A 281,267-nucleotide genomic window follows, 5' to 3' on the forward strand; every position below is an offset into this window, starting at 1 on the left:
TTTGGTTATATCTGAATAGACTATAGTCCTGTACACTTCAGAATTCATCCCACACTTGTAGCAGCAGCCACACCATTAATAAACACTGGTGACCTGATTCCATCAGCTGCTGTACAAAAGCAAAAATGCAACAAAAAAAAAATGTGTGGTTGTGCACCAACTGGATCTAACTGTATATTGCAATGCAGAGCATAATTCTACTTAATCTGCTGTGTCATTTTTTATCCATTAGAGTATCAATATAGTACATACTAATGGATACAAAGATAAAGGACCGAATTTTGTATTAATGTTATCAGTTGTTTTGGCCTCCGTACACTGATTAGATTGTGCAGCAAGTACCTTCTGATACTATGTACCCAGTCTGTTTGTCTGGCCAGGTGTCTTTCAGTTAGCCTATCTGCCATGATTTGTGGCAAATAGTGTAACCTTCCTGACAAGTTGTACGATTTTAAAATTTCTCATTATCTTTGGAAATGATTTTATACATGATACATGTTTTTAAGGCCTGGTTCACTGTAGGTTTGTGCATTGACTATGCATGAATCTGATCCATAGACTAAAGGGTGCAGCGCCATAATGAATCACTCATGGCCGTCTGGAAAATGTATTAGCTGAGACAGCACCCTACTGTCTGTCTGAGATTGTTGGCCCTGTTCCCACTGAACTAGAAGCATCAAGAAAATGCATCAGGAAACAACAAAAGATCAATATTTGATGACTCCGTATCCATACGTAATCTTCAAAACCTTTATTTTTTTAAGTTTACATTTTAATTTCCACAAAAAGAAAAAACATATCTCCAGCTTCCATATCTCCTGTTTTTTACAAACCAATCCTCAATGTGACTGGTCAGGGATCTAATCTCACATACTTACTTTCAAGATGAAACCGAGTTTAATTATAGCGTCTGCGTAACAGTATCACTATTCAGACTAGTCTATGGGAAAATTAACAGGTTTTTTGACATGAAGTTTGATGTGTGACAGGAAGAATTTGTGGCAGGAAACTGTCAGTGGACTAATAAGGTGAATTTTATTTTTCCCTCAAACATGGGTCCAAACCAGACATGTTGCCACAGAGGAAGCCACAGTATATCCTCAGCACACCAATGTTATAGCCAATGTTATAGTTCTGCATACAAAGCTGACTGAGTTATGAGAGTCATGGTGTATCACCTATCAATCAGCTGAAAATGTCAAATATTTAAATTACCAGCATTTTTGTTTCTTTTTTGTGAGGTGTTTCAGTGACATGAACTTGCTGGGCTTAGAGTTTTTAATCTTGAGACCCATCTCCTTGTTTTTTCTATTTCCTAAAGAATACATACTCATATAATAAGCTTAGAGTCCACACTTGGATAAACTTTGCGGGACTTGTGGAGGAATGCTTCATTGCACTGTCATTTAAAAGGGGAAATGTAAAACACACGAAGACGAAAAGGCTGTAATTATTGTCTTTAAGCTGTGGTGGGGTCAAAGAAGGTATACTTTGTGTTGGGAGTACTCTACAATTTACAGTTTACACTGAACTGAATATTTCACAGATTTAGTGTTTTACTATATATCTTATAGGTAATAACATAAGTAAGTAGCTTGAAAAATGTTAGTTTTTAATCTAAAAGATAATTTATAATTTGTATAATTCCCTTTTTTTTCTGGAACTTAGTTAACAGTTCCATAAACATTTACATTTACAATCACAACTTTTCCATTTAATGAGTATATATTTATATACATCACATTGTAAATTATTTTCATACAGTTAATGCCCTAAGAGAGTAGATTTATTGCTTAGCCCTTGTGTTGACATGTTAATTATACTGAAAGGAAAACAAAACTTGTGTTGGCACCAAATGTGGAGAGAGCCTGAGTGACGCTCAGCAGGAAAGTCGATTCACAGACTTCCAAGTCAACATTTATTTCTACTAAGAGACATGAGGCATGTCAGCAGTAAAATGAATAAATCTGCACATTTTCTTTAACTTATTGAATGGTAAAAGGTCTGATTTTTAGGTAATTTGATAATGTGCCTTGAGCTTGACAACAGATCTCCATGTTATTGAAGATCTATGAATGACAGGGCTTTTAAAAAGTTTATATAACAAAAAGAAGTATCACAGAGATTAAATGTGATTTCATACAAATGCCCAGGTCTGCAAAAGAATAGCGCACCAAAGTAAAAAGTGTTTAGAAGACTAATGTAGAGTGGCAAAAAGAAAAATATGTAGGTGATCAGCTGACAGCACTGTTTCTAGGAAATGTGCAGTTTGACCTGAAATAGATTAAAATCTATCTTGTGTTTTTATTAAATAGTACATAACACACAAGAAAGCATATATCACTGCATAGCTCATTGAAAACAAATCCTGATCAAATAAAACAGATTAGAAATTCCCAGACTTGTACATGACTTTATGACTGAAGAATCTAAATAGCTTTCCGTCCTGTTTTTTGTGGGGTTTTTTATGTGACACGCCAAATCCAGGAATGCAAGATCCATTTCATCTGTGACAGCTGGGACTGAACAGTGTTTGAAGTTCATGCAAAGACGTGGTTTATCAGAATCAGTGCACCAAAGGATGTCTGATGCAACCTAACATTTTCCCACACGTAGTAATATGTATGACATGAATGACAAAACAACGTATACAATTGGTAGTCGTCTGCTTTCATGACAATTTTTTACCAGCAGTTTCCTTGATGCATGGTATAACATTGGCTTAACTTCCAGGTGCATCAAGATGCAAATATTTATATGCAAATAACTCAAATATGATTCAGCAATAACTGCATTCTATCTGAGTTAGGAGTCCATGTTTTTCTGATCTGATATAGATAAAAGCATAACAGCAGCTTGACGACACTGACAGTGCAACCCTCTTTCTTCTTGCTAAGAGGGATAATCACTCTTTCATCACATGTTGTAACTGAAATGCATGATAGCACGATCTTACATGAGGTTTCTGTAAAGTGGAACTAATGGAGCTGAGTCGGCTATTTTTTAATGATGGGTATCAGTGGCAGATCTAATAAATTTTACATGGGGTGGCAAAGTAGGGGTAAGAGGTCTATGTGGGGTGGCATGTGAAAATCCCCTATATGTAAAAGGAATCAACAAAATATCCACAAAAACACTTTCAAACTATTTGTTGTATCATCATCTCTTCTGAGAAAAAAAAGAAGACAAGGTGATTTTTTTCAAGGTTTAAGGCAGAAGAACTTTGCTCACACCCTGCAGTAGTCTATAGCTAAACTAAAACAATCTTGCACAGGCAAAAACGTTTTTTAAGAACATAAAACTTGGGGGGAGCGGCAAGGGTCTACAGCAGGGGGGCAGTTGCCCCTTCTGGCCCCCCTGTAGATTCACCACTGATGGGCACCTTCAGTGCAGAGTTCACAGCAGGGTTGTTGCACACGTCTTCTTTTTGACGTCAACAGACTGAAAGAAAGAAATAAGGCTCATAAAAAGCATCAAAGATTGCTTTGTTTTGCCACATAATTTCCTGATTTTGCCACAAGATGCAGCACTTTGCTGCCGCGATTGTTCAGTAAAATGCTGTTAGGCTTTTTTATACTAGAAATTCTATTATAAGGTTATTTTTAGAGATGAAATATGTGCTGGATTTTAAATGATATTCTATTAAAAATTATGACCTTCAGCAGAAATTAGTTTTGTACTTATTTCAGCTATTCAAAGCTAATGAATTTGTCAGTCAAACTCAAGATACATCACAAATTTAGTTCTTCACCGATTCAGTGAAGAACTAAAAAAGGACAAAGACCAAATGTTGTTTGTGTTCAGTTTGGAAAGCTGTTTGCAAAGGATTTAGGCTAAATATCATTCAGAGTTAGTACAGGATTATGAATTTGGGTTTGTTTGGGGATCCATGCAGATTATATTATTTGATCATCCTGACAGGCAGGTTAGACCTATATATCAATAAGATCTGAGAGGCCCCTTGGATGAGAGAAGAGCGGATCAGCCCAACCCAACAGATCAAACCAAAATCTAGGGATCAAAGAGACACATTCCTCGTTTAACAGACTTGTCTACAGACACGCTCTCTGACCACTCACCTGCCTCTGGAGTTCATCCACCTGCTTGTCCCACATATTCCCAGCTTTTATGTTAAAAAATACACAAAATAAAGACCTCAACTGGAATGGGACACAAAACTCAACATAATATCCAGAAGACGGGCAAAAAAAGGGGGGTGCTCCCCGTGACCCTGGAAAGGATAAGCGGAAGCAAATGGATGGATGGATGGCAAAAAAAGGAAGAAATTTCCACTTATATGTCACATAAGAAAATGTTACATACAAGAAAGAAAAAAAAACAGATAATCCACTCAATATTTGATAAAAGTGTCTTTAATGTATAAATATAAAGCTCACAGATTGAGTTATTTTCTATAGGGAAAACAAAAAGTTCATACCTATACCTTATACCAGGGTTTCTCCACCATGCTGTCTACACTGAATCATCCTATATCTTCATGATACAGCCACTATACACACGATACAGGTTTGTGTGTGTATTTCAAAAACCTTTCTGTCTGATCTTTAGAGATATCTACCATCTTTAGTTGAATTTAGAACAACTTTTAACAAAGTCACACTTTAAAAGTCCCTTATACAAAGTCTGGGCCATAACAAAGGTTTTATGACACCACTGAAATTAGCTGCAGCATAGTTTCAAGTAAAAGACGCAGAGAGACTTGTGATCTGCTTTAATTACTGTGGTTGTTCATGTGCGTACGTGTTGAGGTTGTTTTCGAGTGAATAGTTTTTGTTGTTGCGAACTTGTGCTCATGAATTTCCTTCTCAGACCTTGATTGTAATGTGATGCTTTTTAAAAAATAAGTGGAGCCTATTAAACCACTGTTTGCATCCTTCTTGTGCTTAACTGGAAATAATTTTATGCTCACGTGTTTTGGCGACTTGGAGTATTTGCTGGATTTAATTTGTGTCTTTCAATATTTTTAGAGTTACAGAAATAAAAGGGGTAAAAATTTAACAATGAAACAAACAAATATGTATATATATATATATATATATATATATATATATTCCCACCGGGAGGAGGCCCCGGGGCAGACCCAGGATACGCTGGAGAGATTATATCTCTCGGCTGGCCTGGGAACGCCTTGGTATATATATATATATATATATATATATATAAGTGTGCTCCATATCTTGACTTCCTGTGCTAATCACACAAAAGAAAATGTTCAGTATATTTAAACAGCACAGTAATCAAACCACATGTGCACAGACTTGCCTATTGACCGTCCACGGTGTCTGTCAGTGTCTGTTTTGTTAAACTATAAGCTCTAAATCAACATATTCATCTCCTGAACTGAAAGTCAGAGTTAACCACTGTAATATATTTGCTTAGCTATAAATTAAATAGGGATGTTATCTGTGTTTACACTGGCTCTTTTCACATCATGTGTTTCCTTGTCTCAAACACTGAAAAGCAATCTCTGAAAAAAAAAGTCATTTGTGACATTTGTAAATGAATATTCATATAAAGTAAGTCATACAAAAATGAGTTTTGCTCATTTCAAATTTAAAGAAGAAAGAAAACAATTAATTCTTTGATAAACACCAATGAATGATTAGACGTAAAGGTTTAAAGATTAACAGTCTCCACGATTTTCCTTGTTGATGGAAAAAGAGGAGAAAACGTACATGGCGCGCCAAGCAGACCTTTATTTACATAAATAAACATGGGTGATAAGCAAGTTATGCACCTGTTTTCACCATATAGTCTCGCTGACACACTGAAGAGATCAGGGAAAACAAGTTTTGACACTTGCATTTGTTCACACTTTAACGTATTATCTGCACGGACCTGGCTGCTGCATTAGCTCTCAAAGCTGATTTTCCCTCACAGAGTTCATCAGTCATTTTTCTTGTACATGATAAGTAGGCCCAAGAGAGCAGGAAACAGGCTCTGAGGGAGAAGTCAACATTAAAAACAGTTCCAGGAAAAGAAACCTGATACCTATCTGGCACTGAAGGGGAGTACACCTCCTCATTCATCCTTAAAACCATGCAACCTTCACCTGGGACAATGAAAGCCTCAAGGTTTTGTAACCTCTGTTCTCTGACATCATTGTGGATTTTTTAAATATGCATTTTTTTCTAACATTGTCTTGTTTTTTTTCGTTTGTTTTTTTTTTAACCTTCATCACTGCATGATTGATTGGACTTGATTTCTCTTTGCTTTCTATGGTGCTTAAGCACTTGTCGTTGGCAGATGGCCTTTGTTTTGGTCTCAACCCCAATAGACTTTAACAGGCACAAAGTCTCAGAGACTGAGTCATTCAATTCAAATAAAACGTCTGAAGTTAAATTATTTAAATAAGGAAAATGCTTTTAATGTAAAATAATAATCAAAATGTCATAAAAGGTTTGTTCCATATAACTCAGGTTATATGGAGTTAAAATCATTTTTTAAGATCGATACCGCTCGAATGTAGCCACATTTTCTTTTTCATAATTATATTTATCAATTATATTAATTGTCTGACAATAATTATTTGTTTATTTATTTGTATGCTGCTTTTGTGTTGCAGATTTCCTCAAAAATGATCTCTTTTTCTCATAAAAAAGAAATAAATATTTAAAAAAAAAACATATATCAATGATTTAAATAACCAAATGTTTGATATGATTTAGACATGTCAAGTTAAGTCAGCAGAAGGACACTGTAGTTAAAATAAAATTAAAGATTAAAATAATGAGATAGAAGGATTTAAACCTCATGCTGGAATTCATCTTTTGACCTTAATGACACGAAGATGTAGGTTTGCACCACCTCCCACCTGAGCCCAGGTAAGCTTCAGGGAATCAGGAATGCCGTCGCTTCATCCGGCATTTCACATGTTTCATCTTTTACACAAAGGGCTATTTTTCAGCACATGCAAAATTATTAACATGGTGTGTTCACAGCTGTTATGCCATGATGATATTTGCAATATAACCGCTTTATTCTTATTCATATACTTTTAGCATGTACTCATCTCACTTGTTCCCAGTGTCAACAGATCATGCAGATAGCGGTTAACTTGTTGTTTTGATCTCATTGGAGTGATTTTGTATTAATGTTGATCTATATGTCACTCTGTGGTTAATTAAGTAAATGTTGCTTTGACAGATGAGGGGAAGCTCACTCTGGATCAACAACAAGACCTTAAACAGAAAAAAGACTTCATACAATTTGCAGGTATCTGTACTTTACTTGACGACTTTACTTACATATTCAAAACAGGCTTGTTACTTTAGTTTTAACGCCTTCAAGCAACAAACAGATTTGAGGCTACATGGTGAAAACAAGGCAACAAAAAAACGCAGTCCTAATAGTCTATTAGTCACCAGTTTTTATCACATACAAGGAGATGAACGTGCCAAAGCCAAATAATTTATGCATCATTTATGAGGCGCTAAAGTGAGCCAGAATGGTGTTTTTGGTCCAAAGTGTTACAGACAAGGTGAAAGGGTGCATAAAGGGAACGGCTTTTTAAATGACAGGTAATTTCAAATGCAAAGTTTCTAACAGCTCAGTAAATATTAGCAACCACAAATTATTTCTGTTGGGTTTGTCACACAGTGTGTCTGCTATCTAAAGCTAAATCTACCGTATTTTGCAGGGAGAGAAAAATGTAAGAAGGACAGGAGAGGAGAGGAAGAAAAGAGGTGATAACTGAAGCTAAAGGACTGCTCAGTGACATTTGATAAACTGGAAATTTAAAGCTTACATGTAATACTATTATTTTTTTAAATCAGATATGGGATCTGTATACGATGTAAAGTTTGTTTGGGTTTTTTTTTCATATTGTGAACATCGTAAAAAACAAACCAAAGTGTATTAAGTTTTGTATTATTTACAGCCTGCATGAAAATAATCTGCAGTTTAGTGCAGGATAAACAGATTAACAGAATTTACAGTAAATGTCAGTGTTATGTTACATCAAGGATAACAGAATCTGAATTTAACCTGAATTCCACCTTTTTACCGAGCATATACTGTCTGGTATAAAGACAGTATAAACTGTGTAGCCAGTGAAGGGTACAGGAATCAGCCACGACAGCTTATGAAACATCTGCTTCTAATTTGTTGAATTCAGTTATGTAAATCCATAAAGAGCAGTAAACCTCAAAGCATCAGCAGCAGGTCAGCTGATTACAACCACAAAGAAAATCTACTGCAGTTCACAATAGAAATTATTGTGAGTAGCTACTGCAAACAATCTTAGGATTCTCCCACCTGCCAAATCTCACTTTAAGCCCCGACTACATTCATTTTTCTGTTTAGGTGTGGAGCCAAAGTCACCCACCTACAATGTAGCCAACGGAAAATAGAGCTAATTTTTAAATTCTCTTTCTTTTCCTTAGCTTGATTCTACATACAGTCTGTGTTCAAACTGAGCGCATTCATTAAAATTGGAATTTGTGTTGAAATACAATTTTCCGTCTATGTACCAACATTATTTTATTATTACGTGAATATAACACGACGACCTTTGCACAAAAAAGGTGTTAGGCATGTCCTTCAAAGGCATACTTTTTAAATGTTTACTTTGAGTACATTTCAGAGCCTGTGCTTTTCACTTTTGCTTGAGTAATAAGTTGAATCAGTACTTCAACTCCTAATTGAGTATTTTTTAACACAGTACAAGTATCTGTACTTCTTCTTAACTAACAATGTTTTTAGTTCTATTGTAAATGTCTAACGCTATCCTCAGTCGAGTGTTTATAATGTGGCATTGGCTCTTAATTTCCGTCATCAGCCTACTTTTCCTGTTCATCAAATTTCGAAATTGGGCTTTTTTGTTTAAAACTGATGAGAAAACACACACAGCCTGGCAAATCCCTCTGAGCCATGGAGGCAAAAAGAGGCTCAGCTCATGTGATAGGCCTTTTTGAGCCACGACCTTGTTGTATTGGAGACTGCTACTTTCTCGTTTCTTCTCCAGTCTCGAGAAGGGCTGATGAATCTTTTTACTGTATGCTCCGTGTATGACTTTTCTGCCAAGGGCACTGCATCAGCCACAAGAGTAAAACCAACCCAATCACTGACAATGCAGAATAAATTAGTAGAGTCATCTGGAGGTCACGATGACAGCTGTTGGCCCACTGAATGTCAGCTGACAAGATTACTTAAGCAGAGTTCTGTTTTTTTAGATTCGTTATCCTCGCCCCTCAAATTAAGAACAGGGAGGAAATTACAGGGGATTTTTGTCAGTAGTATCCACTACTGACAGTAAAAACATGCAGAAATGTTTGTTATTAAATAATTTATTTTCAACATCTCCTGTGTAGAATGGTATCGTCCTCTCCAGAGGCTGTCTTCACCCACTACATTTTACAGTTACTTCTGTCTTGATTTTATTCGACTTTACGTTGCTGTGCATATAAAATGTGCACTGTTGCTGCGCAGGTTATTTGAAAAAACTGAAATATCTAAGTTATTAAAGTCATTAACCTTAACCAAGCAAAGGGAGAATACAGTTAGTGGCCTCCTGAAACCTTCTCAAACTACCAGACTTTCCCCCTAATTTGAAATATTTTCTTCTTTTAAAGTAGATGGTCATGCAAGGACATCTTCAGTTGGTTGTTTCAAACAGTGGAAACTCGTATCTGCCAGCATTGCCTGAAGTTACAGATCTCTCAAGGTTATAGCATCTGCTTCAATGAACAGCTACAAACACTTGATGAGGTGACTAAAAAAAGAGTAGTATACTTTATGTTTTGCTTGTCAAAAGATTTGTTTTCATAGTTTGACAGAAGCTGCCAAACACCTTTTTTTTTTTACTGTAATCTCACTGCAAGTTCAAACTGAACTGAAACGTTTGTTTCAATTTGTATAAAAGTTCATGAAAAATCAGGCTGTAACTGCTGGGTGTCCAAATGTAAAAGGTGTAGTGGCCCCGTCTGTCAACTGGCATCTATCATCGAGTGGTCAGCAACTCTACAACGTGGCCAAAATATACATACAAACTCCAACCCGCAGAGACTCACAAAGTACACATTGTTGTGCAGTACAAACAAACCTCTTCCTACAGCTCACCTCGCCCGGTGCTGTTTAGGATGTTATGTAACTGAATCTGGACACATGCAAGTCTTTGTTTATCTGTTTGGTTTTATTTGTCTGTGTTCATTTGTCCATTCAATTTCTATGATTTATTATGATTTTTGATTTTCTGGTTGATAAACTTTATTTTAAAACGACGTCATACGCTTGGTTTCCCTGCTTTCACTAAAATACTTGAAGTAATTGGTCAGAAACCTGAAAAATTACTAATCTGTCCTTTGAAGTATTCCTTTGTTGCTCACTAAGCAGCTCTCTTAGAATTTTGAAGTGTGTGTGGTCCGGTCGGCTTGTGTTTACAGTCTCTGATTTGAGTGGAGGATGCCAGTGGTGAAGAGTGCGCAGCGTGGTACTGGTTGGATGCCAGTGTCACCGGCCAGAATCTGTGACCAGAGACAATGTTGCACCCTAGGTAGTGAAATCTTATTCACACCATCTAATCATGTAGAAAGCAGCATAGAAAGCTGTCAAGTTGTTTCGCTGTGCTTCTTGTCATCATGTGCAAGGATATGGGAGGAAAAAAAGAACGGGATTTCTCTTAAACATGTACTTACTTAAAAGTGACGCACATCCAACTTTACAGCGGTACATCACATTAAGAGAAGGGAGTTGGGAGTTTCTGGCCAAGGTTCTTTGTTTGTGTCCAGAGCCAGGGCTGTGCTGTCTACATGTCTACTGCTGCATGAGGGCGGGGCACCACGTTACCTGGCAACGACAATAGCGGCCCCTTTCAAGCTGTAAACCTGCTGAAATCTTCAGCTGCTTGTTTGCGTGTAGAGACTGCAAACTGTACACACACCCCACCCCAAAACTAACTGCAATGGTGTTGGGTGCAGGATGATGTGGTGCTCAAATAATCCCTATTAACTCCTGGAGTTCCTGTAAGTCTGACTTGTGTACTTAGAACTCTTTAAATTTAAAACAGCACATGCAGACTGGTTTGCAGGGCCAGTATGTTTCTTACCAGACACAACACCTGTGTTTTAACAGTGAGGAGAACATGCTCTCTGAATCAAAAGAACATTTGTGTTCAAATGAGGTTGTACGCGTCCCCGTGTTGTCGCCGCTCGCTCAAAAGCAGATGAGTATAATAAGACATAAAAAAGCCCAGGGTAGATCATATATGTAAAAGAGGCTCAGCTTGCAAAACAGGGAACTGCAAACTCTCTTTAGCAGTTATTCAAATGATTTACAGTCGCAAACTGATGTGACAGGTATCATAAACAGAAGCATTTAGTTTTGAAAGGTTGCAATATGCGTCTTACCAGCGTAAGCATATTAAAGATAAATTCACTATTTTAGGATGGGATTATTTTGAATTCGGATCATATATAATGTGACAGAAGCATTAAACTTCTTTAATTGTTAGCAGATCCTTTTTGCAGCTCTGAACCTGTGGTGCGTTTTGTTGTAAAACCAATCCGAGCTACAATGTGCCAGTTCGAGTTTGGTCTGTTTCATAACTCTCCGCCTCTGGTGTGTTTAATAAGTCGAGTCACCTAGGGAAAGACACAGGTTTTGCCACCTCCATAAAATTGGTGGGGGATTTTGGCCTGTTTTTCCAAGACTTTGGCCCGTTCAATACATTGGGGAAACCTAAGCCACTATTACCACCACTTTTACACATTTTGCCTCACAAGTGTTGTGGGTTGAATTAAATTGCAACATTATATCTTCAACTCAAGGCTTAGCTTTTATAATGGGAGCCCATTGCTGGCATTTTCAGTCCTCGATCAGAGTAATAAATTGGGTCTGATGGTTAATTTTAGATGAAATCCAATCCCTGACAATAACTTACAAGCCTTGTGGGACCTTTTAGTCAAACTGTGTCTGGCACTGCCACAGTTGAAAAGAGCCTTTTAAATAAATGTGTTTCCCAAAAGTTGCATATTTTCAAAGCGCCTCTCATTCCAGATACAGGGGTCGCACAAATAAAGTGAAGTTTACCGTGTCCAACACCTATGTTGATTTGTGCCTTTGGGGTCACGTCATCCGCAAGTCCGAAAATCGCTACGCCTCGCCACACCGCTCTTAATGAAATTTATCATAGCGCGGCTCGTGAAGGTCACTCTGTCTGTGCTGACCACCTCCTCCTCAGGAGCGTCTAGCACAGTGTGATTTCACTGTGTGGCTCTCAGTCAGTGCATTAGCAGTGACGTGATCGTGATTAATGCTAATCATGCTGGATTTACTGTGTGTTTATTTTATGGCGCAGTTGGCAGAGTCAAGCTTGGCCCATCTATGAGCACTCCTGCTGAAAGCACGGGGAGGTGGACGGGGGGATTTGGACCATGTTTGCCTTGATATTCAGCTCGTAATGCTGGCGTGTCTGAAGGCCTCATGGCTGAACAGAGGTTGTGTTGTCAGTCATGAGTGATTGCAATTATTTCCTTCTTGCCTAAAAGTCTGATTTCTATAACTAAGCTGTCTCTTCTGATAAGGAAAAAAGCGCTTAGATCTCACATGCTTTAACATTTTCACTACTGCTGATTTTGAGCTAACATGTACACTATACATGGCAACATGCTGAAATCAACTTGTTGAGGCACATCGCTGCTGCATAATCCACAGTGTTGTCTCTAACATCTATGCAGTTTGTAGCACAGAGGGCTTCAGTTGTCCCGAAGACAGTGCAACACTGCCACCATGTTGACCACATGTATTTACAGTGTCACAACATGCATCATAATACATTTGTTTCACCACAGCATTACACGCAAAGAAAAAAACACACACAATTGGCTGTTTAAATATAAAATCATGTAATTTTAATGCTACGATTTAAGGAAAGAGCTGTAACTATAAATCCAGTATTTCCAGAGATCTGATACCTGAAGCTGATTTGGAGAAAAACAGGTCTCTATGAGTTGAAGTCTTCGTGTCACATCCCCTGTGCTTCATTTCACCAATTTCACTTTAACATACTCTCCAATATTTGCTCCGGCCCTGCCCTCAAGAAACACAGAAAAACAGAAAAGGCTCAGATAAAATCCCTGTGTGTATTGTATCTCCCTTGTTTACACTGACGGATTCACTTACCACTTGTGTTAAATGTAGCCCCCGTGTTATTCTACCAAGCAAGAAAGAAAACAATTACTGAAAATGAGGCTGAGTTGAGAGGAGGCCTGTGTGTAAAATAACAAAGACGTGCGACTGTTTGGATCTGATAAGCCCCGTCGAGTGTTTCCTCTAATGCCTCTGAAAATAAACAGCGAGGCCGATGAGTTGAATGGAGGCTTGGTTTGGGTCCTAACCGCTGCTGTGGCACAGAAGCTTGTTTTAGGGGCCGGACCAACCGGGATCAGTACAGGGCCCCCATCAGTGGCATAGGCGCCAAGTGAGTTAAACGGGTTAGTGTGTGGCCATCTGAACCTGCCGTGACACACGCGCTTTCACAGAAATCGAAGGCAGGTGGGACGCAGACGCACACATACATGCACGCAGCTATACGGGACGATTCAGCCCGACAAACAGTCGAGCAGCATCTTTTTATTTGTTCTACATCTCACGCCTGTATTGCTTACCTATATATTTTAGAACTGCTAATATTTGTACTTGTTTTTACTGTCCAAAATATTTTGTATTTGAGTTTCCTCCTGTATTTGAAATATGCTTTAATGCTGCTTTTTACTGCTAATCTATCATTGTACTGTAAAAAGAAATAAATCTGTAATCAAACCAATTTTTCTACTAATTTAACACAATTTTCCTGTTATTTTTAAATATGTGAAATGTCAATAAAATCACAAAAATAGAGATGTAATATTTTATTCCAGAAAATGTAAATGGTAAAAATGGTTAATGGCCTGTATTTGTATAGCGCTTTTTATGCATTTTTAAGTTTGTGTTATTCTATGAATTTTTAATTTTGTTTTTTTTTTCTTTTTTTTTCTTTTATGCTTATGACTATTGTTATTATTATCACATTTTCTTCTCTGTTAAACAGTCTAGACAAACCTGTGCGGGCCCACACATCATGAAAATTCTGGGTCTCACAAGTCTATGCCACTGAATAAACCTGATGTGGGTGTTGTTAAGCCCACCAATTTCTAATCCATCCTTTAAATGGACCAAAAAATAGAGCATGCTTCAACACACATCCAAGAAGATGTTGTCAAATGTTGTCAAATAGTATAAAAACATAACTCATACAGCTTGAGGCACATTTAAGTTGTTTAAATAACGTGAACACATAAAATGAATGAATATGGTATGCACATTGTAATTAATTATTTTTTATCACATAATATGTCACAGCAATGTAATGAAAACTACAAAAAAAAACAAAACACTGGCATATCATTGAGATTATCTGCCCACCAGGCGAGTAATGTGATCAAGACAGGGAGAATGTGGGAATTTCACCATCAGACAGGTGGAGACAGGACAGGCCTGCCTGCACACCGTCTGCAACACAAACTCATTCATAAAAAAAATAACCCACAGAAAACAAAACATGCTTTATCTTGCAGACATGTGGAGTCGTCTCACCTGTTCTAATTACTTTTTGAACTTGACAGTTGTTTCATTTCTAAGCATCAAGTTAAAAAAAAAAGGCTTGCAAAGAATTTATAGCATGGTGGAATCATTTTAAGCTGTATGCATGCATAAAATATTATATATACACAGACTTACAGCTACGATAGCTCAGAAGAACAAAGAAATGAGGGCACGGAAGATGTCTGGGTCAAGGCCTAGAGACATAACGTCCTAGATCTGTCAGTTTAAAGGACAATATACTAGAATAAGATCATGCCATGTTTATGAATAATCCCTTTGTCAGCATTAACAATAACATAATATCACGTAGTCCTGTATGAAGGTGCATATATTTTATGTTTTAGTATTACGTAATTTCCAGAAAAAAAATATTATGGCCAATATCTTGTTTAGTAGCAGAGTTTTTGTAAATCTAGCAGCCAAACTATAACGTTCAGGACCAGCTGACATGAAGGGAAGTATGATATCCAGTCAGTGCTTCCAGCAACACAATTTTTAGGAACTTTGGAGCCTTGGTTTGGCTCTGATTGCTCATTTGAGTTCATGGGCTTAAACAGAGACACTTAATCACAAGTGCTCAGTGGAGTTTTTCCCGGACTGTACAGGACCTTGCCAAGACCTCAGGCAGCCACATCTCTGTATTGGAGGAAAAATATCCCCCTCAGATTACTGCATGACTCACAAGAACAACTACCTTGAGAGAAATACGATACACATATCATTTAGATTTTAACATAACACTACCCGTATGCCAATTTTTAGTCAAACATAAGTCGCCTTATGACAAGTGTTAAAAACAACACAATCAGGGATATTACTTCCATGTAAAATACCTGTACACAATTAAGAGTCAAAACTGTGGGGAAAAAAATTACATTGAAGTGAACAAGCCTCTAATGTATAAATATTGTTGTTTGAGTTCTTTCCTGAAAGTGAGAAGCGGCTCCAATAAAGCATGTGTTTGGTATTTTGGTAGATTTGGATTACGCTTCTTTGTTGCTGTAGATTTCTGTTAGTCTTTCATCCATCACAACAGATTCTCTGTATGCTTAAATCCACACACACATGGTCAGAAAAATGAGTAGGTGTTGGGAAGATTTGGATAAGGAGTGCTCCAGCTGATTGACCCTGAACTGTTGAACTGAGCAGAAGAAGAGGGTAAAGGAAGATAGAATGCTTAAAAGAACACAATGTGAAAGTAAGGAAATGGTATTTATATTTAATGTGGGGTTTTTTTTTTTCGTTTTTTCAATTATTTCACATGGATAAAAGAGTTTTTCCCTGCCAAAGTTTTAATCTGGCATCTTTACCTCTTCAGCCAACATAGGAATTGAGCAATATTTCAAGTGTGTGGCTTTTCCTTCACTCGCTTTTTCTGTCGTATGATAATGCAAGAAAAATATTTATTTGAAGTAGTTGTCTGAAGGCTCTCGTCCTTGACAAACAGGCAAAACAAGCCTCAGCTTGTTATGTTTTAGGCCATATATACATATAAGATGATGCTGTTTCAGCTAAAAAAGCTAATTTACTTCATAGAAGCACAAAAACTGCAACATTTTATGCTGTGTTCAGATTACATTTTTACAACAAAAACACAAGGACAGGCTACATTAAGTGGCTGATCAGCACTCACCAAGCTGATTTTCTAATGAGCCAATTAAAGCAACAAACAAATTTTGGGTGGTCTTTCTTTTATTGTTCTGACATGTTCTCCATTGCTGTTTACAGGGTGGGCAAGGCTGTGTGCCCACACCATATAAAAATAGCTTAACACACCTGGAAAATTAAATGCTCTTGGCAAGGATTTGTCTTCCAAGGCAAGGGGGAAAAATCTGTCACCTCTACTCACAGCTAATTGGCTGTTAACACTGTTTTAATAAACTTAAGCTCAAGTGTTCATTGAAGTGCAAATGAACAGGCACAATGGAAAGAGACGTTAACAGTGCTTGAATATGGAGCAGTGCTGAACTGATATTATGTATAACTTCACTATGATCAGCATTGCTCTGTCCTAAAAACAATAAATATCTGTTTATGGATGGTTCACTTTACAGCACGTTCACATACAGTTAAACACTTTACAGTCACACTGCATGTTATAAATGATTTCTAGTGAGATCAAAAATAAACAGAGAAAGTGCTTAAATTTGGACTAGTTTTTTTTAGCTATAACACAAATTTGCTGGAAATTTTTAAAAAAATAAATAATTTTTTGTGTCAACAAAGACACGACTCCCAGTGTAAACTGGGAACAGCAAGAGCTGTATTAGATGGAGCTGTGTATAATATCACATGTACTGTGTAAATAGCAGCACGTACTGCTAAACATGCATGAAAACAGGTCTCCCGAGTGCTGCCAAGCACAGCGCTGAGTTGTTTTCTCCCAGTGTACGTGCATCTAGTCTACCTGTGGGCTTTCCTCCAAATAATTGAATGCTGTGAGCTTAAGAAAAGAAACGAAGCGAAACAGAGCTAAATATAATTTATTTTCCGTGATTTATTTTTGGACAATGAGGCACACAAGGTAGTAGTGAAGGTATTTTGCTCTCAGAATGTCTGTCTTCTTATAAATTGTGGCAGAACAAGTTCTAGGAGGAAATGTTATGTCACATTTACTGAAACCCTTGTAGGAAGCTGTCCAACAGACTTCTTTGTTTTCACCAAGGCGTCAAACAAAGTTGTCCGACCACTCGGTGTCTGCAGTTTATTGTTTCACAATCTCAAATATTACAAAATTATCACTCGACGACACATTTTTTCAGCACTATAAACAGGATCTAACTCTCACAAACACCATGCATCATTTTCAGATGATTGAAAAGTTGTATTTTTCATTAAATCTTAGTATAAGAATAATATGTAGGTATACATGTCTGAATGCATAGCTTCTTAATAAATAAATAAATAAATAAAATCGTAGATCTGACCGAGCTGTCTACTATGTGCAGAGAATAAAAATGTAAAAGGAATACTGTTGTGCACGTTGCAGGCAGGTTGATTACGGGTGAGTGGGAGTGTAAATGTCACTTTGAACTGATGAACAGCTTTCTGAGTTGACTTGTCAAATAAAGACTCTCACTTAGAGCAAAGGGACTAAATGACCTAAGTAATATGAGCTGATGTCTTGAAACGTCTTTTGTTTTGTGTCACAGGTAATTCAAAGTTATTTTTAGTCACTAAGAATCTAAATTTACCCACAAGTTATAAGTAGTAATATTAAAGAAGCTTGTGTGTCGTGTAAATCATTTCTAACAAAGGGGGCCAATGTTCTTTTATAGTGCGAACCGGCGAAGCAGTTCGAATGAAGCTCACTGACACAAAACCTCTGTTAAGCAACACAAAATGCAGGTGACCAGCTCATATCCAAGTCATGTGGCTGGCTGTCAGGCTACAACTTGAGGCCCGGCTGATTGTTAACACCCCACAGTGAGACCTGTTGCCCCAGGCAATTAGTCATCCTGACAAGCATGGCATATGTGCCACCCTCTCTGGTCATGACACACTTGTTTCCAGCTTCTCCCAAGCTTTACACACTACTCTAGCTCTGATATATTCATAACGTATAGTGGCAAGAGTGACCACAAGGCCAATGAACCAAAACAAGCACCTATCAATTACTGATGAAAGAAGCCTTTTACCTTCTTTTTTTTTTTTCTAACAACACCTTCAGAGTTAGGACATCTGTTTGGGAAATGTGCTTGAAAACAGAGCAAGCTCCTAAGAAGTCATAAGACAGCAAACCATGACTGGCCTCACTCGTCTGCTGAAGCTGTTGAAAACAAGTTAGTAAAATAACAATTAAACTATGCTTGAAGGAATAAAGGCCACCACAAAAGGATTTTACATAGGGAACTTATGAGTTGATGTAGCGAAATTACTGGCTTAAAAATTGTTGGGATTAAATGATTTTTTTACCAAATTTATTTATTTACAAAAAATAGAAGCAGAAAATCCCACAATGACAAAAAAATTGTTACATTTTATAACAAATTTTTAGATTTTTAAACATACGCGACTGATTGCAAAAATCACTCAACTAAACTATTGAAATAATAGAAACTCAGTCACTGCAATTCAAACTAGTATATTCACAGCATTTTAATTGTGCAGATATAAAAAAATAGATATTTATAGATAGACCACATGAGCACAACTCTGACTGCTAAATAACTTATAAAACAAATATTAATCAGCCGAGCGCTCATAATTCTTATAGTATTTTCGTCAGTCTCAGGAATGTTTAGCAGCTACTTACAGAAGGACAACTTGAGGGGGAAGATGCATTTTTTAAAATTCAGTCAGTATGATTTATGCTGCCATCCATACTTTTCATCTCCTAATACCATTTTGTTCTTTTCATGCTCGATTAAAAGTTTACCCCAGATATATGGTTACGTTTTGGGGATTCCTGTCAATTGTGCCAAGTTTGTGTAAAAATATGACTTTTTATTAATGGGTCAGAACTTTATCCTCTCAGTATTTTATACAATCTGTGAATATGTTAAGCACAGGTTTGCAAATGCTTTCAAAGTTGCCATTCAAGGCAAGCTTTAAGAAATATGAGCGGTGATTTAATATTAGACAAAGCAGGGATTCAGAGCGATGGTAAAGCCATTAGAGCTTTCTCTTCTCTTTCATCATTTCCAGGATGGGAGGCCTCAGGTCGCCTGCTGCAAAGAGGAGACGGTGATCAGCGGATCAAATTTGGGGCCATAGATAATGTATGTGCTTAATTTACAGCTTGGAGGTTTCTTAACCTTGTCCTGTGCTGGTCCTGAGGTGACTAGCAAAGCTGCATTCAAAAACTCTGAGGTGTAATCAGCAATCAGAAAAAGGAAGCTGGATGTCAGGCTTTTAAAAATGGTTTCCTCAGAGGAGTTTGATTTACTGTCTCGAGCACAGTTTAACCTACAGTGTGTGTGTGTGTGTGTGTGTGTGTGTGTGTGTGTGTGTGTGTAGGCAATAGAGGGGAGGTATAGGGAATGTCTGAAGAGTGGTTGAGCCCAAAACTACAAATTATATTTAAAAGAACAATAGCACAAATAAATTCAAATATTATTATTATCGGTCGAGTCAAGTTGAATTAAAAAATGGAGGTCGCGCCCTTTGACCGTGTTACCCCATAGGAGGCAGAATGTGACCACAACGCAGCTGACCGACTTATTGTAACATATAAAGCTGCATAGTTTATATATATTTTTTAAACTCAACTACAGAATTACCATTTAGTTTAAATTAAATTACCTTTATATTATCAATAAATACTCCTCCTTCTTATATTGGTTGTTATCATATGTTCAACACTGATGAAACTTTGTATAAACCATAAAAGTTGTATAAACAGGACTTATGTGGTGTATAGAAGTAATTCATACAAACCTCACAATTGTATATATTTATATATTTGACAGTTCAGTTGAGCACAAAATGGGATATCATAATACATCATAACACAGAACTGAGAGATATAGATAGGAATGAAGTGTCATATATATAATGACAATGACAATATAATGTAATATAGCATCATACTATTACCCTCATGTGTGTTTGCATGCTTTCTATCTACCACACCTAATACGGGCTGTTGCCAGTTCACTACCACTGTCATTTGAAGTTCCTTTGTATTGTATATAAAAGCCTACAATATAAAGAAAGAGAACCCCTGTGATCCAACGAACTTATAAGCAAGTATTTGGCAAAAGTGTGGAGGGTAAAAACTCTCTTTTTAACAGAACGATACCATGCTCAGTGAGGTGCAGCCATGATATGACCCACTGGGGGATGAAGAGAAATAGAAGGCAGAAAATAAGAGCTCAGAGGGACCAAAAACCTTGTTTTTCAAACAAACCAGTCAAGAACCTGGAGTACTTGGAGTCTAAAACTTGAGGAGAAACTGCTATTTGGGTTTCAGTTATATAAAAGAGAGAAGAAGGAGGTATTTTCTTCCACACAACGCTCACCTTATTGTATAAGTTACGGCTCTATAACAAACACATGTTGCATGTAAAACAGTAAGCCAAAAACATAATTTAATCACAGAGAGAATAAGTCTGTTTTCACTATTTTGTTCTCTTTTCCTGCCTGTCTGTCCATAAAATGATAAAAAAGTTCATCATTCTTCTCCTTCACTTGCTTACAACAACATTGGGTTTTATGGGTTCTTATAAAACTCACAGGTAACAGTAGAAATAAATGGCAGATCATGTGAATTTTAAGCCTAAGAAGAAAATATGTTTAAAAGACATTAGAATGCATCATTTAATGCTGCACGCTTCATGCGTTTCATGGTTTGTTTGATTTTTGAGACCCTTTGAAAATGAACGTCATGCAAAAAGTCCCCAGATACTCACCAGCAAAACTCCAAACGCCTTCTCCTGCCTTATAATCGCCAACATTATCAAGCATGTCTTTTTTTTTTCAACAAGAAAGTCAAGTTACGCCTTCGCAAAATATTAGTCTTTTCTGCTAAACAGCAATAAACAAATCGGTGTAAACCCAGAAACACATTTGCAGATAACTTATTAGTCTGTGGATGTTATAGCTTACACATTCATCCCCACGTCCTCCCCCTGAGACATTCGCTAAAGTGGAAAAGGTGCACATTATTCATATTTATGGAAATTATCTAAAAGAGCTTAGCCCATGGAGTGCAGGCCTCTCAGCGGGTGCCATGCAAACATAGATGATGATCCCTCCAGCAGATGCCTAACGAGGACAGACCTGGGATTCCCATCAAAAGGCCACTGTTGGGTTTCCAAAAAAAAAAAAAAAAAGAGCAAACAGAGTTCAGTCACTGCTTCTGGAAACTGTGTTAATGTGACTTAATTGAGGATAAACTGATGAGTTTTTCTGCTTAAAGGGGCCTAGCTCTGCATATTAGACACCTTGGATTTAATGCTGAGTGTGATGCTTTTGGACAAAATATCAAGTTAAAAATGCAGAATCCAAGCTACAGTTAATTTGCACTAATAATATAGCAGGAAGTTCTCACAATACAATTCAGCACGTGTTGATAACTTAACTCTCACCTGGGTAAATTTGATTTTAAGATAATAATTTGCTATATCAAAACTGGTGACATATTCAAATGCTGTCATTTGATTTAAAAAAAAATCTTACATGATGCTCTTCCCTCTTTCTCTTTTTTCTTTGTTTGTTTGTTCTTTTGATTTTCTTTGAAGAGGAAAAAGAAGTCAAGACACTCAAAAATCTTCATAGCAATCAGGATACAACCCACAGCAAAAGTCTGTATACTGTTATTAAAGTGTGCCGAATCTCTGTTGTAGTGTCTTTACCTCATCACGCAACTTGTGTTTCAGTCTCCTAATCGTGTTTAATGCCTAAATGTTTATGCTGGCCTTCACTTCAAAGTAAATGAACATCCTGAACAGAGACTGAGTCTGCTGTAAGAATTTAATATTTTGGGTAAAGGTATTTCAAGAGAGTGACATATAATTTACACAGCTTTTAGACAAGCTCACACAATCACATAATATCTGTTGACTTTAGTCAGCCTCACGTGTGTGCCAAGAACGTAACCTTTCACTGAGAAGTTTTAACATGAAAGGTGTGTAAGTAAGAGTAATTTTACCACTCTACGATTTTCCGATGAAATTAATGAATTCAGTGAGGAAAGCAGGCCGTATGATTACTGTGAATCACTCCTACTCAATCCCACTGAAGCGAAACAAACAAGAGCTATTGACCAAAACATACTTCCAGTCTAGGCTCCTGTTGAAGCTAGTATGGATCTATGGTTCCCGCTCATAAGAATAAATGGAGAGTTTGATTTTCAAAAGTATAGCAACCCAGACTGAAGTGGCCTTTCACTTATTTTTGATGGCCTTGTGTGAGAGAGTTTATATATCAGCCATTTCACCTTTTTCAGCCTTGGCTCGGACAGCAGGCGCCGATGGAAATGCAGGGTGGGTGCCACTGACCGTCATGCCATAGCGCTCTGGCCTCCCTCCTTTACCAGCAGGCAGACAGGAAGGGTAAAACCTGGGCTTTCACTAACACGGATAAACGCTGTTTCAGTCCATGTAACCTGAGCGCCAGAGGGGAAAGCACTATGAATTACAAACATTTAATTGTGTTATTTTCATTACTCCAGCTATTAATAACAAACTTTGAAAGTTATCACTTTTTTAATACATGTTTTCTTTTTTCATCTATCGAAATGTACAAACGTTTATTGGAAGAAATTATCATTTCAGGGGATTTAAAGGCAGCTGAGTAGCAGATTCAAATTCCCTTCTTAGCATTTTAGAGGGGTCCAGAAATTGCATGATGGTCTTGGCAAGTTGTTCAGGTTGCTGTTTTCTTCTTTACTTCAATTACATGGGTCTTTCCTGTGATCAGAATCTGGCAACCACTGAACATCCTCGGGCTATATTCCATCTGTTCAGGGAAAAACACCTCACAGACCAATAAAATCTACAAAATGATCCAATTGTAATTTTAGCAAGAATGTATGTATGTATTTATTTTTTAGCAAGAAAAATAAATACATACACAGACTAAATTTCTGTACGGATTTAAAAATTTGTTCTGTGCTTTTCACACGCATTATCCTTACGATGCTGAGTGACGAGCTCTCAGGATTAAAAAGGAAAACAAAATAAGACGGATTAAATAACATCATTCTTCGCATTCTTAGAGTGGGAGTGAATCTTTACTGCAGTATCTGACAAAATCAAGTGATTCTTTCCTGTGTCATCCCTATCAAGTTGCTCCCTCTAGTGGAGCAAGGAACATTGTTTCAGTAACTAAAGATGTTTGTTTTTTTCTTATATCATAAAGTATCATTAAAACACACTTTTGGGTTAAGAATAGCACAGAAAAGAACTGAGCTGTCTTCATTATAAAACAGAAGAGCACTTTAAACTGAGAAGGGCTCCAGAATCAGAGGCTTAATCCTCTCAGAGCCTTCAAATTATTCTTCCGATTTCCCACATGCAAGCCGAATGTTTATATGTTTTATCATATAAACATGAGTAATGAAAACATTACTGTAGCTAATGCCGTCTGAGGCCTGTTGAGCTAATTTCAATTTAACCGTTCCATCTGGGGAATCATTAATTACTCAATCAATCGCCTGTTGCAATGACAGGGCGCCTGGGCTTTAGGGCGCAATGGAAACCACAGCTGGCCATATGTAAATGGGAATTAATTAACAAGCTTACGTTTCAGCACCCGTATTTGGACTGAAAACAGTCTCAGGAGTCTAAGCCAGGGGCAGGGGAGTCTCCGCAAGCCCGCTGTGGTCACATCCCATCTCTGTCGGACAGAATAATTTCACCTCATTACCTCTACCATGTATAAATAGAACTCTTTCCACCCACCAGCTCTTTAACAACATGTGCTCTTTAAACACCTACAATTAACCCCTTGTGACTAAGGCCTTGTGTCTGCCCCCATGTTGCTAGGTACGTTCCAACCTCCAAGTCCCCGTGGATTACACCCCGCTCGCACTGAATCCATGCACCCCATTCAGGTTCAGTCCAGACTACTACACCTTTGGCTCATGTTCATTAACACAGTCATATATCTTGTGTTGTGTTTTCCCTCCAGCAGGATTTATTGGATGACTGATAGAATTTACAATGTGTCTAGAGCAGCATGAAGCACGTCACGACAAACCATGCATGCATCATGATTACTGTTTTCTCCCCGCGTATCTAGGCATTCTGCACGTATCATGGTCCACCCTCTCACCCGCCACATATGCACAGAAAAGTGTGAGCCAGCTTCTAGACAGTTCTGCCTAAAAAGAGACTCCCTGGGGTCCACTTGGTAGAAGTTATTTGTGGCAGGCATCCAACTGATGGACTGTAACATGCCTGACATCACAGCTCGTCAAATAGAAAGATCTAGTTTTTCCAAACCCAAAGGAGCTCCCCACATCTCAATCCCTCAGTCATGAAGATTTGCATGAAAGGCCTCTTCTGGTATACATGAGGTAAGGGCTGCCACTCACAATGGCTCCAATGGATGTTTTTCCCCTTTCAAGACCACAAAATGGAAAGTGTCATTCACTTCAAATCGTCCCATTCTCTCCTTTATGTAAGTCTTTATGGAAAATGATCAGTTTAAACAAACCTAGTGTGTTTGTTCCACAGTTATTCCAATTTTCTCTATTCAAACAAATTAAGACACTTCGGAAAATGAATAACACATATGTGACTATATAACAGCCAGGTCCATCCACGCTGCAGTGTAGCTGAGATATTGCTCCTAGTAACAGACTGGGGACTCACTCGCTTCCTCCCGATAGCAAATAATTCAGTCAAGTGCTACCTCAGAAGAGGTGAAGCTCACAATGGATTTCTCAGATATTCAGCTCGAAACCACAGCTTTCCTCACCCATGAGCACCACCTATAATCACTGTGTCAGACTCCGGCTCTGCAGCGACCTCAGACAAGTTGTTCTTGGACAGGTACCACACCAGTGGCTAGAGTCACCCGTGCTAAACCTGGCAGACTAAAGTACTTTTCTCCAGAATGATGTGGGGAAAAAAAGACCACTTTGCTATCAATTTGCTTGAGTTCATTTATCAAGTTTCCAGATTTATACGTAACTACAAATCGTAGCTTTTGACACATATTGTTTGATGAAGATCTGGAATAACTGGAGTGAATCACTGCTGTATTCTGTGATTTGCTTTACAACTATATTGAGGAAGTTGCAGTCCTATCCGCAGACGACCTGTGGATAAGACTGACAAAGGTTTGGATCAGGTCACTTAATAAATGAGCACTGCATCGAAGAACATTACCCTGTTTCTATTTTGTTTCCTTGTAGTTTATAGAGCTGTTTTTCTCCTCCTCCCTTCCCAGTACGTGTGTGCTGATAATGAGATTCCCATCCTGATTGTGGTATGCTCCATGACTTTGTTTGCTTGAACTTGTTCTCTAGGGTGGATGTAGAGAAGAGCAATATGCATGAAATATTTTGTATTGTCAGACATACTATAAATAGGTTGGAAGAGGGGGGTTCTCACTGCAATGATATTTCTTCATGTCCACTGTGTGCTTTCTTCACAGTAGATACACCAAAGTACACTGCTGTGGTAATGCCTTCCTACTCAGGTGAGCACTAAAGGTCTCATTCCTTCATCACACTCACATTCATGCACGAGGAGTGTAAGAGTCAGGAATCAATCCGCCAGCCTTCCACTTGGTAGACAACCCACTCTACCACAATGCAGGCCTGCTGTAACAGCTGAACATCTCCACCCTGTTCCCTCCGTGCCTCCATGCTCCTCTGTGACCAGATTCTTGTTAAAGAGCCCTTGTGCTCAGCCCCCTTTTTCTTGCCACCTTTGAGTTTCTGTTTAGTTCTTCAACCAGCGCTATGCTGAATTAATACTCCATTTGTCTCCACTTGGAGTAATTTAATAAAATTGAATTTGATTGAATTGAATGTGCTCCTTGGTCTTGACCCAGGGCCCCTCCACAAGACAGGGCCAAATAATTAGCTAATAATGCAGGACCCACCTTAGTTGATATTGTGTTTTGGTTGTGCAAGTAACCCATTTATAAGTAATCAAAGTGCCAAAATCAGTGAAGATAAATGAATGGTCCCTGGAACCACTCAGCATTTGTAGCCTTTCAGTTGTTTCGCTCTTTGAATGGTTGCTTATGCAACCTCAGTCTCTTCTCCAGATGTGCTAGAGGCTGAAGATAAATCTCAATTTGTAAAGAATATTATGTTCCAATTACTTTTTTGGTCTTCTACTTTTGGGGTATTAAGCTTCACATTAATCTCTCAGTTTGTAAATTTCGATATAAGCATTATTTTTGACAAAATCTGTGTTAAGTTACAAGAAGTATTTGTGAGCACTGAAGATTCATTTTAAAGGCTTTCCAGCATCAGTAAATTGTAGTGCCTTTTTTAAAAGAGACGTTAGTGTTTGTTACTTTGCTAATATCAAAAAGTTGATTCATTTTGTCCAGATTAGAAGAATCAACTTTTCTTTACCTGGATGATCGAGCATACAACAGAGACTTTGCTAATGGTTCCGATGGACTATTTTTCTGTGTGGTGCAGTTAAAGAACACTCAAAAGGAGCCACTGTAGCTTGGCTGGTTTGGGTGCGCTAACCTGACCACAGTCACCAGATTTAGAAAAAAATATTTCAAGTTAAGAGAAACATACCTTTAAAGGTATCTAACTTGTTTATTATCTCTTAGATGAGGATATATTTGAGTTAGAATTTAGTATAATAGATCTGTTGTTAAAACGCCTACCTTTTAAGCTAATGCATCTTCGTTTCTCAGTGTTCGCTACATTAATATATGAATGAATGAAAGTTCATTGTGGATATTGCATGAGGTCATATTTTGGCAACGGTTTCTCAGACACAAGTCTAAAAACCATGTTTTTCTTTTCTGTTTCCACAGTCTTATATCCTGCCAGACTTACACTGCCTCTTGGTTTTCATGTCAGACATTGGTGGGATGATATTAGAATAATGTCTCCACTCAAAAAAGATGTGGTTGATTTAAAACATTTAGAGGAAGCTCATGACCACTGCAACATTTGGCCTTGCCTTAGTTAAATAAAAGGATACGGTTTCTGCAGAAGTGACAGTCTCACATTATGTATACTTTAAATGTGTCATCATGATAGTTTACCTGAACTGATGGAAATTAATGGTGATGTGTTACTGTATCCAAGGGGCTTTTAGTTTATATATTTTGACTTCTGATTATGGCCTACACAATCAAAATGTTTTTAAATTCCCTCCCAACCGTAGCACGCGCTCATGTTGACTTTGTGGTTTTCTTAAATTGGACTCTGGCTCCAGGTGGCTGAGTTTCCATAGCAACCTTTAGCCTTATCTGCTACTGCTGAAGCAGTAACAATGAAGTCTTTCACTTTTTCAACTTTTCAGAAAGAGCAACTTTAAATGGAAAGCCTATTCACGAGACCATTTGACACATTCAGATGGTTACATATAGCTGAAAAGATGAAAATGCTGTTTGAGTATAAAAATCAGACAATTTTTAATATGTGTGGATACATTTATTCTTGTGGTTCGTGAATGATTTACTGTTTTATAGTGATTTTATATTAAGATACTGACAAACATCCACATTGGCATCTGTTAAGATTTATGCATATTCCGTTTGTAAGACTTTATCCAAACATAAACATATATTATATGTAGTCTATGATAACTGATAACGCTTGTGTCCATTATGTAGGTTTACTGCTGGTTTAATCCATTAAGAATCTGATCGGGCACATAAAAAAAGTTTCAAAATGCTTATTTTTGAGTTCTTCTCTTGTGCATCTAAAAAAAATTGTTACACATGAAATCCAACAGAATTAGAGTTCAGCATCTTTGAGAAATCATCTTCAATTTCTTTGCATAAAAACTCCAGCGGGAATAAGCTTTACTTAGTTTTTCTAAGGCAACAAGTTCGCATGTTTTTTTTAAGTTTTGGGAACTAATTAGATCTTAAAGCGTATAGTCCAGCTATTATATTTATTTACTTTTTAAAACAAAACAATAAAAAGGTCTTGACAGTCTTAAGTGAGATGAGTTCAGGGATTGACTTTTTGTTACATGATGTAAGGTAAACATTTTATTATGGATGCAGACTGTAAATATGTGAAAATTAAATGGAACATTATATCGTTTTAGTTATTTTCTCTTACACTGTTACCATAGTTACTCATATTAGATATTGCTAAAATTTCAAACAATTTGGTCAGGATATGTTCAAGTTATCCCTTTGAGCCAAAAGCTCAGGTTTTGACTGCATTTCCTTTCTATTTTTCTATTACCTATGCATCTGGAAATGTCAGCGAGAGTGGCTGTCCTTAATATGGTCCTTGATATGGTTCTCTTGGGCCAGGCAATCAAAGAAAAACTGGCTTAACATGTGGGTGTGCTTAAAGGGAGACACAATAAAACAGACAGCTTAAGAAGGTGGGTGAACTGAGGCACCGTACCGAGATCCATTAGGAAAATGACTCATGCAAAGCTAGCTAGGAGAGCCCAAATGTGAAAATACTGAGCTGGAGCAGAGAGTAGAGAGCATATTAGTTCCACTTTAAAAATGCACCAAAAACGTTCAGCTAAATTGAATTTTAAATATTATCATAAGTGAGCTAAAGCAACTCCTTTATGTCTAACAGTGGGGCAGTCTCAGTGGATCCTTTAGTATGTGCAGCAATGAAAGTCGCAGCCACTGAGATTCCCTCCTTTTTTCCACTGTCATAATATTCAGTCTATTTTATGTCAGCACAACAGTGTGAAAACAAATTAGAACAATGATTAATGAACACCTTTAACAGTTGCCAGACTGACCATTGTGATGGGACTCCCAGTGAAGACAGCCTCCTGCTCTCAGAGCTGACGTTAACCCCTTTACCAACAACACTGCAGGTCCCTAGTCTCTCATCACTCCAGTGCTGACAACTGTACAGTCATTTTCACTATCAGCCATTTATTGGCCTATGTGCATGGTGCCTGTTTGCTGAATGTTATTTGTATGACCTGACCCCAGACCATTTCCCCTTTATTATAAACTAACAGGGAATCCTTATCTCAATATGGGAACATGTTAACATATAAATACTTGGTATCCACACAAAAAAACATCCTAAAGCAGGATGCACATGTGCCAGTGTTTATTTGATTTGCACCCCTGATGATGACGATCCTTCACCACTTTCCTTAAATGCAGTCACGCTGCACGTGTGTCAGCATCAGCAAAAATAAATCTTTGTCTACCATAAAATAGACAAAGCTAAAATGTCTAAATGCCTAAAATAAATCTTTTCCCTTGGTCCCTGTCTCTTGGTCCCCTCTTCTGATACTGTACAATATGAACAAGTGGTAGGAATGAACTGATTAGCAAAAATGCTCTGTGCTGGAGTTGATAGACACCGCATGTCAGCACCCAGGGTGCCCTCAGAGAGCAATGCCGGTGGCCTTTACAAGAATGTCTTTCTGCAGATCGCTCACCGGGCAAATATACAAAAACTGCCTTACTGCCAGGCAAGCAGGTTGTCCATCATTGCTTTAGATCCCTAGGTGCCAGTCGAAGTAATTACTGAGACTAAAAGCTGCATTTCACTCCAAAAGGATGCCCTTCTTTTTTTATGTTCGTCTCCCATCAGAAAGCAGCATTAATCAAAAGCAAGGGAGAGGCATGTTAATCCCTAATGTATAAAAATGGCTTACACACACAGCTCTTATACATCAAATTTCAAATCAATATACCTATAAACAAAAAAAAGAATCAATCGAGAAAACAGTAAAACCTCAAACGTCATTAAAAAACACACATTTTTATAATTGCGACTGAGACATCCAAAAGAACGGGAATGTGAAGCTTTAGGGGGTGAAGTATCTACAACACAAGGTAATTACTCACATTCATCACTCTGGTTATTAATGGAAATCTTTCCCCTCCTCAAGGCGAGCTGTAAAATAATATAAACATTTACTCTGAATTCAGCTACTTTATAAGTACAAAACACACCACATTTGCTCAACCTGCGGCGTTTTTCCAAGCATGTATTATGCTGTAATCTCTCCTTTTTACAGTAATAGGTTTTAAGTGTAATAAAGAAACACCAATGGCATGTTTCACTGCATGGGAAAACCCATAAATCACGGTGTGTCTGCAGAGTGACAAATTACTGATGTCATCAACACAGCAGGCCAAAAGCAGAATCTTAGTGTTGGCGGGTGCACACTGACTTATAGGCTAACACACGTGCCTACAGCACAACCAGTAAAACTAAACCTTCATCTACCAGTGTGGTAAAGAAAAAAAGAGCAAACGTGGCAGCACATTTGAGAAACAACTCTCAAAGTCTAAAGTAGATGCTTGCAAGGTTAACCAATTTAACGCTTAAAACCAAAGGTATGCTTACTAACTATTAAATCTATTCGTGTACAACAGTGCACAGTACTGGGACATATTCGGTAACTTGAATACGTTACCTTTTCAAATAAATCAGATTCAAGCAATTTGGCCTTGCTTGCTGCCAGCAACCCTGTGGACAGGGTTTTAAAGCTTGTTATGGGAATAATAGTTTTATGAAAAAGTATAAATCACAACAGAGAATATAGCTGTTTTCATATAGGAATTACAAAAAGGTTACTCAGTTCAGTTGATAGAGAAGCAGATCACATGCCACTAGCCTGTTGTGACTCCACCTGAGAGAGAGCTAACAGGGTAAAGACCATTTATTGTCCACTCGGAACAAATGAGACATTTGCATCCTTATATGCACCTCAGTTGAGTAATGTCTATAAAATTTAAGGACTGTAACCCATATATGAAAACCGCTTTCAAGACTTGGACAGCAGGTGGATGTCTTGGCTTTTGTGCTACTTTGGTTACTTTGGTTTACAACAGGCAAATACTTGACTAATACTTTTTTTTTTGGCTTATTTTTAATGTATCCTCAAAGACAACTCTTCAGCAAAATAATAACACCCAAAACTGCTGGTCTGTTTCATTAACTGCACAAATTAATGCAGAGAGGCCCTCCGGCATCCTGTTTTTAATAGTCAGTAAAAGCATGCAAACGCACCAGTAGGAGCAGAAATGGCCCTAAGTTTGGGTAAGGAAATATTAAAATAAGCCATCCCACCCTGGTAGATGGTTACAAACGTCAGAGAACCACAGGAAAGTTTTCCACTCTCTACTCTACCTGTATAAGTGACTACTGTACAGACCAGAAATTACACAAGGACAAAAGTAAACATAGTTAAGCAATGTTTATTCTAAGGCACACCTCATTTACCATTAATACGTTTGACAAAATTAAGAAAAGATAGCAAACTGGAGGTTGAGGGGAAAAAAACAAAGGAAATTGAGGTGACCGTAAAAACACAAACAGAGAGACAGAGGTGTCCCAAATAGATAAGATATTTATTTATTTTTTTAGATTTACTGGGGAAAGTATGTGGTCTTAGCAACAGTACATGTCGCTCATGCAGGTGTGAGATGTGACCTTTTCAAATTCACACTCGCTTGCAATGCTTCTCAACAACATTCAAACATGTTTATCTGGACGTGTGCCATAAATCCAGAGGTTTTTGGGAGGCAGGGGTAGTCCTGGTTATGGTGCAGGAGGCCTGTCCTGCTCCAATGATAATTTGTGGTTTGGTATATGTTCGACTGCCTACAAAGAGGGTTCAGACTACTACTGGCTGGCTCCACCTATGGCCAGATCCACTACAAATAAGCCAAGGACCCTTATTCTGTAGAAGGAAATATTTACATAATTTTTTTCCCTCTTAGTTTATGCTTGGATTTAAGCCTCTAAACCAGACAAATGACTTTGTTAAAATAATAATTTCACAGAAGAAAAATCACTGCTATGAATCACAAGTTCACTATATTATATATAAGACGTGGAACTTGCACCAGATATCTGTCAGGAGTTGTTAATTTGATGGTGACTGTTTAGAGACTAGCATAATGTATACTAACTTGTGGAGAATCAATCTTGCCTCTTAACCTCTGCTCTCTTCCTGGTCAACAAATTTTGGACAAAGTCATTTTCCTACTTACACTCCCTCATCCACTCACAGAGTTTATAAACCTCCCTGTGTCGAAAAGGGCAGCTAATTTAGAGCTGTGCTTATGTCATCTGGTGAACTTCATGCCCCGGGACTCTGATCGGAACTGCTTTGGGTCAGAGGTTACTCTCTGGCCCCTAGCTTATCAAAGCTGTGTTTATTTAAGTCTATGCACGGCAACGGGCGACAACAAACAGAAAGACCACAGGCAATGAAGCAATTTGGTGGCAAATCCTGTTTAGGAATATAGATTAGGGATTGTATAACTGTTGAAATGTCAGTATTGTCACTCTCAATCCTAGTGATGATGGCTTGTTTTGCTCTGGATTACTGTAAGGCAAATGCTCTGGGGCACTTTTTGACATATACGGAGAACCTGCAGATGCAATGAACCTGGCTGCGGGTTTGCAGGCCATTCTTGGACATAAACAATCTGTCTTGATTGGCACGTACATGAGTGTTTCCTAAGCATGTGACTTAGAGGTGATGGAGAAGAGCGTTTAAAGCTGCACAGTCAGCAAATTAGCTAGAATTAACTGTAAAATGGTTAATTCTAGCTAGTCCAAAGCTTTCTAAATATACTACATTAAATCCTTTTCCTAATTTCCAACATAAATCTAGCAATACTTCACACTTGTTGTGTCTTCTGTCCTAATACAGACTTTAATTTTGATATTTGAAATAGTTGTGATATAGAAAACATTAACCAAGTCGTAAATGTATCAGAAAAAGAGTGAGCTTGAGCTCCGAGCAGCTAACTTTAGTAGATATACACTTAAGTGGTTCCAGCTTAAACAAGAGAAAAAAGTAGTCTCCACATTACCAGTTGTGGTATTCAGTATGTATGTGAATTTGAGAGACCGTCAATAATGCATTTCCACAACCAATGCCAAAGTCAATTTGAAGTTTGAAGAATACGATCCAGAGCAGCACGTGCCCTAAGTTTCAGGACTTAAAAGTTGTTGCACCTAAACAAACAGATAACAGTCCAGACATCACTGAAAATGTACTGTAGATTCATCTCAGCAATGGAAATCTACTTATTAAACTGTAAAAACTGTCCCAACAGAAAGAATGTTTTAAATAGGGGTCTTAACCCTATGAGAACCTCCAAACATATAGTAAGACATCATCTACTGTAAACAGCTGTGTAATGTTTTTCACTTCCTGTTTGATGGCGCTTCAACTCAGCAGTGACAAAGGGTCTGAAAAGGGAAAGCTAATGTAAAGTGCCTCATTGATTATTTCTAATTGCAGGCGTTGTTAAAATGACTATTTAAGAAAAAACATCTTTTTGCTAACCGGTGGGTCAGTGGTTGCTGGAAGGTGCTTTCTGTCGGTAGATGAAATTGGTTGCAAAGAAGCATATGGACCAGTCTCTGGGCTAGTTTGACTGAGACCTGATTGATGTGTCAGTCAGATCTACCTCCTTGTCCCTTAAATATGGTGACTTCTTGCTCCAAATACCCAGTCAGGGCTCGAGATAGCCAAAAATGTCAAAATCAAGGGCTAATTTCCATGTACCTGAATATTTAGAATATAACAGAAAATTCTCAATAATGTATATTCTTAAGTTTGGTTCAGTCACACAGAAGTAATCTGATCTTGGACCCTCCACACACAACCTAAGAAAAGGTGAGATGGTAATCATGCTTGACCCAACTTTGTTTTCCTAACAGTCTACACTGTACATATCCACACATGGTGTAAGGGATGGCTCAAGCATGGTTTATTTACTCTCATCGTTGGATCTCATAAGCTGTGTGTGGCCTCCGAGCTTCTATGTTGTAAAAGCCGTGCCAGAGGAAACGTAACATTTTACAGTACTCTCTTCTGGTGACAGATCATGCAAACGTTAGACACAGACACAATGAGAAAGATGGATTTCAGACTTCATGCGGCTGCATGTTTGGGACTACAGAGGCAACCAGATGTCTTGGACGTAGAGGAACCTATTGATGAACTCTCTGTTAACTGCAATATGTAACATGTTTACATGGCAAAACATGCCTGTTAACAACTAAATTCTGCTAAAAAATTGTGCGTAACTGATATTTGATTATTATTTTAAAATGTCACATTGTATTATTCATATATGGAATACAAACGTGCAGTGGATAATGCAAAACTTCTGCCTGACCAGAAGTTTAACATTCCTTTTAATAATGAGCAGATCCATGTGCAGCTCAGGCTTCTCCAACACTATATGAGAGGTCTAGAAAGTCTCCTTCTTTGTACTAAACTTTGCTTTCTTTCAGCCAACAATATCAAATCTCGCATCCTCCATTGGATTGATTTTAGGTGATTTCTCCTTCCCGCCCTGCTGTGGTTGTTTGGCAATGGGAGCAGGTTTTTATTATGCAGTGGCAGGACCTGACTCCTTCTCATTATGAAGGGCTATGGAGGGAGGAGGGAATAGAGGGTTGAAATAGAGAGGGTAGGGCACTCAGATAAGTTCCCCTTTGTGCACACACAAGGAGGTAAGAAGCAGAGAGCATATGTGGTAGTAAGGAGATCACTTGTGTGGCTCCACAGGTCCTGACGCTGAGCAGTGCCTATTTACAACTTCAGATCTATCCTATGTTCTCTAATCCCCCATTTCTAATCTACTTCTTGATTTATTTGTAACAGCTATAAACAGTAATTTGAAAGAAGATGTAAAACCAGGTGATGTAAAAGTAATGAGTTGTACTCCATTTATTAGAGATGTGTTTTATATGCAAAGCAGTAACACACAAACACACATTTATTTACTTTTGTTCTACTAAGGGTCATGTTTATGTTCCTTATTAACTGTCGCAAACATTTATGTCATATTATTGAGGGCATGTGGGCACACCTAGTATGAATTATGCTATACGATGCAAAAACATTGTGGCACAGAGAATCACCGAGGTATGAAGCTCTGTCATATCATCATTCAATCCAGCACTGCTACTTCCTTCTTCAGCACACACTTCCTCCTGCTTTTGACTGCAGATGTATTGTGAAATAGTTCATATGTGATGATGATGCACATAATCGCTGCTAATTATTGTTTCCCTTTTTGTGAGTACTTGAAAAGTACTTCACCTCCTCATCTTTGAACAACATACTCAATAGTTATTAACCGATGTGACCCCACAGGAGAGGTCTAAAGCAATGGTTTGCCTCACCTTTGTCTATAAGATTTGGTATATGACGCCCAGCATGATAGTGCTGCTCAATATACAGGCCTGCCACCCTCACCCTGCCTTTCAGCACCTTCTGGTCCACAGAAAGGAGCTCTTTGTTCAACCATGTGCTTGTGACGTCCACTCAACTCCATGCTTCCATTAGCTACAGCCTGCCAAATAACCAGGGATTGTGATGGAGCCTAATTCCCACTGCATATGTAGTATTTACTTAAGGTGGAATTAAAAAAAAAATCCCTCTCACAGGACACAGAGACAAGACTCCTCTTATAACTTACCTTAGTCACACTTGTAGGCTTTACCTGACTGATTCAGCTGTTGTAGAGCTGTATTATTTTAATATGTGTCAACTATAATTGCCACGATTCTCCATTCATCTCTATTAATGTGATATGGCAATGCTTCTTTTCTTAAAAAGACAAACTTGTTGGAGATATTTAAAGACATTTTATTATATGACAGCATCACTTTGTCCCACAAATGATGAGCATTAGCAGGTTTTTTGTCCAATTTTACCATCTTTACATTTTCACATATGTTTTATTGCACATGAAAAGTTTAAAAATAATAAAAAGTACTTAACTGAAATTTTCCAAAGCCTGGAAAAGTACTGAATTAGTGTTTCTTTTTACCTGTGGTATTTTTCCACTTTGCAGGCCTCATATTCTATGCTCATGTTCACAAATAAAGTATGCCAGCCTTTCGCTTATTTTACTTGGATACTGTGACACAGATTCTCTTATCGTGGTTCTCTTTTTAATCACATTTCCCTGGTACAGATTCCTACAGTACACGAATTGAATCCAGGCTCCTGGATTTAAACATGTCTATGAGACAGGCTGACCTGCTGAGCTAAGTCTACAAGTATATGGAAATAAAGCAATATTCAAACATCACTTTTAAAATAAACATTTGCGCTTAGCCAAATGCTCTCTTACACTGTCTCTTTTTAAGAAAATCCATATGTCGCTTCATATTTTCATGGCTTATAGAGCTGGCTATGTGACATCCCATTATCATATGATAAGAAATGATGAACCATGAACTTACTGGTTTCTACTGAGAGTCAAAAACAATTTACCAAACTGGGGTTTTTTTGTTTTTTTAACCAATATCTTCTTCTTTCTGGAGTCGTGTAGGTGCACATCTATTCAGCAAGCCGAGCATGCTTCTAATAAAGGTTGCAGACAACGTTTGGCTATTGAAGTTTTTTCTGGAAGCAATTGTGATTATTTTGAAAACAATTCTTGAAGGATAAAAAAGAGGGTTTAGCACAGACAAGAGGTTAAAAGTTAACATTCTGCCTCATGCTGAAAAGGAAAAGGCCAAGTATGAGCAGCATTTTCTATACATTTTAGCTGAAACCAGCTGAAAACATTTCATAGTTTGGAAAAAGTGTAAAACTGACAAAAGACTGCTCATCACCATGAATCAGGAGTGTGCTCACGTTTTGTATCTTTCTATTTATGAAATTTTTCCTACCAGCAAAGCTGAGAAAATGTTTGCAAATATAATCTGATACTTACTTATTTTATCTACAGCGATACTAAACTGGTAACAGAGGAATCCACTTACTTGGACTTATCATATGAATATATTCCTTCTAATGAAAGAAGCACACATCTGGAGATATCACTGCCTCATTTATAACAGAGAGTATTTTTGTGCATTTTGAAGAACTTCACATAGTTAAAGTAAAGGAGCGTGTTTGTTCATTGGTGGTAACTGGTGGTTAACTAACCAACTGCCAGAAATTTAGACTTGCTTTACATGACTTTCAAAACTGTAACCACTGCGGTGTCTCCAACATACTTGGTTATAAATCTTGAAGGTAGAGCAATGCCATGCATGCATTAATTCTTCAGGCAAACCGCACACCTTTCCACAGGCCCTCACCAAAAAAAAAACATGCAGTGTGGTCAGTTTTTCCAGGTTGTCCCAATTAAAGGGGATGAATATGAAACCTTTCTCCTGCGCTGACGAAGGCCTAAACCAAATGCATCATCAAAATCAGCATGGATTTCAACAAGCAAAAACGATATAAAGAAAGGTTAATTTTGTGCACACAACAGACCTTTAGATGTTATTAACCAGAAATATTATTGAAAAATTACTTCTCATTAACGGAAATATTTAATCAGCAGTCAGCAGCTCAATTTAAATGTGCAGATATAGACAAGTTGATGGTCATGGTCTAAGTATTTCAGAAACTGCTGATCTCCTGAGATTTTCCCACATAAGCATGTGTAGAGTTTACAGACAATGGTCTAAAAATACAAGGCATTTAGTGAGTGTCAGTTCTCTGAGAAAATGCTTTTGTTTTATCACAACTGGATTACTGCAATGTACCATATACACGTCTCAGCGAAGAAGAAAAAAACCCTAAAACGGTTGCAAGTTCAAAATGCAGCTGCCAGGCTTCTGACAAAATGATTTTCACATGTGACTCCAATCTTGATGCAGCTACACTGGCTTATTTCAGTGCAATTTAAGAATATTTTACTGACTTAGAGAGCTCTTCATAGACAGGCACCAGGTTATATCAGAGGGCTTCTGCACCTACATGTCCCTGGTAGGTCCCTGAGGTTCTGTGACCAGGTCTTGCTGATGGTGGAACCTTTTGTCCAGTGGCCCCCAGGCTCTGGAACTCTCTTCTTTTGGACTTTAGATCAATGGACTCTGCGATCCCTTTTAAAAGCCGGTTCTAAACATATCTCTTTAAATCTGCTTTTTTTTTACTTCCTCTCGTTTTGTTATATTTTAAATCATTGTTAGCTCTTGTGAAGCACTTTGTGATTTTATATATTGAAAGGTTATATATAAATAAAGTTTAATAAAAAATAAGTTTAATCTCAAACTTGTTTCTTAGACATGAATTCACTGTACTCGAATGACCTCCACCTTCACCAGATCGCCGTCTAATAGAGGATGCGGTGTTACATCATGGATGTGCAACCAACAAATCTGCAGCAACTGTTTGATGCTATCACGTCAACGTGAACCTGAATTAAGGCAATTTTGAAGGCAGCAGGGGTTCAACACAGCACTATTATAAAAGCCCTTTAACAATATCTTTAATATGTTTTTGCACTTTGTCATTGATTTGTTTTTGAAATATTTTAACAGTTGTGAATGAGCTGTATGTGTATGGATACATACTAAACTGATAATATATAGTAACCATGTTATTTGAGGTATGGTGAAAACTGTTCTTTGTGGAAATGCCTTCCCTGGTCAGAATTTACCACACTAATCAGATGGAAGGAGAAAGGTTTTGCCTCGACACGAGCTGTTAGGAACAGAGGTGTTCAGTAGGAGTTTTGGTCCAGTCTGCCAGCAAACCCATCAGTACCTGGAAACTGGATGTCTTTCTCCCTCTAAAAAAGCTTCGGGGAATAAAATGTGGGATGGCAAGTTGGACCTTGGCAGCACTTTGCTCACCTCAGCTTAACTTTGTTAGCCTGTGTTACACTCCCTGCAGACAAGTCTCCACTTGTCTGTGTGTACATTTTTTAATGAGATTATATGTATTATATATGTATTATATATTTCATTCTTTTTTTTTAAGAAGTAGATGTTCCTGAATCCTTGTTATGCAAAAGAAAAAACAGAAAACATGAATGCTCCTCCGATGAATGCATCATGTTGTGCTATTTTTGTGTTTCCTTTATAGAGCTTTGGAAAGAGGTCGATTTATACTTGAGCCATGCGGTGAAGTGAGCAGTATCCTATTTTCATGATGAATGAGGCTCCTAGCAGGATGGTGGCAGGGAGGACAGCTTCAATGTTATCTCACAGCACCCTGACACACTGCACTTCTGAAGGCCTCCTCAGCTGGGAGGGCCCACCACACTGGGGTCTTCATCAATCACATCTAGGCCAGTTTCCACAAGCTATATAGTTTGGGCAGGCCTGCCACAGCCTTAGACAGAGAATTGCTCTCAAAGTATAACAACCTTAAATCAAACATATTCAGGCATGGATAATCCAAATGTAAAAGTAGTAAATTGCTATTGCATATAAAGTACACTACTAAAGAGAAAAGCAAGCATTTAACTGTATAATATTTGGCACTTTCTTTGTTAAGTGAAAATTACAAATAAGTAAAGTTCTTCATTTGCTGCAAAATCAATGGAACTTTACTTATTTCTTTGTACAATGAAGGAAAGTTACTGTTAACACAAAATAAAGACCTTCTCATTATCATGATATGGAGGTTAACAGCAATCGTTACTCAAACAGGATTTCTCATAACTCAAATTGGAGAAATGTGCTTTCTATACAAAGCACATTAAACCTTTACAAACCTACTTGTCTGTGCCATAATTAGTCTTTGGGGACTTGCAATGCTTTTTAATAGAGTCATATTATCCCTAGCATTGCTGCACGCTTTCAAAGCCTAAGCAATCAATGCAGAGTTAATGAACCCAGTCTTGGGGCTCCTGTAGCCCATTGGAGTGACACATTGAGAGGCCCCAATACCTGAGAGCTCTATTTAAGGGTGAGATATTCCAAGTGGAAAAGGCTATTGGTAGCCAGGCCACACTTTACTGGGGTCAGAACAATTGGGAGAAAGGCACACCTAATGTTTCAGGAGTTCTCGTGCGCAGTAACACTGTCAGCACACAAGGGAACGCGGGACCCTTGAGGGTCAATCATGGGCCAGAGCTGCTGCCAGAGCCTCTCACCTTCGCTCATAAATCCTTACAATCTGAACTCTCACTGAATGCTGTGAGAAGGTCAGGTGTATGGTGACCTCATCGTATAGGTCAGCAGTGGCCTGTGCACCTCCATTAATTGGGAAATACCAGTTCCCACTTTGACTGCATGCTACTGGTTACACGTGACACTTGATGTAGTTTCCTGAACATGCCCAGATAATGTGGCAATGGAAGATAAAATGCAATGAATGCATCATTTCTTTTCTCCAGTTTTTCTGCAGGTATAGGCTTTTGGATGTGAGGTACTGTTGGAGAACAGCACTACATGCTCTGTAGCATATTTTCACCCTTCTGTTACGACACCACTGAAATTTGAAGAACAAAGAGAAAAATGTGGCTTTGGTATATAAAATAATCAGTATTACAAGGACACACTCATACAGAGAGAGGTTCAGTTTTCATCTGGACTGCCCCTGGTGAAAAAAATGTACTGCAAAAAAAATAACATCTGTTATTCTTGCTTTTTGAATAAAACCTTCCACCAAATGGCTAAAGCCCTCTGATAAAGCGTCCAGAACACTGTGGTAAACTGTGGCACAAAGGCATACACTGTGAGCAAGGTGTACTGTGGTGCCTTGCCTCTGTTTTTGCAGCGTGCCTGTCTGCTGTCTACTGCTACCATGGTAAGAGGCAAGAGGCTATTTGGCTCAGCTTAGACGAGACTTGCACTGTACTACAGCTTGCTGAATATGTGGGTTTAGGTATTGGAAGCTGGCATGCTACATACATATTCATTATGGTGAGCACGCACACATCCACGGAGGCAAAACCACACACAGGCAGACACACACATACACACACACCACCTCTGGTGGATCCATTCCCAAAATGTTTTGGAGCAACCCCAGCTGCATGTACTGAGTGGACTCTTTGCAGGTTGGCCGTTTGGTTTGGCATTGCCATCAGACTGGAAACATGTCATGTGACTTCTGGGAAAAATGGTTCCCACCAGCTTTGTGTCGACATGCCAAACATGAGCGATAGCATGTGGTGCAGTCTGTGTCTATTACAAGCTCTTCCTACAAAACATCGGTAATTTTAGACCTTTGCAGAGAATAGACAGTAGACGGGTATGCTGTAATGTAGAAGAGTCAAAAATCTGACACTAAAACTTCTCTGCACTGACGTTAAACACAAACTCTTTAATCCAAAAAAAGTCAGCTTAAAAAGTAGTGAAAAGTTACCTTTGGCTTCACTGACAGCATGTCAGCATCAAGCTGCTATGAACTCCATAAATTTATGCAAAACCTAATAATTCATTCTCGTTACTTTCAGTTAAGCATTGTGTAACTATATAAATAGTTATCCTGCTGCACAGAACCATGAACTTCCTTCTTAACAACTATAGTCCAGCCATGATTTGACACCTCTGCTGATCCAGTTTAAGGTTGTGGAGGGGCTGGAGCATATCCACCATATTTGGTAATTGTTAGAAACAGTAGATTGTGAGACTACAAAGAAATACAGCACAAGCATAATTCTTTTATGACCCCGCAATGTGGAAGTTAGCCTGATCTGATACTGTAAGCTGACAGTTTTATTCAACCACGACATGAGCAGAACTGAAACCATAAAAATGCAAAAACTACACACAAAAAAGGAAATTAATGATCAGAACAAGTATGGCTAGTTTGTTTGTATGTGTTAGGATATATATATGTCACTGTGTTAGAGTTTGCACGGAGATGCACAAGTCCATATAAATGTAGCTGCTTAGATTAGAGAAAGCAGATTCTTTGCTTCTACGACTTGAAGTACATGCGGACATCTCTAATAATATGCATCCACACCTTTCTGATGGGAGCTGACTTTGAGCCAATGTGACTCCCATGCTACACTGTGCACAGAGGTAGAACCAGCTGCTACAAGAAGGCCAAGAATAAGCTACACAACCTAAAAAGCATGGAAATAAACACATTGTCAGGAAAAAAAACTCTCTTATATCAGAGTTACCAGTACACTTGGACCAACACCTCCTGGGTGACATAGTGCTGTTTGTAGGCCAGGACTGCACCGTTAGCAAGCTACGGTACCACAGTCACAGAGGACAAAGACAGCCTTCATGTGGTGTTCACTCAGCCCTGGAGAGTACTTCTGGTTTTGTGTGTCTGGAAATGAGAATGGGAGGTGGCAGTGAGACGCCGTAGGTCAAAAGCTGAGCGCACGAGTTCTTTACACACTTGACATTTACTGGAGTCTTTCTTTCCCACCCCAGTATACAATACATGTGTACATTTCCTGTCTTTTTAGTTGGAGAGTGGATAATTGTAAAGAAACAAAAGCAGTGTGTGAGTTCTCCAATAAGCAAATAATGCCCCCCCCCACCCGGGTGGGAAACGGTTTTAGTTTTCACTAAATCCTATCGTGCCAAAGACAAGGCCATCACCGAGGTAACTCTGAAATTCAAGAAGCAAGACTTTTAATTTGTGAGATACAAAACCTTTTTTCGTCTTGAACACCACTAAAGAGGAAATATTAGCTCCTTAATAAAACATAATTTTGTCTGCAGCCTGAACCTGGAGGCCCTGCGAAAACAGATGTTGTCTTGTCATGTAAGCAATACCAAGCACAAGGTTAGGATCCATTTCATTTTGTTTACTTAATGAGGGTGTTTCTCCCTCTCCGTCCATGGTGTCTCACTTAAGTTTACGTTGAAACTGAGCCGTATTTCACATACACTGTCTTCTTAATTTGCCAGTTTGATTTGAGGCCTGGTCTTGAAATGACAATATTCATTAAGGCCCAATTAAAGTTATGCAAACAAAAGCTCATATTCATATTTGCTCTGCAAAACTAACCAGATTAAACCAGATGAATGTGAAGGCAGGCATGAGCTGTAAGCTGTAAGTAATTAAATAATGTCACACCTCCAGTTTGTTAGGAAACCCTGGACAATATGAGACACATTCCACCACAGACGTTTGTGTGTCTTGAAATCAGCCCTCACTCTTTGTTAGAGCATGACGAAGCATCCGCAGTAGGAAAGGTATAATGCAAACATCAGAATACAAGTGACAAGATCGAATCTCTCAAAAGCTATACTTTTTGTCACGAATACAACACTGAGAGGACTCAAGAGCAAGATTCTGGGAGGTCACGTTAAGTGTGTTTATTTACAGTGAAAACACAAATGTGATATATACAGTAGCGGCAGGGGGGGAAACGGGACTCCAGGGATGCAGGGAAAAGGGGGTCCAAATATCCCAAAACACTCCACACTCGCTCGGCTTAGGCAGGCTCATCAAACACTCCAAGGTCTGGAATCCAGGGAAGGTATGTACAAAGGAAGAAACAGAATGAGACTTGCTGCAGGGAAAAGAAACAAGGTTAGCACTTGAGCCTTTACTAACTTCATAGTTCAACGTTGTAGTCAAGAGTGCCAGCCGCTACCTCAAGTAATGGCCACAGATGAGATCAATGCAGGCAGGTGTATTGATCACTACAGGTGTATAGCTTCAGAGGCAGACACCTTGAATGGTTCCCACCCATGGACACCAACAGCAACAAACAGGAAACAAACCCTGGTGAGGTCAACCAGGGAGACCTGGGGGGGCGTGGCAATTTTGACAGAGGACATTGGCAAGATCTTTTTCTCAGTTTTTATTGTTTAGCAGATTTCTAGTTCATTGATATGGATGAAATTATATCAATAATAACTGTGCCATTCATTGATTTACAAACATTGGTTGGATTATATAAGAAATATTCATTGAGGAAGAGAAAGAGGTAAAGAAATAGTGGGATAGTCAGGGAGATGAGTACTGGGAGGCTAGTCGTAATACAAAGATTGAGGTGGCAAAGGTCAATGAAAAGGTTTTCAGAGAGTTGCACATAGGCTGGACATTGAGGAAGGGGAAAACAATGGAATTAATTAAAAGACAGTAAATGTACACGTGTGTTGTATCGATTGCCATCATTATGATAATAGAAGATCAAGCTGGAAAGTATGTGCAGCAGCTCAGGGCGATTAAGGATAGAGAACTGAACTAACAAGTTAATAGTGGAGCACTTTGAGGAGCTGATACGTAAGAAAATGAAAGCCAGGGAAGGACAAGTGGAGGAAAGTTAGTGAATAAGAAACTGTAGAGGTTTAGTAAGGAGGGCGTGAGGGCCTGCATGAAGAGAGAGAAGACATACCTGTGGAGGTATAAAGATTTCTAGAAGAGAGGGCTGTGGGCTCACATTGTTTAGCACAAACTTGGAGAGTGAGCTGACGCCAGAGGAACGGAGAAGAAATGTAGTGATAGACCAAGTGTGACTCGCAGAGCTATAGTAACTACAGAGGTAAGCATTTGTCAATAAAAAGGTGAAATGTCTGAAGATACTCTGTCATAAAAACACTTTCAAGAACACTCTGAAGTAGAAAACTGCCGATGCCTTTTGCAGTTATCTTTGTTGGTGCTCCTTTGAAGTGACTCCACTGGAGTAATTCAGTGACTACTTCTGACGAAGCTCTTCCGCTTCTTTTTTCCCCTTATTTTGATCTCTATCCAGCTGAGACATCTCTCTTTCTTTTTCTGGAAGTCACTGAGGAAGAAGTGGGTGGAGGTTGCCGGCCTGGAGCAGAGACAGAGTCACTGGCGTTGAAATGCAGTCTGAGCTAGTGCAGGGCTCAATTCTGGATAACACCAAATGTACTAAATAAAGATAAGTTGCAGGTTTCTGGTTGTCCACCCACACATGGTGGTACAGGCTGCACCAATGACAGTAATAAGCGATAAGACGCCTCTTGTCCCCCTGCCTTCCTCAGTAAGACTGTTAACGTATCTGAATAAACAGTTCCCGGGAGCACTTCAGATTGCTGCAGTCATTCATTTACAGTGACTTGAGGTCAGATGTTATTCAAATGTGCAGAATTCAGTGTATAAAGTAAAAAACATGAAAAGTAGAAGTACAGCAGCAAATCTCTGAACTCGCTAGTATTTATGGAGAATGTATAAAAGTGTGTTTCCTGCATATATAAAAAAAACAATAAAAAGAAAAATCCCCCAAAAATGCATGGACGCACCCCTTGCCCTCATCTGAGCATCATCCTCAGCATTTCAGGGCCAACACTTCCTGTTATGCTTAATTAGTACATGACTACAAAATCATAACACACACTATGTCAGGTTGTGGCTGCCCAAAATGTGTGTTTTGAAAACAAACCGTTGGTGGGAAAGTGAGGTTTCTGAACAGTAGTGAATGTCATGTGTGTGATAGTGGTGGTGGGTATGGTAGGTGGTGTTTGGCAGTGGTGCGGCCCTGTGGGCTTGGAGGTCCCCGATGTTTATGCTTTAGACAGACACTGTGTTGGCCTCCGGGGTAGGCCCCTGGAGGACACCCCCTGGCTGCTGCTGCTCTCACTTCTGTCTGCTTGCTGTGGCTGCTCCATAATAAATAAGCAACTGTAGGCCTGGACCTGTGCTCTGCATATTCTCACACAACCTACTGTAATCGAGAGGGGAAGCTGCTCCAACCTCAGCACGTCGCATACAAACAGCCGGACACACTTACTGTGTTACACAAAGCCAGGTAAAGTCTCTCTGTATATGTAAATCATATGCTACTAAGGGCTTTCTTCAAGGGGTTTCACATCCTTGTATGCATTTCTTCAGTTATTAAATATTACAAATTAATAGTCAGAAAGGCAAAAAGCAAAAGCTAAATGCTTAATACAGTCAGTTTTTCCTTTATTATTATTAGGTTGGTATTGCATTAGTATCAAAGCGCTGCAGTTTTGCAGAATTTTAAGCATAATTTCACCAAAATGTGTCAAAAACACTGCTCATATGAAAAAAAAATGAGTGTTAGACAACTTTAACTAAACTGTAAATAAAAACATATTAAAATAAACCAAAAATCAATTACATCATTTCTTATGTAGTTTACCTAAAGCCATAGTTCCAACAAACCAGGAACCAAAGCGTTATTGTAATGTAGTGATTATTAAGCTATATAAACCTTGAGATCAATAGACCCCTGATATTTAACAGGGGAAGCTGCTGGCAAGTTTCAGGGAAGTATCTAAATTTTAACATCAGCAAGGGAGCCTCGGTTACACTGCTGAGACTAACCATTTTTTGACAGACATAAACACACAGATATAACTCAGCTCCTTGCAGTCAGGAGTTCATTTTCAGGCAAGGCCCGTAGTTGGCCGAAACCACAAATCGGTCATATAATGCACAAAGAGCATAAAAGTCAGACAAATCAGTCCTAGAAGGCACCCTGGGTATGATTCCCTTTCAGCTGAAGCTTAAAAAACTCTTTCACTCTCTGGTAATCAGACTGGCTGCGGGTTTTATAAGAGGTCCTGATGACAGACCTTTAGCTACTCACGGTGAGTTTGTGTGACCGCACTCTTAAAAGCTGTGTAATCAACACTTCAACTCGATTGCTCTGTGATAAATGCCCGCAGTGCAACTGAAATTTCAGTTATATGTCCAAAGGCACAGACTGAGCAAATGGCCACAAAGTTCACTAGGACTTACCCCAACACAGCAAGCCAAAATCACAGTAATGTCTTATACCTGAGAGGTATGTTACTAATTAAAAAATACTGCAACTGTTTCTCTTACACACAGAGAACAACTGTACCAGACTACTGCAGTGCTCTCCCATCTGGTATACTTTAAAAACAACTCAAGAATAAGATATATGAAATTTAGTTCAACATTCTAACAGTGATTGCCCATCAGTCTCATTATCACATCATTTTACTTAACGTCTTTTATCAGTCCAAATGTCAAGCATGTTTCCAGTATTTAAAACCTATGTCTGAGGATTGGTTTAATGTGGTTTTTGAAATATTTAAAATGGAAAAATTGACATTCTTCATAAAAATTTGAAAAGATAAATTCTACAAAATATGGAACAAATGGATTAGCTTTGTGTCCCCCCCTCCGCCCTGAATTTAGGTAACATCAGCCCTGAATTGGTGTATTTTCCATGTATTGTATAATGTCAGGTCGACCCTCTACTTCATATGTATTGAATGTACTTTATGTAAATAAGTTAAACACGCTGCATTATGTATACACTGCCAAGCCACCGAGTTCACTTTTTGTTATCTGAATGTAAAACAAAAGGACTTTTTTGACTAAATAATATCAATGCACTTTATTGTAACAAGTCCTTTTTCAATAAAAATATAATAAAAATAAATAAAACATGTGTAATTTTTATGCCTTTTTTAATGTATCTATTTTAACTAAATATCTGCCAGCAGCTAAAAGTTTTGATTTCAAATTCAAAACTAAACTTTATAGTCTGGGATGACTGGGATGTTGTTCTTCACTGTTTGACAATTTTATAATGATTAAATCTTAATGTGCTGGAATTAAACTCTGAATTCTTTTCTCGCTTCTACAGACAAAGACCTCCACAGACATTCAAATATTAGCTGTTATGTTGTGTAATTATGAAAACCCAAGCACTACTTATCACTAATCCATACAGTACATAATCTGTAGATTCTATCTGCTTGTTGGATTTGTTTTTAAATGGAATCTCATACTTTAAATGAACAGTGAATTTTATTGGAAACGTTTGTTTTTCACTGAGCTTATATATGTGTATTTGTCTCATTTACAAGCTAACCTGGCAGTCAAGATATTCTCTATCATGCCAGATGTCTTGGAGTTAGCCCACGCAGCCTCCACTGGGGCTCTGGGGAGAACCCAGACATGCCTGTGTAACAGCTGCTCCTCTTCCTTTCATCTATAGAATAGGAGGAAAAAGACAATATATATACTTCATATCAGCTGGTATATTTCAGAGCAACTAACTAATTGTTAGTAAATAACTAGTTGCACTAGTTGTTCTACTTGTTCTATTGTAAATCCGAGATTGTGTGTCCTACCATTTAAAACAATGCTTTTTTTTTCTTTTTTGGTTTGAAGGTTTTACCAATGTGTGTGTATTGGCGTGCACCTATTTGATATTTGCAGTCTGTGAATATTTACATGCATACACAGGAGGAAGCGAGGCCTCCAGGAAAGCGATACACATCCCACTCAGGAAGAGAGTCGAGTCACACACCAGATAACACCCCAGTAGAGTCAGGCCGTGGATGTTTGGTTAAGGCTGCATGCATTATGCATGCCCTCTCACTGTAAAAGTACACATGTGTCAAGAGGCTCCCATCATCATCACTCAACTCGACAGATCCGCTACCATGGTACCGAGATCTCTCAAGGAGACCCAAGCTCAGTATTGGAGGGGAAATCAGTCATGACACTAATGAGGCCGAAGAAAAATGCTGTGAGATCCAGTCAAGTTCTCCTAATTCATAATACTCAAAGGGGCTTTTATTTCAGATTGATTTCATCTGTCAAGTAATCTATTGAGAGAACAAGTTCTATTCAAAGCACAGTACTGTATATTATTAATTCAAAATAATCTGCCATATCTTTCCTGTCACATGCTGCGAAATCTCATAATGCTCAATGAATCAGTTCTCACGATCTCATCATTTGCCATCTTTCATCTGCACACTTCCTTATGGAGTCACCTGACAACCATTATTTTTTTGCCCAACTTATTTTAACAAGCTCACAAGATTGTATCCGTGTGGTTTTCTGATGCACAAAGTCTCTTCTTCCCTAACGCAGGTTTCAGTGAGAATCCAGAATAGCAGCAGTGGGAAACACCTCGGTAACAGGCTGTCACCTTTGACCTGCAAAAATGCAGGAAGAAGCTAAAGTTTGACCCTTAGGGGGCCATTCCCAGGCAGTGAATCTAGAGAGCTGGAGGAACATGTGTGGTTTTGATATCCGCTGTGCAGCTAAACAGGAAGCAGAGGTGAGTGGCACAGGGAGTCATCTGCTGATCATCTGGGATATCGTGCCAGAAAGGGCAACACCTGCACCCCACAGAAAATCGTTTTTTAGAAGTGTGGGGAAAAAAAACAACATTTTTGTGTGCGTTTTTTTGTTGTTGTTGTTGTTGTTGTTGTTTTTTACCACAGAAGATTTAAATATTCTCATCATCAGTGAAAATCATTGCAGTAATTTTTCAACTGTGAAAGCAGGTAAGCAGCTAAATGGTTCATTCTTGCAGCTGCAGAGAAGTCTCACCATCAAGGTCACAGACCTTTTAAATATAAATTATGTATAACATTAATGAGTTTGACTACCCAGGAAAGTCGATTCATCACACAACTCAAGAAGTCAGTTCAGGTATATTTCATTATGAAAAAAGATGGATTTGTTTTGAGTGCTTTGAACATTTAGATTTTTCTAAGCTAACTGTGAAGCCATGTCTTGGTGTGAGGTTGCCTCTATTTTAGTAACAGGCGGGGAGGCTCAGGGGCTGCAGCAGACACTGTGGCGCTGCAAGTCCAGAGCAATGTTAGCCTTGGTGTGCTGGCTGAGGGGTTTTACACCTGAATGTGAGAGGACCTGGGGATATAAGCCTTGCAAACCAGAAGACCCCCTACAGTGACTGTCCCAGTGCCTGCTTCTGCATCGCCTGTCAAAACAGGGATTTCTTTTGGTGAAGGGGCTTCAAGTCAGTTGCGACTCTGACAGTGATAAATGGCCTCGTCTATCGAATATGAATTTACACCCACAAAAATTACAATCCAAGACAGCTTTATTTGTACAACATAACTGATGACGAATAAAAATTCAAATGTGATAACTTATGAACTGACACTTAGGTGATCTGTGTAAAAAAAGGTATTCCTTTAGGGAAATAAAGAGCAACAGTGTACTTTCAGGTACTGCTTTTAGTTACTTTGCATGTGATTCGCCTTCACCGTGACAACAAAAGACTGCCTGTCACTCTCAGCAGAATCGTGCTACAGCTATGTCACACGATCTGTTGCACTCAGCGGCTGTGAACAGCAGCTTTATTGATTTTTGAAAAGTTGTTGATATTGTCACATTTAGAATACCGCACCATATCTGTTTTCAAGTCCAGCCATGCACGCCAGAGTAAACAAAATGACTCAGGGGAGCATGCTGGGTTTTTGCAGGGGGTGGGATCACGTTGGAGACTGTGACACATGCAGATCTTGTCAGAATCAGGAGAAACATTTGGGTTGATGACAAGGCAGAGGTGGTCAGGAAAACGGATCATATCCCTCTGGGTGGACCAGTGCACTCTGGCTTCCAGGTTGGGGACAAAGCCGGAGTGTACCTTAAGATGCTGTATCACCTCTTGCCATCCCACGAAGCCACATCACCTCCTACTCTACCCTGTCCATCCCCACCTCCACTCATGCTTTGATTCCTTGCCAAAGCCAACAGCAAACTACTGGCAGCCACGGTCCTCGTTCCCATGGCGACAGGCGCATGGCTCTGGCCTTGATGATTTGGATCCGCGGGGGAAGACAAAGAAGCCAATTCAAAGTCGGCCACAAGGTTTGGATGCAGGCAGAGCTTTCTGCAGGACACTAGGCTGGAATACCTCAGGGAAAAAAATCAGCAGCGCGCAAGATTTATCGCATCCAATCAACCAAGTGATATTAACACATCCTGTCACTCGAAGGAGACCTACTGAACAAAGAGGCTACTTGTCAGAGGTCCAAAGGTGTAATAGGGGTGTAATGTAGAAGGATACAACTTCAGCAAGTGTAATTAACTCCATGTACTGTTGAGAGAGTCATGCTGTGTTGGGCGTCATAGTTAAAAGGGTAAAAAATCAGTTTTGAGCCTATCAAATATTTTTTCACTTTAGCTTTTGTGTTGTTTTGTTTGTTTTTTATGACAGTGTTTTACAGTACTTTAGTGTATAGCAGTCATAAAAGCTGAGGAAAATGTTGTGATTGTGCATTCTGAGCTTGTCAAAATTCTTGAAATAATTTATTGGTGATTTTAGAAAAAGAGAGCAGTCAGCGAGGAAGTTTATAACAGCTAAACTGTCCACGTGACGTCAGACTTCTTTTGCAATTAAGCACAACTCAGAGCGCTTTCTATTAATGCCGGAGGGGAAAGGGCTGAGCTATGCGATCTGTACCTTGGACAATTTGTGCCAAATAAAACCTGAATAAATCAAAGCCATATTTCAGCATTGCCTCACAGAGATGTAAATCTGCTGCCTCGCCCTGGGACTGGATGTAGAGTGTTATTGTTGATTAAAATGGATTATGGCCGAGATTACAGTCTGTCTCCTCCCAAAGTCCGCTCTAAACTAGCCCAGCGCCAGCAGTTCAGGTCACTCTGAAGAGAAATAGAGTCACTGAGAGAGGCTCTTTCAAACGAGCTCCCCAGCCTGTCTGAGTGTGGTTTGAGCAACACAGTGGCTTTTTTCTTTTTTATTGTACCGCAGTACGGAGTTTGGTTGATTGAGAGAGGAGAAGAGGGAAAGGGAGGAGACACAGGGTAAATGCATATGAGGCAGAAAAGTAGAAAAAGGAAATGTGACATAAAAAAACAGCTATCAGAATGTGTACAAGCAAAACCAGCACCAGATCTCAATGAATATTTGACAGATCTGTCACTGGCAGATTTGAGTTAAATGCTGTTACCATATACCATATATCTATGCAGTCTGTTAGCACCACCATTAGCATTTTAATTACCATGCTGCTAACAGCCTGGCATTACATCGCCCCAACCATGGCCTCTCTCTCCTGCCAGTTTGAATTGATTTTAAGATTTTATAGATCACTTATAAAGCACGATTGGGTCTGACCAGTAATCAGTAACCTCATTTAAACACCTTACGATACATTTTTATTCCTTTTATTGCTAATAATTGCTTTTATTTCATGACATTAAATGTGATGTTGCCTTTTATGGTTTGGTTATTGTCTTTCATTTGTCTTGTTATCTTTCTTTTAATCTTTCATTCTGCTTGCATATTTTAGAAATGTTATTAGTTTAGTAGGAATTTGGAAACACCGGTTTCACAAAAGAATGCAAAGTTTTGACCCGATGGTGCTGTTGCACACCAGTAAAGGCAAAGGATGGCTACATCATACAGAGGTAGGAATGTAACCTACAGTACAATGGTGAGCTGTGAGGTGGTGCATGGCCCTGCCCTGGTTAACACGCCTGACTTTACTTGCCTTTAGCACAGCCCTTGCAACGCGATCGACTGGTACATCTTTGGGGTGTCTTTCATTTATCACGGCTCATTGGCTTTTGTCAAGTGTGGATTTGCTCAGCTATGCAGGTGAAAGGTAGTTTCCACTACTAATCCCACTCAAAGCTTGATGCAGCTTTTAGACACGGTCAGATCATTGTTTTGATGTGCAGGAATGTGCACAGAAAGCTCCACCCAAAGAGTCGGATTAAAGATCCTTTCTTTTTTTTCTTTTTGTTTTTACTTTTGCAACTCTGCACTCTGATTTCATAGTTTAAATATGAATTAACTGCAACCTTTTCGTTTACGTATTTTTGCTACAACTATAACTTTACAATAAATATGTCATTTAATATTGCTGTCAGATGTTAAACTGTATTTGTTTTCACTGTTACTGTGCACAGTGACAACTTAATTTAATACAAAGTCATGGATTTTATAGTTTCTGTTAACATAGCTATGCTAAGAGACTACATTAACAAATGGGACTGTACATATCATTTTAGACAAGACTTGAAAATATTACTGTAAATAATTTATTGACATCTGTTATCGCACATTGACACTTTTTATTAATCAAATATAGACTACAGTACACATTTATACCAAAATGCACAGTTACGATGTTTTCATTTATCTGCTTTTTCAGTTTTGAGGTGGAATTCAGATAACCCAATTTCTATATGTATATATAGAAAACAGACACTTTGCAATTGACTTGATTGCTTCTGGCTAAGCCAGAAAATTCTTGACTATATGGCTAAAGTGTGTGTAAAAACCCGAGTGGTTTTGTTGTGATAGGGCAGTATTTATTTCTGCTTTTAATTAAGGAAAATGATTCCCATCTGTTAAAAGGTTATTGTTTTGCTTCTTATAAAAGGTTTCAGCAGAACAGTTGATTAATTGAGCATGTCTTAGCGCCCCACTCGGGCCGAAGCTAACCAACCAATTATCATAATCCAGAACTGTTTATTTTTTCTCCACTGCCAGTCATGACATTATCGCCTGAGCCGGTGGTTTAACACCCGCAACACCCGGTGACAGTAGATGCTCAGTAGCCAGCGAGATGGACAAGGTCCGCTCAGTCTGTCAGTCATCTAAAATGCTGTAATGACTGGAAGTTAATCTGTCTGGGTTGGCTGAGCTTGCTGTAGAGGGATGAAGAAAACACTGACACATTCAGATCACATTAGTTCTGATTTACTGTATCAGCTATTATTAGTGTTTCTAAATTACAGCTTCATTTTGTGGCCCTTCACTATTTTGAGACCACACAGTTGGATAAATCGTCGCGGGTGCCACAAAGTATCGCCATTAAATACTTTTTGATTCACTGCATGAGTAGTGAAATGTTTTTATTGTGTTTCCAAATGAAAAGGAAAGCAGAGGTGCCGTTCTTGAAGAAATTGACTTTCAATCAGCCAAAAATGGATGAAATCTAACAGCAATACAACTTATTTTTCAAATGGGAATTTCCAGCTTGTCGACATATGCCTAAATCACAAGACCGGCCTTACACAATACTTTTTTTACCCAATTTTTTTTCCATTTTTAACGTGTGTCTTCTGTTTAAATGTTTGTTTGGTAAGAGTAAATGTCGCTGTTAATAACAGGTTATCTGAAAGGAAAAAGTAATTAAACTCCCTCCCCTGAAAGTGAGTCCTTTTACCGAATACGCTGGCAGATATTTCTCCCTTTTCCTCTGTCTAGACATGTAGGGCTGGACCACAGCTCACATAGTGGACAAAAGAGTCATACAAGTCTCTGGAGAACTGCAAGGACAAATCCAACATTTTCAACTTCTCTGCTGTTCTCTGGTTTCGCCGCTGATGACCGAGTAAAGTGGTCGAAGGGTGTTTAAGTAAAGCAGCAGTTTACTTCAAAAAAAAAAAAACTTCAAAAAATATCACAATATGTGTTAGTGGAGGTCTGTCACACTAATATACTGTGGTAGCCTGGTAATAGTGTTCAGCTACCGTGTAAGTAGCTATCTGAGTTTAACAGCGGCTGAGGGGGAAATTAAACTTCCTTTCCAGCTTTACATTTTTTGATAATAGCCTTTTCCAGAAACCTGCTCCCTCCTGACCTTTGCTTCCACCTGTTATAGTCATGGTCTGCCTCGTGTCACTCACCTTATAACATTGACAACACCATTCCAGTGGGTGTTAATTGCTACATTTACTACACAGTGGCCTGGCTAATAATCCTCCAGGAACGTGAGTGACCCTGGTTTAAACTAGGAGTATAACACTTTGTGGAAGTTAACAACAAGAGATGTGTTTTTGTTTTTCCAGTGCAGCAACACCTATACTCTTAAAAAAGGAAAATGCAGCTATTTTAGCTAAACAGAATCAATTAGTAATGCTGTTTGTTTGTTTTTTTACCTCCCGAGGGAAAATACAATGGCTTGTTTGTTTTTAATGCATGAGAGCAAAAAAGCTAAACGCTAAATGCCGTAATTTGGAAATTATACCAGTACATGCCCATGCTACAGAATTGTTTGGTGACACTGGGAAAAGTAAAAAAATATAGAGATTGTAAATAAGATTCTCTTTTGTTTTTTGATTTACTTTTCCTATTTTGCTTATCCAATATGAATGCTGTTGCATAAACTTCCCTTTTTCTAACCATTGTAGTATGACCCTCCTAGCATATGTAAGGCAAAATTTAAAGTTTTGCCTATTTTTTATGGTTCCTGCATTGCTCAGATCCTGTCCTACCACATAAATGTAATTTTAGTCAGATGTAAGATGGTTGGGAGGCAACATGATCGCATCATAATGTATTATATGCAGTGCTGAACAAATCTATTGTACTATTGTTATAGTAGCTAAATTTGCTACTATAGCTACTATAACAAAATAAGCAATTATGTTGTTGTTGTTGTTTCAAACTAAAACTTACACTGTGGACTATATATAAAGAAGGTAAATAACAGAGTTCAAGTTTTTCTACCAAAGATCACCGGACTTCCCTGAGGAGTCAGAAATTATTCAAGCATAATATTTAACCACTGAAAATATATAGTTTCTGTTCAGGAAGTAATTTAGCATCAAAAAATCAAAAGAAATGTTTTTTTTTTTGTTTGCTTTATTGTAAAACAATGCATTTGAAAATTCAGGATTAACAATAATAATTGAATTTTAGGAATAAAAATATTTTTTTAAACTGCACATACTGGTAGATTAATCATTACAGCTGTGGCATAAAGCTGTTATTAGGTGATGGTCTAATAAATTTGTTACATGGTCTATATGATAATATTGAAGTTTTGTTTGTATGAAATTAATTATATATGTACTATACTTTATAGGTGCATAAATACTGAAAATAGGTGGTTGCTAAGCAGCATGACAATGTCATAATGTCTGATATAGATAAGAACCGTCAGAGGGTTAAGATGTATCTGAGTATCAACTTTTGGTTGCTCAAGTCCTGATTGTGTAGGAACAGTTTGCAGACAAACATAGATTTTGTGTATCATAGTTTGATTTCATGATTTCACAAACAAATAATGACAAATAAAGTTTCATTAAGAGTTTTAAATACAGAAAGACCCAAAATATCAGCGACTTGCAAAGCCATCCTCTGAAAATGTCAGCAAGAATGAGACGCATTTGCAGTTTTGTTAAACTGACCGTGCGAGTTAAAAACAAAGTTCATAAGTGTTTTCTTAGTACTTTGGGGGAGAATCACAGAAAAAAATACTACACTGGGAGTTTAATTTTTACAGTACATGATAAAAATCAGCAATTTCTGGGATATGATGTTACAAACTTAAATATCTGTTAAAGTGTCACTTTCAGCAGCTTATAAATTTCATAAACCAACCCCTCTCTGCCAAGAGACTCTCACTGTCATGGTCCTGGGTCGTTGACCCAGCGTTTTGTGTTTTGTGATTATTTCCCTCTGTTCTAGTTATTCTGTGTCCTCCCCCCTTGTGTCCGGTTCGGGTTCTAGATTTCCTGTTTTGTTCTGAAAGTCTGTGTCTGTTGTCATTGTGTTCAGCTTGTGTCCTCCAGTCATCATGTGTATTCAGATCAGCTGTTCTTTCCTCCTGTGTGCGATTACCCGATTACCTTGTGTGTGTGTGTGTATATATAGTGGGTGTCGGTCTGTGTTCGTTGTCGGCTCGTCTGTGTTTCTTGGTATCCTGGTCCTTGGTCTGCGTCTCTCTGCGCCGCTCTCCGTTTTGTAAGATTTCAGGTTTGCTCTTTAGTTTCTCCCAGTTTAGGTTTGTCATTACTCATGCTTCATTGCCTGTTTTTGCCACTGCCACCGTGTAAATAAACTTCACTCGTATCATCAGTTTGCTGCATTTTGGGTCCTCCTTTTCCTCCACTCCACACGGCTCACTCCGCCAGCCGTGACAGTACGAGCCGACCAAACATGGACCCAGCGGCATCCGCACCTCCCGAGGAGCTTCGGGAGGAACTAATTGACTCTGTTTCCAGGTTGGTTAACCTATGGCTCGAGCATGAGGGGGAAGAGTGTCTCCGCGCTGTAGAAGCCAGGCTACAGCAGCTCATCTCTGCTCACTCCTGGCTGCTGGACTCTCTTCACCCGCTCGCACAGGACTTCATACTCAACGAACTGCACCTTCACCCACCAGCCGCTACCGCTTCCCAACTCAGCCCGGCGGCGAAGATTTTGCCCGGCGGCGAAGATTTTGCCCGGCCCGCCGGAGGTTTTGCCCGGCCCGCCGGAGGTTTTGCCCGGCCCGCCGGAGGTTTTGCCCGGCCCGCCGGAGGTTTTGCCCGGGAGGAAGCGACGATCGCGCCGTCGGCGCATCACCCCACAGCCGAAGACTAGGACTTTGGAACTGCCAGCTGTGGTGAGTGAAAAGGACCCTTTTTCTGTTTTGGACTGTGTGTCTGTTTATTCCGGGGCTGTGTTTTTTGAGTCGGCTGCCCTGCCGGTAGCTCAGTTAGCTGCCCAGCAGCCACTAGCTCAGTTAGCCACTCAACCGTCACCCCCATTACAGTCACAGCCAGACCTATTAGACACTTGGTTACAATCCATAGCTCAGTCAATAGCTCAGTTGACAAGAGACTCATCCGCCTTATTATCACCTATTCAGCCATCGTTGTCACCAACTCCTCCTGCACAACAAGTTAAGTCCATCCAACCCGGAAAGAACTATTTTTCACCTGTTCATGTCAAGCAGAGAGACACACCACATAATATTGTAATCAGTCCTCAAAAGCTGGCCAGCCCAGAGACTGTGACACACTCCAGGGCCTCCCCAGAGGCTGGGTCCCAGCCCCCGGCCGACTCTGGACCCCTGGAGATTAAGAAGCCAGCTGAGGACTGTATCCGGCTGTCGCTGCCCGAGCTGGGTCAATGCTCTGTGCAGCTGCAGTCTGCCTTGTGTTTGCCAGAGGCCCGTGTGCCTGCTGGTTCTGACCCGTACCTGCCAGAGGCCCGTGTGCCTGCTGGTTCTGACCCGTGCCTGCCAGAGGCCCGTGCGCCTGCTGGTTCTGAACTGTGCCTGCCAGAGGCCCGTGCGCCTACTGGTTCTGACCTGTGTGTTCCAGGGGCCCCGGTGCCCACTGGTCCAGAGACTGTTTTCGCTGGGGGGCCCGAGGAGCCCGTCCAGCCTCCTGCTTCGCCTGCTGGGGGGCCCGAGGAGCCCGTCCAGCCTCCTGCTTCGCCTGCTGGGGGGCCCGAGGAGCCCGCCCAGCTTCCTGTCTCGCCAGCTGGATGGCCCGAGGAGCCCGTCCAGCCTCAAGACTCATCGGCTGGAGGTTCAGGAGAACCTAGCCAGCCTCCTGTCTCGTCAGCTGGGGGGCCCGAGGAGCCCGTCCAGCCTCAAGACTCGTCAGCTGGGGGGCCCGAGGAGCTCGTCCAGCCTCAAGACTCGTCAGCTGGGGGGCCCGAGGAACCCGTCCAGCCTCCTGCCTCGTCAGCTGGAGGGCCCGAGGAGCCCGTCCAGCTGCCAACTGCAGCCTCATCATCCTCGCCAGCTGCAGCTTCATCCACGCCACGGGCAGCAGCAGCTTCTTCCACGCCTGCAGCGCTACAGTCTCCGGCTTCCACGCCTGCTGCAGCCTCATCATCCTCGCCAGCTGCAGCCTCCGAGCCTTCATCCTCGCCCGGCTGCAGCATCGTCATCTGCCTCGCCTGGCCCGGCTGCAGCATCGTCATCTGCCTCGCCTGGTCCGGCCTCTGCTTCAGCCTCGTCATCTGCCTCGCCTGGTCCGGCCTCTGCTTCAGCCTCGTCTGGTCCGGCCTCTGCTTCAGCCTCGTCTGGTCCGGCCTCCGCTTCAGCTTCAGCCGCGCCTGGTCCGGCCTCCGCTTCAGCCGCGCCTGGTCCGGCCTCCGCTTCAGCCGCGCCTGGTCCGGCCTCCGCTTCAGCTTCAGCCTCGTCTGGTCCGGCCTCCGCTTCAGCTTCAGCCGCGTCTGGTCCGGCCTCCGCTTCAGCTTCAGCCGCGTCTGGTCCGGCCTCCGCTTCAGCTTCAGCCGCGCCTGGTCCGGCCTCCGCTTCAGCTTCAGCCGCGCCTGGACCAGCCGCTGCTTCGGTCTCGTCTGGTGCTGCGACGGCCACGCCACCTTCGGGTCCCGAACTGCCGCCTCGACATCGGCGGTCATCTACCAGGCCGCTGGTGGAGCGTCATCGTCAATATGGACGACCTCCTAGACGCCGCCGCTGCCTTCCGCGTGGTCGGCCTCCAGACTTGTGTCATCGTCGCCATTGCTGTCCGCACGGTCGGCCGCCTGAACGGTTTCCCCGTCGCCGCCGCTGCCGTGTGCACGGTCGGCCCCCTGAACTGCCTCCACTCCGCCACCGCTGCCTTCCGCTCGGTCGGCTTATGGATCTACGTCGCCGACGTGGCCAGCCTCAGAAGATGAACTGTCCTGGACTTCTGAGTTGTCAGCCTCCGGCCGGCCTCCTGAACTGTGTTTTGTTCTCGTGCTCCAGCATGTGTGTTTTTGTTTTGGACAATTCTCTCGGTTCGCTGGAGCTTGTGTTGGTCCCTCCATCCTGGGCCCCCGCCGCCCGCCCTGGGTTGGTCGTCTGTTTTTGTTTTGGGCTGTCTGGAGCCAGCCCTTGGAGGGGGGGTACTGTCATGGTCCTGGGTCGTTGACCCAGCGTTTTGTGTTTTGTGATTATTTCCCTCTGTTCTAGTTATTCTGTGTCCTCCCCCCTTGTGTCCGGTTCGGGTTCTAGATTTCCTGTTTTGTTCTGAAAGTCTGTGTCTGTTGTCATTGTGTTCAGCTTGTGTCCTCCAGTCATCATGTGTATTCAGATCAGCTGTTCTTTCCTCCTGTGTGCGATTACCCGATTACCTTGTGTGTGTGTGTGTGTGTGTGTATATATAGTGGGTGTCGGTCTGTGTTCGTTGTCGGCTCGTCTGTGTTTCTTGGTATCCTGGTCCTTGGTCTGCGTCTCTCTGCTCCGCTCTCCGTTTTGTAAGATTTCAGGTTTGCTCTTTAGTTTCTCCCAGTTTAGGTTTGTCATTACTCATGCTTCATTGCCTGTTTTTGCCACTGCCACCGTGTAAATAAACTTCACTCGTATCATCAGTTTGCTGCATTTTGGGTCCTCCTTTTCCTCCACTCCACACGGCTCACTCCGCCAGCCGTGACACTCACTATTTTCCTTATCTTGAGTATAACTTGCTCTACTGGCCACATGCTGTCTATGGAGGAAATTAAAATGAAATATACCTCCCTCTCTGGCTCTTTCTCTTCACATGCTCATAAAACAATTTTAAGTGATTGTCATCTTTACGACCCACATGTATTGCTGTAAACAAAATGTGTGACTGAATAAATCAGTGCTTAAATATTTAAAGTCCAAGCCTGAAAAGTTTTTTCCTTAAGTTTCTGAAAGTCTGTGCTGTTAGTCAGATATGACTTTTTTTTTATTAAAGCTTTAGTTTCTTAAGTGCGTGTGTGTGATGTTCATGTTGGTCAGGACTACCGTACACTAAATGGGCCTATTCATCCACAACCTCTTCATCCAGATGCTTAATTTGGAGAAAGCTACTGACAGCAAATTTGTTAGAAAAATATTTGGATGTTTATACATCCCTTCAAACACATGTTTTAAAAATTCAGCCAGTTCTGCACACGCATGTCAGAAAAAGGAGTAAGGCTTCTTTGCCCAGCCCTCAAATTTCACCCCATCATCCTTATAAGCTCTGTAAATATTCTATGATCCTCATGTTACAGAGATGCAACTCAGAGTCTGTAAACTATAGCCCTACTTTCACCCTAGTATAACTAATACAACAGATGCCTCCTCAGTCATTCAGACAAGCAAACCACTAAACACAAACCTTTAAAACAGAACAATCGCTTCTGAGGTATATTCCCACATTTTTTCCCCATGTGCTGAAAGGAGGACAATAAAAAGACTGAAGCCAGAGATACAAACATTTACATTTGCACAAGTCTTTTTTTACTGATGCAGTGGGACTCTATGCAGTAAGGCTGCCATGGTCCATAAATGTAAATCAACATGGTTTTTCTGAGAAAGAAATATATGGTCCGGTTGTAGCACGGGCCTCTGAGGATTAGCTTTACTGTAGAAGCACCCTGCAAGATGATGCAAGAGCGAAGTAGTCATGTGTTGCAGGCAGTCCACTAATCCACGAGAGACGAGGCCCTGATATAATTCGAGCGAAATCTGGTTTTAAATCATTTCAACTGGAACTTTTCAGCTTTTTCAGTCCCTACGGTAAACGACTTTTAAAGTGCTTTCTTACAGAAGCTCATTGGTTCCTAACTCTCATGTGAGACACCCATGAAGCACTGTACCGCAATCATCTTTAATGCTCAAAATACTCAGAGGAGAAACAAAACTGTTCACAGTGGACCTGTGACCGAATGAAATGAACCAGAAATCTTACACGTACTTGCATGTGTGTGTGCACATACGCTTCTGTGGACGTGTCTGTGCACTCAGGTATCCATTCATACACCGAGTAAATTAATATTCTTTCTTTATTGCCTCTTTTTAGTCTATAGAAATGCTATTATTCATGCAGAACAATATTGTACATATGTTTGCATACATTGACTTGATTCCATTGTGGATTTAAAGTCCTAATGGCCTGAGTTGAAATCACTGAAGTATTTGGAATCTAAGATTTGATAGAAACAGTTCATGACACAATTGCTGGCGAGCTTTGAGCTCCAGTTACACAGAACAAAGTTTAACAGCTCCGAATCTCCAACCACTGTAACTCTGTGCAAATGGACTGCAAACATTCAAGATACACATCACAGAGGTACTGAACAAATTTGCAGATCAGTGGATGAAATAGCCAGTTCAGCTATTAACAAAACAGGCTACGTTTATGTGCTATTAAGGCCATTTATGTTCAGAGAGATGGAAACAACATGCTGATTAGGTTGACATCACACCGCCCCATTTCAATCTACAGTAAGAGGCAGTGTGTTGAGCCAAGCTGAGAGGAAAATATTCTTACTTTAGATTGGATAATAACATTGCAAATCTGATAAATTCAATCTCACTCACTGCTTATTAGATCTGGTGAATTTAACACTGAATAATGGTCATTTATTTTGACCAGCTGTTTAGGGTGCATTCAAAGGCTGTACATAGTGTTTTAAAAGGAAAAAATCAAAGCATTTTTGCATTGCATACTCTGAGTATTTCACAGATTTTCCATTGTTTTAAAAAATATGCTGTCTGAATATATATGCCACAACAAATTCCTATGCACCTATATGCTATTTTAGAACCACTGATAGTACAGTCCCCATCAAAAGTTTAAGACCAATTGAAAAATGGCTAAAAAATCATATTTTACATGCTTGGATCTTAACAAGGTTCCAAGTAGAGCTTCAACATGCAACAAGGAGGAAGGAATGGAGGTGAGACAAAAACATTTTTTGAGCATTCAGTTTATTGAAAACAATGCTTAAACTGAAACAGGCTGTTTTATAGCTGATCAAAAGTTTAAGATCACACCTCCCAAAAAACCTGTAACCCCTCCCAGAAATTAAAGTTCCAAACATGAACTCAGTACTGAGTAGCTTCACCATTACTGTTGATCACTTCAACAATTCGCTGCGGCGTGCTTGATGCAAGCTTTTCCGTGAGGTGAGGAGGAACATTTCTCCAAGCGGTGAAGACGTCTGCACGAAGGGCATCTCCTGTTTGGAACTGTTGTCCGTTTTTGTGAACTTCACTTGCCATCCACTCCCAAAGGTCCAAAAGAGGGATGTTACTCTCCTGGAAGAAGTCCCTTGTCCTGCAGGTATTGTGTCCTGTTGAAAGACCCAGTCGTTACCACACAGACGAGGGCCCTCGGTCATGAAGGATGCTCTCTGCAACATCTGGACATCTGGACGGCCAGCGGCCATTTGAGGCCTCTGCGCCTTCATTGTTCCACTGAAGGAGAAAGCACCCCAGACCATTATGGTGCCCCCTCCACTGTGGTGCATAGAAAACACCTCAGGTGGGATCTGCTTGTCATGCCAGGAACATTGGAAACCATCAGGGTTACATTTGTTCTCATCAGAGAATAAAACTTTCTTCCATCTTTCAGTGTCCCATGTTTGGTGCTCTCTTGCAAAGTCCGTCAGATGCCGTCTGATGGTTATTGGGGTGCAATCGGCATCACTACCGGCCTTAATTTGGGTCGAGGATCGTCCAGTGTCTTTACAGGAAGCCAATTTGATCCTCCGGCTCAGTGCTGGTGAAATTTTGGGGGGTTTCCACTTGACCTCTTTATTCTAAAACCCTCAGGATCATTTAAAAAGTTCCAAATGACTGTCTTACTGCATCCCGTCTCAGCAGCGATGGCGTGCTGCAAGACACCCCGCTTATGCAGTTCAACAACCCGACCACATTCAAAAAGGGAACGTTTTTTTGGCCTTTGCCATCAGAACATCATGACAGTGTGACGACCTGACAGAAAATGACAATGAATCCACATTTTTGCACAGATTTGGCCTTTTAAAAGCATGTGGCCCTAAACTTTTGATCAGCTGTAAAACAGCCTGTTTCTGTTTAAGCGTCGTTTTCAGTAAACTGCAGGCTCAAAAAAATGTGTTTGTCTCACCTCTATTCCTTCTTGTTGCATGTTGACGCTCTACTTGGAACCTTGTTAAGATCCAACCATGCAAAATATGATATTCTGCCATTTTTCAAGTGGTCTTAAACTTTAGTATATTACTGTTGCTTTATTGAAATCCTGTACAGGACTGACAAAACTGTGTATCCATACTGCATTTGCCTGTTCTTTGGTGACTGCGTGTGTATTCCCACGTGTTTGAGCATTCAAAGGAATTCCTGAGGGATGATCCCATAATTAGAGCAGATAGCACAGGAAGTTTATTCAGGTGGCCTTTTTAAACATGACTGTCTACCGTCTCTACTGTATGACAGACAGCCAAGCACAAAAGCTGCAAAGTGAGAGATGGTTTAGGTGTTTTCCACTGATACAAGACTACAAGATTATGCACAAGAATCCTTTTAGGAAATATTGGCTCTCCCAGAACTCTGAATAAACTCTACTAGCAAAAAAAAAAGATTGTTTTGCAAGCTTTCATTAATTTTATGTGAGTATTACACATAAACATAGCACTCAAATAAAAAAAATTAAAAAGAAGAACAACAAACATCTGGTTTGAACTTAAACTGCAACAAAATCAAGGCAGCGCACTGGACACCCAAAACAAACTCTCTGGGTCAGAGACGGGAAGCAGATGGCCTTCCTTCACCCTCCATGTGGGATCATATATTCTCTATAAGCCCATTAACACCTACGGTACAGTAGCCATGGTTGCACAGTGTGCGTCAAACCACCGGTGAACATCTTTGATGCAGTCACCATTGTTGCCTTTCTTATTAAATACAAACAAAGTCACACTGAGGCTGGGCGAAGCCATTAGTTGTAAACTCAAGAACAGTGTTAAAACCCAGTTGAAACCATGCGGTTTTAAACTGCCTCCCCTCACCATGTTTTTGGAATCACTTCCAGCTGCTCCACAGCCACTAATGGCACCTTGGGCCCACATTGCTGTTTTAACACTGGCCAAGTCGCAGCCCCCTCCTGCCTGCTAGAAACTAAGGAGGTTTTCAACTACTTGAACAAATGATTTTAGTCCATATTATGAGCAATAAAAAGACGCCCTGCTGAGTGTCCTGAACATTGTGTTCACGCACGTGAATAGATCTTATAATATGTTTACAGTAGCTGTTTTTGTTCCCTCTCTAGATTTAAGTAAGTCCACAAAGATGTTGAGTAATCCAAAGGAAGTCATTAATAAAAATTTGCGAATTGGTGTTAATGTGTTCCTTTGACAGGACAAATAACTTGTATTGAATTATATTAAATGATATCAGGCTACTTTGTTACTCATAAAATACCTGCCAGTCACACAGTCAATTCAACACATGACTGCAATGGCTGTAGGATTTTCTGGTGGTGTTTCACATTCAAAACTGTTAGGCAGTAATGCATTTGAAGTCTAGTTTTATTTACTACAGACAGCTGTATACAGCTGCACAAACAGTCTGTGTTGACTTAATAATGTGGAGAAATCCACTGACGGTCTGTGTGTTTCCAATTTTCTGGCACATTTATGACAGAATTACATGTCCTGAAATAGAGAGTTTAGGGATTGCACCCAAACTGAGATGGTATAGGTTATCTGAGAACAGACATTCAGTGGGCATCGTGCACAGTGAACATAACCCGAGAAGCTGCGGAGAACCAGCATGAGAAAAAATGAAATGTGTGAAATAGCAGAGATATTTGCATTCCGCTTGTGTTTATTTTTGAAGGGATTTCACTCTATTTCTTAGTCTATCAGTGACATCATCTTCGAGAGAGGGCACCTGCAGATAACCTTTACTCTCACACTGCTGTCAGCCACAAACTATGTCAGGGCTTAAAGTTGAAGTTGAAGTTGTGTGTGGTTGGGGGTGGCTGTGGGGCCAGAGGTGAGGAGACAGATGATAGTGATCTGAGAAAAACAAAATTATGAACATTTATTTCAGTATCTAGCAATGGAAATAAGAAACTTAGTTACTGTATTTTTTTTAAGGCTACAGTATACAGTTTCTTTATGTTGAATTGCATGTTACTGACATTTATTTTGGTTACATTTTATTAAAAATGTTTAATTTTTGTTTGTATTGTAATTATAATGGTATTCCCTGAGCAGGAATGAGGTATTGTGTGTTTATCTATGTTTAGCTATGTTTGCTCATTATTAAATGTTCCCAGCATTCCCTAGGAAAACCATTAAACTTAAAGTAAACTAGACTTGTTACTCATCACAATGTGCAAGAATTCAGTACCAAAAATTATCATAAATCATATATTTGCAATTGTCTCCATGTCATTTCGGTGGCTCAGTTAAGTATGCACGAGTAAAACCAGCAAGCTTGACATAAAAATATATGCTCACACGTGCGTATTAATGCATTCACACGTTTATTATTATTTGCCCTGTCTGTAGAATAGAGGCAGAGCTCATCAGTGCATCTCAGTAACTTTTTGTAACAATCATTTTCATGGTCTGAACATACTGGGGCAGAAGCTCATTTAAAAAAAACGTGTCAAGTAACTCGAGTCCATCTATCTGAATGGAGCCAGATTGCCACCACTAGATCAGCAACGGTACTGCAACTTTTTTTCCCCTTTACCTCTTGTACCATCAGTAAAGCACTTTTTGTGTTACAAAGAAACTTTGAAATTAAGAAAGAGACGAGTGTTTGACTTCTTCTGTTTTCCTTTCTCCGTTTCATATATTCCTCTAACAAGAACAATACAAAATAATATCAACTACCAGATGGGGAAAAAAAGTTGTGCTAGAGTGGTACTTTCACAATACATATTTTTTCTAGCTGTGCGCTGTTTGCTTGTCAAGATCATTATGTCAACCTCAGTAAAGTGGAATAACAATGGCTAAATTTGCAGCCAATACTTTTACAAGGTAAATCTTAACAGATGTGTGAGCAAAGGAATGGAAGACTTTCTGAAAGTCTGGAATTTCAAGGACCATAGCAAATTAAGATCAAAACATGAGATAGGGCTTTCCTGTGTGACTACCTGCGTCTTGTTCAATAGACAGAAAACAACGGGTAATGCTGTGGGGAAAGGATTGGATCTTGTCTTTAGGGAGCTTAGAGCGTAAATCTATCCACCATGCAATTTAGTGATCAAGCTTTTGGCAAGTCAATATGTTATGAAACAAGACAAATGTCTTCTTCTGTCAAACATACTTATTTTGAGCAAATAAAAGTATATAGCTTTTGTTGCTTAAACTTGGCTGTGAATGTGTGTAATGCTTCAATTTGAACAAACCTGGCAAAAAACAAATGAGCAATCTCCATAAAGAGAAAACCGAAATTTGTCGACAAAGCGGTAGAGCTTGGCTTACACTAGTGGTTACAGAACTTTTTTTAAAAAGGCACAAGGTCATTCTGTGACACTGCCTACAACTAGTTCTTGCCAAACCATAAAGGACAGAGCGCAGGGAGGCTCCCAAAGTACAGATTAGCTCATGTTGTCACATACAGGGTCAGTAGGCATGCCATCATCTCATAGTCGGTTTTTTTTTAAATATAAAGGTTATATAAAGGTTGACGTCTCCAGGATCAGACAGGCATCCAAAATCACACCGGAGACCAATGGGTGAATTTAAAAAAAGTGGAAACTTCCATCCCAAAAAGGGCCGAACTGCTATAACAGGAAAGTAAGTTTTACTGTGTTGTCCACACTAGATCCAGTGATACAATAATGTGCAATGTGGAAAATCCTGTATGGCTGCTCAAACTAGGCTTAATTTTGAGGTAACACCTTTATTTCTTGTGTATATTAGTCTTTGTTAATTCTGAACTACAGTAAGACATCGTATAAATAACGTTTACTTATTGGTTGACCTTTAAATTCAGAGTTTTAGTCACTGAACATGGTCATGCATACCGCTTTCCTTTGATACAACAGTGGACACAATGTGCTACCTAGTAAGGCTCAAGTTAATGTCTATGAGTTTTGCCAGGACATATTAAAGCTGCCCACTCCAAAACCACAAGCTTCAGCCATAATACAACAGTCTGCTGTAAACCAAGATGTTATGGCAGGCGTGTAGGAAGTGGAGTTGGCTTGCCTAACAGCAGCAACACAAATCGACTTTTAGAGTAGATTTTTCACATACAGAGTTGTATTTTTAAATTTTTTTTTATATCTTTGTTTTGTTTTTGGCTTGGTTTTTGTTTTTTGCATATTTTTCACACTTACATGTTTAAATCATCAAAAAAAATTGGATGTTAGAATTTGAGTATTAGACAAAGATAATCCCAGTAAATACTAAATTTAGTTTTTAAAAAATTATTTAATGTATTAACTGAAAAAAAAAAAACCCTACCTGACCCTGGGAAAAAAACCAGCTGCTTTTCATAAAGGAGGATCTATCAGTCTGAAGCTCAAGCAAACCACTTTGTGCCTGCATAAATAAGCATTTCACAAACAGAACTGCTTTGCTGCTCAAGAATATCAAGTGCACTTGGGTTTTGTAGCAGGACAGTGTGACAGTTACTTTATTAACTTAATTAAATCATGGTTTAAAATGGCATTTTGTGTTTTCTTGTTTTATCTTACACAAATAATAAAATTTAAGTATAAAAAAATATGCAAAACGTAGGGTACAAATACTTTCTCAACATATTGTGATGTGCAAACACAAACCATTTCCTCTCCTAAATCTCTGATTGCATATTTTCACCTTCAGGGGTAAAATTTATCAGACCTGGTTCAATCTATGGGTGCACTGAAACCCTCAAGGGTCACAGCTTTGAAAGCGAGGGAGTATTGAATACAAGGCTTCCTCCCTTTGCGATTAATCCCCTATCCAAGCATCGGTATAAACACAAACACACATCGTCTCCATGCAGCTGTTTAAGTTGTGCATTTCCACGATGCAGTAAAAGACGTGGAATCACACCTGTTGGCACCGGCAGCAACGGCCAACTCTGACTGACAACTTCCTTTTGGCCATCATCGCCTCTCAATCGCAGGAGCGCTGTTCAAGCAAACAGTCTATCAGCAGCGGCTTGGAGGGCCCTGCCGTACACCATTAGTATCAACAACCTTTCCACATCTCCGGTGATTACTCGGCAAAAAGCTCTGATTGTTACTAGAAGCTTGTTTATTAGACTGTGAGCCATCAGTTTGGGATAACACTGTGTTTACAATGCTGGGCACAAAGCAGTGCTGTACATGATGCTTGAGCGCAAGTTACACTGTAGAGGAGCCAGCGTATTATTATTGCTCGATATGCGGGCTTGAACATTTAAATGAGGCATACCTTTGGCTCTACTACATCAGCTCAGTCATTTACTGTAGGTGTAAATAATATTAGAAAATATTGTTCCTATTTAGAACATGTGTCCTAATTGTTTAAGGCTAGAAATGAGCCTTGAAAGAAGATATTAATTACACAGCCACATCATTTTTTTCTTGATCGCATCAGGATCCCACAACCATCCATCTATTTGAGAGCCAGGGTGCACTCTGGCCAGATCGCTACTCCATCAAACAGATATATAAGAACCACTTGTTTGTTTTCATATTAGTTGGTTTATGTAATCTGCTGGGAGGAATGGGTCATGTCAGCGATGAGAAATCTAGAGATAAATTGTTATCATAGATTAAGGGGGTATAAGTAAGAAGAAGCATAAATCTCTAAGAGCTCCTCTGAACCAAGAAGACAAATGACATATTTATTTGAAATAGGTCAACAGAATATCAGCAAAGAATGTTATGGCTGACATACGAACACATGAAGACGCTGCCTCCATCTCTGCCCTTCTCTCGCTATTATAGATTAATATACAGTACTGCCTTGCTCTTCAGCAAAGCAGCCAGTATGCTAAACACCGCTCTGGCGTGAACTCTGATACCTCATTGCCTGCTTATCTGCACTAAAAACTTAGAGATGGATGATTCTAAAGGGGGATCAAGGCTGTGTGGTAAAGTCATCACACAGTGATGTAAAGCAGGGCCACGCTGAGGCTTCTCCACAAGTTCAAAAGGAAATGAAATACTTATTTGAGTTTTGTTTCACTTTTAACCCCCCCAAGCCTCCTCCTTCCCTTCCATCCTGCCCATTACCAGATTTATTAATGTTATTCTAGACATCATCTGCATAATGTATGTCAGAGATTTATATGGTTGGCCAGACTTTGCTCTGGTGTCAAGGTCTGACAAAGTAAGCCTGACGTAGAGACCTACTAAGCCCTCAGTTTGACCCGAAATATTTGAAAAAAACTTTACCGATGTGTCTAAATGTTCTTAAAATGAGAAACTGTTCAGCTTTTGACTGTGAATCCCACTTGTTTTAACAAAATGGCTAAACAGGGGCAGCTATAGATCAGGAGGAAGAGCAGGTAACGCCTGGTTAAGGCTAAATGACTACTTGAGATTCGCTGGAAAAGCAAGCCAGCTTTCTTTGACCTGAAGGTTAGGGTGTGACTTTAAAGTGGAAACAAATATGTTTACAGTGAGTGCTTTTACGACGCATCGGTTTAAATTGTTTTAGGTTCTGAAGCTAATTTATGACAAAGGGAGTTGTAACCATGCTGAGTGAAGATACTGAACTGTACCTCTGAATATGTTTGTTATGGCCGTTCCTTTGGAGACATTTTAACCGTATGATCTCCAAATATATTAAGTTTGGGTCTTTAAAGAGTTCAAAATCAAAGCATGACATTGCATTCATCTTCTATATACAAGCTATAGTTTTTAAAATGTTTGTCCCCATTTAATGCTTATTTGAAGTTACTCATTTTGCTTCAACAAACACTTGAACAATTTGTCTGGACTGACCTTGGTTATCTTGCAGTTAGGAAACTGCTTTGTGATATCTGCGGGGGCTGGAGGGCATCCCAGGTTATCACCTGCTTCTCCTCCTGCGCTCATCCTCTGCCTACAGACATTTAACTGTTTACACTTAAACTTCCAACTGATAAAGTGATTTTTGGTTTGTCTGAACTGGAACACCACTGTACGAGACTGAATGTGTCCAAAGTTAGTGTATGATATCTGCTGTTTTTATGAGCCCACTCTTGTTATCCCCATGCAGAACAGCTGCCAGACTTAGCTAAGAAGGAGTCTCCACAAAAAAGATGCTAAGGTCAATAGGCTAGCATGAGCCTTCCTCCCCTCTCTAAGTGAATCCTGACACCTCGGTGCTGTTCTGCTGTTGCACAGTCCTTCCGTTTGCTCTGCAACACATATAGTCATACACGGTCCAAACACATATACTCTTATGTAATCCTGTCTGTTTGATGGGCCCAGCTGCTTGTGGCCATTAATTCAGCCATTAGTCCTCGGTTGGCGCACGGCCCACAGCAGCTGTGTTATCAACAAATCCAACAGTCGGATGGATGCAGAATACTGATGCTCAGCTGTGAGGACGAACCTCTCGACTCCTAAAAACGTCAAGGCTCTCATTTTGTGACAGTTCATTTCATTTTCCGTATACAGTACGTGTGTTGTTTAGCTTACAAACCTGCCCTCAGGTTCCGTGTTTGATCTGCATTTTATTACTTTGTTGTGTTCTGGACAATTAAAAGTTTTATAAATGACTCTGGTATAAAAAAGCTGAAAGCCAGAGACATTAAAATGTATAAATTGCCACTGAGTGCTCTAAAAATGTTTATTTTCTCAAGAAAATAAAACTATTTAAAGTGAAATATCAAATTAACCAAACTGTTGCTGTGTGTCACACACCCAGAAGCGAGCATCAGATGGCTGGATGTAATCCAAGCAGACAGTGGCCTCATCAGGCCAATGAATCACATCCAGAAAAGAAGTCGGAGCTGATTTGCTTTAGATACTAAAAGTTCAAGCTACATTCATTTTAGTCAGTATGCTCATTAATAACATTTAATTACATGTGACCTTCCTGTTATCACCAGCTAAATATCGTGTAATTCAAGATACCATGTAATTACTCAAGACTGGCTGTACAAGCTCTATGTATACAGTTTGGAAATCCATCCCACAGGGCATAAAAAGGTAGAGTAAACAGGCTATTTTTCAAAGCCAAGAGCACTTCGGTGGAATATTTATAAACGGTCTGATTCAAGCATTTTATACATTTCATTATAAACTTAAACTTTTCTAAGACCCCAAAACGTCTTGAACCGCAGCCTTGATTCGCCTGGAAATATAACTGCCGTCGACAAAAGAAAAATATACACGTTTCAATTTGGAAATCAGAAACTGAACACAAACTGGCTGCCAGTGAGCAGCAGTAATGAACGAAATGACTGCTCCTGGCAGGAAATGACATGCATGTCGTTCCTGGGCATCACAGGGTGGTGCTGACTTGCCTAAAATGGGTTCTGCCAACAACAACAACATTACACACAGATTTCTCTATGTGTGAGCGAGTTAAAAAAAAGCAGTGGCTGGCAGTTGTTCCTTCCCCTCATTATTTCCATTTACTTCCCCTGCTACAAAATCTTCAATACTCTGTTGCCATCTCTAATAGCCAAAACAACCAATAAATCACAGGCCGATCCTCAATAAGGGCTCCAGCTTATGCTGGATGCTAGCTGACCAGAAATGAGATGAATGATCTGCAGACGTAACAGGTTCCCGCAGCTCGAGGCAATGAGGTCTATACAGAAGTTGTGGGATGTGTTTACTGCCTGGCTAGCCAACCTAAACATTGCTCTCCATGTACAGATATTAGCCTTTCACTTAAATTAAACACCAACTTATGAGTATCCTGTATAATCATCTGACATTATGTAGTAAAGAGCTTGTGATCAGCTAAGAAAATTAAGCGGATTCAGCAGAATTTTTTTTTCACAATATGTTGTTTTTCTTGTTAGCAATGTAACATTAGTGCTAGCAAGTGACTCTGAAAGTAGCTTTCTAGCAACTTTCAGTTCACCATTTGTATTTATTTTCTTACTATTTGGGGGGAAATTGATGATAAAGCGGTGCTGTTTTCTGGGGCCCAACAGCTTCTTCAAGCATTAGTTGATACCACAGAGAGAAAGCAGATATTGGACATACTCATGTCTATAAACAACCCTTTTGCCTACATGTTTTTTCTGAGTATGTAAATGTCATTCGGTGGATGTGTTTGATCCGCTTATGATGCATGCATCTTTCACATCGCCTATTCTGGGGGTTCCTACAGACAAGGCCGTAGCTAACAAGAAGCCCGACTGATTTATTTAAACTATGACCACTCCTCACATGCGACACCAGTGTGTGTTCCAGGTGGTTTCACGTTTCACTAGAGCAATGCATGCACTCATCGCAAGGACAAATATACAGCTGAGTGATTCTTCATTGCGCTGGAGCTCTTAATGGCTACATTGCTTATTTTGCCCCACTACCAGAGAGAGCATGGATTGTCTGGAGTACATGGAGCCCACATTAGCAAAACCTAGCTGTGGGGCTCAAGGTCACTCTGCTTTGTCTGCTGCCACTGTACTCCACTCGAGAATCCATATCTGTGGAATTATAATTGAGGATAAATATTATCAAGTGCAATCGGAGAGGGTGTTGTGTATTTGTGCTGGGGCCAGGAAGAGAGGTGCTGTGAAACTGAACACCGGCTTGGGCCGTGACCACAGGAGAGCTTAATGGAGGCAGAGGAGCCACCCTGCTCTTTGGGCCACCAGAGGTATCAGGGGCTACCGAGGTGAAAGGTCAAGGTAGAAATTCATTTCCACATCTGAGACGGCCTATTACGGCCTACAGCTAATACAGCTCATAAGAATGAATAAGCCAGGGGCAGCTGGGGAGCTGGGGATTACTTTACTCAGGACAGCTCTTTTCCTCGGGGTTTGTAACCTTCACTCTTTTCTTTTAGTCTCTCATCGCCAGGTGTAGAAAAACAAGCCATAATCCAACTTCTCTAATCTTGTACAGAATAACTGTCAGCACCTCTTTACACCGTGAAATGCTTCCTGGGCTTGTTACAACACTGGCACCAGTACTAATCACTCTAATCCTGTTGTACCCATGCTAAACAAAAACCTCTTGCACAGTCATTATCTATACACAGCCAAAGGCAGTCAGATGACAAAGCACATCAACATCAGGGAATAGAGAATGAATGAATGAAAGAAGATGGAAGAAACCTAAAAAAACCCAAAAAAACAAGAAAGAGTGTGAAAGACAGCGAACGGGAAAAATGCAAGGGAACAAAGAAGAGAAAGAGAGAGTGGGAATCATATTTAATTGTGTTATATAACACTCTGTTATGTAGCAGCAGCAGCAGCAGCAACTGCTTTCTCTCTTTCAAGGGAGAACTTTCTGGTGTAAAAGCTTGTTTGATTTATGACCCCTGCAAGAATGAAAAGTCTACACTGTTAAATTTCTGGAAATCTTACATAATAACAGCCCCGTGACATTTTACACTTTATTCTTTTTAAAGAATAGTTATCCATTACTGAGAAGCAAACACAGTCAAAGCTTTCAGAGACAATCGCATACACAATCTGAATGGAAAGCCAAAAAGAGAACCTAGGTGGGAATCTAAAAGTTCTGCTAAATCCTTCACTCAGATTTGCACAGAAAAGATTGCCAAAGGCCAGAAAGGTAGGTGGCTCTAAACACCGCCTATAATCTATTTTATTACCGGTACTCAGCGTGTCAAGGAGAAGTGAAGTGATCATTCTTCAAACGAGCTCGAGTATGCCGGGAATGACTGGAGATCTTCTGGAGAGATTCAGAATGAACAGCGGCCGCCTGTGTGGCAGCGTCACAGATCAGAATAGCTACAGATGAACTTTTGTGTACATTTAAGAGCGATCCATTTCCTTTGATTAATTCATCTTTCATGTCGGAGACTTTTTCCAGTAAATGCCTTAAAATATCATCATGTCGATGAGTATTAATCGAATTACTATCCTGTCTGAACTTGTAATTCAAATTCAGTTCTGAACCCACTGCAAGCTGCTGTGTTTTGAGGATAGCTGGGTGGAAGGTTGGAATCCCCTTAGCCAACCTCTCCAGGGGCATATTTTACTTCCTTGTGTGATATGGAATTAAGCCCGGGTGAGTGAGTTCGTATTTCTGGAAACATTACTCTTAGGAAGAATAATCATAAGGAGCAGCTGCAATGCTGGATAATGTCATCTTCTTATGGAGCACATAGCAAGATGATCTCTATGTCTTCCAAGAAGTCAAAGTAGAAAGAAAAGATTCCATATTCCCATATTTCCAATTTGTCTCCCACAGATGAGTAATTCTAGCGTCTTTGCCTGTACACAGGATCTTTCCTAAAACAAAAGTTAATGAAAACTGCTCACACTGTAAATGTACCTCGATACCCAACTCATGACCATGCATTTGTTTATTATTTGGAAAAAGGTGCATATATCTCTGAGCTTCCCAAAATTCTTCTCCTCTTACCACAACAATCTGATTCAATATGTATTATTGTTATGGAATGTAAAGCCTTCCCTGTGTGCCCGTAGCGGCTAGCTAAGTATTGAAATTCAAGCTTTAACAGTGAAGCACGTAAAAGTTAAGATTTGTCAGCTTAGGGAGACTGTTGCACAGAATTTAATTATACAACAAAACAAAGAAAAACCCACACACATTTTCAATTTAGGGAAAATCCTTAATTTTGTATTTGACAGCCATAGCCTATTCATGCTTTAAACTCATGAAACACTGTGTCTGGGAAAGTTGTCCATGCATGCAAAAAATAAAACTCTAAAAAGGTAAAAAATTCAGTGCCTCACATAATCCCAAGTGGTATGTTCCCACTTAACTAGTAATTGTATTTTCTCTTCACGTATTTAATAGAACAACATGGCAGCCGCGCTCCTAATTTCTTCCGTGTGCTTGGAGGACAACCCAAGTGTTGAGTGCAAAGAGAAGTGCACACAATTAGCTAATATAATTCACAGATGTGCTCAGCGAGTTGTATTTTTTCCCGCTTTCTCTGTTCTTCATCTTGCCTTTGCACAGTACAACCTGAGAATTTGGACACTGCCCCTGCACTCACCCCATTGTGACCTTCTGGCGCATACATTTCGTATGACGTAGTAATTAAAATACACTAATTTGATAATGATGCAATAACAGCAGCACCCTGAAGGGTAAATTTAAAGAAAACATTTCCCCAGACCGCCAGTAAAGCATAATGCCCCATAGAAAATACAGTAGCCTGTTGGTGTGCTGTCTGAGGTCTCAGGGGTATTTCAGGGTACTGATTTCATACCACAGCCATTAAAATCTTAGCTCTCTCTTGGCTCCAAGCGCCTGCCTGGCGTCAGAGCTTATGAATGATATTGGATCCCCAAGGTGAAAACTTGATGAATATCTGAGGCTGTTTTGCAAAGGGTTAAGTGGCTCCTCCGCGGATTGAGACGCAGGCATATTCCACAATATTTAAACTAGATGATGAAGTTTAGAAGGCATCTCTAAAGGTGTGATGACTGCCCGAGATTAATTCATAACAAATAACACAGAATAAATTGACAATGATGATCTAGTTTTACGTTTTTCAGCTTTTATTTTGGGAATCTATTTGTGCAAAATAGCCAATTTTATTGTTCTAACTATACTCACTTATAGTCTATTTTTTAACGGTATTCTGCTTTAAAATTGGACAACTATGACATAAGCAACAAACTCATTAATGATCCAGCATAACTACTCACTGATTTACAAAAGGTCTCCATCGGCCTGGCAGTTTAGGGAGAGGATATGCTGCAATTTATGTTTGGCTCGGACGAAGCCATTCTTCTTAGAAAGCTTGCCGTACACTTCTGTATTATATTAACACTAAAAGGTCTGTAAATGCGCTGCCCTACAAAACTGCTCTCGAGCTCTCCAACATTCTGCATTTGCAAATCAAAACAGGTAATTTCTGCACATAATTATGCAGCTTTGTTGATCACAATATCCTCCACATATAAAAATGCTCATGTCCCGATCCCAAATGTCCATCAACCATGAATGTCATTAGATGTGAACCATTATGCGCAGTAATTTTGCCCCTAATTCCTCCTCATCAAGAAACAAGGACAAAAAAAAAACCCAAACAGAGAACAGGGGAAATAATTTGGCCGCTTTGTGTCCCTCCCTTTGTATCACTGGCATGGTGGACTTGAAGCCTACAGAAGTGGAAGTGGAACAGATTGAACTTGTTCAGTGAAGCTTGTTCTACAGTGCGTTTGCACAAATCCTGCCTGTGACCCATTTGTGAGTGCATTTATTGACCCCGTGTACACTGCTTCCACATTATGAGTTTGCTAATGAGCAGCACTGAATGTGCCTAGATAGCGCTGAAAAGCTCTGGCTGTCAACATGAAATGAAATGCATGGCTGCGATTATAGCCTCATCTGTTTTATTAAGTCTATTTGTTGATTAGATTTTGTAGCTCAATAGATGCATCATTGTGGAACTAAGTGGGAAAAAATATGCTTTTAGAGCTAAAGTGGTAAAAACTCTGGTAACGAGTACGGCAGATATCATTTACTGACTGACGACTTCCAGAGGGTGGTCGCTGACATGGTTTACTTTAACAGGCAAATGCTTCCATTTGTCATTGTTATGCTAAACACTACTTTGACATAGGGGAAATTGAATCAAGGAGCTTGTCAGCGGCATTCTTACGGCTGTCTTGTCCTTATCATTTCCATCAGGCTGATCAGAAACACATTGAGCTCCCCACCAACAGAGGGTCAAAAAGTCATAAAACCCTTGGTAGGCAGACATTTCCTGAACACTACATCATGTACTCCCTACGTTGGGTTTAAGCAGTGACGTAAAGTGTAAATAGGGAGTAATTAACATGTGAACTTCACTGGCAGTACTGTTGAAAATCTATTATTTACACTCAGTAATAATGGGAATTACAAGGTATAAGGAACCACAATACAAACTGGCATAGTTAATCAGAACTGCCTACGAGCAGAGGACACTACGTCCACACTATGTACGCTCCACACATTGTTTTCTCTCTGTTTTGGCCTCCTGTCCACACTAAGGGAAAACGCAGCGTTTTGAAAACGCTCTCGAAAGCGCATACATTTCAAAACGGAGCTGCCCCGTCGCAGTGTGGACGCTCGAAAACGCAGACTTTCTAAAACCATGATGCATTTTAGTCATGTGACCAATTAAACAAAGATAGCGGAGGGCATTATACAGCAGTTGTTTTGATTGCTCTCAATTTCGACAGCCCTAAAAAAGATTATTATCAGTTTGTACATGCTCCAGATAGCTTTTCTTCAAATTCTTTAATTCTCACTCGCTTTTGCGCATGCGCAGGAGTAAGCGTTTTCGGCCGTTTCAATGTGGACGCACAACTCTGTGAAAACGACTGAAAACTAGCGTGGACGCGGAGCGTTTTGAGACGAAATCGTCGTTTTTAAATCTGTCCAGGCGACAACAAAAGTTTTTCTTTGGAGATCAGTTGCCCCCCTTCACTTTTAGCTCAGTTCTTGTATCTGAACATTTTTAGAGGGACTTTGTGTTTATTTATTTTTTTAAGTCATTTATCGCTGACTTGTTAATTATTCAAGCATAAAAAAGGGCCCATAACTCAAGGGACGAAGCAGTTTTTATCCCCAAATAGCCACAGTGAAAAGGTGGCTTGTCAAGAAGCCATTCCTAAGATGGGGAAAAAGCTGAGGTTTGCTAAATTACACAAGAACTGGACTGAAATTCAGTGGCAACAAGTTTTATGGAAGGTCTGGAGAGAGGTGCAGCAGTAAGTGCCTACAGTTATCTATAAAAAACGGTGGATCTTGTCAAAGAACCATCAGATTTTGAGCCAACATGTAATACCATTTAGAAAGCATCTGATTGGCTGATTGATTGGCTTTGTTTTTCAGCATGACAAAGATCCCAAACTGCAGTAAAAGCATTGAAAAGCACACAGTGGAACACAATCAGTCATGGATTGGCCTCTCCAGTGATAGAGAACAAAAGGCGAACAACATCCAAAAATGAGCTTTAAATATACTTCAAAAAGCCTGAAAAACTATTCCTGAAGACTAATTAAAGAAATTACAAGAAAGCTTACCTACGAGAGTTCAGGCTGTGCTGAAGAATAAAACTGGTCATACCAAATATTGACATTCAAGCTTGTACAAAATCTGATTTTTTTTCCCCTTATATGCTGTATTTCCATGTATTTTTGCACATATTTCATTAAATTGTAGCCATTTCTCATTTCCAAGCAAAACAGAAAGAGTTGAAGGGTGGCTCAAAACTTCTGCACAGTACTGTGTAACAAATAACAAAACGAGTTAGGAAGCTAGAGTCAGTAAGAACTGAGACAGTGTGTTGAAAAGGAGGTTGTATTTGACACGTGTATGTTTTTGGCCTACAACCTCTGTGTAAACAAAAGAAACAAAAATCAAATGTAGGCATCATTAAAGGTTTGCTGGAAGCTGTTTATATTACAGATCCCACATACAAAAATTACTAAGAGGAGAATGGAAACAATAGAAAAAGTGAATTGAACTCAGTAAATGTACTAATTAGTAATAACAACTCAAAGAAAATGAATGGAAAAAGTGGACAGCACGATGACAAGCTTAAAGTGAAAGAAGGGCAAGTAGATGTTCTGTATATGAAGCAAAGGTTACAAAAGAAACCCAGAAAATTAAATGACAAAATGTGACTGATGACTTCAGTAAAAAAGTCAGCTTGTTCCTGAAAAAGTGATTTAGATAAGTCTGATTTTACCTTCCTCAATTTAATCCACCTTTTTTCACCTGAGTAAATTAACTTATTTTTTTTAAATTCACATTAAATGTAAAGTGCAAGTAAGCAGACTTAAACTGCAGCTGCAGAGATAACATCAAAGAAAATAGAAAGTGATACAATCCAAGAAGAGATCATTAAGGGAAAAAAAGCTCACATTATCATATAGACAAGCTGTAAAATGTGTCTTATTCTATGAAGCTAGTGCTCTGTCAAAGGCACGTCTTCTCTGTATACGTGTAATTACATGACAAATGAATACTGTCATTTCAAGATGTAAACATGATCTGAGGGATTTTCATGACATCGCATAAAGAATGAAAAAAAGGAATAAAGCTTAAATCTTGTTCTCATTGTCTCTGTCCGCGCTCCTGCTTGAAGGCTACGATAAACTTCCATGCTTCGACGTAATGGGCCAGGAGGATCTCTTCTGGGAAGAGCTCTTCCACATCGGCGGGAATGTCCATGTCTTTGCGCTCCATGTAAGACACCAGCGTGTCTTTCAAGCTTTAAAAGATGAAACAAGCAATTTGAATCAAATCTGCCACTGCTAGAGTAATGCATATGACAACACAATGAATAAACATGAATCTTTACCCCCAGTCAGGCCTGAAGGTATCAGTTGCATTTGGCTTTTTGAGGGACAGCACCAGGAACTCGTGCATCTCCAGGAGGAAAGTGTCAGCGCTGTTTTTAGAGAAGAAACCAATGAGCAGCCTGTGCTCGTCCTCACCCAGGGCCTGTTTGTACTTCTCTGAAACTCCTACAAACGGATCCTGATGAACACAAAAAAACACATGTATAGGAATATTGATAATAATAACTATTGACACCTTTGTACTAGATCACATCTATGCATAGAATAATACACCTCTGTGTCGGTGATGCTTACCCTCTTGAGGCGCAGCATGTTTTCTGATTTAAGTGAGGCCAGCAGCTGCCACAGTGCCACACAGTGTTTAAGGCAACACATGCCAAAGGCCTGTGGGCAAAACAATGTGAATGTGAGGCATAGAGAACATAAAGTAATTAAGATCTTGCCAGATCTTAAACTCAATGCTCCTAACTAGCAACAAAATTAAGTTTCTTTAAGCACGCTTGGCACATTTCTGTTCTGTATAAACAGTATCCACATAGCCGTCAGAAAGAAAAAGCAACAGTATAAAATAGTCTCAGATAGGCCAACCTTGAGGATGTGCTGAGCCATCTGGTTTCCCATCTGCAGCACCTCCTCCAGGTAGGAGGACAGCTGCATATGAGGCTCTCCCCCAGTCATTGCAAGGAAACCAAGGGCCACTTCCAGCATTGACAAAGCGTCACACACCTCACTGTAGGAGTGGAGCTCTCCAGCCACAGCAAAGAGAGTGAGAGTCTGAAGAGGCTCCTGTTGGCATACATCATAATGGCTGTTATCATCAGAAGCATGTACAGTATACACAATTTGTAATCTCTGATAAATAAATGCTAAGTCCCAGCATGTTACTACCTGTCACAACTTACTTGTTTGACTTTTTCTTTTATGACCTTGAGGATAATCTCGTAGTTGCGATCGTGTCTATTCACTAGTGTAGGAAGGCCCTGTGGATGAAGAACAAAGAGGGGGAAACTGTGCCTTAACAAACTGTGCGTTGAATTGTCAGCAAAGCTGCTTTGCTCCTGATTCTCATTGGCTCACATTGAGAGTGATGAGAGGCTTGCCCAGCAGGAAGCGTGAGATGATCTGCTGCTCGATCTTAGGCAAGTCATACTCGTGAAGGGTCTCCTGGCCCCGCTCGATGCTGTACTGGGTGTTGGACAGAATCAGCGGCATCACATCCCTCTCCAGCTCGTAACGAATCACATGCAGGTCAGTCAGATCTGCAGGGCTTACTTTGTAGCTGAGAGAGGAATAAATAGAAAGTTTACCCAGGTGACAGTGTCTCTATATTTTAGGATTCTACTACTCTGACTCTCTTTTCAGTCTTCAGCTCTTTCCAGCTATAATTGAGATATCATAATGTTATTTTAATCCATCTATATCTTATAATTTTTGCAAACATGCCGTATGAAGTGTATAATAACTTGAGACACAGTCTTCTGAAAGCCAAAGCATACGCAAGTGAGAAAAATGTGGCATGAGCGCCCCCACCTGGTCTCCTCTCCAGTGTGCTTGTCCACACAGTATATAATGTCATTGTGCAGCGCAATTAGGTAGCTGACGAGAGCTGTAGAGCACAGGCCTGGGCCGTGTCGCCGTGGCAACAGCACCCTGAAGTCACTGTTGAGGTCCAGGTCATTCTGGCAGAACTCAGCCGGGATCTTAATCTCACCTGAAAACATTTTAAAATGACGTTAGAACGAGACGTTGGACAGGTCAGCGCTGGTGTAACAGCACTGCTGGTTGCTTACCATTGGTTGCCAGCGATACTCTGAGCTGATTCCAGGTTGCCAAGAAGATTCTGATGTGTTTTTCGTACCAGGTTTTGAGTGAAACTGCATACAAGAAGAAATCAAATAATTAATCCCTAGTGTAAAGATGTCAGCCGCACAGGAGACCCGCAGTTCACACGGTACAGAAAATTAGAACATCAACATCAGCGGCGTTCACGTGTGGAAGAGATTTTCCTCTTTATGAATAATCAATCATTGTCTCCGTCCAGGTTAAAACAACTCACTCCTTGGCAGGCAGGTTCTTAAATTGCATTCTGCCAGCTATTTAACCATGACATTTCCGAGAACAGAGGTAATTAGGAGTTGCATGGAACTTTGTATCTCTTGTGCATGAGTCACGTAGTTTAAAAGGCTGAGAAGCACTGATGTAGACAGTTAAGTCAATACCTGCTTTCTGATTGCCGAGAAATTCAGCGATGCTGCCTTCCGTTAGCTCAGCGATGTTCAGAAACTTCTTCACTAGATCCCTCTGGAGTGCCAGGATTTCAGGAAGGTGCTTCACCAGTCGGATTTCTGCTTCCTAAAAATAAATAATCAGTAATATTAATAATAATAATAATGATAGTAGTAGTGTTTTCAGATAAATTCCTGTTACGTACTCTTTGGGAAACTGTGGTTGAACTTTGTCTTGTAAGAGCTGCTTATTTGTATATGTTATATATGTTTTTTTCAATATAGCCTTTTTTTGGCAAAAAAAAAAAGAAAAAAAAAAGAAAAGAAAAGAAATACAGGATCCATGGAAACAAAAAAAAATAATAACGCACTTACAAAAAGTACAGAAACTATACTGATGGATATGGATTAAAAGCTCTGAAACAGATTAAACCCAATGCAGTCGATGACACAATGTAGGAGGATCACCGACAGATTTTTTTTCCTTTCTTCAACATTACAAATGCATTTTATGTTGTCATTTTCTCACCCTATGGAGGAATCTCCAGAGGACCGGCAAGGTGTCTTTGCCATCATTTTGCTCCACAATGTGGGTGAGGCTCAACAGAGACACTTTCTCCCGGCAGCTCCACACGGCAGAAACATGGATCAGAGATTTTGGAGGAAGTGAAGCCAAGAAGAGCTGAGGATCTCCAAAAATGAGCTTCATGATTGGACTGGCAGAGATACGAGAGTCAGCCCGGATAAATGTGTTCACTTCCTTTAGCTGTCTATCCAAGTGCTGTGGAAGAGCAGGTGACATGTTATGTTATGCATAGATCTTGTATAAACATATGAGGCAAGTTGTACTGTTCTGGGGAAAAAAGGAGTAAAACTTTGAGTACCTTCAGATGTGGTGTGATAATGGCAGCGCTCATTTCAATTTCCCAGCCGTTTCGTGCTTCTTTGGTTGAGAGAAGATTGTCATACTGAACAGGCCCTGAAAGGAGAGTCAAGACTATTAAAAAATCTTTTACTATGACTATTCTCAGTCTTTACAAATCTATAGATATTGATTTAAAAGCTCAAATTTGTGGCCTCTAGAGGGCACACTTTCTCTCTTCTATGCTGGACTATACTGGACAGCTATTCAAAGTCCAATCGGATTTTTTGAGCTTTGTTATCAAAATACTTCCGTAATTATTGACACAGGACTTCACTGGTATCTTATATTTGTAGAGAGCTGCAGTATTAGTGTAGCTTTTACTTACATCTTTGCTGCTGGTGTGTCTCCAGGAGGCTGTTGATGACCAGGTGAACAGTGCTGATTGTGTCGTCTGTCCCCTTACCCAGACTTCTGATGAGGTGTTTCATGTCCTTTCTCAGATGAGCGAGTAGAAACTCTCCTGCATCTTGGACTTGAGGTTTGATAATGGCAGAAATAGACTAGAAGGAAAACAAAAGCAGATGACTCTCCACCTTTCTTACTACAAACAGTGGATTATAAACAGGCTTTTAACATTACCTTGATGGAGATTACTTGGATAATTTGTGGTTGCTGAAAAACAGCACTTTCAAAAACTCCGTTCTGTTTGTGTTACCTGTGGTTGGCTGCAGGAACCAAGCAGCATGGCCATGTGAGTGAGCATGCGAATGATGGTGAAGGGAACGGGAGAAATGCTCTTGGTGTCCAGCATGTCTGGATTGTCTCTACGTCCGGGGTCGCCGAGGACGTGGCCTGTTTGAGTGCGGTCACCCCTGTCAGAAGACAATAAACAAATAAATACTGATGAATATGTTTATTTTGCTACTTTCCTCTTTCCACTTGAATTCTGTAGGACACTTACTGGACTTGCACAATACGAAATCCTGGCACAGGTGCGTGGTTATTCCCTCCAATCACTGCACCACAGTCTACACAATGACTTGTTTGCATGGGCTGGCCACACTAGAGGAATAGAAAGAGTTTCAAATAAATATGAAAGGGATACCAGCAAAAACAGACTTTTTAAAAATGGATTATGAATCCAACTGAAGCTAACATACCTCACCAATGGTGCAGGGGTGACCATTTGGACAGTCTGTGTTAAAAGTATAAAACAATACGACAAAGGTGTTTAGCACATCACCTCATATCATCACATTAGAGGTTTTTTGTCTTTTTAATAATACTTACGATACCACTGCAAGTGACCCATAGCTTGTTGAGCCACTGCTAACATGTCCTCCGGCATGGTGGGCAAGAAAGCCGCCTGTACCAACAGATGCATTCCATATATTTATTTTTTTAAAATATACACAGGTTTTGATCACTTACAACAGCAATTATACATACCTGCATGTTTGCAGGTGTCATAGCTAGCTGCTTCAGTGGAGCCAAGATTCCTTGGTTTCCACAGAGCAAGACAGCAGCTAAGTGAACAGCCAAGTCCACCGACACACACTGGGCACCAGAGACCCCGCAGCGAAGAGCCAAGGGCCCGATCTGGTTGGTTACCAGAGACAGGGCAAAGGCCTTCACCTGCGGGCTGGGAAGGAATTTTGATTTCTGGATGTAGCTCATCAGGGCCTCGACTTGCTATTGGTAAAAAATATACACACAAATACTTAAATACTGAATGAAGACAAACTGAAAACTATAACCTAAAATAAGATAAGATGATGTTATTTTATTTAGCGTAACTAAATTAGAAAACCTACTTCAGGCTTGGGATGGAAGCTCGCATTGGTTTCTCTGTAGAGAGCGGTGACTTCTCGATACAGTGCCAAGAGAAGATAAACTGTTTTCCACTGTGGTGGGCATTTGCACCGCTATAAAGACAAAGCAAAAGACCCACACCATTATGCACACAAATTTAGATTCCTGGGGTCTGTTCTTCGTACCTCGCTTACTACATCCAAGATCAAATGACACATCCAAGATCAAATCATCGCGCCAACTTTGAGCTCGCTATTCCGGTTCTCCGAACACACCTGTTTGTTGACGATTAGTATAGCTGGATGAAGTAATGTGAGATCACTGGGTGGCTTAACAGGGGCTACGCATCGAGAGTAGAAACATTGATCGGCAACCCTTTGATTGGTCGGCGAAAATGTCGAAGGAGCGCACTCGGTATTTTTCGGCAGCAGAGCAAGAACTCTTGATTGAGGGATTTCAGGAGTTTCAGAGTTTAATTAAAACGCAAGGGAACACTGCAAAGGCTGCAAAAGCAAGGAGAGAGGGCTGGCAGAAAGTTGCTGACAAATTAAACTCTTAAGTAATTTAATAATAACAATAATAATGGAGTGGATTGATATAGCGCTTTTCAAGGCACCCAAAGCGCTTTACCACGCCACTATTCATTCACTCTCACATTCACACACTGGTGGAAGCAGCTACGGTTGTAGCCACAGCTGCCCTGGGGCAGGCTGACAGAAGCCAGGCTGCCATATCGCGCCATCGGCCCCTCTGGCCATCACCAGTAGGCGGTAGGGTAGATTTATCATATCACACTATATTATCCAATATTATATTACATTATGTCCTCTTTCACATTAGAGCCACAACAGGACCCACTAGAACATGGGAACAAGTAAAAGTGAAATATAAGAATATTCTACAGAATGGTAATATTTATCACTTATATTGCTTTTAGTCTCTTGGAAAGAGACCCTGAAATAATCTGTTTGTTTATAACAGCAACCAAGAAAAGGGCAGAGCAAAAAAAGACAGGTGGTGGTCCTGCATCCCCTCGTCAACAAGTTGGTTAAGTAAATAATACCCTCATGGGAAAATCGATATCTCTCTATGAGCACACTGTCGCGCTGAGCTAAAGGGTCCTGTCTATCCCGCAATATACGCTGAATTCTGAAAACTCTCCTTATCAATCTTGCACCTTCTGCAATGGGTGGCTCGCGTAAACGGACAGGACATGGCTGCAACAGGCTTCCCAAATCCACCTTCGCTTTTATAGCCGTGGTCTCCCATCTTGATTACATGAAGTAATTTACTATTACTACTCTAAAATATGAATTACATCTGAAATAATCAAATACATGAAATAGAATGATTAATAGTACATTTCCCTTTTTTTAGGAAATGACATGTATGTATCTGAATGAAATGAATAAAAGAATCAAATACTGCATTATCTTTAGGTATATTGATAATATTTATTTATGGAAAAACAGTGGAAAAATATCGCTGTTGCTTTCATATAAATGAAGCGGACAGACCTGAATGGCCGCGATCTAATCCTGTTTACATAAAGTAAACCTGCTCCCAAGCAGGTTTACGCTTACAGATCTGTTGCTATGACAGCAAGTCCCGGATGAGCTTCGGAGAACCGAACGATCCAGGATCACGCGAAATCGTCAACAATCAAATCCAGCTAACTTACTTAGCGAGGTACGAAGAACGAACCTCTGATTCTGAATTTCCACCAAGAAAACGATGCAACATTACCTCGCAAGCCTCATCCAGTCCATCCAGTTTGGCTTCCATAACTACTTTTGCAACAGCATTTCTGATGGTCTTGTAATCTTCCCCACACACGAGATACTGATCTATTGGTGTGACTTCTTCATCCTGGGTAGAGTGAAATGAAAATGAGTTATTTTGAATAAAACTTTTATCGTTTATCTTCTTTATAAGCTGAAAATCAAACGGTTGCTAAGCGAACCTTTTTCTGAATTTCCTTAGGAAAGATCCAACTCATTTGATCCGATTTGAGGAGCTTCTTGACGAACTCTACTCCAAACTGACTGCACATCTTACGGATCAAATAGACCCGATACCAGTCATTTCCACTCCGCCTACACAAGTCTATGACGCTGGTCAAAAAAGCTGTGCTTCCATTCTGGCCAACTTCTCGGGATCCTGGTATCAAATAAAATCAAAGTAATGTGTTTGTAAAAAGGAGAACATTCCTGACACATTGTAGGAGTATGACACACAATAAGAGTGTGTAACTCATTAAAAATACGCACCTGGAGCTCTCAGTTTTTCCACAAACATGCTCACTGCCATATCGAGATCCATACGCACTCTGGCCACCTGCTGCAGGTACTCTACAGTAGCTGTTTCAGAAAGCTGATCACGAGACTGCAAGAAATCAGTCAAGAAGGCGCTTTCATCCTGCAGACATGCCTGCTGGTCTGCAGTGGACCTGAACTGCATCCTTTCAAACCTGGAATCCTAGAAAAATAAACATTTAAAAAGGCATTTTAATAAAATCCACAATCAAATCCACATGCAGCTTGCGTGTTAGCGCATACCTCCAAGCAGTTAATGTACAAGGTGTAGAGCTCCGTTTTATCCATCTCCTCCAAGATGTTGCTCCGCTCAACTGCTGTCAGATGCTGCTGCAGGTACTTTTTAACATCATCAAAGCTTCAAAAACAGTCAAGGTTAAACACAAATTAGAAACTGCACTGCGCAGACATAATAACACCTCATGCAATAACCAAAAAAAGGGAGGAAAGAAAAGGGACCTCACCTGTACTTCAGAAGAAGTTTGAGCACTACTGACCGCACCACCGGATTTTTATCCACAGAGTCGTCAAACGGAGAAAGTGCCTTTGTCAAAATCTGCTTATTGCCTAAAAATACATAAATCTATTTAGAACTAACAAAACATATAGTTGTACAGTCGCACATGGATGTGTTTCACATACATGGTGGAAAGAAAGTAATAGAGTACCTCTCAGAATTGGGACAGCGCCGGGCTCCACCATGAGAAATGACAGCAAATGAAGAATGACAGCTGAGCAGGGTGGAGAATTATCCTTGAAACACACAGTCGACACCAGGTCTATGAAGAAAGCATTGCACTTGTTCCTGAACTGGGTGTGTTGTTTGATGGGAATCCTACATGAAAGAAGATTTACAAAAGTCACACAGATGTCTTAAAGCACATCACAACACATCTAATCAAAAACAAGGTACTTAAATGCAACATAACTAAACAGCAGGAAAAGGCAGATCAAAATTTTTTGTATTGTGTGGGAAGAATTGAATGATATCTTTGTTCATTACACGTGGGAGGTTGGCCTTATTCACATATAGTTACCAACCTTATATCATCTGAGGGAACCAAGGGGAAGTCATCGTTAACTGGCTGCATGCAGAGAGGACAGTACATCTGTCCAGGCACCAACCACATTTTGATACAGGCTACACAGTAGATGTGTTCACATGGCAGGCAGAGAGGGTCCTGGGGGTCTCCCATACACACTGGGCACAGTGTAAGACCAAACCTGGGGAAAAAAAACCCCAAAAAACAATTATAACATTTACAAACAATTATAAATTCTGATGTTCAGTAGTGAAATATTACTATTTAAAGCTATGATATGAAACTGAAATTAGACAGCCCTCCTCCTGCAGTGCTTCCTTCTATATTCTAAGCCCCTAGATGTTAAAATAGGTCAATATAACAATAAATTGTTAAAAATAGTATCTTAGCTTCCAGCAAGAAAGAAAATGCTAATTTTTGGCCATTAAAACTTTGATTTCAGTTCATTCGTACCTTCTACAACCTTCTTAAAGCAACCAAATACAATGCTAAATGTGCCCAGAAGCACTAAAGTACAGGATGAGAGATTCTGTTAACACACAACATGTATAAAAATCGATGTTTACCTGAAGATGCGTTCGATGGCTCCATCTTTGCAGATTTTGAGCAAACGAATTACTGCCTCGAACGTCTCCTGAGTTTTGAGGTCTGAGTTTTTTTCCAGTATCTTGAAGGGAGAGCAGAGGCAATACATGTTTATTATGGGTGAAGAAAAGACTGTGGTTATTGTGAAGAATGCTTTATGGTAATTATCTGTACTGTTAAAAAAAATTTAATACAAAGAACCCAGACGCACCTGGCCAAGCCGCCCAGTGTTCTCCAAAACTAAAGGAGACAGTTTCTTCTCCAGCTCCTCTATTCCCAACAACATGTGCTCCACAAACAGAGACAGAGAAAATATCCGATTCCATCCAGCTCTAAAAGACATAAAACAAATAACCTTTCAATGCAGCTCAAGTGGTTACCTAAAGACAAACTAAAAACCTCAGACTTGTGATGATTTGGACATTTTTTCCTTAAGCTTTACTTACTGGACTCTCTTGGCGATTATCTTGCTTCTCTCTCCATAACGTCTCACGCTGTCCTCTGAGCAGATTAACTCAATAGCAACCTGGATTTTTTTCACCTGCCTGAGCCAGGCTTGTCTTCGGGCATCTGTGTTCAAGTCTATGGGCTCCAGGTACTCCACACACGCAAACCCAGCATACACATCGAGTACCTTAGAGACAGGAGAACAAAACCAAAAAGAAATAATTACAAAACCCAAAACAAAATTTAAAAAAAAAAAATAGAAGATTGTTGATGAGAAATTAAAAATCCTTCAAAGAAACAGAAAATAAAAACACTATGTAAATAAGGATTACCAGTTCAAACCCGTCTCTGGCATTAGGATTCATCAGGAGGTTTTGGGTCAACTGAGGTACAATGCACATCACTCTGCAGAGGTTCTGGAGCCGGTTTTTGAATTCATGATATGCAGCATGGACCCACGGAAGAGACGTCACCGCTTCAGTGTCACTGAGCTGCAACCGCAGTTCGTTAACACAAGAATTCAAAGCACCACACAGGAGCTAGAAAAATAAATAACATGCATTAGTATATACTGTCACACACAATCTCGCCAACATCAAATGAAAAACAAAATAAAAACAAAACAAAAAACCTGAAGATCTTCCGGAGAAGTGACATTCATTGTCATGGAGATGAAATCCTGAAGGTAGCGCTGGAAAAACTCAACCTGCATCTCTGGGTCTGCTTTCGCTATGTAGCGGCCGAGTGGTGTCTTCCAAAAGAACTTAACAAACTCTTTCTGAGTTTGCCCTGGAAGACATATGCATTTAATGTAAAAACAAAACAAACTAGCAAACCAAAAAACACAACATCACTATATAAATTATATAGTGGCTAAAATAAACCACTACCTTCATGTTGAAGTGCATGAACCCAGAGCTCTTCCAGGTAGTCCTTAATCCTCCAGCTGAATGGCATGCTGCAGCTCATGTTCTTATCTTGGGCAATGTAGTGCTGTACAAGGATGGTTCTCGTCTCAGAACTGTAAGCGGTTTAAAAAAGCAAAGTGAACATCAGACATCTTTAGGTACAAGAATGTACTTTTTTAAACAAAACAATTATTACACATTATTACATGCACAATAATTACATTATTAACAACACTTACGTGTGGTCTAGTGTTAGATGTGAGATTTCCAGCAGCTTTTCATTGCCAAAGATATCTAACCACAGCTTCTTAACAGATTCACCACAGCGGGTATCAAGCAGGAGGTCCATGTTTTGGTCACGGTCTATGAGCGAAACTAGATGCGCCAAGAGGGGGACGACCACAGCCTGAACACGCTTCCATAAGGTGTGTCTGTCATGAATGGAGAAAAAAAAGTTTACAGTGGTTTTCAAATAAATATAGGATAATACTGTATATTAAACTGCATATTACACAAGACCGAACCACTCACCTAAAGGTGCCTCCTTCTTGCAAGGCATCGATGTTTGAGGCCTCCTTGAAGACCCAGTTGCTCTTGATGGATGAGAAAGTGTTGCCGTCGTGAGTCACCAACAATGAGTGAAGATGCCGCTTCACCACTTGTAGGAATTCACCTGACAAATTCAGATAGAATAATTAGCATTAACAAAAGCAAATAACAAAAAAAGCAACAACAAGTACTGAAAAAAGTTTTGTTAGTACCTGTTATTTCGTCATTGTCACTCAGAAGTGCCAGAAGGATCTCTACTCTCCGAGTACTGCGGAGACCACTTTCCACCTGGTCCCTCAGCATGGCTACTGCACTCTGCACACAGCTCCTCAGCAATGCTGTAGTGTCCACAACACTTTCCCAGGTCTGCAGAAGAAGAACACACTAGTTAAAATCTAGTGTTAAGATTAATCCCCAATAAAATAACATGTCATTCATGTAAGAAAACAATGTGATGACCATGCCAGGATTTATAGACTTACATTTTCCTCCTGCACAGTTTCCTCCTGTTCACTCTCAGAGTACATGTCATCAGTCTCCATGGCTTTAACAAAAATGTTGTAATTTAATACACAATACTGTAAAGTGAACAATATATATGGAGACAACAACATAATTTTATATAAATGATTTATCATTAACTAACCTTCAGCCTGAGGTGCCTTTGTTTCAAACATTTGACTGATTGTCATGTTTTGCAAAGTTTTGATGTCGGAAACAATGTCTTTAGAGCGTCTGAGGTCATCAATATGAACTGATCTCCAGGGGCCTGTGAATATTAACATGTCTCAGCTTATTGTCCACTCTTTACACGACATAATAAAAAATATAGTCCATGTTGTATAAGCCTTACCGCCATGAAAGCCAATGTAAGAAGTCCCTCCTTCCATTCTTGGCAGTCTGGTGATGAAGTACACAAATACCTTTCTACTTGTGTTCTCCTGGGTTATCTTATTGATCTCATTAATCGATGAATACCTGGAAATGAACGGCAAAAGTTAATATGGCCAAACCACATGGTAGCTAAAAGCCCACAAAAAAAGTGTTGGACCTACTTTGCAGATGCAATGAGGTTGGCGCTGAGACTGGCTTCATCAAAATCACTCTGGACGATGAGGACCCTGTTGCTGCTGCTTTTATTCTCAGCTGTGAGGAAGTTCCTACAAGACGAGAAGGACTTGGTTTGTACACTGTAACACATCTCAAGATCATAGTCAGTTATTCTCATGCAATATTTGCTGCTAAACATATTCTAAAAATGTAAATGTCAAAATGTGCCAATAGATTAAAACAATCACAATAATCTTTAAATTCAGTAACAAAGGGATATGTCTCATTAGTTAGTAATGTTTACATTACTAGATATTAGAACTAGTCTAGCACTGTTCATATTAGGACATGTTTCACAGCTTCTATTGTACTTTATTGTGTGAATGTAAAAAAAGAGTAAAATTATACATTCCGTAGATAAACAAACCTTATCTTCTTCAAGAAGGAGTGCTCTGTGTCAAACTGCTGGAGTGAGAGAAGCTCAACACTGTGCAACATCTTCTCCAATGGTTCGAGGTCAAAAGCAGTCAAAAGTCTGGAGAATGTTGTCACCTGAAGTGTAAAATTACAATTAGACCGTATGTTTTTGTGTTTGTGTGTATATAAAATTGTCAAATTTAGTTACCTCTGTGAAGAAGGAGCAAGAATGGGCCTCCTGTCTTATGTGAGCAAGTATGTAGTCAGCCAAACAGCTGTTACTCTGCTCTTCAAAGTACATCCTGGCCAGATATTCACTTTCCACTTTTGGAAGGGCTGTACTGTCCAACCTTACCACAGAGTCTGGTGTAGCACATTTGAGCAGTATGAGTTTAGCCTCGTCGAGCATTCTCCTCTCAGAATCTGAGATTTCTAAACTGTCCTTCTGGTTCTCTATTACTTGGAGAACTACAGAAGCACATGTGTCTGAGTGGTACCCAATGAATACGTCTGGGGGTTTATATTTGTATGTCTGAGCTGCCGCTGCATGTTGGCTGCTGAGAGTTACAAAAAGCTGGACCCATTTCTCCAGTTCCTCCACCATCCTCTTCTGTTCGGTTTTCAGAACAGTCTGGATGTCCAGGTAGTGCTTCTCCAGCCTGTTAATGAGAGGTATTGGGAACTGTTTGTAGACCACTTCTCTTTCCTCAATGACGATTAGCCGGAAGTCTTTGTGAACCCTGCATTTTACACGATGGGTTCCCAGTCCAAGGTCCACATATTTCTGCCCTCCCAAGCAAACATAGTATTGGTTGAGGGCATCGTAGAGACTTTCATAGAGATTCTGCAAGTTTAAGAGCACAACCGTTTGTCCTGTTTCCATGCATATCTTTACTCTGTTGATGTTGCGACAGATCTGGGTATACTCTTGGTCTTTTGGGAAGCTGGAACCAAAGATAATTTCTGGTTGACCACTTTCTGAAAAGAAGGACTGCTGCAGGATCTGCAGGGCTGCATAGTTTTTAGTTAGCACCAGGAGGTATCGACATTCTTCTTCCTGTCCAACTGCTTCAATGTTTTCTCTCACAAACTCAATGGTACTGATGTTCTCTAGGTTTGGTGCAATCCCCAGTCTCGTAATGAAGACAGTAACTGGATCTACATTATCCTTGCCACTGAAATTTCTCAGCACTGCTTTGACGGTTTCCTCTGGTGTGGGCTTTCGCTTAGAAGCCTTTGCGACCGCAAAGATCATTTTTATCAAGCTGTAGTAGTCACGTAAGCCAAAAAATCCTTTGCCTTGTTTGCGGCAGATGTTCAAGTAGGCTCTTGCAAAAGGTTGGAAGAAATCCCTGACCTTCTCCAGAACCACTGCATCAGAGGAGCAGATTCCTTTAGCACTTTCAATGAGTTCCCTCTCGTCAGGGTCCCCACGGGACACAAAAATGCCTCGGTTCATCTTTGCAGGGTCCAGCGCCCAGTTGGAGATTCCAATAAATCCAACCTTTTTGTGTGGTAGTGGCTCATCATCAATGCATCCCTCCTCCAGCAATGGATGAAGAGTTTTCAGCGGCATCTTTGGAGAGTCCTCTGCAAGCCCGATCTCATCAAGAACCACAACTGAGATATACTCATCCAGGTTTTTACCTTCCTGAAAACGTCCACATTGCTTAAATGTATTAATGATGCCTTCTGGTGTTGAGTGAGGGCTACACTGGAAGGACACCAAGTGGATCTGTTTGAGCTTTTTGTACAGGTCAGAATGAGCAGCTTGACCCTGCATTGCATCTGCCACCAAAGTTTTAGACAGAGATTTTGAACTTCCAGGTTTGCCCACGAGGAAGAGAGGGATTCTCAGTTCAATGCAGAGAACCATCATGAAGACGTTCTCTTTCAGGGCACTATTTCTTGCAATTGTATCCCCCATTGGCACACCACTCAAAAGTAAATCCTGCATGAGTGAGATTTCCTGCATCACCTTTGATGGACTGTATAATGCTGGAAGACTTTTGCTGATTTTCTGCCTGTATTTATCCTTATTTTCTAAACAGGCATGGTAACACACTCCAATGGCCATGACTAGAGACCAGAGAACAGGGTCTCGGCTCCCAGGCCATGTTGGACGCATTTCATCCTTCTCAACATTTCTATCATTCTCAAACTTTTTAAGCTCCGCAAAAAACATTTCATGGTTGTCATAGAACCAAACAAAAGCTTGCATGCAACGTTCAACATCTCTCAGGCTGACGAAGCTGCATTCATCATTTCTCGCACGCATGTACTTCTGTGAAGATGAAAGTACATCAGTGATCCACTTGATATGACATTCATCAATGGCTTTTTTTTCAGCAACTCTTTGTACAATCTGCTGGATGTATATTTTCTCTGTGTGATCATTTAACTGCCCGAAGTCCCATACCAGGGGAATCATGCTTGGTGGCAGTGCTTGAACTCTATACACCAACTGGCGGAGAGGAATAGATCCAAGTTTTTCGTCCGTCTCTTCTGCTCGAACTCGGTACCCAAGGCCTGCAGATTCCAACCTTTGAATCATCTCATCTGTGTGTTTTCGGTAAGGATTGCATGCAGCAATAATCTGCAACCCAGTGTTGGCTGTCAAACTTTCCCCCTTTACAGTCTTATCACAGAGGACCTCCTTAATACTGCTGATGGCCTCTGTAGTGTTGGCCTCATCAAAAAACAGAACGGAGTCGAACCCATAGTCGAGTTTGTTGATCGAAGCAATGTCTTCTGCTTCTCTCACTTTGGTGTAGATCATCTCTGAAGTTGTCCCTCCATGCACCTTGACAAGTTTCATGTTCTCAGTGGCCACTCCACTCCTCCGGAGTTCACAAAGGAATTTGATGAGCCTTGTTTTACCACACCCTGTTTCTCCCATGATAATGACAGGGATGCCGCATCTGAACCGCATGTGGATTGCGAGCATCTTCAATATGTTGTCAGTTGTAAGCTCATAAGTTTCATCTGGATCAAGAGGCCACTGGATACCAAGAACACTACAGATTCGCTCTATTTTCTCTGCTCTTGGAAGGCGATCAAAGTCAATGTTGAAGGGGACTCTTTGCAGCTTTAGACCTTCATACAATGCCCTTGTCATGACATTTCTTTTAATCACCCTGTTAGAGGTTGGGTCAATGGCATCAACAAAGTTCTGCTCATTGAGCTGAAGATGGAAACCAATAAAGGTCATGGACTCATGGTCATCATTAAAGAATATGTATGGATGTGGTTCTGTTTCCCATCTTTTCCTGATAAGAAAAGGAGCCAAGTCTTCATCTCTGACACCAGCCAGATCGATTTCCAGCCTGCCAGGACTCTGGTCAGAAATGCTGAGTGATGGAGAGGCAAAATCCTTTGCCATCAGAATCATGAAATCTACCACAAAGGTTTTGAATCCGGTTAGTGTGTCCCCAGTGAAAGTGACATCACAAAAAACAGACGTCTCACAGTCTTTCAGCTGAAGGTTGAGAAACCATGCAAAATTTCTTAGTTCAGCCCAGGATGGATCCATTATGCCGCAAAACATGAGAAGCATCTGAAGACATTCAACATGTGTCCCATCAACTTTGTTATAAGTGAATACATCTAGATTAATGTGGTTATGAAACCGCGTGAGATACTGGTATGGTCTCTGAAAAGCCTCGCTCCTGAATTCTTCATCATCCATCAGTGGGTCATCATTGCTCACAATGGTGGGATCTTCTTGCTTCCTCATCTCTAGCATTAATACCTCTTTGGGTGGCCGGCAGAAAATATTTGGGAACACATCAATGAATGAGCTTTTGATTTTTTGAGTCTATACGAGAAGAAAACAAAAACACAACTCAAGGTAAAGAACAGTTCTAAATCAGATAACAAATCATCAATGTTTGTGTTCATAAAAACTCTAACCTGAAGTGAAACATTTCTGCCCGACTTCACAGTGGACTCCAAAATCTCTACAAGGTACAGTTGCTTGTTATTGCACTTCCACATCTTTCCCTCTGAGTCCAGCAAGTATCGCAAAATCAACAGTTTGAAGAGGAACTCATGCAGGCCTTTCTGGACCTTTTCCAAAACAAACACAGTCATTTCACATTTTATGTAAGCTGCAAAGAGAAGTCATATTGAAAAGGTTACACTACGTTAAACAATCCATTGATTGATGACTACCGATGATGTGACGTCAAAATGGAACACAGTGAGTTCTTTCCTTCTAGGGGCGTCCAACAGTGATTGAAGGATGACATTCTCATTAACATTTGGCTCAATCAGGCGAATGCATTTCATCACTGATGATTTTTTGGTTGATCTCTTCAGTTTTTCATACAGCCTTCTGATGTAAAGCGATTTTCCTGCAATTTCAAAAGATCATATGGCACGTTTGAATTTTCATAAACAACTTTTTAACCATTAGTAACAGTAAATAACACCTATACATACCAACACCAGCCCTTGTGGCTGAAATGACACCAACGCAGAGTCTGTCCTTAAACGCAGCTGCGGCGCTGCACTCATCTGCTGGGACGGCATAGTGCTTTTGCAGGTAACTCTGGATTCTTGCCAAAGGTTCCTGTGGAACCATGTGCAATCTGTACTGGCTGAAGGCTGATGGAAGGTAGGTATGTTCTCTTTCTGAGCTGCAAATGATAACAAGTCTATAATCCTTTCTACTCTGCATTTTCATTCGCTGAAAAAAGTTCTCAGCTTTAGAGCTCACATCATAAGGGAGGAGATCTCCATACAGTAAACAGTATATCTTCTGTCCTCTGTAGCCTGTGCTGAGACAGCGTCTGAGAAATAGCTCCACCTGTTCATATGGTGTCATGGAGTTGCATAAAAGGACTTCATCATACGTGGGAAGTGTCTCATTTTCACTGCTCATGTAAATGGAAATGCAAGATGACAACACCTCATCATGTGGGCAAACAATGAGGTTTGGGTTTCCAACAGCCAGACCTCTGGGAACATGTCTATTTATGAAATTCCCTGTGTCATCGTCAGAAATGTCTTCTTCTTGACTCTCGTTGTGTTTGTTGGCCAGGATATCCAACAGTCTTCCAAGATTTTTTATATCAAGAATGTGGGGGAGAAAATTTCTCATGTCTTTCATATAAGCATTCCATATGTGATCAAATTTTGGTAAACCTTCTGCCTGTTCTACGAGACTTGCCAGAGGACCCATTTGGCTGGTGAAGTCTGGGTCTTCCCCCTCACTGCTTTGCACCACAACAAAGGTCTGAAACTCAATGTCCTCATTTTGCTCTTCTGGTTTTTTGAGGATTTCATACTGAAGTTCATGCCAAACTTCCCTCAAATCTGAGTATGTGCAGTTTGGCTTGATGAAAGAAAGCATCATGAGAACCTGATCTTCTACATTGGTAACATTTTGCAAAGTCAGCTTGTTGCATAGGTAGACAATCTGTTCAGCTGTGTAGTAGTTAAGATAGTAATGCTGGGATCTCTGTTTGTCTACAAAATCCATCCAGAAGTCAAGACATTTCTCCATTTTCTTGCAAAGTTCAGGAAGCTTCTCTTCTATGCTGCCCTCCACAATGACACTGATAACACTGTCCAAGTTGAAATCCATCATAATGCTGGGTGCCTGACTTTTGGAACAACAGTTGATTTGCACTTCCCAGTGCCTGAACAGTGGATTCCCAGCAGTGTAAAGAGCAATGAATGCCTCAGTTAGTCTTTGAACGCTGGCAAAAACCTGAAAAACAGAAACAAGCCCAGAGCCAGCTGCAAATAAATAAGTTCAAAAAGCATACAAAGTTACACCAATTTCATTGTGGAATCAGTTTCTCTGTCAAGCATGAGTCTATGATCATATAGCTGCACATTTATGTAGTAAATAGCTCTTCTCTTTCTTTTTATAAATTTTGAATGCAATGCACTAAAGGTTTGAAATGGTAGTATATCCCAAAATTGACCTATACATCACCACATTTTTATCAAATAAATCTGAAGAGAGTTATCTGGATTTTTTGGACATGTCTTCACATGTACTGTAAATTGTAGGACCTAATTTTAATAGGTCTATATCATCTAGATATTAGCTTTTGACATTATGGATTATTGAGCATTATTGATGATGTAGATAATTTTATCAATTTAAAATAATATTTACAAAATATATTATCTGAATTATTGGAATCTCAGATACTGAAAAGGAAAATATTGCAGCGTACCTCTGCAAAATAATCAACTTCACATTGCCCTTGATCCCCTTTCCCAGACATGAGCATGAGTTTATTCTGCAGCTCCCTCAAGTCCTCAAGGGAATAGCAGCGCATCTGCTGACCGCCATCATGCTCTTCTGGAATCTGCAGCTTCAGGGCAGTGTCAAGACTCAACTAGATCAGGGGGGAAAAAAAGAAATTTTCATGCATATATTTGGAGACTCTTTGTCTCACATCTTAGTCTAACATGTGTGCTGTACTGATCTAGGGATGCAATCAACTTTCACTGCATTATTTACCTTTTTTACATTTTGTGCATTGATCAAGTAGATACCCTTGTTATTGATGGTTGATGCTAAGGAGAGGGATGACAGTTCCACTGAACCATGACTGTCCTTCACAGTCTTCAACCAGTCCAAATGACGTGCACTGTCCCGCTGTAAGAAAAGATACTCTTCATAATTGTGTTGTGTTTCAGTTTACCTTTCATAAGGTTAGCCTTTACCCCAATAACCCCACTGTAAGACACTAACATTCATATCAAAGCCTCCATGGCCATCCTGATCATATTTTTGCTTTAAGTGTTCGGAGGGATCTTCTCACCAGTTTTTTGGGTAGGTTGCTGTCATTCTCCAAAGCCCTCCAGACCTTCTTGAGCACTTCTCTGAAGGCTTTAAAACCAGAGTCTTTTTTTAGCTCATAAAGCAATGAAGAGTAGCCAAGAACTGCATCATGGAAGCACGCAACACGATCCACGTCCATATCATTCTCTCCCGCAGAGATAGAAGCCAGGTCAACAAACACTTTTAACTCATTGATATCTGCAAAATACATTTAAATAAACAGAAATAGGGTGGTGGTTAGTGGTTGGTGACATTGATTTATACCAGGACTGTTCTGAATTTGAAGCTGCTGGTAGGCTGGGGCCTTTCTATGTTGAGTTTGCATGTTCTCCCAGCGATTGTGTGAATATTCTCTGGGTCTTCCAGCCTCCTGACACAGGTCATGAACATGCATGGTAGGTTAGCTGATGATCTTAAACTGGTATGGATGTAAATGTGAGCATATAGAGTTGTCTAACCTGCATACCTGCTTCCTGCAACACAATCCTGGTAAACTTGGTGTTGTGCAGCCAATTTTTTCCTTTGTGACTTTAGAGAACCAGTCTAATTTCGAGAGGTTTCTAACTGCACGTAGCATTATACCATATTACAAAGTGTAAGATGGAGTCATTGCCATAAGAAAATGAAGCATATGTGCAGTCCATTCATTTATTTCTTGCAGTAGACACTCCCATAGTTGCTGATGTCAGTAGTTACAAAGGAAATTTTAAAAAATGTTCAGCACACTACTACAGCCATGCTCCAATGGATATTGCAGCATAGCTGTAGTAGTGTGCAATTGTAGCCCGGATGGGAATTTGGGAGTATTAAACGGGTATCACGGGTGGGGTGCTACACAATGGATAGACATTAACAAGAAAATGCATAACTACACTTACCTTCAAGGGCATCCTTCACCCATGTCACAAAGTGTCCCCTTAGTTCCAGTTCCTGCAGACACAGCCTGCGGGGTTCGGTTATGTCCACTAGAACAGTCTTTGCCTGCATCAACTCATTGTCAATCCGGCTGAGTGGCTCTTTCTGAAAGTCTATATCGTTCTGAGTGGTGGGGAGACAGGAAAACTAGAGTTACATTCTAACCATGGAAATATGATCAGAGACACTCTTCACAGGGAGCCTTAAATTAAAACGTGCTAAACGGTTTAAAATGAAGTAAAACAAAGAACTGTGCTGTTATGTTCCATCTATTATGTATATCCATCATCAAATACAATAACTCAAAGCTTGTGTGGAATGCAAAATAGCTTTTTAGATTGATAATTCTTTATACACAAAGCTACTTACAACTTCTGTGAGTGTCTCCAGAACTCTGAAGTCACCTTGAAGACCAAGTGTCTCTTTGACTTTCATGATTACTTGAGCTGAAGTCACAGCGAGATGAAGTTCGTGGTACTGCTCGATCTGTTGAACCCTGCTGTTGATCCATTGTTTGTCCCTTGATTTATTCATTCCGCACATGATGTCTAGGTCTTTTGCAAGATCTTCATACTTGCCCTTGAAAGCTTTAAAAAACTGGTTAACCTCTTCAAGCCTTATAGTGCCATCCTTCAGGTGAGTGTAGATATCTTTATAATGGTTGTAGCAATCTATGTAAATGTCATCATGTATCATTTGTAGTGTTGCCCTAATGTCCACTACCTGATGCTCAGGATTGTCTTCCATTTCTTCATTGGCCAGGAACTTGGCTTGTTTGTCCCAACACATTTTGAAGACAATACTGTCCCTGAATGTGTATAAATTTTCTGCCATGTTTCTGATTTCTTCGTCCAGATTGAAGAAGGTGACAATGCCAGTTATTGCGGAGGGCATCTGGTCAAACTGATGAACCTCCATGAAATGGTCCAAAGGTGTGGTTATAATGTTGACTTGTTGGTTTCCTTCCAGTTCATCAACATCAACTATTATGGAAATTAATATGGATGTTAATAATTAAGACTGATAGTTAAGACTAATGGCACAAACTCAGTCAACATACCTGTCATGTGTTCCTCAAGTTGATGGCTCTTAGTTAAGAGAACATCAACAAGCTCCTTTTCATGATATACAGCTTTTACTTCATCTTCTCTGCACTTCAACAGCCTCTTCATTTTGTCATGATCCTTGTATTGCCCAGTCTCAGAGAGGCAGTCTGTTAGTATCAAGTCAAAAACACAAACATCAATAATTATGATTACTATTAGACAACTGTACACTATACACACTTAATTTTTCAAAATAACTCTGAAGACATCTGTGATGGCAAATTACCTATCTTCAGCAGTTCTAAGAAGGCCTCACGCCTTTCCAAAATGATGTTGAGCAGGCTGATCTTAATGTTTCCTTGAACCAGTTGATTTTTCATGGCTGTAAATGAGGATATCCCTATTGCAATTCTGTCTCTGGTATCTGGAGAGAGCTGCTCAATCAGCTTTTCATCTGCTCCTGCAGTGACAGAATTTACATGTAAGTGTTTTTTCTAATACCACAGCAATGATTTCATTAACTTGAACCACAGGCTCACAAACCAAGGCCTGATTACCTACTGCAGTAAGTTGTGTGTTTATATAAGTTAAATATTGTGATAAATTTTTTTTTTTGCAATTTCAAACGCTCTGTATTTTTCTTAGCGAATACCATGGAGCTGGAAAATGTCTTTGGCAGCAGTCCAAGAGAGCAGGTGTTGAAGAACAACTTCTTCATCAGAGTGGTATTTCCCTTGACTGTCCTTTGGCCAGGATTTCTCAATAATGGCAGAGATGAGTTTCCCAAATTTGCTGTTTATTTTGAACCTCTCAAAGAGTTTTCCCTCATTCTTGTTCTTCATGTAACATAGAAAAAACACAGTGAATTATGTTTTGACACCTTGAACGTAAGAGTAATGTAAATCCAGGTCCTTGTATTTCAACATTTAATAAAACATCTGTTAAATCTTATTATCAATATTAGCAAATAGTATGCCACTCATGAAAGTAAATTATAACAAGAACACTTTATACCTGGCACAAAGATGTAACAGCCTCAAGAGCACACTTTTCCACACTAGCTGCAACATGTGGATGGGAATCACTAAGATCTTCTATCTTGGTGCAGTAGAATTCAATCTGATCCAGTGGATATCCCTAAAAATCACATGGAAACATAAATCTGTTCTACTTTTCCAAAAAAAGAAATAATAATAATAATAATAATAATAATAATAATAATAATAATAATAAGTGCCCCCCTAAAATAAATAAATAAATAAATAAATAAAAATAAATCCCTTACCTGTCTATACTTGCCCTCAAAATCCATAGTTAATGTCTGTCGCCACTCTTTAGTGCAATCCTCATCTTTGAAATGGATGGAGATTACGTTGTTCCACATCTGTAATATGCAATTCATTAAAGCCTTATTTTTGTCAGCATCCTTTACCGGTGAGGAAGTGGTCAGTTTGTATATTTAGTGTTTTATTTTTTTAAGTATACAAAAAAGAAAGAAAGAAAGCTGCTCACTTCAATCTCATCTGTTGCTTTAACTTGTCTTAACCACAAACTCCTGTTGAGCAAACTCTGTTTAAATGACTGAGCGATCCATCCTCTGATTATCTTCATCGGCTGAGTGATCACCATGCCTTTTACAAATCGTTGTTCTTGATCTCGTTCTTGGGTCTCCTAAATTAGAATAATTAATATAATAACACAAATAAACACCTGATTTCCTAGATTTACACACTTTACCTACCTGTTGCTTGTCAAACTGAAAAAAGTTTGAAACAGATGCAACCAGATTCATGCATGCCACTGGAATGTCAGGATAGTTCTGGGTATATGATGCTGGTTTCACACCATTGCAGATCTTTTCTAACAGTTTCACTGCTGTTGCCAAGCACTCTCTCCTATAAGTTGCTGTAAAATAACTAGGAGAAAACAAAAAAAACAAAAATGTAAATAATTCAATATGTATCAATTTAAAACAACGATAACATCAACTATGGAAATACACAACACCAAATTTTAACAATATTAGTGTCTTTGATTAATATATATATATATATATATATATATATATATATATATATATATATATATATATATATATATATGCCTAAAGTTGTACAAGATCAACAGGACCCTGAGAGCCTTCATCAGGAACTCAATGGGGATGTGGCGGACAACACTAGAGGCCAACTCCAAGCCCATAGCACAAGTCACCATCAAGTGCGGGATCGAGTGAACGACACATCGATTGGCTGATCCACACCACCAGGATGGCAAGTGCCATCTAAAATTTCCTCAGAAGTCAATGTGCCATATAATTGCATTAGCAATTAATTTAATAATGCTCTATATTAACAGTTGCTGTGCTGAGCGGAGAGCTCCTGAAGCATTTGTGTCGGAACGTGGAAATTTCAACATCGCTTGAAAAAACTGACAGCTAGCAACGTCCCTCTCACCAGTAGGCTGTGAGATTTTTAGCCAATTACAAGTTGAATCTGGTAGTTGGGGTTGTTAGTTAAGATACCGTCATTAAGAAGCGGCCCAATTAATGTGTCTATGCAAGCTAATTTGCGATGTCCACCGCTGGTGCGGCCATTTATTTTTTAATGAACCTTCTCAGATTAACTCACTGCGTGTCGTGCCCAGGGCTGGACTGGGACAAAAAAAATCGGCCTGGGCATTTTGACTGGAGACCGGCCCACCAGGTATTACAGGAAAATCTATAAAGCCTTTGAATGACAACAAACGCTGTTGTGACAGTGATATACACTGTCTTGTTGGTATATGTATGATTTCTAAACATTTTACGTCAGATAAAAACTTTGGTTATAAGATTTGGCTAGAAATTTTAAATGAGAATAAGAAAGAGAAGTATTTCTCTGTGTCCCCCTTTCCCTGTTAATGCCCTACATGGACCCCTGGCAACACTTTGCTAGACCCGCCCCTGCACAGTTACCAGCTGTCAGCTACTTAGAAAAGGATCCTGGTGTTATTTGTCTCTCAGAAACAGTTCATAACTTCCCTTCAACTCATTCATGTCACCTAAAAGGTAAACCTGTTTCACCATCACATGATGATTCAGTAAGGACATCTCCTGGTTTCATCTTCATGTTTCCCTCTCACCAGATAACCAAGCCAATACCATGACCAGCAGCTTTACAGCTGTGGCTCCAGAAAACATCAGATGATACTAGAAATTAATATTAAATAAATTCTAACAAGAGCTGATCAAACTTAAACGCGCTGCTGTTGTTTAGCGCGACATCCGCTGGTTTCATCTTTCTGGCGCAAAGTGGGCGATAAACAAACAAGAGACGGGACTTGTGTCAGAAATACCAATCAGCTGATCATTGATCAGTTTCATGATTGAATGAGAGAAGAAGAGGCAGCTGACAGCGTAAAGACGCAGAATAACTCCAGCTTTGTGTATTTTTCATTGTAGCTGAAGTACGGGACAAACTGTGTTCGTTTTCAGCTCAATACGAACCGCGTGATACTTTCTCTGAATGCGGGACGATTTCGTTTTTTATGGGACGGTTAGCAACTCTACTAACAAACCTTATGAATAAAATAAAGTTCACTATCAGTAACATCGCACCCACCCAGCTGTATAGAAACTCCGTCATGCTAGCTAGTACACAGTACGAGTTATTGTAACTAACTAAAAAGTCAGCACAACGAAAATAAACTACACCTGAACTTGGTTTATATCTGAGTTATTTTTACACATCTGCCAGCATCTGGCCAATCCACCATCTTTCACTGTTTATACGTTACTTAAAAAAAAAAAAAAAAAAAAGATACTAAAATACTAAAAACGAAAAATCACCGGGCGAAGGTCCGGTATGCCCGATGGCCAGTCCAGATATGGTCGTGCCATCAGTTAACCCTTGCCGACCCCTGGTGTACAGGAACATCTGTGCAGAGTGTAACCTGGAAGTCCCGAGGTCAAAATGGGAGATGCCCCCAAGGGTGGTGGAGAATGACCGAGCTAAGATCCTGTGGGACTTGCAGATACAGACGGACAAAATGGTGGTGGCTAACCAACCGGACAAAGTGGTGGTAGACAAACAGAAGAAGACGGCCGTAGTGATCGATGTAGCAGTTCCGAATGACAGCAACATCAGGAAGAAGGAACACGAGAAGTTCGAGAAATACCAAGGTCTCAGAGAAGAGCTCGAGAAGATGTGGAGGGTGAAGGTGACGGTGACTAACAGCAGTCAGCATGACTTGTTTGGTCGTGGGTCAACGTTGGTCTGGCAAGGCATGTCAGTGGAGGGATGCACAAAAATCAGTCAGACCCTATACAGGTGCATTGAGTCTTGAGTTCGTCATGGTGCTCAACAATGCTGAGTCTCATGTGGTGGAAGCAAACAGTAATTTCCTGAGAATGAAGTAATCAAATTCATTAATTGCCCCCCACGCTTGCCTGCCACAATCCAATAGGACTATGTTTCCATTCATCTGATGCTGCTATACTGCACCTCAAACTGTCCAGAAGGTCCTTGATACCCTGGTCCAGATCTGAGAGACGATCCCCCAGGACACCATGCATTGTCTTATTAGGATCATTCCCTAACATTGTCATGCATGCATACTGGCATGTGGGGACCATACAAACTACTTAGTAACAGTGAAAGCAATAAAATTTCCACAAAATAGTCTAGCGTTCCACATGACTTTTGTTTTCACTTTGATTTTTGAGGTGTCTTTGGATTTAGCCCTCCGTGGGTTTATCATTTTCATTTCCATCAAATGATGTGGGACCCTTTCTTTCCAAACACCTTATCCATTCCATATCAGTAGAGATATTTAATATGTTTTTTTTCTTTCCATTGAGATCTGATGTGTTTTCAAAGTGTTCCTTTAATTTTTTTAAGTAGTGTAGTTTTAAACAACAACTACAACTGCAGTGCCTAGTGACCTCCTGTTATTCAAATAAAAAACTGAAAATTACCTGTATTTTTCCTCAATGAGATTCCCTTGAATGTGTGTGAGAGTGTCAGATACTGCCTAGAAAGAGAAAATCATGAACATTTATTTAGTTTATAACATGATGGTTAAAATTCTCAACTGTCACTAGCAAGGAGTTCTAAGCGTTCCCCAATGTCTGATCAGTAGATATACATATCAATGATGCAGCTTTTTACAATTATAAATTTAAAGTCACACTAAACTAAGTACATGGAAAGTTATATGTTCCACATACTCCATGAATGGATTAACTTTGATCACTTACTACACTTTCTTTAATTTACCTGCATGTTGCCGCCAGTGATGTCCTGAGGAACCTTATTAAGGAAAACATGGAGCATGTCCAAAAGCTCAGCTTTAAGTTCAGTGCTACACTCAGTCAGTTCATCAAGTGACATCAGGTACAAGCAGGATCGAAGTAAAAGTGCATCGACCTCCATTAAGTGGCTGCGGTTCTTCATCACATTTATCAGTGCTCTGAAAAAATCCAATTAAAATATACACAATAATAAATTAATGTGTATTGGTTCCAATGCACTGGTACATGTCTGGGCAAGCAAAACCAAAGCAAAGGAATAGGGAACCATACCTCTTTTCCTGACTGCTCATATAAGCCGAGGTGCCCATGTCAAGGCCTCCCAATCCTGCCCAAGATGGGCCATACTTCCCGTTTCCAGATGATGGTGCTTCAAAAGGCTTTGTGTTACCCTTGAGGAGGTGGAGAAGTGGCAGTACCACAATCCATCGAGGCATCCCCATTCTTTTTACAGTGTTTATTAGATACACCAATGATTCTGGCAAACTGTAGCAATAATTATTTGAACATATGAACAGAAAAATGATAATTAACACAAATATATGCAGTAAGGTTATTACTTTTAAGTCAGTAGATTATGATTCCAGTATTATTGAAAAGACGGGGTACCTACGTTTTGAAAACAGACACATGCTGAGAAAACTCTGCCCAGTACTGAAGGAAGTCATCCTTCCCTAGTTTGGGTAAACTTAGTGCCGCACAGAGCCGATGAAGCTCAGACTGTTCAAATCTGATTTGATATTGTTTCGATATGTGAAGCATGATCACAGCTGCTTTCAAGGGATCCTGAATGTAGAGACTCCTATGATCTCCATTCTCCAACAGCGGAGTCACATTTGCTAGCATGAATGCTTTAAGCATTTTTCTCACCTAAGATATAATACAAAAATAGAAACAAGTCAGCTGAAGTGGCCATAACCTGGCCATAACCTCTATACTTTGTAAAGAAATATTGTAAACTTACATCTTCTTCTCCATATTTTAAGGAGTACCATTTCTTTTGTTTCTCTTCAAACACAAAGGGGTCCCCATAAACCTGTATGAACTGATTAAGTTGGACCAGAAAACTTCTCAGATTGGTGTCATTCCAGCTCCTCAGAAGATCAAATATGGTCTCCAGCATTATGTTCCCAGCAATTTCTCTGCCTTGAATGAGATCCTTTCTTTTTTCAGGCCAGAACTTCTCTACCAATCGCTCCAACACATTCTTTGAGGGTTTAACACAGATGATATCATCATATTGATGCCAGTCTCCTTTTGCAAAAGGAATACAACAAAAATTTACTTTAAAGGACACACAACAAAATATGTTAATGTCATCAGCATATTAGCAGAAAAAGTGTAATTACAGCTTGACTAAATGAGAATTATAATTACCGTCATCATTGATGAGGTGCTCTTTAACAAACAAACATCTGTTGGTGATTTGTTGTGTAGAGTCCAGTTTATATATGTATTCATACTCATATGCATCCTTTTTAGCCTTGTATACAACATATTTGTATGGTATTGACTCAGACACAGCTTCTTTTTTGCTACTTGTCAGCCTGCCTTGAACCAGAAACCCATGCTCTCCAAGATCCCTGTATGAAAATGAAAGTCATATGTAGATTGTGTAAAGTCAGTCGGAAAAGATATAAGAAAAGTCTAGCTTGTGCATGCACACTAGAAGAAGTCATGCCAGGGTTTAAGATCATAGATGCATTACAGTTAGTATGTCATGTCAAAATGAAAAGTGATGTACTAAGTAAATATGCACTCATAAGCTACTATATAACCACTGACATAATACATGAATATTTCCTTAGGTCCGTGGGTGACATATATTAGACAGGGATTCAACAATTCCTGAATTTTTGTTTTGAAACAGGAAAACAAAAGAATCTGATTAACTTTGACAAGAATCAAATGCTGATGACTAAATGACTGTGTCACATCATCCCTAAAAAAAGTCTTTTAGAGTGGTAGTGCCCATGAAAAGTGAAAAATAAGAAAGATTGGGCAAACAACAACAGGTTAATGAAAATCTAAGATTCAAGCATGGGTAACAAAAGCTGAAATACTTAGCATAGTTTGCTGTAGTTCACTAGGGGTTCATTTCTGACAATTTCTGGCAACTGTAAATATTTACTTCATTGTTCATAAACAAACATTAACTGTCAGAAGTCAGTTAAGTCTGTGAGTATTAACACAAAAAAAATGTGATTTTTCATTCAGTGAACCTGTGTTGCTCCAATGTCAATACTGCCCTTTATTCCACTGGCAAAACACTCCACAGTTGGCATTTAAACATCAGAAATGGATTATGATCGAATAAAAGAGTATGTTTCTATAGCTTTCAATGAGACCAAGGCAAACCAGCACAGACAGACCTCCTTCAGAGGTATTTCTGTTTAACTAGATCATTGTCTTATAGGTCAAAAACATTTGATTTGAATCCTTTGACACAAATAAATACTAAGTAACCATGTGGGCAGCCACATAGTAGAGACCAATAGAGAAGCATGTTGCCAGTAATCATCAAGTTAGTGAAATACCGACTTTACGACGACTAGTGTTCCAGGTACTTATGTGAGGTACTTATGTTCGCACTACAGCCTAATTTCTCCAGCTTTTTTAAGCGTTACAGTTTTTCTCAAATGTTAAAACACAAAAGCCAATCCTGTAACCCAAATGACCAGTAGTCTAAACACATTTACTAAATGTAGCCACCATATTCCAGTACCATAAACACATGTCACATGAAGACACAATTCACAAAACACAACCCTCTGTACTCATAAGTCTAAACACATTTTTCCTTGCTAAAACATGTTGCAAAACAACTCTGCTCATATTCTCAAATGAAAGCCCATGTGATGCAAAATGCTTGCCACAGTCACCAATCTTTGAACACAGGGAACACACCTGGCGTCAGTCACTACACACAACGACTCAAAATGGAAGACACCTGTTGCTAATGATGTGACCCCACCTATAAAAGCATAGTTTGGTGAAGATACCAAACAATCACAATGGATGAAGGCATTCGAGCGTGCGGAAGGAGAAGAGCTGCAGGCCAAAGAGGAAGAGGGGTTGAGATCAGAGGAGGAAGAGGTGAAGGCCTAAGAAGAAGAGGAGTTCGGAGTAGAGGAGGAAGAGAAGGAGGCCAACAAGAGAGAGGAGAAGGTCCAGGTGGGAGAAGAAGACAACCTCGCACCATCATAACAGATGATATGCGAGCAACAGTAATTGATCATGTCATTGTCCATGGCATGACAATGGCTGAAGCGGGACGAAGAGTACATCCAAACCTGAGTAGGTTCACCGTGGCCACCATTATCAAGGCATTTAGACAACACAACAGGTATAGTATGCTATTTCTTTCTTTGTCACACTACAGTTTTACAGGCCTGTGAAAGTGGTCTGTTACTTTACATGTAGTTTTACATATAAATCAGTCAATTGACAACACATGTTTCTTTCTTTAGAGCTGAAGGAATGCCACATAGAGGTGGGAGGGTTGCCATATTCACAGCGGCACAAGAAACCCTCATTGCAGATATGGTCCGTGAGAACAACTTCATTAGACTCCGAGAGATCAGAGACAAAGTCATTGCAGATAATGTAAACTTTGAGAACATTGATGCTGTCAGCGTGTCCACAATAGACCGAGTTCTCCGGCGCCAACAGATGAGGATGAAACAGGTCTACAGGGTTCCCTTTGAGCGCAACTCTGCGCGACACATAGAACAACGTTACGAGTATGTGCAAGTACGTATACATCCATGTCCACAGTACAGTTAGTGGACATACTGTGTTGCTTAGTGGCCTACATTACTTCTGGACAATACTGTGCTACCTGATTGACCGTTCTGAACACCTGTACGCTTTTCCATGTTCACAGAGGATAATGCAGTTGGACGCGATGGCCAGACCCCATGAGTACCTCTTCCTGGATGAGGCTGGCTTCAACCTCCAGAAACGAAGGCGAAGAGGCCGTAACATCATTGGCCAAAGAGCCATCACTGAGGTTCCTGGCCAACAGGGGGGTAATATTACTCTTTGTGCAGCTATGGGTACGGAGGGGCTTGTCCACCGGCATGCTGTCCTTGGGTCTTACAACACCCAACGTCTCCTCACCTTCCTAGAGGAGCTAAAAGACATCCTCCTGGACCGTCAACAACACCATCCTAGGCTAGCACATCACATGTATGTGATCATTTGGGACAACGTCTGCTTCCACAAAACACACCAAATCAGAGAGTGGTTCACCACCAACAGTGACCACTTTTTAAACGTCTGTCTGCCACCCTACTCCCCTTTCCTGAACCCTATAGAGGAGTTCTTCTCATCATGGAGATGGAAGGTGTATGACAGACAGCCATACACAAGAGAGAACCTCGTACGGGCAATGGAGCTGGCCTGTGCTGACATCCCAGTGGAGGCCTTCCAGGGATGGATTCGCCATTCAAGGGCGTTTTTCCCGCGGTGCCTAGCAAGGGACAATATAGCCTGTGATGTGGATGAGGTGATGTGGCCCAATGCAGCTCGGCGACATGATGCCACACGGTGACTGTGTGTAATACTGTAAAAAGACCGTGTAGACAATAAAAAAGACTTCACACCCTGATCATGTTTCCGAGAGTACTGTTGTGTGCGATAGATTCTGTTTTTGCATTGAGTTGTGTTACAGTAGTGTACGTACATGCAGGATGTTTTTATAGATTTATAGTCTTCATGTGAAACTCACAAATCTAAATGCCTAATCCTCTGCAGGGTTCTATGACGATCCGTTACTGTACAGTTTATAAGAATATGCATTAGCAGTTATGGACCAAAGAACCGTCTCACAAATTGAGCATTGTGTTTTCAATTGTTTTGCTGTAGTGTGTAATGCTGTGTATAGTGTTTACAGTTTTGACAGCTTCGAGCTGCTCTCTTGGTGTGGGAGTTTGTGTTTTGCAGTGGGAAGGTGTGGTTGTGTTTATGTAGCTTTAGAAAAGGGTGTTGTGTTTAGACATTGGGGAACATGGTGGAAACGTTTGTGAAATGTGTTTTAGCATTTGAGAAAAACTGTAAGTTTTAAAAGTGTCTTTAAATATTACAATGTAAAGGAAAATCCTTTACAAATCCTTTATACAAGTGCAAAAGATTTGAGTTAGATTGTGATTTCAGTATACAATTTCCATTTGCGAATATAGCACAATATATTTTTCATGGCATGCATTATAAGGTTAGATTTTGATCTAAAAACCTCCTTACATGTGTGCATCTGTGTGTTAGTGTTTTTTTGTAAATGTAGTGCTGAAATTCATGTATTGACTATTTTTGTATTTATTTTTAGTGTAGAAAATTTTGAGTGTTTTGATTTAATATTTTCTTAAAGTAATTAACATTCTTAATTTCAATGACTGTTAACTTAAGAGCAAGTACCTGGTCACAAACAGTTGAGCTGCATTTTCATTCCATTTTCCAATGCATGACCCAGCCCTGATGAAGATAAGATCTTCTTCTGGATCAAATCCAAAATCCTTTGAGAGGACCGCATGGAAATAAATTGTGAGCCTGTCACGAGCAGCAATGCTTGTGTTCCGTGTCACTCTGAAAAGTAAAAATAGATTTATTGAATAAAAAAAAATGAGCAAAGATGAGTTAAAGGTAAAATATACAGTTATCTGAGAGAGTTTTATCACCTTTTTGGGGGCGGAGCTGTTTGAGCTTTTGAACTTTTGCTGTTATCATCACCATCTTTAGATCCTTTGTTATCATTTGAAGGCTGAGCTGGAGTCGAGTCCTGCCCGCTCCCTGACTGCTGAATCTCCATCTTCTCCACTGGGTCCACACTGGAGCCAGTGTCAGCCTGTAGCATTAAATATGTTGGATAAATACATCTCAAGGTTATGGGACTGACGTCTCTCCCATAAATGTTATTGTTGGTCAGTAACAATTATTTTCACATATACTGCATTAGCCAGTAATACCTTTGCTGTATAAGTTCCAAAAACCTTTTGTTGGTCATTTGCTACAGCCTGTTTCGGTTTCTGTTCCTGCTGATTTTTTCCCTTCTGGGTGTTTTCCTTTGACTGCTTTGCATTTGCAGCCACATTAGCATTCTGGTCCTGTTTAGGTTTTTTAGCATTGTCTGCTTCTTTCTGGTTCTTTGAGGGTTTCTCCTTTGGATCTTTAGCCGTAGTGGCCTTGGTCCCTTTATTTGAAGGTGACTGAGGGGTTGTACTCTTTTTGTCCTCTGAAGCAGGACATTCAGCTGGAGTGTTGGTTGGTTCTGTCTTCTGTGGCTGATTGTCAGGAGATGTTTGTGCACTGCTCTCCATCTCGTTTGGGCTACTTGTTGCCGCCGCAGACTGCTCCACTGTATTTGCCTGTACTGGGGCATCAGACTTTTCACTCTGATTGGCTTGTGCATCTTCAGCAATGGCAACAATATCATTAGCTGTTAAGGAACTAGGCTGGCTTTCTAACGAGGAAAGCCTATCTTGGAGTGAGTCTGGTGTTGTGTCCATTGCATTGTCTGAGCTTTCACTGTCAGAAGAATTTCTTTCTCCCTGTGTCTCCTTCCCCTGCTTATCTCCCAGAGAAATGTGTGACAGATCTTGATCTGATGACAAGGTGCCATCTTTTTTCTTTTTGTTCTTCCTTTTCTTTTTTTTCTATGTAGACAAAACAAACAAAAAGCAGATCTGTTTTGAAAATATCACAAATACGATTTCCTATATTAGATAACAAGAACATACAGTGAGGTCAATAAATATTTGATCACCCTATGATTTTGCAAGTTCTCTTACTTAGAGATCATGGAGGGGTCTACAATTCTCAGAATAGCTGCATTTCTAATGTGAGAGACAGAATCTGAAAAGACAAATCTGGAAATCACATTGTATGATTTTTGAACAATTTATTTGTGAATTACTGTGTGAAATAAGTATTTGATCACTTGCTTATTAGCCAGATTTCTGACCCTCAAAGACCTGTTGTTTTGCTTTTAAATCGTCCAGCTACATTCTGCTCATGACTCTAAATTAGTAGCACCTGTTTGAGGTTGTTAGCTGTCAGAAAGACACCTGTACACCCCACAATTAGCCAAAATCTAAGTAGCAACATGGGCAAAACCAAAGAGCTGTCAAAGACACAAGAGACAAAATTGTAGACCTTCACAAAGCTGGAAAGGGCTACGGGGCAATTGCCAAGCGGCTTGGTGGAAAAAAACAAACAAACAAAAAAAAAAAAACAACTGTTGGAGCAATTGTCAGAAAATGGAAGAGGCTAATGATGACTGCCAATGTCCCCACATTGACCTCACAGAAGATCTCTCCTCGTGGGGTATCACTGATGCTAAGAATGGTGAAGAATTAGCCAAGAACTACACAGGAGGAGCTGGTCAATGCCATGAAGAGAGCTGGGACCATCGTTTCCAAGGCTACTATCAGTAATACACTAAGACGTCATGGTTTAAAATCTTGCATCGCACGGAAGGTTCCCCTACTTAAGTCAGCCCATGTCCAGGCCCGTCTGAAGTTTTCCCAGGGACCATCTGGATAATCCAGAGGAGTCATGGAAGAAAGTCCTGTGGTCAGATGAGACCAAAGTAGAACTTTTTGGTCCTATGTCCATTTGCCGTGTTTGGAGGAAGAAGAATGATAAGTATCATCCCAATAATACCATACCTACAGTGAAGCCTGGGGCTGGAAGCATCATGCTCTGGGGTGTTTTTCGGCACGAGGACAGGACAACTGCACTGTATTAAGGAGAGGATGAACGGACCCATATATTGTGACATATTGGGCAAAAACCTCCTTTCCTCAGTCAGAGCATTAAAGATGGGTCATGGCTGGGTCTTCCAACATGACAATGACCCAAAGCACACAGGCAGGAAAACCAAGGCGTGGCTCCGTAAGAAGGATATCAAGGTTCTGGAGTGGCCTAGCCAGTCTCCAGACCTGAATCCAATAGAAAATCTTTGGAGGGAGCTGAAACTCCGTGTTGCTCTGCGACATCCCCGAAACCTGACAGATCTAGAGAAGATCTGTATGAAGGAGTGGGCCAAAATCCCTCCTGCAGTGTGTGCAAACCTGGTGAAGAACTACAGGAACCGTTTGACCTCTGTAATTGTTAGCAAAGGCTTCTGTACCAAATATTAAATTTTTTTGACTTAAGTGATCAAATACTTATTTGACACAGTAATTCACAAATAAATTGTTCAAAAATCATACAATGTGATTTACGGATTTTTCTTTTTAGATTCTGTCTCTCACATTAGAAATGCACCTATGCTGAAAATTGTAGACTCCTCCATGATCTCTAAGTAAGAGACTTTGCAAAATCACAAGGTGATCAAATACTTATTGACCTCACTATATTTTAGATTCATATATATTCAAACTCACTTAATTGTTTAAAGTCTGAAAAATGAACTTTTTTATTTAAGGAAGCATTTATTAAATCTTCTAACAAATTAAAACAATGTAAGAAAATAGATATATAAATTTGCATAAATGACTTGTAATTTTGTGTAATTCATTTTATAAATTCCGAGTCACCAAAACTTTGTGACTCAAAAGAGATACACTAAGTATTGAAGGGCTAAACTATACCAAACTATGTACTACATGAAGGTATTATGATTATCATAAGATCAGTAGATTTTTTTCTTAAACGTGTTAAATTAACTAGTTCCAGGTCAAAGAGATTTGGCTTTACACTTGTGAAAATAATTCTTGCAATGTAAAAAATTAAAATTAAAACACTGAGCTACAGTGCTTCAAAAGTTTAATAAAATACTTAATAACACAAATGTGTCAAAAACATGTTTAAATTAAAAATTTGATTATTATTTAGTAGGTTAATAAAAAAATGAACTAACATTTTTATAACAAAATTCGAGCCCACATGTTGGACTTCTCTGAGAAGTCAGAAATGAATCGCTCAAAACATTCAACAGTAAAACTAATATTTCTGTTTAGGAATGCAAATAAATAACTTTAAGACGCGATTTGGCATCTTAGTCAAAAAATAATAATGCACTTTATTTTTTTTTAGCTTTTTTTGTAAAACAGTAAAGTTGAAACTTTCCTGCTTATCTAGTCTTGTCGAACTCTCAGAAACTCTCTCCGTCCTGTTCTCTAGAATCAGGAAATTATGGATTTGATTAACTGGTCTCTTAATGCAATTGACACCCTCTTCTCAACGAGAAGCCTGGGCTCAGGGGAGCCCGATTGTCCTGCAGGAACGTTTGTTGCTGGATACATCATGGACGGATGGGAAAAGTGTCGTGTCGTGTGCCTGGCAACACTCTCTATGGAGGACGCTGAAGACATCTACTTATTCTGAACCATGATAACGGGGCTCTTGCTGATTGGAACTGACAAAACTTAAGGTTATGTATATAACCCCGGTTCTCTGAGTAGCATGAGTGAGTGTCTCACTATGGGAACGCCTCCTGTGTGACCTCATCAGAAGCTCAAATAACATTACGCCAGCCCTTACAGGCTAGCTAGGTGACGCCCATGTCAGGAGGGGCCAGGGCCTCCCTATATAATAGGCTGACATAGCGTCAGATTCAAAACAAGCCCACCTCTTCCTCGCTTCCATAGCAAGGAGGGCGGTCTGGTGAGACACTCACTCATGCTGCCCAGAGAACCAGGGTTATATACATAACCTTAAGTTCTCTTTCATAGCATTCGTTTCGTGTCTCACTATGAGAGAAATACTGACTCCCGGATTGCCAGACATGCCTGTTAAGAAGACAACTGTCCCCAACAGCACTTCACAGGGGAGAAGCCACCCGGGAAGTACCTGCACTGAGGACTGAATGCGCTAGGTTAGGTGCCGTCACATCTAACCTGTAAAACCTAGCAAATGTATGAGGTGAGGTCCAGCATGCAGCTGCACACAGCTCCTGAATAGAAACTCCCCTAAAGAGAGCCCATGAGGTTCCCAGACCTCTAGTGGAATGCGCACGTAAGCCAGCAGGGGGCTGAAGGCCCCTGCTAGTATAGGCCAGGGCAATTGCTCCTACTATCCAATGGGAGAGGCGCTGTTTAGACACAGGCTTTCCCATATGTGGTTTAGCCCAGGACACGAACAGCTGGTCACTTTGTCTGACACTCTGGGTTCGGTCCATGTAAATGCGCAGAGCACAGACTGGACACAAGGTATGCAGCTGCTGTTGCTCCTCTGAGGAGAAAGGCGGTGAGCAAAAGGCCAGCAGTTCTATAGGGGAATATGTGCCGACAACCTTCAGGACAAAGGCAGGGTTGAGCCGCATACTGACCCTCATATTATCCGAGGAGAACTGAATGCATGACTGATGCACTGAGAGAGCGTGGATCTCTCCCACACGTTTAGCAGAAGCTAAAGCAATTAATAGAGCCGTCTTCAAGGACAGAAATTTTAACTCAACCCGTTCCAGGGGTTCAAATGGGCAACAGGAGAGCGCAGCCAATACTGTGGGAAGGTCCCACGATGGAGCCAACGGCCTAGATGTAGGCAATTTACGCCGTGCACCCTTCATGAAACGACATATTAAGGGATGCTGGCCAACAGTCTTCCCCTCAAAACCAATATGGCAGGCCGAAATTGCTGCCAAATACACCTTGATGGTGGAGAAGGCTTTACCCTTATCAATCAGGGCCTGAAGAAATGACAGAATCACAGCCACAGAGCACTGAAAAGGGATGGCCTGTGATTCTACACACCAGCTTTCAAACACACGCCACTTGTGCTCATACAGCTTCCTAGTAGATGATGCTCTAGAACACTGAATAGTGTCAATAACGTTATGAGGGAGCCCCACTGTGTTCAGGTTAAACCCCTCATGGGCCAAGCCCATAGAGCTAGCCTCTCTGGGTGGGGGTGGAATATTTCACCCTGTGCCTGAGACAGGAGGTCTCTGCGTAGTGGTAACGGCCAAGGTGGGCCGCACAGCTGCTGAAAAATCTCCGCCAGCCAGTGCTTCCCTGGCCAGTGCGGGGCTATCAGGATCATATAGTGACTTCCCTCCCTCACTCTGGCCAGAGTTGGAGAAATGAGGGCCACTGGGGGAAAAGCATAGAGGAGGGTTCTCGGCCACTCGTGAGCTAGAGCATCCACCCCGAGTGGAGTTCTCTGATCATGCAGCGAGTAAAACAGGGGACACTGAGCATTCTCCCTGGATGCATAAACGTCCATGGTCGCCTGCCCGAATCGCAGCCAGATCTGCTTCACCACCTCTGGGTGAAGCTTCCAGTCCCCATACAGCGGGTTGCCCCTGGAGAGAAGATCTGCTCCAAAGTTCAAGATCCCCGGCACGTGAGTTGCTCTCAGTGACAGCAGGTGGACACTGCTCCAGACTATCAGTCTTTGTGCCAGTGTGTGTAACTTGGGGGATCCCAGACCCCCCTGTCTGTTGATGTCCGACCTCACTAAAACATGATGACCTCTCAGCCAAGGGAGAAAGTGTTTTAGCGACAGGTGAACCGCCAGCAGTTCCAGACAGTTTATGTGGGTGGAGCGCATGTGAGGGCCCCATTCCCCATTCACTGTTCTGCCCTCGTGGGTGGCCCCCCAGCCCGAAAGAGAGGCATCTGTGGAAATCACCTTCCTGGCTGAAACTGCCCCCATTGTAACGCCCTGAGACAAGAAACCTGGCCTCTTCCACTCGCGGAGAGCGAGTGAACAGTCTGCAGAGACTCTCACGCGACGGTGGCCGTCTCGGTGAGGGTCCAGTCCCCACGAGCCCACCCAGCGCTGAAAGCCTCTCATGTGCAGGCGTCCCAGTGTTATTGCCACTAGAGAAGAGGCCATCAGACCGAGCAGCCTCTGGCACTGTTTGAGGGTCACTGTGTTGCCTCTGAGAAACAGTGCTAGGGATGACCGTATGGCCGCTGTTCTCTCCGGGGACAGAAAAGCCCTCACCCGGAGGGAGTCTAGGCTGAGCCCTATGAAAGTAATGCATTGAGTTGGCGTCAATGTGCTCTTTTCCACGTTTATCTGGAAACCCAAACTCTCCAGATGGTGTATGAGAGCATTTGTGTGACAAGTCGCTCCCTGGCGGGTTGGGGCTGCCACCAGCCAGTCGTCGATGTATGTGGCCACCCGAATGCCCTTTTCCCTGAGCGGGGCCATTGCTGCCTCGGTGCATTTCACAAACACCCTTGGGCTCAGTGAGAGAAAAAAGGCAGGACTACAAACTCGTATGCTATCCCCTGGAAAGCAAATCTCAGATACTTTCGGTGTGGGGGATATATAGGGATGTGGAAATAAGCATCCCTCAGGTCGGTTGATGTGAACCAGTCGCCCGCTCGTACAAACCGTAGCAGCGAGGCGTGCGTCAACATCCTGAACTTGTATGTCCTTAAATGCCGGTTCAGGGCACGGAGATCCAGAATGGCTCTCATCCCCCTCCCCCCTTTCTTTGGCACAAGGAAATACGTTGAATAAAATCCGCTGTGCATTTCCTTCGGAGGGACAACTCTTACAGCTCCTTTGTCTCTCAAGGTGGAAATTTCCTCCAGGAGAAAACTGGCAGACTCGCCCAGAGCACGAGAGTAAACGATTTCTTCGAAATGTGGTGGAGCGACATTGAATTGCAGCCTGTAGCCCTTTTCCAATGTCCTCAGCACCCATGCTGACTGAGTGCAGGTGGCCCAGCTCTTCATGTGGAGAGACAGAGGGCTCACTGGCCACTCCACCGAAGATGGCGTTTTGGCGCCCCCTTGTGGTTGCAGCGCGAAACATACGCCATTTCGGTGTCCTGTCACCTCTGTCACAGGCGAGCGAGGTGAGAGGCGAGGCGAGGCGAGAAATCTTCTTGCCGCAAGGACAGAGTTTTGTAACTTTGTTGGCCATCGTAGCCATGGTTAGCTAGAGGGTTGCGCACGTTAGCGAGACTGACACTGAGTGCGGAGAATATTGCTATTCCTCGCTAACGTGGGGTGAAAAGTGTTGCTACTTTTCTACAGGTATTGCTACCTAATGTGTAAAACCGCTAGCGTCGAAGGGTATTGCTAGAGGAAGCTAGAGATACCTTTATTAGCAAAGTGTTGCTACTTCGCGTTCGGAAAATATTGCTACTTCCCTGGGTGAAAGTATTGCTACTTGGCACCAGCACTAGCTACAGAACAGTATTGCTACTGCTTGTATGCTAGTGGACAACTGAAAAGCTGGGAACAAAGCGCACGGCGACCGAGTTGTTCACTCGAATCTGTGAACAGTTTAGCTTTAGCACCCAATAGCACAGTTGTCTACAGGCTTCTGTGAGAAGCGAGGAAGAGGTTTTTGAATGACATCTGACGCTATGTCAGCCTATTATATAGGGAGGCACTGGCCCCTCCTGACATGGGCGTCACCTAGCCAGCCTGTAAGGGCTGGCGTAATGTTATTTGAGCTTCTGATGAGGTCACGCAGGAAGCGTTCCCATAGTGAGACACGAAACGAATGCTATGAAAGAGAACCAAATTAACAGCTCAATCAATAAAAATATAATTTTTCATTATATACCAGTGGATTAATTATTATAGAAAAAAATTAATTTGGCATAAACCTTACACTGTGTTGAGGCATGAACTCACTGTACACCAAAAGTAAGCAAAGCCATTCACCTACTGTACAAAATATGTTGTTTCCCCAGATTAAAAACCAACAGGCCTGGCAAGATTGTGACACGCTCACCTTTTTCTTTGGGTTGTTGTTGATGACCTCGTCATTTGGCCGTTTGGGGGATTTACTGGATTCTTTGCTGTCCACCAGTGGGGTGTTTTTCTGTGAATCTAGCTTCTCAATTGGACCTTCCCCATCTGCTACCAAAGACTTTGGTTGATCTCCTGCATCTATGTTAACGATGAGGGGTTAATAAAAATACATAAATAACTTAATTAAATAAAAATAACAAATTATAAGTTAGAAAAAATAAGTAAAATAAGCTAATTTCTAAAGACGTGTGAAAACCACTGTGGTAGTACAGAGCATTTAGTCCTGCTTTTCATTCTGGCACATCACCTTGCCAGTCAAAGATTTAGTCAAGTATGAACTCTGACAGGGTCAACATGCATGTTCAATAAGTAGTTAAAATGACAGAACATTTAGATTTCAGTCCGTAAATTAATAGGGACATACATTAAACCACAAAAGGTGGCATTTGTATGTTTTCACTTTGACCCACGTAGGCAAATTTTCTTTTAACTATAAAGAAAACACCTGAGCTTGTTCAGTAAGTCACAAGGCACAAATTTGTATTTTCTGACCCTTACAAAGTAGGCCAACACGCTGTCACGATAGGTAAGCACAGAATAAAATAAACACGTAGTTTGAAAACAGTTGAAATATGTACAATCTTAATGGAAAGTCTGGTTAAACAAAAAAAATCTTTGAACTGTTTTCTAAAAGAGTCCACAGAGTCAGCTAAATGCAGTCGTAGTGGGACACGAAAGACACCTGAAAGCATCTAGTGTTCAATCTTGTATGAAGAACAACTAGCAAATTCTGAGCCTGTGATCGAAGACAGCAAGCAGCAGTGTGTTTGGTAAGAAGCTGGGATTAATAGTCTGGAGCCTTTCTGTTAAGTGCTCTGTAGGTGAGTACAAGAACTTTAAAATGAATCAAAGTCTACTGAGAGCCAGTGTAAAGAGTAAGAATAATATGAGCTCACTTGTTAGAATCCATTACTAGTCTGGCCGCTGCATTTTTGTTTACCTCAGAGAGATGAAACTGGTTTATCTCTGCCGTGAAACAGGGCATTACAGTAACACGTAATGACACAAGAGCACGGATCATTTTCTCCAGTTCAGCCAAGAAGGCCTTATGTCACAATTTAGAAGTGTGGGGTTTTTTTGAGTTAAAAAAAATTAAGAAACAGGAATGAGACACAGATTTTACATGCAAAGAATCTAAATTTTCCAAATACTGGATGCTGGATTGATTTTTAGGATATAATAATGGCCTTTAGTCTTAGTTTTCCTCGACTCAAGGCTTAGTACGAACTGATAACACAGATGTATCTACAATCTCTTTTTTTTCCCCCACATTATGCAAGCCGTACCTAATTTTGCTTTGACATGTGCAACATGACTAATGTAAATCCTCATGTCAGGAAAAAATGTGCAATATAAGTTATGCGCAGATGAACAGCCCTTATCATCACATAATTTTACATGATTAAATTCCTTGTATACAGGTTTTTAATCTATATTTATAGAAAAGTGTAATTTCATTATGTCTGCAGAGCTGCATGTTCAAACTATAATTTTATTTGTTGACAGGCCGTGAAAAAAGCATCCACACTGTTAATCAAATACAGAGCCGTTTAAATAATACAGTACATTATGCCAAATTAACAGGAACAACAAAGTTGTCACTTGGACTTCTTCAAATATTATAAACAACTATATAAAATGAAACCACATTTCTGACCTCATCTACTTACCTTGTGCATTTGTAGGTTTAACAGACAGCTCTAGGCCACAGTTACTGCAGAATTTGGCTGTTTTCTCTATAATGTTATGGCCACAGCGTGAGCACTTCATCTTCAGACTTCAGTGATCACTGCAAAGAAAGAAACTATTTTCACTTCAAGACCATCTCAAAATTTTCTTTCACTTTCTATTTTGGCAGTCGATGTCACATGAAACTGTGTTCAGCTACACAACAACACACCAGTCGCATTGTCTTTATCTCCTCTGAACTTTGATCAGTCATACCCAAGAAGCTGGCCTGTGAGAGACTGAATTGGAAGTCATTTTACAAGAGAGTCAGTGAGTCAACTGAACGCCCACATTCATGGCCCGCGAACAAGCATCCAATAAAAAACTGACATTAACCAAAGAGAGGGAAAAAAACCTGAGAACCCTCACAGCACACTTTAATAACACGTCCTTAAAAGAAAAATTCAGTTAACACTGACCAAAAGTAGTTCTAATGAGGAAATAAGTAATTCTTTATATGCCATAAATAGTTCAAAAATGATATAGGACATTTCACAAAGAGTAGAAGCGGAGAAGGTGGTTTTCCTCCTTCCTTTTCCTCATACTTTCAATAAATACTTCACATGACTTATTAGCTGGCAATGTAAAGGCGATATTACGTGAATGACTGAATAACTCAAAATAACATAAATTCGTGAACCACCCAAGTTAATATTATGCCATTATTCTTTGATTTCGATTGATTTTTAATGTCATGAATAAAGAGTCAAAATTGGGTAATCCTTATATCTGCTGGGATCAAGTCATTCAATCCAGCGATGGATACTTCACTTTCATTTCTGCATAATTCATCTGGCAATCGCTCTCCCTCTTTGTCAAACGCATGGTCTTCATTGGACTTCTGGTTACACTTTAATGCAACAATTGCTTTGGGCGTTTTCAATCCACTGAGAAAGGCTATTAAGGTTTAAGACATCTGACCCAAATACAAATAAATACACTGTGAAATATAACTGGTTCAACCCAGTTTGATTTTAGAGCCCAACCAATAATGCCTTTTTGTGAGACTGATGTCAATAATTAGTAAGTTTGCAGGAATATAATCAATTTAGTATAAGCAAGGAAAGAAAATGAACAATCAGCATCAAGGTCGGTTAGGTCTTTTGCGATTTGATTTAGACTTCAAACGATTTCTTTATTTCTTAATAAAATGTAACAAATACAGTAAACACCATCGCGTGTGTTTAAACCGTATCTCTATATTGCTGAAAATACTGCAAATAACAAGTGACTATTCCATTCTAGGAGATGAGCTTTCATACTTTCACAGATAAAGGCGGGACGACCTTTTTCAAGAACTTAAGGAGTGACTCTTCTTGAAGCGAAAAGATCTTTGGCTTAGAAGTTCGGCCATTCACATGTTCCCTGCGTAAAGAAACGCACACGTTTTACGTCACTTCTTGCGTGCCAGTGCGTTTGACAACAACAAAACAGAGAGAAAGCGAACTAAATGGCCACGAAGTCACTGACAAAATAAAACCTGCAGAATCACGACAAGCTTAGCAGCAGCAGGGAAAGCTCTTAGTCACACTACAGAGAGCACTATTGCTAAAATTAAGTAGCGACTCTGCTAACTAGCTTCCCCGAAGCAGCCAGCCTAATGAGCTGCGCAGCTAACATTAGCTTGGGCAGTTAGCTCTGATTCACTCTCAATAATAAACGGAGATACTATTAGAAAGAACGAACGTCAACCAAACTTCATTACCCCGTAACCCAGCTGGAGCCAGACAGACCTGGCCCAAGGCAGCGCAGTCTGATAGCTAATTCTGTTATTAGGATGAGTTTATTCCTACTGTGTCACAACGGAAATTCTGACATTGTGACAGTCACCCAATGCTCATAACAATAAATAAATAACAGCCGACCTGAGCCGCCTTCCTACCTTCTCTTCTGTGCTGCAAAAAGGAGAAAGCCTGCAAATCATCTCTGCTGGTCCCACTACGCAGCCGTCAAAGACACGTCCAAGACCTGCTGTCCCCTCGTTTCCGTATCTACTAAAGTTTCGTTTTGTCAGAAATGGGCGTGAGCTAAGTTTACTTCTATAATCACTAATAAAATCGGGGTTTCTTTTGCCTCTGACTAAGCTGGTTTTCATTCATAGGTAATGAAAGCACAAGTTGAACTAGAGACAAACGACCTCTTCTAGGGGTACTTGAGTGCATGGGTGCATGTGCTGTAAAGTGATTTAAACTCACCTTATTTTTTTCTTAGCATAAATGAAGTTTATGAAAAAGTATCTTATGGCACAACCTGTGGATGCAACATATTAAACATCTTAATTAAAAATTTTTTTTTTTTTTCACAGATTGTGATTAAAAAATAAAGTTCATTTGTTTGCTACAGTTTATATTTCAGCATCTGAAATGTACAAAAACCGATTATATTACACAATAATTGTACAGGAAAAACAGCTAAAATGGGGTTGGTCACATGCGGTCAGTTGCCATGTGATGGTGTTTGTTTGTCATTACATTGTACTTTCCTATTGCCTTTAGGCAAGGACAAACTGCTCAATAGACATGCTCTGTGTGACCAGCAGGAGGAAATAAGCATGCTGCAGTTACAAACTCCTGGAAATGTGCCCATAATGTGTAAAAGTTTGAGACTGTTAAGAAAAGGAGAGGGGGGGGAGGCTGGCTTTAAATCTTTTAGGAAACTTCATAAAAAACATTCCAAACTGAATGGAATTCTGCAATCTGTCACATTTGACAGATTTATTTATTTGTTTAACAGCAAAACACTCATGAAAGTAGCACTGGAGCAGCAGATCCTTTCATGCATCAGAATAAGTGGCCCTCAACACAGCAGGTTTGTTCCGCTGACATTTGAAGTCTACATGCAGGCTCCTGCAGGCACTGGGTGATGGCTGAAAACAAATATTTAAAGTCATAAAAAACAGCTGTTTAGTTTGTAACATTTATAAGCTGATAAGAAAGGAATATGCAGTGAAAAATGAAACCGATCCACACCATCATGTTACAGTAAATTCTCAGTAAAGGCCAACATGCTCAAACTGCATATGTTTATTGTTACACTGAGTGTCCTGTGTTGCCTGTGGAATGACCTTTAGTCCTGTTATGAGCTGTGCCTCTCCATAGCTCTCACAGGACACCCACTCACCTACTGAAGAGAGATTTATTTTGAATGTCTTTGAGTCATATTAGTCAAAAATCTGAACCCAAGCTCATGCTATGCTCTTACATTTTCAACAGAGGGCAGAATAACCCAATTATGTGTAGTAGTATTTCACACTGTACTGTGGCTGCTCATCAGGGTTAAAAAAAAAAAAAAAAAAAAGTATCTCGAGTTGTTAGGTGTTAGTTGTTAGCTCTAAGTTTTTCCACAACTCCCCTATAGTGGGTCTTAAATGATGTAAAATGAGTGCTGAACACTCCTTTGTGGACCAATGTGCAAGCAAAATGTTAGGTTAAAGTCACTCAGATCAAACCAGCTCACTGGATCTTTGCCATCACCACCTTTAGATGTTGTAGGTGTTCCTCCCACGAGTCACTGTAAATCACCACATCAGGTAGGCTTAACGATTATATCCATTAACCTTTAAAAAGTTAAGGGTGCCCCATGGAGACCAAAGGGTAAAACACTGCAATGAAATAAACCTATTCCTGGAATCGGAAAGGCTGTGTATTCTAAATGCACTTGCCAGTAATATTTACACAAATCTAAGGTTGTGATGTATCTGGCCTTTCCTAGTCTTTCCAGCAGCTCATCAATGAAAGGCAAGGGATAAGGATCGAAACAGGAAATGCTGTTTAGCTTTCTCGAGTCTGGACAAAATTGAAGTTGAGTTCAAGTATCTGACTTAAACACCCAAAATTGGTGTTTCAGCCAAATAGCTGCACTTTGGTACATCGCTTTCATTTTGGGCAGGTCCATTACCGCGATAAGTAGAAACCACTAAACAGACAGCAGTACAAAAGCTTGTGTTCAGGGTGGGGGTTTCCACTGACTCAGACACAGCATACAAGAAGGATGGCAGCAGAGTCATTTTTGCCATTGTTCACTTTGTTTGTTTGTTTGATTGATTGATTGATTGATGTTGTCCAATTTGTGCCCTACACTATTGTCTGGAGCTGAACTGTGATTTATGAAATTTGTTCTTGTTGAACTTTACCTGTACAGTGTGCTGTAAATGGTACAATCATCATCCTTAGTTGAGTCCATCTTTTGCTCCCTGCTGATGACATAGTGGATCAGTGAAAAATGCAGCACAAGTTGAATAATATGTTGAAGCTGCAGGGATAGCTCACACGCATGCTTTTGTTTTGCTTTTAAAAACGATCGTTGAGTGCATGACTTGTTCCTCTTGTGACTGGCTCATGTCAACCACGGGATAGTTGCAGTAGTCCGTATTCTAGATACAATAATTAATAAGACATCAAAGAACACATATATAAGTTTCCTGCTTGGTGAATTGTACTCAGTCAGACAACACAAAATAACTTGCGAATAACTTGGGTAAACTATAAATGGGTTTCTTCAATAAACTAACTTATTAGGCAACCTCATAATGAGCTAACCTCTGCATTAAGAAAAAAAACAACACAACCAGTAAGCTTAATTGTAGCGCCATCTGCATGTTTACCTCATTTTCATTTTCTTGTGACTCTGTCCTTTTTGTGCACTGTCTGAAAGAAGAGATTTCCATCACTTTATTGTTGCATGTGTGAGCTGTAACAAATATAAATACACTTTACCTTCTGATGGCAACAACAGTGACCACAATGAGGAGTGCAGCAATAGAAGTACAGATAGCAATCTGATCTCTGGTGCCTGTCCACCAGTACACTGAGGAAACATGGATGTTGCACGTTAAAGTAAAAAAGACTGAACAAGTACGGTTTGTTTGGAAGGGTTTCCAAGGGCAGACTCTTCTTTGCAAAGCTGCGTCTGCACAAGCCACAGTGTTTGGAACATAAATCTATTTACCTTTGCCCCTTAACAGCACTGTAGAGGAGTTGTGACTCCCGTATTTGTTTGTAGCCATGCAGAAATAGTTGTGATCATCCTGAAAATCCTTCTTCAAATGTAGTTCACGTTGGTGTCCTGCTGCTGAAATGTGATCATTATATATTTTAAACCAGGTATAGTTCTCCACTGCTGGATTTGCATGGCTGTGGCAGATCAGGGTCTCTGTTGATGGTGTGACAGAAACTGATGTGTTCCTGGGGCCATCTAAAATAAAGTCATTAGTGAAATCATCTTACATAAATCAGATTCATTATTTTGGTATCTAAATTGTGAGGAAATATTTAATGTGTTGCAGTAAAGAACAATGTTTCCATGCTTAACTCTTACATACTGCTCATATGTCTTCAGAGTATTTGAATGCACAAACAGCCACTTGGCATTAGTAAATGAATCATTCATTCTTAATTTAAGTTTTAGAGAGTAAGGACTGTGTATCTGTTAGATTTTGCAACATTTAGTCAATGATTTAAAATGCTTTTAACTACAATTCATGCTTTAACCTTACATTTATAAAGCATTTTATTCTGTAAATTTCAAAGATTTTATCTGCCGCACATCTATGACCCTCTGAATTATCTTATTATGCACATCCTATTTGATCACTCCTATGCTGTTTTGCTATTTCACTGTTTAACGAGTCCATTACAATTCAAAAGCCAGCAGGCACCTATCTCTGGGAACCTGGGCAAATGTGATGTGAACAGTAACAGTTCTCATAACACTGTCATGGCTGAACTGTAGAAAAACTTTCAACTTTGTAATAGTTTGGGTCATTTTTGCAAAAGTCATCCAATTTCAAGCTGAAAGAATCACATCTCTGGTATTGTTGCTCAGGTCAAATGTCAAAATGGGTCAAATTTGGCCTAAGCAGTATGTAAGGTTTAAAACATCGCTATACAATACTCACATTCAACATCAACATGTAGGACTCCTGAAGTTGTTCCTGTGCCTGTTTTTAGAGAACAAGTGTAGTTTCCAGAGTTTGTGAAGGAAACATTTCTTAATTGCAGCACTCGTCCATCCTGCAGGTGTTCTCCATTCTTAAACCAGATGAAGACAGATGAGAAGTTGCCAACATCACATCTGTCTGTGCAAGTAAGATTCACAGAGTCGCCTTCCTGGATTGATTCGTGTCTTTTGAGTTTCGTCATGGAAATGTTAAAATCTATGAGAGAAATGAATAACTTATGTTTCGACCTTGTCAGATTAAACAGCAAAGGGGAGTCGAAATTCTTTAAAAAGAAAACCAAAATTAAATCTTACCAACGATTTTTAGTGTTGACCCACTTTTTCCAGTCCATTGGCCATTTGTGGAGTTGGTTATAAATCTAAAGGCATATTTTCCTTCATCACTGTGCTCCACTTGGTGTATTTGCAGTGAACAGTTATTCCGTTTGTTACCAACATACTGAAATCACGAAGAGCTATTATTTGAGCCACTGTGATAAATGAACGGACCTGCAAAAATATTTTTGTGTCCCCACATGACTTCCTGTACTATGTGTTTGTCAGGATAGGAAAATGAACAAAGAATGACAACAGATGATCCTTTCACTACACACATATGAGGCTGTTGATACTCTACCTTCCACTTACTGCAGAGAACACCTGGAACAGAAGCATTAATCTTAATTTTCTTTTGCTTAAACATTTCGAAATTCCCTTAAAATAAGAAATAAATGTCGTACTTACCTCCAAAGAACAGTGTTAGTGTCAATTTTAGGGTGATGTGTTCAGTGCACATGTTGGAGCTTTTTTAAGTTACACAAGCATAAAGTTTAAAATCACTTAAAGTTATCACGAACGGACAGAGAAAAAGTGACTTTGTCCTTTATCTTCTTTGTCTGCTATGCGCTACTTTCTACATGGTAGGTGCCATCTGGTCATGCAAACCACAGATGCAGTCAACATCTAAGGTTTAGAAGAGAGCATATGAAACCATGTAGCAGCATCAGAGGCGCTGTGGTATGTTTGTTTTTTTTTTCTCTGCTCTTCTTTTCTAACCAAATGTTGCTGGAACATAACGATTCATTCTCTTGAATCTCATGCATGTCACCAGACGTTTTACTGCCCACCACTGATTAACAGCTAACACTCATATCACACAACAATGAACAGATTTCACAGCAAATTTATAATATGAACCCCTCTGTGGGAAAAATGGGAAACGACTCACGTGCACAGCCATTATTGCTAGGTTTGATGTTGATGCATGTAATGTGCCATTACAGTGTTTTATTCACATTATCTTATAATGCATGAAGGCAAGCAGTGGCATGGTGCACAGATCCGTGTTTTAAATCCGCACTGAGGCTTTTCTGTGTGGAGTTTCTATGTTCTCTCTGTGTCTGTGTAGGTCTTTCTGACTTCCTACCACAATCCATAGGCCACATGGGTCACATTAGGTTCTGACCCTGCCTCCTACCCTGGGTAAGGAGGTCAGTCCACTGATAGATGAACGCACTGACTGATCATGTCCACAGTGACAAACCGATCTGAACTGCAGAGAATTTCTATAATTGAGGTGAGTGGCGGAGTTCTTGAAGTTTAAGAACTTCTGAGAATTTGTCACTGTTGTCTCTTTAAGTCGAATCATAGACAAGAACAATTTGTAGTTCTTTTAAAAAAGCATTCACACACTGCTCTTTACTTTTCTTTCCTACTTCATTTGTCTGTTTTCTTTTTCTTTGCATTATACATCACATACTAATGGAATATTGACAGTATAGTACTGCCTCTGATTACTATTATCCACTGGAGTTCATTACAGTAATGTGAAAACACCTCCTTCTTCTTCTTTCTAAATTCCCCCTGTGACCTGCTACCTCAGATCTAAAATTGTGTTGTTTGAGTAATTGAAGACCCAATCGCAGGAGACATAATGTTCAACAGAAAGTGAGCTTTAATGGAGGAAATAAATCCAATACAAAATGGTTTAAAAAGGAACTCCAAATAGCAAAATCCAAAAGGCACAAAGGAGACTAGAACAGTACAGCGTACCATCAGGAACGTAACTGAACAAGACCGACACAACACAGCAAAGGAATATACATACACACCAAGGGCTGATTAGGGATTACACAACAGGAAATCAGGTGAGGACAGATAGGAAGCAGTAAAACCAGTAAAACAGAAAAGAGAACAAACAAGACAAACACCGAAGTTAATGCTAACACAAGAGAATGCCGAGCATTAACAATAGTGAAAAATGGGGGGAATGCATAAATAAAATACAGTACTCACAACATACTAAAATAATAAATAATATAGAATGACAAAGAATTCAACCTGGAGCTGGAATCAAGCAGAAGATCTCGAACCCCAACATCAAATCTTGGGACATGAATGGGCAGTATGGGAGAGTGGGCAGGTCACTGTTCCTCTCCTCACAAGTTCACCCAGTGTGAAGTCACTAGAACTTTGACCCCTTTAACAAACAGGCTCCCTCTTCAGTATATGGAGGCTGCTTTCTTTTAGGCGAGGCATATATTGGGCCAGCTGCCTCCTGTCGGTTCTGTGGGTGGTTCAAAGCTGCACAAACTGGTCTAAGTAATGATACAGAAATGACAGCATGTAACAGAATGAAGTGTCCATAGCTCCTGACAGATACACAATTTCCCATATTATCGTTATTATTACTATCATTATTAGTAGTAGTAGTAGTGGTATACTGTCTGAGTCTTACCTGCAAACTGTGCTGTAAATGACATCTTCACTTTGGGTGTTCTTCTGCTGCTCCCTGCACGTAATACATTCTATCAGCATGTTCCTCCAGTACAATAAATAATATATTTTTATCTTATATTGTTGAAATATCTCACGCGTTTGGCTTTCTTTTGTTGTGGAAGTAAACAGCCACGTAGACGATTTCAGTGGTTTCTCCTTCACTCTGATCCTGATGTTGTGGTTGGTTATCATCACACATTGAGAGCCTGCTGACACGACCTGTGTTCTAGATAAAGTCACAAAGAAGCAACGCACAATTAACAACAATCTTCATTTTTTTCTACTGAACTCTAAATTTGAACTTCTGTTATTAATTAATGATTGTCCAGCAGTAATAGTAGCACCTGCGATTCTTTCTCACCACTTTCCACCGGTGACCTCATTTGCTTTTTGTTAAGTCTGAAAGATAAACAGAATTTAGGCGATGTGTTACAAAATTAGTGACATTTCAAAATTAGGTAACACTCACCTTCTAACAGCAATAAAAGTGGTCACAATCAGAACTACAGCAACTGTTACAATGACAAGTACGTATCCCCAAAACATTGGCCAGTTTTCTGTGAAACAAATTCATTGTTTTAATTCAGTAATGCCAGAGCCAAGCAAACTTTTAATGGTTATTGATACGAGTCAGAAAGCATCCAATAGCACCAGCCACTCAAACCTACTTACTTTTAATGTTTAAAGTGACAACAGAAGAGTTTTGACTTCCGTGTTTGTTGGTGACACTGCATAAATACTGGTCACTGTCCCTAGGGTGGAACACTGGCTGATGTCCAACATTTACAGAATCACCTGCAGCTATTCTGAACCACGTATAATTCTCCACGGGGGGGGGGTTTGCATGACTGCTGCAAATCAGGGTAAAGTCGCTGCCAGGGTCTGCCCCCAAAGGTGGTTGGACAAGCACTGTGGTGTTCCTAGGGCCATCTGAAAATTAATTTTATTATTTGGGCGTTATCGTTGTCAGTTATCATTGTGAAAATTTAGAAATATGCAAAGGACCACATAAGAAGCAACCTTCCCAATTTTTCAAGCACTAGGAGTACACTAACCTCCAGATCCTTAATTTAAAGCTGAATATCTGGACTTTGATCACATCTTGCCTGTTTAATTTAAAACCCACTGTGCTGGTGTGCAGTGACAAAGTCACAAAAACTGTGTAATTATCCAGAAATCATCCTTGGACGTAATTGCACATTTCTCAACTCCCTATGAGTCAGCAGTAGGTGACTAGAACTGATGGCAGCATATAAAGCCCACGGCTCTCACGCTAGAGACCGGGGTTCACATCCAGCTTAGATCTGTTATGTGTAGGTAACAATAGCAGTTTAGCTTATAATAAGAAAAGACTGAAGTTTTAATTAAGACTAAATAAATATTGCATGAGAATATTTGCATCAGAATTAATGTATTTTAGTGTGCACATTAAAGCTAGTTTGCGTATGTGTTATTTTTTAAAATAAGTCCCAGAAGCTTGAGCAGAAATATCATACCAATTAGACAGTCATTAAAAGCCCCCGTGCATTTCTGTGATGTAATACCTCAATGACTATATAACAGTATAAATAGTGTAATTCACTGATCTACTTCTCACTAATAATTCTTAGACATTTCCCATTATCAGGTTATTCAATGCTATAAACAGTTCAGAGATTTAAGATGCTAAAAGGCAGAATGTAGGAGATCATTACTCATTACTATTTCAGCATCATTAATTATTCCTTTTTACCTTAAAGTACTGATCTTGTGTCTTGTACTCACATTCAACATCTATACCCAGGACTCTTGAAGTTGATCCTAAGTGTGTTTTTAGAGAACAAGTGTAGTTTCCAGAGGTTGTAGGGGACACGTTTCTTAAATAAAGAGCTGCTCCTTCGTGTAATGGCTCTCCATTCTTAAACCAGGTGTACGCAGATGAAATCTTACCACCATCACAACTGTTCATGCAGGTGAGATTTACAGAGTCGCCTTCCCTTATTGCTTCCTTTACAGAAGGTTTTGACATAAAAATAGTCAAATCTGAAAAAGCAAAGCGACACTTTAATCTTAACTGTTAAAAGCTTTTATTTATTTAAAGAACAACAACAGCAGCAACAAAAACTTACCAACTGGGGCATTTTCTTCATGAGGTCTATTAGACATGGTGTTAAATCTGACAAAGTATCTCCCTACATCACTACACTCCACCTGGTGTATTTTCAAAGAACAATTGTGATATGTGTTTCCGATGTACTGGAATCTTGTGAAAAGAGTTCGTAAACTGCTAGAAATTAAGCGAGCCTTTAAAGTAGCAGGCTGTAGGTGACCCCACAGGACCCTCACTGTTTGGTTGTCAGGATTTTGAAATGAACAAAGAAAAATGACTGAGGAGCCTTTGACTGCACAAATAAGACGCTGCTGATGCTTCACTTTCCACATATTGCAGAGAACACCTAAAAAAGACAGATTCACTCGATAGCTGTAATCATTTAGCATTCTTGTAAAACATTAAAGAAGATACAAGTGCTGCATTTACCTGTCAGAAACAGCAACATTAACATCCATGTCAGGTGTCTGTGTTCTTCATACATACTTGAAACTCCTTTCTGATGTTAAAATGCTCACAAGAAGAGACATTTGCAAGTTTGCATTTGATCTTTTGTTCTCAAAATGAACATCTCCTCTTTTTTTTCCTTCTTTACTGATTTTGTACTCTAGATACTGTACACACTGCTTCCTGTAAAGAAAAAAAAAAGACTTAAAATCAGGTCATCTAAGCCGCAGTTTCAAGAAACACGATATCTCTTGCCGTTTAACTGAGAGCAGTACCGAGAAACCCCATCCCCTGTGCATGTGCGTGACAGTCTGATGCTGCTTTGTTGTGGTGAAAGCAGAGTTAGAGCAGAGGTAGCAATCGGGAGCTGCGTTTTTTAATCATTTTTTGTTTAACAATGTGCACATTGTGTCGTTGTCCATAAGACACTGTTTTGGTTTATGTGTTTCATTTATTTGCCTTTTTGGATTGAGTGATTATGAAAAATAAAGTGTGGAGGTGAAGGGGTGGTGTAAGACTAAAATCTTACAGTTGCATTAGCTGTGAACTGAGAGGCTGACATGATTAGATAACCAGCTTTTTCTGCATTTCAGGATCATAGGAACTTCATAAGAGCTTTACTAGAATTACTCAGGCTGTCTACTGTGTTTCCGCTCTTCAGATGCTCTGCCAGGCCTTTGCTGCAGTTGCATTCACTTGTTGCTCCTTTGTGAGTCTTTCTGCCTTCTGTTCTGTCTTCAGTAAATGAATAACATGCTTGTGATCAGGTTATTGACTCAGCCACTTAAGAGCAATCTATTTGTCTTCAGATATTTTTGGGTTGTTTTGCAGCTGCGTTGTGGATCTTTACCATCTGTAGCCTAGCATAAAGCCACTTTTGCATTTATCTTCTTTCAAATGATCATTACACACATTTTTAATGTTTTATCTTTAATATTGCAGTAATAAAAACACGTTGTTTCAGACATTAGCACAGGGGGATAATGGGGAAGGTGAGTATATGTAACACATAACGCTTGACAAGAACTAATACGTATGTCACTTTTGTTAGTAACCAGCTTGAGAAAAACAGAGAGAAAATGGAATGAAAAATATGTTCAAATGATTTATTAACAACAATAATAACCATTATTTAATCATTATCCATCCATCTATTCTCTTCTTATCCAGTTCAGGGTCACGGGGGAACTGGCGCCTATCCCAGCTACTATAAGGCAAGAGGCAGGGAACACCCTGTAAATGTTATAATTGGCATCCTATTCTCATGGTAAATGGTAAATGGCCTGTATTTGTATAGCACTTTTCTAGTCCCTAAGGACTCTACACAACCAGTCATCCACCCATTCACCAACACATTCACACACTGGTGATGGCAAGCTACATTGTAGCCACAGCCGGATACTGGCGCCACCGGGCCCTCTGACCACCACCAGTAGGCAACGGGTGAAGTGTCTTGCCCAAGGACACAACAACCAAGACTGTCCAAGCCGGGGCTCGAACCGGCAATCTTCCGATTACATGACTTCCAGCTCTTGAGCCACGATCGCCCCTATCATTCTCATGATAATCATCTTCCTTATTGTCAAATACATGGATAGTTATATATTTAAAGGTCATATAAAGTATATGAATTCTACCCACATAATGCACAGCTTATATAAAAAAATATATATATATATATATATATATATATATATATATATATATATATGTAAATTGTAATGATAATTAGCAGAATACTGATCGATCAGTTCAAACTGTGTCATCAAGTCACATCCACCATGTTTAACAGATGATGTGATATGTTTTGAATGATAAGCCCGTCCTTTCCTTAAGATGATCTTGGTTTCATCCACTCAAAGAATGATGTTTCAAACCTGAGCAGACTTTTCTTTTTCTAGATGTTTTCCAGAAAAGACTGATTTGTCACCTGTTGTTCACTGTAGGTGAATCATCTGTATTTAGATTTCAGCAGGCCTGTCTTGAGTGGAGATTTTAGGCATTCCTCATGTCTAAGAAAATCCAAATTGATCATCTTTCTTTTTATCTGATGTCTTTTTAATAAGTCTGTTGTTTATTTTGAGTTTCTATGATGACATATAATTCAGCTTCAGCCTTTATCATAGGTGAGTTGTTACACAGGGGCTTCAGTTAAGAAACAACAGTAGTCAGTCTGGATCTGGTATAACGATTAAATATTTGCAAAAACTGAAATGTGACCATTTGAGAAAATGCAACCAAAGGTCTTTAAGATCACACTAGCCATGAAGAGTTGGTGAGGAGTTCTCAGACTGGCCCCATGAATTGTTTATACGCAAAGATACACAACAGGCAGCACATTTAACTCTGTATTTATAACAGACCAAAGGCTTTGTATTTTGTTCTGCACAGCAGCAGTTTCTATGACTACTTTCCATCGCAATAACACAATGAGAGGGATTTCCATACTGACATATAAACACCTACGGAATTAACTAATGTTGAAATAAAAGGCCATACATTTGGACATTAACATGGTCAACTGCCCAGTTATTTTGCAGCCTGTGTAAGTGGAGGGACAATGTTTTTAAAAAATTCCTGTAATTTACCATATTTTGTTAAATCCCTTTGATTAAAACCTACAGAAATAAACCGAGAATTTGCGTCACCCTGGAAATACACGCATCAAACACACCCCATCTAAAAGCGCAATCTAGCCTATAGTATATCAATGATCGCGCAGCTTTCCGTGACGAAAACTAGCTGCATAATCACGGGTCGCTATAAGTAGACTCGGAAAACGAGGATACAAGCAGTGAGCGGTCACTTCCAATAGGACTTGTTGCTCTAGAGTAGAGGTGCGAACATTCAAGCGTCAGTGCTCGTCATGAAGAGGTCTCCTAAACTCGCGCTCCCCATTGTAGTCATCTCAGTGCTGGTCGCTTGCAGTCCAACGGAGGCATGGTACAAGCAGGTGGCCGGCCCAACCTACTACTCGGTAGGCAGGGCGTCCGGTTTGCTGTCCGGTATTCGGAGATCAGCTTACGTGAGGAGAGAGGAGCCGCACCATGCAGACACTGACGAGTCCGCAACAAACAACGTGTTCTCCGAGATCCCGGCGTCCAGTTCCTTCTTGAAGACGATGGTGAGTGGTCGCTTTTTAAAAAGAATTTTAAAAATCTAATTTTCTTTTCGACTAAGGATAGCACGCTTACAGACAAACATAAATAAAATCTAGTGGAAAAAAATGAAAAGTATTGTTTTTATGATAATCTGTTACCGTCACTTCAGTAAGGAAGGAGCTGTCCATTCAGCACCGTTAGACTCTTATTTGTACTTTTTTTTTTTAAGCACAAATAATAAAGTTAAGTTTTAAAAAAAAAAATCTCATTTTATAGCAAAATATAAAAATTTAAAGCTTAACTGTGCCAGTCTGTAATCTACAATTTTCCAAATGTTTATTTTTAGAGCAACAACTTTTAAGCACTTTTTTCCACTTTAAATTTTGTGTAAATGTTACGTGCAAAATACCTCAATGGTACTTCCTTAAAAATTAAAAATAAAAATCTTATGTCAACTTACTCAGGTTTCCAGAATATATAAGGTTATTGATTTCAGATGCTCTCTCATGCAGTACCATTTGTCTTTTTCCTCTCTCCAAACAGCCTGTTTGTATAAAAGACATTACACCAAACCTGCAGAGCTGTGAACGCATCCAGGACATCAAGGCTTCATTTCGGTGCAAAGCCGATGTCTTCCTCTCTCTGGACTCGTCAGATTGTGAAGCAGACTAAGCAGCAAAGCCAACAGCTGGGATAGATGACCAAGCATACTTCTTGCAGGACTGACATTTTAAAACTGGACATTTTAATAGGTGTTGCACTAGAGACGCTACTCTTATGAACCATTTGACTAGAATAAACCTGCTCTAAATTTTTAAGCTTGAAAAGAAATGTATTAATGTTTATGAGTTTTCTTGAATAAAGTATTTCATCCTTGTTCAGTCTGCTGAGGTATTACAGTGTGATTTTTTGCTTGCACCCAAAATTGCAAGCTGAAATGCCTTAGCTCAAGCACTGCAATGACAAGTTAGTGGTACTAAATGTCAACATTTAAAATGAAACATTTCCAAAGTTGCAGTTAACCTTCTGTTGTCAACGAAATGTTGCTGCATGTATATTTTTGGGTTTTTAACAGTAAAAGACAGGGTAAGAAGAAAAGAGCCAAATTATAAAATGATCAGACATGCTTAAAAAGCATATGTTTATTTAAAATGTTATAAAGTCAGAAAGGAAAAAGAACAATTAAATAGTGTTACTTCATCAGATTTTGAAGTTCTAAAAGACAAAAGCACACATGAGAATTTACAGAGAAATTACAGCAATGAATGACTTAAAACAATTTAAAGAGTCTCAGAAGACTTAAACAAGCTGAACAGCTTCTAGGTTCCCCCTCATAATCTGATCAACGACCACATGAAATGCCACCCGTACGCTTGTGGCGTCTATGGCAGTGGTGAAGTGGTGGTACACAGGCCTGTCAGGGTTGCTGTTACATGCTGAGAACATTGCAGTGATATGGTGGGCTGCAGCATCCACATCACCATCAGCACCTATGATAGCAGGAGAAAAAGAATTAACTGCGCAAAGGTTAATCAGTACATTTCAAACCAGGCATTTTTTTGTTTTTCTTCATAATCCCCAAACGGACTAAGAGCTTCCTTTAAATGACCTGAAATGTGGCCAAGACAGCATCACATAGTTGCTGCAAATTTGTCAGCTACACATCCAGGATGTTAGTCTCCTGTTCCACCTCATCCCAAAGGTGTTCTATTGGATTGAGACCTGGGCCCGTATCCCTAAAGATTCTGAGAATCCTCTCAGAGAGCTCCTAACTTAACCTAAAAATTCCTTGCCAGGAGTTTTAGCTTAGAAGTGATTCCAGAACATTTTCAGTGAACTCTGAGCAAGGAATGGATGGAAAATCCTATCTTAGTGAGGAGGTGTGGTTGACCCCGTTGCTAGGTATGAGTCATCATTTCAAAAGCCGTGATTGGTTGATCCTACAAGTTTGATGGAAATGAGCTTTTGGTGATAATGAGCAAAGGATGTACCCTCAAATCAATAAACATATTATATACTCTAATCTTATGCTGACTGTAATTGTAAATAATATTTCACATTCAAGAAAATATCTGGAAAATGAATAGTAAGCTGTAGGGGTTATAGCCATTAGAATCTAAAATATGTGAAAACTTAAACTCATTACACCCTGTTCAAATAATGATTCATGTCTTATTTGCTCATATTAATATCCTAGCTCGCATATTTTGTACTTTCACTCCCATATGGACCCCGTTGAAAACAAGATGGCCTATCTCAAGAGGCTGTCCTTAATGAAGTAGAAATCACAACGTTACAAGTCCAGTGTGGTCTTAACGAGGGTAACATGGCTCAGCTTTTAGCAATGTCTGTGATTGCAGACCCAAGTCATCACTGCTGCATTGTTGCATTTTCCCGGTTGCCAAATACCTCGGGGTTGTGATTACTTTCGTCTCCGGTGTAATAGCGTTGTGGCGTCGAGTTGGTGAAGTAATTGCATCTCTAAGGAGATCCACCACAAACATGATTCCTGCACGATCCAATCTGTAGCATCTCAATAATTCCCTGTCATCCAGTGTTTGCAGGACATCTCTCCTGCCTCTTCTGTTGGCCATTTTGTGCAGCTGCTTAGGGGAACTCCTAAGCCACTAAAAGTCCTCTTCCCTGCTCTTAGCAGATCTCGCCTTAGGAGCCCTTTTAAGCGCTAGGAATCTTGAGGAATAGCTTTTATATTAACTGGGATTGTCGTGTCACTTTTAGGGGAAATTCTAAGAAAACGTCATGACTCTGAGAATTTTCTTAGAATTTGGCCGCTAGGAGCCACTTTTTGCACAAAGATTCTTTAGGGATACGGGCCCTGGTCTTTTGAATACAGTAAACTCAGTGTAATGTTCAAGAAACCAGTTTGACATATTATCCTACTGGAAGCTGCCATCAGAGGATTGATACACCGTGGACATTTAGTGACAATACCCAGGTAGGCTGTTGCACTTAAACAGTACATAATTATTACCAAGGGGCCAAAGTGTGCCAAGAAAATATTCCCCACACCATTATACCAGCCTGAACATTAAAAGGCTTTCATGTTTTTTAATGCCAAATGCTGACCCTACCATCTCAATTTTGCAGCAGAAATCGAGACGCAGATCAGGCATCATTTCCAACCTTCAATTGTCCAATTTTAATGACCCCATGTGCAAGCATGTTGTGCATTCAGAGATGCTCCTCTGCACGTCTTTGCTAAATAACAGTTATTTGAAGTTCTTTTCCTTCCTAGCAGTTTGAAGCAGTTTGCTCAATCTCCTCTGACATTACCCAGAGAACCGATGCTTACTGGATAATTTGTCTTTTCAGATCATTTTGTGTGAAGCTTAAAAATTGTGTGTGAAAATCTCAGAAGATCAGCAGTTTCTGAAATACTCTGTCACTTCAAATCAACTTTCTTCTTGATTCTGATGCTCAATTTGAACTTCAGCATGAAATCTTAACCATGTACACATACTAAATGCAATAAAATGCTATCATGTGATTGGATGGTTAGATATTGGCATTAGCAAGCAGCTGAATATTAGCGGTTGAGAGTGTGGGTGTGTTGTGTTGCAAATTAATTCTCTTGGAATTGTAGTTCACAAAAAAAAAAAAAATCTCATAAAGGTTTAATTCCTTCATATGTCTTAAAAAGACATTTAGAAAAGAAAAGTGGGTGGAGGGTTTCTATAATGTACCTTTATAGCTAGAATGGTAAAGTCTCAAGTGTCTTCCAGATTTTAGGATCTTTTCCCGGAAAAGGTCCGTTTTGTTCATGAACAGAATCTGTAGGAGAGAAATAAGGAGTGTTAATAATACAATTATTCCTGCTGAAACCTCTTCACTGGGATTTTCAACAACATGACTCTCAGTCTCAAATATCTACAAAAGCAACTGTTCGTACACTCGAGGTCCATTTTAAAGAAAGAAAAATATCTGAACATTCAGCAGCATTAAAATCACTGGTATGCAAAAACCGGTATGCCAAGACATGCAAGTTCAGATCCATCCAAATCAGCTACAGTCAGTATGAAGTCATAATTCTAACCATCTAAATAGATTTTCTTCACATTTCTCGTGTAACACTATAATTGGTTGTTCAGTTTTAACACACAATCATGCAGAAATGATTCAAATTGAAAGAAAATTAAATCCTTCAATTGTATTAAGTTCAGGTGCTGATGGCTGATTTTTGCTCATAAAAACAATTTGACATTCTCAGTATGAAAGAAAACTAAACGCAGCGTCTCTGAAACAGTCCTCGCAGCTTCTTTAACTAAATGAAATATCCTGCATCTCAGACTTTGTATGCCTAATATGTATACTAGAAATGAACAAAACAGTCCTTCAGTCATTCCCACAAAGTTTAAGACACGGCACAACTCTAATATCCAACTTTCAAATATAACATTTGAACCCTTTAATCAATTAATGGTAGGAAGAACATGATCCAATAAAGGGTTAAAGAAACTCAAACTGCAAAAACTTACCATGGTGGTTTGCTGGAAAACCGTGTGGATGCAGATTGATGAAAAAAGTTCAAGACTTTCTTGCAGCCGATTCTAATCAGGAAAGCGGCAATTTTAACTCCAACTGAGCAAAATCCACTGGCTGTAGAGATTTCTAATCACAGTTTGTGACAACATACCACAGAAGGATCCTCCAGTAGTGCCATATCATAGCTGTTGAGGGCCACAACAAACACCACAGCTTGAATACCTTCAAAGCAGCTTAGCCACTTCCTCCTCGCACTTTGCTGGCCTCTGACATCATACAGCCTGTCAACAAGAAAAAACTTTAAGCTTTATTTAGAAAAAAAAAAAAAACAAGTTGGGAAATAGAGTAATCACTACCTTTTACATATTTTATAGCTCAAAATTAAATTGCTAAGGCCTTGGTGCTCTGAAATAAAGTCGCCTGAGAACATTTCATATTTAGAAATGATACAATTTATTTAGAAGGAATGCCATTATGCAAATAAGTTAATTAGGAGAAGCAGAGGCAACAATCTGTATAAGTAGTTTTACTTCATTTTTTTAAGTTAGGAAGTGTCTCACTACAAATCAAACCAGCAGCTGACTTGCCTCATTGTGCAGCTCTGGATAAGCACCCAAGTCATACGGCAGCGTGCTCGACACTCAGAAATAACATTTCACCCGTTTAAATTATTGGAGCAATTTATCTCAACAAGACTCTGCACCAAGTGAAGTGAAGGGTCTTGGTGACACAGGTAATGAGTTCCCATTTTGGGGTGCTATGATTGCCGTCTTCATGTCAGAGACAATGAAGCATTTACCCCATTGGTCAAGAGTAAGCGTTAACAAGCTGGGTGACAATAAGTTTTAACAGTGGCATTTGACAGCAGTATTTATGTAGTGAGGACAGAAAAGCCATCATTTATAATGGAAAGAGGGCTCTTTATGGCTTTTCCCCATTAAGTACAAGAACAGGATCAGAACTAGATATAGACAACTTAAACACTGAGTTCAGCAAAAGAGATGGGACTGACTCAGTCTGCTTTAGCCATATTTGCAGGGCAACAAAATATTCATTATAAAACAAAAAAGCATTTAAGATCAATTTAAAGACAGAACACAAGACAAGAAAACTTAAATGAATTTAATGAAATTAATTTAAATGAAACCACTGAACAACAGTGATATCATATCACCTGCTACAAAAAGCAGTATGCTTCCTTAATTTGGTGAGATTTTTTCCTGCGTCCATTGCAACTGCATTTTGAGTAAAAAGCTAGAAGCAGCTAGTAGAACCAATGTCACCTCGTAGACTGGTTGAAAACACAAAAGCACTGTGCGATAAACAAGTTCAGAGAATTGAATCTAAACAATATTTCAGTTTTCATTGTGTGCATTCAGATATCAAATTTAAAGTTTACAAACTATAATTTAGTAACGTCATATTATTCATATTTTATCAAGAAAAACAGGAAAAAATCTGAAGGGTGACACTGCGGTCCTCGAAGCAGCTACAGTATATAAAATATTCATATTCAAGTCTTGGTATGATTCTGTTTGTGACCCACAGACCGAATAGAATCACAGTGAAGGGAAAGTAGGCAGGAGGCATCATGAATGCCTGGTTATTCTGAAAAACAAGAGTTATGGGAAAGAAAGTTGGGATTTCAATGAGTCATAGCTAACTTTCTCTATATTTCTGCTAATACTTTTGGAATATTGAGTGGAATATAGAGTAAAGTCCTCCATATTTCAAGACTGATTCATTGCCAGGAAGCCACCTGCCTTCACTCAGAATTGCTCATGAGGTTGGACAGAGTGCATCTCGATAACCTCAAACTGATATGCAGGAAATATTGATTCATTTCTTAACTTTTCAACAAATAACTTGAGAAACAGTCACAAGTAGATAATCTATCACTATTTAGCACAGTGTGCTAAAGTTACATTGGTTTTGTGTTAAAAATCTCTGAAACTATCAGCCTTCAGGCAGTTTCATAAAAACTATGACCCAGTAATTTCCACCACTTTAATTCTGGATGCGTTTGTTGCAGTTTATGGCGCTCTCGATGCCCATTTCCTTGACTCAGTCATTACTCTGCTGTCCAATAATGCATTTGTGCACAAGCGCACAATCTACAACAACAAATCACAGCTTTCTTTAAAGCACCACTGGTATATTTTATTCCTTTTTATGTGCAACTACAACATTCCTGACATAAGTCATCAGATTGGTCTTTAGTGGTTATGCATCAATATCTAGAGTCCTTTTATAACTACATAAAATGTTATCTTCTAAAGATGAAAGACCTCTAATCTATGTAACATAAAATATTTGTAGTGCATTGACTAATGCACACGGGCTGCTATTTAAATAACAGCCCGTGTTATTTAAATAGTCCATGAGTGTTGTTTCAGCTGCATGTGCGGTTTTGGTCTATATTTGTACACAGCAGCATATTGCAGTGTGTGAGAGCAGGGATTTGATTCATCAGGCTTAAGTATAATGGCCGATTTTTAATCCAGATTTCCTCATTTTGTTTGTGTTGGAAGAGAGTTAAGGGAATAAAAGAGTTCATTCAGTGATAACAAAGGTTTATGCAAACATGCAAAGAGTTCAACCGTCTCTTGAAAGTATAGTGAGGTAAAATAGTTTTAATATTCACTGAGCACAGGGGAGATTGAGTGGCAAACAGTAAATCTTAAATGTGATTCAGATTTTTTTCTCATATTTTTTCAGGCAATCAGTGGTCCACTCTAAAGCACTGTTTCAAAAAATAAAATATTAATTAAAAAAAATAAAAAATAAAAAAAGGAAAAGTATTACAGGTACAGTTATTTAATCTTTGCACTGTCGTATTTGGACTTTGTGTCTTACCGAAACATAGTTTTATCAACTTGAAACTGTGTCTCAATGATTCCACAGGTCCTCACTCTGACTCTCAGAACATCTGCATCTGTGGGAACGTAGTTTGGTGCGATGATTCGACTCATGTTCTCAAAGAAACTGGAGGAAGGGAAAAGAACAAAGGAGAAGGAACATGACTTCAGACTACAAGTCACTGTTTTTTGCCAAAATTTAGTTTGTATGAGATCACACCTACATTGTACATGTAGGTGTGACTGGACATGATACAACCACCAATTGCAGGTGAAAAATGCATATTCCCCAACTGCTTTGGCAATGGTTCTAGAGGCTGCTTGCTATCACTGGGTAAAACTGGTTGCAAAAAAGCCGCTGCACCAAAATCTTAGACTGACACAGCTGCCTATAGCTTTTCATTTTTGTCTGTAGACACTTAGCAACTACTTGCCAAGTGGTAGTAAAGGTGCAGCTTTTATTTTGAAGGCAAATCGTTTCCATTTCCTGTTTGTGTTGCACTACAGCTCAGAGTAGCTGGACAGTGTTTCTAGACAAGTCCATTACCTCCATTTAAAGTACAACAAAGTGTTAGCAACAAAAGCAATCACAAAAATATTTTCTCCAATCAGCTGGGGAATATAGTTTGTTTTTCCCAGCAACAGGTGGCTGCTGGTGGGTGGGCGGATATGCGATCAAGCTTTAGCAATCATTTTCCTAGTGACTGCTATAAAGTCTCCAGCAATCACTCACAGCTAATGGGAGTCATGCCTCATTTTTCATTTCCCCATGACCCATGGTTGCGGACCACTCTATATCTTGTGTAACTGGGCCCTTCTTCACTTCTTCAGCTTGTCATGTGACCAAAATGGGGGAAACTTAACGTCATGTGGTTAGTAGTCACATGTCAGTAAAACATCAATAGAAACTTCCCAGTTTAAGGAATTGGCAGCTAGTGTTTTTAGCCTTTTAAAATGCTGCTTTGTGTTTTTAGACAGGCCATGTTATTATGGCATATGGTAACTTGTGTTTTCTATCATTAATTATAGGTACAAACAATTTACTGTTCCATTTAAATTATTATTCCAACACAGCAACTATTTCAACTATTATCAAACTGATTTAGACAAGTGAAGAAAAGTCAGTTCATGATTATTTTAAATTTCATGCTGAGATACTCGCATATCCAAAGTCAGCATAAGTAACAAAAAGAAAACTTTGGAGCACAGATGAAGTTTGAGAACAAGCCCAACTAGAATGCAGATGGAGGTGAGTCTCTGTAAACAAGGCATGGATATTTATGGATGCAGCTCTCTCACATGCGTCATACTGTAGAAGCGCACACCGCTCCCCAGCGGTGTGCGCTGGGGAGCGCACACCGCTGGGGAGCGGTGTGCGCTTCTACAGTATGACGCAGGGAAAAACAATAAGGCCATTTATTAAAACATATTCCACACTCACATTAACAATTCCCACTTCACCTGATGACACAACACACAAATCATCTATGCTGAGTAGTCATGTAGGATTCATGACATTTTACAGGCTGCAGTGTAGCTGCCACAGCTCGCTTTTTGTTTTTAACTGAGCATCTACATTTGCACAACCTGAGGACAACAATAGGGAAAAGACACGCTCTGACCACTTCAATAATAATAATAATAATAATAATATAAATAAATAAATAAATTGTTTTGAAAACATACTAGCTGTAATCTAATATCTAAAAACACACACAGTTTATCAAATCCAGAAAAGTTATGTCACCACTGAATCATACGCCAAGATAGTGAAACTGCAACTTCATACACATCTTTGGATTCTCAAACAAGAAAACTCAGACATTAATTGTTTGTTTTATCTGCGCCACTCTAATTTTCATCTCCCTGGATCTCTGCAAACAGTTTTTTTAATGTGGTCCAATTAAGCCTATTACACAAATGTCACAGAAATCATTTCCTGAGCACAAGTTATTCTCAGCGCTCTCTTTACCGTAGCTCTGTATTGGCAAGATGTGACGCTATGCTTCTTACTGGGCAATTTCCCATGACATTTGCCACCATCAATCATAATTGGTCGTGTTGTGCAACATAAAGTCACTTAATGTCAATCTACTTACTAGAGAGCAGAGTCGTTCAGCTCAAACTCGTATCCTCGGGCTGCAGCTGCTCGGACTCCTTGGTCGGACCAAAGTGCACAGAAAGCATGAGCCATAAAAGGAAGGAGCTCCTGATCGTCCCCTAAACACTGGCTGCAGGACAGGATGGAGCGAGCATGATCCTGATAGGGACAATATTGTTAAAAGGAAAAAAAGAAAAAAAAGAAAAAAAAAAGAAGACACTAGATTTATTTTGGCATTAGAGTAAATACGATCTTTCGCCTCCAATCTGTAACGCCTGGACTCCAGAGTCTTCTACCTTGTTCTTGTTCGATTTAATACTAAATAGGCTTATCTGGCATTTATACGTGAACAGTGGCAGGATATTTTATATGACGATATCTTGGAACACCTATGTATACATGGCCTTAAAATCCATTCTTGCCATCTTGATTGTGCTCACAGGCTCATCTAATTGCATCATGAACTCAGACTGTTTTATGTGCTTTGATACTATACATTAAGTAATTTGCATCATTTCATTCTTTGTTAAAGATTGGGTTATAATGATGAGTCCTCTGTACTGATGCTGTGTTGTGTATGGATAGAGACTGTCATCTAGTGCAGGGAAGAGGAGTTGCAATTAAAATGGACTACAAAGACCTCTTAATCTCACCTTATTCTGCTTGTTAGCAAGGTTTATCCTCAGTGTCCCCATGCCTTGCAGAACAGTCTTCATAGAGGTCAGAAGATTGTCCAGTACTGCAGGCTGAGTGAAACATGTCAAAGACATTTTGTCATTTATCTGCCACCTACAAAGTTGTTTTGGCCTTTAGGCAGGACAGATAACTCGTTTTACCTTGAAACTTATAAGCTCTTGTTTGGAGAATCCATGATTATGGATTATCTTTATCTGTTTGACAATTGTACTCTTTCCAGTCTCTGGAGCACCTGACACATACAAATCGAAGGATTAATTTAATTTTAATTTGCCAAAACGTAACTAAAAATATATAACTGATACATATATGAATAAATACCGAGCATAAGGATTTTGACCACATTATTCTCCATGCTGGCATGTTTGTGAAGGTCCCGTTCTATTTTAGAGCTTTGGACTTTTGCCTTTTTATGCTCCTCTGCAACATCCTTGTGAAGGCACATTCCCAGGCACAGCTAATGAGAGAGAGAAAACAATATGCAAATTATAATGTATAAGATACACCTTTCACTTTAACACTTACATACCGTTCATACTTCATGTTTTCATTTATTCAATTTTAGATAAGAAAACATACTGCCCAACTTTTCAACAGTCACTTTTCTTTTTATTTCTTTCATTTTCTTTCCTCAAATACACTATTCAAACCTTTGTGAAATAAGAAAACGGGTATTATTTTATTTCACATTATGCAAACTAATATAGTGAATAATAAACTAAAAAAAATCAATAATAATAATAATAATAAATTAATCACATATTTATTTCAGAATACTTTATCAATCCCTCAGGAAATTATGTGGGTTACAGTTGCTCCAAGACAGTAACAGACTAAACTAATTAAGTAACAAGTTAAAGAATTTACAAATTTAAGAAATAGCACTAATATATACAAATTGCTCAATTATAAATATCAAGAATATTAGCAAAGAATATTACAGAGGTGGAATATATATGATTATATATATTTATTCTAAATAAATGTGATAAATACTTTGGACCACAGAAATATTGTTTAATAATATTTTATGTTTCATAAAGATAATTTTGTAATGTTTGTTTTATATTTATGTCAACAGGGTTGTCACAGACAGATGGGCAGGCTTTGTTTGGTGACACGTTTTTAACAGTTTTAAGAAACATTTCAAATATTCAAAACAAAAGTTTCTATACCTTAATCGTTATATTTTACATGCATTTTAGTTATCAAGTTAGAACAATTTTTTTTGGAAGGGGGGGGGGGCGTTCTCAAAAATTAGCTCGTATTTTTAAATGAAAAACAAATTAAAATTTTGAGAACTTTTTCAACAACCACGTCTACATGTCTGAGGAGGTGTGTAATTTATACAACAAACATAGGTTTTAGTGTTTAGTGCATGGGTTATTGTAAATCCAAAAATAGGAGAGGAAATACCCTGCAATTAAAGAATGACTCGTTTTTCCCCTCTAATTTTGTGTGTGTGTGTGTGTGTGTGTGTGTGTGTGTGTGTGGGGGGGGGGGGGGGGGGGGGTCACTTTAGGATAAGTAATCGCAGTTCAGCTAACAGAAGAGGAGCAGAAGAAAGTACTTTCACTGCCGCCAAATGTCTAAATGGGTCAAGCCAATGACTGTATATTCTAATTTTAAGAGATCCTGAGTTGTTTAAATGAAACGATGACTCACCTGCAGTGAGGCTGGCAGCACATTTAGACATGAAAACATCTCTGCGTTGTTGCTGGTCACTCTGGGATGGTGATAAACCGAAGTTATTTTTCGTTGGGGTGATAAAAACAAACGGAATGGCTAATTGGCTTTAATTAGGGCCACGTGCGTGCCTCTGTCTTTCAGAATGCGCGCCGCGTTCATGCTAGCTTTTTCTTAGAGGGTCACGAGCTACACCCAACTAAATAAGCTATAGGTACTGACCTGTATGCGTTGTATTCCTTTAAGGCTGAGGTGAGCTGTTCATTTCCCCAAGAGGCCACTTGAGAAATCAGTGTTTGGCTTATAAGATTATACAAAGATGAAATTAAGCACATTTGACTTATTGTCGTGAACCTCCGCAGCAGTCCCAGTTTCTCATGTGGACCTTTGAAAAAATGAATTGTCCACTCCTGCTTTAAAACATCGTAATTAGTAATGATCGAAATTAGAACATGTTCTTATTTCAGCTTCATGCCTCCAGTTTAAATGTGTTTTTATCAAACTTTCTTCCACAACATGTTTTTTGAAAGCTTACAGCACATTGCTGTGCGGTAATCAGCTGCTATTAATAATTTCAAATTAACGGTTTGACATTTAGCGAACTCTGTGTGACTCAGATGTGGCAAAATTAAGATCAGATTATCTCCTTCTGTCTCTCTAATCAAAGGTCACTTCTGTGTCCAAAACATAACTCTACCCTTTTTATAATGTGACTAATGTGCGGCTTCATCATCCGCCTCTTAAACTAAGGAATCAAATTAGAGGTGAAGACAAATCACACCGTGTGCATGAAAGACAAAAAAGACAGCAAACAGCTTTTCAGAATAAATTCTTATTATCAGCAATAATATACTGCAGCCTAATCGGTTTCTGCAGCATATGTAACATAAAGATTATAGCCTATACTTAATACATTCCAAACACACATACAGACATATCATTATGTTTCTGAAACGATGCAAAAACATCTATACAGTAATTAATGGAGAGGAGGCGAGTAAAATATACATCTACAAAAAATATATAATTTAATCCTGTTTGATATAGAGACAGACGTTAAATTGAGACTGCACGATCAACTCAACAACTCTGAGCATCTGCCATAGTCTTCTAGTTATACTGTGAAAGCTAAAGGTTTAAACAGTATATTAGAATAAATGTGTAGCGTGTTGGTTAAAAAAAAAAGAGCTACTGCACACAAAAGTCCAGGTGTTCAGTTCAGATCTCAATTATGTGCATTTTTTAAGTTTCGAAAAAGAAACGGAACAAAAAACTAAATTGAAAATGTTTCTTTAAATTCCGGAGTAGTCAGTGTTGTCTGAAACAGAATCTGGTATGTACAGAAAAGAGAAGCAATGAGATTTATCTCCTGATTCTCTAGTGTTTTTCAGCGTCCTCCATGAGCCTGCGGTCACTTTATAATACACACAGACACACACAGTGTAATCGATTAGTTGTGAGGCTAGCCCACTGCTGGGCTAAACAGCAGCATCTGTCCCGCTGAAATGACAAATCAAATCACATCGCAAGACAGTGCAAGATCTCACACTGCATATGCCCAAGAAATAAGATAAAATGCCTTTTTTTAAATAGGAAAAAAGTATTTTGAGAATTAAAAATGACATAAAATAGACATTTGAATATATAGTGACATCTTCCTCCAAACTTTGAATATATCTTATCATTTGCATGTGCGATTGTTGACTGACACAAACATATAATTGCATATGCAGAACATGTTAACAAACCCTCGTAACACACTATATTAATACCTGATGATCCCACAGCAGGTTACGCCACCCTCGTCAAAGAAGGGGCTGCTGTTAAGACTACTGATATTAGCCAGGATCACGTGTGGAGGGTGTCATAGCACTTACAAAAGGGTTGATTATAATGTACATGAGTTTATATTAGTTGAATATGTCACTGTTAGCTGGAGGTGCCTACAGCACAGCCTGTGCTCTTTCTTTAGTCTTTTCCTCCTCTAGTCTCTTCATGGCTTCGATCACTGCAATCTCTTTGGCCTCTTTCTTCTGGTTCCTCGCCTCAAACAGCAACCTGAGTCAAGGGAAAGTGTAAGTAATATATAGTAAGCCTAGTTTCAAACAAATATACACTCATTGGCCACTTTATTAGGTATACCTGTTCGACTGCTCGTTAATCGAACTAATGTAACTGTAAATGTTAACTAACTCCAGGTTAAAAGGTACCATGATTGCATCAAGATGTACGATAAATTTACTACATCTGATTGTTTTACCTGTTTTTGATTATCCTTTGCACGATGGCGTCCGTAGTGAGGCTGTTCCCGCTGTCAACAGTGCGCAGGATCCCTTTTCTTCTGGGCTCCTGAGTATTAAGGAAAAACTGTAAGTAAACACTTATATATGTGTTTTCATAAAAAAAAATCGCAGCATATTTGTGGGAGTCTTACAGCATAAGGGTCAGATCCATCTTTGTCGGGATATATTTCTGTCTTTCCGTGGCAAACGAGATCCACCTGTGGAAATTAAGTCACGTGTTTCACTGTATTATTTCTTCCTGTTACCTATGCAGTGATAAAAGTTAATTATAGCATGTGCACGTACCTTAAAATGATCCAGCAAATCTTTTGTGACAGCAAACGGTGCACCGATCACCACTTCTGACACATACTGTAGAAACAAAAAAAAAAGAAAAAAAGAATATAATTCATAGATTTATAATCAATGAATTACTCGAACTTACTCGACAAGCCAGGACGCTGAGAGTCCTCTCGTGGACATTCATGATGGGGTAGTTTTTCCCTTTGTAGCGATTCACCTCCTGAATGATATGAACGCAAGCATTGAGAAATCTCAAAAGGAGGCAGTAAATGTCTCACAAAGATATAGAAATACTGACCTGATCAAAGTGTAGCCCCACTATAATGTAAGGCTTTTCTGCAAGCTTATGCACGGCTTCCAGAAAGTCCACATGGCCAATGTCTGGTAGGAGACTAGTCAGGAATGCATTCCAAATACTATTGCGTAGCAACTGTTTTATGATTTAAAGGGAAAAAAAGGTTGGTGTATAATAAATTCTAGCAATTATTGTGAGGTTAACAAAGGATACGGAAGAGATCAAAGGCTCCTGCCACATAGATTATAGTTTCTCCAGGTTGAGGCTCCTGGCCTGAGGCAAACTGGATGATTTTCTGAGATGTCTGAAGGAATTGAGACACCCCTGTCCAGGGACTATGGCCCTTCTGGTCAATCAAGAAAGAAGAAAAAGAAGTGTAATGTGACAAGTAGGAATACAACAGATTTACTTCAGTATAGCTGGTAGTATTAACAGGGACTAGAAAGTATTTCTCTGATGCTACCTTTTCTTCAGTGGTTCCATTACAACTCCAGAATTGAAATTTTCAGACAGACACTGCGTCTACTTTTACAATTAGGCTTAAAACTTGTTCTTTTAATAACGTTTACAGGTAGATGTTGCTATAGGCTGAGCCTGCTGTGACGCCCTGAGCATTTCCTCAGAACAGATCACATTCTGTTAAAAGGGGCTTCTTCATTCTCGCCATTACCTTGCTGACAGGACAAGTCAGATTTGTGGAATTTTTTTTCCTATAAGACACTAGGGTCCTTTACCTTACAGCATAAAGTATCTTGAGGCAACTGCTATATAAATAAAATTGAATTGAATTAAACTGAGTATTGCCCCTACATATGAGACCAGAATTAAACTTGTGCTGCATCACTGCCACCCAGTGGTGTAAGTGGTCAATGTCACCTTTGGTCAATAGCAGGCCTACAAATCCAGAATGCATTTATTCATTCCTCGCCAAATTCACAGCATTACTCTTCCACTCTTAAATGTGGAGAGACCCTCTATTTCTTTGAAGCTGTTTAGAGCCACAGCATGCTGGCTCTGAGTTACTTTCCCCATCCAAAGAACAGAAGTGGCATTCAGTATTGACTGGAAAGGCCTTCCACTTGATTACAAAGTGGGTCCTAAATCAAAGACCTTTATTTAATTATCTCTGACATCTGGTCCAAACACCAAAGTTTGCTACTTAAATAACAAAACAGTTAAGTAAGAGGAAGTCAAAGAGCCAGCAATCTTTGGTCAAACACACCCAGCTGAAAGGCTTGACTTTGAGCTGAAGTTTTGATATGAACTGGCTCATAAGGAAACCATCAAATGAAGTAGAAAATTTACTTACTTTTCCAAAGTTATCTGTGTGCTCCTGATAGTCTGAAGTGTCCTAAAACAGCAGATAGGAGAAGTTTAGCTTTGTATTCTGATCTGAGCTCATACAGAGAGAATCTGGTGATACTCACAATGTTGCTGTGGTGGGCTTTGGTCATCAGCAGCATCCTGCCAACTAAGTCTGTTGTTGAAACTCCCTGGGTTCGCTTGCACTCCCTGTAACATCACGGCACAGTATGTAACTTTAAAAAAAAGAAACATCCCACCCTGGCTATGCTTATTTGGAAAGGAAAACTCACCTGTACCGTCCTGACTTCTTCACCTCTTCATATGTATCTTTTCCATCCACAGTTAATGTTATATCGTCTGAAAGAACAGCATACATGAGTTCTTCTCTAAACTTTAGAGAAATACAGCTGCCTACGACTCCAGCTACGTGTCTAAATAAGGACGTAGGGTGATGATATTCCATACCTCCGTGCACACAGAAGTCACAGTTGTACTTGTCGAGGGTCTCGAGGGTGGTGACATAAGGAGCTCCTTCCACGACCTCGTCCACCCATTTTATGGCCCGCACCATCTTATATCTTTCTTCCTGAGTGAAGACTGGGGGACCCTTGTGCTTTGAAATCTCACCTTGCAAACAAAAAATAAGTAGAGTGATTGAGACACTCGTAACAGATGCATTTCTTCTTAAGTTGAAAGAAAGGTTGCTGCTATCTGTGCCGGCCCTGACCGTCAAGGCATTCTGTGTTATCACAATGTCAGAGTGCCCCAGTGCACTCTGTGCACCACAGGAGGGTGGGGCACAGCTAAGGCGCCCTGCTACTGTCACAACAACTCTTTCTAAGTGCAGTGGATGCAGCTGGTGCCTGACTGGTAATGACAGGACTGAGGAAGATATACAAGCCCTGCAGGTGCTATGGTAAGGAGAAATAGCAGAATGCATTGTATAAGCTAGACTATGCATAACAAATGCAGACAGAGGATTTCTGTTACACATGTACATGTGTAAGGGACACATATATGTGTACATTATTTTGAGCCTTACTGTCTGTGTGTACTCCAACAATGAGGTAATCTCCCATGGCCTTGGCCTGCCGCAGCTGGTTGGAATGGCCGTAATGTACCATGTCATAGCTGTAAAGGAAAAACACATGAAGGAAGAGTATGATTACTCACAAAAGCTCCCTTGTAGTCAGGTACAGTGTATAGAGCAGGGGTGGGCAACTCCAGGCCTCGAGGGCCGGTGTCCCTGCAGGTTTTAGATGTGTCCTTGAACCAACACAGCTGATTTAAATGGCTAAATTAGCTCATCAACATGTCCTGAAGTTCTCCAGAGACCTGGTAACGAACTAATCATGTGATTCAGGTGTGTTGACCCAAGGTGAGATTTAAAACCCGCAGGACACCGGCCCTCGAGGCCTGGAATTGCCCACCCCTGGTCTAGAGGGATGAAGTAAAGCATCAAGCTTGAATTAGAGCAAGAAGATCTGGCAGCTGTTCGTTGCATAACTCCTCTTCAAAATACCATATTTCTTTTATTATTCCTCGTCATAACAAGTAAGCCAAGAACTTTTTGGTGAACCAGATAAAAGCTGGGTGATATGTTTTAATTTTGAAAAACAACAATGTTGACAATCTTTTGAATCTTTTTTTGGCTCTTTTGAAAACTTGGATGTCAGATCGTCTTTATGCCCTCCGGATTAAAGTGAAATTAAGCGCATTAATAAAAGGAGTTTTAATTCATGGATTATAACATTTGAAAAAATACTAGTATGTATTTATACATTTACAAGGTTCTTTTAATATAAATCAGTTGGTATCAACCACAAACATATTTAATCAAAGTCTCAAAAATTACAAACAAAATGTCAGTGGGTGTGTGGTTTCGCTTCCTCTTCTCTCCTCCCCTTGCAGGATGCCATCTGTACATAATTAGATTAACACATATTGGACACTAAGATTGTAACACAGTAATCTAGCATAGTGATCGAGAACAGATGGGCATTAGGCCTCCATTGCTATCACTACTGCCAACATTTGACATCCTGTTTTTCTTTCTGATCTACTCTGAATGCGATATGTTGGCGCTGATATAAACAACGGAGTAAGCATGTACTCTGATGAAGGAAACTGCAGGTAACACAGAAAATGAACTGAGGTGGATTAAGATTAAAGTACGTTAAATGAGCCGCTCCTCATTTTTTTTTATGTTTAGCTTCTACTGAGCCAAAGGGGTCTTAAGCAATAGTTAGCAATAATTAGTTTGGCAACTTTTAAATGTTTCTGCATGACGGTAATCCCCCCCAAAAAACTCCACAATAAAAGACTATCAGTTATAGATTGACATTCCCATTACCAGATTGCAACATTATTGAAGCAGTGTGGGATCATCTTGATGGACAAAAGAAAATAACATTATTGTATTTTATATAAACTTTTTACACTATTGTATTACACATTTGCATTCTCATGAGGAAATCCCAGAACAGCACTATGAATAGCATCCTAAAAAAATCAATAAGAAAACAGCTCCACCAGGGCAGAAACAGATCCCGTGTTGTTCTGTGATGTCAGTCTACATAGCTAGGCTACGAATAGCGTGCACTGCACTGAGCATTGACAAGAAATTTTAAAAAGTAACCAGAATTTTGATCGTGATCACTGCTCACTAAAACCAAACAAACTAAAAAAAACTCATCAGGAATTAATTTTGTGTTTGTGTCATGTGCTACCAATCTGCGGAAACAGGATCAACGTGTGCAGGCGCTGAAGGAACAGAACTGGCCGTGAGAAAGTGACACGGGAGCATTTGGAGGTGAATGATATGAGATGAAAACTGAGACCCGGACAGTGACAGGAATAATGCTTTTACAGGTGCTAAACTATCTTATAACATGCGACCATATTCCTCTTGTATTTTTTAGGAGTGGATCATCAAGCGTATCACTGGAGGATGATGAAATATTAATTAGTGTACTCTGTTAGGAGACACCCAAGCTGCACCTAAGCTTCTCAGTATGAATAACAAACATCTCTGTACAAAAGTGTAGAAAATAGTGGATCTGTAAAGATCATCATCTTCCTTTGGTTTAAATGGACTCTAATGCCACAGTGTATGAGAGGAGATATGTTACATACACTCACTCGTATGGACACGAATGTTAATTTTGAGCTGTTAATAATTTCTTTGAACAGTTCTTTTTTCCAGGGTAGAAAAATACAGCATAGATTTTTGATGACTTCAGAGTTGTGTCAACACAGGGTCAAAAGTATAAATACAGTCAAATAACTTATTAGTGGTACTGAAGGTTCTATAATGTCTTTTAACTTGACAAGTCAAGACCTATTAACTTCTCGTTAGTGAACATGTTTCACTAGAACAGGCAGTTTCTTTTGAAAAAATTCAAATTCAACTAAATTTGCAGCTGCTCATATAGGCATGTTTCTATGTGAGCAGCTGCAGTGATGATGACTAATCTACTTCTCCAAATGTCTTCTGGAGAAACGGTTAATTATCAGACAAGACATTGAACTATTTGGCCACAATGACAGGGTAAGTTTGGACGAGTAAAGATGAGTACCACCGTACCAAATTTCATGCATGGAGGTGGTAGCATCGTGCTCAGGGGGTGTTTTGCAGCCAGTGGTACTGGTACATTGCACAAATTGAATAAAATAATGAAAAAAACTCCCTCCAAATTCTTTAACTTTATCTCAACTCAGCAGCTAGATGGTTGAAACTTGGACAAATTAGTGTTCCAGCGGGATAATGATTCTAAACACATCAAAACTTGTTTTAGAATAAAGTAGGCTATCACTGAGCTTCTGAAATGGCCTTACCAATGCCCAGACTTCAACTCTATTGAACATTTGTGGACTAGACTTAAAAGGCAGATCTGTGCCAAGAAACCAATCAATTTAAATGAACTCTACAAATTCTGTCAAGGAAAGTACTCAAATGTCCAACCACAATTATAGAAGAAACTTGTTGATGGCTACCAGAAGCATGTGGTTAACGTGTGACTTGCTGAGGGACATTTAGCCAAATATTAGTGGGGCTTTATGTATATATTTGACCTGCATGTGTGCATACATGCATAGAAAGTATGAAATAAATGTCATCTGGCGCCCAAAATATAAATAATTAAAGATGTATAGTGTACAATCATTACATGCTGGAAAAAGAAAAGTTCAAAGAAATCATTAAATCCACAAAATTAACAAAATTGACATCCATGCCCATGATGAGTGTATGTAAACGTCTGATTACAATTTATGAGGCTGACTGATTAAAAATTCAGTGGTTATCTCTCAGGACCAACAGTCTCAGATAATCCTGGGATGAATGAACACACCAGTACTTTACAAAGGCTTTGAATAACCACTTTACAGTCTTGCTTGTACCTCAGCAGATAGTGGAAATAGACTTTACACTCTTCCTTGATGATGCCTGTTTGACAATTGATCTTTAGCCCCGGTCACCTTCTTTCACAGTGACAAATAAGAACAGAGAAACAAAAGGAAGAAGAAGACGGTGCAGGGTCAGAAATATCTCAGCAGTTGAACTGAATGTGCACTTTCCTTGGACTTTTTCCTCACAAGTTGCTGACACAGCAGGATATCAGTAGGAACATGGCGATGTACTGTACAGTTAGCCTTCGGGGAACAATGTGCTCAGTGAGAGGCACGGCCGCACAAGCTGTGGACGGCCTGAGCAGGTGTGGGCTGGAGGGGTTAAGGGGGTTAATGACAAGAGCTCTGTTGGCATTGGCTCTCTGTGCATGCTCACCCCACCGGTTAATATTCCGGCATCCCAAATATTCTGCAACATACCATCAAACAGCTACACAAAAATGGCAGGATTTCTACAAGAGAAAGCCACCATAATCTTTGCCTTCATACACAGAAACTCAAACCATCTATTTTGCCGCCGCAGCATGACACCATCAAAGTTCGGTCTTTCTACCAGTGGAGACATTTGACAGCAAGCTCAGTTAATTGTGCTATTTGTGTATTGAAAAATGCCCATTACAACTACAAACAAACACCTTCATCATATGGCTTTTTTTTCATTATATTTTCACACATTTGCGGAGGTGACAACAGCTAACATGAGAAATTTCTTGTGAAATATTTTCACTTCATCAGCTAATGTTTGCAGCTCTTTTTAAACATTTTATCACATTTTCTAAGAAATCGGACTTCAATGCTCCCTGTTTATTCTTAAGCTACGGACCTTGGTGCGAACAGCCACGTTTTTTTCACACGGAGGTCAATGGAATGGAAAAGGCTGGGCTGTTGTCGAGTTTTTCAAATTCCACGAGAACCACAAACAAAATTCCATCTGCATCCATTGTTTCTGGGATGGACATGGATAAGTCTATAACCCCTCTAATACACCCATAGTTATATAGGAGTATGGATTAATGCCAAATGTGTCTTTTACTAAAGAAACCTTCAGCAATCAATATGCAACTTTTATGTTCTGTTGAGCTGGCGATGGCAAACAGATATTCCCAGCACATGCTCTGAAGGGGAGTTAGCTTCACTGTGAGCTCACCGAAAAGTGCCAAGGTGACATGTCTGAAATACTAAAAGGCTGACCAACAACCATGAGTGCTTCTAAAATAACATTTTCATACTTCAGATTCACACTGAACACCTCTGTGCTCGTTGCATGACTGGTTACGACAATTAACTGTGACTATCAGAACTCAGCTGCTCTTACTGGAGGGCTAAGTGATTTACTTGGATATTTTAACACCACCAGCTTAATTAAATTATTTAAAACCAGAGTTACTGTTTTACTTCTCAGTCTGACTGTTGTTTGTGTACTGTATACTGTATATATATCATATTTAAAAGTGTGACATTAGAGCTAAAGAAGCAGAGCAAGCAAAAATCGAACTTTGTCCTGTCATGTACATGTTTGCTGTTCTGCAAGAGCTACAATTCATATCTGTGATCATATGAATCGATTACCTGTATTACATCAAAGAATGCACAAATAATGATATCACAAATCAGATATGATTTTTTGTTATTCCATTACTTCACACAGAAGCAGACACCCCGTTTTACAGATGTCATTAAGGAGGCGTTACAGTTATTCCGAGTCAAGATAAGGATAAGTGTCCTGGGATGTTTCTCTTTTAATTGCCTCTTACCCAAACTAAGGCACATGTGATTGTAATAAGCGTAATTCTTCAGGTTTCTCAGAGAAACTCTTCACTTGCCTCTTTTTGCCATTTAATACTTTACACACACAATTCCTTTTTCTACTCCATAGAAAAAAAAAAATCTTTAAAATGAAAGTAAGATCAATACCAACTGGTCGCTGCTACGAGACCAGTAAATACACCTAGTAATGATAGGAAGTCGCAGTAAACTGTAAGTAGATAAAATAGTAATCAATTAACTACTTTGGTTTGTCCTCTTGGCTTCTCACATGACCTCTTCAAAATCCACCATAAAGTGAACTACTCTACAGACTCTGGTCACGGTTAAATGGTTATGAGCAAAGGCAGCTGCAAAGATCACATCTGTGCTGATGTTCTAATAATGTCCTTACTGAGAAGAGCACTAAAACTGGGCATGATGACGTGATTGACCGATAGCAGGATATACACTTTAAGCAGCATCCCCACTCAAGAAGTTGTGTGCATGCTGATACCAGTGAAGAATGAAGCAGCAGCGCTGTGAGCGTCCTGTAACCTGCAGCAGGCCTGTCCAGCAGCAGGTATAATGCTGCCACATCCAATGAAACGTGCTCGATGCAAACAGTGAGCATAACCATAATGCCGTGGTATCTTCATCACGCATTTAAGAACTCACCAGCCATCGCACCACACCCGGATTCTTCGCCTTCTCTTCTCCGGACTGCAAGCTGTAGCGCCCGGGGTCGTGCCTGCGTCTTTCCCGGCTGCTGTGTTCACTTGGTGATGGTTGTGGTGATGCCCGTTCTTGATCATTGTGGATGTGCTGACTGTGCTGAATTTGCAGCCCGGAGCGGGAGACGGACTCTCGTCAAATGAGGCGGTTACCGGACCGTGTCGGTTCGTGCGTGTCCCGTTTCAGCAGGACAGCCGGTGTCTGTATCAGCAGCGGCGAGGCAGCAGCAGTAGTGCGTTGCGCCAATGCCTCCTCTACCGGCGACGCAGAGACGCACGACGACTTTTGCGTCAAGCTGATCAAAAACGCGGATGAACCAGAGAGGAAAGGAACACCATTAATAAAACCCGGTGTGTCACATCGCTGCGCGTTGGTTTTATTTTGAAAAGTCTGGCTCACAGCTCCACGTTTATTGAGGCTCACTTGACAGAGGTCTCATCGTACGATGGTGCCGCGTCCGACACATTGTTACATAATAGCGGCGTTTTCCACCGTCAGGTGACGAGATCTGGATTCCAATATAAAATAGCAGCCTCTGCGTCTTTGATGAGCGGAGAGGTCATGATAAGCTTTGCTCTATATCTCCAGTACACTTTGTTTTGCTCACAATTATCTCTGCATAAATAACAATAATAATAATAAAGGTAAGGATTAAAAGATTTTGTAGACACTGTAATATTTTTTTTCCCCATTAAAATAAAAAAAACATTTTTAAATAAGCTATAGCAGCCAATTTTATTAAAAAATACGACCATCTGATTTCATAAATCTGTAGTTTACTCAAATTTCAACTAATTCTTTTTCCTTATTATCCTTATGCATCCAAGCTCGCTAAATATTGCACTTTACAGCTGTTATATTTGTCATGGTGTCATCTGTTCATTCCACTTTGATGATTTTAGCTGTGGGTTGTACTGTGTCTAATGACTTGTCCAAGCTCATTTAGCAGGGGCAGTATATCAATAAAGGTCTCAGCACTGTCAGCAGATTTTCACAACAGTACCTACAGATGTATGCCTGGGTGGATGGCTAAAGATTTACTACAGAAGCGATGCATTAGATTGTAAGTGCTCCTAATATACATAGTTGGGTTATAACAGAAACTAACCACCTACCCCGCACCACAGTAGTAACGAGGCTACAAGACAAAGTGCTCAAAGTCTATAGCATACTCCCATTTTCTCAGTTAAATTTGTTTTGTAAAACATTGCATAATTAAATGACTTCACTTTATATGCCTGGTAAACACTGGGAAATCCTCCTGTTTAGAAGTGCTGTCATCTTATGGGGGAAACCCAGTTAAATCATATAAAGGCTTTAACACTGATATGCCAGCAGAGGGAAACCCAAGCCCACACATTTCTGAACAGGTGCATGCTCCTGAAAGACAGTTTTACTCATTATATTCAATACCCTGGCTTCCATCTTTAGCTGATTTGAATGTTTCAATCAGGGTAGGAAAGGGTGTTAAGTATTTGTCTTATAGCTGGGATTGCAACTCTGATAAGTCTTAATGGTTGTGGAGATTTTTGCAGTTAACTCACATGCACCACCATAACAATCTTCACTGATTAGAACGAGGGGGGGGGAGGACATATACATGTATTGTGTCATGGTGGTCTTTGTAGAGAAGAGCCCCTTGCTCAGCTTTGGCAGTGCATATGTGTTACATCAATGGCCTCACTGACGGCATTGGCAACATTAATTGTACGGCAGGTTGCGGTCTAAGAACTGGGGCAGGCACCTGCTGCAGAAGTGGGTAAAGATGAAGAATGCTGTCCTAGATTGCCCACCAGCTCACCTTAGCCCATCCTGCCAAATTAATCAACTCTTCAGAGGCCGTATGCTTGTCTGGGGCAGGCATCCAAGGAGGGGAGAGGAGCCTGTTTTAATGCACAGGTCACGCAGACCTGTAGAAGCCTCCTCCATTTAAAAGAACTAAAGAACAATACAGGCACTGGGGTTTACACATGCCCTGCAGGATGGTGTGGCAAGATGTAGTTTGTCTTCAGCCATCTGTCTCTTTGTCTTTGAATGTTCTCTCATGAGATGCATTTTGACTGCGCGGGGGTTGAAGCGCTGCTGAGGAGGCTGATGTTTGATGAGGTGCACTGAGACGAGGGGTAGGGGTGGGGGGGGGATTTAGAAGCTCCATAGGGAGCTGAGATGACTAACTCACTACTCCTCCTAATCTAGGACAAGCACACCTAGACATCCTTCATGACTCTAATGTTTTACTCGTGTCGGGCCAAAAATATGTCCACCGAGGTTAGCCAAAGTGGGTCGCCCAACGGCTTTTTTTGGATCACAGAAAAAGAAATTGTGCCATCTAAATGATCGCTGTCTTCTAAAACCCACCCTGGATGGCAAAAAGCCTTCCCCGCCAGTTTATTTTTAAAAGTATCAAACTGGGTCAATGACGCCACAGAATATGACAAAACCTAATTTCGACACTTTTTAAACGCCTTAAATGACAGAGTAGTAGTGCTGAAAACCCTTTTCCAAAACATTTTATTGGTCTTATAGAAAATAAAGTAAGCTGTATCAACAAACATACAATATATACATCAATAACTTAGACACCTCAGAGAATCACATTTAAATCCACAGTTGTTACTGTATATATGAATACATAGTACTTATCTACAGATTGCAAAAGTACAATAATTTAATTTATAAATAGTTACAATTAACTATTGTCTGTTTTCATACAAAGTACTGCAATATTTTATTACAACCCATACAGAAAAATAACAAAACAGATTATTAACTTTGTATTACTCGCTTTAGTCAGATTTGTATACCTTTGAAACACAGACCCACTCCATAGAGAAGAGGGGAAAAAAACCTGCACAGTCAACCATTTACAAAGCATAACTTCATGAAAAAAGCCAATGTCTTGAGAGCTATTAAAAATCAACTGCCACACAAGTGCTGCTATTTATCCTCTAACATGTTGCTCAAACAAATACAAAAAACAAACAAACAAAAAAAACAAAACAAGAAAAAGTCAAAAACTAATTAAAAAGGAAATCTGCAGAACAAATTACAGTGTTAAGATCAATTTCAAATTCACACGCACGACACATAATGAGAACAGAAACGTTGTGGATGATGCTACAGCAAAACAATGAGCATTAACGACTGGTGTAGCAGCAGAGGAACTTCAACCGTACACAAACGCGCACACACACGCACACACACACACACACGGAGGGAAAAAAAAAAAAATATTGCAAGTGGCCCTTGTGGCAGAATCCATCGTAGCATCAACATTATTTAGTGCATAAATATCTAAATAATAGCAGTTCATTTCAGTTAAGATCCAAGTTTAATTAATGGATTTGTATTCAGGTGATTGAAGACCAGAGTAACTGAGTAAGGCTTGAGTGCAGCTGTCACGATTCCTTTAAAAACATTGACAGCTTTGTTAGCGGCTTTAACCAAGGGCCAGTTGCTCTCCCACAGAGGGATGCGAAAAAACATAAATAAATAAAAATCTACAAAACATCAAGAATGATTAAAGAACAGACCTAAACTCTGACAATATTGATTACTCTTACATCTACTCTTTCACACCTTTCCACTGAGTTGCATATTAAGGGTCACTTTTTCACAATGGTCATTAATACCTACTGTAGCTACATACTATACAGCTGTATGTGAGAGAAAGAGAATCATCCCCAGAGGAGATCGAGAGATTGGTCAACAGTGCCACTCGAACACCTTAAAGACACTTGACACGAAAAAAGATTCACTCCACAAGACTGCCACAGCAATAAGGACGCCAACATTGATACTGGGCTATGTCGAGAGTCAGGTAATATATATTTTATCCCACAGTTAACCAGTCAATGCAGATAGCTAAGCATGTTGACAAAGTGAGGCTAGGATACGGACAGTATTACCAGCACTCAGATCTCGGGCAGTTTCACTGAGGCGTATCGTCTGCGAGCGGCTGCAGATTAACACCTCAGCCGACACTTTAAGACGTTCTGACCAGCAGGAGAGGGAGATCTGGATGAAGTGCATTCTGTTAATGTCATTAAACACCTACTTTCACCTTGAGGTGTAGACCTGCTTCAGTGTTAAATTCCTTTTAGAGGACCAGCAGAGTGATGCAACACTTGGCACAGAAGGAGCTCTCGCTGGCAGCTGTTGATTGTAATTCTACATAGTCGCACTGTGCCTCTTTCTGAGTGTGGATTGAAGCCCTTTATGACATGCTTATTAGAAAAAAAGGAGGAAAAAAACAAACAGAAAAAGAACAGAGCTGCCATCCCCGCCTTCTTGCCTCTCATCTAGAATTGTTTGTTCATTTTAAGTGACCTGTTTTGTCCTGAGCAAAACAAGCAGGAGCTTAGTGCATACAAACCTTCAGCCAAACCCTTCTGCTTTTAATCAGACAATCTGAAGACCAGTGGGTAGATTTAGAAGAGTGATGCTATACCTCTTTGAGGTTAACCTTGCAGCATCTTATTTTTACTAGCGTGACAAGGTGCAAGGTTTGTCAACAACATTTGCAGGATAACCGCACGCCCACAGGTAAATTCTAAAAGATAGCTTTTAAGGGCACTCTATCCCTGCAATGTAATTTACACCAATGATGTTGCTGGAATAATAATAATAATAAAATCCTTTACTTCCCGGTTACAGAGGATGTTTTTAGAGGGCATCCAGCACTAGATGCAACCATTATTCAGTTATTACTTTATGCTTCAAAAAGTCTTTTGACTTCATGTTCACTAATGCCGTTTCATCAAATTCTGTCATTCGTGGCTCAATGTGGTAAACTCGTAATGACAATATGATTTGTAACTAACACCAAGGAAGCGGAGGATATCACAGATGCCAATACGCACAAAGACAATTGACCTTGTTTACACCATCTAGTTTAGCTCTACAGATTTGTTTTAAATAGCACAGCATTGACATCTATACAGTGAACGACACTGCCAACTTGTCACTTACACATCACATCACGCGCTACCCCACAGTACGCGCCTAGTCACTAGAAAAAGCTATCAGACTTTAATAGTAAGCCACTTTCGGTACAATTGCAAAAAAGATGTCACAGGATTTTTTTTTTACGTTTTCTTTTTCTGTATTTCTATAAACAATGGAAGGTAATCTACCTAGTAATAAAAACCAAGACGTCAACTTTAGACAAAGTTTTCTACACCTTAACAATTCAAACAGTAAAGCTCGTGTAAAGATTTTCTTTTGGAAATATCTGACGGCCCTGTCAACAAGTAATTACAAAAAAACGCAATATATATCTTTTAAACAAAATCAACATATTACTTCTATGAGCAAAAATTAAGTTTCAAAATGTTTGTGGATTTCACCGTCCCCACAAAACATGAGGATATTACTGTAATAACATTCAGGTTTTCAGATATTGTAGAAGAATCTTGTCATATTGGAATGGCACTCAGCTCTGGAACAACATCATTAAGTGCTGCTGATCTTTTTTAACGTTTCCACCTAAATATGCAAGACCTCTTTGTATTTTCAGTGCATACATATATATTATTATTGCATCTACCAGTCATTTTGAAAATGACAAGTTCACGGAAGCCTGTCGCAGATCCATAAACAGAAATGAATGCTATGTTTGGGAGCATCATTGCATGCTTATATTCTCAACAGACGACCAACAGAATCACAAATTGGACTAATTTATGAGTTTGGGGTTTGTCAGGTTGTTTCAAAGACATCTGTAGCATTAAGACCAAGAGTCTGTGACCAGTTGTCAGTTATCCCAATTTAAGTCAGTGCATAATAACAAGCAAAGGGCTTCTTAGTGAGATATGTGCTGGCTTTTCCTCCTCCCACTCTGTACTGTGGATCTTGTGAGGAATAATGGATCCAATTTATTTTCTTACTGGTTTTGACCACCTGTGAAACTGTACCAATGCTAGTTCTTAGGACGGAAGAGACTTAAGAGCCAGATTTTAGGAAAACTGACATAAAAATCTCAATCAAAACAAGCAAACTTGATGCAGTCTTCTTCAATTTTCCACTTTCTAAATGTTTCAATATTGCAATATTTCTCCTTTGTTTATGGGACAACTGTATCGTCCTAAATTCTAAAGTTTGATTTTTATTACCCTGGTGACAGGCCTGTTAAAAAAAAAAACAGACTGGTGTGTTGTTCTGTAAGAGTGAATTTGGAAAGCATATTTTTAGTGTTAGCTCCACGGTTAAAACTGAGAACTCACACAGGCATTCCTGTGCCATGTTACAATGCACTGACTAGTTTAGCCTTAAACATCTTTCTTCTGCCCTTTCTGCTACTACGACCTAGCCTCCGTTTTGGATTTGACGATGGTGATGACGCTGGTGGCAGCTACTTTACCGGGGATGAGGGGACCTATGACAGAAGCCATAGGTCCCCTTGCTGAGGTGACAGGGTTGCGGGCCACAGTCCTGGCAAAGCTCTGGAGGGCCTCGTACTTTGAACGCAGAGCATCCAGCTCCACCTTCATGCTGGCATTCTCTGTAGCCAGCTTGTCCACTTCCTGCTGCAGCTGAGCCTTTTGTTTTTCGAGCTCCTCCTTCTGGGTGACACGCTTTACTCGGCAGCTTGCGGCATAGCCCCGGTTCTTCAGGGTACGTCGCCGCTGTTTCAGCTGCAGGATTTCTTCCTTTGACATCCCCCGTAAATGCTGGTTCAGCTCCCGCACCGACATGGTCACCAGCTCGTCATCTGTTAGGCTGGTGCCATTTTCCCCCGGCTCCCGCTTCACCTGTGCGTGGAAATTAGTTAGTGCTGATCCTTTTATTAAAAAAATAAAATCTTATATATACACACACACACAGACATTTGGCCACACAGGTTACCTTTAAGGCCTTGTTTCCCTTGTTTGTGGTAGTCATGCCACGAGAGCAGCGTCCACCTGTACTACCGGTTGATCTGTGAAAAGAAAAGACAATATATGAAACAAGAGTACTAGAAAAGAAACTTAATTTTTTTCTGCAAAATACACATTGAAGTATTTTCTGATAACAACAACAGCAAAAACAAAAATAGAAACCACATGACTAAATACACAAAATACAAAGTGGGTCAAGGACTTCAGACTTCCTTCTAAGTAATTGGAAAAACTGGTACCTGGACTGTTCGTGCACTTATGACAAGAACAAATAACTTTGCGGTATGCATTTCCAGATGACATTTAATTGGTTGGCAGCAATTCCAAAATTATTTCTTGGAAAGCAAACCCCAAAACAACACAAGTACAAGTACCATAGGCACATTTCAAAACAGAACAGATCTGGGCCTTTCTACAGCGCATCCATCCTCAAACACCACACATTCACAAAAGTACATGGGGCAGATTTTAAGCTATCCAGTCTAGACAGTCACACCTGTCTAGATTTGGCCTGTGTCCAACTATAATCCTATAAATCAATGAAAAAGCAACCCACTGTAACTACTGCAGAGCCCTCCAGAACAACAGGGCTGCACTGCAGTTTCTTCTGTCATGTCTGCACTGAGGGAACCACCAAGAGAAGCTGCGTCGGTGAGAAGTCCAGCCTACTGGTATTAAGACAGACAGAAGGTCAGGTGAATTCCATCGTGCGAGCTCTGTCACAGGATAAGTATGTCCTCTCTCTCTCTCTCTCTCTCACACACACACACACACACACACACACACACACACACACACACACACACACACACACACACACACACACACACACACACACACACACACACACACACACACACACACACAGCTGTGGCCCTGAGTGCTTTACACCACACACAGTAAATGCTGTGTCAGCAACACAGACACCCACCACAGTCAGCCCAGCCCAGCCAGCACATTGCCTCGGTAAGCTGATTTACACAACCCAGCAGTGTGTGTTTATACTGAGCACATAAACAAATGCTAGCTCTTAGAACTTTTTTTTAACACATCAAAACAGGAAAGAAAGCATCTGAACAAAAGAATGTAAAAAAGAATTACTGTCAGCGTGTGCAGAAGTTTGCAGCATGCGTGCACATTAAGCTAGTCATCAGGGAAATTCATGTCGTCTGCACAGAAGCTCAGTGAGGGAAGAAAAGAAAAACAGATGAGTCGGAGCTCCAAAGTGCACTAAGATGGCCAGGATATTTCCATGGCAACAAAAGGGTGCTACAGGTGGACCGGTCACCTGAGCCAAACAGGGAGAGACAGCCGCTTGTTAAAAATGACCTGAATACGACACTATCACACAGGCTGGGGACATAACATAAGGTCAGACTGTGACTTGAATTCTTGATGCTTTCACTTCAAAAAAAAAAAGTAAAAAAAAAAAAAAAAAAGTACTCTGGCTTCTTATAAAAACAGAAATGTTTCTCTGCGCTGCAGATGCCCATATAAAAAGCTTTTCACGCTCTGCACAGGACTTTTCAAATGTGATACTTTCATCCCTGATGGGCTGGCTATGAATAGCTGTCTGATAGTAACACGTACCTTTCACTGGCCTTTGTGGTGACTCATTTCCAGTAAGCATTTGGACCACAGATGCAAAACATAATGGGATAATGGTCTGCCTGATGATGCACAGATAATGGACAAATAGACAGGAAAGTACTACACTAATAGCTACTGGGATGAGACTAGGAAAAAAAAGGTTGCATCTTCCAAATTTCATATTAAGCCTATCATTTTCCCCTCAGTAGCCTAGACCCAACATTGTTCAAAAACCAGTTGGAATCTTGAAAATGCAGAAAGATGGCACACTGTCCAAGTTGAGGGGGCGTATTCTGTCACACATCTGTGTAGGGTAACATAGTAGGCATGGTTTGGCACATTGAAAGCTCACCATATGACACTGTGGAAAGACTTCACCCAGGCTGCAAGCCTCCAGCACAGGCTGCTGCCAACAGACGGCTACCAATGACAGGGCATGGCAGAACAACACAGACAAGGTCCAATGCACAGCTGCTCCCTTCCACTACCAGGCTTGTCATACCTCACAGAGACAAAGAGGCATGCTCACACAAACACAGAAACACAGGCAAAGAAAGGAAAACACACCTATAATTTCCCATAAAGAATGACAGGGAAATTTCAGACTTGGTGCACTGATCTGTTGGAGAATGCCCTTGCATTTGACAAAGACATAGTCACAATTTAAAAACAAAAGACACTGATGTCTTCCTTGCACTAATATATTAGCTCCTATTAATGATTTCACGTCTTTTGTGTTTCTAGCCGAAGGAGCGGGAGGCGAAAGCTGCAGCTTAGAGTGCGGGGGCATCGGAGGTAGGGAGCAAGTGCAGGGACATAGACGTCTTTTGTAGATGCTTGCTGAATTTTTATGAATCGCCTGGAAGAACGCTGACAAATCAGAGCTGATTGCTTGTGGAGGAGAGACATCACACCCACAGGAAATAGAAAACGCTGAGTGTGGTCACAGAGAGAAAGAGAATGTGTTAGAGAGAAAAAGAAAGAGACAGAGAGAAAGACAGAGAGCGAGAGAGAGACACAAAGAGAGAGAAAGAAAAAGAGAGACAGAAAAACAGAGAGAAGCCTTATGTAAAATGCAGGGTCGACAAATTTAGAGGAGCTTGAGAAGAACAGGTTGAGAGAAAAAAATAAATCCTGATCTCAGCAAGGACCAAAACCAAGGTGCCAATTAGGAAGTTGTGAAGTTGAACTAACACAACGAGAGCAACCCATCCAACCTTCAAATGCGGTCTTTGTTCATCTGAAGCAATGCAGTGCAGCTTGCAGAGGTAGGGTCGGCTTAGGTTGACTCTGAAGAAGGGAAAGGGGGTTTACAAGAAAAACAAAAACAAACAAAAAAAACCCCCAACAACTCTAGTGCGATAAATGCTGATGTGACATGATAGGTCCGGCCCTCAGCCTGTGGCATCCTTTAATGATCTCGTCCCCTCTGCAGGATCTCTCCAGGGGAGATGCCAAGGATGGACACCATTAGCCAGGGGACTCTTTGTTGAGGGGGAGTCGAGGCTACAGCTTCGACACACTGCATCCCCCAGATGAATATTTATTACTGTCGTTCGCCGCCTAAGGTGGGGGTGGGAGACGGGGGGAGGCTGAATAAAGATGCTCAGGAGGTGATTCTTCAAGGATACATCCAAGGCTCTTCCATCAACGGCTGTCTCAAAATGGCGGTGGGCTGTTGGGGATGGGGAGGGGGTGGGGGTGTATTTCTGGTACCGGAGGTGGCACACATGGTGGTTCAGGGCTGCAGGGAGGGCCAGCTCCACTTGACAGCAGTGTAACAAGATTATCAGGGCCATAAGAGCAAACAAAAAACCCCAGCAACCTGCCTCGGAATCCAGATTACGACAGCGCCTGCTCTCTGAATACTAAACACGGCTGGGGAAGGACTAACAGGGTACAGGGTTTGCTGAGACAGGACAGTGGATGGCACATCACGCAACTAATCACATGCACATGCATCGCACAGTGACAGATCACCAAAACCACACAAGCACATACAAATTTAACTTGTCATGATCAATTCTTGAAAAGAAGCGTCCGAGCACTGGGCACTGGCAGCTTGCTAATGAAGTGAATAAAAGTAGACGGTGGAGGTGCATGCTGATGAAAGACTGTGTTCAGGGGGGGAAAAAAACAAAACACAAGCAGCATCCAACAATGGCAACAGAGCTCTGTGAAACTAACAGCTGAATTTCATCTCACACCAAACAATACATTTCAACAATTTTCACTCCAAGAGACCACGATGTGGCTCATTTTGATCGTATGCCCAATTTAATTTCTTTTCCTTTCTAAAACCAGTGTGGACTTGTAAAGAAAATTTGCACAGTTTGTACAAGACTGAATAACTAGAGCTGTGGCCCAGATGTAAATTAGGCCCGACAGAAGGGTGATAGAATGTTTAGCACCATTTTCAATTCATTGTCTTTGCAAATTCTGGATATCTTTGATGATTAGCTAAACAACAAAAGGAGAGTGCTTGCTGTAAAGTCAGTACAATCAGCTATTCAGTTTCCCTGATCAATAATGTATAAGACCTATAGCCTCTCAGTCCATTGTCACAGACCTTCCAGGAAACAGAATGATGGCAATGATAAAGAAACTGAAAAGCACATGGTAAGTGCCTGAAAATAAAAGAAATGTCAGTCCTTTTCTATGATTGGGCTTTATTATTTTCCACTTACTCTTTCCAGGTTGACATATTTAATGCAGTGAGCCAACATTTTCACGCTGTACAGCCAATCTCAAGACTTTATGCCTAATCAGAGCCTCTGCTCTTACTCCCTCACTTCTAAGAGAGTTGAAAAGATCGCCTAGATATTCAGATCTAATCATTCCTCCCGTCAGCTGAGCTAAGTCAATTATCAAGCAAGCTGCATGTGTCGGGCGCCATTTAACTGCAAATTAAAAATCAGACTCCTCTGATAGCTCTGGAAGAGATACTGGAAGAGTGGTATGAACTTGTGTGTGCAGAAAACAGTGTGCGAGTGCGTCTGAGAAAGGTACGACGGGAAGAGGGGAGGGAAGCTATTAACTACTAAGTATTCAGAGCGTGAAATAAGAGTGACAAAAAGAGGGAGAGGGGAAATCATTCAGCAGCTTTCAGAGGGAAATGTGATATGCTTGTAGTAGAGGGGAAATACTAAGCCAGTGCTTTTGACCAGCAGACGTTCTGGGCAATGCTGAAATAGCAACTAACCAAAATTGCCAGCTTCCCGTATTAACTGACCCCTAGAGCGTAGGGTTAAACTGCTCCTGCAAAAATCTGTTAACAGTGTCTGAAATTTACTTTAACTCACTGACCAAGTGTGCTTTTAATCTGCTAAAATAATAAATCGACCTTCGTTCATATATTCTATACGCGTTTCTAAATATTTTGTTGAGACGCAGCGTCAAGTGACAAACATTTAATATATTTATCAGGGGCTAATCAAGTCAAGCATGAATAGTAAAAAAAAATTCTAAACTTTTCACATCAATCTCCTCAACAATGTAATCGCTTTCTAATGCTTCGTCTTTTGCATGAATCTAAGAATTTAGGCTCCTGTTCAAAAAAGACTGCAAAGCCCAGCCTTATTCTGAGTTATGATGAGACGATTGGTTAGATAGTTAGGGTTATACAAAAATGTCAGGGTCAGGTCTTTGTGGAATACTGGTGGGGGAAAAAAGCTGTGTGTGGGTGTGTGTGTGTAAGTGTCAAACTTTGACAGAGAGGGAGGAAGACAGAAGCATATGAGTGATCCCAAAACACAGGAGAGACCCTAAGCATCGCTTTAATTTTGGTTTGGAGAAAAAAGAAAAAAAAAAAGAAAAGAATGAAAAATGCCACCGTGGGGGACTGTCCACTAAGATTTACTCACCAAAATAGAAAATCCACCTACATTTGGTGCATGGGGGGATGTTAATTCGTGACCATGTCTGTACATCATCCTCACACTGCTCTGGTTGGCAAATACTGTCTTATTAGATAAACAGAAGCATCCTGAATTTGACCTTTATTAAAAAAAGGAAGCACTGATAACCAAAAAACATCAAACCACACAAAAAATTAAATAAATCCGCAATGATATAAATGACTAAATCATTAAGTCACTAAATTATTGGATAAGGATTAAGTGACTCTGCTTTGGAGGTTTAGTTTTCACACATACTGTTATTAAAGATGTGAGAGAGAAAAAAGACGTAAGAAAGAATTGGTACCTGCTGTATATCTAAAGAAGGGAAAAATCTGTTATGTTCCCTCCAATTAGATTCTTAGTAGGACCAAATTTTATGTGGAAAAAAAGAAAAAAAATCATGTTAATACAGCACAATGGCTTCAAGGTAATACTGCATTTCCATAGTCAAATATGTGGAATTTCCTTCTATGTTTGTAAAATTTGTGCCAACAAAGTAAAGACATTTGCCAATAAATTTTTTCCTGTCTGATATTAAAGTCACAGGCACTTATCGTTTCTCATTTCTGATAACCAGGCAGACACTAGGCAAAGAAAGGAGAGTTTGATGAATACAAATAAACTGATTTTATGTAACCTAGTTTCCTTGGGAAAAAAAAAAGAAAAGAGCGAGAAAAAAAGTCGTATGTAGAAGCTAGTAGGCTATACTATGAAGAATAGCATGTGGCACATTTATGTCAGATTTTTGCATCCAGTTCATGTCTTTTAAAGTGAAAACATGAATCACTGGCCTTAAGGGATTGTATATTTTCTTAAGTCACTGATAATGGGAGGTTTATTTAAAGGGACTTGTTTGTACTAACCAATGTTTTGATACATAAAAAAAAAAAATCTATTTCCATGTTCAGCAGCTGCTATCTACTGAAGCCGCTCTGTTGGTATAACCAGTAGGACAGAAGTGGAGACTTCACTGGCCTTTCACAGTATCTGCCTGGAGGACTTGATTAAACAGGAAGAGAATAGCTCTTGATACTTCAGCCTTACACTGGCAGAGGAAGTAAGGGTTGCAGGCAACCCACACACTGGCAAAATATCTAGGAGGTTCACTACACTGGTTGAATTTATATTAAATGCATATTGCATTGACCTAACACAACCACAACAGTTTTGTGCTGCTCACAGAATTGATAGAGCAGGTCAATACGTTTCAATGCATTTCAAGTAAAAGAATATCAAATATGTGAGCTATTTTACTTACTACTGATGCACTGATATGATTTAAAACAGTCTTCTCCTATTAAAAAAAAACAAAAAACAAACAAACATCAAAATAAACAGATCTCAGCAGCATCATCAAAAAAAAAAAAAGAAGGAAAGAAAACAAACACGGATGCATTTTCTCCTGTGGAGAGCTTTGATTCAAATGCAGCGAGAGAGCAGAGTTATTACCTGGAAATATCAAAGATTCTAATTTCTATTAATAAGACTGCCTCCGCTCTTTTCAAATTTTGGTAAGTGATTGATGAGCCCTGTCTACAGGATATTTGATGGCGTCTCACAGCTAATGATTGTCCCACAAAGAAAACAAAAACAAAACACAATTTCACCATTAAAAAAATTAACATATTTCGAGACATGAAAACTTAAAAGTGTAAACACGCATACAGCTAGCAGTGTTCCTTACTGTAATCCTCCTTAGACATTCCTCACATATTCTCACATAAGCTAAAGCTTGTGATACTTAAAGAAATGATCAATTTTAACAATAGAGAAAGGGGAGGAAGAAGATTTCTAAATTATCTTCTGGCTGAAAAGATTATTATATACCGCAAAGGTCGCTAAATTGATCCTCTAAGCACCCAGCGTATTTGTCCACAAATGGTGAAATATGTTTTCTCTGCGTAGGACAGGAGCTTGAGCTAAATAAAACTGAATAAATATCTGAAAAGACATGAAGTATATAAATGACTGCTGTATTTCGCAAAAGAGGCTGCCCAAGGACAGCTTGCATTGATTTTCTTTTTGTCACTTTTCATTTGTAACTGTGTTCACAATCACGGAGTGATTGGAGAAATAAAGACCTTAATTTGTAAGTAAGATTAGTAACATTTTGTCAGCTTAACACAGGTAAAGACTGTCAGACTGTTAATTTTAAATTCTGCTGTATGTAGAGCATAGTTTAATGAGGTACATGTTTTTAGGAACCTATTAGTCATTTGCAAAGAATGTTAAGTTCCTCTTGAAAATCCAATAAAAGTGATGCAGAGTGACTCACCAATTTAATTTGACTTAGCTTCTTACAAGGGTATGACTAAAATTCGCTTGTTGTTAATGTCAGTTTACAGCTGATGTGTCCCACACACGAATTAGCCAAGATAAAAGTAGGTTACATGAAAAACCAGCGGCCAGCGCACAGCTCTGTGTGCATGCTCACCATGTTCTGTCTAATATTGACTATTCTAAATTATGAACAAACAGAGAGCAGTAATGAACATGCCAAGTGTAAGTTCCAAACAGAAATTCATCAAACACACTCTGACTGGATGAAAGTACTACTTTGAGAAGTGGAGCGGGCATATCGCAATGCTAAGCAATCATAATCCGCACTACACTTGCAAGAGGTTTCATCACCAACATTCCCTCCCTATTGCAAAAAGGGGGGGGAGAATATATTGATCTTTTTCTCCCTTCCTTCCGGGCATTCCCACTGCCCTGTGCAGCTTAAACAGCACTTTTGTGGACAAATCCCACATTTGTGTTCCTTTCTGGAGGCTATAAATTGTCCTGAATAGGCGTAACTACTCCCAAGGCACAGCTGTGTTGGCTATACAGAGGTGTTGGTGGCCAGACTGTACTCTATGCAGTGTAAAGTCTTGCCTCATGTTTCGTCAACCTCACATATCCTCTTCCACCCTCCACTGCCTGCCCATTCTGAGCAACACCACTGGGTATAAGTTGTGCACTCAGTTCACCTCTATGGTATCCAGCCTTGCTTTATCTTTGCTACCTCAGTGAAAGAAAAGATAAATCTAAGCACCGATCTACACCACTCCCTGCCTCCATCCACACGCCACTGCCAGCCCCACCGGGCTCTTATATGGACCATCATCTGTTCTTGTTACCTGCAGAGAAAGGCAGAGATGAGCATTACGCTTTATTGCAAAGCCGGGCTTCTGATGTGGGGCTGGCCTGTCCGCTAAACACACTTCAATGCCCTGCTCGCATGAACAGAGATGATGAAATAAGTTGGGTATCTGAGCAAGAATGGGCAACTTCTATCTGTTTAGCCCTGCCTATATGGGCTCAACAGTTTCCAAGGTGACTTTTCAAATTGCACACACTCTCCATGGATAATTCATTACCTGCACCCTCCATAAATGTGCACTCTAATAGGCAGCAAATTTCATCATGTCACACATAGGGTAACAAAGGCATCTGCCAACCCAAAATTAGAGAAATGACGTGTTACGCTGCATTAAATGATAACAGAAAAAAGCTGGTTCTCTATAGCATTTAATCACTGCTCAGCAACAAAGACGAGGGCATTTACCATTTACATTTACATTTATAGAGATGTTTCAAACACTACCCTGATTTGGGTGGTGTATTTTTTTTAACTTCCTATACATCATATAATTACACCTGACCTAGTTTAAGCATCCACTCATTGCAGGGCTATATAATAGCAACACACGCATAATATCTGCTTATCGTGCATTTTTTTTAAATGGATCTGACATCGCAGTTGACACCTAAGCACTTAGTCTAAATATACTCGCAGCCTGTTTGTTGATGTACATCATGACAGTGCTGCCATAAAAATGCACATTCTCAGCTGAATGTAGATGAGGCTATTGATAAATGCATGATGGTCATCACTTGATGCTCATGGCTTGACTGACTTGCAGGAAAGCTCAGCACCATTTCGATCCATCTCCCTAATAACGGTGGCTTGGTGATAAACATCGACCCTTATCAAGCGAGCAGACCTTTGTCCGGTGGTGCCATATTTCGGGGTGGATTCTGAGAACGTCTAAATACATCATTGTGATGATTCAGCATGATATAAAATACCGCTACTTGTTTGCAGGCTCTGACAATAAAACAATGCTGTGTTGTTAACTGCTTGGCTGTGGCATTAAAGCCAAGGGCGGCTGGTTTGATTTGGCTCTGCCATTGTTACAATTTAACTAGTGGTTAAATGAATTGTCACTTCAGGTGAAGCAATTCAGTTCGAAACGATTGGTCTGAGAGCATTTCCTGGAAGATTAAAAATCAATGCATTTATTAAAAAGAAAAAGAAAAAACACAAAGAAACAACACAGATCTGACAATCACAACCGCGTCTATGACAGAAATGTTACGAGAGAATAACACAACCAACCTGGTCTCGCTAAACCGCTGGCTCGGCTCGCGCTTGCTCCTTTTTTTCCTCCACAACGAGGTGATGAAGCAGCAGGTTTGAGCAGCAAGAAGCGCATGAGTTGACAAACCACCAAAAGAAAGCGTAGCGGCACAGCGGACACCAACACGTCCCTCGCAAACTATTTATTTAAACGCAAAGGAAAGGAAAAAGAAGCGACCTAACACAGGGTCGCACGGTTTTTGACATTCCACGACTCTTCTCGTCTCCAGCCTCTCAGCGCCTGCTCGTGAAAAAAAAAAAGTGGCAAACAACTCCCCGCCTACAAAACAAGCAAGCGAGGAAATCCCCGTGTGCTCAGTCTTTCTACTATTTGTAGCAATACAGCAACGAGAGCGAATCCACAGCTCAGGGAGGGGGAGTTACCCCTCAAGCGCGAAATGGCTGGCTGGCAGCCCCCCCTCCGCTCTCTACTACATGAAAATCAGATTGACACGTTTAATTCACAGCTCGCGCGCGCGTGTGTAAAAGATTAGCTGCCATCTCACCGTAGTAGGAGCACTAATGTTCCCGGTTACAACCGAGCATTTCATGTGTAAACTTTCAAAATAAACCCCCGAGCTGTGTCAAAACGTGTGCTGACCACTTGGATAATCAGGGCACTTTAGTTTGAAATGTTTCTGATGTGAGAAAGGCTAACTTTACCAGGAGGCTAGCTATGCTAACCCACTAAGCTAGCCTCGGCCAGCTTGACAGCGGCGAGGCGAAGGCATGCACACTCAGCATAACAACAGCAGCAGCAGCAGCTCTGTTTGCTTTATGGGCCCACCTGACTTCAAAACGACGCCCCTCCGAAGTTGTAGCTGTTAAAGTGCTCGTCTGAAACCTAACATCCGAGGCACAGCTGAATTTCGGCTCCACTGACAGAAGCGACGGCGCTTCCAAACGCCTGCCCGTGCTCTCCTTGTTGATTCCTTTCTCTTGTACCGAAGCCAGACGTCATCGTGTTTGGTCACGTGCCTCCATTCATGAAAGATTTTCTTTGCTCGCAAGGGGGAAAAAATGATAACTAAGAATACAGCATCCTTTGTTACATTGTTTCTTATACTTCCTGTTGTGACTTAGAATCAGCACTGCTGGCACTGTGAGCACTGGCACAAATAAATCACAACCACAGAATTAGTTAAATGTCTAAATTTAATAAACTATTTTGAAAATACACTCATTTGGAGTACAAAATATAGCATTTTATCAATATCTGTAGTATTGCAAAACATGATTTTGGTACAAAGTACAATACAAGCTGCAATGGGATATCACCTCGAGGAAAAAAAACAAACAGTTGTGAAGTGAACCTCTTTGGCATGAAACACGATCATCAGAAACAAGGTTTAGAAAGCCAGAGAAGAAACTGATAGGAGCATTTTTATTCCATGAGTCAACTAAAATACCAGGAACAGGGATATAAAAGAAAGAAAAAAAGCATTTCATGGTAACGGAAATGGAGATTTTCTTACAAAAGGAAGCTATTATCGCTTGAAATCTTTCTCTTGTTAAGTCTCACCTCATATTTTAGGTGATTTACTTACTTAGGTCAACAACTACCCGGCAGTAGTGGTTGTAGCATATAGCCAGATCATCAGTGATATGACAAGTTTGCAGTTTCTCCACCTGGCAGGTTATTTTATTTCTTTTTGGTCCTGGAGCTGCTGCTGCTGCTGCTGTTGAACATACTGATCCCACGAGATCTGACTCCAACAGCGTCTGGAGTGACTCCCGGTTGCTGCAGCACTTGGTCCAGAGTTGTCTTCTTTATGGCAGCAGGGGAAATCTTCTCCTGGTCAGCCAAATACTGAAGTTCCCTTTTTTGAAATATAAAAAAAAAGCAGAAACAAAAGAAGATAAACATACAAGTTAGAATGGATAATACATATTAATCACAGCATAATAAATCAGTGTAGTAATAACTTCAACACTAGGTGATATGTAACCAGAGAAGCCACAATTTAAAATGATTTGTACATACATAGCTCCATCTGCTGTCTGAATAATAAACTTTTAAAAAAAATTGTCACCCTTTGAGCAATTGAGTGAATTGCTTTTCTTCTGTGTCTTATGACAGGAACGACAAAAATGTTTCTCTGTTTGTTGAACACCTCTCTCGCCAACCTACCTCGTCCTAACGCAAGAAGCCTCCACAGCATTGATGAGCAGGCTGCGGAAGCCACCACTCTCCATAACATGTAGGGCGTGGATTGTGGCGCCCCCTGGTGAACACACATTGTCCTTGAGCTGCCCAGGGTGCTGCTCCGAGTCTAACAGCATCCGAGCAGCCCCCTTTGAAGAAACACAAAGGAAGCGCCACTGATTGATTGCATAAAATACGCCACGTGATAATGAACATTCAGACTGTGTCAATGTGCACAATGGGACAGGACAAGCTGCAGGTCACACATAATTGAACAGTATTCTTTTAAACTCAACTCATAGGCACTAGGGGTATTCAGAAACACAGCAACATCAAACCAGGATCAAAACCTAAAAAAAAAAAAAAAAAAAAAAAGTATATACTGCATCTATAACGGACATACCAGCAGTGCTTGGGCTCCGAGGCGTACAGCCAATCTCCTGTTCAGGCCCATTTTCACACCACCATCAGCAAGCGCATCTACAGCAGTGAAAGCCTGCAAGGTCACAATCATCAACGTTACTATGATGGAAAGAGGGCACGTTTTTCACAAATGCTGCAGCTATGGCAGATTTGCAAAACACACTGATAGGTAGAACGGACTCACATAAGCAGGGCCGCTGCCGCTTAGGCCAGTGACTGCATCAATCAGGTCCTCTTCCACCTCGGTGCAGTAGCCGACACTGGCCATCAGCTGCTCCAGGAGCTTTCCATCCTCCACATCTGCATAGCTTCCTGTAGCATAGACAGTGGCCCCTTCACGGACTACCACTGGAGTGTTGGTCATGCAACGTATGACCTTTGGAGAAGTGCGATACTGCTGCAGCTTCTACAAAAAGGAGCAATGCTCTAATTTAGTGACTTCATTTGAAGGGATGATGAATGAAAGTACCAGTTTAAAGTTTCTTATAATGGATGGATACAGCAAGCAAAAACAGATTAGATGTATAGGCGATGTGAGCACTGAAAAATATGAATCAATAGCGTTTATAAGACTTTAAGTTATGCGTCTGGATTCATCTGGCTTATGATTTGCATTACCGTAATGTTTTAAAAGTAGTACTATAATTAAGTGATCTAGTGTTCATACAAGCAGGGTACACACCAACTCCTACGATGCACCATACCATGTCACTACAAATACTAGTAGATAATTACTATATTTACACCAATTGACTTATAAAAACTAGTGTAACAAGCAGCTTGAATAGGAAGGGGGGGCTTAAATGTGTTTAGTTTGTAAGTTTCCCACCATAAAACACACAACATGTAAACACGACGGGCTATGACTTGCCTTCTCTATGGAACTGATTCGGACCCCTGCAGCACAGGACACAATAAGGTGACGGTCTTCGATATCTGGTCCAATCTCATCGAGGACAAAAGGAATGATGTGGGGCTTCACAGCCAGGAAGAGAACATCAGTCCTGCTCACTGTCTCCTTGTTGCTGGTAGTGAAATTTACACCCAATTTCTGTACAAATTGACTTCTTTTAGTAGTTCTTCAGACAGGTAAAATACATATTCATAATTACACAGAGTCACTAATATAACAGACTATGCACCCGTAGTTGCTGCACTGTGGGGAGATCTGTGTCTGGAGAACTGGCTGTGATTTTGTGCGTGGCAATCACGCCTTGAAGAGGGGAAAAAATAACCAGAAATCATTTCGGTGCCTGATTGCAATCTACATACATCAAGAATACAAATGAAATGAAATTAATGCACATATGGTTAAAGGTATGTTTCGAAATTCACCTGCTGCCGTGAAGCCTCTCACCAGAGCGTGGGCCAGCTGGCCCGCTCCTATGAAACCCACGCTCATTCTGCCTGTAGGTATACACAATTTAAAACATTAAATTTAACGTTTTGTCTTACAAGTGACAGATGAACCAAGAAAGGATGAGCCGTGTGCCCTTTTTACAGCTCCGACACGTAGCGCAAACATAATCTTACTTCCGTATTATTCACTGAGGGAGGGCAAGGCGAATCCTGGACACATAATGGCAGCAGCCATAACGCTAACATTCATTACATTTATGAACAAACGGAAGAATCTTTAAGCTGACAGACAGACAGACCAATACCAGCTCTTCATAAATACCTGAAATTACAACTCTGTCAACGTGTCCCAGGTGATTAACGCTGTAGCTTCTGCAACAGCGACCAGAAACGAATTTGATTGACGAGGCTTGCGAGCCAGTGAGCTTTCACCCTTAGCTTACGCGTGACAATTTCAACCAATCGCAGTGGCAGCAGCGTAAACTTTGAGGCGGGGTTTAAATTGCACCAGGCTGTGCTGCTGAGAGGAAAAGCTGGTTAGGAGACGCAGTCGCTTTACTGGCATCTACCGGCGAAAAGCTTGGAAAGACATGTCGAGATGGAGGCGCTCAGACATAACATACATATTCTGAGCAGATAAAGTGCAACATAGTTAACAGACTGATGTAAGTAACTCCGAGTTAGGCGTTTTTTCTCTTAAGTTTCTTCATTATCCTGTCGGTAAACCTGTTTATATTTGTTAGCTATTCAACAGTAGCAGGTAGTTACTGTGCTTATTGTGGTTGTAATGATTAAAGTTGTGCCATACAGACAGGTCATAGCTTTTTGTCGAATTAAAGTGACTTACTGGCAGCCATTAGCAAGTGTTTTCTGTATTAACATGGTGAAATAACAGTAAAACTACCTCATTTTAAGCATATAGTATAACAGGGTACAGCATATTTGAGTTATTTTGCAACATGGTATATTAACATACAATAAAATAATGTTCACTTTTACCTTATATATATATATATGTGTGTGTGTGTGTGTGTATATGGGTTATCAGCATGTATTTTCTGTATTAACGTGGTTAAACTAGCAGATTTTTAGCAGTAAAGTAAATCAGTAAAACAAAAAGCAACATTATAATGCTTTTTTAAAAAAAAGTTAAACATTCTAAACTACATTATACTTTAAAACCTACATTATTAGGCATTAATGTTTATAAACATTTTTATTTAACTCAACAGCTTCTCTAAAATTGTAGACTATATGTAGGCTAAACAAACTAGCATATGCTGCTTGATCTTTTTTCTTTCTTTCTGCATTTTATGAACAATCAACACATTGGAAAACCTTTATTTTTTAAAAAGAGAAAAAAAGTTACGTATTGGCGAATCCCAGTCTATGCTAAATTACCAAGTATAAAGAAAAAACATGAAATTGTCCAAATAGTTTCACTGGTAGCAGCAAATTACCCTAGAACATGAAAAACACTGTGTGTTTAAGTCCTACTTTATGCAAAGAAGTGAAAGAAGGCCAAATGAAAACATAGACATTTTATTAAACACAGAACAGAGTACAAACATGGGAAAAAGAATGTTAACACTCGTGCTTGTGGTCAACATGTAATGTATCAACAAAATAAGAAATCTAATACTGCTGCCAAACATTTGCCTTCAAAAAAATTGACATTCAGTAAATAAAAAAAAACCTTATAAACTTCAACATATGTGGGGAATATAATCTAAACTGGGAAAAAAATACAGCGAAGTGGCTAGAAAGCCAAAACCATATTCTATGTTCAGTGCAAACTGTTGACCTAACAGATACTAAACATATCTATATATTTCCACCCTGTTTATTGTTATATAAATAGTATTAAATAAATTGCCAAGCCTCTGAAAGGTTGAATGACATAACACTGGTCTGATACTTCTTTAGGTCCCAGATAAGATGGATGCCTGTATTAGAGAGATGGATATATTTCCCAGAGTCGTCTGTGGACAGAGTTGCTGAGATTGTCTCCATGGTGCATGTTCTCTATGGTAGGAAGAAGTTCAGGACTAGATGAATACTGTAACATAAAAACTAGATAATACTGCTAATTAAAAAAAAGTGTTATACTCTGGCTACATAACACTGTGAAATGGTGGATTTAAGCCATTGAGTCTTTCACATAGACCTGGATATGGAGAACAAACTGGATATGTCCTTGAACTTGGTTGTTTGTGGTGGTTTCAGACAGCAGAACTAGAGATAAAGCGAATCCTCTGGGAGTAAACAAGATCTACAAAATACAACACTAAGTTGACGTTAGTAAAGACGGCCACAACCAACTTGCTATCCCACGGACATTCTCCTCGTGGGCAGTCCTCGGGACGAGTAGTGTTGCCATACTTCCTGTCGAAGCTGAAGATGGGCCAGATCAGCGTAGTACTGAGATAGAGGATCACAGCAAAGAAGGTGTAGATGACCACAAACCGATCAAATGGGAACCGCAGGGCAGAGGTCCTACCAGAAACCGTCAGTACGACCACTATCACAGTGACAGAGAAGCACAGGCTGTACACCACCACACAGTACTGGGTGGCAATGTATTGGTTGTACTCACTGTCATTAGCCAGGGCCCCAAAAATGATGCAGGCCACAAAACCTTGGACCACCTTGAGCAGACCAGACACAGTGGCCATGTATCCAACCACAGCCCCTGGTTTGGCTCGTGTTAAGAACACCTCAGTTGCGTAGGGGAAGCAACAGACTGCAGAGCAGACTGTAACAGCAATTCGGTATATTTGGACTTCCCACTCCTCATCGGGAACCTCTGTCTGGAGGAAGTAAACGGGGTAGACCACAGAGGCAGTGATGTACATGAGTGTTGCCAGCATGGCAAAGGCCACAGTGAAGTTATCCCAGGAAATCGGCATACAAGTGTGGAGCCGGGTAATGTCCAAGGTGAAAACAACCAGTGTGACAGCAAAGCAGAAGCACCACACAAACATACAGAAGATTCCATAATTGGCACTGTAGCCTGCGCTGTGGGACACAAGGGCCATTATGGTGCAGCCAAACAGTAGCTGGAACATTCGGGCTATTCCTAAAGGGGACAGCACAGCTTCTTTGTTGAGGTAATGTCCTCCTTGAGAATCCATGGTGCCTGTTGTCCCTCTAAAGCAGCTGTTGTTGCTGGTGAGATTCTTAATGTCCCGTTGCCCGTGTTGGTGTCCTTGCGGCCTCCTCTGTCTTTTTCGCGCAGACCTCACCCTTTTTTTGGTTTCCTGTTATAGATGGTCCTTAATTACAAATGTCTGTAATTTCTTTCCTGACCTTGCTTTGTAATTACAGCAGTGTGTTTAAGCTTAGGTTACATGCGTACATTGTTATGTAGAAGTTTGTTCAATAGCTTAAAATGAGAAAAGACTTTCAGTCAACTTTGATAATAAGCTATCTTTTTGATAGGTTTCTTTCTTCTTGGTTGCACAAGTTTGTAAAAAGAGTCTAATTTCTGTGCAGAATAATAACAGTTGATTTCTAATGATTTCAAAATGTGTTTCATGTAATAATAATATGATCGAGTCTTACTCAAAAGCTGCAGTGAAATCTTGGTTTTCTCTTGCTTGCCTTGCTTGCTGGCTTCTTTCCTCACTACTTTTTCCAGTTTAGCAAAATATCAAAGTGAAGTAACGTCTTCTCCAATCAGCCCTCTTTGAAAATTGATATCCAAAGATCAATCTTCCAGCAAAATCCCTCAGTGCCAAACAGGTGGACAAATTTGTTGTCCTGTCAGTCAACTTCAACTCCTCATGGACTCAGTCCTTATAAATTCTTCTCTTTTCTCTTTTTCTTCCCTAAACTGTCCACCAGAATCACTCAAACTGTCGGCTATGTCTCTTGCTCTTTGTCTCGCTGCTTTCTGTCTTCTCTTGCCTCTCAGACTTGATCTCCCACTCTTTCTTATTCACGCAAGCACACCCTGCTCCTCCTGTCTCTGTCAGTGTGCACTCGGTGGATTGCTAGGGGTGGTTGTTTAAATGAAAGTTTGTGCCGAGCCCAGAGTTACAGGCCTTGCCAGCGCTATAAATAGGGGGTCTATATTCCACAGAGGGGTGGGAGGCTGCATGTGGCAGGCAGTTTGGGAGTCTTATTTCTAGGGAGCACCCAGAGTGGCTGAGTCAGAGCTCCCACAGTCAGAAACTGGCATTTACACACTGTGTAATGACAGGGAGGAGGGCTAAGACTCCCATTAGAGGCATAAATTACACACAGGTTCAGAGGGATGATTATACACAAGCGATGGCAGATTTGACCTATGCATATGAAAGGGAGGTAGAAATGAAGTGGCAATTACTTAAAATATTTTAACCTTCTTATTTAAGTATCCTCGTTTTTTAAAATTGAAACATTGCAAGGATATTCTTACATAAAATCACTATTAAAACAATTTTAGAAATGTACATGCATGTATATGCATTTCTTTAATTAGAATATTGCAAAAAACAAAAGCAAACTTAAATATTCATAACTGCTTACTGCATACATAACTGCAAACTACTTATAAGTTATTTTCAGTTTCAAGTTCAAAGCAGCATTTTTTCAGCTCTGGAGGAAGTTACTCAAAATTGCCTTAAACACTGCATTTTAAAAATGAATATGTCATTTGGTGTGGAATTTTAAAGAGGCTTTATCTTCTTTGTTTTGCAGTTTGCAGCACTTGCACTGTTAGGGAATGAGCTGTTATACAGGTAATATAGAGAACAGTACTATCTATCCATTTTATCTGCTTATCTAATTCAGGGTGACAGGGGGTCGGGCCTGTTTGCGCTATCATAAGGCAAGAGGGTTACCAATCAATCACAGGGAACAGTAATACTTCTTAGCCCAAAACAAAAAAACCCAAACCCATCTCTGGGTTATCAGCACACATTTCAAATTAAAGTTCTTTACTGGCAGCAATTAATACGGTAAAACTACCAAATTTTTAGCAGTAATGTAAAACAGTAAAACAAAAAGCATCATTATTATGCTTTTTTATCAATAAACTTTCTAAAGTACAGTATTATACTGGTATTTTGCAATAGTGTATATTAATTCCTGTACAATAATGATCATTTTTACCTATCTACTTTAAAACCTACATGTGTTACTGTGTTTGTGAATATATTATTTAACGTATTATTTAATTGTCAAATTTTTCTTCCATTTAGGATGTGAGTTATACAAAGTTTTCTGTTGGTCTTCATTCTGAAAGATCAAAGCGGTACGCCTTTCTAAGTTTGCTAGCTTTAATTACTTCCAGTAGGGTGTGAATTTATTTTTCTCAAAATAAGTTTTTTGTCTGTGATGGACGTGCCATGGGAGGACAAGGTGGAGTTATTCTGAGCAAGGTTTTTATGCTTAAATAATTTGGAGAGAACATTTAGATGCTGATAAGCATGTGTAAAGATAGCTGTGGCTCAGGAGCAAAAGTGAATTAGTGGTTTGATGCCCAGGTTGTCCTGCCCATGAACTGCTGAACTGTAAGTAAGGCTCCAGACTACTCCTGATGTTTAGGCCCTTGCGTGGTAGATACCATCACACTGTGAGTGTATGTGTGAACAAAAGCTAAATTGTGATGTGTGCAGTGCAGGTAGCATAAACACACTGCACTAGGCTCAAATACACAGCAAGATAAGAGCCACATGGTGCAGAGTTTATTATGCAAGGCAGCTTAGTTTTGCATCATTTGCACACCTTTTATTCAGTTAGCTTGTAGTACCTTTTGGTCTGCAGAACTTATAATGAAATTTTCTTGTTTATCCACCAGATCACTTCACTCACTCTGAAATATTTCTCTTATTTTAGGTGATAACCACATTTCTTGAAGGTGATCAGTCACTGACTTTAAGTATAGTTTAGTATAGTAATGCCACATCTTCTACACATTAATAATACCATTTTAGTAGACCTTATAGAAGTAATAATCACAAGACTGCAAAAAATATTTATCTTGTAGTATATTATGTTATGTGTCTTTTCTTCTGGTCTGATACAAAGACATGCAGTCAACACAAAGAGAAAAACAGCAATGTATTTACAATTTACAAAGAATCACTTCTCTGTGAAAATAGCACTTATAAATATGATTTACATAACAAAATAAATATGTAAATTACCAATGTAGCTTGAGTTTTTTTTTCCTGTTAAAAAATATGTTACAGAATAAAATTACAATTAGTAATACTTTTCCTTTTCTGGTGTGATGCGAAATAGAGGCCCTTTAAAAACATCATTTATAAAGACATCATTACATACAACATTGTCATTATATTAAAAAGTGATCTCTATGAGATAATAATAAGAAGGGAGTTACAATAGTGAACACTTGATAGAGCCTATACATATACTCAAAAAATACAATACACAATATTCGTCTCCCTTTAAATGTTCATTGCATTGATTTGAGGATTGCTGATCTACTGAGGTGACCTAACATGAGTTTTTGAACTGTCTTGTCATGATGATGCGGCCTGTGCGTAAGAGGTATAGCTTAGATGTGATGGCACTGTGGTTTTTGTATAACTATGTATAGACATTAAACCAGATCCACTTTAGCACCACAGTTAGCATTGTAAAACAACTAAAGGGGACATTCTGACATCTTAAAATATACCAATTTGGTTTAGATGCTATCAAGGGAGTTACAGCTATAGGAACATTGTGTCTTATTGCATTACTTTCATTAGCGGTAATAACACATGGTTTGTGCCTGTTTAGTTCAAACAGGGTAATTATAACTGACAGTCTTTTGCTATGAGTTTATTAGAGCATCAGTGTCAGTTGTCTTTCTCTGGCTATTGTTTATGCTTTTATTTTTTTTTAGAGGTAAATATAAAATGTCTCCTTTCTGATTCAGCACTTAGCGCACTTATGATATTTTCCTATATCTGCCTTGATGTCAGTTATTTTTGCAATGAGAGTTCCAATTACAGAAAAATGCTAGGGCCCAATTGCACTGATAACAGTCTTATATTGGCTACTTAACAAAAACAGCATCCCTATGCCACTGTGGCAATGACTAAATTTAAACTATATGGAAGGACAAACATAAAAACAAAACATCAGTGAGCATCCTTAAAACTGGATTACATTCATGATATTTTCTTTTACAAAACAAAATATAATTTAAATGGTGAGTCGCAAAGATTTGTGCCTTGTCATTGTGGTATGTTGCCACAGTACTTGTCACCAGATGGGAGAAAAGGGATTGTGGGACAAGGTCAAAGTCCCTGCACTGACTGAGGTTTGGAGTAAAGTAAACAGGAGGTCAGAGGAAATTCATTATAGGTAGAATGGGTTGTGAAGATGGAGGGGTAGTTGGAGGTATCAGGCTTGGGAGACTGGCCAGAGAGACCAGCCAGCCAACTCTGCTTAGTTTAACGTTGAGATAATGCCTGTGTGTTTGTGTCCTTTTAGCTGCCACTGCTGAGCATGCCCAGTAGCTTGCTGGGGTCCATTCCCTGCTGCTGGGCCATCTTCTGCACATCAAAGCCCATGTGCATGAGGAACTGAATGACATTCATCTCCTGCCCTGTGAACTGATCTCGGATGGTGGGGCAGGTGGGATTGCAGTGTGGCCACGGGCAGCTGTCAATCAGATGCACAGGACAGCCTTTAGGCGGAGCCTTGTTGTTCCTGTTGTCGTTGAGGCTGCGGTCCCAGCAGTGCAGCGCTCTGGGCAAGGAGGTGCCTTTAACCTGCACATCAATCCAATAGCTAGAACACAACACAAGAGGGCGCTGTCAGCACACAGGTAAAAAATCGTACAGCGGGGAAGAGGCCTTTTGAAAATGAATAATACCCACTTTCTGGTGATAACTTCATGCGATAAACATGCTGGAGCAAACATAGCCCTAAAGAAAAAACAACAGAAAAAAACAGTAATCAGTAAAAGTCTTTGCAATAATTCTTTGTAAATTTTCCACCTGAAATCCAGATGCATGGCCTTACGGGACATCTTTGAGTGTGTTCCTCAGCTCAGTGCCCAGGTTTTGGATGTAGCGCCACTGGCCCTCCTGCACAGGCTGACCTGTCAGCTGAATGTTGTCTACTGTCAACTGAGCCTCATCAAACAGCCACTGGACCACAAAGACAGGGCCTGCTCAGGGAAAATGAAAAATATCAGCCAGACAATGTGAGTATTCGTAGATCACATCACAATGCACATTTACTTGTATCCACATAGATCATAAACCCACTTTTTATAGACGGGAAGACTCTGTATCCAAAAAAGCAGTTCCACTCTTCTCCTTCATGGGCTTGTTTGCACCGTTCTGGTACCATCCCTCCCCAGTACCTAATAGAAACAGACACAGATAGGATATGATGGGTATAGTAGCAACCTGGTGATCTCAGTTTAACGACTAGACTTAATGCTTTTCTTTTTAATAATGCTGGTAGATAAATGCATGAGGTGACACTGAAATATTCCTTAGTTCGGCTGCTTGAGGCTCAGACTGCTTGGGCTCGTGCATGATGTGCTTTTTCACTCCCAGTGCCTTTATATGTGACTAATGGATGTCATCATCTCTTTCCAAGAGATTGTGCTTTGTCGCATGTTTTGTTTGTTCCCCCCAGCCAGCCATAGCAGCCAGCCACATCTAGCAGTGCTTGCTATTATTGTCTTATTGTTGGGACTTCTATCTATAATTTCATAGGAATCTGTATCTTGAGATAAATATTGGTATGAAATAAATAAAACTAAACTGAGAGAAATCCCATACTTGATGCCTCTCTTGATGGTCTCAGTGGGGGCACAGCTGGCAGTGTCCACACAGTCAGTGCAGTGGTACTGCTTATTGTCCAGGAACCAGCCAGAATCAGAAAGGCCTCGCACTTGTATCGCAGTGTGGCCCAGTCCCTCCAGCATCTCTGCCACACGGTCAACATTCAGAAGAACGCCAGTACCTCCCGCACTTCATACAAAAACAATATATATTTTCATCAGTACACATACATCAGTAAGAATGACGTGCAGAAGCTTTCAATATAAAACCCTGGGCAATATTTTTACATGTGAACACACCTGCTTCCTGCTAAGAGGAGGACTTTGGCATTTTCCAGACCTTTTTTCAGCAGGTCCTTCACAACCTCCTGAATAATGAGTGAGCCCATGAAGGCATAACCACCTGTGTACAACAGAGAGACAAACGAACTAAACAACTCTTCTTTCAGGGCAAATACATGTCAAGATTTTGAGACTTTAGTGGTGTCTCTTACTTTGATCTGTTTTGGCTGTAGCACCGCTCCAAACATCACTGGAGCAGTAGGGCACAAACCTACACAACAAACGTAACATTTAAAATGCCACTTGTGATTAAAAATTGGGCATCAACGAGCACAAAAGGCAACTTACACCATGTTGGCGTTCCACCAGTGAGGGTTTTCCTCAGGGAGTGGAGACAGGATCCCTGTGCCTGCAGAGACAGACCGACGTGTATCATTAGCCATTCTGGCTCCCTGAGACACATCCTCTTCTTACTCATCATCATTACCACGTGGATTACAGTTATTACAGTGCAACAAGAGAGAGAGGCGTCTCTCTTCCTTTAGTGGTGGGCGCCAGGTAGCCCTACACCGCAGCAACATTAGATGCATCCCATCCTTTTAATTGCTGAGGCATTAAAAGCAGGTATGCTTTTCACCTTGTGGTCAGGAGCCCCGGGTGGAGCAACAGGGGGGGCTGATGGAAAGGCTCACCTGTTTTAGTCTGGGGCCACTTGGAGGAGCTCATTAACCTTCTCATTGTCTCATATCGGCTGTCACAGTTTTCCTTGTTGAAGCAGTACCAGCCACCTGCAGGCAGATATACCAATAACAAAAAATAGGAACAATCATGTCACATGTGATTTTTTTGGTATAACTGGACATGAAATGAGAAATGTGTTGAGGTGAATCAGTTTAGTCCAAAATACCAACCTTCTAAAAATATCAACCACCGCCTGCTGCCTCGAGATTCTTTTAGGTAGTACCTACAAGAACCAAAGAATGAAGTGAGCACACGATAATAGGCATGGTTGAGTTTAAACAATATGTGTATATGATTCTAAATTCCTCAAGTTTTGCTTTACGCTGCCTGCATGAACGTCTTGGCCCACAGGTTTGAGACTTTCTTATGGAGAAAGAAATAGACACTGAAAGATAATGTGGCCATTGTTTCTACATCAGTGCTTGCACCCAAGCGTAAAATACACACATCGCATCATCAGTAATACAAACAAGGATGCCACGAACTTGATGCTAATCTCAAAAAGGTGCCACGGATGAAAGCAATGATGCTGTGTGTACACGCTGCACTTCAAACACTGATACAGTGATCGAAAAGGAGATAAACATCATCCTCTACCATATCCTGGTTCCACTGTAGATTCCAGTAGATGGTATTTTTCCATAATAAGCAACATACCATCATCTCTTCACTCTGAACACAATGTCATAAAATGTGGATAAAACCAAGGCTGCCATTCAAAGTAATGGCATGATAGGAAGTAAAACTCTTTTGCTCAGGTGCAGTAGGTGCCAACAAACCCGCATAAGCCCAATTTAACGCCCTTAGAATGCACTTAGACACATGACTCTGAGCTATAGCTGCTCTAAGATTGTAGGAAACCTATCTTGGAATATTGGAGATATGTGCTGTCTGTGGTCAGTCCAGAAGAGGGCAATGCACCCATGGTTTAGGGTGCAGTCCTAACCAAATCATCCTCATCTTTTATTCAACAAAAACACAGAAACACAAGGAAAATTAAATATTTTGGGTGTGTAAAGTAGCTTTCGCTGCAGAAACAAGAGGCTTCTGAATGTGCTTCTGTGATGTTGAAGCGTTTCCCCCCCCCATTTCACTGAATATCTGCTTTATTTTACCAGTGACTCAACTCGGAAGATTGGCAAACACATTTCAGTGACTTTAAGGCAAACAGACTTGGCTGAAGCTCTGAGCTGCTAACTCAGACACTGAATCACACTTTGGCTGCGCTTAATGTTTTAACTATTATTATTCAGCGATGTAGGCAGCTCACTCTTATTTCCATCAAACATACTGAAGCCAGAATTGACAAGCTGAACAAACAAAGGGGGAGGTGTTGTGTCAATCCACCTATTTAAACAAGTTTCCAACAGATGAAAAACCCACTCACTTCCTAGTAACTTGCTCTAGTAACTTTTTTCCCTTTTACATTACATACTTATGAATATCCGTGTAGCTATAACAATTGATGGATTAGCATCCCAGCTGATAACAGCCACAGTGAATGAAAGGCCTTGTGCCTGTAACTGTTCCCTGCGTGCGCTCGTCCCCACGCTTTACACAGCCAGGAGCCGCCGTGTAATGCACAGCTCACTCTGCTCAGTCACATATATCAACAAATCAGAACGACAACCAAAGTATTCACGACGACACAACATGCTTTACAGCAGTGAATAATGAGTACGCGTGTAGTTGTGTGTAACTTGTGATGCAGCATAATGCGCGGACAGACATGACACATTAAATCGTCTACAGCTATACACCGATCTGTGTCGCTGACCTTTAACCTACAATTTGTCTTCTTGTAACTACACTGAAAAAAGAGTCCGTATGCCTTTTCTATTTTAGAGAAGGAGGGACTATATTTGGCGTTTGCTGTTTTAGCAGCACGATTTATTCCTCTTTAGTAGAGTTGGGGGGGGTTCACAATGAATGTTTTTGCTTCACAATATTATTAACAATAAAAACAACTGAAAAAAATCTAATCTAACCTTCTATAAAAAATGTAGTTAAAAATCTACTATATTTTTATGGATATTTTACAGCATCCACCCTGAAAGCCGAACAGGTCAACCATCCGAGTACTCATCAGAGAAAGACGGACAGAGATGGGCGGGGGTCTAAAAAGTAAAATCGAAACTCCGCAGCGCAAAACCTGCATTCTAATTTGAAGCAAAGGAAATGAAGCATAGGCCATGCGGCTCTCCGCAAATTTCACGCTTCACTGACGCAAAGCAGCTGTCTATTTTTTACTCTGACTGAGGCATCAGGACATTGTTTTAATCATTTATTCTCCTTTTATTTGTATATATTCTTTTAATATGTTAAAAAAAACATTTATATGGTTCTTGATCGAAAATGAAAATAAAATACGCGATTCAGCACTCCAAATACTGAGAAAATCAACGGAGATGCACTTTCTCCTCAGGCCAGATACATGTGGGTTATTTTAATGGCCAGCAGGACGGATGAGTCCTGCTGAAGCACTCTTAAGGCAAAATAACAGCTCCTACTAGCCCAGCTGGCCTCTTTTTGACTTGACAGTAACCTCATACATGTTTATGGTCAGTTGTTACGTACCCCGCAGGACTGCCGTCGTTGCAGGTGACTGATGTGTTCTCCAAAAAGTTCAGCCTCATGTCGTAGTCAAGCTTTTGCGCCGAACAGGGGTAAAGGGACTGCGCAAGGTTCTTCACTTGTGTCATGAAGTTATCCATGTTCTCCTCCACCGCGGTGAAATCCAGAGGGAAGCTCTCGGTGGTATCACCCCGGTCTGCCCGGTAAGTGGGAGGAGGCGGTGAGCGTCGCGGTTGTGGGTTGCGGCCACCCCGAAACCTCCGTGCGCAAAGAGCTCCGGACTGCATCAGTACCAGCAGCAGCACTGATGAAACCACTCTGATCAGTGTCATCTTTGTGACGTCCTTTCTCCAAATTCTCATTTAAAAAAACAAACAAAAAAAAAACACTTGTCAGCTTCCAAAAGAGACAAATTAAATGTCAGGTAAAATCAAAAGTCCTCTGAGACCACTTGTAGCCACCCGCTGAAATAACTGGAAATACTTTCAGGCTTAATTTTGGTTTTCTTTCACGAGTGCGCCTACAACTCTTTCCTCATCTGTCTGGTACAACTCAAGCCCTTCTGGACCAAGCACACAAGCTTGAACGACAACACTGGTGCCATGCGCTTGTTTTTTATTCAAACTTTCCCCCCTTGTGTGACCGTCCAGCCAATCACAGGAGCGGGGCAGGACTCAGGGCATGATCAAGTCTGGCAGACTAACTCCCTCCCCCCCCTTTTAATTTATAGAGGGAAAAAAAATGTCCATGCGTTGGTTCTTTTGATCCGCAATGTTTTATTTGATGTGGTGGCTTTTATTGGCCTTGAAATGCCCATTTCCCATTCCACCACAAATTTATGAAGTGAGAATATGCATCTTGTTACACACTTGCTTGAAAAAAACAAAACATAAACTGGCAGAGTTGCATCAATATTTAGCCAGGTTATTTTTAAGAGTTTACCTATTATAATTTTTTAAAATTATTTTTCAACACTTTTAAATGTAACTTAAAAGTAAAAGTTGATCATTTTTCACAGAGCACCGTCTGTTATCGCTACTCCACGCCCCACCTGGGAAAGAAAAGTGCAGACCTCTTAAAAAAAAATAAAAAATAAAAAATCAGTTCCAGTTCTGACGAGTTGAGTTGCTCACGTTTTGCTTTAGGTTTAGAAAAAGGGACTTAGACACCCCCCGCCCGCCCCCCCCCAACCCCTCCTTTTTTATCCAGATGGGGCCTCCAAAAGATCAAAGCAACCATCACTCTTTCTCCCCCTCTTTTCACCTCCTCCCTCCCACTTCAGTCTCTTCCAAACTTTCCTGCTCTACTGTATATTTTAAGTCGAGCAGAGCATCCTGATGGGAAGCCAGCTTTTTAACACAGGAATGCCTCGTTACAGTTGAGGTAGGCTTCCCTTGAACAACCTCTCATTTTAAGGACACATTTAAGTTAAAGTGTAGCCCACAGGGCAAAAGGGATCGTTCATCAAAGTGAGACTTCATGATGGTGTTTTGGTGACGTTTGTCGTTTTGACTTGAGCTCATTGGACAGGACATTACAGGGATTTCTAAAGTCAACCGAATATTTTTAACAACACTTACACACACTTTTATATTTATTTTCACAGATAGTATTTTTGTGACGCTACACCACTTTTTGTCATGCCCACAAGAGTTCTGATGTGAACTCTAGCCTTAGATAGCTTATTGATTAGCGCTGTATCAGCTTTGTGGGAGCAGGATTAGGATAAGCCTGTGTTTTTAATACAATCTCCTCATACCAACTCATCACAATTTTCATAACAATCCACGAAGGCAAGAGCTCTGAAATAGAAAACAGAACTCCAAGACTTATTACGACGCATTGCTGAGAGAGGGCTGCAACTGCTTGGAAACTGGCTGGTCAAATTGTGGTCACACTTTAGCCTCCACGTAGCCAAATAGTTCTTTTTTCACATTATAGACTTTGCAATAGATAGTTTCATTTGTGTAACTTGTAAGAAAGTACTCTCTGAACAATTAAATTAAACTGCTGAAATAAAGTTAAAATAAAGTGGACAAGTTAGATGGATCAGGTAGACGTAAAACACAGAACACCATCAGTCTAAAACAGCTTGACATCCTCTCAGAGAGAGCCTCCCGCTCACTGTAGCCCCATGGTTAATCAGCGTGCCGAAAGAATGTCAAACTGTTTTGAGCCAGGTAAGATGGATATGAAGTCACCACCAGGATGGATGGTATTAATTGGGAACTTCAAACAGAGGCTTGTATAGATTAAAACATGTGGTAGGGTCCAGGAGAAGTGGCTCTGTCACAGACTGAGGCCAGTCACTTTGACCCATACTGCCCTGTTTTATCACACGTCATTCTCAAAAATGTAACCCTTAAATCACTCGCAGATGGACGTCGGCCCCTGACACACTCTCTAACGTGAGGAGATGCCCTGGTGGTGAAGCATCGTCTGACTGAAGAAGTGAGAGCTGCAGATGCTCTCGCTTTGAGGGTAGAAATCTGTAGATTCAAAGAGCGAACGTAAAGGCTTTCTCATTTAATTTGAACAAAACAACTCAAGTGCCGGAGACAAACTTTGAAACACCAGGCAGTCCTGCTACTGTTGGTGCATGGTGGCTTGTTCTCTGCTAAGTACCTTGTTTGAACTCCAAGTATTAAGCTCTTCTGGCTTTCACTTGTAATTCTCTCTCTCCCCTTTTCCTTGCCTCCCATTCTCTTTGCGTAGCATAGACACAAATTTTGAATGGATTAATCCTAGAATTAGGTCATTTGAAAATGACCCAGCTGTTCTGATGGCAGTCCCTCAGAAGTGCCCCCGTAGCCCCCACCCCAACCCCAGGCCTCCTGTGAAAGTCAAAGCTTGTCTTTCATCTCCGATCAGTTGCATGTGCCCTCACAGATCCACAGGTTTTACTGCTTAAGTCTGGGCTGGCAGCATTGATCATGTGACCATTGCCTGCCTAGTGTTTATACACATCATAGCCCCGTCTGTCTACACAGCCTGCCAGTTCTGCTCACACATTCCCGTCGTCCATCTCGCCTTGCCGGGTAGTTTTGATTCGCACATGCTGTTGTCGAGGATCCATCCGCGATCATCAAATCCCGCTAGTTGGAACTGTTAGGTCAGGTTACATCAAAGAGATCAGGAGGGATCAGCCTTTTGAAAGGGACATGCTCTGGCTCACATCATCAGAAACAGGTGGAGGTCCTCATCAGGAGAACAAAGGAGAGATCGCCATCTATAAAACTTTTATATTTCATAGAAGAGTTTCTTTAAATTCCCACACACAACCTACACAGCACCAGTATAAAACACATGATGGCAGGTTGGGCATTGTGGGACTGAACCAAAGTACTAAATTCCACCAAGGTCACAACAGCAAATCTTATGTCTTAGTGCTATTAAGCCACAAAGTGTTTATGTGCAGAAATCTGCTAATAAAAGATGACAGAAGGAGAACTAGAAATTTGTTCATGTGTTACGAATTAGCTGAAAAGCTGACAGACCCTTCAGCAGATCTGTATATATTGTAGTAATGACTCTTAATTTTTCATCCTGCCAGTAATATAACACCAGATATGGAAATTTCCTTTAGGTGCTTGTCATTGAGGAGACATGCACTTAAAAAGAAGACTAATATTGGATGTTTTTTAATGCAAATATATAGATTTCACGACAACTTCACTTATAAGTTGATATGACTGTAACGCTAGAGGGCTTTGACGTTGCGCCCCTGCGAAAACGCTTTCAGCCTCGGCTTCTGTTCTGTGTCACCTTGAGGCAAACCTCCGGAAGCAGGCCCCCTTAATTTCATGTTGAAGCTATTGTTTAAAACCCAAAACAAACATGTACAGAGGTTTTTTGGGTGTTAACACACCGTGGAGTTCCTTTCATGTACCCTCACCACATGTTCCTGATATTACCCAGACAATCGGTAAACAACCTTGATCTCGACTTAAGTCAAGAGGTGCCATCTAAGATGTGAATGTAAATGGGGAGTAAGAGAGTAAGAGAGGCAGGAGACATCTGTCGAGCAGGCTCTCATTTTGTAAGAGGAGGCGGTCTATTGGTTACAGATGATGCCCTGTTTGATAAAAATGAACTCTTTCAAGATAGGACAGCTTGCGTTTGGGGTCTCTCTGGCACTGAGGGGTAATCAAATAGTTCAACTGACAGGTCAGCTGCTTGTTATTCATCTTTCATCTGAGTGACAGTCACAAAGTAGCTGCTGTTGCCTCTATACATTTCTGTCACGTCATTCGTACTAAGCAAGATGGATGTTTGCGTTTGTCAGGGCGGGTGCACATGCGTGTTTCACGTCTCGGCGTCTGCATGTGTGTAGGAATGTGTGCTGGAGGATGACTGAGGTGGACCAGGTTGTGTCGGAGGCACCGGTGCGCGAGCGTGCGGCCTTCCTCCTGGAGTTTTCCACTCATGCCTCGTGCCTGAATCACCCTTTTCAATGCCCTCTACCTGGTAGTGACGGAGGAGGGAACACAGACCAATTACCATTCGAGACCTGCTATTATTATCATCAGAGAGGCGGCAGCCCTCCTGCCCCTGCGCCTATTCTCCTCTCGAGCGAGACAGAAGGAGAATCAGTCCCTTTAGTCTCGGAAATGTTTATTTATGCCACAGTTGTGCCAAAGGACATGGAAAAGCCCTTATTACAGGTCATGACAGTAAAGCCACAACACATTATTCACTTTCCGTCCCTTAACCTGGTATTCTCTATGGGGAAATTCTTTTGAAGTCCACACCCTGTTGTAAAACATGGTCGTTATTCAGTTATGTGAGAGCTGCATTTGTAGCTGTTTTTTTTTTAAGATGCAGACTTTAAAGCAGCCGGGCAGGAAGACTTGAGAATCCCCATAATTATTTGTTTAATCTTGGTTTTATGAAGAATTAAACATATCAAAGAGAAAGAGCTGTTGACATGCAACATAAATCTGATTTGTGAAAAACCGGTAATGCCAGTTTGGAGGGCATTGATTAAAAAAAAGTCTTAAGGGTAATTTTGGACCAGATTTTCGTGTCTGAGACAATCAGCCCATCTTCTGACTACACAATCCACTGAACCACTGGGACACCATTTGCACATGATACGTGGCTCATTATTTCCGACACTCTTTTAACACCAAGCAGCCGTTTTCTTTTATCCTCTCGCCACGAAGATGAGGCTACTGTAATCAAAGAAGACAATGATCAGTGCCAGCCTCTTGGCCTGGACTGGTACCTGCTTTGATGTCATATTTCGGTGTAAAGCGGGTTGCGGCCGATGCCAAAGAGCACCCCTAGTCGCCAACTGTCTGACAAGCTGCCTTTCATCAGAATGACATCACTCTGTTACTTGATTACTTTCCATGGACTCTTCCAGGCCTGGGAATGTTCTCCCGGGAATCTGAAATCATCATCCCCGCCTTTACACCCTTACTTTTAGAATGAAAGAAACACACATCTGAGGCACACATTACTGCGTGTGGCATACATCGAGTATTTATAATCCAAGCTAACAGTACGCTGTTTGTACTGTGAGGCACTTCCCTTAAGATTTTTCCCAACCTGGCAGAAAAAAAAAGATGTAAAGTAGTACTACTACTTTGTGATTCTCGCAAAACCAGTGCAGTTTATACACGCAGACGGCGCAAAGAGACAAAATGAAACGTGAAAAACAAAAACAATGCGATCATTCAAGTCAACGTTTTCCTGACCGAGATTTTCCCTCAGTGGCAGAGAGAGTGAGAGAGAGCAGTGATAAATTACAAGGTAGAATCTGAAGTGTTTGCTTTTGGAGGAAACTGAGGAAACTGCTGCACGAGGTGGATATTTATACCCTCTTTCTCCACCGGCAAACCAGCAGCATTGCCTCTCTGCCCAGCGTCAGCTTCACAGGACCACTGTCTGTGTTCACCTGTAGGTCTGTGGAGCAGACTGGCTCTACTCCCCACATCACAGGAACTCTCCTGTAGATGTCATGAAGATCAAGGTGTGTGAGCTCCTCTGACCATCCTGAGACTGGAAACTAGAGTTTAGGATTTTCAAAAGGAAAGGGTGGGGAAAGCATTTCAAAGGATTAGAAAGAGAGAGAGTTTGTTTATTCTCAGCAGAGAGAAAATGGAGAAAATGGCTGCATATCTTCAAGCGGCTGAAGTGGCACAGACAGCACATAACTAATGAGGCTGCCAAGTCCCCATTACCCTTTGATGTATTCAGATGCAGGAGCATGTATCCTCTTACAAACTCTGGTAGGTGTAAGTATCATTGTACGATTTGAATGAGGTCAAGAACCACTTCCTGTAAAAGCAACATGCGTGTCATCCCGAAAATGATTTCATCTCTGGTCTCAAGGTCACCTGGGGTTGGATAGTAGAAAAACATCACCTTCCTTTATTCAGAACGTGGTGATGTATCTGTTCAGGAATAGACAACACCCACTTCCCTCTCAAGTTGGTCATTTGTGGGAAGAAGAAAGTGTTACTCAAGCTCTACTCACGCAGTCATCACAAAAACTCATGTTGTTTTCGTGATGACTAACGAGAAGATTGCTACCAGCACCATTCACTGCCTCTGTCCATTTTTGATCTTTTCATAATTCAAATTCCTGGAATTAGGAGATGGACTCTCTCTGAAAAAAACATTTGGGAAGCCGGTAAATGTGAAGACTTTCAGTGATTCCTCTAAAAGTGTTGCCTTTTTCTTCACTGTAGGTCTTCAGACCTGGAAAATAATGGAAGTACATAAAAAACAGTAATAATCCTCAAGTGCGGTGTGCGAACATCGGGAAAACAAGGAGCACTTCCATCAAAGCGAATGCCGTCACATCTGGAGGACAGGTGTAGTCCTGTTTCTTGTGTTTCAGAAATTTCTCCTTAATTTACTTATTTAAGAGCGCACCAAAGTGAGAGTGAAGCAGTTATGCACCTCTGGATTTGATATGGGAAACCATAGCAAATGAAAGCACGGCAGGGCAGGTAGGCAAAGGACAACTGCAACGCGTCTGAAGCGTAACCTGTTCTCCGGCTCTCACTTTGAAACCAGATGAAGATCGGCTGTGGCCCCGAAGTCATTACACCTTCAAAGGTAATTAACACATGGCTTTTGTTTTGGACGATGAGCCCCAGATTATGTCGGTACAGATGGTGAGGGGGCAGACGACAGATACCGAGAGCAAGGTGTGCTTGGATGTGCTTTCATGTCAGCAGGAAGTGCTTGACCCTTGGCCCCCTCTTGACCTCAAATCTAGCCTGTCAACACCACTTCCTTGAGTGCCCTGTAAAGATTAGCATGTGGTCAAAGACAGAAGGCCTTCCGACCTTCGCACGATGAGCAAGGGGACTCAGCTGGCATCTTTGCCCTGCAACACCTTTTGCCAGTTATGCTAATGTAGGGTTAGGAGATCAAAGGCTTGTTTTTTGGTAAGACTTAAGAATTAAACTACAACATTAGTGTGTGGAACATTTGAGCTGGGATCAGTAATGCATTTCTTGATGTTTTTCATCACAAACAGATCTTTTTTCTGATGTGTTTCAATGATTTCAGCTTGTGACTCATGCTGTGCTACAAAAACACCACCTGACTTGTCTCTTGAGGTGGTAAATAGCTTTACTTCCTCTGATGCCATCATGGAGAAATAAAAGTCTTCTCTTGACCTTGAAGATAAGTCACGTTTCCCTTTATGGTATCTGATTTGTCTACCAGTACAGATACCACAAGTATCATCATAAAAACATATTTTTTAGTAATCTGTTACCAAAATATTAATCTGTAAAAGATTCTGCTTCATTTAATGAACTGTAAAAGACATGTTAGATTATGGGAAATAGCTCTTATCATTTTATTGCTAATAGTCAAATGAGAAGATTGACAGTTCATATGAATGCAATGTATTAAACAAGCTCAAATAAAACTGGAACCAAAGGGGAACAGTTTGATTGGTCTGTTTCACACGTAACCAAATACCCCTCATCAGCACCTTACTAATTAACACATTATTAATTGCATTTGTCCAATTAGTTTCCAGTGCAAAAGGGATTATTTGACATTTAAGTTTATAGTCATTACTTTTCATATTGTATACATCCATTATAACACTTCCATGGATCAACTTGATTGATTTTGCACTTTAAAGTGTAGCAAGTTGGTTTACAACTGTGCAGCTCAGCAGAGTTACAGTATTGCCAGTGATCGTCACTGCTGGCTGCCATATTTTGCAAACATTTAGGCTATAACTGGCCAAGACTTTGCCCACACATTGTACTAAAATATTCTACATTAAAACTGCAGGTTAACTTGCATAAACACCAAATAATATAATAACTTGTGCAGTCTGGGAACTCACTGGCTAGCTTACTCACTTATCCCGTGGTTGCAATGATATACTTTTTAAGGCTTTATTTAGTTGTCCAGCTCAAGACTTCCAATTTTTGTGTCCCAGTCATTTAATAAAAATGTAGATGAATTTAAAAAAGCCAGTCAAAGGTAAAGTGTCATCAGATGATAGTTGGTTTTGAGACCACATTTCAGCAAACACAGTCGCTCTTTTGTTCTCAACAAGGACCGTATGCAGCCAACTCCTGCTCACATGGTTTTGTAATTGATGGTTTTTCACGATTAGTCACATGAACTCAACCTACAGAGAGATTAAAACCACCAGTATAAAGCCTTTTTTACAGATTCTTGGTATATCTGTTTATAGTTGCAGTTAGCTATCTAGTTATGTAGCATTGGCGTCACAGTCAGTGCTGGTGGAACTGATCAGATGGATGGAACTGGCTAGAAAATTGGTTGTTGATCCTCCAGATACTCTGCAGATACACCTGTCGGTGTGCAGAAGTATCTGGCTTGAGTTAAAGTCTTTCAAAATGTCTTTTCTGTTGCTAAAGGGATTACATACAAACACATTATGATGGAGATGGAATTGAGCACTCTAGGAAGACAACTGGATTCCTTTTTGTTTGAGAAGACCTTTGCCTCTCATCCAAGAGGCTTAAATTCTAAAACAAATGTCAGAGAGTCCAAGTATTTAACCCATAGTGGGGTGCTCACCCCTTTGGAAGTGGTCCTAAGAGTCACTGGTGCTCCCTGTAAACAGGATGAGGATAACCAGCTGATAAGGTAGATTAATATGACTTTTTTAAAGTTTTCTGATGCTATTTAGCTGACCTTTATTTAAATGAAATTACATTTTGTATTGTTTCTGATTTGTTTTTAATTATTCAAAAATGAGAAATTCCAACTTAGGACCAGCTAACTTCTTGTCCAGATGGATACACTGTAACCCATTCATGTCTGAGAGCGTATCAGCATAGTATAAAAGTATTGAAAGCATTATAATTCAAATAGCAGTGGTAAACTCCACATGTTGTCAGTCAGGGGCATTGGACCACTTCAAATAAACAATGTCTGTGTCCCTGCAAGAATCAAACACAAAGTGATCCCTACAGTTTAATATGAATTACCTCAAGCAGACATTTGGATCCGTGGGTCAGCAGCCTGTCTCAGGAGAGTGTTTGATGATGCCGTTTTATTGTTTCAGAAGGTCAAGATCTTCAAAGCTCTCCTTCTGTTCTCCACAGGGCACCCGGGCAGCAGCTGTCAGAATACACTCGGCTTTGTGTTTATGTACGAGAGAAGAGGTAGGTCAAGCCTCCTCTCATAGAACTGTTTTTACTGGGGGGTGGGCGCTCGGTGGACACCATAATATTGTTGTTCTGCCCTTTTGTGCTGAAGAGAGGGGAGCGTGTGAATACTGTCACAGTGGACGTCACCGCTCACGGCTCGACGCTGATCAAATAGCCTTTTTGGCATGATTCAGCAGTATGTGCATGCGTGTCAGTGAATGTGTATGTGTGCGAATTGCTCAAACAAAACACTGCTCCACTTGGGTTTAAGATCAAATGTCTCCTCTGTGGTCCGGTAATGCAGTGTGTAAGATCTTTTACACAGGGGCCGCGAAAAGTCATGTCCAACCAAAGTTATTTGGACAGGTTTACGCAGCGGACGATCTGATCTGACTTGCTGCCATATTATCAGCTCCCATAAAGCATCACTCAGTTCTGCTGTGTAGAATACTTCAGAGATTATATTTTTTTAGGCAACAATATTTCTACAAACACCTTCATGCTATCATTGTGATCGATCCTTTTTGGACATACATCCCAGTGGAAAAAGGGTGTAGCTTGAGCTTCTCCAAAAGCACAGTTAAAAGGCAGCTAGCCCAAACCACTTTCTCCTCATAGTCCTCTAAAAGGATATTATCCAACGTTTGTTCTTAAGATCTTCTGATGAAGACCAAAGAAGGTGATTTAGATCAATAGTAGTTTATTGGTTGAACAAAAAAGCCAAATGATGTTGTTGTTGGGTTCTTCTTTCACCTCCAATCTGCAGGAGAGGGGGAGGACCTATGACAGTCTAAATGACAGTGGTTTACACTGGTCATGAAAATTGTTAGGAAAACTGGTAGGAAGACTGAAGCCACCAAGAATGCAGTGATAAGACAAGGACGATGTGGGTTTTGTGGACTAGTTCCAACACTATTTCCCTGACCTCTTTGGCTGACCAGCCTGAATTGCTGACTTTTCTTAAGGTCACTCCAATGCTCCTCCACCCTCTGTATAGGAAAGACTCCCTCCTGCCCCTGCTACCTGTTTTCTGGCTGCTTTTCATGCCACTGCTATGCCTTTCAAGTGTTGATTTGCTTAAAACGTACACTTAAGATGGTCTGTGGTTTGCGCCTTTGATAACTGGAATGCTGTTTTGGACATACTTACACAGTTACGTGTGAAAAGGCAACAACCGTAAGCCAATTTATTTTCCAGCTTTGCAGACAAGTAGACATAAGAGTTGCTTTATATGGTTGTTTATCTTTTCCTTTGACTGTTAATTTTTCTAAAATGACTGCAAATAACCATTTGTTGTCAGAACTGTCAGAGACAATTTTCATCATGATAATTCCTGTTCCCAAGCCTTTTTCCACACATGACGCACATAAAAAAAATTCATTAGTGTGTTAAAGTGATGGCATTTTGTCATTCAGACAGAGGGCACTTTTATGTTGAGTTCATTCAGACATACTGTACCTGCAGTAGAGAAGGAGAGAAAGGAACCACTTGTGCAATGTGTGTGCAAAAGACATGTTCTGCAGTGACTTGTGTTGCAGTGGGCATGAAGAGCATACGTAATTTGTACTCATGGTCTTTTGGTTTTTGTATTTTTTTTTTATTATTATTGCTATCGTTACTGAAAGCAAGTCCATGAGTGTGTGTGTATGTGTAGAAGTGTGTTTATATGTGGTGCACGGTGCTGTAGTGTGAGAGAGCTGCCCTTGCTGCAATCCCTATCCTAATGAGGAGACACATACCATCTTTATCTTAGTATTTTAGCAAAATCACAAAGCCAACAACACAACGCAAAGTTGAAAACCAGTTGACTGCAGCACAAGTGCAAAAAACCACCTCGATAGGCAAGCGTACTAACAATTGCAAGAAACTGAACCATTGCGAACCGGTTTTCTATGATCCCATCACCATTTACTAGCTTTGTGCTAACGTGTTGTCTGTGCAGATGCTTGCAAAGTGCTGATGTCATGTTAGCAGTGGACACGGTAACGTCCATATCCACACTCCTCAAAAGCTGTAGACTGCTTTTCTATTTTTCTCCTCTCTTGCACACAAACTGTAATCAGCTGATTGTACGGCAAGAAGTTCTCTGGAAGAAAACAGCATGTTTCATGTTTTATTTTTCATTCTGTCTTCCTGTCATGCAGATTATTGAAGAACCTTTGTAACAAAAGTAATAACCTAATTGTAATTATAATGTAATTACTAAATTCAGTAGAGTAATGTGAAAATGTAATGTGATTGCAGCAATGCATTACTTTGGAATGGGCTATACTCAGCAGTGAGCTGAGGAACTCACAGACGCACAAGCGACAAACAACCTAGCTCAACAACCTAGCTTTGTTATGCACCCCCTGTAACCTGATCGTTTTTGAAGAAATAACACAATGCTGATTATGTGCAGGAAGTTCAGCGCCATATATAAGCCTATCTTCTTTGCAGCACTGGTATAAGATGTTAAACACACACTTTCAGCAAACCAGACTTTTGTCATATCATCAATACTGTAGCAAAGCAGCATCAGCAGGAAGGGGTTAGTGCTCAAACAAAATGCTGTCACTTTGATCATTTCCTAATGGTCTTTGATGTCAGTGCTCTTGAAAGGGCCGATAATGATGTTTAATTGATTATGTAGAATGAACTAGCTTGGTTTGCTCCCATATTATTCATTCTTCCTCCTTTTCGTGTGTTCCTCCAAAAGAAGATCGCTTGCATGCCATATTGCCCCTTCCCTTTCTTCTTGTAAAACAAATAAAGACGTCAAACATCAAAGCCATTCTTGGTTAATAAAAGAAGACCTCAAATATTTTCCATTATGTTTAACATGGTTTTGGGTTTCGCCAACCAGAGGAATAACAACAGGACAGAATAAAATTCCGCTTTTTTGTTGTGCTCCATTTCTGCTTTACAAAGGTTAAGCAGGCCAAACTTGAACCTGCACTTTGATGTTGTTAGGTCTGAGTATTCAAAAGGAGCCTTTCTCTCTTCGACTTCTCTTCAGAGACCCGAGTCCCCCCTCACTCATCCCTCCACACACTCTTCTGCTCTCTCTCTCTCTCCTTACTGTCCTTTTCCACCCTTGTGATTATGATATCCTGAGTCCCCGGCTAAAACAACAGTCTGTCAGAGGATCACTTTCCTTTGAAGTCAGCGTCAGTAAGTTGCGTTTCTGTCTTGGGCCAGAGCACTGACCCCTGACCTGCAGTGATTACTTCCGTGGCGCAGCCAAGCAGAGATAACTGTAAATGCACTCCTTTGATATCTACTTGAGAACAGGAGGCTGAGCCTGAAGGGAAACACAATGATGCTCTGGCATCTTAGCATGTGTGTGTGCACATGCTCACAAAGATAGACAGACAAGGCACCATATGGCAGAGGCCAAGAAAACATGGGGATGACGTCCTGATCAAAGCTGTACCACAACGATATTTGAAGCTCTTTGAATCTGAATCAGAGAAGCTTTGTGAAGAGCTGGGACTAAAATGTAGCACCCAAGCCTTCCTGTGGTACAAATCTTAGGTGATAATTTAAGAATACGCAATATAATGTGCATAAGTTATAAGCCAGAAGTTTGCTTCCAAGGATGCAGACTTTCTTCTAATTAAAAAAATTTTTTTTGGCCATTTCCAGTCCAATCTTCATACCTGACTATTTTCACAGGAATGTTTTGTTGTTGTTTTTTGTTGACCCACCTGTGAATCATCCAATCCAATCATCCTTTTGGAATGTCCTTCAAGAAGCCTAGAGAACTATTCCTGAAGACTACTTAAAGAAATTTCAAGAAAGCTTGCTTAAGAGAGTTTAGGCTATGTTGAATAATAAAGATGATCATATCAAATATTGACTTTCAAGCTCGATAGGACTGTATAAACTCTGTTTTTGCCTTTTATACTGTATTTTCATTTATGTATGCACATTTTAATAAATTGCTGCACCAATTTCCAAATTCTCCACCAAAACATGGAAAAACGATGGGTTCTATTTGTAGCATAGACACGCGAGAGGTATCAATATTCAGACCTGCCATCAGGAATGTTTTCTTGCAACTGAATTAATGAGTTTTGTCTTCTTCTATTCATTTTTGATCCTGATGTCAGGAAATCCTCCTATTATCTGATGGTGGCTCCTGCTATTAACTACTTTTCTAGCAGGAACCACATATACAGAAATATTTGACAGAGCATGTGATGCATGAAAGAATACAAATGAAGAATTTAACCACCATCACTCACCATCAGTAATTGTTAGAGCACAAAGAATTTCTTGGTATTCTGCAGTTTTTTCCCCCCTCCTGCAGACACCCCCTTTTCTCTAGGATGTCCTTTTATGTTTGAGATGAGTATTTAGTCAGAATGACAGTCCATTTTCATCTGTGTCCAGATGGCAGACTAAAAGTTACAACCACAAAAAAAAGAAAAAAAATGCAAGGATAATATTCGTTCTCACATTCTGTGCCGCAACAGCCAAACCCACCGTCGTAGCTGCGTTTCAGAATAGTGTTGCAAAGCTCTTATAATCACGTATTGTTTAAATCAACCTGATTGAGGGGGTTTAACTCAGAGAATGCCATTTTAAGCCCAACACTCATACAAAGGCATATATAGTCATTACTGGAATGACTGTTGACATGTTCTGCTAAACAAGACCAGAGTTAACCGCACTCTCATGTGAGGGACAATAGAAGATGAGCAGATGAGAGCTCCTGATGGGGACTAACTCGCTCTTCATCTTCAGCTATGATTATAGCCTTTCTTTTTTTTTCACTTAGTGCTTCTAGTCGGCTGTGGTATTTTTTTCTACTCTTTTTTTTTTGTTGTTGTTCAGAAGAGAAGAAAAAAGCTGAAAGACTAGCATGCTGTTGGACTAAATGTCATGTTCAAGCTGAAAATAGTAAAGACAAAACCTTGTAATTTGCAGAATGCTTTTGTCATCTTTACCTCTATTTTATTTTTTTTAGCGCAGAATGAATGCCACATATGAGACGCGGGGAATCAAAAGAAGCTGTGGAATGCGTCGGGATAAAAAGGAACAAAAAGATGGACAGCAGTTGTTACTATATATGTCATTTCACACCCAAATCATATTCAGTTCACATCTTGGAATAACATTCTCACAGAGGGCAAAATAAGCCGAGCAGTACAAGATGTAGGAAAAGGAAATCAGAATAGTTTTAAAAGAAAATAAAGATGTAGAGTAAAAGTACCTAATAATGCTTAGGTGGAATCATACCACCATAATATGGTGATATATATATATATATATATATATATATATATCATATATATCATATATATATAACACCCAGCACGCCCCTGCGGGCGGTTTATCCTTCAAGCTCGGGTCCTCTACCAGAGGCCTGGGAGCTTGAGGGTCCTGCGCAGTATCTTAGCTGTTCCCAGACTGCGCTCTTCTGGACAGAGATCTCCGATGTTATTCCCGGGATCTGCTGGAGCTCCGATTACCACGGGGACCACCGTTACCTTCACCCTCCACATCCTCTCGAGCTCTTCTCTGAGCCCTTGGTATTTCTCCAGCTTCTCGTGTTCCTTCTTCCTGATATTGCTGTCATTCGGAACCGCTACATCGATCACTACGGCCATCTTCTTCTGTTTGTCTACCACCACTATGTCCGGTTGGTTAGCCACCACCATTTTGTCCGTCTGTATCTGGAAGTCCCACAGGATCTTAGCTCGGTCATTCTCCACCACCCTTGGGGGCATCTCCCATTTTGACCTCGGGACTTCCAGGTTATACTCGGCACAGATGTTCCTGTACACTATGCCGGCCACTTGGTTATGGCGTTCCATGTATGCCTTGCCTGCTAGCATCTTGCACCATGTGCTGGATTGTCTCTGGGGCATCTTTACACAGCCTGCACCTGGGGTCTTGCCTGGTGTGATAGACCCCAGCCTCTATGGATCTTGTACTCAGAGCTTGTTCTTGTGCTGCCATGATTAGTGCCTCTGTGCTGTCTTTCAGTCCAGCTTTGTCCAGCCACTGGTAGGATTTCTGGATATCAGCCACCTCCTCTATCTGCCGGTGAAGGGGCCTGTCCTTCCATGATGGTTCCTCGTCTCCCTCCTCTTTCTTGGGTTTCTGCTGCTTGAGGTATTCACTGAGCACTCGGTCAGTTGGGGCCATCTTCCCAATATATATATATATATATATATATAAAAGTAAACTAAAAATCACTGAAACAGACTTTTATTGTCCGCTTCAAGAAATAATTTGTGTCGGGAAGATGCAAATCAGGCATGTGGAACAAAGTCTGGGAATTCTCCATATCCTAAAATACACAAAATAATGCCTTAATAAACACTTCTGCAAGCCCTCCCCCTTTTTTCAAAGTTTGTGCTAATTTCCCAGTCTTTCATATGATCTCAGCACTACATATGAGCCTCAGCAATTTGAGGTGTCCCCAGAAGCTTATGCTGTTTCAAGCATCTACCTCAGGAGGGAGCTGCAACTGCTCATGATTCTGCTAATTTCAGTCGCAACCACCAAGTGCAGACTTTGTCACCTCACCTCCACTACATGCTTCTGCACCCTATCCCTTCATGACACATGAGAAACACGTAAATGAGTCGTGTGGCTACTACTGCTCTCACTGAAGATGACATGACAGTGAGTGTGCCGTTTTCTCATCTGTTCACTATTTCCTCTGCTGACAGTCAGATGATGATTTGGATGGTGACTTCCTTTCACCTTCTTTTTATTTCATTTATTTTCATCCTCATATTGGTTCTGTGCACGTTGCGTGTAATTTCACCCCTCTCTGGTATTGTGTTCGTTATTATATTTATCCTGTCAGAGTAAATGAAGAGTTCATGTAATGCGCTTGTTTATTTGGCAGGGCAGGGCAGCTCTTTCATCTCCTTTCTGTAATTACTTCAATTAGTCATGTGAGGAGGGAGGGGTTTCAGCTGCTGTCTCTGGGATTATAATTTACTCCCATGTCACTGTTGCAAGTAGTCAATCAAGTAGCCATTTGAATCTAAGGTAAAGGGTGTGAACACCCTTCAAACAAAGAAATAAGATTAGTGATTTATAAGCACTGCCTTTAAAAGTATATGATGTTATCCTATGCCTTTGAAATAAATAATTGTAAATAATTGGACCGCTCCCATGGTAACATCTCCACGCTAACAGCATCAGCGCCACCAGCTCTTTGCTGATATGAACTTAGTTTAGGGGTAGAATCGGGTCAGAGAGAGGGGACTGCTCGAGGAGACATAACTTTGAAAACTCCTTTCATGTTGTGGACAAGCGATGAACTTCTGTTGTAATTTATTGCCGGTGTGATTTTTAAAAGCACCCCTTCCCCAGCTCTTTGAAGTGAGAATGGGTCTGTTTTTCCTCTGCAATGGTGTCACTGCCTGCCTGGTTCTTGTCTGTTATTGGATCAAATGGAATCCCCTTTCAGTGTCCAAATGTCTGGTCAGGTTTGTCTACAGCAGAGCAGGAGAATTACACTTGAAAATGCAGTTCTGTCTAACAGGTGTTTGAACAAATCTGTTGACTTATCCCAGATGACAAGAAGAAGATTACAAGAGATATGTTTGACACTTACTGTAAAGTATATTTTATCCTTAGAGGAACTTTAAAGGAAGAGTTAATGAATAAATCTATGTGCATACAGACGTATTCACGTAACAGTGTCTCTGTTCTGAATGCTTGCAACGCTTTGAACACTAGTTGTCTTGTATATGTGAAAAATGTGTCGACTTTAAACCTTCCCTGTTTTTTGGCATAGAATATTCATGTTAGAGTTGTTTTCTAATTTAGCTTGAGCATCAGATATTTTAACTGGCTAACCTCCTGTTGCCTAATGACATAATCTAAAAGGACTGTTAAGCTGCTCCAGACTAGAATTTAAAACTCAGAAGATACTTAATTCATCCAGTTCATTGGATGAATTTGCAGCATTTCTTTTTTTGGAACCAAGTAAGAATTTTTCAGATGTTTTGGATGCGAATGAACAGATCTGACCAATCAGACCAGGGGATTTGGTAACAAATACATCGTAGCTCATAATGCACACCTTTACAGCATATAGAAATAGTAAACTTACACTGTTTTACTTCAGAGACACAGCTAGAGGCTGCCCTGGGTCAGTCGGCTCTGTGAAATTATTTCTCAGACTTCTCAAATGTGGTCGCATCTCCGCTAACGAGAACTCAAACTGCCCCACACAACATGCTGAAATGCATGCACAAAAGCATTTGTAATACAGCACCAACTCCTGGATGAAACCCAGAAATACACTCAGTGTGTAATGGCCTTTACCGACAGCTGCTAGCCACTAATTTAACAGCTAATGTGGCATTCGGGTACTTGCTAATCGTTAAACGGCTAACAGTAATGGGCGTGCCATCGTTGATGAAAGAATTAATAAATGATAAATGAACAGAGTTTTACTGTCGTCTTTGTTCCGTCTTCCTTCCCTCAGCCCCAACTGTTCGCAGCAGATATCTGCCCCTCGCTGAGCCTGGTTCTGATGGAGGTTTATTCCTGTTAAAAGGGGGTTTTTCCTTCCCACTGTTGCCAAGTGCTTGTTCAAAGCAGGTCACTTGATTGTTGTTTTTCCTCTCTATTATTATAGCGTCTTTACCGTACAATATAAAGCATGTTGAGACAACAGTTGTTGATATTCAGCGCTATATAAATAATCTGTCCATCCATTTATTACCAACTTCTTTTCAGTGTTGTGAAAGTCAGCTACTTCAGCTGCTACTAAGAGGGGGGGGGGGGGGGGGGGGCGCTGCCTGTGTGCAGCTGTGCTGTGTGAAGTTGTATCTCAGCTGGAGAAAGTGAAGACAACACTTTTGAAGATGGTTATCTAATCCAACATGAATTCTTAGCACCGATTTGTATCTGAGTATCCTTTTTTTGACAACCCTACTCCTGATTCAATGACTGTGTGTGGTGAAAATGGTTTTAGAGCAGGGCTAGGCAATTCATTTTCCCAGGGGGGACATATGAGAAACTGGCTGTTGTGGAAGGTTGCAAAAATAAACTGAACTAAAACAGTGAAACAGACATTGTAGAAACACTAACATTTTTATCACTATTTAATCAACAATTCCAGTCTGTTCCATTTCAGCCCCAGTCTATCAAAGCATGCACTTACCTCCATGAACAAATCACTCTCTGTCACAGGCCCTTTCACTGAGTGTATTACTGCTATGTCCTGCGTCATTTCAAACTATTTTGTTACTCACACAGATGAGTAACTGGGCTGTGTCAAAGACATCGCAGCTGTTGCCCAGAGCCAAGGAGAAAAATTCAAAACGATCCCCTTTGTCTTTATACTGAAGGTCCAAATTTCCCACAATGCACTCAATACATCTTGTTACTGTTCACCCGAAGAGGGGCACATTCTCAAGTCTTTGTGTGTTTAGTTAATGGTGATAGAAACTGTAATCCTTAAACACAGAAACTGTATTATGATTTTCCACAAAATGGAAAACAGTAAGCTATTCCCTGATGAGGACTTTATGAAATAGTGTTTGGTGGGCACTTCAAGTTATAATTGGATTGTTGGATGTTGGATTCCCATGATGCTTTGAGTATTTCTTCTTCAGTCACCTTTCTCACTCACTATGTGTTAATAGACCTCTGTGCATTGAATCATACCTGTTATTAATCTCTGGCTCTCTTCCACAGCATGTCTTTATCCCGTCTTCCTTCTCTCACCCTAACCAGTCACCCCCCCTCCCTGAGCCTGGTTCTGCCGTAGGTTTCTTCCTATTAAAAGGGAGTTTTTCCTTCCCACTGCTTCCCAAGTGCTTGCTCATAGGGGGTCATATGATTGGTGTCTTTTATTGTAGGGTCTACCTTACAATATAAAGCGCCTTGAGGCGACTGTTGTTGTGATTTGACGCTCTCTAAATAAAGTTGAATTGAATTGAATTAATAAATTCATTCATTGCTCTTACATTTCCAAAGACTTGAAGAAGGAGCCATCATATATACTTTCCCTTCCTTTCTCTTCTTTAAACTGAGAGTACAGCTAAATTATGCCCAAGACGTCCGAAGCCTCGCACTAACAAAACTGCCCCCTCTTCAAAGTCACTGACCAGACCATAATCGTTGTATCTTTCTTCACTTTTTACTGATTTTTGTCATGCATGCCTTCATGCTGCTCTAGCCAGTGCTTCATTATGTTTTTATGGCCTATTCCGGTCAAACTTGCACTGTGGTCGCACATTTCAAGTTGTTCTCCTGACAGCTGTCTGCGCCTTTATAATAGCTACTTGAAAAGGAGGAAGGTTTTTATTTTCCTTCTGAGCATTATTTTTACTGATTCATGTGTCTTTTTTATGATGTTATTTCAGCTCCAAGCTGGTTTAAAAATACACCAAAAGCCCTATTCCCAAGCATTTATGTACCTAACATTTTTATTGCTCAATTGTAATTTTGTGGGCAGAAATAAGAAGGGAAGACAAAAAAGACACACATTTTTTGATTTCCTTCCAATAAATGTTTGGAATTGTAATAACTTCTGGGACAGACAGCCTGTTGCTGTCTCATGTGGCTACAGGATCCGGGTTGCGCTCTCTCTCGCTCTCTCTCTCTCTGTGGTATGCGTGTCCAAGGGGCTTGTTACTCTTTGAGGTCTTCGTTTGTTTAATGAAGTGGTAATCTGTCTACACAGAGGTTCACCCTCAAATGTGAAGTTCACTGTGTCAAGTGGCTCAGTTTATAATCTCCTTTGTATCTCTAATAAAAACAGCTTCTACTATGCCCATGTTTAGGAATTGTGTGTCAAACGATGTGATGTGTTTCAGCAGCATCGACTTTTCTCTCTCCTCCGTGATGGTACCTCGGTGATGGGTTCGCGTGCATGTGCGTTTGACCTGCTGCTGATACTGAACCCTATGTTTGTGGCTCTACTGTGCCGAGGGCCAAATGCAAATTGTATCCTAGAGGGCAGCTGGCAGGGAAGCTCGGGTGTTTGTGCAGCCATTTTTCAAGGATGCTGAGGACTTTCCAGCTGTGGCACCGCAGTTTGCCCTAGGACCATCACAAAAACAACATCAACATTCAAGTTACTGGGAGGGGGACTGAAAACATGATCCACTCCGCAGTGTGTTTGAAATGTTAACTAAAGAAAACAAGCCGGCTAATGGTTTTGTATTTATATATTTTCTTTGGAGGCTTTGAAGTCACGGCCCAAGTTGCATGTCAGCCCCGGGCAACTCGGAAAAGTAGCCTATACATGCATGCAATGAAAACAAAAAATAGCTTGATTTCAACCTCTGACTCGGTGGACTTAGTGATTTCACAAACACAAAAATTTTTTATATTCATGTATTTCTTTCCTCAGAGTATCAAGTTATATAGATTCTAGATTTGTTCATTTTAGAGGTGTTGCTCTAAATGTCCCATAAGGATCAAATAAAAAGGCAAACTTTATAGAGATACACCACTGACAAACGTTCTGTCCAAAACCACCCACGCGAAAACTCTATCTCTAAAGTGATTTACTCTTACGTAGTAAAAAAAGGCCTGACTTTATTTCACAGCTCACATATCTGGCTTTTATAATGGGTACATGTGTGTTTAATCCAAAGAACATAAGGTGGGAGAACACTAAATCTATAAATTAGCCTGAGCAAGTCACTAAAGTTTTTATGTATTATATGTAGCACAGTTTTATGTTCGTAGGTTTGTTACAACTGATTGTTATTCAAAGTATACAGAAAAGCAAAATATAATGGATTTAAATAGATCCTATGTATAGTCAAAAAGGCAAAAATATAGATCATATTAGCACCTTTATTCTTCAACACATCCCTTGAGTTAGGTGGGGGAAAATTAGTCAGTGTCCAGCAAAAAACTTTGAAAGACCTTCAGGTTTGAAGGACTGTTGGTCAAATTCACTTTAAAAACAATTACAAGAAAGTCTGCATCCTTGGAAGCAAACTTCTTCCAAGGTTTCCGGGTTCGTAAAGAAATGAAGGGTGTTTCAGGACAGTTTTTAGCTTAACTTTGAGATATTCTCCTTTATTTCAAATTTCAACATTACTGTTTAGTGATCTCTTCAACATTTATTTAGTTATATTTATTTATTATTGAATAAATAAATAATTCCTTAATTTCCTTTTACCCATTTCTGTTGATATTCACACCCTTGATATTTGACAGTTTTAATTGCTTTCTGCAGACGAGGTAGTCCCTGTGAAAACCTGTTCTGCAGATTACGTGATGTAATGGGGGTGTGTCATATACTACTCAAGTTTCAGTCACCTTTATTGTATTAAAGTGACTTATTATTATGAACACCAAACTGTACTTATAGATAAATACCACAACATTTTTATAAAGAAATGCTTTTACTTATCTGCTTTTGTTTTTGTTTTGTTTTTTACCAAACTTAAAGCCCAGTAGACCCCCGTGTTTCGGAGTATGTGTTTGTTTGCTTGTGTGCATGCTTGTGTGTGTATGTGTGCTCCGATTGGAGGTGGGGGGGGGGGGGGGGGGGGGGGGGGTTATTACTGCTTCTTGTTGGTTGCGGCACAGTCCTGTCTGTTCTGTGGGACATCTGTGGGTTGCGTGATGGGCTTTGTGGAATGGTGCTCTGTTAGTGGAGTTAAACAGGCACAGTCACGAGCTCTACCGCACGCCATGGGCACAAGTGGCCTTGTCTCTTTGAGGCTTCATATACACGCACATCTGACAAGTACCTACAGCCTAAAAACACACAACGACACAGATAAACAAACATGAAGCCGGTCTAGCTATGAAGTCAGGCAGATATCCAGATAAAATTTCAGTAATACTGAATGCAGGGAAATGTTTCACGAGAGGAAGCCAACCTGGCCAAATCTCAGAAAGCTATGATTGAGTTGTCTCGCAGCTGCCAGTGCTGTATATTTATTTTTTATTGGCCTAACAGCATGTTTGATACATTCTGACCACAATAGCACCCAACATTCATTTATTGGTGATATGTGTGGCCGTTTCTGACTTTGCACAGCAGCCAACATCTTAGTTTTATTCCCAATGCGATGCTGTCCAACACTTTAATAGCTGCCTTTTTATAGTTATTGATTTAGTTTATTTGAGGATGGAGTCTGTGTGTAAGCATTTTATCTCCCTCCTGACCGTTTGTCAAAAAACAAGCCATAAACGTCCCTGGAGGCGGAGAACAGAACAGAGAAGCTACCTAACTGCTCTATTAAAAGTGACACCGTACCTTAGATAAGATATCCAGTTTGGTGGGAGATGGCTGCTAAATGCTTTGTACTCTGTACAGTTCTCTTTTATTCTATATCTGAAAAGCTGTGATTACCCATCACACCATATGTCAGACCCAGATAGATTTTAAATGATTTTTAAGGGCATATGAGGATAATGAAGACCAGAGTGTAAACAGGCCAGAGTGAAGTTAAAAAGGGAGGAAAAACTTGAGCTCAAACAGTCAGTCATTTGACTTTGATGTTCATGTCTTTCGTTGTGAGTTGCAGTAGTTTCAGACTTTTTATTAGTCTTTCACAAAGACGCTGCACATCTTCTCTCTGCCACCTATTTTTCAGGTGCGCATTTCATGTTTTACTGGCACGAATGCTCACGGTCTTCCCTAACTTTTACCCATATATTGCTGCACGTGATGTCACCCGTTGGTTTCTGGACTTCACATTTTGAAGCTTCAGTGTCAGCGTTTTAGCCACTGCCATGTTTTTCAGAGCCATAACTTACCATACTATGGAAAAATTATGGTTACACAAAGGTAGTGTGTTAGCAGTTGTTGTTGCTCCATCAGCTAGCCATGAACGGCAAAGTTAAAGACTACAAAGTGAAACCGAGCATTAAATACTATCTGTACTTCTCTTTTTTTTTGCATCTGTCCCAATACCACTGTTGGTTAATTTCCTGTTTCAGCTAATCTGTTATCCAATCAGCATTCGCCAAACAAACAGTAAAACCTACGGTGATCACACTGGATTTTGGAAGACTCTATGTAGCATTTTGCCACGGTCGCAGTGCCCTAAATTAATCATTAGGGTGGGGTGCTAAGGTAGCTTATCCTGGATAGCATCTACAAATTATATAGATACCATGCCCAGGCACAGTTACCTGCTACTTTGTGCTACAACTCTACTAAGTAGAACATTAGCACAAACTTTATGGATGGGCTGTACCACAAGGATGGCTATATTATTTGTAAGTTAATTCCATTAAAAATGGTGCGGAAGTACAGTGACTTCAATTAGTGGAGGTTAAACCAAACAGTAAGTCGGGGGTGTTATAATGGAAAATCATGGACAATGGTCTATCCGATTTTACTTAGGGCACCTCCTCCTTAACATGAGTCTAACATGAGCACCAAACCATCTGAACTATACCCACTTTGGTGCTGAGTATGGGAGGCCCAGCTGGCTTCGCAGGCAGGTTGTGTCCATCAGAGCTCTCGGCCTTTTATGAGATTACATGAAAGTGTGGGAAATACAACAAGCGTTTGATCAGCGTAGACCATGCTGATTTACTGGTGAACCCAACACCTCAGCTTGTACCTGGCAGAGCATCACCTACAGCTGCCTGAGAGAAAGATGAGAGTGAAACACACACAGCCCCCAGCATGTCTCTTTCACGTTCTGGCAGTTCACTACAATGGCTTTAAGTGGAGTTTTAATGCCAGATCTGCTGTTGCTATCCAACCACAGGGCCTTCTGCTTTATCTTTAATGCTAGAAACTAGTGAGCTAATGAAGAGGAAATCTTTAACTTGTGCGAGACATTCACATACAACAGTTTTCTTGTCAAACAAAATGGAAAAGTCTGTTTTTTATTTTTGGGTTATTACATCATGGTATTACACTTCACCTTTGAAGTTGTCTTATTTAAGCACGGTTTTATGACTTCCCACATGTTTGTGCAGAGTAAATAGTTGATGGATGATTGCAATACATGCACTGGCAGTCGGCAACTTAGAGCAGTTTGTAAAGAAGCACCTGGGTAATCACCAGGGTAATATTTGAAAACACCATAGCTTTGTAAGAAAGCCAGCGAAAAGCTAAAAGGGACTCGCCATGCTTTTTGATATTTTCAGTAATGTACTGTCATGCTAAAAGGAAGTAGGAGATTTTACATATGAGAGCATTATACAAAAAAAATCATCTGGTTCTTACTAGGTCTTAAAATCATTAAATTAAGAGTTTCAGTAGGTTGTAGAATCATTAAATAATTGCTAACATGCTAACTGAGCCCTGTAGCCCTGTAGAGATGCAGCTCTTGCAGCTCTGACCTTGGGGGGGGATTTTCTGGGACGTCCACTCCTGAGAGGATCGACAGCTGTTTTGAATATTTGACACTTTGGATGTCTTACACTGTTGAATGATGGACTTCAAATTGTATGGAAATGGCCAATCAGAATATAGCTTAAAGAGAGATTGAAGAGCTAAAATGATTTGTTGTACATGCAGGACACACTGAAGGGCTGCATGAAGGCCAACTGTAAGATAAAGATGATCTATTACATTCACTTGAGATTTTTTTTCCCTATACTTCTTCACTCAGTCAATACCAAGGCTACTAAAAAAACTAAAACAGATTCATATGATTGTTTTCCACAAAAGCAGTTCGTTTTGTTTTGTTTTTTCATTGATTGCTAAAATTTAGCTTCTTTCCAAGTCTGGTGTTAATAATTGATTACATAAAAATGTGCCCAAAAGCCACATAGTAATTTGTTATATTCGTGCCCTCTGCTTTGTGTCCAAAAGATGTGCCTTTGATGAGTGAATGCCTGACAAAGATGGAGACAGACGAGAAAAGACAGAGACCCACTAGAAACCACAGTAGTCAATGGCATGCTTTACAAGAGACAAAACATCGAACAAAAGGAAAATAGGATAAAGGATGTAGTTGCTTCAAAGGTCTTACTGTAAGTGTAATTTTCAAAAGGGCTGGGTTGCCCCCGTTCTGTAATTAAGTTCTACACACTGGGTTTGTCTGGAATTAAAAGGACTATTGCCACTTTTCAACATGGATGTTTTTATGTGTCTATGTTTGTCTGTGGTGAAGGATGAAAGGGAGATGCCGTTCCCTGTCTCCTGAAAACTCTTTACACCAGTGGAAAGTAGACGAGGAAGAGACTCTGTGGTGTTTGAACTTGTGTCTCGTGCCGTCCTAGTCTTCAACAAGTCAACAGAGGTGGTTTCATTTTTATTGTGTTCTTGACACTATGATGCTTTTGTTTTCTGTCCGTAATACTGGCCAGATTGCCCTAGATCCCAGCACTGTCGAGAGGTCTTAATATCTTCTCTTCGCTCTCATGTCCATATAATTTGATCATATTATATCATGGAGAACTCGACTTTCATGTTGCAAGTTAAATAAAGTGTCTTACATGTTCCTATATTGCGCAGTTTCCAAGCATTTATACATATAATTCATTGTCTTTGCATAAATCTCATGCTCTGGGATGTATGTCTTCACTTTAACAGTAGTGCAGTGTCCTTTGCTCTGGAGGAACCAAGAATGACAATCTTTTTCAAGTCTCTTACAAAGTGAAAATCTGATGACAGTAGTTGAGACTAGCGGACTGTGAAGCATTATCTGTGGTTCCGTGGTTTCTTCCTCAAAGTACAGCTCCGGGGCAGATCTCAGAGTTCAATCACAACCCCTGCTCTGCTTCCAGACTACTCTTGAAATGACAATGATACACTAACGTCAGACACGGGTGTTTTGCTTGAAAAACCAAGGAAGAAAAATAATAATGATACAATAAGACGGGGCCTGCTGATTTTCCTGGAAGCCGAGATTCCCTGGAGCCGATGGAGGGAAGCTTCGTTGCTTTTCTAAGTCTTTCATACATGCACCAGACATTATGTCTTCCTCGTGAAGGATAGTCTGCAGCATTCTTCAAAGGCGCTTAAGATGTATAATTAATAACAGAAATCAGTAATTTGAAATTACAGCAGAGGACACTCAGGTTTCTTTGAACCCATCAAAAATTGGATGAGTTGTGGTCCTTTAATTAGTCAGGATTAAGGAAACTGGGTTGGGTCTGTCTATCCTCTACCCAGCACATACCGCAAGCACCTCCACCCAACACCCCAGACTTAGAGGAAAATGAGCGTTACTCCTAATATGCAATCATTTTCCTATTATTTAACCCCATAAAATGTGAAGTGAAGTCATCATTTGACACACTGATCCTTAAAAAGATCTCCTCAATCAGAGTTGGCCTGTGATGAAAATAACATCACCGGCAATCCTGAACAGCAAAGACTGCTGGTCTGTTGTGGGGGTTTTCTGTCTGTCAGAGCTCTAAGATGAACCGCAAACCTCAACCAGCAGCTCACGTATCCCCCCCACCCTCACCACCGCCCGTCTCTGATTCCGGCCTTCGTGGTTTGTATATCAGGCAGCACAGATCAGCCATCGCATGCTCGTCTGAGCTCTGCCAGCTTTGTTTACATCTCTCCCTTCCAGCTACGACAGTCAGAGGTCTTTCAGAGAGACAAGCACTAAATATAGACCAGACCTGTCATTATCAGGATCATTTGAGAGAAAAGCTGCTGTTTTGCTCGGAGCTACTTTTTCCAATTATGCGATAAGCCTGCAACACAAACAATGACATGGAGTAGATTGTGGTAGCGTGACCTAAGTATTACGTCGGGCGAATTATCTGTGATGTGGCAGTTAAATTGGGATCTTCGATCCATAAAAAGAACTAAGAACTTGTACTTGTGGTGCAGATGCTTCCATCACTTAACGCCAAACAAAGCAACACAATGTCAGTCAAGTCAGGGACAGATTTTGAAAGTGAGTGTCCTTCTTTCATTTCTGTATTTGCTCTTCCTTTGAGTTTTCTCTGAGAAGCAGAACATGCAGCAGAACGTGCGACCAGTCTCACGTTCCTCTCTAGACTCTGTGGGTGGTCCTATTGGGTGGGTAAGGGGGGTTGATTATTCTGGGTTAATCTTTTGATTACAATTCAGTATGGTCCTCTTGAGAGAGCTTGAATGAACTAATTACACGAGCGAAGGCAGACAACTTCTCAGTACTTGCTTGGCACTGCTTTCTCAACATCTGTGGACATCCCATCGAAAAGATAAAAATACAATTAAAACTGTTTTGTCTTGTATTTATGTAACAATGCTTTTAAAATAATATGTAGATGGCAATGAATAACTGTATTCATACTTGGCAAGCCCAGCTGTTTGATTGTTTGATGTGTGGGTCTGGGAAGAGTCTGCGAAGGGTTAGGGTGATTTATAGAAGAAATGACATAAGAGCTTTGGAAAAAAGTTTAAAAAGATTAATAAAAAACCACCATATACGCAAATGTTTGGGCTGTGTGACGCAATCATCTTTTCAGGGAAATCCAAAAAAAGAGAAAAGAATGGAGGGTTGCATATGTATCATTTTTTGCAGGAGTGTGCAGCCAAGTTGTCGCTCCAACTACGAGCAGCCAAGATGATTTTTACAATTTGGGGGGATTGGAGGGATTCACCGTCTGTTGCTGTTGATGTGTGGCGATGAACAGGTGCGCACGGCTGCACGAAAGGCAGGAATGTTGTTTTTCCTGTGAGGATAAGGGTACAATTCATGGGGGATACTTGCTTCCAAACCCATTTCCATTCTTTTCTCCTCCCTCTTCACTGTCCCCTTTTGTGCCCATTTCCATATGACCTCATCTGTGTTTGATTTTTGCCTACTTGAAATTGGCCATGGGGTTAACATTGAGTCTTTTGATCAGTCCTGCCAGGAATTAGACTTGTTTATCTTGTTTATCTGATGATGGCCCCTTAATAGGGGGGCACACATTTGGCAGGGGCATGCCTTGATGTGGGCTTTGATAGCTGCAGGACACAGAGAGAAGAGAGGACCAGGACTCTGTAATGGTCGGAGGTGAACGAAAGACGATTGCAGATGTGGCTCAAGGGCATCTGAACCTTGTCTCTCTCAGCTTCTTGCCTCCAAAACTTATCTGACCCCTTACAGATGGTCCCTCATCATCATCAAAAGGCGCAGCTATGCAACGTTCTTCCTCTCCGCTTTTCAACCTAAAGAGCGCCTCTCTGTAGCTCTCAGAGATTGACAGTTATTAATCTGCACCCTGACGGCGTTTCTAGGCAATCTGTAAGGGCAGGAAATGGCACATAAGCAATGGGCTCCTTAAGCGAGATGTTTCCCTGTTGCTCTGTTCATTGACTTGCTGATGGAGATGGTGTGGGTAGATGGTCAGGCCCCATCCTATCACTTGCGTGGCTCGACCTCAGCCCCTTGAAATGAAAGCTTTCCTCTCCTGCACCACAGCTGGGCTCCAGGGAGCCTGCAGAGGGCCTGTTTATTTGTGCAACAATGTAATCAAGGGGTCTGTCGTTACAAGACCTAGCCTTTGCACCTTTCCTCTCTCCACCAGTTTCATTCTTCCTTTGGTTTCCCATCAGCTCCCCTCCCCTTCTTTTACCATCTCTCTTTCACCACCCTCAGTCTTTTTCTCTGAGCCTCATCATTATCCAAATCCTTTTGCTGACCCTTGTTGACCTTAGGATTTGTTTGATGTGGTCCTGGCAAGGAGAGAGATGAAGTAGTTGGAAGTTTATTGTTTAAAGGGGAGATTTCCATGATTGCGGTTTATAAAATAAACATATCTTTGCTTAAGAGGCTGTTGAAGTTTGCGTGTTTCTGTGTGTGTGTGGAAGCAGGAGACACAGCGCTTGTGTCCGTCTTCCTGTAGGCGTTCTAGCTGACGCGGGTCGACGCATAGGCACTTTCTCCCGTTCCAATCAAACGCAGAGCGCCTCACATGCCAATAATTTTTCATGCCGCTGTTTAGATCACGAGATTCCTGCAGTTAAAAGGCAAGCGTAAGTAAACAAGATTACACATGTGGCCACAACATTGCCGTTCTTCTGTCCACTCAAGTTCCCTCTGTGGGAAAAGGGCGTGTTATCCATCCTTTTCATGTCGCGTTTCTCACGGATGTACAAGAGAACCTGCGAGGGCATTGAGGTTTTGTCCAAATACATTGAGAAGAATTCCGTCTCCTGTTATGCAAAACTATGTACACGAAGCCATTTTTTGCAACATCAACATTTTTATATTAAATGCATCAGCACTGAGTGACGGGCAAAAGGTGAAGCTGCTTTTTGAAATGATATTGATATGTCTACATCTAAAATTCTATCAACTGGGTGTTTTGAGAGAAAGTTCACAAGTTATGGCATGTCCTGATTTAAATTCATGTATGTTTACATCCTTAAGTTTCACTTTGCTTAAAGCCTGTGCTTCGTCCTGCTCTCTCATTGAGAACAAATTCCTGGTGCTCTGCAAACCTATGCCTCTTATTTCCCTGTTTGTCTCAAAAGACAGACAGGCGGGTTAGTTTTGGGCTGGGCTGCCTTCTGAACAGCATCTCCAGTCTGCGCTGCTCTGCACTGAAGAAGCAACTTGTTTTTCAACTGGTGGTTTTCTTGAGCCACAATGTTTGATGTGGGCTTCCCTTAATCACACAACATGCTCTCTAAACATGAACTACATTCATCTTTGCTCCGCGACTTCTGGTTTCCCCCCACCACCACCACCATCCTCGCTCCCTCCCCTGGTTTTCCGCTGCTTTTGTTGAGTTATTGTGCAACAGAGTAGCGAGACAAGAAGAAGACAGTGGCCTTGATCTCGATGAAGTGATTTTGATCCGGCCAATCCAGCAATTAGCCTACTGAGGGAAGAGTGAACCTCTAATCCTTGATGGGACACATGTTCTTTGTAGTCCTAATGTCTCCCTTCCTACTATGTCCTCATCCCTATCTGATGGGACGCAGAGTAAGTATTAAACCAATACCTCAGATTGAAGCCTACCATTAAGATGGAGATGCTGTGCTCTTTGAGGCTAAGGACTTTTAATTATAAGCTGCGGGCCCGATCTAGTTGTGTTTCCTCCATCTTGCTGAATAGAGGGTTTGCTCAGCGCTGACTGAAGACCTGGTGCCAAGCTCTGGAGTCAGTGTGTCACTGGCGGGCACTTTGTGGGTACGAGACAAGGCTTGATGCCACGCCGAGCGAGACTCTACAGGGCTCCCACATGGGGGCAGAGATGAAAGACTTTTATCTCCCCTTACCCCTCCCACTGTCCCCTTTCCCTTGGAGCTCCGACTGGCAGGGAAGTAGGTGAAGAATCAAACTAGAGTAACCAGACAGGTTGTTAACATATCATCCCGTGATGAAGCTTCAAGGGCATCCCGCGAGATCAAAGCAAAGCATTCAGTCCAAAAGCATGACATTGTCTTGCACAACAATCCAACTATCCTCCAGTTCAGCTGTCACTGAATGAGGAAGTGGTCACGAACAGCAGTGGAGGCCCTCTCTCTGTCCCCTAATGGGCTTTGATGATCCAACACAAAGAAAGTGTCATTAAGGTCTTATGCAAAGTATAATGTCTTTTTTTCATTTGTTTATTGTTGTCATCAAACTGAGAATGACCCAACCCACACCTTTGTGTATTCACTTAATGATGACGGATATCCGACAGCTTTCTTTCTCTTTCTTTCTTTTTGCTTTCTTTCTTTCTCTCCTGCTGTATATGTAGTTTTCGCTTCCCTTTCCGGGGTGCTGAATATCTCCATTCCCTCGAGGATTTCTTTAGTTTTTAGTTTAGTTTTGTTTTTCAGTCAGCCAGCAGCTCTTTGATGTTGTTGCCTGGGTGCTGCTTGACAAAAGAGCCTCCATCAGCTGGACTTAAGGATGGGGAGGTGGGGGTTAAAAGAGGGGATTGGTGAATAAAGAATCAAAGTAACTGGAATGGGGTCTGAAGGCGGAGGACTCCATGTGAAACTGTGAACCATGTAGCCCTCTAAAATTTGGGCCCAGAGTTCACACTTGTTACTGCTTTTTCTTTCTTTCTTTCTTTCTTTTTGGCTCTGTTCTCTTTTGTGTAGCATGTCAGTGTCTCCATAAGTCTGTTTGTGCCTGGCACTGTATGTTCTCATTCTTTAATTCTGCCAATGGGACAAAATGGCCCATATATTTTACTCTTTGGAATCAGGTGTTGTGCACGACCACCAGCTGCTCCTGGACCTCATAAAAGTTTCTTCTCTCCGTGCGCTGATCGTCTTAATGCCACATCACTCTCTTTTGCTGCTTTCTCTGTCCGCATATCCACGCACAGCAAGGGCTGCTGGTGCCACTGCGGCCGCTGACACCCCCACAATGAAAGGGGGGACAGTCTGTGCTCCCTGAGCCCATCAAATCCCCACAGGACCACTCTGGTCCACTGGAGGCGAATTCAGGCAGCAGCCTTTGGTGGTGCCGACACAGCAGACCTCATTCACCAAGGGTCTCATTAAACCTGACAACATCCCCGCAGCCTGGGTTTTATTGTTCAGCCAGCTTAATGCTAAATGGCAATTAAAGGCATCACCAAGGCGCAGGTATTAATGCCTTTGAGGAGTGTACAATCTTTGGAAGATAAAAATGACAGCTCAACAATAATCAAATGTTTTCTTTTGCCACTGGAAGAAAAATTCACGAGTATAAGATATTGACCCTGTTTAATCATTATTCAGAATTTACACCCTACATATAATATACACAAACGCAGATTTAAAATTCTAGTACTTTATCAGTCTCCTCCTTAGAGTTGCAGCTCTCTGTGTCTGTGCATAGCAGCCCTGCAGCTTATGGATGAACTTTGATAAACAATCCTCCCTCTTGCGTACATGTGGCTACTTTTCGGTCCCACAAAAATGTTAACATTGACACTTCAAAAATGAGAGTCCAGAAAGTTTATCTTTTGCAAGGGAGTCTCAGCTTACTCCTAACTTTTAAACTTGTTATTTGAAGTGATATCAGTAAAGCTGACAGGAAATAAAAAAATTTCCCAAAACACAATCAGTGATAGCTGGCGCCCACAGCTGAGTCAATAAAAACTAAAGAGCCAGAACCTTCTATCAGCAGTTAGTTAAGGCTAAGAACAGAGCTAAAACTCATTGATTTCTCCGTACAGTCCTCATGTGGCCAGCAACACTTATCCGTAACTGCTGGATGTGTAATTAAGCCAGCACATTCATTACATGCCAGTGTTGCACTCACAGCTTGTTTGCTGCCCTCGAGTGGCAAAGAAAAATCCACAGTCTTGAAACTGTTAAGGGACGTTTTCAAGAATCATTAGTTTGTTTGTGAATCTGTAACTGCTGTAATAGAAAAATCAAAAAGAACAAAGAGCATAAGCTGCTGAACCTCAACATTTATGTCTTGGATATTTTCAGTGTGTGCAATGTGGAAAATGCAGGTAATGCGGTCAATCAGATCCCGGCGGCTTTGTTTCCAGGTTGTTTTCTGCTATAATTAGCAGATCAAAGTATAATGTTCTGTGTCACTTGTTTAACTCATTCCACATATACAGTCTTCATAGTCTGTTTAGATCCCATGCCCGCGAGGCCCACTCCTCTGTGGATTACTTTTGAACATACATCTTCACTTTGTATTTATTTGCTCGCGTGCAGTCACGAAACAAGCAGAGGGTAAAGAGCATGGGCTCCACATGCTGGAGGGGCTCAGCTATGTAAACCACTAAACTTGGGTTTGCAAACAGCTACAACTGGGAATGGTCATAGCACAGATGAATGAGAAGCGTGTAAACAGTCTGTGAACCATCAACATGTACCTCGGCAAGGAGCAGGGATGCAACTGTAACATCTGTCCCAACAATTCCACTGGAGAGTAATTAGGCCATATTTATCGGCAGCACAGGAAACAAGACCCAGAGGTTACCTTATTGCTGTCAGGTTTAACACAGCTGATTTGAGATTTGATTTGGACAGTAAGAGATGTTAGAGGCCTGGCTGCCTGTAGACGTATTTGTGAATCTCATGCAGCAGATTTTTATCGCTGGTTTTTGATTCAGAGAAAGTGCAGCAATGTACGATTTCACTAACTCTCCCCAGACTTCGAACACACTGCGAAATCACAAAAGGAAGTCTGGCAATCAACCATGTCTATGTTTATATATCCCTTTCATTACCATGTTTTGAGGTTTTTCCATTAAAGAAATCACGTCTGTAGTCATATAAGATAGACTTAAGTAGTTTATTTAGCTGTGGATGAACAAGGTCTGCTTCCCTTCTCAGCATCAGCAGTGGCTGTGGTTTTACATTGCTGCTAAGCATTTAACCTTCCTTTTCATATTGTGACAATATTTCTTCAGCTAAGAAAGATGAAGGAAGGAGATACGGGTGCCGTCAGCAAATACAAGGTTTCATAACCTCAGAAGCACAGCGAACGGCACGTCCAGTTCTCTCTGTGTTTTGACTAGCTGGGTCAGCAGCACCGCACCGTAAGACTCCACTTTCTGTAAACATGTTACCCATGACCTCAGCGGAGTGAAAATGTATCCTATGAGGGCTACAAGTCGTCTGATTGATGCTAATTTATATCTAGAAGGAGTAGTTTTATCATTATTCACAGGCAACAGTTTTGTACACTCTGCTTTATTTTAATATTAAGTCATACAATTGCAGTTTTTTGTAATCTGTAGTCCACTCATTTAAAGTGCAAAAACGGCAAACATTTATCTTCAGTTTTTTTTATCACTGTGGTTCATTAACTAAAACAACAAATTGTCGGCTTTCCTTACACATTTGAACAGACATTTCACTTGATCCTCTTGTACTTGGTTTTAAAGATAGTGTAGTAGTTTTGTAATGATTTATCATTCATGTATTCAATTAAATATCCTATAAGTCTAACATTCAGTAGCATCTAGCTTCAGAAGCTTATGGCAGTAACAACTCTTTGACTGTTTGATTGCATGCAAAATTAACTTTCTGCTTCATTTTGCTGCCTGTTCAAGTTCAACTTTCACATAGATGCCCTAATATTGTATATTGTCTCTGCAAGATGTGTTAAACAATGATTGCACAATGCCCAGACCCAGAGACCCCCAAACCCTATGATTTACACCACCATGCTTGGTGTGAATTTCTTCTCAAAGAACTTTAGCCTGTCCTGATGACCAAAGGATTTTTTCCCGGCCTTTGCAACCTCTTCCTGTTACTGCATCCATTTCAAAAGTCACCTGCAGAGCCTGGCTTTACTGAAGTGGCCCGTATTGGACAAACTGACCGTTTAAAATTGACGGCACTCAATATATTTCAAATAATTTCGGGATCTTTTTAAATTCATTCTTAGTCTTACTGAAGGCCTTAGAGAGCTCTTTGGCCCTATCCCCCAAAAACACATAACAAAGGCTTTAAAAAAAGAAAGCTTTTAAAGACAGTATTTCTCTCTGCAGCGATCGTAATGTTTGGCACCAAATCTGGAGCCTGTGATTCTTTATAGACTTGCACGTGTGATAACAAAGTGGTATATTTACCTTTTTTGCAAGTCTGAGCTGCGTCCGTTCATTTTTATTTAAATCTTTTAATATAAAATATAAGTTACTATAAATATATTTTTTCTGCTGTGCTTTAATTCCATGTTTCAAAGAGGATCAATCCTCTTGAAGTATTTCTTCAAATAAATTAAGTCAACATCTTCCTTGAGATTTGATTTTTCACATTTTAGATTGAGTCAGTCGTTGTGCGCCTCTGCAATTTCATCGGCTAATAATTCAATTAGTTATTGATAATAATAACAAAATACTGAATCAGTCAATACCAATTTGCAGAGCTAGTGTTTTAAGTCAACTTGGATCCTATTAATATTGTAATGGCTTTTTTCTATTTACTTTTCTTTTCTCACTAAAATTTAATAAATTTCATATTATATCATCGACGTCCCTATGTGACACTTTTTCTTTGTCAAAGGTCTTTACCCAAACCAGAAAACTGAAAAAATATATATATATATTTATATATATATCAGCTAACCCAAATCAAAGCACATTCCTGATGAATTGTTGTTGCTGCACACTGCAGTTCAGCTTATTTAAACATTTAAATGTCAAATGGGAGACAGGCATTAGTGTGCACTGTATAGTTACATGGTTAGAGCCGGAGTGTTGGGAATCTGGAACATCTAACATCCTGCTGTAACACTGAAATGCCACATTAAAGCGCCTGTTTTCTTCTTTCAGCCTTTTTTTTCCTTTTTTTTGTCTTTTGCCAGGGAGCAATTGAAAGTAATCTAATTCCTCATTTCCACGCAGCTCCACAGCTCAGTGATTCAGGTTCCTGTGCCAGGGGTGGTAGATCCCTGGTGCTGTTAGTTAGTAAGATCAGCTTTAGATTGGACGAAATGGAAGAGGACCCGGGGACACCTGGCCTTTTCTCTTTGGGCACTCACACATGTCATGGCTGTGCCTCTTGACAGAATCAGAATGCAGGATATTGCCCTCCCATTGATGTGCGTCCTGAAACTCCTCCGCCTGTGGAGTGTATCCAACTGCTCCTCCAGGATATCTGGTTGCAGTAGTCTATGCTTTTATATGACAGAATCTTAGCTGTTAGAACAAATGGGGAACCTACAGATTTTAAGCATGCAGACAAATAGGGAGCTTTCTTGGCCACTTCTGTCCTTTGCAGCAAAATATCACCATATTAAGAATGACTGCAAACAAAGTCATATAAAAGAGAAAGGAGTCCTCTAGTCAGAAACCATAAAAACCTTTACACAGAAAGTCAAATTCAAAGAAATCTCTCTCCTCGTCTCCTTCCACCTCTCTCTGTCTCTCTCAGTGTTTCGCAAGATATTTGTTTCACGATGGGCTGAACATTTGAGTGGTTTTTGAACTTGCCGGTGCTTTTGTTTTATGTACAGAAAAGTTAGAGCACCAGCTCTTTGAAGCCCTTTCAAATTTATTGTTGTTTTTCCAGGAGAGCTACTTTTTCTTTTTTTTAATACAGCTCATTGTGAGTGGATCTGCTCTTTTGCTGTTTTTGGAGAGGGCTTATATTTTATGTCTGGGGAAATAAAAAGCATTACCCTGTCTGTCGGATAAAGAGAACATACTTGCCTTCAAAGATGAGGCCACTTAAGTTAGTACCTTATTAGAAATTGCCACTGAGCCAAGAAAAGAAAAAGAAAAAAAACCGGGCGATTTGCCGGCATCGCAGAGCCCTACAGTATCAAACATCACTGCACACCCGACAGTTTGAGCTTCTCTGCAGTCTTACAGAACACGTTCAGAAATAGGTGTCAAAGAAACGCATTTTTAAAAGCAAAGCTTGCAGTTTTGAATTTGCTTGAAGTGAAATGCTGCTATATATACACCACGAAGGATATGTAACAGCATATGTAAACATTTCAAGTTGTCTTTTTCATATATTTTTTGGCTTTATTGGACAGATACAGTGAAGACAAGACTGACAGAAAGAGAGAGAGGGAGACATGCGCCAAAGGGCCGTGGGTCGGATTCAAACCCAGGCCGGCCGCTCTCAGCCATGCAGCATACGATTGCCTGCTCATCCAGCTGAGCTAAACCTGCACCCTGCTTTTTGTTTTTTTAATATGTGACAACAATAAAGACTACAATATGTATTTAATCTATTTTATTTTAGGAGTGTATCATGATTTATCTGTACCTATAAACAGTAACCACCAGCAGTAACTGTCCTGAGTTGGGATTTCAAGTTTTTTCACCTTTAGGACCCCCATTTATGTGAGCACTTGTACTTTAACATTTGCAGTCTGCAAATGTTAGCAGCACTAGCACTCCTCAACTGATCGAGTCAGATTGTTGATGCCCAGTTCCAATCTAACACCCTTTTTTTTTTTACAGCTTTAAGCTGACAAGCATTATTCTTACACTTACACTAGAACTAGTTACACTAGTCAATCACAGAGTTTTACTACTGTGTGATTCTTCTTCTTGGGGTGCTCTTTTAAATCATGTGACTAAAATTAATGTTGTTGCCAGCATGCTGTGTTACAGCAGCCTGATAAAGAATAAAAATAGAACCGTCTACAATAAACAACACATTTAAAATAAAAGTGCCACACACCTGGTAAAGGCCTTATACAATGAATATAAAATTAAAATGTATGAAATTTTATGCAACTCTATCTATAAGTTAGTCACTTACTAAGACTCACTCCACTGTTAATGCAGAAAAAACTACCTGGGCGTCAGTGTAATACCAAGATAGATCTCCCTACTTTGAACCTGTATCAAGGGATTACTGCCCAAGTTTGCACAACATGGCAGACAGGAAGCTGTTAAAGACAGGGACCAACACTGCATCCTGACCTCTAACCCTTAGATCCTGACCTCTCCTGCAATCTGACATGATCCCTTGTCTACATGAAAGCTGTCCTGTTGACTCACCAGGGCTAATTTAGAGTTCCGGTGCCCCCGACCACTGTGAGGACAGACAGTCGACACGCTGGCCTCTGGAGGAAACTTTAGACGGACTATTTTGACCCAACACAAACACACACACACAAAAAAAGCTAACGTACGCTTGACTTTTCGTTACGCTGTCCTCTCTCAATTTTGAGCTTTTTGAGAGCCAGGCGCATGTGAAGAAGCGCAATGCTAACACCGTCAGTTCGACTGTCTGTTATTCGTCTTTGTTTTAATTTGGACGTCAGAGTCGGGCAGCGGTTCACCAGTTTTGCCCACATTTTTGGTGTTATCGTAGCGAATATTAGCCCTTTGCCAAGGGCTTCACATGTCAGCTGATGAAGTCTTTTAACAAGTCTAACAAAGGCCAACCTCACACTGTGCCACCTGCCACCAGCTAAAGAGATTTTGGTCATTACTTGGCTTCTTTTTAAATATCATCAAACATCGGCCCTTTCATCATTCCAAGTGCGTGACCTTCAGGTTTACTGCTTCTCTAAGCATGACTGACACATATTGTGAAGCTCAGTTCTGGAGTATTTTTATATCACCACTTTTGATGGGACCTAAAAATAGAGTTCTCTGCTGACCTCTGCTCCTCAGCAGCTCATTTGGGGTATGAGTCCACCTCCCGCACGTCACCTCAAACAAACTGCTTCTTTATTTTTAGATGCTCCCAAAATTAATTAAATGGTCTTGTTTCGCTGAGTTTGTGCAGTGTTATGTAAGGGGATTACTTTGTTGTTATTTCATATCCAGAGACCAAATAGGCCACCACACAGAGGAGGGAGGTGGACACAGACAGTAAAGGACTTAGGGTGGAAGAGGAGGGTGATGTAGTTAAGGTAGTAGCGCAGGGCTCCAGAAATAACCCTGCCGCCGGCCTAATTGTACATCTCTCTTGCTCCCTATTCCCTGTCCAGCTGCGTGCCAAGGTCTTTGACCTCATCATCCACCTCACTGGTTCCGGAAGAATCCTTTCCGTCCCCTAGGGCCCCTGTGGCTACCAAAGCTCCAGCCGATACACGGAGCACAGCAGCAAACCATCTTCTGCCTCAGACTAACAGCCAAGCGCCACAACCATTTAGGAGTGATCCCAGCAGAGCGCCCAAGTGGCTCAACCCGCCAGGTATGTTCTTATCATCCCCAGCACGGGCCCATGGCCGCTTAGTGGGGCCCGGGGCCTCCCAGAAACCCACATGTCACAGCAGTATGTACAGTCAGCAGAGCTGCTGCCTCAAAACACACATGAGTTTCCTGTAAAACACACACGCAGTAATCGTCTGCTACCATATTTTGTCTTTTTCAGACAGCACCATAAACACTGGTAACTTTTCACGAGTGTGAGAGTTACCCATGGGGTATCTGAAAGGAATGCTCCCACTCTGTCCTCTGAAGCATTCCTCCATGGTTAGGCAGTTTCATGCCCACGAGGGGGCCACAAGGGCCTCTTGTCTCCTAATTTATCACAGCCTCCGATGAAGCACAACATCCATGCAAGCACATAGAATAAACGAACGCACAGACATCTAGGAACAGACGCCATGCGTTACATGTTTATTTATGCAAGTGCCTCCCAACATGCATAGATTAAATAAAATGGCAACAGGCCGATAACACCTGTCGCCACATTTGGATTATGATTCTCGACTTTCAGAATGGCTTTTTTCAGAACTAAATGTTTAAAGAAGCTGAAGGACTGCTGCCTGAAAAGGGTTCAGACTTGCAGCATTAGTAATGGCAATGTTCTACTTGGCACTTTAAATGGTTTTTAACACATAAATAAACACGCTAAATATTTTATGGGCCATGTAAGCCCTTGACTTTGATGTAAGCTCATACTCTTTGACTGGTTGAATGTTGCCATTGCAAAAAAGCCAGCAATCAGGGAGAAAAGGGCGTATTATGATGACATGTCATAGCCTTTTGCTTTGGGCCTCAGAGGAAAGGAGCTTTGAGATGTCAGAAATTTGGAGACAGAGACTCTAACAGAAGAAAAACACCACCGAGTTGTAAATGGAGAATTAAGGAGAAAAATCTGACATAATCCTGACATACTCTCGCAGGGACACTTTAGACAAATGCAGACAACTCCACCCCAGACAAACATTACCATGAACCACAAACTTATCAGAGCTATGTAAACATCCAGCTCTCTTTAAAGTAGACAGCCACATAGATCAGGCATTCCTAGAATGACAATAACCTCAGTTATATTTAATCATAATGGGTCAGTTTTGTCATTGACAGTCCCACTGATTATTAATTAATTTGCCAAATTTAACAAAAAAGATGAAGATCCATCATGGCAGTCACAGGTGCTTCTACTGACATTGACTGTGGATGTATTGAAGCCATGCCGAGTGCCCGATCCCACGTGCGGCGCTGTCCAAAGACCAGGCAGGAGCTGGAGACAGATCAGTCTCCGTCTCCTGGGAAAAGCTTCTCACTGCGGAGCTTCTCCAAAGCGTCTGGACTGGCTGTCGACACTCCCTGCCTTTAATGTATGATCAAGAAAAGCTTTAACTCATTACTCTCTACAATGCCCCTCCCCATTCTTGTCCTAACTGCTTTCGTATGTTTAATAATACCGACTTCAGATGAATTTTCTCCACTAACACGCATAAGGAGGGGAGGAAAAAAAAAAACAGTGACAGATCCAAGATAATAATCTTTTTTATTTTGTGCACAAGAATCAACTGTTGGGAAAGATCCATTTCAATTTGAGTTAATCTCCACAAAGGCTACGCACAAAACGAAACCCTTTACAATTTTTTTTCTTCCTCTGGTGATGACTTAAGCTGTGCTCAAGTTTTTTTTCTTTTTTTACAAGAAAGTGTGGTCTGGAAGTTACCCCTGGGAAACAACAAATCCAGCGTGAGCCTTACTAAAAAGATGCTGGGTCAAATTCCAGGTGTCGTGTCCTTGAACACCTATTCAGGGCTGGATTCTTGGTTTTAGCCTAAGTTGGTTCCAGGTGTAAACGTGAGTAGCATTCGTAAGTCACCCAAGAGCCCCACAAATAAGTACTGCGAGGTGTTGCACAGCGATGCTGACTCACAGCGAGGACGCGTTGGTCAAACACACCGCTGGTGGAAAACCATCAGAGCCGCTCAGGTTAGAAAACCCCACATTACCCTCTTCCTTGTAGGCCCAGCTTCACCCCCCGCCCTCTCCCTCCCTGTGCTGTGATGAAAGTAGAGAGAGCACCTCCACTACTCGCCTCTTTTGTTTATTTACCTTCAGAATTACAGCCTGCTCTTCTTGGACCATGTTCCAATGTGTTTTGTTATGTTTCCCTTCAAATAGAATATCTACGCGTGTGGTCTCTGGCCGTGTTTGGCTAACACACGCACACATACGTGCACACACACTCCCATTCAACTTTCCCCCTGTGCCAGAGGTCCCCTTTGCCCTCCCCCCCTCCTCTAACTAAACATCGCAGGACAGCAAAAGGGAACTTCAAAGTGGCCAGAGGGGGTACTCCTTTTTTCCTGGCACTTGTCATCATCTAAGGGACTGGCTGCTCCCCTTATTACTCTAATTGCTTCCAACTGCTCCGGGAGGCTTTGATGAAGGGCGCCACGGAGCATGCTGGAAGCACCTGTTGTTGCACACAGGAGCACAGGTGGCCCTTATTGGTGGTGGCGTGGTAGCGTGCGGATTGCAATGGGGCTTCCTGCTAAAATCGTGCAGCTCCAATAAAAACATAATCTCAACGTTATCTCAGATTTGGGGATTTATGAAACTGCAGTCATACTAAAAAATGAAAAGTTTTAGCTGGTGGAACTGTGGAAGGGGGGACTGTTGATCGAGAGACATCTCAGCAGCACTCTGGCTCCATCTTGTGGTATCACTGTGCTAGAAGTCCAGAAGCTGTGTTGGAGAAAATTGAAGAAATTTGAGATTGTCAGACAGCAGACATAAAAGTCTTTTGCAGAAAGGTTAAATACATTTGAGATTAATGATAGCTCTCATAGCATCTACACATTTAAGGTTTTCGTTTACGTATCCCCAGAAAAAATTTGCATTACCACTCCATTTCAAATCATCACATTTTCTACTCAACCATCTCCAATGTGCCTAAAAGTGTGAACATATATAATGAGTGCTGCAACATTTCAGCTTCATATATCAAATATCTTTCCGGATTTTTTTCTTTTCTAAAAGGCCATTCCACCTACTTTCAGGCCTTTTTTTTAATGGATTAAAATCAGAAGCAGTCATTGAGCATAAAGACCTCAAAACCTATTAAAGATAAAAGCTAGAATTTTTCACCGCCTTCTTTAACCATCAAAACAAAGCAGGATCTGTAATTTGGGACTGATACATGAAGAAAATCTCAGAGTATTTGGCTGTTAAAACATCAACAAAAAAAATCAAGCTCTCCTATAAAGTTCCATATTTGAGCACACGCTAATAACAAATGCACATTGCAAAAGATTAGTATACAGATGTTTTTATCAATACTGCAAAAACACTTTATAACATTCTACGTCTTAAAAATGGCATTTGATAAAAAAGCTTTGTTGGATTGAGAAAAATAAGTTAAAAACATCAGCAGATAGTCTGCTCTGAACAGAACACAGTTTTGTAATTTACAGATGGTACAGAGATTAGATTAGAAAATGATTTGTCAAATATGTGCATATCTTTCATTTTAAAGGCCTACTCTAGCTACTGTTTCAAGACTTGCTACCCTGGAAGAGTTTTATAATTCAGTTTAATTACAAGACACCAAGTTTAAAATATACTTAGAGTTACTGAAAGCTAAACAATGTAGGATTTTCATATATATTACAATTCTTGTAGCATTCATTCTGGTAGTCAGTACCAGAATACTACCCATGTGACATGAGCTACTAATCCCTTTTTAATTAATCTTAATTGTTTTACTATAAATACTTAAGAATGATATTACAATACTTGTTGAGCTTTTCATAACTTAGTGTATTTTAAACTCCAGGGCAAAGTGCATGCTTACAAAGTTATTTTCTCAGTTATAATTAGATTACCATCTGGAAATTACAGAATGTTCTTGCATTCGGATGAGGCCATTTACTGATATTTTTGTTTTTGTTGTACAATATTGCCATATTGGATCATTACTGCATGAAAGGTGAACGAAAACAGCATTTTTGCAACTAAAAATTTTATGTTAAAAAGTACTCTAAATACTGTGCTTTGCATCACTGTGAAATATGCCTAAATACCAGTCAGACATAGTCACTAGCTGTCTATTGCAGTGTCTACTGCCTTAGATTTCAAAGTGAGAAACAAAAAGCATGAAGGAAGTGAGTAGATGGACCATTTAAATATAGATAATATTAGATAGTTCAGCAGAAGACCCATGATGATTTTGATTTGTAGAAGCTGTTCCCGAACCATACACAAAGTGCAAAAGCTAATGCAACAAATATATTTTACTGCAAAGAAAAATAAAAACTTGCCCAGTAATCCCATTATTTTTAAGTATTAGCTGTAATCTGGGCTAAAGATAAGACTATGCAAACAAGCGGAAATAAGTGAAACGAAAACATTTCTTGAGCCTGTTGAGCCACATACCAGCTGAGGCAGGATCTTTTCAAAATGTTCAATGTCTACTTGGTCACAGTCCTCAGATTCGGCTTGTTTCTGTGATCTCACAGCAGCCTCTGAAAAAGGAGATAACAGCTTCAGAGTGTTATCATTAGCCAGTCTGTTATTGTGTCTCAAATGTTGTGCAACTGTGTCAAAGCTCCTTACCTTGCACGAACACTTTAAGCATCTCTACCATGAGCAGTGTGGCATCTCCGCTTACTGCAACACAGTGGCATTTCATCAGCACGGTCACATAGAGAGCAAGACGTCACTGATAACAGCATAGTTATCCCACTCACGTTTTGTTTTGTCTTCTTTGAAGAAACTAGACAAAAGTTTGCTTACTGTATCCTGTGTGCAGAACAGAGCACATAAAGTGGGAGAGTGTATTAGTCATAAGGTTTTCCACTGAGTAGCTGGCCAAAGAAAGTACACTCAACAAAAATATAAACGCAACACCTTTGTTACTGCTCCCATTCCCCATGGGATGGACGTAGAGACCTAAAATTCATCCCAGATACACAATATAACCATCCCTCCCAAACAGTGGTCACCAATAGCGCAAAAAACTGCACATTCTAGGGTGGCCTTTTGTTGTGGGCAGTCTGAGGTACACCTGTGCACTACTCATGATGTCAGATCAGCATCCTGATGTGGCACACCTGTGAGGTGGGATGGATTATCTCAATATTGCAGATGTGCCCACTACCACACATTTGGATTGATTTGTGACCACTGTTTGGGAGGGATGGTTATATTGTGTATCTGGAATGAATTTTAGGTCTCTACGTCCATCCCATGGGGAATGGGAGCAGTAACAAAGGTGTTGCGTTTATATTTTTGTTGAGTGTATTAGTAAAGCACTAACAAAGCAAAACAGACACGATTTAGTAAAAATAACAAATGAACGCAACACAGACACAACAAAACCTGCCTGCGTATCCACTTTTGAAAAAACCCGTATTTGGCTTTCAAGCTAAGTTTGTCCGTCGAATTCCTTCTCGAGTTTTCGCCAACCAAACGTCTTTGGTGAATTTGGCGATTTAAAGGGCTCTCCGCTGTCCGCGCAAAAAACGGAAGTTGTCCTGGAAAGTGTGGTCTTAAAGCAATCGCTAGGACCCAGTCTTTTATTCGGCGTGGTAGTTACAATGTTATTCCCCGCAATATCTGAATATCTTAACAAGATGTAAAGTGTTAGCTGTCGTCTGACAAAACATGTTGTGTTTATATGGTGGGCGTGGAAACACACAAGTCGGCGACAAAGAAGTTCGCTTTTTTTATTAAAACACGAGGGGGGACAAGCAGGCATAAACACTTAAAAACAAACGGCTGATTGCTCCTACCTTCTTAAAGGAAATTTCTACGTCCTTTTCCGCCATGTTGTTTTTACGCTGTAGAAGAAACTTGGCGCTCTACGTAGCGATTGGCTGTTGACCCGTGACGCAAAACTCATGTAGACGGTACAGTACACAGGACTTTTACAGAAAGATTTGAAATTTTATATATATATATATATATATATATATATATATATATATATATATTAGATGTATTTATAAATATTTTTCTTGCTATATATAATACACAACAAAATAATATAAACGAACAAAAATATTTTGGTTTTCGCAAATAGTATTTCAAATAAAACATTTACCATAGGAGGAAAAACAGAAAAACAGCAACACAGAAGAGCACGAATCCTTTGACTTCTTTGTATTTATTCCTGAGCAAAGAAAACCAACAATAACTAATATTTTCTTACAACTTCACAATTTTGTCTTGTTACCATAAAGTCAACAATCATGTCACATTCACCAACAGTGGCTGGACAAAGGAATACATGACTAACTTCACTTATAGTGTGACATCTGTAGGTCCTTTACAAACATTTAACTAAAATGTCATAAACACAATACATTTACAAAATATGCAATAAACAAAAAAATATTGTTTAGCCAGAAATTCACAGTTATGGGTAAGTAAGTAAAACTTATTAGTAAAACTAAGAGAAATACATACATAAATACATGTGCATTAGGTTGTATGTTCTCGTGTATGGTACTGACATAACAACCAATGCCCTCAAGCTGGTCAACTTTGGATCAAAGCTTTGTTTATTCATTCATCTTCGTCTAACCACTGAGCATCTTCGAGTAGGTAGCCAAGACCCATTGAAGGCCGTGGTCGAGGTTTAACTGTGGCTCCATCAACCCCTTGCTCTGAATCCTCCTCACCCTGCAAGACATTTTTAAAAAAATATTATTTAATTATGATAGGCTGTGATTGGAAAAGTCCCTAACATAAAATAGTTGTCATTTGCTCACCTTGAAAGTAACAAAGCGCCTCACTTTAACTTCTGTTCCACCGATATTGTGAGGACCGACCCAGTCTGCCATGTCTGCTTCTTCCTCACAAGAAAACTTCACAAAGGCCAACGATTTTTGTTTCCCAGAGTTGGGATTCTTCCTAATCTAAGATCCAGTATAAAACAGAAAGTATTTATCGCAGGTCTCTTGTAGGAAAAAAAAGCAAACCAATAGTTTTTTTCTTTAGTCTTTACTTTGCATGATTTGACGGTGCCCCATTCTCGGAAGTAAGCTTGTATATATCCTTCATTTATATAGGGATTCAGATCTTCTACAAGCAGTCCATGTTCCTGTTAAATAGCAGAAATTCAAGAGCTTCATGAAACATTTAAACATAAAAAGATAAAAGGAAATAAAATGATAGCTTTGCTCAAAGATATGGGAATGAGAAAAGTTGTTTACAAGTTCATATTGCTCGGCCAAAAGATCTATGAGTTTTTTCGGAATACAGATGTACGGCCTTTTGTTAGGCGCTGTCTTCATGCCGCCTGGGGGAAAGATGAGCAAGAAAATTATAACATAGAAGGGTGATGCATCTAAAGCAGTCGCACAACAATTTGTAATTTCATTTTCTTTAAAGATGAGACATGAAATCAAGAAAGCCCTTACTTACCAGAAGTCATTGTTGAGAGTCGGATGTGAGACAAACCTGCACTTCAGATTAGACCAAGGTAAAGAATGAAATAACCTGCTGCAAAGTGGGTTAATATGTAAGGTAGGAAAACTCCTCCCACTTTCATTTTTGTGTTTTCATGAAGGAAAGTCAGGAAGAATTTTTGAATAACTGTTCAGAGTTACCTAACTTGTTTAGCAGCTACTGGGAAACTGTATGGTGGCTAGGGACGGCTGGCATTACTGAAAACTTGTTAATGTAGCAATGTGCTAGTTAACTTACTGTATTTGGACATGGTGGTACGCAGGAGCAAGTTGTCATATTTTTAGACCGTTGGTTCATCCAGCTGGACTTTTCTCATTGAAACAGTAAAAAAAATGTAAATAAAATAATTATAATATTTTTATTTCTTTTGATGAAACATATTCCTTCAGATTTGGCAAATGTTCTTCAATTGTTCACTTGAACTCAAGGATGAACTGACTAGAACTTGGTGGTCTATACCATGAATATGACTCAATTTGTTTGTACTGGAAAAGAAGAACAACAAAAAGATCAAAGAACAACTTCAAGTCAGCTCAGGTAAGTTTTTACTCACATAACCTTTATGTGTTCTCAAAAGGTTTTACAGTCAGGCAAAAGTCGTTCTTCACTGACAACATATCCAACAGGACCCCACTTTACTTTTTCTTTCGCACTTCTGCATATTTTACCGGTTAAACAATGTCACGTGGAATGTGTTCTTAAGAAATCCATTGTGAAGGTATTCATGATGACTGATTTTAAAGAATCTTGGGTTGTGTGTTGTGTGCTAAGGTCTCCATATCCGGATATGTAAAATAAAGATCATTTTTTAAAGTAAAAAGACCACTTTTGAGCCGTGTCTTTTTGGCCGTAAAGAATCCGAAAGAACCGGAATTTAACACTTGCCATCAGATAAAAGAAACAACAGGGACAAAAACAAAGAAGAAATTTTATTTTGTCTTGTCATAAAATACATTGAAGATCATTGTACACTGTGATAATAAAAGCCTATAAATAAATATTAATAACCCTGCTGAGGTGCCAACTGTCAGTGATTCAGTTTTCAGAGATGACCAAGATTAACATATATTTAAAAACAGCAAACTTCACGGTTACTGATTTTACTTTTATTTTGTTCATGTTTGTAGCATGTTTTAGACGTTCCTGTTTATCTGGACAATCAACTCAGCTTTGAGATAATATCGAAGCCAAAATACTTCTCAGTGAGCCAAACTGCTGCGTAGTGAGAGATGTGTAGTGAGAGAGTGCACTTTGTTCACAGTGTTCAGCCAGAGACTGGGGAAGAAAAGAAAGTTCATCTTTTGACTTGAAATACCAGTGCAAAGCAAAAAAAAACCTAAACAAAACAAAAATTATGTAGCCTCAGTGAAGAGCTGCAGTATTGAGAATACTCACCCTTGAGGGGAAGTGGGATGATTATTTGCATAAATCTTGTAATTTGGCGATGAGGAACTTTTTGTCCTTACCCTCCTTTGAACAGCATTAAAACAAAACACAATGCATTGACATTAATAATGACAAAAACTTGATTTCAGCAGTTATTAAAAAATAAATTGATTCAATAAATTAAAAACTGTAATAAAATACTGACTGAGCCAACCAGATGAGCTGAGAAAGGCTGTTTCAAAGTTTTAGAGCTACTGCGTGAAAAGCGTGGTCACCTCTGGTTATAAATAGTGTGGAACTATAAACCGACGATCAGAGAAGCTGACTGCTGTTATAAGCTCTGCTATGTAGGCAGGAGCCTACCCACGTCGGGTCTTTTTGATAGGTTTATGTTTGTGGCTAGCTTGATGTTGGTTGTTAACTCTGACTGATCTGTCCTGTTCTCAACCAAACACTAGATAGTGAAAGTTATATGTTATGTTTCTTATCTTATCTTATGTTTTTGGTGACTGTTAACAGGACTGAGTATGGCAGCTGTTGCTTCTGACTTAAGTTTCTGAAGGAAGCTTCATGGACGGAATTGTATTTGTGTAGAAAAGATGATTTGTCGTCCATAGCATAACACTTTGAATTAAATGTGAGCAAGCAAATGCTTATGAGAGATCTGAGAAATGTGGTCTTAAACAAACTTTTGGGCTCGGTTCATCTTGTCCTCCAGTTTTACCTAATAGATCTACACAAGCAAAATTTGCTCTGCCAGTGGATGATGGGGAATTGGCTGCTATCGAGACACACCCAAAATTGCAAAAATAACCACTTGACCTAGCTCAATTAGTTCTTTTCACTTCCTGGAATAAAGGAAGAAGCATTTCTCAAGGAATGTTTAGCAGTTGGAGGCTCAGGATAAAGCCCAAACCATCAGACAGAGTTTGAACTTTGGAAGTTGGAGCCGGGGTGGGGTTAATTAAAACAATTCAAACCCAGAGCCTGATCCATGTTTTGAACAATTTATCTTTCAGGGATCTTTGCCTTTAACAAGCAAACCAGAGGTTGAGCAAACTATAAAAGTCCTGAGGGATACTGGTAGATCTCGGTCACTGATAGTCACTGATTTGTTGCCCTTGAGTGAGTCAGCTCCTCTAATCATAAAGGCTTTTTTACCATCTTTGGCCTCCCAAAATCCAAAGTAGTTCAGACAGACAAAGGCATAAATTTTCTATCAAAACACACTCAAAAAGATGAAATTGGGTGGTTGTTACATGTACAACTTGTAATTTGAACTAAATAATTTCATGTTTCTATGGTGAACGTAATTAAATCATGTAGCATCTGCATGAAATTCAGCAACTTAATTTGTTCTTGTTGAGATGACATGATACAATCTAGTAAGAGTGGTTCGTTGCCTGGACTCACAAAAATCACATTAGATGTCAAACTGCAGGAAAATCGCTGGAGTTTTAAGAGGCAGACAACTACACCCACACCACGTGTATGGCATTGCTATTTATTGCGGTTTAACCTGTCAAGGACAAAAACGTACAGAAAATGCTGCATCAAGCCTTGTAATCATAGCTTTCCTAGTTTGTTAAGCCTGGGTTGACAGCTTGGTGGTGTGATGGTTAATGCTGTTACCTCAAAGCAAGAAGGACCTGGGTTCAAATCCACAATCTGGCTAGTTTGCTGTGTGTAATTAGAGTTAGGTTAATTGGTGATTCTGCATTACCCATGAATCTAAGTGTAAATGGTTGTTTTTCTCTATAAAATCATCAACCCCTGTATTGGTTCATTACGCAAGACTAGCAGTAATTGTCTTGCTTAACAAAGTAGTTATTCAAGCAACAAGATTTCTTTGCGTTTTCCTTAACTTGTGTAGAATGAATTAAAACAGATTTCATACTTAAATAAATCACTTCAACTCAATGTAAGTATACTACGTTGATCCAATGTAATCTGATTACGTTAAACCACCAAATGCCAAATGTGTTGGTTTGACATGGTCAAAAATTGGTTATTGTACTTGGTTAAATCACATGGAAATAGGTGCCATGATTAAATTGTGTTCATCCAACAACAGATTCTTTTGAGTGCTCTTTAACTAGGTCATGCAGACTATTAGTAGTTAAACATGTGGTCTCTAGTGCCTGTCATCCTGAGTCCTAGGGAGCTCTGGAAAGGTGGCACCAGACTATTAAATCTGTGCTGCAGAAGTGCTGTTTGGCTATTGGTAATGACTGGGATGAAGGAGTTCCACTAATGGTATGTGCAATAAGGGAAGCTAAACAAGGATCCCTGTGTCTTAGCCCAGCTGAAGTTGTTTTTGGTTATTCAGTGCAGGGGTCTTTTAAAACTATTTAAATAACAACTTCTGCACAATCCAATAAAACTAATGTTTTGGACTATGTTTCACAGATCTTTGAACGCTTGTAGCAAGCCCTTTCAGTAGCACTGGAAGCTCTTTTGTCTGTTCAGATCACCATGAAGCGGCATTATAAAAAGCACATGAAAAGTCAGTTACAATGATCAAGACAGGAAAAGAATTAAAGCGTGTATTAAATGTCCAAATGATTGGGTGTCGGTAAAACGGGAGGAAGAGAGAGTGGAAATCTGGAGGCATGCATTGGAGAGAAGAGAAAGGAAAATCAGTACAAGTAAGACAGAGTATATGTGTATGAATGAGACGGAAGCAGGTGGAAAGGTGAAGATGAGGGGAGTAGAAGTGCTGAAGATGGATGAGTTTAAATACCTGGGTCAACCATCCAAAGCAAAGGACAGTATAAAAGGGAGGTGAAGAAGAGACCGTAGGCTGCAAGCTTTAGAGATGATGTCACAGACAAAAAGACAGGAGGAAGAAGTGAAAACCAGGAGGGAAGAGACGAAAGAAGAATTTTAACATAACCATATATACTCAGATGATGAATTCAAACTAGGATGCTGAATTCGTTTTTGTCATTTCTGTCTCTCAACTCAGAAGGAATTTTCACATCTTTAGCGATGCCTTTTTTTTCTCCGCTGCCATCATCAGGGGAAATGCTAAAAGCGGTTCAAATGCTACTTGTACATTTTAAAAGTACGCCATCAGTGTCAGCCTTAACATGGTGCGAGTGTTAGCGCTTAAACTCACAAATGCCGCTAACATAGACAAACTCATGCATACATTTTCAATCTGCTTTTCTAACCGGCTGATGATTTTCCTCTGGCCATCAACAACTTGAGCCTGAAAGTATATCACCATTCTGCAAAAACAAAAGCAAAAATAGCAATGGATCATTTCAAAATTTTAAGAGCGTAAAACCATTTCTGTAAGTCACGAACATTAAATGTTTCAATGGAGGAGATGCTTGCTGCTACGAATTGCTACCAACAAACAACGCTGACTTGCTAATTAATGAAATGAAATACATAGCGGAAACAGGAGCGTAATCATTACCACTCACAGAAAGACTCCACTGGCGAGGAATAGAAACACTGGATTCTCTACCAAACAGTCGTAGACCCAACTGAGCCACTTCAGGATTGGATGAGCATCCTCCAGGTGCCTGGTCGACATCTGCCCTCCCTCAAACATTGTTGTGAGATTCCTGAAAGGGCCGCACTTTTCCGAGGGTTTGATTCTGTGCATGACAGGCAGATGCATTTAAGGGGATACAGTAAAGAGTGTGTGTATATATATATATATCATCTTTTTTTAGCCTGATCCTTTATGTCTCGTGTTTTTTTGTTTACTCTGATCTGAATCAGTTGATGAGTTTGTAAACTCATTGTCTTTTCCTGTAGTTTTGAATTCGCAGAGAGAAAACTCCAAGTGAACTCAAGATGAATCACGTGGGAACCTTCAGCCTGCTTATCTACCAGATGTCTCTTGTCCTACTCTTATTTCCTGTTTTTGTTTTCTTCCTGTGTGATTACAGCTCAGTGTTGATTCATTACAGCAGGTCTGAAGGCAAAAGAGTGTCTAGCCTGTTACTTCACAGTAGCAAGTGAATATAGAAAGATTTGAATACATAGATTGTAATTGTTAAGTTGAAACTATTGGTTTTGGTCTTTCTTGAGAAAATGTCATTTCCAGGCCATTTACCTTCAGGGTAAAAATATTCCAGTTGTAGTTTTAGTTTGTACTTAAGAGATTGTTATTTTACTTAAGGTTTGTTTTTAGCGAGCTGCGTGTTTGTGGTTTTGAAACGCTCACAAGCATTTTCACGCTATAAGCATGAAAAGGCTTACGTGCATTCCAAGAAGATTGTTATACTTACGTCCATACTGTATAAATGATAGTCACGACAGTGCCAAGAAATGAGGGGAACCACAGTATGCAAATGAACAGCGTTGTCATTTGAGTGGCCCTCCAGGGCTTTCTCGAGGCCTGACAGTTGAGAATGAGACTTCTCTGGAAAACAAAGAGGAAGAGTCATGTTTGCAATGCAGTCTTGGCATACGGTACTACAGCCCCACTGCATACACACTCTACCAACCTTCTTCATGTAAAACAACACAATCAGTTTTATTAGTTGGACTCCAGGAAGAAGTGGTGCAAACAGAACTCCGATCCTACAAGAAGAAATGCAACACATGACCACTGATTTTCCTTTTTATCGCTGATATTAAAGCTGTGTTTTTACTGAATAATCACCATGTAAGAGTTTGCCCATATATGAGCTCCAACACATTACGAGCAATGTCGAACACTGGCTTTCTTTTCTTTTGCAGGATTGTCTGGGAAAAGACCCTAGAAGGGAAGAATTAGGTTTTGGCTTAAAACAGAAGTAAAACCAATCACCCGATCTTGCTCTAACTGGTAAACTTGCCTCCATAGGAACTCTCCCAAAAAAGTGTAAAGCACCGTAACGATGAAGTCCATCACAAGGAGCCGGTACAGTTCTTGGCCAACTGAACTCTCCCAACACTGAAAAAATGTAAAAATGTGGATGTTAAATGCTTTCAGATTCCAAAACTGTAGCTATAATATTGCATGTGTTAAACATCTGCGTGCAAAAAGCTTTCTTTAAGGAATAAAAACGATTGCATACAGTAACTGAGTGCTGAATCATGTAAGAGCGTGAGGATGTTACTAACCTCCAGACCATTGGCTGGAATGCTCTCCAGCCAGCGATAACATAGAACTCCAATAACACTGACCTTCAACAGCAGGTTCCTGAAAAATAAATGATCAAATACTTTATTATAAATATTTAAACTTTATAAAAATCAAATCACATAACAAAGACAATAATTTTACATCGTGTTGAACTATGTTATTCATTTGAAAACTTCTTTTGCGTGTTTTCCTTTTTTTTTTTCCTTACCTGAAGACAGAGACATAGACACGTGTGCCAGGTGATTCATATTGCTCTGCCCAAACGCACAGGTTGAAGAAGCCAGGGAGTAACAGGTTAATGCCCGACACCACTGCTGACAAGACCAGCAACTCAGTGTCTTTGGGCAGATTTAAAGTGGTCTAAATCACAATGAAAAATGCAGACCGACAAGTTATAATCAAAACAGGAAATGAAGTTCCGCTTAAACATTATATGCAACTGAAGTGAGATCGTCTTGACAACCATGATATTTAAAAATGAAGTATTGCTATAGTATCAGTAATCCTCTTACACCATCTACCTGCAGTTGTGTTTGACATCATGGGGACGTGTCCAGGTTATACTGGAAGTCAATCTGCAGTTCTCTAACGTTGACTGATTCTGCGTTATTACTAAAGAACTGTCTTTAGACTTATTCAGAAAGAGAAGAGTGAAATTGGCGACACCGCTTTGAGTATGTACAGTGCTGTGAAAAAGTAGTTGCCCTGTCTTGTTAAATCGTGAATTAACTGTGATGAACCGAATGTTTTAGAAAGCTGAGCCAAGGGTGATATGATCAGCTGTTAGGTTTAGGGGCAATTACTTTTTCACACATTGTCAGGTAGGTTTTGGCAGCTTTTTTCCCCTAATAAATGAAATAATGTCAAAACTGCATGTTGCATTTACTTTGAAGGTCTGAAACGTGTGCAATATGCAAAAATCTACGAAATAAGGAAGAGGGCAAGTACTTTTTCACCGCGCTGTATATGCAGGTTTTCAGGACCATCTTGAGCCTTGTGAGTCGTGAGATGATAACACAAAAGTTTATTACTTCTATATTATTCCTGTTATTTCTATTATTATTTGTCCTTGCACAGAAAAGCTTTGAAACACCAGTATCTTTTTGGGGGGGGTTGTGTGTGTGTGTGTGTGTGTGTGTGTGTGTGTGTGTGTGTGTGCGTGTGGGGTGGGGTGGGGGGCGCTTATTATCACACAAAGTAGACAGACAAAGATATCAAAAGGTCTAGCAGAAAAGAAGAAGTAGCTAACCACAGTGGGTGGGGAATTAAAATTTACATACTTAAAGTGGTGCTTGACTGTGCATGAATGCTACCATTTCCTTTTCCCAACAATGTACCTTGATGTTGATTTTTTTTCCTGACAGGTTGTGCACTCCTATGGTGCCCAAGAAAATGCTTATTAAGCATGCGGTCCACGCCAACAGATGAACAATAAGGCGGTGAAGTTGTTGCATGCAGGTCTTTTTGTCTTCTCCCTTGATCATCTCAGACAGCTGCTCCTGTTGGAAAAGCACCATTTGTAAACTAAGCCTTTCAAATAGGGTGCTTGTTCTTTTTAAACTAAGGACATGGCCCCGAGGGTGACATAACACGTGAACATGTGATCAGGTTCCTGTGAGCAAACGATAACCACAAACACTACTATGTGTGATGTCAAACTGACAAAGACTGCTGCAAAAACTGAAATACTTGTTGCTAAGAATCATCAAGAGAGCATTCAGTGTAAAGAAACCCTTTTTAAATAACTTGGTTGGTTTGGTCTATTTTAAAAATAATTTCAACAAAACAAGAACCAAAAGAAACGTTTCACGCTTCAGTGAGTATTCATATAAAGTCGTACTTTGAGCTGAGTGCTGATTTTCTCAGACTGGAGTCTGACAGATATCTTCTTGCTCACTTTAAAGTCCCAGCAAGAAAAAACTTTCACAGCCAGATTCTTGTTAGATTTGAGGACTTGAAAGTTTTTTCCGAAGGATTTGGACAACCTGTCAAAAAAACCCCAAAAAAAACAGTATTAAAAAAAAGACACAACAAAAATAGAATTAAAGCATAAGTAATTGAGTTAGAGTTCAACCTGTACACAAGGATGATGCAGATAATGAAGAGGGTGAAGCCGATGGTAAAGAAATAGGCTGCTGGCATTCGGTATTGGTCTCCAGGTAACGTTTCACTGGAGTAATAGCCATAAAACATCAAGCTGTCAGAAAAGTAGCCCTGTCAACGAAAACATTAAAGATAGCTCTGGTTTCTTTGTCGCTGAAATAAGCTTGTAAATACAGCTGGGATATGATGTACAGCCATCTCACCGTGCCCGTGAGAAGCTCAATACCACTGAAGTCTGCTTTAGGACTAGGAGGAGGGTTGATGCCTTGTGGGATGATTAGGAACAAGCCAGTGATGACAAAGAGGAGAAGGTTAAGGAACAGGAGTGTTCTCAGAAAAAGGAAGTAGGACAGCACACCGGTTCCGTAACGTCCGCTCAGTGTCTTCAAGGCTGAATGCCACAATTTGAACGAACTGAAGACGGGCAGGCAGCTAAAGAGGCAGTGGCGCCAAGTCTGAGGGGAAAGGAACATGAGCGTGTCGCCTACACACATGGTGAAATCTTATCACTGTGTACGCTGTTTGCACTTACCATTGAAATGTACATGCTTAGATGAGTGTAGCAGGGTATATTTCTGCCGATGAATGAACTTTCAGTTTTTAAACTGAAAGCAACTTTTCTAGAAAAAGATAGGGAGCAAAATGGTGAGACGCCATCCAAATAGATTCTAAGATTCTTGAAGATGACGTAAAGTACTGATTGTGATTTCCATTGCACGACTCCTCTGGTCACGCCAGTGGTTTGTGTCTCACATACCGGATTTCGATCTTATCTGCCAAGCTAAGTGGCATTGCTCGCAGCTTGCGGGTGCCTTCACTCACTGAGAGGCCTTGGAGGCTGGACACCAGCTGGTCCATATTATTTTCAGCGGCGCACAAATTGGAATCTGTGGAATAAGAGAGGTCAGATCTCACTGTAGTGAGAGGGTTAAAAGTAGAACGAAAACACTTGTTAACACCTGTCAAAAAAATAGCAAATGGCACCTTCAGTGTTGATTTCCTCCGCCTCTGCCAGAACAGAGGCACCCTGGACTGGTCTGGAGAGGTGAGGAGATTCATGGGATGAGGCCTGATATCGCACTCGCCGGGATTTATTTAATTCTGTGTGGATGAGGAATTTCGTTTTGAACAAATGTTGCAGTTAACACGTGTGAATAAATCCTAGCAAACATTTAGACAGCACGGAGAGATTTTCCCCTCACCTGCAGTGCGACTAGGCATCGAGGCGAGCACCTTTACCGTTGCAGCCGACCAGCCGTGTCTCTGCAGATGGCTGATCTCTTCTCTGTCGTGTGATTCGTCACTCGTGTAACTGCTTCTGTTTGACTGTACATCTACGAAATGATAGGTTTTATAGGTTTTATAATCTGTAGATCAAAAATAAAACTACAGATAGAAATTGGATTCTAACATTTCGCTGGGGTGTAAACAGCAAACACTGAGTCATTGTACCTGTGCATTCTTTAAAGACTTCCATCTCCAGTATTTCAGGGCAATTTTGGGTGCTGGTTTCTGGCTCATTGATGGGATTGAAGGAGAAATCCTGAGCTGGTTCTCCATCTGCCAGATTCCTACAACAATGAACAGAATAATGACCAAAAGTCCCCAAAACCTTTGACCAACATGAAGAGGACTTATAGCTCATGTTGTTTTATATGAATAGCTTTTGGAGTTTTTCTTTGGACATTGGCTGCTTTTTCACTTATTTTCAGGGGAGTGCTTTTTTCATCTGTTACGCCGCCTAACTCTTAACTTTGCATCATTTATGCATAAAAATGGCCCCTAACTCAAGTGAGGAAACAGCGTTATGTCTACACATCAAAGACAACTCAGAAAACAACCACGACTGACCATTTTAAATTGTATCTTTAGGCTCTTGTATATTTTAGCTCAAACAGCTATTAGCTGAAAACTTAAAAAAGCATATCTTTGCATGTTGGTCAGTGAGTCCTTACGAATTTGAGGAAATTAAACAAGTGGACCACAAAAGAAGAAGCAGCGAGCGTAAAAGGAAAAGGAAATAATATATACAGCAAATGGACAGGATCTGAAAATCCATAAAAAATAGAAAAAAATTTCGAAGTAAGACCAAAAACAGGACCTAAAAGATGCATTCGAAACTTTATTTAATCCATCTTCTATTCACTGAAACCTCATCAGAAATGTTTTCAGTGTTTGTCCGAGATATGCCAAGTTGCACAAGAAGTGGAGTGAAAATCAGTGGCAGCAGGTCTGATGGAGCGATGAACCCAGATTGGAAAGTTTTTGGTTCAAATCATGGTTAACATGTACGCAAGACGTAACGACAGAGGTGCAGATATGAGTGTTTAGAGTTCTAAAACACAGTGGCGGCTCGACCATAGGTTACATTTTTTGTGTTGGGCATTTTGCTAGAATTGATGGAATTACGAACACAGTGTCGTCAGGTTTTGATCACCATGCAAAACTGCAATCTGGAAAACCTGTGATTGGCAATGGCTTCATTTTTAAGCACAACAATGCAGTAAAAGCAGATGTGGATAAAAAAAAAAGAATAAAAACACAGTAGAAACACTGTCAGTTATAGCCTGGCATCTCCCCATGAGTGTGCGCGTCGTGTTCATCATTTTCACAACTTTTCATCCACTTGGCAGATGCATTGCAAACGAGATTAACCTGTTCTTTTTTTCACACTAATGCATAGCATGTTGTAAGGCCAGTTTCCACGGCACCTACGAGGTGCTTTTCAGCAAGATTGTTCAACAAATCGAAAGTACCCAACTGTAATAGGAAGGCTTTTCTTTTTAACTTAAAACTGTCTGATAGGCAATTTTTGTGGAGTAAAATGGAAAACACTGGCAATCTACCCTCATTGGATAATGATTCTTTTGATTGGAGGAGATTTATAAAACAGACTGTTTTGCGCACCCTGTGCTGGGTGAGTGAAATTATATTAGTATCAGAGTTAGCCAGCCACATTACTCACTGCAAAGTAGTGACTAATGCGGGCTTTTAGATATATGTGCTTAAACCTGTCTACATGAGGCATGAACACCCAGTGTAGACAGGTTTAAACATTTTAATTAAATGTAAATTAAATGTAAACTATGCAACGACCGATAGTAGCAAATAACCCTGTGTCACCACACTGCCACCTGATGACGAGTGACATGTCTTAAAGGCTTTAAAGTTTTTTGCTCCTGTAGTTGAAATTTACATTTAAAAGTCAGAGAAGGTGCGCTTCCTTTTTCATAGCACAAAATTTTAAGCAGCATTTTCTCTTAATCATGCAATACTAAGCGTAGCTAATTGACTATATAAAAATAACTTGACAACTAAAGATGCAAATCAACACTATCACAAACAAGGAAGTCAATGCTTTAAAGTATTTATATTCATATATTTATTTAGTGTTTGCCGTGGCTGCAGCAGGAGGAGGTAAAACAGGTGGAAGGTTAGTAGTTTGATTTCTCTCTGCAATCACCGATCTGTAGTCCAGAGCAGTGCCCCACCTACAGGACTATGTGAATATCTTTTTTCCGGACAAATGTCAAACATGTTTATTTTATGTTTGATATTCTGTGTAGGCAAGCAAGTTGATGTTGACAGAGCTCTACTTCTTCAGAAAGGCGTCTCTATTTTGTTTTCTTTTTTTAGACTGCTTTCTTGCAATTTCATAATCTTGCAATGTTGCAATGTCATGATCTTGCAACTTCACCCGGGACTGAACCCTGAGTGTCTCCACTTTGCAGGTATTCGCCATTGTTGTTTTTGGAACCATCTCAGACCAAGGCTACTATAGCCCCACGAGTAAAACAAATGGCACCTGTATGTTTAACAACAATGAATGCGCATGCAGCTATGCGGTGGGAGTTGGAGTCCTGGCCTTTGTGGCTTGTGTTGTGTTCCCCATCCTGGACGTCATCATTTCAAAGATCTCTAGTGCCACAGCGAAAGATCGCATTGTCAAAGGAGATCTGGCCTTCTCCGGTAAGTCAGCTTTAACTGCTATGCCATATAGTTCATTAAAGGAACAAAAGAGTACAAAAGAAGGAAGTGCAGCCTGTCATAACTTGAAGCTTTCATCAGCTGTAATCTTTTCCCCTGAATTTGTTTCTCTGCTTTGAATCACCTGACAGCGGCTATGACCTTCCTGTGGTTCATCTGTTTCTGTGTCTTGCTCAACCAGTGGACCAGAACTAACTCCGAATATGTCATGGCCGATGCTGCCCGAGCTGCCGTTGCTTTCTCCTTCTTCTCAATCATCACCTGGGTATGTCTGACATACAACTCACAGTTGGTTTGGAATCTCTTGTGCGAACAATTAATGTACTAATTCAAATTTCTCTCAACAGGCTGTTTTGGCGTACGTTGCATACGGAAGGTATAATGTAAACCTGAACACCTGTGAGTGGCTGACTGCTTTATTTCCCAGAATCATTGGAAATGGAAATTCTGAATAGATGTTCTCTCTCCCACGGTGCCCTCTGTACAGCATAGACTTTGATTGTTCAAACCCCACACAACCATTTTCAACCAATGAGAAGCTACGTCTGTAAAAGACTTTCCATTTGATTATTTAAAAAATGTTCGGATTAGAAAAAGCTCTGCTCCTCAGGCTCGTATGCGTTGTTTGTATCAGCTGTGTAACAAGACATTTTTAAATTGTACTAGAGAAAATGTGTGTTCCTCGTTAGTCATGGTTAAAACAGACACTCGGCACTCCTCTGGCATTAAACGCATCACCTATTATCCCAGGCCTTGAACATGTGAATTATGTGTTTTTATAGGCAAACTAGTGCATAAATAACATGTTTACAGGAAATACCCTAATCTAATTAATGTTGATTTGTGGTAACAGTTTCATTATGTTTTTTCTCTGACAAACCAAATTAATAAACTGCAAACTAGCGTTTAGGTAGCATGTTATTGTGTCTCATTGTCTATTCCCCCTTTTTGCTATTTTTATTTGAAGTGAAGCACTTTGTAATTTTACCTGGAAAGGTGCTATAGAAATACATCTTTATTACTTACTTACGTCACAGAAAAATATTTTAAAAAAACTATATATATATATATATATATATATATATATATATACATATATATATATAGTTTTTTTTTTTTTAAAGAGACTTACTCGTAGTCGATATCTGTTTCACAAATGTTCACATTGTAATCCATGGTTTTTGATGATCACCGTTTATCTCAAACACGACGTCCAAGTCTGCTGTGTAGTGGAGCAGTGCTGTGTTGCACTTCTGAAAATAAACTATCTGCAAATGAGTATGATGCTTTATTTTGTCACACTGTCTAACTACTTCTCTGATAACCTCACAGTGTTGCTTTGCTACTTGTGACATCCTGCCACAACCTTTATCATAGCCGCTGGGGTATTAACAACTTCCTGATTTACGATCTCTTGTTTTTTTCTTTAATCATTTGAATATGAATACAGAGCAAAGAGGAGGAGGTTAGGTTAGTCTTTCTTGACTCTTTAAAGACATAAATGTTTCCTTTCAGTTGTTTGCTATACCATTTCATGACCATTCTTTGTATGGGGACAAAGTAAATGAATAACTGTAACACAATCACAACAGCAATAATAGAAAATACGTCTAATTCATTTTTTTCCACTGGAAACATTTGTATTTGCATTCAAGACATCTGGAAGAATAAGATGAGCATTTTGAGTTATGGTTGACCCTCCAGTGGTCATAATAACAAACTACAACATTATATTAGGAAGCTAAATGAGTTGCAGGAAAAAATATACAGGCTTTTGAAATAAAGGCAAAACCAATGTATTGTAGTACTGTATTTCATGCATTTGAGAGTATATGTCATTGTTTCTTGTATAATTATTTTTGTACCATTGTTGGCAAATAGTTTGTGCTTTGTAATTTGTTTCAATGTGCGTGACCTTTTGGTTACCTATGAGTGGGTGAGTGAATAGTATTATGATTGGTTACTTCATGGTTAAATGGCTATTTCCAGCCCTGTGCTTGTTTTAGAAATGACCGTTCTCACTCTGGTGTAGTGAATTTGAGGGACTAGCACAAACCTTGCAAAAATAAGCTAATTATCGAAAGGAAGAGATCAGATGAGAACTGAATGCAGAAGGACAATAAACACACAGCACTGAGGTAATAATGTAATGCTGTACTAAATTCAGTAACCACTTTAAAGTGATGTCATTACTTCCGTTACAAAGGCGCAAAGGAATAAAACATAAAAATCAAACATGCCTTTTTCTCCTTGTGCGCTTGCACTACAGTCAACGGATGGCAAAGGGGAGGAGTGGAGATGTGAACAGTATCTTTATTTTTATTGCACAAAAGCGCAGGAGTATGCATTCGTTTTTGAGTTAAGACCCCAGCACTGTTCGTTGATGCCAAAGAAGAATATCCAGGCTGCTTGGAGCTGATAGGCAGATAGACTCCTGGTGGTGCTCAAATACTTGCCCTTTTGTTCTCTTAAGTTCAATTCAGTTTTATTTATATAGCACCAAATCATGACAATTGCCTTTATATTGTAAGGTAAAGACCTGCAATAATAGAGAGAACCCCAAAACAATCAGGTGTCTTCTGTCTATTATTATATAACAATCAAAATAGCTAATGATTAAATGCAAAGAGGTGCATGGGTGACTGAAAACGGAAAACTAATTGCATCGTAGAAAGCCCCCAGCACCCTAGCACTATTGCAGTAGAACTAAGGAAGGGTTCAGGGACACTTGATCCTGCCCTTTCTGCAAAACAGTTTCTTTTTTCATCTCAGTGTGAAGTGATAATTTAGTAGAAATCTGTTGATTATGAGTGTTTGTGTGAAATGAAAAAAAAAATCAGCATGTAACAGATATGCAGCTGTGTAAAAATTTATTAGATTTTTTTTTTGATGAGGGATTTTTTTTTTTGTGCTCATCTGTGGCAAACGTTATTCAAATAACCATTTGTTACAACTAAGGTATATAGAAGAGCACGCAACACTTTGAACCTTGGCATAGATGGGCTACAGTAGGAGAAGACCCCATGGGCATACTGCCAGCTCAGCTAAGAACGTGAGGATGAGGCTACAATTTACACAGGCTCAAGAAAACGAGACAGCTGTTACCTGGACTGATGATTCTTGATTTCTGAACATGAAAGCGTCTACCCAGCCTGTCTTGTATCAGTGGTATAGGCTACTGCCGGTGGTGTAATGGTGTGGGGATATTATTATTTATTTTATTTTTTGTGCAGATTTAGGGCCCCTTAGCAGCAGCTGAGCATCATTTAAATGCCATAACCTTGCTGACCATGTCCATCCCTTTATGACTACCATCTTCTGACAGGTAAAGGTCAGAAACATCTTAAACTGGTTTCTTTACCTCACATTCAGTGCTCGACAGTCATTAGATCTTAGCTCAATGAGCACCTTTGGGATGTGTTCGAATCGTTCACATGATTGGTTAATCCGAATCATGGATGTGCAGCTTGCAAATCTGGAGCCACTGTGTGATGCTATCATGTCAATATGCACTAAAATCTTTTCAGCACCTTGTTGAATCTGCACCATGAAGAATTAAAGCAGTTCTGGGTGGGAAAAGGGGCCTTGAACACCAAACACGGTAAAAGCAAGGTTTACATAATAACACGGCCTCCGTAAGATCCACGGCGTTGAGGAATTAAACTTCCGGGAGTCCCGTGAACGCATCGCCGCAGGGGCGGCGTTAAAAAAGTTTTGAGGAAGTTTTTTTGACAAATCGAAACTGCCGCAGTCGTGACAGGAAGACTTGTCAGTTTGTCCTTAAACTGTCTGACTGTCGGGGTTTTCTTCACGGGGAAAATGCAGAACAGTGCTTACGGGGCCTCTTTGGCCGGTGGCGCCTTTGATTTAGCGAACTTTCTAAAACAGCCTCAAACTATTTTGCGCTTCCTGAGCTGGGTGAGTGACTTCACGGAAACGTTAGCATCACAGTTAGCCAGCTGTCACTGCACCTAGTTTAGCTTAACAGATGTGCGCTGCCAGCGCCCACCCAAATTAGTGAAAATTTTGTTTTTTTAGCTTTTTGTGCGGTCAACGCGGGACATTATCTGAGTGTCACGTTTAAACATTTTAATGAGCTTTCAGTAAAGTGTAAAAAATGGTGTTTCTGTGGCTCTGGTTGATGGTAGCTAATAATAACTAGCAACTGACCAGTGCTGTGTCACTACACTAACTGCCACATGATGATAAGCGATCTGCAGACTTTTAATTTAAAGTTTCTGTGTTCCCGTGGTTTAAAAACGAGACAGGTTAAAACAACAGGAGTTGTTTGCTTTTTTCTTGCAGTTTTATAGTTTAGATAATTGTCAGAAATTGAAGCTTCCGCCGTCATCTGTTGTCAAGTCAACTCCAGTTGTCAGGTGATTGGAAATGCTTAATGTGCAGGCACTGCAGTGGAAGCTTAAGTATGCAGTGTTACTAAAGCATACATTCACAGTGCTTTGCAAGAAAAAAAAAAGCAATACTAACAGAAAACAGACAAGTAAAAGTTATGCTACAGTATTTGCTTTCCGGTAAGTGCATTTAAGTTCAGTGGGCCTATTAGTGAAAACCTACATCTGTGAACAAGACGGGTAGAAAACAAGGATATTTTATTTAACTAAAACTATGAATCAACTGTTTTCAAAAGGTTCCTGCACTGATTTTCCTAAATCTCGCTTCTGACATACACCCTCCATACAATAATAATCAAAACAAAGGCTAAAACTAGCACTGAAATTTATAAATATTAAACTAAAACCTTTTCAAACAATATAAAGTAAACTGCAATAAGTCAATCCAGTCTGGAAACCGAAAGAAAAATGAAGTCACTATGTAATACAATTCAAAAGAATGCAAAACTATAATAACTAATGTAGGAAAGTTTAAGTGTTCAAATGTTATAAATAAAACCAACATGGTTTTGCAGGCAAATGGTTGTCCATAAGTTCATATTCTCTTCAGATGTCTTCATGTAGAGTATTTATAAGAATGCTTAAAACCTGTTCAAAATCATACAAAATGCATGAAGTCTTCATGAATTAAGAAGCTAGAACATGAGTGAACAGTGACTCGGTGATTCGGTTGCCTTTTAAAAGTAGTATTTTCATTTTGTGTCACGTAATTGTGTAATGTTTTTCATGTTAGCTGTGTTATGAAAAAGGGGATGTGGGTCACGAATAGCTGAAAAGGTGGCGTTATACTTGTTTAGATTGGATTGACAGATATTATTTTTTTGATTAAAGAAGCTTTCTTGTAATGTGAGTCATGGTAATTTCGCAAACTCCATAGCTGCGTGGCTTAAACTTGGCCTTGACCTTTTTGTGTCCCGTCTTTGCAGATATTCTCTATCGTGGTTTTTGCAACCATCACAGCCGAAGGCTACACCAACACGACGGAAAAAGCTGAAAACGAGTGCATGTTCCACAACTCTGACAGTGCTTGCAGTTACGGGGTGGGAGTCGGAGTCTTGGCCTTCTTGGCTTGTGTTTTGTTCCTCATGCTAGATGCCTACTTCCCGAACATCAGCAATGCCAAAGACCGAAAATACATTGTAATAAGTGATCTTGCTTTCTCTGGTAAGAGTTAGTTTTCATTTTTTCACCACATAGTTTAATGAAGGAACTGTGCCATAAATCAGGAAGTGAGACTTAAAGTTAACACATGAAACATGTTTCTCTCCTGTGAACACCTGACAGCGGTGTGGACGTTCCTGTGGTTCATCTGCTTCTGCGTCCTGACGAGCCTGTGGTCCAAGACGACAAACGAACAAGTCGTGGCCGACGCTGCCCGAGGTGTCATTGCCTTCTCCTTCTTCTCGATCATCACCTGGGTGAGGCTGAGGCAGAGTTCGCATTAGCTTTGAATTTGCTGTGATAAAAGATCCTAGCACTAATTCAAAGTTCTCTCTACAGAGCCTCTTGACCTACTTTGCACTTGCAAGGTATCGCCAAGGAGTGAATGAATTCGAGCAGGAATACAGAGACCCAGCCAACGACCACAATGCTCCTTACCAGAGCAGCCCCTACTCCAGCACCAGCGGGCCCTCTGGCTATCAGCAGTCACCTTTCTCCAACACCCAGGAGACTCCAGGAGCGTATCAGCCTCCATCTTATTGAAAGACTAAGATTCAAAGGCAGGAATCAAATGAGGAAGTTTTTCTTTTTAAATATGTGTGCCAGTTGTTTCTTTTACAGAGCCGGACCGTTCTGTGCACTCCCCCTTCTGTTCCTGCTGAACGCGTTTGGTTTTCTGGGTGCACTGATATCTTTTTAGTTTCCTGCAATGGTGGAAGTTTTGCTGTGTTGTTCACAGCGGGTAAAGTCTAAAGATGTTCTTTTATTTGCTAGCGGGTGATTGTCTTGGTTTAAAAAAAAAAAAATGAGAGAGAGAGCATGGCCACGCCTGAGTTGCCTTTGTACCAAAACTGCTGCAGATTTTTCAGTGCCTCCTTTAGTTACTATTGCGAGTGCAGTTTGCTGCTGTTCCTATCAAAGCACTAATTATCAGAAAGGTTAGACTTAGTGTAGTTCATTAGGAAATCTGGTTTGCATTGAAAATTTTTACTGAATATGTAACTGTTCAGTGTTTACTTCAATAACTGCAATTCAAACATACAGCTGAGTATACTGCTCTTTCACCACATTGCAAACTCATATTATTCAATTAGTTGGTAGATCAGAAGTATCGGAAGTCTATAACTACTGTAATGCCACGTGTTTGTGTCTTTTTATTAAGTAATCAACCACTAAATAGGCTTTCATGCACTGAAAAACTCAGTTTGTTTCTGTTTGACATTTTAATTTGTCACATTCGTTTCTTTTTATAGTTTGGCTTTTACAGGTGTTTTGATTGATTTGTATTGGATTCTTCTGTTGAATTCTTTGCTTAGGATTTTTAAAGTAATCAATGCCATAAATGTCTCAGCCATAGGTTTAGCAATTCTTTGATGTTGTGGCAAATTTGGTATTTATTTTCTTTTTTAATACTGTTAAATTCAGGTACATGACAATCAAATTGAATCATTCTCCACATTCTTTTTCCCCCTTGCTTTTTCTTCTCCTCTGCACTTTTGCTTTGTCACCGCTTTGCAAATGTTCCTCATTAAAGTGCCTTGCACAGTGATCCTGTATCAGACGGAGTGTGCCAAATAAAAACAGGTTTTAAAACTCTGAGTCTGACTTCTTTAAAAGAAAAGGCAAGACTGTGTGTAGTTCCTGCCTCTGCCCCTTTGTCAAATATTTGAATAGTAAATGTGGAGGAACACTTGAGGTGTGGAGACAGCAGGATCCAGACAACAACTGAGGTACTAAGATTTGAGTAATGCATTATAGGTTAAAATAAAAGTAAGTAGAAGTGAAAGCTGCTCTCTTGTCTTAAGAGGAGACCACAACGGGAAGCTCCACGTTTGATTTGAGTTTTACAGCAGTAGTCCTTCCTGATGCAACCCTGAAGGGGATTTTTAAAAAGTAAGGCTTAAAACAGGATAAAATAAAAATATCAATTAAAAATGAACTGCAATAAAGCAAAGAAATATATTAAAAGTTAGGTTTTTGTCTTAATTACGGCAGAATTTTCATTGTAACAAACTTAAATAGACACCGGTTTATACTTTTATTTGAGAAATCTACACAAAATCTAGAGTGAATGCTCATATTCTAACACCTGTCTTCTCTATCCAATAATATGAATCATAATAAACATGGAATAGTAGCTTATCTCTTACAGTACTGTAAGCCTTTATCATAAAGGCTTGCAGGCATAAAGGTATAAAGCCTTTATACCTTTGAGCAAAGTGTGTATGTGACACGTGTTCTGAACTTCTTAAATGTGATAAACACAACCTGTAAAAGAAACAAAGATAGATGTGATCTCGTGGCCAAGGTAGCAGCCACACAACCCATAACATAAAAAAAGATTCTAAAATGCATCGTAAAAAATAACATCCACAACACACAATATTTAAATAGATAAATGAAACATCTCAAAGTCTCTTTTGTATTCTTTATTCTGTTTTTTTTTTTCACCAATAGAGAGACATGTTTAAATTTTGGTCTTTCTTTGCATTATTTAATGTATGTAAAACTAAATTAAATTCTAAAGAAATCCATAAAACATTATAAAAGTATAATAATTCTCACAGGTAGGCTGAAACTTTAAGTTATCATATTTCCGACAGCCCCTGAAGGCAGCGTTCTCCCCCCTCCCTCTGCATCGACTACACGTAAGCACGACATGGTGCTGTCGTCATCAAACTGACATAGGAAGTAATGATCGGCTGTCCGGACAACGCAAAAAGAGGAAAAGGGGCCGAGGAAGGAAGCGACACAATAATGACATCCAAGCTCCGACCACCGGCGGACTGAGAGCTGAAGACCCCACATCTGCGGTGAGTAACGAAGCGGGAAGAGGGGTTTGATCGGAAACGTTTCAGGTGGCCGTTACTGACGGCATCTGCGTTTTAACCTCTGCGCTCCTGGCAGGAGAGAGCCACAGCAGCTAAAAGCACGCTTGCAAATGAGATGATCGCGTGTGTCAGTCCAAAAGCTTCGCCTTCTTCACCGAGAAAATCAACTATGATGGTCCGGCAGACATTTAATTCCCTTACAGGTTTAGTGTCTCAGCGCTTAAAGGCCTGGAAATAAAAACTTGGGTATTGTCCTCGTTCACCCGCAGCTTGTTATCTTCTGGGAATCTGCAGACAGCGCAACCACGTAACATCAGGTCCATAGTGTGTGATGCACATTTGTTTGTGGCTCCTTGACACGCAGGGCATTTAAAACCCGAGTTAAAGTACTCAGTAAAAGTGTTTATTGGCCTCACACACACTTTGAAGGTCAGCCTTACCAGATGTCATCGATTATGGGAGCACAGAGGCAAGTTTATGGTCAGAGAGGCGCTTGAAAGGACACTCACTCAACATTATGCACAGTTGCTACCAGGCAGGGGTGGGTTTAGAGAACTTTAAATTATTCAAGTAACTTAGAGACCTGCAAACACAGATTAAAATGCTTGACTATAATGTGTCTGATTGTAATTCTTCTGATCTATTATCCAGTTTTAGTGAGCCTGTGTAAACCGTAGCTTCAGTTTCCTGTTCTTGGCTGACAGGAGAGACATCTGGTGTGGTCTTCTGCTGCTGTAGAGATCCAAACGTTTCTGGCACAACTTCACCTACTTCCAAGGTGCGTGAAGAGGTCCATGGCACACTATGGACCTGGTGAGGTGAAGACTCCAGCAACACATGAAACACTAGGGAACAACTTTATTAGCAGGCCAACACATTTCGGCTTGTGGCCTGAATGACCCCGATGAAGGCCACAAGTGTTCCTGGAGTCTTTATCTCACTTGTTGTGCTGCTGTAGCCCGTCTGCTTCAAGGGGCAATGTGTTGTGCATTCAGACATGCATACCTTGCTTCTAATAAGTGCTCATTTAACGACTTGAAGCAGCCCAGACTAATCTCCTCTGAGAGGCATTTCCACCCACTGCCACTCACTGGTATTTTTCTCCCTTGTGGACCATCCTCTAGGGATCACAACCCTAGAGATGGTTGTGTGGAAAAATCATCAGTTTGGCACCAGCAACCATGCCAAGTTGAAAGGCACTTCAGTGACCTTTCTTCCCCATTCTGATGCTCAGGTTGAACTCTTACGTTTTTAATTTTACTTGTTTAATGTTGTCAAACGGTTGTTTTGAGGTGCGGTGCAGCTGCAGAGACACAAATCTATTGGTTCATTTTAGGAGAAATGCCGTCAGCTTTTTAACTAAGTGGAACCTGATAATTCCAATGAGCAGCCTTTCACCATCATCACCATCAGCTAGGATGCCAATTCTAAGCAGTTCAGTGTTATATTAGAGGGAAACATCTGTGCTTTTCTTTAAAAACAAAGGCTATTTCAAATTCATCCCAAACTTTTAAGAGTCTTCTTATCACCCAGCGCTGCAGTCTTGTCTATTAGGTCATCTTCACTGCGTGGGGAATCTGAAACATGAAAGTATCGGGCTGAGAAGCTGAAAGCTTGCTTTTTAAGAAGCTGTCTGTGCTCTTAATATGTTTCCAACTAAAGTCCAGAAGCTGTTAATCACTTATTAACAGACATTACTGCGTCTCAGAGTCAGTGAGGTTTCCTGTGCGACTATGCTGCTCGCAGTCCTCAGTGTAATGATTACATCACAGGAACGCCTCTGATTGTAGGTTTGCAGCTAACTTCTATTCATATGTCCAGGGCTGTGGCTTTTCACCTTTATGCCGATAGTCGCTGAGCACTTAATAAAGGTTTTCGTAACCCTCGGTAGCTGTTCATTCATAGGCGGTGATTAATAACAAACTGAATGAACTGCGTTGTCTCTCAAAAGGCTTTGCCCCTTTGGACTTGGTGATAATCCTCCAAGTGTAGGTAAAGTTCACAAGCTTTGTAACAACATAGTCATGGTTGCAGTGCAAATGATCAGTGGGGAGAAAGACAGCTTTCGAGCTCAGGACTACTTGTGGAAGGACTCGTGGAGTAAACTTAATGACACAGGATCAGCGTGCGGGCAGGAGGAGACGAAGGGGTAAGCCGCGTCATCTGATTGTGTTGTGGGGCACAAGCAATTTTTACACCAACAGTCAATCAGCAACACTGTTTCTATTCTCAGCTACTCACTGAGTTTAGGTACAGTGGCGGGCCTCAGAGAGGGAGACCCGATGCTGCTGCCACAACGGACGGCTGTTTGGCTCAGGGCCCTCGTATGAAAGAGCCTTTCAGCTCCTGCTCCCCTTTAAGAAACGCGTTCAGGTTTCGGGGTATGATCCTGCGGCAGCTGGGCCCAGAGGAGCTTTAGGGTTGCAGAGCTTTTCAGGAGACCCTCTAACAGCGGACAGTTCCACTGCTGTGTTTGGGTTGTGTTGATTCAGCTGAAAGGTCACACGCACTAGTTTATTGGGTGTGTAAGCAAATAACAGGAATGTAGTTTTCCCAAGTTACAGGCCTTTCAGCTCTACGTGAGCTTGTAAAGTAAAATAAAAATGCGTTGTTTAAATTATTCCCAATTAATCCCGCTGTTTATCTGTTATCTCACTATCACGTGTTTTATCCGAAAACAAAACATTTCAACACTCATGTTTACCATATCATTACACTACATGTGACGGCTCATCAGTGTGACAGTTGCTCAGTGATTGTGTACTTCCTGAATAACTTGTTCAGCCGCCCTCTTATTACCTCAGAGCAAGCTCCTCCCATCACCACGTCGACAAGACTCATTGTCGGGCGCTTGATGGCCTGTATTTGTATTTGATATTCACCTAGAGCGGTTTCTTCCTCCTTCTAAGCAATCAATGTTCAACCAGTGGACTCGCTTTTGTCCGCTCTGACTCTAACACTTAGTAGGATAATTAAACCAAAAAAAAAAGAATGAAGCTATAACCTGAAATGAGTCGTCTGCCTGCCATCGCTTATGGAAGTGTGTAAGTTGAAGTTAATTATTTTAATTGCGTTCATTCTCTCATTTGTGGATTAAGAGAAATGACGAAAATGAGACTTTTGGTTAAAAAACTAATTGTCGTTTTTCGATTTTTTTTGTTAATACTTTTGCGTTGTCATTTTGCAAAGTCGTGTTTTAACTACGAGCCGAGGTTGCGACCTTTGCTCGGGATTTAGGATCAACCAACCCCATTGTTGTAGTTTTGGTGTTTGGTCACAGGTATGATACGTGTTCATTTCGTAAGGGCTAGAGCAGGGTGTCAAACTCCAGGCCTCGAGGGCCGGTGTCCTGCAGGCTTTAGATATCACCTTGGGTCAACACACCTGAATCAAATGATTAGTTCATTACCAGCTCTCTGGAGAACCTCAAGACATGTTGAGGGGGAAATTTAGCCATTTGAATCAGCTGTGTTGGATCAAGGACACATCTAAAACCTGCAGGACATCGGCCCTCGAGGCCTGGAGTTCGACACACCTGGGCTAGAGCAACTTTATGTGAATAGATGACCTCACTGTGGCTTGGTGCTGAAAAAAGGATCTCCTATAACCTCCATGTTGACACCAGAGAACCAGACTGAAGTATTTTCCAGTGGCCTCTCTGACAGTGAACTCACATTCTCTCTATTTTTCTGTAGGTCACTCCAAGCCTGGTTCCCCCATGCCTGCTTCTCCAGGCTATACTCGACTTGAGCATAATGAGCCTATGAACCCGCTGCGTATCTCCGTAGGAGGCCTCCCCATGTTGGCTTCCATGGCCAATGCCACCGACCCCCGGTTCCGCCTTAAGTGGAGGCCCATCGTGGCAGTAGCTGGCTCTGTGGCCTTAATCCTGCTGCTTTTCATGCACTTCAGCTCGGGTTTACGGTACCGCTCCTACGGCTCACGCAGCTGGAGAGTCAACCCGAGCGACGGCCACCAGTCGGATTTGCAGTACAACGACACCTACCCCCTCAGTCCACCTGAGCGCACGTCGCAGGGCACCCGCTATCGCATCGGCGTCATCGCTGACCTGGACACCAGCTCTCTCAGCGACAAGAAGATGACGTGGATCAGCTACATGCGGCGGGGGTACCTGCTGGTGTCAGAGAGCGGTGACAAGGTGGCCGTTGAATGGGATGTTGACAGGGTGGTGCTGGAAAGCCACCTGTCGGAGAAAGGCAGGGGCATGGAGCTGTCTGAGCTGGTGGTGTTCAATGGGAAGCTTTACAGTGTCGATGACAGAACGGGTGTAGTCTACCATATAGATGGAGAAAAGGCTGTACCCTGGGTCATCTTACCCGATGGCGATGGCAGCGTTGCAAAAGGTTGGTGTTGCACTTTTAGATGATTTGTTTCCACTTTTCATTTGCTTTGCATTTTCATGGTGCCTTCGTCTGATAGGATTCAAAGCCGAATGGCTGGCAGTGAAGGACGAGCACCTGTATGTTGGCGGTCTCGGGAAAGAGTGGACCACCACTGAAGGCGAATTTGTCAACAACAATCCAGAATGGGTGAAAGTTGTGGGCTTCAGAGGCGACGTACAGCACAAGAACTGGGTTCCCAAGTACAAATCCCTGAAATCCGCCGCAGGGATAGAGCAACCAGGTAAAGACGCAGATCTGATCTTGCTAACAGCCGCCTCCGTTTCCATCTCCGTGCTTTACTCATTACCGTATTTCCCCGAATCTCCTCAGGCTATTTGATTCACGAGTCTGCAGCATGGAGCGACACCCTACAGCGCTGGTTTTTCCTTCCTCGCCGCGCGAGCAGCGAGCGCTACGAAGAGACGGCGGACGAGAGACGCGGCACGAACCTCGTCCTTAGCTGCTCGCCAGATTTCAACGACATCAAAGTCAGCCGAGTGGGTGTACTTAATCCTACCCACGGTTTCTCCTCCTTCAAGTTTGTCCCCAACACTGATGACCAGATCATCCTGGCGCTCAAGTCTGAAGAGGACGCTGGGAAGATTGCCACGTACATTATGGCCTTCACACTTGATGGGCGCATCCTTTTGCCTGAAACTAAGATCGGGGATGTAAAATATGAGGGCTTGGAGTTTATATAGAGGGCTCACACACAGAGACACTCACACTTGAGGCCACTTCACTGTGGTTCTAGTTTGTTTACAGTCACTGTTGAACTTTTTGCACTCGCTGCTTCCTCATTGAGTCTAAAACACATAACTCCAACCGTTGAAGTGACATCGTCAATACAAATAAAAGAACTAATGGCTGAAAGAGTAAAGTTTCAAGAATGTGCGGATCGGGTTGTGGTGGACTGCGTTCTTCCTAGGCCAAATGTGGGCTTAAAAAGTACTGTAGCCTTTCTTATAATGAATGTACAAAAGCTAATTTATCAGACTGTGATTTGCTTAGGTTTTTTTCCCCTGAAAAATTCATCTTTATGCACACACTATACACACTCAGAAAGTCTAAGGTTTTTTCCCCTTTGCTCCATTTTCCACAGTATCACTCTGTCCACACGAGTATTGTCAGTGGGATAGCAAAAGCCTTGTTTTTAATCCTGTATATTGTTTGAAGACTGTTTTGGTGATTTTATCCTATGTATTTTTGTTTGGTTTTTTGTGCGTGTGTGTGTGTGTGTGTGTGTGTGTGTGCGTGTGTGTGTGTGGAGGGAGGTGACTGAGTAAAATCTTAATTCCTATTTTCTGAGTCCTGTCATATCTTTTTACATGTTCAAAACACAATCTGCCAAAGTTAGACATTGTCCTCAAACAAGTTCCTGTTAAACCAAGAGCAGTTGTGCAATCAGGTATGTGCTCACAGACCTCAAACACAACTTCTTAACCACAGGAAAGAAGGTAATGCGTTTTTATTGCACGTAAGGATTTAGGTAAGTTTGTATTTAAAGTTTCAGCTTTTAATTTTTTGTGCTATCAGTTTGAATTTGAATAGATCTTCCTCTCTATCTCATGGAAATATATAGTAACTCTTTGGAAGTACTGAGCAGGTTGATTATTTATTCTTTGGAGGATAATTTTAGGACGTAAAGTAAAGCAGATGGAGCATGTGTCATTTGCCGCTTCTTATTTTTTTGTCTTTGTGTTAGAGTCGTGCACTAGCTGTTGGAAATGCTCCCGCCTCGAAATAGTCTTTGTCTTCTCCTACTTCTGTACGTCTGGAAGGGCATACAAATTTGACATTTTGAGTGAGTAATCCAAACCACAAATACTTTTAAGTATATTCCTAGTTTTATAATTACACATAATAATAAAAAAGTGTAAATAATATACGTTATCAAAGTTATGTAATGACTATGATCATTTAGTTGGTTACATAACGGCTCTCGGGCTTTGGAGACCTGAAGCTCTGACTGTGTTCTCTTTACATGCAGTCTTGTTTGACTATCTTTGATAAATGTACTGGCTGATTTGGAATAGTTTCTAACTGATGTACTTCATATCAGGCACCTTTTATACACAGAATGAAGTCATTTGTGGGATACAGCAGCGATTGATTGCTTTCTCAGTGTTTTCAGAACAAATAGCTCACGAGGTTATGTCTCCTAAAAAGGGAGGCAGATTTAATCATTAACTAGATTTTAGAATTAAAGGCCTGTTTACTTTTTTGTTTGTTTTATCTCAATCAAGATACAGGAGAAATAGTGTTTTCACTCTGTTTATCCAATATGTATTTAATCATTAGTTATTGTCAGTTATTATTAATGTCTTGCTGCTGTGGCAGATGGCTGCCCCTCCCTGGTTCTGCTAGAGGTTTCTTCCTGCTAGAAGGGAGTTTTTCCTCCCCACTGTCACCAAGTGCTTACTCATAGACGGTCATTTCATTGTTGTAGTTTCTTGGCAAAATATAAATAAAAGTGTGTTTAATTAATTCAAAGGTTCAGAGAGCAACAAAAGCCAAAAAGCAAAATAGAAAATTCAGGGTTGGAATAGAGTGTCATAAAAATAGTTTTTTGTTTTATTTTGCTTTAATTGATCTTTTACAGGATGCAAAATGAGCTAACAATATTAATATTGTTCAATATGAAATAAAAATGTATGTATTTACTCTGGCTTTTTAAAAAAAGAATATATTATTATGTTGAATAGACAGAAATCATGAGCCACGGGAAGGTGATGTGAGGCTGTTTGGCTCTAAGAACGTGTCAGAGGGCCGTGTGGAAATCTACCATGATGGGAAATGGGGAACAGTGTGTGACGACAACTGGGACATGGCTGACGCCCAGGTGTTGTGTCGCCAGCTCAACTTCCTTGGAGCCAAATCTATTGTGACTGGGAAGGACTACGGACAAGGTGGCTTTTATTTCCACTGATCCACCACCAGAGGGCAGTGAAATGATTGAAATTGTAGTTTGTGATTTCAGTTTAAACAAAGCAACTCTACATGTATGTGTACGCTCACCAACCACTTTTAGGTACACTTATTTACGCAGATTTCTAAGCAACCAATCACAACTCGGTGTATTTAGGAAATTAGGCATGGTTGGAGTCACTGAAGTTCAAACTGAGCAACAGAATAAGGAAGAAAGGTGATCTCAGTGACTTTGAATGTTGCATGGATGTTGGTGCTAGATGGCCGGTGTGAGTGTTTCACAAACTGCTGATCTATTTGGATTTCACTGCACAAGCACCTGTAGAACAGTCTGAAAAAGAAAAAGTATCCGGTGAGTATCGGATGTCTGGGCAAAAATACCTTGTTGATGCCAGAGGTCAGAGGTAAATGGCCAGTGACACAGAGAGTGTCACTTAGTGTGTGTCACCCTGTTTCACCCTGTCTGCAATTTGCAGGCTCAGATTGCACAAACTGAGTCACCCTGCCTACAGTTTGCATGGGCTTGCCCAAATTGGACAATAGGATATTGAAAAAACTGTTTCCTGGTGTGCTGAGTTTTGATTTCTGCTACACAATGTGGATGGTAATGTTAGAATTTGGTGTAAACAACCCAGAGGTACAACCCAGTTTCAGCAAGGTGTACCTAACAAAAGGGTAGGTGAGTGAATGAGTGCTGTCTAATATGTTATGGCAAGATGATTCAGTTTTTTTGAGTGTTGTGTCCATTTCCATTGTAGCGCCTGGACCTATTTGGCTGGATGACATCAATTGTAAAGGCACAGAAACACATCTCTTCACCTGTGAATTCAAAGGCTGGGGAGAAACTGACTGCACGCACAAAGAGGATGTTGGAGTAGTTTGTGAAACAGGAAGTAGGTATCAAAACTCTTACAAAAAAACTTTATGTAGAACCCATAATAGTACTGATGTGGTATGTGGCATCAATGCTTAATTAATTATTCTTTTTCAGGCATTAATGTGGACATTAATGATTCTACACAATCACTGGACCACAGTATCGGTCTGTCTGACTTTCTCGGCCAAATCTTTGATGATGGAAATGGCTGTGACTTCCTGATCGTAGTGCAGAGTCCTACTGGGAACAAACAGGAAGATGGGACCCCAGAGATAAGTGAGAAAACCATCTATGCCCACAAAATGATCCTGTCACAAATCCCATTCTTTAATACTTCAGTGGGGATTACTAACATCACAGTCAACCTCAGCTTGCCCTGCCAGCCACATTTCACCTCCTTCATCAGGTATAATGAACGTAATGTTTTGCTGCATTTGCAGTAGATGACTTATTCTTTAAAACATCTAAATGTTTTGCAATCATCTACAAATGTGTACAAATTCTAATATTCGATAATCTGATCTTCATTAGGTACATTTACACCCGTAAGATAGATGTGACCCTCTCCTCTGCACTGTGTCTCCACCAAATGGCTTCTGATTTTGGGTTAAAGCAGCTGATGGAGGACATTGGCCGACTGTTTTCTAAAATCCTCCCAGAAGACTCCACCTTTCACAACCAGGTGTCTTTTTACAAGTATGCAGTGGAGACCAAGGACTTAGTGCTTGAGGAGAACTGTGTCCAGTACATGGCCTGGAACTACCAAAACCTGACCAGGTCTCCAGCTTGGTCCGGCCTCTCAGTGGGGCTTCTTAGAGCTCTTCTTACTCGCTCAGATTTGGTGGCGCCAGATGAATATTTTGTGCTGCAGTCTGTAGAGAGATGGATCAGTGAGAAAGGCGACTCCATCGATTTAGAAACGCAGACTGATCTGTTGGGATGCATTCGTTTTCCTATGATTCCTGCTGAGAAGCTGTATGTGATAGAGTCCAGCTCTCCACTCTACAGCACTCATAAGACCGTGTATCGTGATAATATGTTGAAAGCTTTTCAGTTTAACGTGCTCTTCTTCAGTAATCTGACAAAGCAAAAGTTCGGCAAAGAAAATAATGATTACCAGCCCAGGATTTACACTGCTGAGCCCTGGAGCATCGTTTTAGAGGTTTCAATCAGAACATCATCCTCTCAAACCCACTCAAGACCGATTGACAAACGGCAGCGCTACAATAACCGCTATATCCACGGCTATGGCTATGAAACGTCTTCCTACAGTCAAACCAGATCCAAGTCATTCAGCACACCTGTTCACAACAGCCTCATCTTCAAGCAAATATTCTCATGAACAGGCAGGAATGTTCAAACCATGGTGTGAGATGTGAGTCTTTTCCTGTGGCAAAGCTGACACCCCAAAGCTACATCAGCCAAAGTGAAATCCTCTTTCGTAACCGGGTCTTGCTGGTCTGCCAGGGCCAGTATGTTTGTCAAATCCAGGACTTCAAAACCAATATGGCTTCCATCTCTGCGAATGCTACTCAGGTCCTTCCTTATCCCTGTGCTGGTGACCAGTTCACCTACCAGATTGTAGTGACACCAGAGTACGTGTGATGCAGCGTCAGCTTCAGGATCAATGCGTTCATCATTTTGTATTCTCAATAATTGACCAAATCACTCTGTAGCCCATGAAGTAATAAAGAAACAACCAATATTATCCATGTGAGTCATAATTGTTTTGACTACTGACAAGTATTTCTGACAAATATGTGAAAAAATATCTTTTGCCTCATATAACCATCCTAGCATAGTTTATTGACAGATAAAATGCGAGTTCGATACCATTTTTGTGTTTGTCTTATAAATTCGACATTTGTCATAAAAATCACCAGGCCAGGATTTACACTGTTAAGTCTGGGCGCTTATGTGGTGGCCCATCACACAGATGTCATTACAGTCAAATCATCTAATTCAGCACAATAATCCGATTCTTAAGGACAAGACGGCCAACTGATATTGTACGTGAGGCTAGACACTAAGGAAGGGAAAAAGGACTTTTATCAACTGGCTAAGCAAAGACAGAGAAGAGTTGTGCAACAGGTTAGGGTGATCAAGGAGAAGTGAAGAGTGTCCTTTAAAAGTGGAAGGAGTACTTCCACCTTTAAAGGAAAGACAAAGGATTACTAAGGAGGAAGTGAGGACTGCTATAAAGAGTGGGAAGACAGCTGGTCCAGATGACATTGCCTTACTTGTCACGTTGCCTTTCCTGGGGTTAGCTTCTGCTTCTGGGGATGGGGGTTGGGCGTGCTCTCTTACCTAAGCTAGGTTAGCCTTCTTCTGCAAGCTTTTCAAGTGCACTTTGAGGTTTGTGGGATTTTCCCCCTTTATAAATATTTTATCTCATTTCACTACAACATTCTTGCTTTAATCTAAAACACAGTCATAGTCAGAGTAATCCCAAATTGGACTCTGGATTTGGACTTTTTACTTCTAATTTTCATTATTTTGTTAGTTTTCTTTAAATATTATAATCTTGCTGGACAGTTTAGCTACTAGCCCACTAAAGGCCTTGACGATCGTCAAAAGAGGCCGGCTAAGTTGCCTCTTGACTGCTACTGAATAAAAAACAAACCAATAAACCAACATGCTCTATTACTTTTTGCTCTATTACACGTTCTCCTTCTCCCTCTCCCCTCTCCCTTATCTTTCCTGGTTGGCTTCTCATGTCTTTGTATAGTCTTGCTTATTCTATAACCCTAAGAGAGTCTCCCAGACTTGTTCTCTAAAAACCTAAAGAAGAATTATGGATTTGATCAACTGGTCCCTTAACAAAACTGACAACTCCTGGGCTTGGGAGAGCCTGATTGTCCTGCAGAGACGTTTGCTGCCAGATACTCGATGGTCGGTTGCGTCGTGTGTCTGGAAACACTCTCGATGGTGGACTTTGAATGACATCTACCAATTCGGAACCATGATAAGAGAGTTCTGGCTGATTGGAGCTGGCTCAGACCTGGCTTATCGAAGAACAAGAAGCGGCTACAGCTGCTCAAAATCCCACAAGGCTGGCCAACATGATAGACGATGGGCAGGGCTGTGAGTACTCAGACTGTGTTTTTTGGAACACAATATGGATAAGATCTTGGAGAAGCTCATGGCTCTGCAATATGGACAACATCTTGAAGAAGAACAACAGGAATTGAGAGACCTGGTGACCAGTGACGGACATTAGACCAACTGTAAAATTGGAAGCAGTTTGTTCGCACTAACCAAAACAGCTATCATCTTCATCTCATACGACCCCCCTGGTGCCGGCTGGATGCTCAAGGCAAAAGCTGACAGGAATAACAATTCTCTCCTTTAGATAACAAGACTGTGTTGTGACTCTCTTCCCCCTCCTTCAAGGCCACCCGAGTCGACCGAAGATTGCTTAACCGGGTGAAGGGACACTTTCTCTCGGCTGAACACGGAACACACACGCATGTACACTGACACAGACCTACACTCACCCCCCACTCCCTCCAAACGCCTTCGAAGCTTATGTCTTCTTTGTTGTGAGATGCGATGATTCATGTGCTATGTGCTGAGGTGTTTTTTTCTGTTCTCAAACTGATCTCCCCGTTGGAGCTCAGTCTGGGGGGAGATCTTTTTTTCTCCTCGTCTCTCCTCATGTTGTGTATTTTCCATTGTTATACCTCTCTGACCTGTCTACCCCATGTGATGTTTGTGTAATGTATGTACGGTCGGAAGGGTAAGATGGCGCTGGCAAAGGTCGGCAGCCTTAACCCAGTTTCCTTCGGGGTCAATCTTCAGGATCAATAAAGTTTTATTGAATTGAATTGAATTGAATTGGTATGCATTTGCTTTGGCATCTTTTTAAGCTAATGCAATAACATTTATTTCCATCCACAGTTAATTATTTGGTGAGCTCTTCTGTTAATATTGACAGAGTCGTACTGCTCCATAAAGTCTTCTCATCCCAGAGATTCTCAATAGGTTTTGGGTCTGGTCTCTGTGTTAGCCAGTCCATGCGTGGAAATGATATCTTATGCACACTGAACCACTCTCCGATAATCTGAACCTCACATACTAAAGCACCCCAAAGCCACCAACCCGGGTTGTTCTTGTAGACCCCAGACACGATGGGTGCATCATTTCATCTGCTTGTCTTTCTGACAAGTAGGAAGACAAATTTACTGTGGAACAGGGTAAATTTGGATTAGATGTCCTTTTTTCCATAACTCCAGAGCCCTATCTGTACACTGTGTTGCAAACTGAAGCCTTTAAAAAAAAAAAAATCCTCTCTGGCAAGTGATTTTCTTATGGCAGCTGTTTAGTCCTGATCCCCAAAGCCTAGCTTTGAGTTCTGCTGTTTAATTTGATTTGACCAAAACTCATTTCCAAACACGACCATCAAAGACGCAGCCACATTTCTTTCTGGAAGACAAAGTTTCACCACTGTCAGTTTTTGTAGTTTCAGCAGTCTCTTTATTTAATGCACGCTAATATTTCGACCCTTCTAAAACAGAAAGATGTGTTTTTGCATGGTTGTTTGAGAAATGAGCAGCTACTCACTCCATCAGTTCCGTTTAAATAACCTCAAACATTTATCACTACAGTAAGTCTCCAATGAAGCACTCTTACCTATTTGCATGGTGGTGATTTTTTTGTATTATTATTATCGTTTTTCTTTTTTTAATCTACGCACCCCGGTTTGTTTACCCGTTTACTCTTGAAAACTGTAAAACACATGACTCTAACAGTTACAGAAGTGTAGTCCCATTTTATTCTTCACTTGAAAATACATGTCAAATCGGAGAATGCAGGGCTGTATTGCGATGGATCACTTTCTTCACAGGTTAACTGGTGAAAATTAAACATTAGTGTTTCCTTTCTTATACAGATGAATGATTTTTCAGATTATAATTATTTCCTCTAACTAACTTTTGGGGCTTTACAATCTCAAAGTCAGTGGTTGTTTCTTTTCCATTACTTGTCTGTTCTTTCTGCTTTTCTGCTGACATAGGGATCTTTATCCAATCACGAGTTCAAGTAAAGTGCAGACATTGTGATCCGACAAGTTTCGACTTACCCACAAAAAGTTATGCAACCAGTGTGGTCTTCTGCTTTAATGAGAAATGAAACTTAGGAAAGGTGCTTGGAAAAGGGGAGTTTAATGTGAAGTGAAGCTCACAGAATCTGGAGGAGCGCACGTTCATTTAGCCCCCTCTTCCCCTCTTCTCCTCTTTCCTTTGTCACGCGACTTTAAAAGGAGTGAACCTTGGGCAAGACACACTCAGGAGCACATTTGCGGACAGCGCAGCTCGATAACACAAAAAGGGTAATGTGGCTTTATTTTTTGTAAGGTTTTTAGATTTGACTTTGACTTTTTTTTCATGCACAAATTTGGTCGAGACATTTAATTTGAGTAGATTTTGCAGTGCGCTGTACTGAAAACAAAAGCAGCTGACGGAGCAGATTTCTCACATTATTTCTTTCTTGTTAATCACTGTGTCAGTCCTACACCGGAAGTCGAAAATGCTCACGCATCAAAATCTACGCACTCTTTGGATTCTTCTGCTTCTGCACATGTCTGCAAGGGCTTACAAATTTGACATCTTAAGTGAGTAATCACCAGTTTACATACGAAGCAGTTCAAATAAATCCTATAGCTGCTATGCAGTAGATATGACTATGTGAGTATGATATGTGAGTATGAAAGTGAATTACAAATAGATTTTGAGAGTGACCAATTAACCTGGAATGAAGGGCTAGAATATGTGGTTTCCATCATCATGGTCTTTGCTCACATAACCTATTTTTATATATATTTCAATAGAAACACACCACGAACCGCAGGAAGGTGATGTGAGACTGTTTGGCTCTAAGAACGTGTCAGAGGGCCGTGTGGAAATCTACCATGATGGGAAATGGGGAACAGTGTGTGACGACAACTGGGACATGGCTGATGCCCGGGTGTTGTGTCGCCAGCTCAACTTCCCTGGTGCCAAATCTATTGTGACTGGGAAGGACTACGGACAAGGTGGCTTTTATTTCATTTATATAAATGATCCTCCAGCAGAGGGCAGTGCAATGACTGTACAGAAAATAGTTGAGATTAGGCTCAACATAACAACCACTACAAATCACAACTCTGTCATAGCTAGAAATGTAAACAAATTCCCTTCCCTTTAAATTTCCATTGTAGCGCCTGGACCTATTTGGCTGGATGACATCAATTGTAAAGGCACAGAAACACATCTCTTCACCTGTGAATTCAAAGGCTGGGGAGAAACTGACTGCACGCACAAAGAGGATGTTGGAGTAGTTTGTGAAACAGGAAGTAGGTATCAAAACTCTTAAAAAACAAACGTTTTGTAGAACCCATAGAAGCATTGATGCTGAATATGGCTTGATCACCTCATTCCCCCTTTGTTCATTACATTAATTATTCTTTTTCAGGCATTAATGTGGACATCAATGATTCTACTCACTCACTGGACCACAGTATCGGTCTGTCTGACTTTCTCGGCCAAATCTTTGATGATGGAAATGGCTGTGACTTCCTGATCGTAGTGCAGAGTCCTACTGGGAACAAACAGGAGGATGGGACCCCAGAGATAAGTGAGAAAACCATCTGTGCCCACAAAATGATCCTGTCACAAATCCCATTCTTTAATGCTTCAGTGGGGATTACTAACATCGCAGTCAACCTCAGCTTGCCCTGCCAGCCACATTTCACCTCCTTCATCAGGTATAATGAACGTAATGTTTTGCTGCATTTGCAGTAGATGACTTATTCTTTAAAACATCTAAATGTTTTGCAATCATCTACAAATGTGTACAAATTCTAATATTCGATAATCTGATCTTCATTAGGTACATTTACACCCGTAAGATAGATGTGACCCTCTCCTCTGCACTGTGTCTCCACCAAATGGCTTCTGATTTTGGGTTAAAGCAGCTGATGGAGGACATTGGCCGACTGTTTTCTAAAATCCTCCCAGAAGACTCCACCTTTCACAACCAGGTGTCTTTTTACAAGTATGCAGTGGAGACCAAGGACTTAGTGCTTGAGGAGAACTGTGTCCAGTACATGGCCTGGAACTACCAAAACCTGACCAGGTCTCCAGCTTGGTCCGGCCTCTCAGTGGGGCTTCTTAGGGCTCTTCTCACTCGCTCAGATTTGGTGGCACCAGATGAATATTTTGTGCTGCAGTCTGTAGAGAGATGGATCAGTGAGAAAGGCGACTCCATCGATTTGGAAACGCAAGCTGATCTGTTGGGACGCATTCGTTTTCCTATGATTCCTGCTGAGAAGCTGTATGTGATAGAGTCCAGCTCTCCGCTCTACAGCACTCACAAGACCGTGTATCGTGATAATATGTTGAAAGCTTTTCAGTTTAACGTGCTCCTCTTCAGTAATCTGACAAAGCAAAAGTTCGGCAAAGAAAATAGGGATTACCAGCCCAGGATTTACACTGCTGAGCCCTGGAGCATCGTTTTAGAGGTTTCATCCTCTGAAACCCAGTCCGGACAGTACAACAACCACTATAACAACTATGGCTATAATCCTTACAGTCAAACCAGATCCAAGTCATTTACCACACCTGTCCACAACAGTCTGATCTTCAAGGACATCGTGATGAGTTGGCAAGCAAATATATTCATATACAGGTATGAATGTTCAAACTATGGTGTGAGATGTGAGTCTTTTCCTGTGGCAAGGCTGACACCCCAAAGCTACATCAGCCAAAGTGAAATCCTCTTTCGTAACCGGATCTTGCTGGTCTGCCAGGGCCAGTATGTTTGTCAAATCCAGGACTTCAAAAGCAATATGGCTTCCGTCTCTGCGAATGCTACTCAGGTCCTTCCTTATCCCTGTGCTGGTGACCAGTTCACCTACCAGATTGTAGTGACACCAGAGTACGTGTGATGCACCATCAGGTCCAGGATCTTTGTTTCCTTATTATTTCATGGAGTGAAATCAATTGGCTTCATTATTATCCATGCGAGTCCCAATTGTTTTGATTACTGATATTTCTGACATATATATGAAACATATCTTCTTCACATATAAGAATCATAGCATCATTTATTAAAAAAGGTGAAAAGGGGTTTCTGTGAAAATTGTATGAGTCATCTTCTTTTGAATGATTTGTTCCTGATTAAAAGAAAATCCTGGTGACTTTGTTTCCTTATTATTTAGTGTGTTGCAATAAGATGCTTTCATTACAATCCATGTGAATTTTCTTTTTCTTTTTTATTACTGACAAATATTTTTCTGGCAAATAAACAGTGATTTCCGCATTATTTTTTGTGCATTCGTCTTATTTTGAAAGATTTGTTCCTTACAAGAACAAATAAATCATAATGTGGAATGTAATAGGCAGTTTAGCCTGATATGAAACACAAGACAAGTATAAATGTTACATTAATCACCAAATTGATTCATACATTCATTCCACCAGACATAATGCATTCCGATTTATTAATATTATAAGTTGTTTCTTCCACAGGTTTTAGCCAAATTCTAGCAAATACATTACAGATCCAGACATGAACCCTGCTTAAATGGCATCTGCTGTCAGACAGTTTGTTACAGTCCAGAAGGAGAAGGAAGTATGACACTGATATGAGTAATAAAATGTCTTTACGGCAGATACTGCAGATACTCCAGTTGTTCTTTCCAAAACTAATCAGCAATTTTGTGTCATTTGTCTCACTGAAGCCTCGCCTCCCTGCAAGCTGGTTGTAAATTGTAAAGCTGTAAAGTATATGATGTATACTCTTATATAAGTACATGAGTGATTTATACTAGAAGCTAGTTTGAAAAGGCTCAGGAATGACTTTGTCATCATTTTTTTACAAATATCTGAAGATGTATTTGTTCATACAGATGACATGTGAATGCAGTTCTGCACTCCACAACAGACTTTTGGCACATTTCTCAAAAACTGACAATATTTTTAACTGCTCTTCACAGGGGGTGTGCTTGAGCCAATGTACCTGCACAGATAACGGCAAGTAAGATGATACAAGCACCCTCCGCGTGAAAAAGGTCAAAGGTCACACTTAAAGGTCTTAAAAGTTAAAATGAATAAAAACAACAGATTTTAAGCCTGTCAGATTTATCTCCCGGTAGGACACCGAATACAAAACTGTTTACAGGGCTTTGATTAAAGGTTATTGCAGTCTCACGTCATGAATCATGAAATTTTCCCAGGTGATTGTTTTTACCACCCTCCAGACTGTCTTCAAGTCTTCCTGCATTTCATCTTCACACAACTGAGAGTCATTCATGACAGCAGCGCCTCTACATGCCCAGGCAGGTGGGAAAAACAACTAGAGCTGTACCGAACCAGTTGATCAAACTACGCAATCTGCGTGGGCTTTAGATTTAAAGATTACCAAATACTTAATCTTTAGTCTAGTATAAACTCAGAACAACCGTTTGGTTGATAGAAAATAGATCAATTCACAAGTAGCCCCATCCTAAGGCGATTGTTTAATGTACTCTAATATATATTTACAAGAAGGAAAGGTTTGCCTATTTCATCATAAGGGCAGACTTGCTTTGTGAGTAATATCTGGCAGCTTTTTCATTATTGTGTCACTTAACCCACCAAAAAATTAACCCCGCATGTCATGACATATTCTGTTTGTTTGGTCAGCCCCAGAATTTTGAAATTCCACATGGCTTTTATGAACAATGTTCTTCTTACTATGTAATCTTCATCATCTGAACATCCTCCAGAATTTCCCAATTTCCACCGATGTCAGATGCAACTAAGTGTGTCGTTATGGCAAAAGTGCACAACAACATAACAAACCAAGTTGCAAACATGCCGAGAATTAAGCATCACATTAATACTGAAATGTTCGGCAGCAAAGGGTCTCAGTCTCACAGCATCGCGGAGGGTTTTTGCCCCACTTTTCTTTGCAAATGTGAAGGTTCAGCTGTGTAGAAGATAGATTGCGCATCCAAATGCAGGAGTGAGGAGATCAAAACGGCGTTAATGCTAACAGAAATACAGGAAGTTCAAAATGTCACAGAACGGGAGCAGGGAAGTGGCAAACACAAGGTGACAGAGCTAAAAGAGATGATAGGACAAAGGCACAGAGGTGGCACATGGAGGCACAGAGGTATACAGAGGAGCTCAAGCTGGTTTGAGGTATTTGTGCTAATACGCTGTTTGATTTCACCAAATGTGGCCAAACATCTCCACTTTGTTCCAGAAGTCTCGTGGTTTGTTCAGATGCAACTTTACAAACGCAAGCTGCGTGAAAGAAGACACTTTCTCCTGGCAACCCTCACAACCAACATTTCTTCAGTCTTTTTCTAATTGTTCTGTCACGAACTTTAAAATTTAACCTGCTAACCGAGGCCTGTAGATCCTAAGGTGTAGCTCTCGGGTTTTACACAATTTGTCCGAGGATAGTCTGACCTTAGGGTGAATTTCCTGGAAGATTGCGACATTATATTAACACATAGCTAAATGCCCCAGACCAACAAAGTTCAAAATCTTCTGCTTTTCAAGGAGTGCTCACACTTAGCTGATGCTCAGTTAATCGAGTATATTTTATTAGCAGCACCTGACTGCTACTGACCCTTTTCATTTCTATGGAATAAAGGGTAGCAGTGAAGGTGTTCTTAGCGTTTTAGATGTTTCACGTGACTTTTTAAGAAAAAAAAGAACTATGCTAACAACTACTGGAATACTGAAAACACATTTCTGATTTCCTCTGAGTCTGTTGGATGTAGCTCAGAACGTAGCAGCTCATTTACTAATGAGAAGGTTGGTAGTTTGATACTTGGCTGCTCCAGTCTCTGATGTGTTCCTCACAGTATGAATGTGTTTGAATGTTAGATAGAAAGGTGTAGTCACTATATTCAAACCAGTCCCATGTCCCAATTCCCATGTGTAAGAGGAAACAGCTTTCTAGTGGATTTGGATTTCTGTGGGAATTAGCAGGTTAAACAAATTGCACAACATCTATTCCCCTCTTTAAGTTGCTCATCATTTAAGGAGCTGCCCACAGTACCAAAGTCACGAAATGGTAGTGCTATTGTCTGCAGAGGAAATGACTGTACATTTTGTACAAACTTGATATTTTACAAGTCTGTGCCTGTTAGGTAAAAGTGAAAGTTCCTGTAAACACACTCACCGTAGTTACCCAGAGAGGCACCACTTATTAAAATGCACTGAAGAGACTAAGAAAGCTTTTTGGATATTATCAGCAGACTCACGGTGACTAACATCTCAGTTGCTAACATCTGTGGATGTGGACATTTGACCTCAGAGTGCGTGGAACTTCAAACAGATGTTTTCTTCCACATCGGTGTCCCTGAAGCAGTTTCCTAATGCTGATTCACTGTCTTCCATTGTCACCGGTGAATTGCGAATAGCTGCAATGATGGATGGAAAGTTATTGGAAATACCCCGTGGGTTGTGGCTGGGGGTGCAAAGAGGGGCTGGACAGTTGGAAATCTGCGTGGCGGTCAGGTCATGTGCAATGTGTGCAGATAACAGGCGAGGGGTCTGTTTGGGAGTCAGAGGATGTGGGTCAGTGCCACAGCACCCACCAGTACCCACAATGAAAACCTCTTTTTTATGCCTTACTGGGCACTTCCTTTTGAGAGTATTCCTGGCCTTGCAAGTCTGTAATTTAGGGAATGGAGGTTCAGGCCATTTTTAAGCCCCTTTTGGCATTTGTAGCTGGTAATGTACACAGAGGGGGCTGCTTACATTGCACTTCTTTGACAAATCCGCCCTCTTTCAACGAATTAAAACCAAATGTTGATACAATCATCCAGATCTCGACTGGTGGATAAAACTCTGTTCTAAAGAGAGAGTCGTAGTGCGGGAAATCGCTCAGAATATACCCAGGAGCTCAGGACAAGGGTGTGATATGTGAGCAGAGCCCATCACATCAGTCAGCATATGAGTGTAAAGGAAGCAGACTGTTTGGACAGGAGGCAGCAGGCCTTGCCTTAAAGAAGGCATCTGGTGTTCCCCCAGTGCCCCTGGTAAAGTTGTATTAAACAGAAGCATATTTCTGGCAACTCTGTCTCAGATGTGTCACTTCCTTTTGTATGTTTGTCTTGATTTTTCTCACACCCATCTTCTGTGGTATTGACCCTCTAAGCTCTATTGTTTCTGGTAAACTGCACTCTGTTTACGAGTCATAACGACTTACCAGAGTTCAAACAGTTTGGGAATTTTTCTTATCTCATTGGTGGTGATCTCACTCCAAAGGTACATGTAAATACAACGGTAAAATAAATGTCTGAATTTAACAAAGGCAATGAGTTACGCAGATGACACCAATTTGGTTGTACCATTTTGCTTTCTTCCTCTCCCGCCTGTGTTTTTTAAAAATTTTTTCTTTAACACAGACATCAAGTAAAAGACCTGTGGAAAAGAAAAACATGCAAAAATTGTTCAGCCATGAAAAACAGTGGAAATATTTGCCGGAGTGGCCAGAGGACTCACAGTCAGTGGCCAAATATGATGTCAGGGAGCGAGGCAGCCACAGCAGATCCAGTCCCCTCTCTGGCATTCTTCTTCATTCATCATCAGCTCTAATCGCTGAATACTGTACATCATGTCCTCGCTGTGATCTCGCCCTCCTGTGCCAGAATCCCCACAAGAGGCCGCAACCCTAAAACTCTTAAGATCCTCAGTTTCCAGAAGCAGCGGTAAACTTTCCATTTATTTCTGTACATGAATACGGGATGAGGAACGACTCAGGAATTCGACTATAGCATAATGTTTCTTTCTCGGCAGGCTGGGGGTGGGAGCTGCTGAATTGCTGCCAGACTGAGCTCATTAACTTTAAGGGCATGATGTCACTTCTCTCCACCGTGCCACACCTCCTTCTGTCAGACAGTGTTTTAGGAGTTCCTGAAAGTGACTATAAGATACATAAACACTCTCGCTAAATTCCAACCTCAGATAACTGCGCAGCGTGGGCTACGGATTACTCAGCCTGACCCACGTTAGGATTTACTCATAGGCGAATTATCATGTGTGCAAATGTTTAAAGCATCTAAAATCAATATTTTTGTGACAGTGAATCAAATGTTGCCGTGACAAGACCTGGCAACGGGAAAGGAGTTGAGCGATGAACCTGCAGGGGACTGTGGCCTGAATTTCCCGCTACCCACAGCTTAAGTGAGATTTATAGCAATTTTTAGTAAATTGTTTGTCTGTCCAAGCCACAGCTTTGCCAAATGGTTTTGCCCTCACAGGAGTCTCATTGATTTTATAGGATAGTTTTTTAGCATGATAGAAGAATTATTTATGCCAAGACAGAGATTTCCTCCAGGAGTTTGTTAATGCAAAAAACTGGGCTAAAAGACACTAAATATCAGTGTTGCTCCATGATTGCTGAATGTGTTTTTAAAAGGTACGGCAACAAATGGCTTATATAGTTGTTGCTGTACTGGGGATTTCTCTCAGGATGTGATAATTGAACCACTTCATTTAATGAGACTATACAGACTTTTTTAAAACTTCCACAGTATTTGCTCCTTTTGGTCTCCTGTTAGTGGAGAAATGTAGTCACAAGACTATTCTGGTGTGCTGAGCCATTGCCTTATGGTGTCCAGTACAGAGACTATAATGAATATCATGTATTAACAATAGTAATGCATTGTAATACGTCATATTTATTATCATTAAAACAAACAAAGCTCCTGTCCTTATCTAACAATTTAAATGAGTAACACACACACACACACACACACACACACACACACACACACACACGTCCATCTAGAAAGGCTTTTCATTCCAAAGTTGTATTTTAAGTTAGTAGCATAGTTGTAAACGTCAGTAAGATTTAGTCTGACGCTTTCTTACCTCTGGAGTTGAATCCAGATGTTTTTACTGCTCTACCGTATTTCGGGGGGAAATATTGCACTTTTTTATTTACTATTTCTTAAAAACCTTCAGATAAAAAATGATAAAATATAAAATGTTGCTATAATTAAAACAACGCGAGAGTTTACACGCGCGAAACCACACAAGGTATAAGTCAAATAATTAGTTAAATGAAAGAAGGGGCCTTAAAAAAGTACAAAAATTAAACAATTAAAACATTTTAAAATATTTTTAGATACCCATAAGTTTCATGGTAATACCTACATACTCTCACTGCAAGACTTGTACTTTTATGGAGTGGCGTGCAAGAGTGAGGAAACACTTCGCGTAAAACTTTCGAAAAAAAAAGGGGAAAAAGTCACA

The 281,267-nt window shown here is 40.3% G+C and overlaps 18 protein-coding genes, 1 long non-coding RNA gene and 1 pseudogene across 27 annotated transcripts; 8 read left to right on the plus strand and 12 right to left on the minus strand.

The window, feature by feature from the left end:
- Positions 1 to 78,343: 78,343 nt before the first annotated feature.
- Positions 78,344 to 123,124, minus strand: LOC146576193 (E3 ubiquitin-protein ligase rnf213-alpha-like). The gene is made up of 67 exons (XM_085271273.1): positions 122,976 to 123,124; positions 121,036 to 121,154; positions 119,286 to 119,443; positions 111,602 to 112,288; positions 111,314 to 111,480; positions 111,054 to 111,221; positions 107,016 to 107,221; positions 106,603 to 106,892; positions 106,252 to 106,508; positions 105,912 to 106,124; positions 105,607 to 105,799; positions 105,306 to 105,361; positions 102,093 to 102,267; positions 101,864 to 102,022; positions 101,637 to 101,735; positions 101,366 to 101,488; positions 101,004 to 101,187; positions 100,638 to 100,811; positions 100,366 to 100,518; positions 99,675 to 100,288; positions 99,269 to 99,428; positions 98,371 to 98,588; positions 98,067 to 98,204; positions 97,777 to 97,941; positions 96,026 to 97,298; positions 95,756 to 95,937; positions 95,495 to 95,650; positions 91,791 to 95,399; positions 91,593 to 91,717; positions 91,171 to 91,275; positions 90,969 to 91,093; positions 90,762 to 90,884; positions 90,598 to 90,659; positions 90,328 to 90,481; positions 90,098 to 90,239; positions 89,806 to 89,997; positions 89,549 to 89,679; positions 89,290 to 89,447; positions 88,991 to 89,197; positions 88,658 to 88,845; positions 88,423 to 88,543; positions 88,193 to 88,293; positions 87,625 to 87,807; positions 87,252 to 87,418; positions 87,048 to 87,150; positions 86,827 to 86,941; positions 86,539 to 86,746; positions 86,232 to 86,428; positions 86,015 to 86,137; positions 84,271 to 84,381; positions 83,906 to 84,148; positions 83,747 to 83,822; positions 83,617 to 83,651; positions 83,418 to 83,518; positions 83,172 to 83,328; positions 82,842 to 83,016; positions 82,476 to 82,570; positions 82,121 to 82,372; positions 81,586 to 81,718; positions 81,157 to 81,240; positions 80,897 to 81,077; positions 80,444 to 80,645; positions 80,269 to 80,346; positions 79,955 to 80,152; positions 79,661 to 79,750; positions 79,366 to 79,544; positions 78,344 to 79,275 (listed from the first exon to the last, which is right to left on the minus strand). The coding sequence occupies exons 2-67, from the start codon at positions 121,133 to 121,135 to the stop codon at positions 79,119 to 79,121; spliced, it is 15,654 nt and encodes a 5,217-aa protein (XP_085127399.1). The 5' UTR covers positions 121,136 to 121,154; positions 122,976 to 123,124; the 3' UTR covers positions 78,344 to 79,118.
- LOC146576194 (uncharacterized) lies at positions 109,119 to 110,193 on the plus strand. The gene is made up of 2 exons (XM_085272463.1): positions 109,119 to 109,391; positions 109,525 to 110,193. The coding sequence occupies exons 1-2, from the start codon at positions 109,119 to 109,121 to the stop codon at positions 110,191 to 110,193; spliced, it is 942 nt and encodes a 313-aa protein (XP_085128589.1).
- A 1,421-nt stretch (positions 123,125 to 124,545) lies between the features above and the next one.
- On the minus strand, positions 124,546 to 128,270 carry LOC146576195 (B-cell receptor CD22-like). Its single transcript, XM_085272518.1, has 6 exons — positions 128,259 to 128,270; positions 127,350 to 127,490; positions 126,990 to 127,266; positions 126,041 to 126,286; positions 125,809 to 125,899; positions 124,546 to 124,603 (listed from the first exon to the last, which is right to left on the minus strand). The coding sequence occupies exons 1-6, from the start codon at positions 128,268 to 128,270 to the stop codon at positions 124,546 to 124,548; spliced, it is 825 nt and encodes a 274-aa protein (XP_085128644.1).
- A 750-nt stretch (positions 128,271 to 129,020) lies between these two features.
- Positions 129,021 to 132,615, minus strand: LOC146576196 (sialic acid-binding Ig-like lectin 7). The gene is made up of 9 exons (XM_085272634.1): positions 132,327 to 132,615; positions 131,917 to 132,243; positions 131,573 to 131,830; positions 130,481 to 130,738; positions 130,278 to 130,365; positions 130,153 to 130,207; positions 129,904 to 130,034; positions 129,768 to 129,821; positions 129,021 to 129,627 (listed from the first exon to the last, which is right to left on the minus strand). Exons 1-9 carry the CDS (start codon positions 132,379 to 132,381, stop codon positions 129,495 to 129,497), a joined length of 1,359 nt encoding a protein of 452 aa, XP_085128760.1. The 5' UTR covers positions 132,382 to 132,615; the 3' UTR covers positions 129,021 to 129,494.
- A 2,526-nt stretch (positions 132,616 to 135,141) lies between these two features.
- LOC146576197 (neuropeptide B-like) lies at positions 135,142 to 136,327 on the plus strand. Its single transcript, XM_085272635.1, has 2 exons — positions 135,142 to 135,468; positions 135,989 to 136,327. The coding sequence occupies exons 1-2, from the start codon at positions 135,211 to 135,213 to the stop codon at positions 136,115 to 136,117; spliced, it is 387 nt and encodes a 128-aa protein (XP_085128761.1). The 5' UTR covers positions 135,142 to 135,210; the 3' UTR covers positions 136,118 to 136,327.
- A 224-nt stretch (positions 136,328 to 136,551) lies between these two features.
- LOC146576198 (guanine nucleotide-binding protein G(o) subunit alpha-like) lies at positions 136,552 to 147,441 on the minus strand. The gene is made up of 10 exons (XM_085271274.1): positions 147,269 to 147,441; positions 145,925 to 146,060; positions 145,744 to 145,835; positions 145,561 to 145,653; positions 144,906 to 145,066; positions 142,805 to 142,933; positions 140,100 to 140,229; positions 139,942 to 140,013; positions 139,150 to 139,237; positions 136,552 to 136,935 (listed from the first exon to the last, which is right to left on the minus strand). Exons 1-10 carry the CDS (start codon positions 147,305 to 147,307, stop codon positions 136,745 to 136,747), a joined length of 1,131 nt encoding a protein of 376 aa, XP_085127400.1. The 5' UTR covers positions 147,308 to 147,441; the 3' UTR covers positions 136,552 to 136,744.
- A 664-nt stretch (positions 147,442 to 148,105) lies between these two features.
- Positions 148,106 to 158,622, minus strand: LOC146576199 (ethanolamine-phosphate cytidylyltransferase-like). The gene is made up of 13 exons (XM_085271275.1): positions 158,306 to 158,622; positions 152,517 to 152,605; positions 151,940 to 152,101; positions 151,765 to 151,831; positions 151,597 to 151,681; positions 151,479 to 151,520; positions 150,383 to 150,515; positions 150,173 to 150,255; positions 150,017 to 150,094; positions 149,878 to 149,943; positions 149,724 to 149,789; positions 149,550 to 149,638; positions 148,106 to 149,347 (listed from the first exon to the last, which is right to left on the minus strand). Exons 1-13 carry the CDS (start codon positions 158,440 to 158,442, stop codon positions 149,233 to 149,235), a joined length of 1,212 nt encoding a protein of 403 aa, XP_085127401.1. The 5' UTR covers positions 158,443 to 158,622; the 3' UTR covers positions 148,106 to 149,232.
- Positions 158,623 to 160,856: 2,234 nt separating this feature from the next.
- LOC146576200 (transcription factor MafG) lies at positions 160,857 to 176,092 on the minus strand. Of its 3 annotated transcripts, none has more exons than XM_085271276.1 (3): positions 175,922 to 176,092; positions 165,209 to 165,281; positions 160,857 to 165,114 (listed from the first exon to the last, which is right to left on the minus strand). In XM_085271276.1, exons 2-3 carry the CDS (start codon positions 165,242 to 165,244, stop codon positions 164,662 to 164,664), a joined length of 489 nt encoding a protein of 162 aa, XP_085127402.1. In that variant the 5' UTR covers positions 165,245 to 165,281; positions 175,922 to 176,092; the 3' UTR covers positions 160,857 to 164,661. The 3 variants fall into 3 exon arrangements, with proteins under 3 accessions (XP_085127402.1, XP_085127403.1, XP_085127404.1); XM_085271277.1 differs by lacking the exon at positions 175,922 to 176,092 and adding an exon at positions 175,114 to 175,915; XM_085271278.1 differs by lacking the exon at positions 175,922 to 176,092 and adding an exon at positions 165,797 to 166,781.
- Positions 176,093 to 176,271: 179 nt separating this feature from the next.
- Positions 176,272 to 179,512, minus strand: pycr1a (pyrroline-5-carboxylate reductase 1a). 2 transcript variants are annotated; one of them, XM_085271281.1, is made up of 8 exons: positions 179,385 to 179,512; positions 179,039 to 179,110; positions 178,846 to 178,916; positions 178,575 to 178,754; positions 177,888 to 178,109; positions 177,684 to 177,776; positions 177,266 to 177,429; positions 176,272 to 176,954 (listed from the first exon to the last, which is right to left on the minus strand). In XM_085271281.1, the coding sequence occupies exons 2-8, from the start codon at positions 179,103 to 179,105 to the stop codon at positions 176,777 to 176,779; spliced, it is 975 nt and encodes a 324-aa protein (XP_085127407.1). In that variant the 5' UTR covers positions 179,106 to 179,110; positions 179,385 to 179,512; the 3' UTR covers positions 176,272 to 176,776. The 2 variants fall into 2 exon arrangements, with proteins under 2 accessions (XP_085127407.1, XP_085127408.1); XM_085271282.1 differs by having other exon boundaries at positions 179,237 to 179,452.
- Positions 179,513 to 179,620: 108 nt separating this feature from the next.
- On the plus strand, positions 179,621 to 198,309 carry LOC146576202 (uncharacterized). Its single transcript, XR_014892226.1, has 5 exons — positions 179,621 to 179,727; positions 180,989 to 181,092; positions 186,497 to 186,833; positions 187,017 to 187,214; positions 198,101 to 198,309. It is a non-coding gene; the product is annotated as an uncharacterized LOC146576202 (long non-coding RNA).
- Positions 180,509 to 182,325, minus strand: myadml2 (myeloid associated differentiation marker like 2). The gene has a single exon (XM_085271283.1). It carries the CDS (start codon positions 182,194 to 182,196, stop codon positions 181,285 to 181,287), a length of 912 nt encoding a protein of 303 aa, XP_085127409.1. The 5' UTR covers positions 182,197 to 182,325; the 3' UTR covers positions 180,509 to 181,284.
- Positions 184,843 to 191,979, minus strand: notum1a (notum, palmitoleoyl-protein carboxylesterase a). Its single transcript, XM_085271279.1, has 11 exons — positions 191,406 to 191,979; positions 188,999 to 189,051; positions 188,780 to 188,875; positions 188,436 to 188,496; positions 188,300 to 188,358; positions 188,106 to 188,208; positions 187,804 to 187,995; positions 187,279 to 187,376; positions 187,031 to 187,178; positions 186,886 to 186,933; positions 184,843 to 186,796 (listed from the first exon to the last, which is right to left on the minus strand). The coding sequence occupies exons 1-11, from the start codon at positions 191,762 to 191,764 to the stop codon at positions 186,493 to 186,495; spliced, it is 1,521 nt and encodes a 506-aa protein (XP_085127405.1). The 5' UTR covers positions 191,765 to 191,979; the 3' UTR covers positions 184,843 to 186,492.
- Positions 198,310 to 231,903: 33,594 nt separating the features above from the next.
- cenpx (centromere protein X) lies at positions 231,904 to 236,230 on the minus strand. The gene is made up of 5 exons (XM_085272636.1): positions 236,167 to 236,230; positions 235,123 to 235,174; positions 234,989 to 235,042; positions 234,809 to 234,897; positions 231,904 to 233,119 (listed from the first exon to the last, which is right to left on the minus strand). Exons 1-5 carry the CDS (start codon positions 236,200 to 236,202, stop codon positions 233,105 to 233,107), a joined length of 246 nt encoding a protein of 81 aa, XP_085128762.1. The 5' UTR covers positions 236,203 to 236,230; the 3' UTR covers positions 231,904 to 233,104.
- A 320-nt stretch (positions 236,231 to 236,550) lies between these two features.
- LOC146576206 (heterogeneous nuclear ribonucleoprotein A2 homolog 1) lies at positions 236,551 to 237,854 on the minus strand. The gene is made up of 5 exons (XM_085272637.1): positions 237,803 to 237,854; positions 237,592 to 237,677; positions 237,384 to 237,479; positions 237,148 to 237,294; positions 236,551 to 237,058 (listed from the first exon to the last, which is right to left on the minus strand). The coding sequence occupies exons 1-5, from the start codon at positions 237,810 to 237,812 to the stop codon at positions 236,942 to 236,944; spliced, it is 456 nt and encodes a 151-aa protein (XP_085128763.1). The 5' UTR covers positions 237,813 to 237,854; the 3' UTR covers positions 236,551 to 236,941.
- A 937-nt stretch (positions 237,855 to 238,791) lies between these two features.
- Positions 238,792 to 251,729, minus strand: tmc6a (transmembrane channel-like 6a). Its single transcript, XM_085272639.1, has 20 exons — positions 251,548 to 251,729; positions 247,881 to 247,999; positions 247,631 to 247,762; positions 247,413 to 247,529; positions 247,186 to 247,315; positions 246,961 to 247,048; positions 246,632 to 246,883; positions 246,400 to 246,539; positions 246,166 to 246,310; positions 245,663 to 245,824; positions 244,534 to 244,685; positions 244,304 to 244,382; positions 244,036 to 244,133; positions 243,861 to 243,956; positions 243,703 to 243,778; positions 243,484 to 243,617; positions 242,668 to 242,844; positions 242,388 to 242,466; positions 239,243 to 239,317; positions 238,792 to 239,122 (listed from the first exon to the last, which is right to left on the minus strand). The coding sequence occupies exons 1-19, from the start codon at positions 251,589 to 251,591 to the stop codon at positions 239,264 to 239,266; spliced, it is 2,274 nt and encodes a 757-aa protein (XP_085128765.1). The 5' UTR covers positions 251,592 to 251,729; the 3' UTR covers positions 238,792 to 239,122; positions 239,243 to 239,263.
- Positions 249,190 to 251,446, plus strand: LOC146576208 (synaptogyrin-2-like). The gene is made up of 4 exons (XM_085272638.1): positions 249,190 to 249,345; positions 250,160 to 250,397; positions 250,547 to 250,680; positions 250,763 to 251,446. Exons 1-4 carry the CDS (start codon positions 249,253 to 249,255, stop codon positions 250,868 to 250,870), a joined length of 573 nt encoding a protein of 190 aa, XP_085128764.1. The 5' UTR covers positions 249,190 to 249,252; the 3' UTR covers positions 250,871 to 251,446.
- Positions 251,730 to 254,130: 2,401 nt separating the features above from the next.
- Positions 254,131 to 257,581, plus strand: syngr2a (synaptogyrin 2a). Its single transcript, XM_085271284.1, has 4 exons — positions 254,131 to 254,333; positions 255,754 to 255,991; positions 256,112 to 256,245; positions 256,328 to 257,581. Exons 1-4 carry the CDS (start codon positions 254,235 to 254,237, stop codon positions 256,529 to 256,531), a joined length of 675 nt encoding a protein of 224 aa, XP_085127410.1. The 5' UTR covers positions 254,131 to 254,234; the 3' UTR covers positions 256,532 to 257,581.
- A 1,051-nt stretch (positions 257,582 to 258,632) lies between these two features.
- cant1a (calcium activated nucleotidase 1a) lies at positions 258,633 to 265,026 on the plus strand. Of its 5 annotated transcripts, none has more exons than XM_085271289.1 (6): positions 258,633 to 258,801; positions 259,471 to 259,597; positions 262,515 to 263,183; positions 263,260 to 263,463; positions 263,553 to 264,711; positions 264,928 to 265,026. In XM_085271289.1, exons 3-5 carry the CDS (start codon positions 262,538 to 262,540, stop codon positions 263,921 to 263,923), a joined length of 1,221 nt encoding a protein of 406 aa, XP_085127415.1. In that variant the 5' UTR covers positions 258,633 to 258,801; positions 259,471 to 259,597; positions 262,515 to 262,537; the 3' UTR covers positions 263,924 to 264,711; positions 264,928 to 265,026. The 5 variants fall into 5 exon arrangements, with proteins under 5 accessions (XP_085127415.1, XP_085127416.1, XP_085127414.1 ...); XM_085271290.1 differs by having other exon boundaries at positions 259,524 to 259,597; XM_085271288.1 differs by lacking the exon at positions 259,471 to 259,597 and having other exon boundaries at positions 258,634 to 258,801.
- LOC146576211 (galectin-3-binding protein A-like) lies at positions 264,932 to 270,847 on the plus strand (annotated as a pseudogene). Its single transcript, XR_014892227.1, has 5 exons — positions 264,932 to 265,026; positions 265,928 to 266,131; positions 266,909 to 267,043; positions 267,142 to 267,433; positions 267,559 to 270,847. The product of XR_014892227.1 is annotated as a galectin-3-binding protein A-like (transcript).
- Positions 270,848 to 272,170: 1,323 nt separating this feature from the next.
- LOC146576212 (galectin-3-binding protein A-like) lies at positions 272,171 to 275,328 on the plus strand. The gene is made up of 6 exons (XM_085271291.1): positions 272,171 to 272,356; positions 272,534 to 272,638; positions 272,855 to 273,058; positions 273,224 to 273,358; positions 273,478 to 273,769; positions 273,895 to 275,328. Exons 2-6 carry the CDS (start codon positions 272,554 to 272,556, stop codon positions 274,949 to 274,951), a joined length of 1,773 nt encoding a protein of 590 aa, XP_085127417.1. The 5' UTR covers positions 272,171 to 272,356; positions 272,534 to 272,553; the 3' UTR covers positions 274,952 to 275,328.
- Positions 275,329 to 281,267: the final 5,939 nt, after the last annotated feature.

This window comes from Mchenga conophoros, linkage group LG4 (genome assembly GCF_057382185.1).
Source record: "Mchenga conophoros isolate Kocher_MC1m ecotype Shallow Benthic linkage group LG4, M_conophoros_male_GT1.1, whole genome shotgun sequence".
NCBI classification, from domain to species: domain Eukaryota; kingdom Metazoa; phylum Chordata; class Actinopteri; order Cichliformes; family Cichlidae; genus Mchenga; species Mchenga conophoros.

Bases quoted from the DNA above. Each gene is read 5' to 3' on its own strand.
- LOC146576194 (XM_085272463.1), top strand. From the start codon at position 109,119: ATGCCACATAGAGGTGGGAGGGTTGCCATATTCACAGCGGCACAAGAA. The intron at 109,392-109,524 runs GTACGTATACAT...CCATGTTCACAG, and splicing joins AACGTTACGAGTATGTGCAA to AGGATAATGCAGTTGGACGC.
- LOC146576193 (XM_085271273.1), bottom strand. From the start codon at position 121,135: ATGAAGTGCTCACGCTGTGGCCATAACATTATAGAGAAAACAGCCAAA. The intron at 105,362-105,606 runs GTAAATTAAAGA...TTCTCTTTCTAG, and splicing joins TCACTGGCGGCAACATGCAG to GCAGTATCTGACACTCTCAC. The intron at 100,519-100,637 runs GTAATTTGCCAT...TGATACTAACAG, and splicing joins CTTAGAACTGCTGAAGATAG to ACTGCCTCTCTGAGACTGGG.
- LOC146576195 (XM_085272518.1), bottom strand. The intron at 127,267-127,349 runs GTTGGTAAGATT...TCGAAACATAAG, and splicing joins GTGGGTCAACACTAAAAATC to TTATTCATTTCTCTCATAGA. The intron at 124,604-125,808 runs GTAAAGTGTATT...GGTGATTTACAG, and splicing joins ACTGTTGTTGCCATCAGAAG to TGACTCGTGGGAGGAACACC.
- LOC146576196 (XM_085272634.1), bottom strand. From the start codon at position 132,381: ATGTATGAAGAACACAGACACCTGACATGGATGTTAATGTTGCTGTTT. The intron at 130,739-131,572 runs GTGAGTACAAGA...ATTAATTTTCAG, and splicing joins CCTGGGTATAGATGTTGAAT to ATGGCCCTAGGAACACCACA. The intron at 129,628-129,767 runs GTAAGACTCAGA...ATCATTACTTAG, and splicing joins ATTTACAGCACAGTTTGCAG to ACCAGTTTGTGCAGCTTTGA.
- LOC146576197 (XM_085272635.1), top strand. From the start codon at position 135,211: ATGAAGAGGTCTCCTAAACTCGCGCTCCCCATTGTAGTCATCTCAGTG. The intron at 135,469-135,988 runs GTGAGTGGTCGC...CTCTCCAAACAG, and splicing joins GTTCCTTCTTGAAGACGATG to CCTGTTTGTATAAAAGACAT.
- LOC146576198 (XM_085271274.1), bottom strand. From the start codon at position 147,307: ATGTTTTCATGTCTAAATGTGCTGCCAGCCTCACTGCAG. The intron at 145,836-145,924 runs GTATTTATTCAT...TGTATGTGTCAG, and splicing joins GGTCAAAATCCTTATGCTCG to GTGCTCCAGAGACTGGAAAG. The intron at 142,934-144,905 runs GTAAGTAGATTG...CCCTTCCTCCAG, and splicing joins CTGAACGACTCTGCTCTCTA to TTTCTTTGAGAACATGAGTC.
- LOC146576199 (XM_085271275.1), bottom strand. From the start codon at position 158,442: ATGATCAAGAACGGGCATCACCACAACCATCACCAAGTGAACACAGCA. The intron at 151,521-151,596 runs GTGAGTATCACC...CTGCTGTTTTAG, and splicing joins AAGCCCACCACAGCAACATT to GACACTTCAGACTATCAGGA. The intron at 149,348-149,549 runs GTAAAACAATCA...CCCTTGACTCAG, and splicing joins CAAAGGATAATCAAAAACAG to GTTGCTGTTTGAGGCGAGGA.
- LOC146576200 (XM_085271276.1), bottom strand. From the start codon at position 165,244: ATGACTACCACAAACAAGGGAAACAAGGCCTTAAAG. The intron at 165,115-165,208 runs GTAACCTGTGTG...TTCCACGCACAG, and splicing joins AGGGAAACAAGGCCTTAAAG to GTGAAGCGGGAGCCGGGGGA.
- pycr1a (XM_085271281.1), bottom strand. From the start codon at position 179,105: ATGAGCGTGGGTTTCATAGGAGCGGGCCAGCTGGCCCACGCTCTGGTG. The intron at 178,110-178,574 runs GCAAGTCATAGC...TCCTTTTTGTAG, and splicing joins GAATCAGTTCCATAGAGAAG to AAGCTGCAGCAGTATCGCAC. The intron at 177,430-177,683 runs GTATGTCCGTTA...GTTTCTTCAAAG, and splicing joins TCGGAGCCCAAGCACTGCTG to GGGGCTGCTCGGATGCTGTT.
- myadml2 (XM_085271283.1), bottom strand. From the start codon at position 182,196: ATGGATTCTCAAGGAGGACATTACCTCAACAAAGAAGCTGTGCTGTCC.
- notum1a (XM_085271279.1), bottom strand. From the start codon at position 191,764: ATGAGAATTTGGAGAAAGGACGTCACAAAGATGACACTGATCAGAGTG. The intron at 188,359-188,435 runs GTAAGTTGCCTT...TTTGTTGTGTAG, and splicing joins TGGTGGAACGCCAACATGGT to GTTTGTGCCCTACTGCTCCA. The intron at 188,209-188,299 runs GTAAGAGACACC...TGTTGTACACAG, and splicing joins TACAGCCAAAACAGATCAAA to GTGGTTATGCCTTCATGGGC.
- cenpx (XM_085272636.1), bottom strand. From the start codon at position 236,202: ATGGCGGAAAAGGACGTAGAAATTTCCTTTAAGAAG. The intron at 235,175-236,166 runs GTAGGAGCAATC...TTCTGCACACAG, and splicing joins TAGAAATTTCCTTTAAGAAG to GATACAGTAAGCAAACTTTT. The intron at 234,898-234,988 runs GTAAGGAGCTTT...CTCCTTTTTCAG, and splicing joins GCTTAAAGTGTTCGTGCAAG to AGGCTGCTGTGAGATCACAG.
- LOC146576206 (XM_085272637.1), bottom strand. The intron at 237,480-237,591 runs GTAAACAACTTT...GCTATTTAACAG, and splicing joins TGGCCGAGCAATATGAACTT to GAACATGGACTGCTTGTAGA. The intron at 237,295-237,383 runs GTAAAGACTAAA...ACTGGATCTTAG, and splicing joins GCACCGTCAAATCATGCAAA to ATTAGGAAGAATCCCAACTC.
- LOC146576208 (XM_085272638.1), top strand. From the start codon at position 249,253: ATGGAAAACACTGGCAATCTACCCTCATTGGATAATGATTCTTTTGAT. The intron at 249,346-250,159 runs GTGAGTGAAATT...TCCACTTTGCAG, and splicing joins TTTTGCGCACCCTGTGCTGG to GTATTCGCCATTGTTGTTTT. The intron at 250,398-250,546 runs GTAAGTCAGCTT...ATCACCTGACAG, and splicing joins AGGAGATCTGGCCTTCTCCG to CGGCTATGACCTTCCTGTGG.
- tmc6a (XM_085272639.1), bottom strand. From the start codon at position 251,591: ATGGATTACAATGTGAACATTTGTGAAACAGATATCGACTACGA. The intron at 246,884-246,960 runs GTAAGTGCAAAC...CTTTCCCCTCAG, and splicing joins TAAGCATGTACATTTCAATG to ACTTGGCGCCACTGCCTCTT. The intron at 244,134-244,303 runs GTTAGTAACATC...ACATTTTTTCAG, and splicing joins TTCCAGCCAATGGTCTGGAG to TGTTGGGAGAGTTCAGTTGG.
- syngr2a (XM_085271284.1), top strand. From the start codon at position 254,235: ATGCAGAACAGTGCTTACGGGGCCTCTTTGGCCGGTGGCGCCTTTGAT. The intron at 254,334-255,753 runs GTGAGTGACTTC...CCGTCTTTGCAG, and splicing joins TTTTGCGCTTCCTGAGCTGG to ATATTCTCTATCGTGGTTTT. The intron at 256,246-256,327 runs GTGAGGCTGAGG...TTCTCTCTACAG, and splicing joins TCTTCTCGATCATCACCTGG to AGCCTCTTGACCTACTTTGC.
- cant1a (XM_085271285.1), top strand. From the start codon at position 260,929: ATGACACAGGATCAGCGTGCGGGCAGGAGGAGACGAAGGG. The intron at 263,184-263,259 runs GTTGGTGTTGCA...TTCGTCTGATAG, and splicing joins CGATGGCAGCGTTGCAAAAG to GATTCAAAGCCGAATGGCTG. The intron at 263,464-263,552 runs GTAAAGACGCAG...GAATCTCCTCAG, and splicing joins CGCAGGGATAGAGCAACCAG to GCTATTTGATTCACGAGTCT.
- LOC146576212 (XM_085271291.1), top strand. From the start codon at position 272,554: ATGCTCACGCATCAAAATCTACGCACTCTTTGGATTCTTCTGCTTCTG. The intron at 272,639-272,854 runs GTGAGTAATCAC...ATATTTCAATAG, and splicing joins TTACAAATTTGACATCTTAA to AAACACACCACGAACCGCAG. The intron at 273,059-273,223 runs GTGGCTTTTATT...TTTCCATTGTAG, and splicing joins TGGGAAGGACTACGGACAAG to CGCCTGGACCTATTTGGCTG.